The following is a 225,000-nucleotide window of genomic DNA, read 5'->3' as shown; positions in this document are numbered from 1 at the left end:
GACTAGAAGATCTCCAAGGTCCCTTCTCTGTTATTCTCTTATTCTGCCCTTCCTTCCTTCCTTCCTTCCTTTCCCTTCCCATTCTTCCTTCATTTATTTCGCTTTCCTTTCTTTCTCTCTGTCTTCCTTCCCTTCCCGTTTTTCCTTCCTTTCTGTTTACTTCCCTTCCCTCCTTTCTTTCTTTCTCTCTCTTTCTGTCTTCCTTCCTTCCATCCTTTCCCTTCCTTTTCTTCCTTGATTTCTTTAGCTTTCCTTTCCTTCCTCCTCTCCTTTCTTTCTTTCTTTCTTTCTCTCTCTTTCTGTCTTCCTTCCTTCCATCCTTCCTTCCTTCTTCCCGTTCATCTTCTGCAATGCTTTCATTTTCCACCCGCGCACGCCTCGAACGCTTGCAAATGTGCCCTGATCCAGGGCATCCACCTCCTTCTCCGCCCGGTGGGAATCGTAGGGAAATAAAAAATGTAAAAATATATATATATATATATATATATATATATATATATATATATATATATATATATATATATATATATATATATAATTTTTTTAAAAAAAAATTGAGGTCAGGCGGCACTATTTATACCTTGAGGAGGAGATGGCCCGGCTGAGAGACATCGCACGCTCTCTTGGTGAAGTGCCAGCCGCAATTGAGAGGCAAATTGCAAAGATCTGGGACTCTGTCAACGTGTCCTTTGCTGATCTCTGCAAGCCCGAGAGATGAAATGTTCCAGCTTGATCTCCAAGGGGCTCCCTCGCCTGTTTACAGAGGCCCCGCTCTGAATTCTGAATTCGGGTGTGTGTGTTTTATTGTTTCAAAGGGGCCTTTGCCCTTTGCTCAAAATCTTCTGAGCCCTGTTCTGCGGGAAAGCTCGTGAAAAAAAATAAATCTCTCTGGAGGGGGGGGTATGCTGCCCCAATGAAGACCAGGGGTCAACGTGTCCTGCAAAGCAGCAGAAAAAGCAGGAAGGCGAGAAGCAAACGGATGGGAACTCATCACAGGGAGAAGCGGCCCAGAATTAAAGGGGGATCTTGCTTAACGGCAAGGACAATGGAACGGTGGGACGACTTGCCACCAGAGGTTGTGGGTGCTGCAATAATGGAGGTTTTTATGAAGGGACTGGACAACTGTTTCTCTCAAGTGGTATAGGGGCTGGGCTAGATGACCTCAAAGATCCTTTCTAATTCTTTATCCCTTCCTTCCTTCCTTCCTTCATCTATCAACTGTATCAATCTACCATATTGATCTACCCTCTCCTATCTATCTATCTATCTATCTATCTATCTATCTATCTATCTATCTTTATCTATCTATCTATCTATCTTATTTATCTATCTTTATCTATCTAGCTAGCTATCTTCACCTCTATCTATCTATCTATCTATCTATCTATCTTATTTATTTATCTATCTCTATCTATCTATCTTCATCTCTATCTATCTATATATCTATCTTATTTATCTATCTCTATCTATCTATCTATCTTCATCTCTATCTATCTATCTATCTTATTTATCTATCTTTATCTATCTATCTATCTATCTTCATCTCTATCTATCTATCGATCTATCTATCTATCTTCATCTCTATCTATCGATCTATCTTATTTATCTATCTCTATCTATGTTTCTATCTATCTATCTATTTATTTATCTATCTTATTTATGTTCATCTCTATCTATCTATCTATCTATCTTCATCTCTATCTATCTATATATCTATCTATCTTATTTATCTATCTCTATCTATCTATCTTCATCTCTATCTATCTATCTATCTATCTATCTACTTTCCTCCCTCCCTCCCTCTCTCATCTATCTGGTTTTCAAGAAGTGATCAGACAAACATTTGCGTATAATGCTATAGGAGGGTCTCCTGTTTGAGCAGGGGGTTGGACTAGAAGACCTCCAAGGTCCCTTCCAACTTTGACTTATGACCGTCCGTTTAACAACCCGCTGGACATTACATCCGTTGCAGCATCTCCGTGGTGACATAAGCAAAATTTGGAAACGTGGCAATTGACCCAGATTTATGACTAAGGTCGCAGGGGTCAGAGGCCAGGCTGATTTTAACGACCATACTATTAACTGAATCAAGGCAGGGAGAGAACTCGACGGTGACCAAATCGGACAACCGTCTTGCTTAGCCCCAGACATCTGGGGTTCAATTGCGGCCGTAAGCTGAGCACTTCCAGCTCATTTATTATTATTATTATTTTAAAGGCTGCATGTTGCACACAATGTACAAGGTTACTCAACCCACAGAGAAATCAATGGATAAAAACCTTACTGGAAAATTCCCTTTATTGAATTTTCGTAACCGGGCCTCCACACTCGGCATCTCAAACCAGCTGAGGATTTTAAGGATGCGCAGAAAAGACGGAATTTGCGGTGGGGAAAAGGAGAAACGAAAGACACCCATTCTTCCCACGCTTAAAACCTTTCAGCCGTCGGACTACAAGTTCCATGCTCCTCAGCCGCATCACACAGCGGCTGATGAGACCCGGAAGACACACGGAGTTTTATTTACACAGCTCGGTTGGGTTTTGAAGAAGCTTCCAGGGCCCTGTGGGACTCCCATCATCCCCAGCCAGGGAGGGCAACTCCTCTTCCTCCTCCACCTCTTCCTCCTCTTCCTCCCCCCCCCTTTTTTTAAAAAATGGAGCTCCAGGGACAAAGTAAGGAATTTTTTTTTAAAATAAAAACTCTTTGGGGAATTAATTCGATGAGATTTGATGAGACTTTATCTCTCGAGGGAGGCGGAAAAAAGATTATTTTCTTTTTTAACCCGTGACACCTTAATTGCCTTTTCCTAGAAGAAATAGTTATCTTCCTTTTTTTAAAAAATGCATTCATTTCTCCCCTCCCGCCCATCTCTCTATTTATTTTGCTCGGAAAAATCAAAAGGGATTTCATTTCATTTTATTTTTTTAATGCAAAATTTTTAAAAATGCAGAAAATGTTCAGTTTTGAACACCCCTGCTTGTGCAGTGGGTTAAAAAATTTTTTTGAAGCTAAGCAGCGAGAGAGTGTAAGATTTCAATGCTGGGGATAACGCTAAGCGAGAGATTTTTTAAAAATATACATATATATATTTTAAATGTCCCCAAATAAAACGGTCCTTATTATCTCTGTTCACCTACAGCCATTTTTTTTTTCTTTTTACAGTTTTTTTCTCAGCCCAAACCAGCAAACGAAATCATCCTGGGAAAAAGAGCTTTCTAGTTTTAACATCCAATGAGAAAGAGAGATTGATCTGAACTAGTGAGCTGACAGAAGAAGGGAGTCGGAGGGCACCCTTGGAGGTCTTCTAGTCCAACCCCCTGGCTCAAACAGGAGACCCTACCCCATGGCTATTCAATCTCGTATTGAAAACCTCCAGGGATGAAGAAGGAAGGAAGGAAGGAAGGAAGGAAGGAAGGAAGGAAGGAAGGAAGGAAGGGCAGAATAAGAGAATAACAGTTGGAAGGGACCTTGGAGGTCTTCTAGTCCAACCCCCTGGCTCAAACAGAAGACCCTACCCCATGGCTATTCAATCTCGTATTGAAAACCTCCAGGGATGAAGAAGGAAGGAAGGAAGGAAGGAAGGAAGGAAGGAAGGAAGGAAGGAAGGAAGGAAGGAAGGAAGGGCAGAATAAGAGAATAACAGTTGGAAGGGACCTTGGAGGTCTTCTAGTCTAACCCCCTGGCTCAAACAGGAGACCTTACCCCATTCCAGAGAAATAGATAAAACCTTAAACGCTAGTAAAGTCTCTTGCCATTTTTAGCACTTCCTTCGTCCATTATTGTCAGTCTGGCTCTTATCCTTTTTTTCCACCTTCAATTTTACAATGAAATCTAATCGATGCTATGTCAGCCGGAATGGTCATTTTACAAGATGGCAGGCCAGCTCTCTCTCTCTCTCTCTCTCTCTCTCTCTCTCCCTCTCTCCCTCCCTCTCCCTCTCTCTCTCTCTCTCACACACACACAACAGCAGGAACGGCGTTCATCGACAGCCTCCCCCCCCCCCATTTGCAAATTTTCATCCAACCAATGAACTTTTGGGGACTGTTCAAGGCAGATGGAACAGAATTGGAAAGGGACCCTGTAGGTCATCTAGTGACTAGTCCAACCCCCCCTACTTGGCCCAAGCAGGAGATTTTGACTAGCAGGGGAGGGGGAAGGGAAGGGGAGGGAGAAGACAGACAAATGGAGACAGAGACACACAAACCTCAGACACGATATGTTTAGACTTACTGCCCTGGCTGGATTGCCCTGGTCGATAGGATTCTTAAAATCTATATGCAATTCGTCAAAGGCGATTATCTGAAAGAAAGAAAGAAAGGAAGGAAGGAAGAAGGAAGGAAGGAAAGAAAGAAAGAAAAGAAAAAGAAAGAGAAACAAAATTCAGATAATGTTCTTGCACAACAGGCAGGTTGAGCCATTATAATCACCAATTATAAATATAATTATAATTCCTGGACTTGCATACGGAAAGAAAAACAAGGTTGAAAAAAATGACCCGGGGGCCGAATTGGCACCCAAACCTGAAAGCTTCAGGATTCGCACCGCAGACAGAGGAATCTGGACACCTGGTTTTAAGGCGCCCCCTTAAACTGAAATACGTTTTTGGAGTTTAGAAGTTAGCCTTGGAGTGGGGGTCTCCTGGAGGTTTCGGGATCCCAATTTCCATCAGCCCCTGCCAGTAAAGGTAATGGGTGTTGGGGTTTCAAGCAACACCGGGAAATTTGCAGAGTCCTTAGGCTGATGTAATCTCATTCAAAAATAAAACAGTGAATAAATTGTTATATCTGTCTGTCTCTCACTATCTACCTATGTCTCTGACTATGTCTCTACTTATCTGACTGTCTGTCTATCTATCATCTAATGTTATATCTTTATATCATTATCTAACATTGATCTGTCTCTCTGTCTGTCTATCAATCAATAATTACTTTTCTATCTTTTCTCTCTCTAACTTCTCTATCATTATATCTATCTATCTATCTATCTATCTATCTATCTATCTATCTATCTATCTATCTACCTATCATCTTCTATCTATTTATCTAGGGGCGGCATACAAATCTAATAAATTATTATTATTATTATTATTATTATTATTATTATTATTATCTAGGTATTATTATTTTTCTATCTTTTCTCTCTCTAACTTCTCTATCACTTCTATCTATCTATCTATCTATCTATCTATCTATCTATCTATCTATCTATCTATCTATCTATCTATCTATCTATCTGGGGGGCCTCTCTAGGAATCTCCTGGGAGGAAACAGGGCCAGAAAAGGCGGGGAGAAGCCTCCGTGGGGCCCCTCTAGGAATCTCCTGGGAGGAAACAGGACTTCCACCCTCCCTCTGGTTTCCCCAATCGCATGCCTTATTTGCTTTTACATGGATTCCTATGGGGGAAATTGCTTCTTCTTACAAACTTTTCTACTTAAGAACCTGTTCACAGAACTAATTACGTTTGTAAGTAGAGGAACCATTGTACTCTGCAATTCTCTCAAGGGTTTTTTTGGATGCTGGCTTTATAAGCATTAGCTTATGCGATTATTTTATTTTTTTAACAAACCATGATAAGCTTTCTATTTAAAAAGATTATGGCCGTTCTCGTTTATTCTCCCTTTGCTTATTCACCGTCGAAGCAGGACGGAAGGGGGGGAAAAAAACCAGTGAAAAGGATTCAAAAAGTTCATTTAAAGAATGAAACGTTGACAAGAAGATAATTCTGCTTTTTATCCATGAATAATCAGCATCCGGCCTCTATCTGCAGCTCCATGACGGATCAAAGCAATTCCCACAAAAGGAAAAATTATCTTTTTTTTTTTTAAAGGGTTTATTATTCTTTAAAATAATCTCATTTTTTAAAAAGTTTTTTTTTTAAAAAAAATCCTTTTATCTCCTTGTTGCTTTCACCTATAACTCTGAGCCAAAGTATTTCCAAAAACTGCTGTTTTATCTCAAGGCTAAACTTTTACAACGTTGCCTGCATCCCCCCCCCCCAAAAAAATAGAAATAAAAAAAATACATTTAAAAAGCATAGAGGAAAATTCCAGCGTTGAAATAAGTCTGTGTTTAGGAACGGATCGTAAATAAATAAGTAAAATACTCCCCCCACCCCCCCCAAAAAAAGACAAACTAATGCAAAGGAGAACAGGCCTCCTTAAAACGATAGGAGTTGGGTGGATTATAAATAAATTATAAATTAAATTAAAAAGCTATGAGGTTGTGACGATTTGATAGAACCTCCATGCTCAGGAATAGCGTACCATTGCTACACCGGATTCTGGAAAACAGAAACTTTAATAAGGGCTAGATTGGAGATATAGGTGTCCATCAAATAGCAAGGCTGATAAATATTCAAATAACAATTGATTATTATATGGAATGAGATATGATTATAATATTGTGATAAATATTTAAGCATTGAAAATTTAAAATAATGGATTGATTAATTTCTTTATTGTTATAGTAATAGAGTTTGGTCTCTTTTTTTGTTTTTTCTCTCTTTTTTGATCTATAATTTTCTCTTTTATTATCTTTTTTAGTAGATAAAAGTTTTTTTCCCCCTCGCAAGGGTTTCGGAGAATACATAAGAACGAGGGCACGCCTGAATTAGTAAAAGGTTATTAATTTCATAAGGCTTAAAGGGAATCAAGGTTGAATGCGAAAATTGGATATCTGGATGACAAAATTGGGGGTCAAGGTCTGGTGGGTTTGACTAATACAGGAAGTAACTGAGAACTAGTAATAATTTTTTGGGGAGAGCAATTATAATTGGCTTACTAACTCGATACTGTTTTTATTTTATTATGAAAGTATTTTGAAGTGTATTGAAAAAGTTTGTATGGAGAAAAATATATATATATATTTTACCCCAAATAGCCAGGCTGGATGTCCTGAAGAGCTTTCTAGATATTAGGAAAGTTCTCAACTTACGAACGCAACTTAGCCTGATTGCTAAGCGAGACCGCTCTTAAGCGAATTTCGACGCATCTGACAACCTTCCTGCCCCCCCCCCCCTTATTAAGTGGGTCACTGCTCTTTTCAATTTAGGGACACGGTCGTTAAACAAATTCCATACCGATTTGGCTTGTCGGAAAAAGGGGGATTCCGTCACCCCCACCACCCCCGTCGTAAATACGCGACAGTCATAAATACGAGAACTGGGTACCAAGCGTCTGAATTTTGGATTAGTGGGTCTAGTGGGGAAGGTTACAGTGGTTGTTAAGTGTGAAAAACGGTCCCAGGTTCCTGTCCCCCCCACCAGGTAACGTTGGTCACTAAATGAGCCGTCAGTGATTTTTAGAAACATAGAAGACTGACAGCAGAAAAAGACCTCCTGGTCCATCTCGTCTGCCCTTATACTATTCCCTGTATTTGATCTTAGAATGGATCTATGTTTATCCCAGGCGTGTTTAAATTCAGTCCCTGTGGATTGACCAACCACGCCTGCTGGAAGTTTGTTGCAAGCATCTACTACTCTTTCAGTAAAATAATATTTTCTTACGTGGCTTCTGATCTTTCCCCCAACTGACCTCAGATTGTGCCCCCTTGTTCTTGTGTTCACTTTCCTATTGAAAACACTTCCCTCCTGAACCTCATTTAACCCTTTAACATATTTAAATGTTTCGATCGTGTCCCCCCTTTCCCTTCTGTCCTCCAGACTACACAGATGGAGTTCATTAAGTCTTTCCTGATACATTTTATGCTTAAGACCTTCCACCGTTTTTGTAGCCCGTCTTTGAACCCGTTCAATTTTGTCAATATCTTTTTGTAGGTGAGGTCTCCAGAACTGGACACAGTCTTCCAAATGGGGTGTCACCAGCGCTCTATACAGCAGGATCACCATCTCCCTCTTCCTGCTTGTGATACCTCTAGCTATGCAGCCAAGCCTTCTACTCACTTTCCCTACTGCCTGATCGCACTCTTTACCCACTTTTCACTGCGAAAGGGAGAAATTTGAACTTGGGGGGACAGTTTTGAACCGCAACCCCCAATTCTACCGTGAGAAAGCCGCCAAATTTTGTAACTTGGGTGTCTCTCTCCTGCAGGAGCCTCCATCTTGTGTATACACACATCCACCCCATACACACAAACACACACACACACACACACACGGAGGGGCAAATGCACAGCCCCATCTGCCGTTCTCCCTTGTGGCGTCTTTTCCTAACGGGAACAAAACGGCCTGCACATTCCTGCCAATTTGGGGGAGTCGAAGCGGGATGGCTTCCAGGTGCCATCTCTGCAGATCGAGGGAAGGGGAGAAAAAAGACATTTTAATTTTCTTCTTCTTTTCCGCTCCCTCTTTTCTTTTCTTTTTCTTTTTCCCACCCTGAAGTCTACGGGTAGCCCAGCGCGGCTGACAACTTTGCCAGAACCGCCCACGTCTCTCCCCAGGTCCCTTGTCCTCTGCTGGCGGAGAAGCTGAACTTTCGCTGCCTCCCAGCACGACAAAATAATAATATTTTTTTTTAAAGGAAAAAGGAAAAAAAAAATCCCTTTCGTTGGAAGGGATCTTTCCACTCCAGCCCATAATAGGCGCTTCCCTGCCTACGCAGCATTTGCCTGCTGCTGTTAATGATGAGAGAGAGAGAGAGAGAAGAGAGGGAGGGAGGGAGAAAGAAGGAGGGAGAGAGAGAGGGAGAGAGAGAGAGAAGAGAGAGGAGGGGAGAGAGAAAGAAGGAGGAAGAGAGAGAGGGAGAGAGAGGAGAGAGGGAGAAAGGGGGAGCAAGATAGAGGAGGAGAGGGGGGAGGAGGGAGGGAGAAGGAGGGAAAGAAAGAGGGAAGGAGGAGAGTGGGATGAGAGAGGGAGAAAGGGAGGGAGAGAGGAAGAGAGGGAGAAAGAGAAGAGGAGAGATGGAGAGTGAGATGGAGAGAGGAGGGAGAAAGGGAGGGAGGGAGAGGAACAGAAAGGGAGGGTGGGAGAGGAAGAAAGAGGGGGAGAGAGAGGCAGAGAGAGGGAAGGACAGAAAGGGAGAGAGGGACGGAGAGGAAGAGAGGGGGAGAGAGAGGGAAGAAGAGAGAGTGGGGAAGGAGAGAATGGGAAAGAGGGAGGGAGAGTGGGAGAGAGAAAGGGGAGAGATAGAGGGAGGGAGAGATGAAGAGAGAGAGATGGAGTGGGGAAGAAGCCATATTTACTTAACAACCGTTAAGTGTCCGGTTTAACAATTGCAGTGATTCACTGAACAAATTATAAACAATCTAAAATGAATGAATGAATGAATGAATGAATGAATGAATGAACGGATGGATGAAGAAACGAATGGATGGATGGATGGATGGATAGATGGCTAAATAAATAAATAAGGCAAAAAAGAAAAGTTGCAAAAGGGGTGAAATCTCACTGAGGAAATGTCTTACTTAACAACCTAATGATGATTGTGGTCGTTAAGCATTAAAGAGTCCCTTGGGAGTTATCAAATGCCTTTTTGGGCCTCGAGGAACATGAAAGCTACAGGTTTTCCTGGGTTTGTTTCACAATGTTCTAATATGTCTAAAGATTATTCTCTTATTATTTCTAGTTATGTCTATTTGGCAGAAAGCCATTTGGATCTGGCTGTATAAGATTATTAATCATATTTTTCAACCCACGCCGGATGAGTTTCTCTGTATAATTCAACGGCCGATGCGTGTTCATGCCCATTTCGGGTCCGCGGCTTCAAACACCCCCCCCTTCCAATCTTTGGAAATTCATCCTGCACCCTCCCCTTTTGCTCCAGCGACAGTCAAAGCACAAATTACATCCATCACCTGTCAAAATCACGCTGAGTCCCAGCAAAAAATGCCTAGCAACGCTGACACGCTCACTTCCGTGTGCCCGGCCTGAGCGATTTTCACACCGTGGGGGTCTTGCTCCTTCCTGAATCCGCCTTCCCTTATACTTTCTCTTCCCTCCCATCCCCGTCTACCAAGGGCCGGATGGATGGATGGATGGATGGATAGATAGATAGATAGATAGATAGATAGATAGATAGATAGATAGATATACTCAAGATAGATACAATAGATAGATACAGTAGATAAATATATATAGATACTAGAGATAGATTCGATAGAAACACCGGATAAATGCAGTAGATAGGTAGGTATAGGCAGGTAGGTAGATAGGTAGGTAGATAGATAGACAGACAGAGAGAGATTGAGATAGATATAGATACATACACATAGATATATACATATAAGTAGAGAGAGAGAGAGAGAGAGAGATACACATAATACACATAGATATAGGTATAGATATAGAGATAGAAAGATAGAAAGAAAGACAGAAAGAAGAGAGAGAGAGAGAGATAGGCAGACAGATTGATTGATTGGTACATAGATAGATGGAAAGAAAGCTAGAAAGACAGAAAGAGAGATATATAGATAGACTAATAGATAGATTTTGAGATATAGATACAGAGAGAGAGAGAGAGAGAGATTTGTCAAAAAAGAAAGAGAGAGAGAAAATTAACTAATTTTCCGCAAAGCTTTCCGAAGGTTCAACAGATGATTGGGATGAAAAAGGAACATGTGGGTGGCAAGAAGAAGAAATTGAAAAATCTCCTTCTCGGATCTGAATGTTTCGGCTTATCGTCAAAGGGAAAAACGGAAACGATTGATGAGAGGGTTCGGGCAAGCCGTCAACAGCTTAAACCTGGTTTAAGGAGAGGCGGGCGTTGAATTCACTTGAACATGCCTGCCCCAAGGAAATGGAATTCTGTCCTCAGATGACACCGTGTTTCTTTAAAAGGACAAGGGTCTAGTCCTCACGAGGCTGTTTTTCCCCCCTCTTCTATTCCTTCCTCTTTTCTCATTCCCATGTTCTTCCTTCCTTCCTTCCTTCCTTGCAATTTACATACTTCTTAGAAATTTCCTTCCTTCTTTCCCTTCCTTTTCTCCAACTTATTCCTTCCTTCCTGAACTTCCTTGTGATTTACATAACTTAGAAATTTCCTTCCCTTCTTCCTTTTCTCCATCTCCTTCCTTCCTGAACTTCCCTGCAATTTACATACTTCTTAGAAATTTCCTTCCTTCCTCTCCTTTTTTCCATCTCCTTCCTTCCTTCCTTCCTGAACTTTCTTGCAATTTACATCTTAGAAATTTCCTTCCTTTCTTCTCGCCTCCTTCCCTTCCTTTTTTTCCATCTTCCTTCCTCCCTTCCTGTACTTTCCTGCAATTTGCATACTTCTTAGAAATTTCATACCTTCCTTCCTTCCTGGACTTTCTTGCAATTTACATTCCTTTCTCCTGCCTTCCTCCTTCCCTCCCTCCCTTTTTTTCTCACACAACTTCCTTCCCCTTCCCCAAGATTGATTCTCAGCCATGGATCTTCTGATGGAGGATCTATTTTTTCCAATTACAGATCAAAGGAACCAGAGCTTTGGGTGTCTAGCCTAGATTCAGGACTAAGGACAGCTCCGTTTAAAGAGAAGTGCAGAAAATCTCTACCTACTTAGATTAAAAAATTAAAATTAAAAAATTAAAAATTAAATTAAAAAATCTCTATCTACTTAGATTTAAAAAAATTTTTAAAGGAGATAATTCATGAAGACCAGAATGGATTTTTACCAGGCAGACAAATCAAAAACAATCTTAGAATAATTATTAACTCTTTGGAATACTATGAGTATCACCCTGAAAAACAAATGGCCCTGGTCTTTCTAGATGCAAAGAAAGCATTCGATAATGTGAATTGGACATTTATGAAAACACAACTTATCAAGATGAAATTCGGCTCCAAATTTATAAAGTTGATTGATGCTGTATATTCCAACCAAATTGCTAAAATTATAATAAATAATTGATTGAACTGATAGATTAGAGTTACAAAGAGGTGTTAGCCAAGGCTGCCCTCTTTCCCCTTTGTTATTCATCTTAACATTAGAAGTATTGTTAATTAAAAGTAGGGTAAACAGGGATCTTAAAGGATTAGAGATAAAGATAGTTACAAAGTTCAAGCATTCGCAGATGATGTAGCTTTTATCATTGAAGATCCTTTGATAACAATAACAAAATTAATAGGCCTAATAAAAAGAAGTGCAGAAAATCCAACGTATAGGGGAAAATTAACCCAATTTTGTCATCTCTGGTGCCAACATCAATCAGGGAGAATTGCAAAAACTGGATCCTCCCAAAATTTCACTTCTCTAGAAACGTTCTCCTGGCCAGAAACCAAGATTCATGGTGCTCGTTTGCTCCTAAACCTGCAACAAACAGATTTTTTTCCTACCAGCATAAGGCATTCCTGTTGAAATTTCTAATTATACATGTAACAATCTTTATCCAGATGGACGATTGCTCAACCAAGGTTGAATTTGGACAACAGCCAAAGGGGAAAAAAATCTTGGGTAGAATTTCTTAGGGCAAAGATTACACCTGTTGTGGCCTGCCAGACTTGGATAGTGAAGAGGCTCTTTGTTCGAGGCAGAGACAGGACCAGGGCTGTCTGACAGTTACCAGCTGCCTTCGGAGTCAGGCATCAGTGAGGCAGGCGAACAGCTGGAGCCTCTTCCCAGTGTGTGTAGGTGCAGAGCTGCCAGACGAAGGGAACAGCTAAGGATAGACTTGGGAATAAGGTGGATGGTGTATGGCCCCTCCCAGGGGAATAAAAGAGGAGCGACAGGAGAGGGGACTTTGTAGGAGACAAGGTGTTGGTTATCACCTATAAAGCCCTAAATGGCTTAGGGCCAGACTATTTACGGGACCGCCTCTAACCTCATTACAGCCAGCAAGGGCCCACAGAGTTGGCCTTCTTCAGGTCCCATTTGCCAAGCAATGTCGGTTGGCAGGACCTCAGGGAAGAGCCTTCTCCATGGTGGCTCCGACCCTATGGAATCAACTGTCCCCTTCTCCCTATCGGTCTTCTGGGAAGTTGTTAAAACCTGGCTTTTCTGGCAGGCCTGGAATTAGGATGGACGGCTGTGTGTGTATGGTTCTTTTTAAGATACTATTTTATTGTTATTGTATTACTGATTTTATTATGTGTTTTGGTTGTATTTTAATACTCTTGTACTTATCCCATTGGTTAACCGCTCTGAGTCCGCTTTGGAACAAGCGGCATACAAATACAATAAATAAATAAAATACATAAATAAATTAGTTCTCTTAATTGCTTCGTGACTCTCAAGAGACTCCTTGCTAGGTTTTGAAGAAAACTTGGCAGCTCTCCAAGTCAGATAAGGTCTGTGATTGTAAATTCACCCTTGAAAGATTTTGCTGGCTGTGAATGAGAAGAATTCACAGCAATATAATAAAAAAGAGGGTTTTTTTTGTCGAGACAAGGAATCTGCTTCATGGTTTGGGGAATCCTAGGTCAGGACAGCACCTTGTGAACCCAGTCCTCAGCTTACAACCACAATTGAGCCCAACATTTTGTTACTAGGTGTTGTGCATACTCCCTTGCAGCTTAAGGAATGTTCAGATTCAGAGGATGAGTGGAATTTAGAGATCGTAAATTTCCCTGTTCTACCAACAGTTAGCAATGTTAGTGAAGACCACAGAGCTAATGACATACACGTGAGTTCGGATGACTCAAATGGGGGAGATGATAGATGTAGGGATGCTGGTTTCAGACGCTTTCAGAGATGCTTGGAAGAAAGAGGGGAGGAGATATTAGAGTGAGTAATTAATCAATCAATTACTTCACATCCGGGTGTAAAACGGAAGAGAAGCTCAATTCGTTCAATCTTGCAATCTAAAGATGGTCACATCCAGGACTTGCTCCAGAACGTAAGCTATCATGTGTGATTTATTACTTGCTTCTTACGACTCCTGGCTAGCCCTGATTAGCCCATAAATTTTAGAAAGACTTGTGGGATGTTTTACGTTACTGCCAAGCTTATCTACTTAATTGCTGAGATAGAGATGAGGAGAGAAGAAAACTGCGTGCAAAGTTGATGTGTTAAGAGGAGAAATAAAGAGGATGGGTTTTACAATGAGATGCATTGAGAAATCATTTACTCCAAGTATTTATTTATCTATCTATCTATCTATCGATCGATCGATCTATCGATCGATCGATCTATCTATTGGATTTGTATGCCGCCCCTCTCCGAAGACTCGGGGCGGCTAACAGCGATAACAAGACAGCATACAATAATAATCCAATACTAAGAACAATTAAAAACCCATTATTACAAAAACCAAACATATACCATGCATAAAATTGTAAGGGCCTAGGGGGAAAGAGTATCCCAATTCCCCCATGCCTGGCGGCAGAGGTGGGTTTTAAGAAGCTTACGAAAGGCAAGGAGGGTGGGGGCAATTCTAATCTCTGGGGGGAGTTGGTTCCAGAGGGCCGGGGCCGCCACAGAGAAGGCTCTTCCCCTGGGTCCCGCCAAGCGGCATTGTTTGGTTGACGGGACCCGGAGAAGACCCACTCTGTGGGACCTAACTGGTTGCTGGGATTCATGCAGCAGAAGGTGGTCCCTGAGATAATCTGGTCCGGTGCCATGAAGGGCTTCATAGGTCATAACCAACACCAAGTATTATCTGTATGAGCCTGAAACCAGAACACCTAGTGAGACAAGCTTGGCCCGAGGGTACGACCTTTCGGGTGAATGGCCTGCCATTATTAAGCTAGTCACATTGTCGTTAAGTGAATCAGGCTTCTTCTTGGATTGGCTGATCCGATGGGGTTCACATGACCCCGGGACCACCATAAATAGGAGTCGGGGGACACACACAAATGTTTGAATTTTAATCACGGGACCATAAGGATATCAGTGTGAAAAAACGGCCCTAACTTCCTTTTTAAGGAGGACTACTTATATCCCAGGGGACAGCCTGTAAAAACACCTCTACCCCGCTGTATGGCTCGCATTTTAAAGAACCGTGCAAAATCAAACAGGCATTTCCAGGGATCCCAAGTCTCAAGATCCATCCAGTATTAAAAGCAACAACTCAGAACAATTGTTTCTGCTCTGCCTCCAGAATTGCAGCTGCCATTGTCAGCTCCGATAGCCGTGAAACCAAGATTTGGCAAAGTGGCTTGAGCTTATTATTATAATTGTTATTAGTATTATTGTTATGGAGAGAAGGGGGGGGAAAGATATTTATAAGCTTCTAAGACCCTCGCGGCTCCCAGACGTAACCAGTTCCCTGAACTAATAAAAATAAATTTGCATGACATTAAATCACCTTAAAGTTTGGAATCTGCAAAATGTGATGTTAAAAAAAAAAGGCATTCGATTTATTTTTATGTGAGCGTGGAATTGAGATAACTAGGTTTGCAAGGTTTGGGGGCAAGGGACAGCCTCTTTAAAAGCCAAGATTTAAGATGTTAAGATGAGTGAGTGAGTGAATGAGTTAGGGAGGGAGGGAGGGAGGAAAACAGAAAAGATTGAGAAGGAAGGAAGGATGGATACATGATAGCTGACATAGGTAGGGGGTTCGATGGGTGGATGGATAGATAGGTACAGTAGATGCTAGATATCTAGATAGTTGGATGGATGGATGGATGGATGGACGGACGGACGGACGGTCGGACGGACAGACAGACGAAGAGACAATGATGGATAGATGATAGATGATAGATGGATAGATAGATGGATGGATAGGTAGATAGATAGATAGATAGATAGATAGATAGATAGATAGATAGATAGATGGGAAGGAGGGAAGGAAGGAAGGAAGGAAGGAAGATGATAGCTATCTAGCCATACCCACTTCTAGCAACTATTCTTCATACGTTTTAGCCTCCAGTCCCCTAATCATCTTTGTTGCTCTTCTCTGCACTCTTTCTAGAGTCTTAATATATATTGCTCCAAAAAAATAAAATTAAGGGGACACTTAAACAATACAATAGAACTCCAAGTAAATCAAACCTCTGCGAAATCAAACTGTCCACTTAGGAAGCAACTGATTGACCATCGATTTTATTTTGTTGTCAGCACATTCAACTATGCCCATACACCCACACCCATATAGATACACCCCCCCCCCCCCAGCCTTTGGATTGAGACTAATCCTTGATGAGGGAAAGAATTCATCAATTAAAAACTGTTGGGCTCTTCCTTGAATCCCCATCCTGTTCAATCTTCACTTAGCCAGGGGCTAATCACTTGTATCCCTTTCTCTACAAAAGGCCTGGGGCTGTTTTTTCCGTCTGTGTGTGTGTGTGTGTGTGTGTGTGTGTGTGTGTGTGTGTGTGCATTACCTTCGATTTGCATTGGCGCCCGAGCTGAATCACGGGAGGCCTTTGTGCCAGGGAAGTGGGGGGGGAGGGGGCGACAACATTTGCTTCTTTTTCTCGCACCCCCTTTCTGGGTGGGGTCAAGGCCCCCCCCCCAAAAGGTTTGGAAATTTGGGAGCTGGGCTAACGCCAGCCTCCACCCTTGCGAATACCCTGGCGGTTCACGGGTGTAGGAGGGTCTCTTAAGAACAGCCCAGCCAGACAGAAACGCGGGGGAAGAGAAGAGAGAAATAATATACGGGGAAAACTCTGTTTTTTATTCTTGTTTTCACCTTGAAGGTACTGTCGGTTGCTAGGGCAACCGGAGCTGTCAATTTTGGGGGTGTTTGTGCGCTAAAATCTGCACCCAGCAGACGAGAGGGTGGGGGTAGCTGGGAGCCATTGAGGGTCTCGGTCCCCAATTTAGATCATCCACAAATTAAATTTTTTGATTCCTGTTTCCCAAACAAGAGGTGTTGAATCCTTTGCCTGGCCCAGTATCCTCAACCAATGGGTTTGGCAGCCAGAGACTACATCTCCCATCCTTCCCATCCAGCTAGGCCTTTCTTCCCCATGAGATCTGCCACTTGTCACCTCTGCTGGGATGGGCAAGAAATTCTCCCCCTCTAAAAGGAGGGAGCAATTGAAGGAACCCAAGCAGCTAGTCCCTGGTGTCAGCCCAAGTCAGTTGGTTTGAAAACGAATGGAGTAATAGAGTTGGAAGGGGAACTTGGGAGGTCTTCTAGTCTAACCCCTGCTCAGGCAGGAAAGCCTGTACCATTTTGGACAAATGATTGTGGAATTAAGCTTAAGAATAGAATAGAATAGAATTTTTATTGGCCAAGTGTGATTGGACACACAAGGAATTTGTCTCGGTGCATATGCTCTCAGCGTACATAAAATAAAATATACATTTGTCAAGAATCATGTGGTACGACACTTAATGATTGTCATAGGGGTCAAATAAGCAATGAAGAAGCAATATTAATAAAAATCTTAGGATATACGCAACAAGTTACAGTCATACAGTCAATATGGGAGGAAATGGGTGAAAGGAATGATGAGAAAAACTAGTAGAATAGAAGTGCAGATTTAGTAGAAAGTCTGACAGTGTTCAGGGAATTATTTGTTTAGTAGAGTGATGGCGTTCGGAAAAATTTATCTAAGTTTGTTTAATCTTTTAACTAAGGTTAATTAGATTGAGCCACCCGGAGTCTTCGGAGAGGGGCGGCATACAAATCTAATAAATTTTATTATTATTATTATTATTATTATTATTATTATTATTATTATTATTACAACACTGACATTATTATTATTATTATTATTATTATTACAACACTGACATTATTATTATTATTATTATTATTATTATTATTATTATTACTATTATTATTTCGATTTTTATGCAGCCCTTCTCCGAAGACTCGGAGTGGCTCACAACAGTAAAGCACAGTACAAATCCAATGATTAAAAAACAGTTAAAACATTACTAACTATTATTAATTAACTAAGATGAAAGAAACTCCGGGACTGAGTGAGTTGCGTGGTTGACTTGCGGACATTTCATTACCAAACTAGGGAACATCATCAGGGTTAATGATGATTCCTCGGTGACTTTTCTTAAACAAATGATTCCTGGAGGACTTTTCTTAAAGCATGCTTTCCAAGTCAGGTCAATGAATTTTGGCATCCATCGCTTGGCTTGGCCAGACCTGGCAAAGATTTTATTTTGGACGGCGAAAGATTCGAGAAATCAATTTCCTCGAAAGAGTAGCCATGGAAATAATAAAATAAAATAAAATAAAATAGAATAAGATAATAAAATAAAATAAAATAAAATAATAAAATAAATACCTAGGTGCTTCCAACTGTTTAGTACAGGGGTCTCCAACCTTGGCAACTTTAAGACTTGTGGACTTCAACTCCCAGAATTCCTCAGCCAGTTTGGCTGGCTGAGGAATTCTGGGAGTTGAAGTCTACAAGTCTAGATGAGGCCTACTACACAAGCTCAACGCGTTAACCCTCTCTTCTCTTCATGAGGACTAGAAACGCTTGGGACCTCTTTTGTGCCATGCACAGGGGGCAAGATGCTCCAGCAGGACTAAAGGAGGAGTAGAAAACCTTAAAATGGCACACGCCACGTGTACGCGATTTGGAGGTGCCGACGCAATGAGGTGCTGCTTGCTCAGCATTCAAACTCAGATCCCAATAATTTTTGTTAGTGTTATTATGTATTGAGTTATTTTAAAAACTTGTAATGTTTTTTTCATGGTAAGCCGCGAGGAGAAGGGCTGCCTATAAATTTAATGTAATAATGATGATGATAATACTAATACTAAAACTACTACTAATAATAATAACAATAACAACAACAACAACAAAACAACAACAACAACAATAATAATAATAATAATAATAATAATAATAATAATAATAATAAATACAGGGAGGGCGTCCTCAAATGCGGCTTGTTTTTCTTGCTTTTTGAATTTCTTGCCAAGAGTGAAAACTGGGAAAGAACAAGAACTAAGCATGGGTTCTTTGTTTTTTGACTGCAGGACTGAAAACTATATTTCCCACCCACCCACGTGACATTCAAGATGAGGACGGACTTCCGATTAAAGACCCTCGCTACTTCCAGCAAGAATATGAATCAAAGGAAATTGCATTCCATCGACCCCAAACTTTCTGCACATGTTAATTCGATATTGAACCGCATACATTTTTAGATTACTTTTGTTTGTTTATTTGTATCCCGAACTTTAAAAAAAATAGATAAACATTTGACTATGATGGTATAAGGCTCCTGCCTTGAGCAGCGGGTCAGACTAGAAGACCTCCGAGATCTCTTTCAGCCTTAGGATTCAACATATATATAAATAATTCAAGGTGGCAAATATATCCATCACAAGCGCCTATTTTCCCCACAACAACCCTGTGAAGTGATTGAGAGGAGAGAGAGAGAGGGATGGAGTGGCCCAAAGTCACCTAGCCAGCTTCATGGCTAAGGCATTACTAGAACTCCCAGTTTCCTGGTGATTCACCTTTCACACCTAAGGTAAGACTAGAACTCACTGTCTCTTTGTTCATCCCTAAGGCAGGACTAGAACTTAGTGTCTCCTAGTTTGTGCCTAAGGCAGGACTAGAATTTACCATCTCCCGGTTATTTGTCCAGAGTCACCCAGCTGGTTTGCATGCCTAAAGCAGGACTAGAACTCACCATCTCCCTGTGATTCATCCAGAGTCACCCGGCTGGTTTTAATGCCTAAGGCAGGACTAGAACTCACTGTCTCCTAGTTTATGCCTAATACAGAACTAGAACTCACTGTCTCCTAGTTTATGCCTAAGGCAGGACTAGAACTCACCATCTCCCTGTGATTCATCCAGAGTCAGCCAGCCGTCTTTCACGCCTAAGGCAGGACTAGAACTCACGGTCCCTAGTTCAAGCCTAAGGCAGGACTAGAACTCACGGTCTCCTAGTTCGCACTCAGCATCTCCCGACGATTTGTTCAGAGTCAACCAGCCATCTTTCACGTGTAAGGCATAACTAGAACTCACGGTCCCTAGTTCAAGGCTAAGGCAGGACTAGAACTCACACTCTCCCGGCGATTTGTCCAGAGTCACCCAGCCGTCTTTCACACCCTAGGGCAAAACTAGAACTTACCGTCTCCCAGTTTCTAGCCTGGTGCCTTAACAACTAGACCAAACATGGCATTTGCAAGATCTTAATTTGAGCGCGGAATTAATGGCCTGGTTTGCAACCTTTCAACGAAGGGAGTGTTCCCTAAAAATAAAATTTTGTCACAAAGACTGAGATCTCTCCTGCATTCTGCACTTCAACAAAAGAGGTCGATTAATCTTGGAGCAAAACCAGCCCGAATTCCATCAATATCCACACGGCTGTTAGAGATATTTACCTTCCTGCGTCAAAAGTCAGGAAACCTCCCATTCCGAGGATAAAAATTAAAAAACAACCGCCACAAATTCGTTATTCAATTCCTTGCAAATCCATTCCTATCTTTTGCCTTGCCAAAAATCAAAATCAGTTTTCTCAACCTCCCCGGCCAAGATTTAAGGGCAGGAAAGAGCAGGCTTGTTGTATCTCTGCCAAAAAATAAAAAACCCAAACACACACACACATACACACAAGTCTAAGTTCCCAAATTTTGAGTGGTCTTCTTCATTTTTTATTTATTTATTTATTTATTAGATTTGTATACCGCCCCTCTCCGAAGACTCGGGGCGGCTCACAACAGCAATAAAAACAATATAGCAGTGGAACAAATCTAATATTAAAAAACATATAAAACCCTATCATTATTTTAAAAAATCAAACAGCAACATTCATACCAAACATAAAACAAAGTATAAAAAAGCCTGGGGGAAAGGTGTCTCAACTCCACCATGCCTGGCGGTATAAGTGAGTCTTGAGTAGTTTACGAAAGACAGGAAGGGTGGGGGCAGTTCTAATCTCCGGGGGGAGTTGGTTCCAGAGGGCCGGGGCCGCCACAGAGAAGGCTCTTCCTCTGCCACTATGCCACGAATGCAGAGAAAATGTGCTTTGCGAATTGGAGCCTTAGTAGTAGTAGTAGTAGTAGTAGTAGTAGTGAGGTAAAAGATGCTTTCTGCCCAACAGGCCTAGCATGATTTTCTGCAAGGCAAGAGTTATGTATATATTTTATATTTATTTATAAGCCGCTTTGATTATTTTTACAAAAAAAAATTCCAGATGGTGAGGATGCCTAATAACTGTTACTTTCTCCTATTCCCCCCTCCCGCAACGACAACCTTGTGAGGTGGGTTCGGAGGGGAGGGAAGGGCTGGCTCAAATCAACCCAAACTGGATTATGTGGCTAAGGGGAGGACTACAGCTCACTGTCTCCTGGTGATTGGACCCTAGTCATCCAGCTAGTTTTCATGCCTAAGGTGGAACTAGAATTCACCATCTCCTGGTGATTCGCCCAAAGGCAGCCAGCTGGTTTTCATGCCTAAGGTGGAACTAGAATTCACCATCTCCTGGTGATTCGCCCAAAGGCACCCAGCTGGTTTTCATGCCTAAGGTGGAACTAGAATTCACCATCTCCTGGTGATTCGTCCAAAGGCACCCAGCTGGTTTTCATGCCTAAGGTGGAACTAGAATTCACCATCTCCTGGTGATTCGCCCGAAGGCACCCAGCTGGTTTTCATGCCTAAGGTGGAACTAGAATTCACCATCTCCTGGTGATTAGCCCAAAGGCACCCAGCTGGATTTCACGCCTAAAGCAGCAGTAGAACTCACTGTCTCCTGGTGATCGGTCCAAAGTCAACCAGAACTCACAATCACTAATTTCGTGCCTGATGCCTTAACCACCAGACCAAACAGGCTTGTCAGAGTGCCCCTGTACAAAAACTATAACTCCCAAGAGCACCCACTTGACCTTCTGACAAGGTAGCTTGGCGATGGCCGTTCCCAGCCCCTGGAAATCCCCAAAGAGTCCCACTTCCTAAGAAACAGCTGAAATCGCTTTAAACGGAGGCACCCCCTAGTCGTTTTTATTTTTTAAAAATGACAACTTTTTGAGGCAGACTCTCCTGTCTCAAAAATAAATCTGAAAACAACGACAACAACCCCAAACCATTCGGATACCTCGGAACTATCCAATGTACGGTGTGCATCTACCTTCAAAAAGTTTCAGCATGCCAAAGATTATCCAGGAGAGCTATTTGAAATGAACAAAAAATAGGTTTACAATATCAATGCAATATTAATTCCTGCATATTTGACATTTCAAACAAGGAGGACCCAGCCACCTTACCAACAACCTTAAACCTTATTTAGGAAACCAGGCAGCCGAACCCTGGTTAAAAGTTCAGAGAAGTAAAACCAATGTTCCAATCCTATGTTGACTTGTTTCCTTTAAATAAAGGAAATCTATTCCTGGTCAAACTGAATCGGACACCTATTATTATTATTATTATTATTATTATTATTATTATTATTATTATTATTATTATTTCAACAATACAATATAACAAACGAGATCACTGTGCTGGATTTCGTATTTCGTCCCCAGTCGGGCACTTCCCAAGCACCTAGGACTGCGTGATGTAGTGGTGAATTATGTGTGCAGATCCCAGTAAAGCGGCCTTTTGCAATTGACAGATAGAGATTTTGTCAATTCCGATGGTTTTCAAATGTCCGCTGAGATCCTTTGGCACTGCGCCCAGCGTGCCAAGTACCACTGCAGGTTGTTTTTTATTATTACTATTATTATTATTATTATTATTATTATTATTATTATTATTATGACACAAAAACCAGTAAACAAGATTTAAATGCTGGATTTCATATCACAATATCATTTCCCAAGCATTTAGGACAGTGTGATATATTTTCGCTTGATGCGCGCAAATCCAAGTACAGTACGGTGGCCTTTTGCAACTGATGGATTGCAAATGTTGTCAATGTTGTTGTTGTTGTTGTTGTTATTATTATTATTATTATTATTATTATTATTATTATTATTATTATTATTCGCCGCTACATCACACAGTCCTAGGTGCTTGGGAAGTGCTCGACTGGTGATGAAAAACTAAAAACCAGCATAATGATCTCGTTTGCTGTGTTGTATTGTTGAAATAATAATAATAATAATAATAATAATAATAATAATAATAATAGGTATCGGATTCAGTTTGACATAAAAAGTGTCACAATATATATATAATTTCTATCTTTAAAAATTCAGCAGAAACGTGATACATACATACATACATATATATATATATATATGTCACATGTTTAAGCTGAATTTGAAAATTAAGGGAGACTAGGATAGATATACTGTATATATATAATATTATAAAATATAATTAATATATACAGTATATTAAACATGAAACTCAATCAACTGAGTATTTTAAAAAGTGTCACAAATTTTATATATATATATATATATAATTTGTGACACTTTTAAAAATATTCAGTTGACCGAGTTTCATGTTTAATGAATAGATAATAATAATAATAATAATAATAATAATAACAACAATAATAATAATAATGTCTTTGGACAGGGGCGGCATACAAATCTAATAAATTGAATAAATTGAATTGAATAATAATAATAATAATAATAATAATAATAATAATAAATATATGTATATAGGTACCGATATGTATTATTATTATTATATATATATTATAAGTATAATTATTATTATTATTAGAAGCAGGAATTCCAAGCATTTTTACACACCAAACAGATCCACGGGGATTTATTTTGCTCAGATCCTGCCCTCCCCACCCCACCAACCCCCCCCCCAAAAAAATCCACACCGCCCCCTCCCCAAAACAAGGAGATACCGCAGCAGCGAAGGAGTTAAAAGATGCCAGCATCTCTCATTTATTAGAAAAACGGCTCTCTATTGTAAACACATGTAGTTCCCATGGCAACCGGAATCAGGTTCCTTGGTTACAGATGGAGGAGAGAAAATTGGGAATTTTTTGGGGGGGGGACACAAAGGTGGAGGAGAGAAAATGGAGGAACAGGAGGATTTTTTAAAAAAAAAATTTTAAAAAAAAATGCAATAAAATCCTTTCCTGGGATTCCTGAACACGTCACCCGAAAGAAAGATTTTTTAAAAAAAAAAATCAATACCACCCCTCTTATTTTGATTTTTTTTAAAAAAAAATTAGCCCCCTAAAAGAGAAAGCTGGAAAGTTCCAAGGGAGGGGGGCAGGGTTTTTTTCTGAATTTGAGGAGGGGGCCTTCAAGACCCCATTTTAAGGGCCATTTTAAGGTCCAGCTGGATATAGACGGTTTTCCTCAGCGAGTCCCAACAAAAGCGAATTTCGCACCCAGCCCTCGGAGAGGCGAACTGCTAACCCCCCCACACCACCAAAAAAAACCAATGACCCCCCCTCCATTTTTTCCCTCAGACGGAAATTAAGCCCCCAGACCCAAACCAGCCCCTCCCTCTGTGAGGAAATAAAGCCTGAGGCGATTTGAGGGACCCCCCCAGAGGAGGATGGGGGGGGTCTTTTGCACCCACCCCAATGGCTCAGATTTGCCCCAATGACCCCCCCCCCGTGCCAAAAGGCTCTCCCCTCAAAATAACCCCCTCCCCAACAACAACCTGAGGCTGAAGATTTGAGATGGATGGTGCTAGAAGCCGGATGGCTTGCCTTCCCCCCAATAGAGTTTTAACGGATTTCTGAGGGAACTCGGATCTGACAAGCCCCCGCCCCCCCCAAAAAATCCAGTTCTTCACTGGGGAGGGGGTTGGTCCTGGGTTCCAGATCCTGAGGAAGCTTTTTTTGAATGCAGCCCCTTCCTCATAAACCCAACCGCCCCCCCCCAATTCCCCATCCCGGGTTTAGCCAGGCCTGCCAGGATTCCCCTCTCAAAATTTCCACTCCCCCTCCTCAATTTCTCCCTCAGGCCCCTAAGACCTCTGGCCAAATCCTCCCCCCACCCCTCAGAGACCCTTCCCCAGTTCCCTTCTCTCCCTTTCCCAGTCCTTGAGCCCCCTCCCCACCCTTCCCTGGCCCACAAGCCCCCCCTGCCTTCCCTTCTCTGGCTCTTAAGCCCCTATGCCCCCTCCCCTCCTTTCTCTTGAGCCCCTTGCCCTCCCTTCCCCAGCCTCTAAACCCCTGCATTTCCTTCCCCATTTGAACCCCCTCCCCATCCTTCTCCAGCTCCGAAGCCCCTCCTCAACCCAAGACCCCTGCCCTCCTTTCTCCGACCATGAAAACCCCCCTCCCCAGAGCCCTGAAGCCCCTTCCTCCTCCCCTGAGCCTCCTCCCTTCCCTGGCGCCCCCTCCCCTCGGCCCCCCTGCCCCACTCCGGGTGGGGGCGGAAGAAGAGCCCCCCACTCACATGCCAGATGACGAAGAAGATGAGCGAGGCGCAGAGGACCAGCGTGAGCATGTAGCAGAAGGCGGCGAAGGTGAAGGCCATGGCGGGCGAGCGGGGCAGGGCAGGGGGGCTACTGGGCCATGAGAGGGGCCGGGCCGGGGGTCCCACCGCCGCGGCAGCCGCTACGAGACCGGCGGGAGCAGCCGCGACGCCCCCCGCATCCTCCCGGCTCCGCCGCCGTCTGCCGCCGCCGCCGCGGAGAAAGTGGGGGAGGAGCCGGGGGCGGGGCTAGGAGGGAAGGAGGGGCCCAGGTGAGCGCGCCGGGCTGGGAACCAGGGGCTGCGGAGTACAAGTAGGTTTTGTGATGTGTGTGTGTGGGGGGGGGAACCGCCTCCCTCTGGAGTAGGTGGTTTTGGGAAGGGGTGGGTGGGACGGACTCCAACTCCCATCATCCCCTTATTCATCCAAAAAAACACCAAAACCCGCTGCAAAGCTCTTCTTAGCTGAGCCCTGGACTACAAACCCCATCCTCCCCCACAACGGGCAAGGAAGGCTTTATGGGTCAGTTGAAGAGGGGGGATACTTGGAAGTCCCAGAATCCAGGTCCAGGTGTGAGGAATTATAGTAATTGGTCTCTCCACCACCACCGCCCATCATGCCTCCTGGGTCATTTAAGGGTCAGACCAGCCTACCTCGCAGGGCAGTGGCAAGAGTAGGGGGAGTCATTTTGCAGGGGGGGGGGGGAAACACTGAATATAAATGTAGACACGGCCCCAAATTCCTTCGTGGCAATGACATCTCTCTTTGTACAAACTTTGAAAGTCAACGCAAGTTCGCAAGCCTAAACTGTGGCTAGTTAATTTCTGGCTTGTTCCGTGCCTTTAAATAAACCTAGCTGGGATGATTAAACGGGTTGTTTTCCCCCAACACCTTTGGTACAAAACCTCCAACTCTCAAAACAGGTGGAGCTTTGAAAATGTCACCCGCCTCCTGTCCTTCCACAAAGCTAATCCTGGTTAAATCGAAGCTAGCTTGGCGGGTTGTGCGAAAGCAGCTATCTCCGCCAGATCTTCTGAAAGGGGTTAAAGGGCATTGCATGAAACTGGAGCTGGCGGGGGGGGCGATTCTTGGGTGGCACCCCTGGGCACCAGGTTGCAGACGCCAGAGAAGTTGCAGGGTGGCTACGCGTGGTCAGAGAGCGCCCTCTGCTGTCCCCCTGGTCAAAATGGCTGCAGGACCCACAGGCGCCATTCACAATTTCAATGGGCTTCTATGAAGTCTGCAATTTGCAAAAAGGTCATTTTGCTCGGGGTTGAAAAATATAGAAACATAGAAGATTTGACGGCAGAAAAAGACCTCATGGTCCATCTAGTCTGCCCTTATACTATTTCCTGTATTTTATCTTAGGATGGATCTAGGTTCATCCCAGGCATGTTTAAATTCAGTTCCTGTGGACTGACCAACCATGTCTGCTGGAAGTTTGTTCCAAGCATCTACTCCTCTTTCAGTCAAATATTTTCTCACGTTACCTCTGATTTTTCCAACTGACCTCAGATTGTGGCCCCCTTGTTCTTGGGTTCCCTTTCCTACTAAAAGCACTTCTCTCCCGAACCTTATTTAACCCTTTAACATATTTAAATGTTTCGATCATGTCCCCCCTTTCTCTTCTGCACTCCAGACTATACAGATTGAGTTCATTAAGTCTTTCCTGATACGTTTTATGCTTAAGACCTTCCACCGTTTTTGTAGCCCGTCTTTGGACCCCTTCAATATCTTGCCCCATCTGGTAAACAGCAGCTGACCAACCTTGTATGGTTGTTGTAGAAATATAGAAACACAGAAGATTGACGGCAGAAAAAGACCTCCTAGTCCATCTAGTTTGCCCTTATACTATTTCCTGTATTTTATCTTAGGATGGATCTATGTTTATCCCAGGCAGGTTTACATTCAGTTCCTGTGGATTTATCAACCACATCTGCTGGAAGTTTGTTCCAAGCATCTACTACTCTTTCAGTAAAATAATATTTTCTCACTTTATTTCTAATCTTTCCCCCAGTTCCCCCTGTTGTTGCAGGGCGGGGGAGATAAGAGGGAGGGGATACTACATTCCTCTCCCGTTTATAAAAATAATAAAGGCAGGACACACGTGAAATCAATGCATAAATAATTCGCCAGCAGCAGAGGACTGTTCAATAGGGATCGGGTGCTTTTCTCTTTTATACCACCAGAGGGCAGTGTTCTCCCTTCCTTACCGCCATGGGGGATTGCGGTCAGCTGGGGGCATTCTGGGAGTTGAAGACTCCGCCTCTTAAACAGCTGCCAAGGCAGGGAAAAAACAAACCCCGTCCGAGCCAATTCTTAGCCAAAATTAACCCGGGATGCGCCAAACTGTTGTTCGAGATTGCAAAAACCCCGCCGTTGTCGTGCAGGACGGAAACAAAAACCACACACACTCAAACCGAGCCTGGAAAATCCTCATTTTTATAGAGGCTGGTTATGTTTTATTCGGGGGTTTATGTATTTTTCCCCCCCATCCCTCTCTCATCTGTGTCTCATAATGTCACTTTTGGGGAGGGGGGGGGGAACCGAAACGAATGGACGAACCGAGAGCCGACGGAAAACTTTTCCACCCCGCGGCGGGGGTCCCTGACGTTCCTTAAATAAAGCGGGGAGGGGGGCATCATTGCGCGAGGAAGGGCACCAGCGAGCGAGCAAACGAGCGGGACAGGATGAGACGGACGATGGAGGGACCACGGGGGGGGGGGGAGAGAGGACTTCCTGTTGCTAAAATTAGAGGAGGGGGTTGGTGAAAGGAGCAGCGTTGGCAGGGGGCTAGGCCCAGCAGCATGGGAACGGAGATACCTGGAGGGAAGGGGGGGAGGGGGGGCAACGTTTGGTCATTGATACACAAGGGTGTGTGTGTGTGTGTTTGCGAGAAGGAGGTACAAGAGAGGAAGAGGGGGGAAATGGTGGGTCCCAGGGGTGCGGGGAGGACAGGAGACCCTACAAAAATTATTCACAAGCTCGGGAGGGCCTCCCAGCCAAGGATACATTCATTGACTGTGAAATGCAGAAGTCGGGGGAAGACCCTCAAGACGAGCCCCCCCCCCCCCGCTCTAAAGCCCCACCAATCTCCCCCCCCCTATTTTGAGGAATTTCAATCCTGTGGACGCGCGAGAGGACAAAAGCAGCGATGGGCCAAGTGAGTGAGAAAGACGGTGGGGAGAGGGGTGGCTGGAAGAGGGATCGGGTGTGTTTGTGTGTGTTTGTGTGGGTGTGTTGAAAGACCCTAGGGGTGGGGGGAGGATCGAGGAGGAGGAGGAGGAGGGGGTTCAGGAAGAGCCAGGGAAGGAATAGCGTAGTGGGGAGGGGGGGGGGATAGGAAATTTGGGTGGAATTAAAATGCAGGAAGGAGGGGGGTGGGAACAGCCTTTATTTTTGGGGGGGGGGGGAGAATGTGAGTAAATCTACTAAAGGGTGGAAGGAGGAGGAGGAAGAGGTGAGGAAGGAGGCAGACCGAAGGGCAGAGGTTTGGGCTGGGGGGCTGAGAAGTAGGAAAGGGGGTGAGACAGACACACATCTTGCAGTAAAATAAAGTGCCCCCCCAGTTCTTGCCACAGAGAGAGGGAGCCCCCCATGTGTGTGTGTCCCCCTCCCCATCAAAGACTGATGTGTTCCCCCCACCCACCCAAAATAAACCAGCAGCAGAGAAAGCTTGGCCCGGCAACAACCCCCCCTCCCTTTCCCGGCCTCTCCTGGCTCCCTGTCCAGAGTTAAAAGGGGAAGGGTGGGGGACACAGCTAAAGACACCCCCCCCCCAAAACTCGGAGCAGCAGCTGCACTGGGAGGGAGGAAGGCCCCGTCCCCTCCGACACGCACACGACGGAGGCATCATCCGGAAAGCCACCTTCGGAAAATGAAGAAGAAACAAAAAAAAGAAGAGGAAGGAGGAGGAGGAGGGAGGGGTTGGACGGTACGGAGAGGGGGGGGCAGGACCCCGCTGCCCCGGCCCGGTCCCAGTGCCCCCCCCCCCTCGCCCCCCCCCCGCCTCCCCACACAAAGCCATCGTGTCCCTCAGCAACAGCCGCCGCCTCCTTGTTTGACCGGAGTGCTGTCGATTCTCAAGTTGGGCCGGTCCCCGCCGGCCGTGGCCCCGGGCCCCATCCGCTTCTTGATCTCGGCCGCCATGGTCATGAACGACTGCTCCACGTTGGTGGCATTCTTGGCACTCGTCTCCAGGAAGGGGATGCTGAGCGAGTCGGCAAACTCCTGGGCGGAAGGAGGGAGAAGAGAGAGGGGGGGAGAAGGAGTGAGGAACCAGATCGGGGTTCGGGGGGGGGGGGCGGCCCCAGCACCGACCGCCACTGGGATCAAGTGAACCTCAGAAAGACAATCCCGCCTGCCGGAAGCCCTACACCAACACACACACCCCAACTGCAGATCTTGACTTGGGAATGGAGGGAGAGTGTTAGGCCCTGTCGGCCATTGGCGCCTCCGGGAGCCGAATCGGAAGAGAAGGAGGCAGCGTGGGAGTCGGGGTCAACCTGAGAACGAGGGGGAAGAGGGAACAGAGCTGTCAGAGGGGTGGGAGCCTAGGCCAGTGATGGCAAACCTTTATTTCCTTGGGTGCCAAAAGAATTACACATGCGCAAGTGCCCACACCCATATAATTCAATGCCTGGGGAGGGTGAAAACAGCTTCCCCTGCTCCCCGGAGGCTGAAAACGGCCTGTTTCCCAACTTCTGGTGGGCCCAGTAGGCTCGTATGTCGCCCTCCCCAGGCTACAAAGGCTTCCCTGGAGCTAGGAGAGGGTAAAAACGCCCTCCCTCATCCCCCCGGAGGCTCTCTGGAAGCCAAAAATCAGCTGGCCGGCACACACGTGCCCGTTGGAGCTGAGCTAGGGCAGCGACTCACGTGCCAGCAGACATGGCTCCGCGTGCCGCCTGTGGTACCCGTGCCATAGGTCTGCCATCTCTGGCCTAGACCGTCCGTCAGACCTCAGATGGCGAGTCAACGGCCCCCAGGCCTGGAGGTGGCTGATGAGGAAGAGGAGGGACGGCTGGGGTCCTGTGCCCAATACACAGAAAGCAGAGGAGAGGAGAGCCGTGGAAATCTATGGGCCGGTCCTCCTAATCAAGGAAGGCTTGATTGACTCCAGAGGTCTGTCGTATTTGGGGAGCTGGGGCAGAACAGAGGGGCCTTGAAAATCCCCACAGCGGGAAGCTCACCTTGGCGGTTGTGTAGTCCACCACCTTCTTTGTGGTTAAGTCACACTTGTTGCCGACGAGCAGCTTGTTGACGTTCTCGCTGGCGTAACGCTCGATCTCTTGCAGCCACTGCTTGACGTTGTTGTACGATTCCTGGACGAGCGAGGGAGGAGCAAGGTGAGAACACTGGTGCTACTCCAACACCCAGACCTCTGCGGGAGGATCTCCAAGGCCAGGTGGCCACTCCCCAGCCACAATTTCCATGCCGGAGGACTGCAAACTCCCATAAGTCCATGCAGAAGGACTCTAACTCCCATAATTCCATGCAGAAGGACTCTAACTCCCAGAATTCCACATAGGAAGACTCTAACTCCCAGAATTCCACATGGGAGAACTTCAACTCCCAGAATCCCATACAGGAAGACTTCAACTCCCAGAATTCCATGCAGAAGGACTCTAACTCCCAGAATTCCACATAGGAAGACTCTAACTCCCAGAATTCAATGCGGAAAGACTCTAACTCCCAGAATTCTACACAGGAGGACTCTAACGCCCAGAATTCCACATGGGAGAACTTCAACTCCCAGAATTCAATGCGGAAAGAATCTAACTCCCAGAATACCACACAGGACTCTAACTCCCAGAATTCAATGTGGAAAGACTCTAACTCCCAGAATTCTACACAGGAGGACTCTAACGCCCAGAATTCCACATGGGAGAACTTCAACTCCCAGAATTCAATGCGGAAAGACTCTAACTCCCAGAATTCCATGTGGGAGAACTTCAACTCCCAGAATTCCACAGCCGGCACGGCCAAAGAGGAGATATCTGGGAGTTGAAGTCCACACAGATAGATGTGATGAATGGATGCGGTTTTGGGGCACAAAGACCCACAGTTTGCTAAGAAAAGTGTCCCGTCCCCCCCCGGGGTAAAAAATTACTCTCCCACTGATATTTGGGGTGGATACTGGATTTTCTTGCAATCACGCCCACATTTTCTGCAGCTGTTTGACAAGGCAAGGACTTCAAACAGCAGTGGCCTTCAGCTGGAGGGACGCCCCATTTCTCCTTCTCCCTTTTAAATTATTTTTGGGGACCTACCCGATTGTGGGGTTCCAAAACATTTAACTCCCAAGCAAACAAACACCCGAAACAAGCGCTGCCCAAATGCAGAGAGAAATGATCTGTTTCGATCTTGGTGTCGGGCCAACAAAGTGCGTAATATGCCACACCCTGGTCCCGCCCCCCCCTGCTGCGTGAACGGCCAGCCGAGTGCCACTCTACCTGATCCGTTACGTCGTAGACCACGATGATGCCATGGGCCCCTCGGTAGTAGCTGGACGTGATAGTCCGGAAACGTTCCTGCCCGGCCGTGTCCCACTGGAGAAAGCAGAAAGACCGGTCAAGCACCCTCCATCGGAGAGAAACTCAGGCCCAAAACCAAGACCACCACAATGGTGATTCTTCAAAGCGGAGATCTTTAGTGCTTCACACAGTGATGGGTGTGTGTGTGTGTGTGAATGGAGTGGGGGTAGTAGTTTTATGCACTATTTATTGAATACTTAATAGGGTTTTTTTATTGTCCTTCCTTGTCTAGTACAGTGGTACCTTTACCTACAAATGCCTCTACTTACAAACTTTTCTAGATAAGAAACAAGTGTTCAATTTTTTTTGCCTCTTCTCAAGAACCAGATTGCACTTAAAACCCCAGCCTCCGTGGGGGCCTCTCTAGGAATCTCCTGGGAGGAAACAGGGCCGAAAAAGGCGGGGAGAAGCCTCCGTGGGGGCCTCTCTAGGAATCTCCTGGGAGGAAACAGGGCCGAAAAAGGCGGGGAGAAGCCTCCGTGGGGCCTCTCTAGGAATCTCCTGGGAGGAAACAGGGCCAAAAAAGGCGGGGAGAAGCCTCCGTGGGGGCCTCTCTAGGAATCTCCTGGGAGGAAACAGGGCCAAAAAAGGCGGGGAGAAGCCTCCGTGGGGGCCTCTCTAGGAATCTCCTGGGAGGAAACAGGGCTGGAAAAAGGCGGGGAGAATCCTCTGTGGGTCCTCTCTAGGAATCTCCTGGGAGGAAACAGGGCTGGAAAAGGGGGAGAGAAGCCTCCGTGGGGCCTCTCTAGGAATCTCCTGGGAGGAAACAGGGCCCGAAAAGGCAGGGAGAAGCCTCCATGGGGCCTCTCTAGGAACCTTCTGGGAGGAAACAGGGTCTCCACCCTCCCTGTTGTTTCCCCAGTCGCACGCCTTATTTGCTTTTACATGGATTCCTATGATTCCTTACACACTTTTCTACTTAAGAACCTGGTCATGGAACGAATTAGGTTCGTATGTAGAGGTACCACTGTACCTTAGTATGATCCTTAATTGCTTTTAAAAAATATAAAATATATATAAATCATCTGTTTTTACCCATAAATGCTTTAATCATTTTAATCATGCCTGATTAGATGCGTTTCAGATGGATCGAGGCCAGTATTTTTCAACTTGGCAATTTTAAGAAGGGTGGACTCCAACTCCCAGAATTCCCCTAGACAGCTTGCTTTAAGAGGGGAGGACTCCAACTCCCAGAATCCCCCAGCCAGCTTGCTTTAAGAGGGGAGGACTCCAACTCCCAGAATTCCCCTAGACAGCTTGCTTTAAGAGGGGAGGACTCCAACTCCCAGAATTCCCCTAGACAGCTTGCTTTAAGAGGGGAGGACTCCAACTCCCAGAATCCCCCAGCCAGCTTGCTTTAAGAGGGGAGGACTCCAACTCCCAGAATTCCCCTAGACAGCTTGCTTTAAGAGGGGAGGACTCCAACTCCCAGAATTCCCCTAGACAGCTTGCTTTAAGAGGGGAGGACTCCAACTCCCAGAATTCCCCTAGACAACTTGCTTTAAGAGGGGAGGACTCCAACTCCCAGAATTCCCCTAGACAGCTTGCTTTAAGAGGGGAGGACTCCAACTCCCAGAATTCCCCTAGACAGCTTGCTTTAAGAGGGGAGGACTCCAACTCCCAGAATTCCCCTAGACAGCTTGCTTTAAGAGGGGAGGACTCCAACTCCCAGAATTCCCCTAGACAGCTTGCTTTAAGAGGGGAGGACTCCAACTCCCAGAATCCCCCAGCCAGCTTGCTTTAAGAGGGGAGGACTCCAACTCCCAGAATTCCCCTAGACAGCTTGCTTTACGAGGGGAGGACTCCAACTCCCAGAATCCCCCAGCCAGCTTGCTTTAAGAGGGGAGGACTCCAACTCCCAGAATTCCCCTAGACAGCTTGCTTTAAGAGGGGAGGACTCCAACTCCCAGAATTCCCCTAGACAGCTTGCTTTAAGAGGGGAGGACTCCAACTCCCAGAATCCCCCAGCCAGCTTGCTTTAAGAGGGGAGGACTCCAACTCCCAGAATTCCCCTAGACAGCTTGCTTTAAGAGGGGAGGACTCCAACTCCCAGAATTCCCCTAGACAGCTTGCTTTAAGAGGGGAGGACTCCAACTCCCAGAATTCCCCTAGACAGCTTGCTTTACGAGGGGAGGACTCCAACTCCCAGAATTCCCCTAGACAGCTTGCTTTACGAGGGGAGGACTCCAACTCCCAGAATTCCCCTAGACAGCTTGCTTTAAGAGGGGAGGACTCCAACTCCCAGAATTCCCCTAGACAGCTTGCTTTAAGAGGGGAGGACTCCAACTCCCAGAATTCCCCAGCCAGCTTGCTTTAAGAGGGGAGGACTCCAACTCCCAGAATTCCCCTAGACAGCTTGCTTTAAGAGGGGAGGACTCCAACTCCCAGAATCCCCCAGCCAGCTTGCTTTAAGAGGGGAGGACTCCAACTCCCAGAATTCCCCTAGACAGCTTGCTTTAAGAGGGGAGGACTCCAACTCCCAGAATTCCCCTAGACAGCTTGCTTTAAGAGGGGAGGACTCCAACTCCCAGAATCCCCCAGCCAGCTTGCTTTAAGAGGGGAGGACTCCAACTCCCAGAATTCCCCTAGACAGCTTGCTTTACGAGGGGAGGACTCCAACTCCCAGAATCCCCCAGCCAGCTTGCTTTAAGAGGGGAGGACTCCAACTCCCAGAATTCCCCTAGACAGCTTGCTTTAAGAGGGGAGGACTCCAACTCCCAGAATTCCCCTAGACAGCTTGCTTTAAGAGGGGAGGACTCCAACTCCCAGAATCCCCCAGCCAGCTTGCTTTAAGAGGGGAGGACTCCAACTCCCAGAATTCCCCTAGACAGCTTGCTTTAAGAGGGGAGGACTCCAACTCCCAGAATTCCCCTAGACAGCTTGCTTTAAGAGGGGAGGACTCCAACTCCCAGAATTCCCCTAGACAGCTTGCTTTAAGAGGGGAGGACTCCAACTCCCAGAATCCCCCAGCCAGCTTGCTTTAAGAGGGGAGGACTCCAACTCCCAGAATTCCCCTAGACAGCTTGCTTTAAGAGGGGAGGACTCCAACTCCCAGAATTCCCCTAGACAGCTTGCTTTAAGAGGGGAGGACTCCAACTCCCAGAATCCCCCAGCCAGCTTGCTTTAAGAGGGGAGGACTCCAACTCCCAGAATTCCCCTAGACAGCTTGCTTTAAGAGGGGAGGACTCCAACTCCCAGAATTCCCCTAGACAGCTTGCTTTAAGAGGGGAGGACTCCAACTCCCAGAATTCCCCTAGACAGCTTGCTTTAAGAGGGGAGGACTCCAACTCCCAGAATTCCCCTAGACAGCTTGCTTTAAGAGGGGAGGACTCCAACTCCCAGAATTCCCCTAGACAGCTTGCTTTAAGAGGGGAGGACTCCAACTCCCAGAATTCCCCTAGACAGCTTGCTTTAAGAGGGGAGGACTCCAACTCCCAGAATCCCCCAGCCAGCTTGCTTTAAGAGGGGAGGACTCCAACTCCCAGAATTCCCCTAGACAGCTTGCTTTACGAGGGGAGGACTCCAACTCCCAGAATCCCCCAGCCAGCTTGCTTTAAGAGGGGAGGACTCCAACTCCCAGAATTCCCCTAGACAGCTTGCTTTAAGAGGGGAGGACTCCAACTCCCAGAATTCCCCTAGACAGCTTGCTTTAAGAGGGGAGGACTCCAACTCCCAGAATCCCCCAGCCAGCTTGCTTTAAGAGGGGAGGACTCCAACTCCCAGAATTCCCCTAGACAGCTTGCTTTAAGAGGGGAGGACTCCAACTCCCAGAATCCCCCAGCCAGCTTGCTTTAAGAGGGGAGGACTCCAACTCCCAGAATTCCCCTAGACAGCTTGCTTTACGAGGGGAGGACTCCAACTCCCAGAATTCCCCTAGACAGCTTGCTTTAAGAGGGGAGGACTCCAACTCCCAGAATCCCCCAGCCAGCTTGCTTTAAGAGGGGAGGACTCCAACTCCCAGAATTCCCCTAGACAGCTTGCTTTACGAGGGGAGGACTCCAACTCCCAGAATTCCCCTAGACAGCTTGCTTTACGAGGGGAGGACTCCAACTCCCAGAATTCCCCTAGACAGCTTGCTTTACGAGGGGAGGACTCCAACTCCCAGAATTCCCCTAGACAGCTTGCTTTACGAGGGGAGGACTCCAACTCCCAGAATTCCCCTAGACAGCTTGCTTTACGAGGGGAGGACTCCAACTCCCAGAATTCCCCTAGACAGCTTGCTTTACGAGGGGAGGACTCCAACTCCCAGAATTCCCCTAGACAGCTTGCTTTAAGAGGGGAGGACTCCAACTCCCAGAATTCCCCTAGACAGCTTGCTTTACGAGGGGAGGACTCCAACTCCCAGAATTCCCCTAGACAGCTTGCTTTAAGAGGGGAGGACTCCAACTCCCAGAATCCCCCAGCCAGCTTGCTTTAAGAGGGGAGGACTCCAACTCCCAGAATTCCCCTAGACAGCTTGCTTTACGAGGGGAGGACTCCAACTCCCAGAATTCCCCTAGACAGCTTGCTTTACGAGGGGAGGACTCCAACTCCCAGAATTCCCCTAGACAGCTTGCTTTAAGAGGGGAGGACTCCAACTCCCAGAATTCCCCTAGACAGCAAGCTATATCTAAAAGTTTCATTGAAAGGTTTAGTCAACGGTTCAGAAAAAAGGAAAGGATTTTAAAAAAATAAATATTAATCAGAGACTCCTTCTGGCTCCACATCTGGAAAATGAACCCAAGCCCAGACGGAGGTGGCCATCAGCCGCCCCTATACTTACAATCTGCAGCTTAATGGTTTTGCCGTCCAGCTCGATGGTCCGGATTTTGAAGTCTACCCCGATGGTGCTGATGTAGCTTTCTGTGTAGGTATCATCCTAGCAGGTGTGGTGGGGGGCAGAGGGTGGTGGGGAAATGATGACCAAAAAAAAGAACAATGTCACCACAGAGAAAAGGATTCGTTCCTGTCAATCCTGGCCTCGATCCCGGTCAATTAGCCCCCTCTGCAATCCTAACCGTCAAACTCTCCCAAAACAATGGCAAAAGATAAAATCACCCGTGTTTTAAATCAAGGCCTCTCCCTTGGGAATGGAATTTAGGAGGCGCCTGATCCCTGGCCAACAGTTAGAGGGAGTTTCATTGGGGGGGGGGAGGAAATACTCCCCCCACCTTCCAAACAAAGGGGATTTAAGATTGGAAGGTGGGGGTGCAGATAAGGAATTCCAGAAGTGATTTATTTTTTATTGTTCTTGGCTTCGCCTTCCCTCCAAAACTTTCTTAAATTATCGGGCGGCTTTGCAACAGAAGGGTTAGCAAGAAAAACAAGCCATTTTTTGTGTATATGTGTGTGGTATTGTAGATACTCACAGCGAACCGTAGCAACAGGCAGGATTTCCCTACGCCGGAATCTCCGATTAGAAGCAACTTGAACAGGTAATCGCTGGAGGGGGGGGGGAGAAAAAAACACTGATCAAAATGGGGCAGGAACTTTAAATGGGTTTTTTAATCTGTGTGGGGAGGGGAGGACTTAATATCCAGGTAGTCCTCGACTTACAACCACAACTGAGCCCCCCAATTTTTGCTACTAAGGGAGACAAGACTTTTGCTCCATTTCACGATTTTTCTCGCCACCGGTGTTAAGCGAATCGCTGCAGTTGTTCGGTTAGTAACACGGTTGTTAAATGAATCGGGATTCCCAATTATTTTGCTGGTCAAAAGGAGACGATTGGGCGACCCCCCCAAAGACAACTGCAACCTTTGTAAATAGGGACCAGACGCCAGACAGAGCATCAACGATGACGAGAATAGTAATAGGTTAAAATTAAGAAGTCCGTTAACATAGGTAAGTTAATAAGTAAGTGGTATAGTAATGTAGAAGATAGGACGCTGCAAAATGATATTGCTTATTTTTTATTACGTCGTGTCATGTATGTGGATGTTATGTGGAATTTGATGTCCAGTCAGTGAAGCGGTGGAAGTGATGTGCAGGTGCCTGGAGGCTGTTGGGGTCTGGATGGGTGTCAACAGGCTCAAACTCAACCCTGACAAGACGGAGTCGCTGTGGGTCTTGCCTCCCAAGGACAATTCCATCTGTCCATCCATCACCCTGGGAGGGGGGGGAATTATTGACCCCCTCAGAGAGGGTCCGCAACCTGGGCTTCCACAGCTAACATTAGAGTACCATCTTTCAGCTGTGGCGAGGGGGGGCGTTTGCCCAGGTTCACCTGGTGCACCAGTTGCAGCCCTATTTGGACTGGGACTCACTGCTCACAGTCACACATACCCTCATCACCTCGAGGTTCGACTACTGCAATGCTCTCTACATGGGGCTGCCTTTGAAGTGTTCGGAAACGTCAGATCGTGCAGAATGCGGCCGCGAGAGCAATCATGGGCTTCCCTAGGTATGCCCATATTTCATCAATACTCCGCGGCCTGCACTGGCTGCCGGTCAGTTTCCAGTCACAATTCAAAGTGTTGGTTATGACCTATAAAGCCCTACATGGCATCGGACCAGAATACCTCTTCTGCCACACGAATCCCAGCGGCCGATTAGGTTCCACAGAGTTGGCCTTCTCTGGCTCCCATCGACAAAACAATGTCGTCTGGCGGGACCCAGGGGAAGAGCCTTCTCTGTGGCGGCCCCGACCCTCTGGAACCAGCTCCGCCCCGGATATCAGGACTGCCCCTACCTTCCTTGCCTTTCGTAAGTTGTTGAAAACTCACCTTTGCCACCAGGCATGGGGGAATTGACTGGGTTTTTCTGCCCTCAACCTTCTATGTTTCTACATGACCTTTGCCCCGAATCGCAGGACCCGGGGTAGATCTATGAAAAGGTGAGCAACGTCATCTGATACGGCTCGGTCCCTCCCCAGCGGCCGAAGGAAGACCATTGCCGGAGGAAGTTTCTCAACCGAGCTTCTTTTGAGTGGCAGGCAGGGAGGTGAAGGGGAAGCTGGTCACGAGATGGGTGCGCTGGCAGTTTTCCCGACTTAGAAAAGCCAGGAGGGAGGGGCTCCCCCTAATCTTCTGGACGGGGAGGGGGGGGCGGGCAGAGTGCTGCTGGGTGGAAACGGATGCTGGTGACGGGAGGAGGAGGACTTCAGTTCAGGGATCTCGGCCCAGCCAGGAAGACCCCAGGAAGCGCCAATAAAGGAGAATTATTATTATTATTATTATTAGTAGTAGTAGTAGTAGTAGTATTATTATTATTAGTATTATTAGTATTATTATACTCAATCTGTATAGTCTGGAGGACAGAAGGAAAAGGGGGGACATGATCGAAACATTTAAATATGTCAAAGGGTTAAATAAGGTCCAGGAGGGAAGTGTTTTTAATAGGAAAGTGAACCCAAGAACAAGGGGACACAATCTGAAGTGAGTTGGGGGAAAGATCAAAAGCAACATGAGAAAATATTATTTTACTGAAAGAGTAGTAGATCTTTGGAACAAACTTCCAGCAGACGTGGTTGGTAAATCCAGAGTCACTGAATTTAAACATGCCTGGGATAAACATATATCCATTGTAAGGTAAAATACAGGAAATAGTATAAGGGCAGGCTAGATGGACCAGGAGGTCTTTTTCTGCCGTCGGTCTTCTATGTTTCTATTATTATTATTATTATTATTATTATTATTATTATTATTATTATCATTATTATTATTATTAAGCGAATCACTGCAGTTGCTAAGTGAAGCAGGCTCCCCCTGTTGAAGGTCGCAAACGGTGCTCACACAACATCCCCTGAAACAACAAAACCATCACAAAATATGAGTCCATGGCTGATGTCTGAAATTTTGATCGCACAACTGTGGGGAACGCTGCAACGGTCATTAAGCGCGGGGGGGGGGGGGGAAACCCGGTTACGAGCCACTTTTTGAAAGTGCCGTTGTTCATCTTAGAACAGTCCACTACATGAATTGTTGTAACTTGAGGACTGCGAACAGATGACCCAGGCTGCAAAGTGGCCAAAAGCGAAGGACGGGCAATTTTGACGATTAAAAAAAAGATCTTTTAAGCCGATTGCCAAATGCGTGGTATTTCCACCAGTTTTGCCAGAGGAGGAAGCAACCGTCCGCAATCACAAGACAACACTTCCTAACGCCAACAGAAAATATTCTTTTTTTCCTGCCCCGCTCCTGTGTGTAAGGCTACATCCTTTCTCCTCAGAGCTAGGGAGAAAAATCCTTTCGGGGCTAGAAAACACCCTCCCAATATTGTGAGATGGAAGGCTGTGCAGAGCTTAATAAGAGCAAAGCTGCAGCTCTTTGGCATGAAATATTTAAGGCTCTGTAGATCCAAGGTCGGTCAAGAGACCCAGCGCAGGTTGGGTTTCCTGCAATTCTCCGCAAACACCAACGTCCAAAGCAGAGGTGCTTTGATTGATGCACACCTTGGAAGGTTGACAAGGACCACCATTCCATTGCCACAACTACAAGGTAGAAACACAGAAGATTGACGGCAGAAAAAGACCTCCTGGTCCATCTAGTCTGCCCTTATACTATTCCCTGTATTTTATCTTACAATGGATCTATGTTTATCACAGGCATGTTTCAATTCAGTTCCTGTGGATTGACCAACCACGTCTGCTGGAAGTTTGTTCCAAGCATCTACTCCTCTTTCCGTCAAATAACATTTTCTCACGTGGCTTCTGATCTTTCTGATCACCTCAGATTGTGCCACCTTGTTCTTGGGTTCACTTTCCTGTTAAAAATACTTCTCCTCTGAATCTTACTTAACCCTTTAACCTAATTAAATGTGTCGATCGTGTCCCCCCCCCTCCCTTTTCCTTCTGTCCTCCAGACTAGACAGATTGAGTTCATGAAAGTCTTTCCTGATAAGTTTTATGCTTAAGACCTTCCACCATTTTTGTAGCCCGTCTCTGGACCCATTCAGTTTTATCCATCTCTTTTTGTAGGTGTGGTCTCCAGAACTGGACACTATGATTCCAAAGGTAGTGTCAGAAGCGCGTTGCATCTGGGAAATGTAGGGAGAGAGTTGTCCCAGTTAGTGGAACAGGCAACGACTGAATGAGTGACACCACTGGAAGATCTTGCTTAAAGATGAGAAAGGCAACCATGATTTGACATTTGTCAAAGAGACTTTGGACAACAATTACATTGCTGGTGGCTGGAGGTGTCAACTAACAAGTCCTTCTCAATTAATCAGTTAAATGTTGAGAATCTGGAAAAAGTGCAGAGAAGAGCAACTAGGGCTCCCCAAACCTAACAAATTTAAGACTTATGGACTTCAACTCCCAGAATTCTCCAGCCAGCATAGTTGACCACTGACTTAAGATGACCTTTCTGGCCTCTTCCAACTCTATCGTTCATGGCTGGCTGAGGAATTCTGGGAGTTGAAGTCCACAAGTCTTAAAGTGGCCAAGTTTGAAGACCTCTGACCTAGGATGATTAAAGGCCTGGGGACTAAAACATGCGAGGAACGGTTGCAGGATTTGGGTTTGGCTAATACGAAGAATAATTAGGGGTGATATGATAGCTGCCTTCCAGTATTTGAGGGGTTGCCCCAAAGAGGAGTGGATCAGCTTATTTTCCAAAGAACCAGAAGGCAACACAAGAAGCAAGGGATGAAAACTAACCAAGGAGAGAAGCAGCCTGGAATTAAGGAGAAAATTCCTAAGAGCGAGGACAATTCACCAGTGGAACAGCTTGCCACCAGACGTTGTGGGTGCTCCATTAGAAAAGACTGGACAGCTACTCGTCTCAAATTGTATAGGATCTCTTGCTATAAAAGAAGGAGGGGGTTGCACTATAACAGTGTTTCCCAACCTTGGCAACTTGAAGATATTTGGACTTCAACTCCCAGAATTCCCCAGCCAGCCATGGGGAATTCTGGGAGTTGAAGTCCAGATATCTCCAAGTTGCCAAGGTTGGGAAACCCTGCACTATAAGGCCTCCATGATCCTTCCAGTTTTATTCCAATTGAAATCCAGATGCGAAATCCAGAATCCTTAGGGAGTTGGGCAGCATATAAATTAAATTAATAAAATAAATCCATGAAATTAAGCTGGAGATGCTTTGATCATAATCGCCTCACATCTCTATCTCTACCATCATGAAGTGGGGGAGTTCCAGGCCGGAGGTTCTGGTAGGTTTGCTCATCTGCCATACAATCCTGGCTAAAAAGAACCACTTTAAAACAAATCATCATTGGGAGTTTTGGTTTGAAAAAGGACCCCTCGCAGAAGTAACCCTAGACCCCAACACAAGGACAAAAACCACAGCTTACCACAAACCATAGCGGAACAATGGCAGAAACAGCTCTGTGAGAGATGCTGCGACGGTCATAAATGTGAATAACGTCCTAAGTTACGTTTGTCAAACGGTCATTAAACAAACTGTTGTAATAATGAGGGCGATTTGTGCTCGATTCTGATGTTCTGAGAAGCTCCTCTGGAATTCATAAGTTTGCGTGATGGTCAGGCCCTCAATCCCCACCTCCAAATCAATCTACAGCCATGGTCCCAAAATTTGGCCACTTTAAGACTTGCGGACTTCAATTCCCAGAATTCCTCAGGCAGCCATGAATGATAGAGTTGGAAGAGGCCAGAAAGGTCATTTAAGTCCAGGGTCAGCTATGCTGGCTGGAGAATTCTGGGAGTTGAAGTCCACAAGTCTTAAAGTTAAAGTTTAAGAGGCTAAGTTTGGGGACCTCTGGTCTACAGTGCCTCTGTGCTCCTGCAAAGTGCTTCCTCGGCCTTTTCCACAGAATAAGTCCAACTTCCTGTCACTTGGCATTACACAACTACTATGATGAGTCAGACTACTACTGGGCCCCTGGTTGAATTTGCAACGTCAGACTAACCTTCAACAGTCCATCCGACGGCCTCTACTGATTGAGCAACCCCATCTCCTATGGTGCCTGACCGGGTACAGGCCGTCCTTGACTTACGACCACAACTAAGCCCCAAATGTCTCCTATTGCAAAGTGAACTTTGCCACGGTTCTAAGACTTTTCGTGCCACAGCTGTTAAGTGAAACTACTAAACACGGCGCGTCAAAAGGTTGCAAAAAAAAGGGGTCCACCTGATCCTGGGACACTGCAACAGTCACAAATATGAACCGGTTGACAAGCGACTGGATTTAGAACGTGATCGTGGGGAGGTAATTTTTCCCCTGAACAGTCGCGAAGCGAACTGCTGTAAGTCTGGGGCAACCTGTACATAACTGCGGACGCCTCTTCTATATTCCAGGGGTGGGATTGCCTCTGACAATGACAGGTCAAACCTCACATGATAAATAATAATTATGGAGCCAGTCCTGTTTGTTTCACAATTTATGCATCACTTTCTACCCAGGAGCTGCAATTAAGAAATAGATCTCAAGGTTTGGGGGGTAGGTAAAAAAAAAATATTAAACCACTTATTCAACTATTTCACTTTCATTATTAAAACACTGGCTTATGATCTTCAGAACTGATACAAGGTGGGGCTTAGAAAAGCATTGTGTTCACATTTATACACAATCTTTGACTTACAAGTGGTTATTTTATATATATTTGTATGCCAATTTATATATATATATATATATATATATATATATATATGTGTGTGTGTGTGTGTGTGTGTGTGTGTGTGTGTGTGTGTGTGTGTGTGTTTTATGTCGGATCACCCTGGTATATATATATGATCTATCCTAGTCTCCCTTAATTTTCAAATTTAGCAAAAAAACCATGTGATATATAGTATAATATACATATTAAATGACCACTTGTAAGTCAAAGATTGTGTATAAATGTGAACACATTTGACCATTCGAAGTTACAACCTGCCTTCCATTGAGGACCTGTATACTGCACAAGTCAAAAAGAGGGTGGTGAAAATATTGACGGACCCCTCACATCCTGGACATAAACTGTTTCAACTGCTACCCTCAAAACGTCGCTACAGAGCACACCAAGACAACTAGACACAAGGACAGTTTTTCCCCGAATGCCATCACTCCACTAAACAAATAATTCCCTCAACACTATCAAACTTTTTACTAAGTCTGCACTTCTATTTCTACTTGTTTTTTCTCATTATTCCTATCACCCATCTCCTCCCACTTACGACTGTAACTTGTTGCTTGTATCCCAAGATTTTTATTAATATTGATTGTTTCTTCATTGTTTATTTGACCCCTATGACGATCATTGTTGTTGTGAGCTGCCCCGAGTCTTCGGAGAGGGGCAACATACAAATCTAATAAATTATTATTAAGTGTTGTACCACGTGATTCTTGACAAATGTATCTTTTTCTTTTATGTACAATGAGAGCATAAGCACCAAGACAAATTCCTTGTGTGTCCAATCACACTTGGTCAATAAAGAATTCTATTCTATTTTTAAAAAGCTACTTACAACCCACCCTCGAAGTTACAACTGCCACTCCTCCCTCAGGCCTTGACACAGGGACAAAACACACAGTAACACAACTCTCTTTGGGGCACTAGGCAACTGGTTCAGGTTTAAGACCTTATGACTGGATTGGGGTGTCCTGCATTCACCTCATTGCGATTTCACAGGGAAAGGCATTACCACTATCAACTATTGTAAAAAGAATCCAGTGACTTACAACCTATAACCATTGACACCTCACAGCCAAAGTTCCGGGTTTTGTTGTGTTGAGGCAAAAATAAGCCTCTGACATGCAAGTGATTTACACAAACGGAATAATACAAGGAATAGCTCTGGTTAATCCCCTCCGAAAGGCGATTTTTAGAAGGAAACAGAGATTGGATTGTTTAATTTTGGTTTGGCCCGTATGATGAACTCGCTCTTTGTGGCTTGCAAAAATTAACGCCATGACTTAAAGCGATGTGTCAACACCGCCAGTGCTCAGCTGAGGGGCAAATTAAGTCCCACGGAAGCCAACTTTCAAAGATGGGACGGTGTTTATTTTGTCACAACAAACCTCTTAAGGCGTCCTGTGGCACCTTAAATGAACTGTATCCTTTCCTAAACCAAAGTGCCAGGAGGACAAAACATGTTAAAATGCAAGCAAATCCTCTAAAAACCGCTAATAACAGAGTGTTTAAATAACCATTCGCTCCATACTTGAGAGGGGGTTTCCTCTGAAAAAGCCACTTATAAGAGAGGAAATATTTACATTAAAATGCAAGGTACTTAATAGAAAGCACACTGGATTCCACAATCCTGCATCTCAGGACAAAGGCAAATAATGTCGGAAAAATCCTTTGAGTTTTGCAAAAACAAAAACACAACAAAGAAGAGCAGAAGAACAATGTTGGAGTGGTTACAAATTTATAAAGGAAGAAGGGGATTTCCTGGGTGGGGGTAGGGTAGAAATAACAATGAATAGCAAAGAAAATATGAGACCCGAATACAAGAGTTGGAAGGGATCTTTGAGGTCTTCTACTCCAGTGTTTCCCAACCTTGGCAACTTGGAAGATATTTGGACTTCAACTCCCAGAATTCCCCAGCCAGCAAATGCTGGCTGGGGAATTCTGGGAGTTGAAGTCCAGATACCTCCAAGTTGCCAAGGTTGGGAAACACGATTCTAGTCCAACCCACTGCTCAGGCAGGATACCCTATAACCTTCTGGTATACCAGTCAAATGGAAGGGAAAAGTGAAAAACGACTTAGCCATGATTGACCGTTGTTAGTGAATCTGGCTTCCCCATTGCTTGTCAGAAGGCCATAAACGGCCATATTATTATTATTATTATTATTATTATTATTATTATTATTATTATTATTATATTTGTATGCCGCCCCTCTCCGCAGACTCGGGGCAGCTCACAGCAGTGATAAAACAATATACAGTAACAAATCTAACATTAAAAGTCTAAAAGCCCCATTATTTAAAAAGCATACATAAAACTACATAGGCAAGGGGAGATGTCTCAATTCCCCCATGCCTGGCGGCAGAGGTGGGTTTTAAGGAGTTTACGAAAGGCAAGGAGGGTGGCGGCAATCCTAATCTCTGGGGGGGAGCTGGTTCCAGAGGGTCGGGGCCGCCAAAGAGAAGGCTCTTCCCCTGGGTCCTGCCAGCCGACATTGTCCTGGGGACATGGCAAGCGTCATAAATACAAGTCGCCAAGCCTCGGAATTTTGATCAGGTGACCACGTCGTTAAGTATGGAAAAATGATCCCAAGTCCCTCTTCTCCAGACCCTTGCAACTCTGAGTCTGAACCGTCACTAAACAAACACTTGTAAGTGAATGCCTGTGTTACATTCATAAACCAGCATCAGAACGGAGGGTTGCAAAATCATTAGTGGCTTTAAAAGCTAACAAATAGAAAATACATTTAAAAAAATAAATTAAAATCTGTAAAGATAAACACACACATTTTTTTCTGTCGAATTATCATCATCATCAAAAATGTTATACACACACAAACATATATACACATACGTATATACATATACAGTATATATATATACATACATATATATAAAAAGGCAAATGCACACCTACAAAAAAAACCCTTATCTGCTTTATTGCAATGTTTAGAGTCTCTTAATATTTCCATCACTTTTGCCATCATTCAAAAGGAATCAAATATTCCAGTTGTTTGAGTAATAATTGGTACACAAACAATTTGAAAATAAGTCACTGAGTTGGACTACGAAACCCATAAGGCTGTGTCAGCTGGGAATGATTTTTTTTAAAAAAAAAATCTAATGTATCCCTTTTTTGCTCCCCCCAGAGCATAAGGGAGAGAAAACTGGCCTTGATGTGGATGATGGGGCTCCAATCCCACTCACCTTGAGGGTTGGTTTTGTTTTTTTGCCCACCACGACTTGAAAGCCAACAATATTTTTTTAAAAAATAGGAATTTATTATTAACTTAAAAATTGTGGACACCCAACTTCAGCAGAAAGGGGGTGGCGGCTGTGGATGATGGGGGCTGCGACTCCCCTCCCACAGCAGGGACCTCCCTGCTCTGCTGGCAATGATGGGTCCATAACCCCATTCCCCCAACAGGGGTTTTAAAAAACACCCACCAAACCCTCTCCCTGCCTGCCGTGGAACATGGGCCACAATTCCCCCATTCAGAAGCCCCCAATTATTGGGAGGGAGGGGAGACACTCCCCCTACTGCGGACGATGGGCCCCGCAATCCCCATCCCCCAACCAAGAAGGGGTTACAAAGCCACCCTCCCTCGGCTGGGGATGATGGGAAAGGCGACTCCACTTCCTTAGGAAGCCGGCTCGGGGGGGTGGGAGCGGCTGATGGGGCGTGTAGTCCTCCCCTCAGGAGATTCTCCCCCCCACCCGCCCAACGGGGCCAGATGGGACTTGTAGTCCGGCTGTCAACGAGCCAGACGGGGCAGGCGGGCGTCCTTCCCGGCTCAGCTGAGGTAAAAAGCAGCCTTCCCCCCTCACGGCGGCGGGCGACACTCACTATTCGGGGTTCATGGCGGCGGCGGCTCCTCCGCGGCGGGCGGGCGGGCAGGAGGCTTTGCTGTCGGCTTCTCTTTTCTCTTCCTTCCTTCCTTTCTTTCCTTCCTTCCTCCGGCCTCCTTCAGGGACTTCCTGCCTGGCGGCTCCGGGTCGCTCCTCGCACAAGATGGCCGCCTCTGCTCCCCCCGCCCTCACCCCCCCTCCGCAAGGGCGACTTTATCCAAGGCGCACGCGCACGCCTCGCGCGGGGCACGACGGGAGGCGTAGTCTTCGCGCTGACTCCCCCCCCCCAACCTTTAAATCAGGTTCTCTTTTCTTCACTCCCGGCCGCGCGCGGACTGTCGGGAAATGGAGATTCCGGCTGCCGGGTTTGACGTCACCCTCCCCTCCTCCTCCCGCCCCCCCTGCGGAGTTGTCTTTGGGCGTCAGGGCCGCTCCCCCCACCAGAGGCACTCTGGGAAATTGAGTTGTGGCCGCATTCACCTCAGGGCTTATTATATAGGGGGCCATGACAGAGTAGGCGCCGTATAATTAAACTATGTATTTGATTAGTTATTAAATGACCCACTTAATTAGACATTTAAATAGGACCTGATTGTGCCACCATTTATAAATCCGGTTTATGTGTGGGAAATATTTAAACAACTAGGCCTTATTTAAGCACCTACATTATTTCAATATAAATGCTTTATTATTGCCATTGTATATACCAACATTCACATAGTGCTGCCCAGAGCCTGAAAGGAGTTGGGCGACTTATAAATGTAATAAATTAAATACCAGGCCCAACATAACAATCCCCAAAAGATTAATATTTGGAATACTGTGTTCAGTTCTGGAGACCTCACCTACAGAAATTGATAAAATTAAATGGGCTACAAAAATGGTGGAAGGTCTTAAGCATAAAACTTATCAGGAAAGACTCCTTGAACTCAATCTGTACAGTCTGGAGGACAGAAGGATGGAAACATTTAAATATGTTAAAGGGTTAAATAAGGTTCAGGAGGGAAGAGTTTTTAATAGGAAATTGAACCCAAGAACAAGGGGGCACAATCTGAGGTTAGTTGGGGGAAAGATTAGAAGTAACATAAGAAAATATTATTTTACTGAAAGAGTAGTAGATGCTTGAAACAAACTTCCAGCAGAGGTGGTTGGTAAATCCAGAGTCACTGAATTTAAACATGCCTGGGATAAAAATATATCCATCCTAAGATAAAATACAGGAAATAGTATAAGGGCAGACTAGATGGACCAGGAGGTCTTTTTCTGCCGTCCATCTTCTATGTTTCTATTTCTAATATTACGCATTGACCCAACTAAGTCATGTCACACCTGTATCATTTACATAAACAAACTTACACGTGATATTTATTTGTAGTATTTATTATAGAGTGTCATAAAATATGTGGTGTTGCCTGGTCTCTATTTATCTACCAGGTAGTCCTCAACTTACAACCGTTTGTTTAGTGACCAGACACAGAAAGAAAAAGTGACTTGTAACCGTTTTTCCACACTTACAACTATTCCACCATCCTCACAGTCACGTGATCCAAATTTGGAGGCTCCAAAACTGACTCATATGATGGTTACGGCATCCGGGATCATGTATTCGTTCACCTTTTTATCCCCTCCACAATAACATGGGTGTGTTCATAAGGGTGTGTGTATATATACATTTCAAAAAGACAACCACAAATTTAAATATTGGATTGGCTTCCTGCACAAAATACAGGAACCGAGAGGAGATGATTAAAATCCCTATAAAGCCCTACATGGCATTGGGCCAGAATACATCCGGAACCGCCTTCTACCGCACAAATCCCAGCGGCCGATAAGGTCCCACAGAGTTGGCCTTCTCTGGGTCCCATCGACCAAACAATGTCGTTCGGCGGGCCCCAGGGGAAGAGCCTTCTTTGTGGCGGCCCCGGCCCTCTGGAATCAACTCCCCCCAGAGATTAGAACAGCCCCCACCCTCCTTGTCTTTCGCAAATTACTCAAGACCCACCTTTGTCGCCAAGCATGGGGGAGTTAGGATATTCCTTCCCCATGGCCATTACAAGTTATGTATGGTATGTTTGGTTTTTATAATAAGGGTTTGTAGTTGTTTTATTAAATTGGATTGTTACATGTTGTTTTTTATCATTGTTGTTAGCCGCCCCGAGTCTGCGGAGAGGGGCGGCATACAAATAAAATAAAAAAATAAAAATAAAAAAATAAAAAAATTATTTTTTTAAAAAAAAACCAGGCTTGGAGATTCATATCACTTTGATTTTCTGATTCCAATCGGATGTATTTAAATGGGAAGGAAATTTATTTAGAAAATTAAAAATGGGAAAGAATTTTTCTGTTGTTAAAAAAAGACCAAACCAAATAATATTCCTCTTGTTTTATTTCTAGAGCAACATAATTAAATACAGAGGACAATCCTGTTCCTTTCATTTCACATACACACACACACACACACACACCCTCGACGTAACTTGTTATACAACCTCTTCTTCTTCGCACACAGACCCCGTGAGTGTGCCCGCAAACATGCACGCAAGATTTAAGTGACATAAGTTACCGGGGCTCTGCCCGTTTTGGAATCCAGGGAAGGGACGGGGAATAAAAAAATATGAAAAATAATAATAATAATAACAAGCAGCATTTTGCAGTGAGGTGGCCCAGAATACGGAGAGAAAACCCGTTCGGAAATTGGATCGGATCTTCGGTTCCAGCCCAGTTTTCCACCCCTTTGGCTTAAATCCTTAGCTAGGATGATTTTTCACGGAATGGAGGCACAAGCGACACAGGAAGAAAAAAAAAAGGAGCCGTTTTATCTTGCTAAGAAGAGGGGCGAAAGCATCACGTTTGGGAAGACGGTCAGAGAGAAAGAGAGGCTGAGCGTTAAAAGGATTGTGTGGATGGATGGATGGATGGATAGATAGATAGGTAGGTAAGTAGGTAGATTAGATAGATATAGGTAGGTAGGTAGGTAGGTAGGTAGAAAGTTAGGTAGGTAGAAAGTTAGGTAGGTAGATAGATAGGTAGGTAAGTAGGTAGATTAGATAGATATAGGTAGGTAGGTAGAAAGGTAGAAAGGTAGGTAGGTAGATATATGTAGGTAGGTAGGTAGAGACAGAGAGATAGGTAGATTAGATGGGTAGGTAGGTAGAAAGGTAGGTAGGTAGATAGATAGATGTAGGTAGGTAGGTAGGTAGAGAGAGATAGGTAGATTAGATAGGTAGGTAGATTAGATAGATAGATATACATAAATAAGTAGGTAGGTGGGTAGGTAGATAATTAGATAGATAGATAGATAGATAGATAGATAGATAGATAGATAATTAGATACATAATTAGATAGATAGATAGATAGATAGATAGATAGATAGATAGATAGATGTAGGTAGGTAGGTAGATTAGATAGGTAGGTAGGTAGATTAGATAGATGTAGGTAGGTAGGTGGGTTGGGTGGGTAGGTAGGTAGATAGATAGATAGATAGATAGATAGATAGGTATGATAGATAGACGTGATAGAGATAGATAGATAGATAGATAGATAGATGTAGGTAGGTAGATAGGTAGATTAGATAGGTAGGTAGGTAGATTAGATAGATAGATGTAGGTAGGTAGGTAGGTGGGTTGGGTAGGTAGGTAGGTAGGTAGATAGATAGGTATGATAGATAGATAGGTATGATAGATAGATAGACGTGATAGAGATAGATAGATAGATAGATAGATAGATAGATAGATAGATAGATAGATAGATAGATAGATAGATAGATAGATAGATCCCTCTACGCATTGCACCTGAGCAAAGAAGGAAGGTGTGGGAGGGCTATCTAACACCCATTTAGAAGACAGCCAGTGAGGATTTGATTAATAATCCCCGTCTTGCTTCCTTGCACCCAAAAACCTGGAGGGAAGACAAGAGAGGAGCAAAAAAAAAAAAAAAAAAACCCAAACCCAGAACAAGGTAGGAATGTTGGCACGGACAGACTCAGGTTGTCATTCCATTGTAAGCGAGCCTCTACAGGGGGGGGGAAAAAAAAGGCCGCAGGAAGTACACTGCTCAAAAAAAATAATAAAGGGGGACACTTAAGCAACACAATATAACTCCAAGTAAATCAAACTTCTGTGAAATCAAACTGTCCACTTAGGAAGCAACGCTGACAGTCAATTTCACCTGCTGTTGTGCACATTCAACTTTGTACACAACAAAGGATTTAATGAGAATATTTCATTCATTAAGATCTAAAGTGGGTTATTTGAGTGCTCCCTTTATTTTTTTTTTTGAGCATTATATATCGTAATCCAGGCGGTTCCCCCCAAAAAGAAGTAAACATAAAAATAAATAAATCCACTGCAGATTGAGGAGAAAGAGGGAAGGGATTTAGAGGGGGGGGGATAACAGATCCTAAACAAAGGATCTACTAATGGCAAAAGCGGTGGGAAGAGAGCCCTTCAAGGGTCTCTAAGTGTAATTATTATTTTTTTGCAGAAAAACAAAATAAAGGGGGCTTTCAAATCCAGGCCTTGCTAGTTGAGAACATTTTGCAACCCATAAGCGCAAAAGACGTCACAGGGACCCCGGGAAATTATTATTATTCTTCCCCGCCCCCCCCCCCCCCGGACTCGATCCGCTCCTTTCCATCACATTCCCGGGAAGAGGCCTTGACAAACCATGCAGGCTTTGGGGATTGGGGGGGAAGTGGGGGGGGTCCCTCGGCTCCCAACAGTTCGCGGAGCGTTGTGACATCTTGCCTTAAATCTGGATTTAAGAGGCGGGTGGTCGAACAGTGGCCCCCGGTCCCAGGGCTGAGGACGAGAGCGGTGGAGGCAAACATGCTTGGGGAGATGAGGAAGACCTTGGATGTGGGGTCCGCGGCGTGCTTGTGGGGGGGGGTCCGCGGCGCCCTGCGAGGGGAAAGTGAGAGAGCTGCTCTGCCTCGGAGCCGCAATTGGCGGGAACGCTAGGCCAGCAGGACAGGGAATTCGCGGAGGAGGAGGTTCCGGGTAGAAGAAGCTCCAAGCAGCCCTGACGTGGGTCTGGATTTCCAGGACGACCACACCCACCCCACGACCGAGCCGCGGGGGACGTCACGCCATCAGGGACCTTCGGCGCGGCAGGTCGACAGTGCTGGCGCTTAAGCCTCGGCTGTCGCAGAGTTTGCCGGAGTCCTAGAGAGGGGAAGGGAGCGAAGAGTATGGAAGGGGGCAGAGAGGCCACCTTTGCATCCCTCGTGTTTGGGGGATTTTGCCCCTCCTTCCTTCCCCGCCTCCTCCCCCTTTTCTGCTCCTTCCTTCCTTCCTCTTCTGTCCTTTCCTCTTCTCCTCCATCCTTTCTCCTTCCTTCCGTTCCTCCCTTTCTCTTCCCGCTTCCTTTTCTCCTTTCCTTCCTTCCTTCTTTCTTTCCCTTTCCTCCCTCTCCTTCCTTCCTTCCTTCCTCCCTCCTTCTTTCTTTTCTTCCTTCCTCTTCCTCCCTCACTCCCAACTTCCTTCCTTCCTCCCTTCCTCCCCCCCATCCCTTCCTTCCCTTTCCTTCCCTCCCTCTTCTCCACCCTTTCCTTCCCCTCCCTCACTGTCCCTCCCCTTCCTTCCACCTCCTTCCCTCTCTCTTCCCCATCCTCCCTCCCTCCTTTATGAAAACAATCCAACAGCTCAACCAGATCACATTGTTATCAGAAGACAGGCCACGACCTGCCATTTTGACACAGTTGGAAAACGAGTCTCGCGGCTTCCCACCCACCCATGCCAGCTTGCCAACGGGAGCCCAATCCAAAAAGAGGAGGGTGGGGCAGCTTCCCTACAGGTGTGTTACCTGGCTGGCTCTTCTTCTAGGCTTTTGTTCAGGAAGTTGAGCGAACTGGCCCTTTTAATCCTGCAGCGAGAGAGAGAAAATCCCGAACGGGTGACATTTCTATTCTATTCTATTCTATCCCTTATTCTATTCTATCCCTATTTCTATTCTATGCTATCCCTAATTCTATTCTATTCTATCTCTAATTCTATTCTATTCTATCCCTAATTCTATTCTATTCTATCTCTAATTCTATTCTATTCTATCCCTATTTCTATTCTATTCTATCTCTAATTCTATTCTATTCTATCCCTATTTCTATTCTATGCTATCCCTAATTCTATTCTATTCTATCTCTAATTCTATTCTATTCTATCTCTAATTCTATTCTATTCTATCCCTATTTCTATTCTATTCTATCTCTAATTTCTATTCTATTCTATCCCTATTTCTATTCTATGCTATCCCTAATTCTATCTATTCTATCTCTAATTCTATTCTATTCTATCTCTAATTCTATTCTATTCTATCCCTAATTCTATTCTATTCTATCTCTAATTCTATTCTATCCCTATTTCTATTCTATGCTATCCCTAATTCTATTCTATTCTATCTCTATTCTATTCTATTCTATCCCTATTTCTATTCTATGCTATCCCTAATTCTATTCTATTCTATCTCTAATTCTATTCTATTCTATCCCTAATTCTATTCTATTCTATCCCTAATTCTATTCTATTCTATTCTATCCCTAATTCTATTCTATTCTATCCCTAATTCTATTCTATTCTATTCCTATCCCTTATTCCTATTCTATCCCTATTTCTATTCTATGCTATCCCTAATTCTATTCTATTCTATCTCTAATTCTATTCTATTCTATCCCTATTTCTATTCTATGCTATCCCTAATCCTATTCTATTCTATCTCTAATTCTATTCTATTCTATCCCTAATTCTATTCTATTCTATCTCTAATTCTATTCTATTCTATCCCTAATTCTATTCTATTCTATCCCTAATTCTATTCTATTCTATTCTATCCCTAATTCTATTCTATTCTATCTCTAATTCTATTCTATTCTATCCCTAATTCTATTCTATTCTATCCCTAATTCTATTCTATGCTATCCCTAATTCTATTCTATTCTATCCCTAATTCTATTCTATTTTATTCTATCACTAATTCTATCTATTCTATCCCTATTTCTATTCTATTCCTAATTCTATTCTATTCTCAATATAGATTCTAATGTGTTCTATGCTATGCTATGCTATACTTAATACAGATTCTATTCTATTTTTGTTTCATTCTGTTACATTCTCAATAAAGATTCTATTCTATTCTATTCTCTATTCTATTAAAATAAAAATAAAAATGGAAGGAGATGCAGGGTAGGCCTCCCCATCGCTCCGGATCCCCCAAAACCCTGGAACTCACCCGGGATTCCTCGGTTCTTGAGGGCTGCTCCCTTGAAGTTTCTTAACCAGCATCTCACTGCTCCGTCGCAGGGCGTCTCGCAGTTTCCCGAAAGAGCCGCTGCGGCGCAGAGCTCCAGAGCCCACCTGGGAGAGACAAAGGCACACAGGTTGCCCCCATTTTTTAAGGCAACAAGGAAATGTTTAGAGCCAGGCTGCGGGAGACTACTGCTCCCAGGATTCCCAGCCAGAGGGCACAGGATATGGGGACTTGTAGTCTCTGGTAGGGGGAATGTAAAGGAGAGGGTCCTCGGAGAGGGGCGGCATATAAATTCGAAGGAAGGAAGGAAGGGAGGAAGGGAGGGGAAGGGAAGGAAGGAAAGAAAGAAAAGAAAGAAAAGAAAGAAACTAAATAAAAAAAGAAAGAAAGGAAGAAAGAAAGAAAATAAAGAAAGAAAAGAAAAGAAAGAAAAGGAAGGAAGGAAGAAAGAAAAGAAAGAAAAGAAACTAAATTTAAAAAAAGAAAGGAAGAAAGAAAGAAAGAAAGAAAGAAGATAAAGAAAGAAAGAAAGAAAGAAAGAAAGAAAGAAAGAAAGAAAGAAAGAAAATAGTAATCTGGGGAACAGCTAGGCTTACAAACTAAACTGTTAGTCTTAAGGTGGTATCAAGGGGGAAGAGTATTTTGTGTATTCTGCTCAGCCAGTATTTTTCAACTTCAGCTGCTTTTAAGAGGGGTGGATTTCAACTCCCAGAATTCCCCAGCCAGCAAGCTTTTAAAAATATGTGGATTTTAACTCTCAGAATTCCCCAGCAAACACACTTAAAGATGGCTGGAATTCAACTCCCAGAATTCCTTATCCAGCGTGCTTTAAATACATGGATTTTAACTCCCAGAATCCCTTAGCCAACTTGCTTTAAAAGAGCTGCGAGGTTCAACTCCCAGAATTCCCCACTCTTTAAGATACATGGATTTTTCCCCAGTGGAAATGTTTTTTAAGACGGCTGGAATTCAACTCCCAGATAATTTCCTTCTCTGGCCCGCTTTGAAAATACATGGACTACAAGTCCCAGAATCCCCCAGCCAGCACGGCTCTTAAAATGGCTGAAAGTTGAGAAACTGTCCCAGCCTGCAATGCGGTTTGAATCATTTGGGGGTTAACCCAGTTTAGGGTTCAGTGGGTTCCGGAACCCCAGGCTACGGTACTTTAAGCTAACCTGGTTGTTTTGCAATGTGTGAACCCAGCAACCACCCCCACGGACACAATGCTACATCTGTTGTTTTCCTTCTGCTCTTCTCATCTTAGAAGTTAGGAAAGGGTCAGTTTTTGGGGGAGGGGGGCTCTCTCTCTTTTCCTCTCACCCCAGACCATTCGGCTACTCCTTCTTCCGATTCGTTCTCGCACTTCCTGACGCCGGGTGACCTGTCCCGGTTTGGTCGTCGTTCGGTACGGTTTCCGTCCTTTAGAAGCTCTACAATTTTGCTCTGGTTGAAAGCATCCATGCCCTGGGGAATTACAGAAAATATTTACTTTATTTTTTGGAGGATAAGACTGGTACCTTTTTTCCCTTGAAAAATTTGGGTGCGGCTTATAATCTGAATGCAGCTTTTTCTAAGTTTTTTTCCCCCTGAACCCTAACAAGGGGCTAAATATGTTAAAGTGTTAAATAAGGTCCGGGAGGGAAGTGTTTTTAATAGGAAAGTGAACCCAAGAACAAGGGGACACAATCTGAAGTTAGTTGGGGGAAAGATCAAAGGCAACATGAGAAAATATTATTTCACTGAAAGAGTAGTAGATCCTTGGAACAAACTTCCAGCAGACGTGGTTGGTAAATCCACAGTAAGTGAATTGAAACATGCCTGGGATAAACATATATATCCATTGTAAGATAAAATACAGGAAATAGTATAAGGGCAGACTAGGTGGACCACGAGGTCTTTTTCTGCCATCAGTCTTCTATGGTTCTATGTTTCTATGATTTTCCCGGCTCTTACCGGCTTGCAGGCTTTTTCATTGCTATTCTCTCCAAAGAATGTTTTTTTCCAGCCCTAAGCCTTTGCAGGCCTTTTTTCATTGCTACTGGTTACAAATAAAGGGGATTTTTTTAGCCATAAGTCTTTTTCATTGCTACTCGTTCCCAATAAGGATTTTTTTCAGCCCTACGTCTTTGCAGTCCTTTTTTCATTGCTACTCACTCCCAATAAGTTTTTTTCCAGCCCTAAGTCTTTGCAGTCTTTTTCATTGCTACTCTCTCTAAAGAATATTTTTCCAGCCCTAAGTTTTTGCAGTTTTTTTATTGCTACTCCCTCTGAAGGTTTTTCAGTCTTTGCAGGCCTTTTTTCATTGCTACTCCCTCCAAATAAGGTTTGTTCCAGTCCTAAGTCTTTACAGGCCTTTTTTCATTGCTACTCTCTCTAAAGAATATTTTTCCAGCCCTAAGTTTTTGCAGTTTTTTTATTGCTACTCCCTCTGAAGGTTTTTCAGTCTTTGCAGGCCTTTTTTCATTGCTACTCACTCCCAATAAGTTTTTTTCCAGCCCTAAGTCTTTGCAGTCTTTTTCATTGCTACTCTCTCTAAAGAATATTTTTCCAGCCCTAAGTTTTTGCAGTTTTTTTATTGCTACTCCCTCTGAAGGTTTTTCAGTCTTTGCAGGCCTTTTTTCATTGCTACTCCCTCCAAATAAGGTTTGTTCCAGTCCTAAGTCTTTACAGGCCTTTTTTCATTGCTACTCTCTCTGAAGAATGTTTTTTTTCCAGCCCTAAGTCTTTGCAGGCCTTTTCTTCATTGTTAATCCCTCGGAATAAGGGTTTTTTCAGCCCTAACCAGGGGATAAAATAATGTGCTGAAGCTGACCAGACTAAAGACACTAGCCAGATGGACACCCAGTAGATAAATAATTTTTTTGCCTATTTTCCTCCCCCTAAAACTAAGGTGCATTTAACACTCCGAAAGATACAGTAATCCATGTCACACGCATACAGCCTGACACCTGACTGTCGAAGACTGTCTCATTGGCGATACAAAGTCCGTTTTCGTCCCACGGAAAAGAACAAAACACTTTTACCTGTTTGCGTGATTTCTGCGCGCATTCTTCCAGCGTCTCGGCGGCTTCCACTTTGCCCTGGCGCCGATACAGAGACCCCAAACTTTTTAGGGTGGCGTTGACGGTCAGGCTGTGGGTTGGGGGGAGTGGAGAGAAGCAAAGGCAGAGGTCAGGGAAGTGAGTTCTGTTGTTAAGTGAATCACGCCCCAGTGGTTTTTAAAGCAGAGGTGAAATCCATTTTTTTTTTACTATCGGTTCTGTGGGCGTGGCTTGGTGGGCGTGGCAGGGGAAGGATACCGCAAAAAACCCGTTCCCTCCCCACTCTGGGGCCAGCCAGAAGTGGTCGTTAAGGTTCCAGGTAGCATCCAAGCTAAATCAGAGTCCAAGTCAAAGTACGCAAAGTAGACTCCTTGTCCCAACAAAAAAACCCTTTTTTATTAAGTTGCTGTGAATTCTTCTCATTCACACCCAGCAAAGTCTTTCCAGGGTGAATTCTCAGTCCTAGATCTTATCTGGCTTGGACAGCTGCCACGTTTTCTTCAAAACATGGCAAGGAGTCTCTTGGGAGTCACGGACCAATGAAGTGAACTAATGGTCTCCTTCAAACTCCACTCCCCGGTCGCTCCTCTTTTATTCCCCCTGGGAGGGGGCCATTCATCGTCCACCTGTCTATCCCCCAAGTCTATCCTTAGCTTTTCCCTTCGTCTGGCAGCTCTGCGCATACACATACTGGGAACAGGCTCCTTCTGCTTCACTGATGCCTGACTCCGAAGGCAGCTGATAACTGTCAGACAGCCCTGGCTCTGGCTCTGCCTCGCACAAAGAGCCTTCCCCAGACTCCAGGACTGGCCCCTGTTCCTCGCTGTCCGAATCTGCTGCCAGATTTTTTTGGTGGGCAATGACACCTCATCTTTAAAAGGCTGATTTCTCCCATCTGATTCAAGGGTCCGTTTTTCCCCCCACTCACCTGTCTACTTTACAGGCTTTATACCAGCTGCCGTATTCTCTGTAAGGAGCACTGTTCTCTCGGTATTTATCCTGAAGGGGAAAAACCAGATTTTAAAACAAATTAATAAATTAAATGGGGAGGAATCGTGACAATTTGGATCGCAGCCCCCCAAATCCTAGATTGAAACGAGCCAGCCATTGACCTCTTGTGTCAAACCCCAAAATACCTTGCATTCTTCCCGTTCCTCTGCATGCATCCAGATGGGTTTATTGTCACCTGCCGAGAAGGAAAGAGACTGTTTAGAAAATTCGAGGCGTTGCGATGGGCTCGACTGCGCGATCAGACTTACTTTACGGATACCGCTTGACTTTGAACCGTTTCAGAGAGGTTGCTTAAGGCCAGGGGAAAAGATGGTGTTAGGAACTAAAGCTTATTATTATTATTATTATTATTATTATTATTATTATTATTATTATTATTATTTATTATTATTCGATTTGTATGCCGCCCCTCTCCATAGACTCGGGGCGGCTCACAACAACAACAATAACACAATATATAACAAATCTAATAATTAAAAGTCACTAAAAACCACTTATTAAAAAGAAAACATACACACAAACATACCATGCATAAACTGTATAGGCCCGGGGGGAGATATCTCAATTCCCCCATGCCTGGCGGCAGAGGTGGGTTTTAAGGAGTTTACAAAAGACAAGGAGGGTGGGGGGAAATTCTAATCTCCGAGGGGGAGCTGGTTCCAGAGGGTCGGGGCTGCCACAGAGAAGACTCTTCCCCTGGGTCCCGCCAGACGACATATGTTACAATCCGACCAACCAGGCGTTCACAGTGGGCGTGTCCCTCTGACCTCCCTGCCAATCAGCTTCAAGCTCTTTAGGGAGAATTGGCGCTAGACTTATGGCTGGGGGCCACCACAACACGAGGGACTGTATGAAGGGGTCGCGGCATTAGAAAGGTTGAGAACCACTGGATTCTGTAACGTTAAGCCATAAATCCTGGTTTTACGGCTCCCGCAGGCCAGCTTCGCACAAGGCAGATGGGAAGCTGAATCGGGCATTGTGAACCAACAACCGGGCTTAAATTCGGGTTGTGCAACATTCCCTTTGGGCTGAGCTCATCAAAGGTCCCAGCAGTGGGATCAGCACACCTGAGACAGGGAAATGACTAATCGAAAGAGAGCATTGTAGGGCACAACTGGATGAATCGCCCTGGCAGGAAAGAAGGAATTTTCGGCCCAGCCCTGGAGATGTCAAGAGTTCACGAAGAAGGTCTGCCCAATTCGAACTGGGGATATGTTGCTCTGGGAAGCAGAGCTCCTTGCGGGTGGGATGAAGAGAGGGGGGGGGGGGGGCAAGGAAGAGAGAAAGAGAAAAAGAGAGAAAGAGAAGAGAGAGAGAAAAAGAAAGAGGAGTAAGAGAGAGAAAGAGAGAGAAAAACTGAGAAAGAAAAAAAATAGGAGAGCAAGAGAGAGAAAATGAGAAAGGGAGGAATAGAAGGAGAGAGGAAAAATAGAGAAAGATAGAAAAACAGAAATAAAAAGAAAGAGAAAAAGGGAATTGAAGAAAGAGAAGTGATAAAGACAAAAGAGAGAAAAACAGAAAAACTAGGAAAGGGAGAAAGATAAAAATAGAGAAAAAGAAAGACTCTATTTCCTTCATCTCCCCTTCTTTCCTTCCTTCTCTCCCTCCCTTTCCCTCCAACTCCCTTTCCTCTATCTCTCTCTCCTTCCTTCCTTCCTTTGCTTCCTTCCCTCCCTTTTTTATATTTCTCCTTCCTTTCTTTCTTTCTTCCCTTCTTTCTTTCTTTTTCTCCCTCCCTTTTTCCTTCCTTTCTCCCTCCCTCTCTCTTTTTTCTTTCTTTCCTCCTTCTCTTTCTTTTCCTCCCTCCCTCCTTTCCCTCCCTGCCATCCTCCCTCAATTCCTCCCTCCCTCCCTCTCACCCCATCCAACTATTTATCTATCTATCTATCCTTCCTTCCTTTCTTTCCTTCCTTCCTATCTTCATTCCTTCCTTCCTTCCTCCCTTCCTTCTTTCTTCACACCCTCTCCTTCCTCCCTCTCTCCGAACCACCCTCCCTGCCTCCCTCCCTTCATTCATTCATTCATTCTTCTCTCCTTCCTTCCTTCCTTCTTTCCTTCCTTCCTTCTTTTCATCATCTATCTTTTTATGTCTTCCCCATCTACCTGCCTTTCATCTTTCTCTGTGTCTCCATCCATCCATCCATCCATCCATCCATCTGTTTCATCTTCCACTATCTTTTATCTGTCCGTCCATCCATCCATCCAGTCCTCTTTCTTTAAAAAGCTGGTGTGGCGCAGTGGTTAGAGCCCAGCACTGCAGGCCAATTCAGCTAACGGCTCACTGTGGTTCAGCAGTTCAAATCCCACCACCGGCTGCTCCAGGTGGACTCAGCCTTCCATCCTTCCGAGGTGGGTCAAATGAGGACCCAGATTTTTGGGGGGGGGGCGAGAGGCTGATTCTGTAAACTACTTAGAGAGGGCGGTCAAAGCACTAGGAAGCGGCCTATAAGTCTAAATGCTGACGCTATTGCTAAGCGGGGCTTTGCTGTTCTGTGTGAGAGTTCGCCTCTCTCCGCGCCTCCCACCACTGATGGAAATACTTCTTCCCACACTCACCGTTGACCGATCCGAACTCCCTTTCGTGCGCCTGGGTCAGGATCTCCTTGTAGAGCGTCTCGGCTTCCTTGTATTTTCCTTGCTTAATGTAAGAAGAGGCCTGCGAAGGATGATAAAATAACCCAGAGGTTAAAGAGGAGAACGAGTCACGTTCATTGCTTTACAACCGACTTGGTTTGTCTAGGGTTTTTGGGGGGACGGGGGTGGGTGTTAGGGTTGGAGAAGATTATTATTATTATTATTATTATTATTATTATTATTATTATTATTAATTAGATTTGTATGCCGCCCCTCTTCGAAGACTCGGGGCCGCTAACAACATAGAAACATAGAAGTCTGACGGCAGAAAAAGACCTCATGGTCCATCTAGTCTGCCCTTATACTATTTTCTGTATTTTATCTTAGGATGGATATATGTTTATCCCAGGCATGTTTAAATTCAGTTACTGTGGATTTATCTACCACATCTGCTGGAAGTTTGTTCCAAGGATCTACTACTCTTTCAGTAAAATAATATTTTCTCATGTTGCTTTTGATCTTTCCCCCAACTAACTTCAGATTGTGTCCCCTTGTTCTTGTGTTCACTTTCCTATTAAAAACACTTCCCTCCTGGACCTTATTTAACCCTTTAATATATTTAAATGTTTCGATCATGTCCCCCCTTTTCCTTCTGTCCTCCAGACTATACAGATTGAGTTCATGAAGTCTTTCCTGATACGTTTTATGCTTAAGACCTTCCACCATTCTTGTACCCTGTCTTTGGACCCGTTCAATTTTGTCAATATCTTTTTGTAGGTGAGGTCTCCAGAACTGAACACAGTATTATTCCAAATGTGGTCTCACCATCATTCTATATAGTGGGATCATAATCTCCCTCTTCCTGCTTGTTATACCTCTAGCTATGCAGCCAAGCATCCTACTTGCTTACAATAAAGAAGACAATGTAAACAAATCTAATATTAAAAATAATCTAAAAAACCCCAATTTAAAGGACCAATCATACAAACAAACATAAATTCTATAAGCCTAGGGGAAAGGGAAAAATTTCAATTCCCCCATGCCTGACGACAGAGGTGGGTTTTAAGGAGCTTGCGAAAGGCAAGGAGGGTGGGGGCAACTCTGATATCTGGGGGGAGCTGGTTCCAGAGGGTCGGGGCCGCCACAGAGAAGGCTCTTCTCCTGGGTCCCGCCAGGAGATGCGTTCCTGACCTTAATTAGAACCTAAGAACCTAAGAAGAGCCCTGCTGAATCGGGCCAAAGCCCATCGAGTCCAGCATTCTGTGTCCCACAGTGGCCCACCAATTGTCCTTGGGGATCTTGAGCAGAAAGAGAAGGCAAGACCCTCCCTTTCCCTTGACCCACAACAAATGGGACTCAAGGGAATCCTGCCTGCCTCAACCAACATGGACATCCGTTTCAATACTTAGCATCCATGAATCTGTCTAATCCTGCCTTGAAGCTATCCAGGCTGACAGCTGTCACGACCTCTTCTGGAAGGGAATCCCATCAACCAAGGACCCTCTGGGTGAAGAAATATTTCCCTTGATTTGTCCTCACTTTCTTACCTATGAACTTTAGGGAATTCCCCCTCGTCCCAGTATTGTGTGATAGAGAAAATAATTTTTCTCCATCCACCTTTTCTATCCTATGCAGGATTTTATGCCCTTCCATCAAGTCACCCCTTCAACGCCGTCTTTCAAGGCTGAAGAGACCAAGGCGTTGCAACCTGGTTTCATAAAGGAAGGGCTCCATTTCCTTGATCATACCTGTTGCCCTTTTTTGCACCTTTTCCAGTTCCATTCTATCCTTCTTGAGGTGCGGTGACCAGAACTGGACACAGGACTCCAAGCGTGGTTCTCATCATCGATTTGTGCAGAGGCAAAACAACACTCAATTGTTTCCTACTTAGCTCACCTTCCCCTCGCTTGGTCTCTCAAAGACCCCAACTCACCAGGTTGTTCTTCGTCTTGGCTACGTTGGGATTGTCGGCCCCCAGGCGCGACTCGTAGATCTCCAAGGCCCGCTGGTAATAGTACTGGACTTCCTCGTACTTTCCCTGGTTTTGGCAAAGGAGGGCCAGGTTGTTCAGCTGCTTGGCTACGTCGGGGTGGTACTTCCCGAGCACCTGGAAGGAGGAAAATGGTGGCACTCAGGCATTTTTAAAAAAAATAAATACAGTGGTACCCCTACCTACAAAGCTTTGCCTCTTCTCAAGAAGCATTTTTCACTTACAAACCCGAGCCTCCGAAACTGTAACCGGAAAAGGCAGGGCGAAGCCTCCATGGGGCCTCTCTAGGAATCTCCAGGGAGGAAACAGGGCCGGAAAAGGCGGGGAGAACCCTCCATGGGGCCTCCCTAGGAATCTCCGGGGAGGAAACAGGGCCAGAAAAGGCAGGGAGAAGCCTCCGTGGGGCCTCTCTAGGAATCTCCTGGGAGGAAACAGGGCCGGAAAAGGCAGGGAGAAGCCTCCGTGGGGCCTCTCTAGGAATCTCCTGGGAGGAAACAGGGCCGGAAAAGGCAGGGAGAAGCCTCCGTGGGGCCTCTCTAGGAATCTCCTGCGAGGAAACAGAGCCAGAAAAGGCAAGGAGAAGCTTCCTGGGGCCTCTCTAGGAATCTCCTGGGAGGAACCAGGACCAGAAAAGGCAGGGAGAAGCCTCCGTGGGGCCTCTCTAGGAATCTCCTGGGAGGAAACAGGGCCTCCACCCTCCCTGTGGTTTCCCCAATCGCACACATTATTTGCTTCTACATTGATTCCTATGGGAGAAATTGCTTCTTCTTACAAACTTTTCTACTTAAGAACCTGGCCACGGAACAAATTAAATTAATAAGTAGAGGTACCACTGTATATAATTTTTTGATCTGCCTAGCAGTCAACAAGAGTTGAGATATGAAAACGGGCAATAGAGGAGGGATAAATGCAGAATACCGTTTACCGTTAAGAATGAGTATAAAGATAGAAATTAGAAATGGCGAGAAGATAATATTTAAAAAAAAACAAAATTTGGAACTATTCTATTAACAGGTAGAAAATAACAGCAGAAGTTAGAAATATGGGCATGTAAACAAGGATGTATAGTAGAATAATGAACGTCGAATAATTAAGACGAGTAAATCATAGGATTATTTGGAGGTTAACTGGCAATAAATGTGATATTCTCTTTGATGTTTATAGATGTTTGATATTATTAATGGGTTACTGATAAAACTGAACAGAGGAGCCTAATCAAACAATGTAAAACTTTTAATATGGACAAGCGAAGATGTCGATGAATAGGTATTGAAAGTAATAGTTACAGTACTACTGTGTAGATTTATTATCGTTTTTTAATAGAGAATGTAGAGATTGTACCCAGACGATATACTGTTATTGCGAATATAGAAATCCTATACATACACGAAGAAAATTGTAGAATAGAAAGTAACAGAAAAAGGAAAGAGACAACAAAGTCTCTGGCTTTGACAGTAAAACTGGCGGCGTGTAACTTTAAGAAATACGTAAATACCTTCTCGCGAATCTCCAGGGCCCTCTTGCATAAAGGTTCGGCCTCCTTATATTTTCCTCGTTTCCCGTATAAGACGGCCAGGTTATTGAGGGTGGCCGCCACCTGATTGTGAGAAGGGAAATGGAAATAATAAGAATAAGAATAATCAGAAAACAAGGGAGGCTTGTTTTTCTTCACACAGGGAGGAAGGGAGGAGAAATGGAAGAAGGAAGGGAGGAGGGAGGGAGGAAAAAAGGGAGAGAATAACAGAGAGAAAAGAGAGGGAGGGAGGGGTAACGAAGAGGAAAAGGAAGGAAGGAAGGAATGAGGGGAGAGAAAAAAAGGAAGGAAAAGAAAGAGTGAGAGAAAGAAAGAAAGAAAGAAAGAGAGAGAGAGAGAAAAGAAGGAAAGAAGGAAGGAAAGAAGGAAGGAATGAGGGGAGAGAAAAGGAAGGAAGGAAAAGAAAGAGTGAGAGAAAGAAAGAAAGAGAGAGAGAGAGAGAGAGAGAGAGAGAAAGGAAGGAAGGAAAGAAGGAAGGAAAGAAGGAAAAAATGAGGGGAGAGAAAAGGAAGGAAGGAAAAGAAAGTGAGCGAAAGAAAGAGAGAGAGAGAGAGAGAGAGACAGAGAAAGGAAGGAAGGAAAGAAGGAAGGAAAGAAGGAAGGAATGAGGGGAGAGAAAAGGAAGGAAAAGAAAAAGTGAGAGAAAGAAAGAGAGAAAGAGAGACAGAGAAAGAAAGAAAGAAAAAGGAAGGAAGGAAAGAAAGAAAGGAAAGATGGGAAAGAGAAAGGAGTGGGAAGGAATGGAATTTATAAAATAAATAAGAGTCTTCAAATCCTTGAATCAAGAGCTGAGCGGGAGGGTCCCGTCCTGCACTTACAGCTGGGTGGTCTTTCCCCAGAGTCTTCTCCCGGATGGCCAAAGCATCGTTGAGCAGGTGGGCGGCTTCCTTGTATTTATTTTGGTCTCTGGTGGGGAGGAAAATGCAGATTAACTCCTTAGATTCACCTACTGAAGAAGGGAAGCCAAAGTCCACAAGTCTTAAAAGCTGCCACGTTTTTTTTTCCCTTTTCTTATATTTTTCATCTGTTTGTATTATGTTTGATTGATTGATTGATTGATTGATTGATTGGACTTCTATGCCACTCCTCTTCGAGGACCTGGGACGTCTTACAACATACAAAAACAATGCAACATCCTAATCCAATTAATTTAAAAACAGTTCATCTAAAACCCCAATAATATTAAAATCAATTTTTGTGTGTACATCTTGGTTTTTTTTAATTGTATCATAAATAAAAAACTTTTTGAAAAAAGGTTTAATCTAAAACCCCAATATTATTAAAATCAATTTTTGTGTGTACGTCTTGTTTTTAACGGTATCATAAATAAAACACTTTTAAAAAAAAATAATCTAAAACCCCAATAATATTAAAATCAATTTTTGTGTGTACGTCTTGTTTTTAACGGTATCATAAATAAAACACTTTTTTAAAAAAAGTTTAATCTAAAACCCCAATATTATTAAAATCAATTATTGTGTGTACGTCTTGTTTTTAACTTGTACCATAAATAAAATACTTCAAAAAAAATTAATCTAAAACCCCAATATTATAAAAAGCAATTTTTGTTTGTACGTTTTGTTTTTAACTGTACCATAAATAAAACTTTTTTAAAAAAGAATTTAATCTAAAACCCCAATATTATTAAAATCAATTATTGTGTGAATGTCTTGTTTTTAACTCTATCATAAATAAAACACTTTTTAAAAAAAAAGTTTAATCTAAAACCCCAATATTATTAAAATCAATTATTGTGTGTATGTCTTGTTTTTAACTTGTACCATAAATAAAACACTTCAAAAAAAATATATCTAAAACCCCAATATTATTAAAATCAATTATTGTGTGAACGTCTTGTTTTTAGCTGCACCATAAATAAAACACTTTTTTTAAAAAAAATTAATCTAAAACCCCAATAATATTAAAATCAATTTTTGTGTGTACATCTTGTTTTTAACTGTACCATAAATAAAATAATTTTTTTTAAAAAATTAAAGATTTTTTTTTTTTTAAGTTGCCATGTTTGGAGACCCACCCCCCCGGGGTTAAAGGGCCCTTTTATTTCACGCGCGCATGCACACACAAACACCCCCCGTTGAATCCCACACCTGTAGACCAGGGCCAGAATATTCAGCATGGTGGCCACGTCCGGGTGGTCGTGGCCCGAGGTCTTCTCCAGATCCTCCAGTGCCTGCTTGCAGAGTGGGACGGCCACTTCGTAGCGCCCCTGGGAAGCGTACTGGATCACCAGATTGTGCAGGGTCCTCAGGCGGGCTGGGATCTCGTAGCCGCCCTGCTGGGCCGCCGACTCTCCGCTGTGGTGGGTTTGTCCTGCGGAGAGAGAGCTCCATCAAATCGGCTCGAAAGAGACCGCAGGCGTATTTCCCCCGTAGAAATGCAGGAGGCCCACGACTTATAAAATACAGTGGTACCTCTACCTACAAACGCCTCTACTGATGAACTTTTCTAGATAAGAACCGGGTGTTCAAGGGTTTTTTTTTGCCTCCTCTCAAGAACCATTTTCCACTTACAAACCCGAGACTCCGAACTGTAACCGGAAAAGGCAGGGAGAAGCCTCCGTGGGGCCTCCCTAGGAATCTCCGGGGAGGAAACAGGGCCGGAAAAGGTGAGGAGAAGCCTCCATGGGGCCTCTCTAGGAATCTCCTGGGAAGAAACAAGGCTGGAGAAGGCAGGAAGAAGCCTCCGTGGGGCCTCTCTAGGAATCTCCTGGGAGGAAACAGGGCTGGAAAAGGCAGGAAGAAGCCTCCGTGGGGCCTCTCTAGGAATCTCCTGGGAGGAAACAGGGCCGGAAAAGGTGAGGAGAAGCATCTGTGGGGCCTCTCTAGGAATCTCCGGGGAGGAAACAGGGCCGGAAAAAGTGCGGAGAAGCCTCCCTGGGGCCTCTCTAGGAATCTCCTGGGAGGAAACAAGGGCTCCATCCTCCCTGTGGTTTCCCCAATCACACACCTTATTTGCTTTTACATTGATTCCTATGGGGAAAAATATGCTTCTTACAAACTGTTCTACTTAAGAACCTGGTCCCAGAACAAATTAAGTTCGTAAGTAGAGGTACCACTGTAATAGAATTAACAAGTGTTGGAAGGGACCTCTGAGGTCCTGGAGTCCAACCCCCCTTTTCGAGGCCTTGTAGACAGACAAAATCTCTTCTTTTTTAAATTATTTTTTAAAGAATACAGTGGTACCTCGTCTTAAAAACTTAATTAGTTCTGTGACCAGGTTCGTCAGTAGAAAAGTGCATGCATACTCCATCCCAAAAGTCACCCTTTTTATTTGTTTGTTTGTTTGTTTGTTTATTGGATTTGTATGCCGCCCGTCTCCGGAGACTCGGGGCGGCTAACAGCAACAATAAAACAGTGTACAATAGTAATCTAATACTAAAAACAATTAAAAACCCATTAATATAAAAACCAGACATACATACATACATACATACCATGCATAAAATTGTAAAAGCCTAGGGGGAAAGAGGATCTCAATTGTCTCGCACCGCTGGGAATTATTTATTTATTTATTTATTATTTATTTATTATTTGGATTTGTATGCCGCCCCTCTCCGAAGACTCGGGGCGGCTCACAACAAGTGAAAAGCAATCCAATACATAATCCAATTAATTAAAATATTGAAAAATTTTAAAAAAGCCATATACTAAGATACATACACACAAGCATACCATGTATAAATTCAACGTGCCCAGGGGGAGATGTTTAGTTTCCCCATGCCTGACGGCAAAGGTGGGTTTTGAAGAGTTTGCGGAAGGCAGGAAGAGTAGGGGCGGTTCTGATCTCCGGGGGGAGTTGGTTCCAGAGAGTCGGTGCCGCCACAGAGAAGGCTCTCCCCCTGGGGCCAGCCAACTGACATTGTTTAGTTGACGGGAACCGGAGAAGGCCAACTCTGTGGGACCTAATCGGTCGCTGGGATTCGTGCGGCAGAAGGCGGTCTCGGAGGTATTCTGGTCCAGTGCCATGAAGGGCTTTAAAGGTCATAACCAACACTTTAAATTGTGACCGGAAATTGATCGGCAGCCAATGCAGACTGCGGAGTGATGGTGAAACATGGGCATACCTAGGTAAGCCCATGACTGCTCTCGCAGCTGCGTTCTGCACGATCTGAAGTTTCCGAACACTTTTCAAAGGTAGCCCCATGTAGAGAGCGTTACAGTAGTCGAACCTCGAGGTGATGAGGGCATGAGTGACTGTGAGCAGTGAGTCCCGGTCCAGATAGGGCCGCAACTGGTGCACTAGGTGAACCTGGGCAAACGCCCCCCTCGCCACAGCTGAAAGGTGGTTCTCTAATGTGAGCTGTGGATCGAGGAGGACGCCCAAGTTGCGGACCCTCTCTGAGGGGGTCAATAATTCCCCCCCCAGGGTAATGGACGGACAGATGGGATTGTCCTTGGGAGGCAAAACCCACAGCCACTCCGTCTTATCCGGGTTGAGCTTGCCTCCGGACTTCCATTCCAGCCGAAGTGCCCGTTCTTGTGTTGCTGGGATTCCCCTGAGCCTCCCCTTGCTGGGAAACCCCACCTCCGGACTTGCGTTGCCAGCCGAAGCGGTTAGCCGAAGTTTGGGGCAAACACTTCCCATATTGGAAGACCACTACCATGTCGCTCCTCATCCTTCTTCTCATGAAACCAGACAAACCCAATTCCCACCTGATGTGTTTTGGCCTCCAGCCCCCTGGTCTCACTTTAACACCTGCTCTGCTTAACAATGAATTTGGAGCCTTCCAAATCTTACCTTGGCCATGGTCATCGTCATTCGGAAATAGATCGTCCAAGGTATCTTTTGCTACCTCGCCGTTTTTCTCATCCTGGGCAAACAAAAAACAAAAAACAGTTAGCAAATAAAAAACTGGCATTCACTTTCGCAGGAGCAGGGGGGAAAATGTATCTCCTTATTCCCATATCAGAATAACAAGAGCTGGAAGGGACCTTGGAGGTCCTCTAGTCCAGTGATTTTCAACCTTTTTTGAGCCGCGGCACATTTTTTACATTTACAAAACCATGGGGCACATTGAGGGGGGGGGCCCTAAAAAAAGTTTGGACAAAAAATTCTCTCTTCCTTTTGCTCTATTTCTCCCTCCCTCTTTCTCTCCCTCCCTCTTTTTGTTCTCTCTCTCCATCCCTCTTTCTTTCTTCCTTCTTTCCTCTTTTTTGCTATTTCTCTCTCCCTCCCTACCTCTCTCTATGTCTTTCTCTCTACCACCTTCCCTCCCTCTCTTTCTCTCTCTCTTGTGCTTTCTTTCTTGCTCTCTCTTTCTCTCTTTCTTTCTTTCTCTCTTATTCTCTTTCTCTCTCTTGCTTTCTTTCTGTCTTTCTTTCTCTCTTGTTTTCTCTCTCTCTCTCTTGCTTGCTTTCTCTCTCTCTTTCTCTCTCTCTCGTTTTCTTTCTCTCTCTGAGCTTCGCGGCACACCTGACCATGTCTCGCGGCACACTGGTTGAAAAACACTGCTCTAGTCCAACCCCTTGCTCAGGCATCTGCTTAAAAACCTCCAGTGTTGGGCAGTGTTCCCTCTAATTTTTTTTTGGGGGGTGGGCGGAAAAGTATAGTGTCTGAGCGGCACAGAAATAATAAACAAACAAACAAACAAAAAACCCACCCTGTTTTGCCTCAGAGAATTTCAAAATAAAATACTGTACTGTGTGTCTATAACAGTGAGCTCATAATAAGGCAACTCTATCAATATCAAAATGCCACTTAAATAGTTGAGCTAGTTTCAAACTAGATTTTGATTTTCTTTCTCTCTTCCTTACTCCCATTCTTTTTCTTTCTCTTTTCCTTCCTCTCTTTTTTCTATCTGTTTCTCTCTCTTCCTCTCTCTCTCCTTCCCTCTCACACTTTCCCTCTCGGCTTCTGGGCAGGTTTGGAAAACTCTGAGTTGATGATGACTTTTAAGTGAGCGATTGCTCACTGCTCAGCTTAGAGGGAACTATGGTGTTGGGGCATTCACAGCTTCTGGAGGCAAACTGTTCCCCTGGTTAATTGTTCTAACTGTCAGGAAATTTCTCCTTAGTTCTAAATTGCTTCTCTCCTTGTTTAGTTTCCACCCGTTGCTTCTCGTTCTACCCTCAGGTGCTTTGGAGAATAGGTTGATTCCTTCTTTGTGGCAAGCCCTGAGATATCAGAAGACTGCTATCATGTCTCCCCTAGTCCTTCTCTCTCTCTTTCTTTCTCTTTCTTTCCTTCCTTTCTCTCTCCTTTCTTCCTTCCTTCGTTCCTTCCTTCTTTTGCTTTGGAGAATAGCTTGACTTCTTCTTCTTTGGGGCAAACCCTGAGATACTGGAAGGCTGCTATTGTGTCTCCCCTGGTCCTTCTCTTTCTTTCTTTCTTTCTTTCTTTCTTTCTTTCTCTCTCTCTCCTTCCTTCCTCTTTTGCTTTGGAGAATAGCTTGACTCCTTCTTCTTTGGGGCAACCCCTGAGATATTGGAAGGCTGCTATCCTGTCTCCCTTGGTCCTTCTCTTTCTTTCTTTCTTTCTTTCTTTCTTTCTTTCATTCTTTCTCTCTCTCTCTCCCTCCTTCCCTCTCTCCCTCCTTCCTTCCCCTTTTGCTTTGAAGAATAGCTTGACTTCTTCTTCTTTGGGGCAACCCCTGAGATATAGGAAGGCTACTATCATGTCTCCCCTGGTCCTTCTTTTCCTTAAACTAGCCATAACAAGAAGTTCCTGCAACAATTTTTCGTATGTTTTAGCCTCCAGTCCCCTAGTCCTCTTTGTCGCTCTTCTCTGCACTCTTTCTAGAGTCTTTAACATCCTTTTTGCATCGTGGTGACCAAAGCTGAATGCCGTATTCCACGTGTGGCCTTACCAAGGCCTGATAAAGTGGTATTAACCCTTCGCATGATCTTGATTCTCTCCCTCTGTCGATGCAGCCTAGAACTGTGTTGGCTTTTTGGGCAGCTGCTGCACACGGCTGGCTCACATTTAAACGGTTGTCCACTGGGATAGCTTTATTTTCATTAGCAAGACTAGGGGTGGAATGGCAGGGAGTCTACGGAGAGGGGCAGCATACAAATCAAATCAATCAATCAATCAATCTCATCCCGGAGGTTTTGCGGCCAGACCTGGTGGGTCCAAATCTCCCCTGACCAGCTGCTCTACAGCAGGGTGGGAGAGAAGCCACCCACCGAAGGGGAGACGTCTTCGTCGAATTTCTTGATCTGGTTCATGAATTCCAGGTGCTTCTTCTCCTCTTCCAGCTGCGCCACCGACTGCTCGCTCCGCTGCAGCTTGTGCTGAGTGGCGGCCAGCTCGTCCCGCAGCCACTGGTTTTCCTGCACCAGGCGCCGCACCTGAGCCCGGAGCTTCTGCTTCTCCGATTCCACGGCGCCCAGGTGGCTGGAGAGGGCGATGATCACCTGGCGGCAGGAACAACCACAACAACAACAGCAGCAAAAATCAGATTTCATCGATCTTGTGAAAGGACAATCCTGGCGGGATTTCGCTTGCAAAGCTTGTTTATGTGTATAAATATTTTTTGGTCATGCTTAGTTAGGGTAGAGGGGAGGCAGCGATCCTTTCAGGGGTCTTAAGCAAGGAAATTTATTTTTAATGTATGCTGAATGGGGTACATTTAAAATGACAAAGTTACTCTCAAGTGCATAGATAGAGAAGGCAGGCAGGAGAGGAAGGAAAGGATAGAAGATAGATAAGATAGATAGATAGATGGATGGATGGATGGATGGATGGATAGATGATTAGATAAAATAGATATGATAGATAGATAGATAGATAGATAGACAGACAGACAGACAGCATAGATAGACAGGAAAATAGAGAGAGAAAAATATAGGAGAGATAGACAGATGGATGATTAGATATGATAGATTAGTTAGATAGATAGATAGATAGATAGATAGATAGATAGATAGATAGATAGATAGATAAGGTAGGTAGGTAGATTCATGATTCTTGACAAATGTATGTTTTATTATACGTACTCTGAGAGCATTTGCACCAAAGCTAAATTCCTTGTGTGTCCAATTCTATTCTATTCTATTCTAGTCCATATAGACAGACAGACAGATATATCAAGAAAGGAGGGAGGGATTGATAGATTAAATAGACAGACACAGAAGGCAGAAAAGGAAGGAACAGATAGAAAAAGATTAGATAGATGATAGATGATAGATAGATGATAGATAGATAGATAAATAGATAGATACATAGAGATAGATAAAGATAGATAGATAGATAGATAGATAGATAGATAGATAGATAGATAGATAGGGAAGAAATAGATACTGCGCATTCAAAGTGACAATAAACTTATTCTAAGTCTTCGTGGCAAAATGTGGGGCTCCTTTGTGGTCGGTCATAAGCTGAGGACCACCTGTATTTACGGCGGCTGTCATGCCCCAAGGTCACAGGATTGAGCCAAGCCAATGGGAAAGCCGGATCCACTGAACAAAACACACTGGTGGCTTAACAACGTCGGAGATTCATTTAATCCCGGTGGGCAAGAAAGATAGGAAAAAGCGGTGTGACCCCCCCCTCCCTCCCTCCCTGAACAACTGTCTTGCTTAACAACAGAAATTTGGGGGCTCAACCACGGCCCTACATCAAGCACTAGCGACATAATCATGAGAATCAGACATTTCCAGAGTCTCTGCAGTTTCCAGAGAGGCTGTTGTGGTTAAAAGATCCACAACCACAAACAAAGTATGAGGTGCGGGGGGCTGTCTCGATTTCAGGGGGGGCCCTGCGATGTCCACTATGAGGTACCTGGGCTTCTCCAAGGCCCAGCTCGATGGCCTCCAGGGACTTCCTCAGGAGCAGGGCCTTCTCCTGGGCGGCGCTGCTTTCATGCAGTGGTTGTGGCGGCTGCTCCAGGCGGCCGACGGTCTCCAGCAAAGCGGCCAGGAGGGAGTGGTGCTCGCTGCGGAGCGTCTCCAGGCCTTGCACCACGGCCTTGGTGCCCAGCACGATCTCATCCTGGCTCATCTTCTCCAGCTTCTCCTCCCGGGGGGGGTACAACATGGTGGCCATGGCCCCAACCTGCGAAGGGAGAGAGAGAGAGAGAGAGAATGGGGCTGTTAGAGGGAGAGAGATTTCCCCTTCCTTTTTCCTTTCCTCTTATTCTTCCCTTCCTCCTTTCCCTCTCTAGTCCTTCCTTCCTTAATGGATTCCTCCCTCCTTCCTCTTTGCCTTCCTCCCCTCTATATTCCTCCCTCAGTTCCTTCTTTCTTCCCTCCTTATTCCTTTCTCCCTCCCTTTTCCGTCCTTTCTTCCTCCCACCTTCCTTCTTTATTCCTTTCTTTTTCCATCTTTCCTTTCTTCATTCCATCCCTCTCTATACCTTCCTTCTTTCCTCCCCCTTTCTCCTTTCCTTCCCTCTCTATTCCTTCCTTTCTATCTATCTATCTATCTATCTATCTATCTATCTATCTATCTATCTATCTATCTTCTATATCTATTTATCTATTTATTTATCTATCTATCTATCTATTCCTATCTATCTATCTATCTATCTATCTATCTTCTATATCTATCTATCTATCTATCTATCTATCTATCTATCTATTCCTATCTATCTATCTATTCCTATCTATCTATCTATCTATCTTCTATATCTATCTATCTATCTATTCCTATCTATCTATCTATCTTCTATATCTATCTATCTATCTATCTATCTATCTATTCCTATCTATCTATCTATTCCTATCTACTATCTATCTATCTATCTTCTATATCTATTTATCTATTTATCTATCTATCTATCTATTCCTATCTATCTATCTATCTATCTTCTATATCTATCTATCTATCTATCTATCTATCTATCTATTCCTATCTATCTATCTATCTATCTTCTATATCTATCTATCTATCTATCTATCTATCTATCTATCTACAGTATTCCTATCTATCTATCTATCTATCTATCTATCTATCTATCTATTCCTATCTATCTATCTATCTATCTATCTTCTATTCCTATCTATCTATCTATCTATCTATCTATCTATCTATCTATCTATCTATCTATCTATGTCTATCCATCCATCCATCTTCTTTTCCTTCCTTTTCTGCCTTCCTTCTGCATCTATCTACTTAGACTTAGAATTCACTTTATTGCTACTTTAAATGCACCCTAAAAAAATTTTTTTTAAATTAAAAAATCCAAAATCCACCAGCAGTTGTCAAAACTAGAAAGTCAAACCAAAAGTCAAAACTACAGAAACGTCCCCCATGGATTGTGGGTAGGACAAGAGGTGACAACCACTGTCCCTTTCACCAGAAGTCTCCCTTTGCAAAGTCAGGAGTCCGACTGGATGGCCTCCCATGCCCCGGCTCAATCCCCCTTTTATAAATCCCTGAACGCTGGCCAAGGTTGTGCTTCATCACACGCAAACACACACGTACATTCTGGATCCGACACGCTTGATAAAACAGCAATGTCAATTTCTTTTTTTTAACAGTTTTTCCAATAAAGATACCCAAACACGCTTTGTCAACAAACAGAACTTTCACACACACACACACACTCAGCATTCCCACAACCGAAGCGAGGACCCGGGTCAAGTCCCTTCGTTCCAAAACCCAGATCTATACAGTCCAGCCTACTTTTTTAAAAAAATCACTATCTCTAGAAGGGGTTAATTTCCTCCATATGGACCCCTTTAGCTTCAGCTAGGATTGGCGGGGAATATTGCTCCTCAAATCCCACCAACAGACACCCCCCCTCCCAAAAAAAATTTCTCTCCTGCTTTTTTAATGCAATTCTTGGCTCCCCCCAGGAGAGGGCTAACGTCCAGGACATTACCGACGCAATGCGGCGCTGAGTCGAGTCCTTCGCTTGGTCAATTCGACCGAAGTTCCAATTTCCTCCTTCGCTCCTCCTCAAATTTGCCATTGGAGCATTTCATAGCTCCCCAAAATTCTCATTTTCCCCCCCTCCGAGCTGCTTCTCTCCCCCCCCAAAAGAAAACGGAAGCTGGATTTTGCAAGGGTGACAAAGTAAATCAAACTTGCATCCCAAGTGGCTCTAAATATCTTTGCAAAAAAATAATCCCCCCCCCTCCAAGATCTAAAATTCACTAACTGGAAAAGGAGACCCTTCCCTTTTTTTCCCTTTCCCCCTCCCCAAATTATGCAGGGATGTTTGGAACACAATTTCCAAGTTATAATAATAATGTGGAGGAGGATTATTACACGTAAAAGACAAAATAGGTGAATAATAATAATAATAATAATAATAATAATAATAAGAAATATGTATGTATGTATGTATGTATATAAAAGAAGAAGAAATATGTATGTATGTATGTATGTATGTATGTATGTATGTATGTATGTATGTATGTATGTATATAAAATTATATACCTAGCAGCCACTACCAGCCATTAGCACCAGTCACTGGTATTTGTGACACTTTTTAAATGTTCAGTTCACAAAACACATCAAGAAATTGCAGCTTCCTGTAATAACACCAGAACTGCAACAAAAAAAAACACCTTGTGCTATTCGGAACATCGTATATTTTAAGAAGGTACTTGGTTGAGACCCGGGACGCTGGTGCAATTATTAAGCACCAATCAGTGGTGTTTGTGACACTTTTAAAAATGTTCGGGTTGCCTGAGTTTCATGTTGAATGATTAAAAAGAGATAATAATATATTATTATTCACCGATGTTGTCTTTCACACCTAACAGCAATACCCCTTTGTCATGGATCTACGGTATGTTTATCCCAGGCATGTTTAAATTCAGTACTTGTGGATTTACCAACCACGTCTGCTGGAAGTTTGTTCCAAGCATCTACTACTCTTTCAGTAAAATAATATTGCTTCTGGTCTTTCCTCAATAATAACAACAACAACAAAACAACAACAATAATAATAATTCACCAATTTTGACTTTTGCCCTTGAAATTCCCCTAGTTAAATGTAGAATTTCTTTGCCTGGAGTTTTTCCGCCGAAGGCATTTTATCGTTCAACGCTTACAGATAACTTAACTGCTTGTGTCATGATCAGGAAAATCGAGTTTTTGGTTTATTTTCTCCCCCCCCTCTGACAAAGCGTACAAGGAGAAGGAAGGAGCGAACGTCCCAAAAGATGAGCAGCCGAATTTCCAAAAATAGGCCGCCCTATGATGCCACTCAGGTGAAGCCCGTGTTAATCCAGGCGTGGTTCTTGGGTCAATAAACCGTCATTAATCCAACCGGTTTAGAGGCGATGTGAACCCAGGTACGCCTTATTTAAATGACGCCTTTTCCAGAAAGATTGAAAAACACACCCACTGGGGAGGGGAAAGAAATCTAATCAAAGAGGCAAGGGAGATATTTATCATCCTAGAACTACCTCTAGGGAAAATAAAAATCAGCTTAATTCGGGATTCACCTTAGAATTTGTAAGATTTTCCATGCTTCTTCCCTCTTTCCTTATTTTCTTTGAAATAAACTGCTGACTGCAATCAGCTTTCAGCAAAAAAAATTAAATAAAGCCAAGCTCCCTGTTGGTTGGTTGACGCTTGGGGATCCCAGTTCCCATAAGGCTTTGCTGCAGGGCCAGTGGCTGGGGATGATGGGCCCAGGGAGGGCCTGAGGGTTCCTCAATTTAATTGGCATGGGAAGACTCTTAATTGCATGTATGTATGTTTGCTTGTTTGTGTGCACCTTGCTTGATTCTCAAAGCATTGCTACAATTGAAAAAGAACAGAGAAATGACAGGTAGATAGATTGATAGATAAATAGATGGATGAGAAACAGAGATAGGTAGATAGACAGAAAGACAGGATGGATAGATAGCTAGACAGAGTGGCAGATGATAAGAGATAGGAGATTATAGAGAAAGATAGATATAGAGATGATAGAGATGAGATAGGCAGATACATAGGAGAGATTATAGAGATACTGTAGATAGATAGATAGAGAAAGATAGATAAATAGAGAGAGAGAGAGAGAGAGAGAGAGATAAATCAATAGATAGATAGACAGACAGACAGATAGATAGATAGGAAAGAGGATGGATAGCTAGACAGAATGACATGATTGAGAAAGATAGAGATAGAGATGAGATAGATACACAGGAGATTAGAGAAAGAGATATAGATAGATGATAAGATAGAGATAAAGATGAAATAGACAAACAGACGACAGAAAAGTATAGATAGCAAGATGATAGAAATGATAGAAATATAGATAGAGATAAATGATATACGGTGGATATATATATATAGAAGGAAGGATAGATCCCCCCCCCCAGTTTTAGCAATACTTTAAGGGTCAAGCCAGGCCCCTTTGGGGTCTCCTTCTGGGCAACCTTTCCTTTTGGAGGTGGAGGTGGGTGGGAGACCCCCTCCTGAAGGCCAAGATTTGGGCTGCCTCCTTTGCCCCCGATGCCCTACAGAAGAAGATACCTCCCAGCCTTTTCCCTGAAGGGGAACCGGGTGACCTCCAAACTTCGCTTTTAAGAGATTTAAAACTCACCCCCCCCCCCAAAAAAAAAATCCCCCAGGACCCCCACCCCCCATGGTCTTCCCTCAGCTCAATTGGCATGGAGGGAGGGGTGTCTTCCTGTCCTCCCTCTCATTTCACCCACCCCTTCAGGCTAACTAGATCCTTCATGGGCTTTTTGGGGGGGGTCTCCCTCCTTTTCACCCCTTCCTTTTTTTCTCTCCCCCCCCCAGTTCAACGAATGGGCTGGGTGACCCTGGAAGAGGGAGACCCCTCACCCTCTCCCCCTTCCTCAGGAGACGGGCTAAGAAGGAGAGGGGGGGTTCCAGCCAAAGCTGCCCCCCCTATTTAGAAATGGGGGGTCCCCTTTCCGAGCAAGCACCCCCTCCCCTCAGTACCTCAGCCCCATTTGGGGAAGTGGTTGCCTCATTCCCCTTCCTAGGCCTCATTTCCCTTGAGGAGGGGAAAGGGGGGATGAGGGAGGGATCTTTGCCCCCCCAACTCATTTTGGGGACCCCCAAACCTCCCCACCCGCACCCCAAAAGGAAGCCCCCCCTCTTTTAAAGGGTGGGGATAGTCTTAAGCCTGATGGAAGGCCTTTCTCATTATGGGGAGAGACAAAGAAGGGGGGGCTCAGAGGGGAAAAAAGGGGGGGGACCCTCCCTCTGCCCCCCCCCCGCCTCGCCTCCCTTCCTACCTGCGCGCGCAGCCCCGGGGCTCGACCGGTGCGACTTTCCCAGCCGGCGGATTCACATACTTTCCCGACAGGCATTGCGGCACCGGCGAGGGAGCGAACGCGCGGCCCCGCCCCCAAACAACCTCCCTTAAAGGGAAGGCGGAGGAAGGGCGGGGGGAGGAGGAAGGGGCGGGGGAAAAACGCGTCGGTGGGGGAGAAAAAGGACGCGGCGGGCTGTCGCTCCGTCTTCCCGGCGGCCCCGCCCTCCCGCACCGCTTCTCTTAAAGGGGAAGGCACCGGCCTGTTATATGCAATAATATAAAACGTACTAACTATACTATTCAGTATTATATTATAGCATATACAGTACTATAATAGACTGTACCATAAAATAAATATATTATAGCTATTATATGTATATTAGAATGGTACAATTATATAATTATAATTATAGTATATTTTTATACCTGTTATAATATAGATTAGACTAGAACTATTATAATATATACTATACTACAATATACTACACCATAATATAAATATATTATAGTTATTATATGTATATCGGTATATTAGTATAGTACAATATATATTATACTATCATATTATATAATTATAATTATAGTATATTTTTATACCTGTTATAATGTAGACTAGACTAGAACTATTATAATATATACTATACTACAATTTACTACACCATAATATAAATATATTATAACTATATGTATACAGTATTAGTATAGTACAATATATATTATACTATCGTTATACAATTATAATGACAGTACTGTATATTTTTATACCTGTTATAATGTAGAGTAGACTATGTATGTATGTATGTATGTATGTATGTATGTATGTATATTTGGATTTTTTTTTTCAGTCTCCAGGTATACCTCCAATCCATATGCCATAAATCATATCAAAATATGCATACTTTTGTACAGCTTTTATAGTGAGCCGCCCTGTGTCTTCAGAGGAGGGCAGCATATGAATCCAATTAATAAATAATAAATAAATAAATACACATTTCTATCTGATTTAACAACCGCAGTGATTCACTTAACATGCATGGCAAGAAAGTTGTCAAAATGGGGCAAACCCCACTTAAGGAATGCCTCGCTCAGCTTTTGTTAATAGAAATCTTTGGATATCAACTGTTGGACTTGGGAGGGGAGCTCTTTCCTCCTCTGCTGTTTTGGGGGCGACTTTTCCTTATATGATTTCTAGTTTCTCAACTGACACATTCTGACACCCAAATCTCAGCTGGGTTTTTCTTGCATTCTTTCTTCCTTCTTTCTGGATACTGAACAACCTGCCTCCATCCAATCAATCAATCAATCAATCAATCAATCATAGCCCACATCAGTCAATCAATTAGTTAACCAGTCAATCATTACCCACCTCAATCAAGTCAATCATAGGCTACATCAATCAATCACAACCCAACTCAATCAAATAAATCATAGCCCATGTCAATCAATCAAAACCCACCGCAATCAAATCAATAGCCCATATTAATCAATCAATCAATCAATCAATCACAACCCACCTCAATCAAATCAATCATAGCCCATGCCAATCAATCACAACCCACCTCAATCAAATCAATCATAGCCCATGCCAATCAACCAAAACCCACCTCAATCAATCAAAACCCACATCAATCAAATGAATCATAGCCCATGTCAATCAATTAAACCCCACTTCAATCAAGTCAGTCATAGCCCACCTCAATCAATCAAAGCAATCACCCACCTCAATTAAATCAATCATAGCCCATGTCAATCAATCAATCAGTCAATCAAAACCCACCTCAATCAAATGAATCATAGCCCATGTCAATCAATTAAACCCTACCTCAATCAAGTCAGTCATAGCCCACCTCAACAATCATGACCCACAATCAATCAATTCAATCAATCTCAACCTACCTCTATTCAATCAATCAATCATAACCCCCTTGAATCAATCAATTCAATCCATCCAACCAATATTTGAAGCACTTTACGAAACAAATCCACGTCAAGATTTTTTTTTTTAAGAAAAACACAATTTATTTAATGAAAAAAAAAAACCCCACAAGGAAGTGGTTGAGTGACAACAGAACCCTCCGAAAGATCAAATGCATTAAAACGCCAATGCGGCTACAAACCCAGAAATTATGAATATGGGTCGTTGGGGGAGGTCGGTGGGATGGAGGGAAGGAAAAACACCTTGAAATCTGCATTCCGAACGAATGGGGGGGGGGGAACCAGCAGAGTTACAAAAAAACAGAAAAGAAGAAGAAATATATATATATACAAAACTCATATTTATGTACAGTAGCTGAGAATGCAGACCACGTGGAAACCCCGATCGTTCAAAATCAAACGGATGTGCAAATTCGACACAGCGTGTACAAGAAAACACCGACGGTCTTCGAATGGTGTCACCGTAACAGTCAAGATGGGGGGGGGAGGGCTTGACGGTGAAGAAGCGAAGGGGGCGGGGACATTTTCGAGGTGGGAACGCGGAGATACCCGCACCCCAAAAACGAGGGGCCTTTTCGGTATGTGTGTGTGTTGAGCTCCTTTTGCAAGAACGAAAAAGAGACCTGGGGTCTCCATCGTACCAATCCCGCCTCGGACGTCCGAGTTCTCCACCGTTGTTCTCACGGTTCTTCCGAGCCAGGCAATCCGCGGCTCAGGCGCATGGATCCTGCACATCACCGTCTCCTTCCGACCCCCCAAACTTTGGGAAATTGGGGGAAGGAGACTTGGAGCAGGCGGGGTGGTTGGGATTCCATTCCTGTTTCCTCTGGCCTTTTTTCGTCCTCTCGTTTGTTTCTTTTCTCGCCAGATTTTGGCAAAGGGGATGCGCCAATCCTCTTTCCGAGCCCTTCTCCATCTCTGGAGCAGCAGGAATATTCAGAATTTGTGCTTAATTATATATAAAGTCCGCTAGCTCCAGAGGGAGGGATGGCGCGGCTTTGTCCTTTTGATGCGGAGGTGGTATTGCTACCGGTTTGGACGAACCGTTAGTACTAACTTGCGAGTAAGCTGGCCGATCCACCTGGATGTAACGCCGTCCTATTTAGCCACACTTTTTTGTGGTTGGGCGAAAGGAGGAATCTAAAGTCCGCTGGGCAAACTCTCAAACAGAAGGAGCCAAACTCAGGGCGGGAGTTTAAAAAAAATAGAATTACAAGGATCGTAGACACCGAGATTTAAACCAAGGAAATTAGATCCTCTCTAAGCTGGCTTGATCCCTCCAAGGGGATCTCGCTAACCGTACTTAAAAGTCTTGTTGCCGGTTGCATCTTTATATTATTCTCTCTTTTTTTTTTAACCTTTTAATTGGAAAACTGAATTTCGAGGAGTCGGAAACATTGGCCGGCAAGCTGCACAACCTGTTTGTGGGGTGCGGAGGGCAAAACGCACCCGGTGTGGGTGTTATCGAAGAGCTCCCTAGCGAGGGGAATCATTTATTTTATTGCTGATTCAGCAGAGATCGGAGAGGTCTGAGCTCGCTTATTAAAGGCGGGTGAGGAGGAAAGGAGGGACAATTAAGACGGCATCTGTTTATCCAGCGTCCGAGAATTCGCCTTTTTAGAGGAGTCGCCATAGCCGACCTCAACAATCATGACCCACAATCAATCAATCAATCTCAACCTACCCCTATTCAATCAACCCATCCATCATAACCCCCTTGAATCAATCAAAAGGACAGCGGGGGAATTAAAACGGATCGGAGCGAGATCGCGAAGATGATCCGCGCTGGATCAGTTCAGATTTACACCAGAGCTGTGTCCTTAAAATATATATATATATATTTTCTCTCCTCGGAGCACAGCTGGTAGAGTGATCCCTATTCTAAATTTTCGTTCTGCCTTCTCGCTGCAAAAATCCAATTTTCCGCTTTCCAAATCAAGGGGCTTTCGAATGAAGGAAAATCCAGCGGATTTCAAAATCGTGCGAATTCTACCCAGAGGGTTTGGGGTTTTTTTGCCAATCCTTGGTTTCTTTCCTTATTTAGGGGGTGGGGGGGGAAACGGGACAGGAATAAGTTTGGGATCCCATCTTGGAGATGCCGAACAAGAACGGTGGAGGAGGGGGAAAGAGGTTTGGATTTGAGGATTGGGGTCGCTTTTGCCGTGTGTATTATGGGATGCGCGGGGGACACTCCAGAGATGGCGGTTATCCTTCCCACCCCACTTTCCGTGGGATTATACCGATCTTCTCCATCGCTTTTCGTGGTTTGTAGAGACGGCGCTGGTCCGGTTGGGAGAGGAAAAGGCCGGTTTGTACGAGAAAGGAATATTCGTTCCGTTCTCCCCGCCGGGTGGAGTTACGGACGAGGGGTGTCCCTCCGCTAACAGCCCCCAGGGAGCTTTGTTGTGTTTGTGCTTCTAGAAAAGCCGAAAACGAGACAAAAACCGTTTGGGAAAGCGTCTCCCCGGATCGTCAGAGGATGGAACGGGAGGCGGCGGAGAAGACGACAAGTTTCCCACACAGATTACGAGTTCGCCAACAGGCTCTTACGGAAGACTCAGCTCAAGGAAGAGACATTGGTCCGCGGGTTCCGACGAGCGGACGGGAGACCCCCCTGGATTGACCAGAAGAATCGGTTCCCGAGTGGCGGCACGCTCAGCACAAAAATGAGAGGCCAGAGGCCCACGGCACGATGTGGCGGTACGCGTTATAAAAGCAGTTCAGCGGGCCGGGTCCCCGGCTGGATCAAAAAACAACGCCTCCCCCATTGTTTTTTGGGGAAGGGGGGTTGGCACCCACCGTCCACCCCTCCCTTTCCTTCCCCCCACCCCTCTCCAGCAAAGCCCGATCGAGACACAGGAAACGCGACACGGGTGAAGTGAACTCAGCGCAGCTCTCGGTTGGCGGATGGTTCGGATGGAGGTGGCGCGTGGCGCCGCGACGGAGCCAGGAGGGCGCCGGGGAAGGGCGTCCTGGCCGTAGACCCTTTCAGGCTGGCTTGTTGCCAAAAAGTCCCACGGGGAAGTGCTTGACATGGGTGGGCCACTGGGCGGCCAGCTGAAAGAACTTGATGTCGCTCCATTCCACTCCGTCGATGGAAACTACAAAACAACGGAAGAGGGGGGGGTTGTTGGTCAGTGGGTCAGGAGAACCCGTCTAAAACTGTACTTATATTGAGAGGGCCAGCTTAGACACGATGTTTATGTGTGCATGTGTGAAGGCTAGAAAGCAGGAGACTGGGAGTTCTAGTCCCACCTTCAGCATGAATGCCAGCCTGGTTACTTTGAGTCGATCACCAGGAGATGGGGAGTTCTAGTTCTATCTTAGGAATGAAATCTGACTGGGTGATTAGAGTCCAATCACCAGGAGATGGGGAGTTCTAGTTCTATCTTAGGAATGAAATCTGACTGGGTGATTAGAGTCCAATCACCAGGAGATGGGGAGTTCTAGTTCTATCTTAGGAATGAAATCTGACTGGGTGATTAGAGTCCAATCACCAGGAGATGGGGAGTTCTAGTTCTATCTTAGGAATGAAATATGACTGGGTGATTAGAGTCCAATCACCAGGAGATGGGGAGTTCTAGTTCTATCTTAGGAATGAAATATGACTGGATGATTAGAGTCCAATCACCAGGAGATGGGGAGTTCTAGTTCTATCTTAGGAATGAAATATGACTGGGTGATTAGAGTCCAATCACCAGGAGATGGGGAGTTCTAGTTCTATCTTAGGAATGAAATATGACTGGGTGATTAGAGTCCAATCACCAGGAGATGGGGAGTTCTAGTTCTATCTTAGGAATGAAATATGACTGGGTGATTAGAGTCCAATCACCAGGAGATGGGGAGTTCTAGTTCTATCTTAGGAATGAAATATGACTGGGTGATTAGAGTCCAATCACCAGGAGATGGGGAGTTCTAGTTCTATCTTAGGAATGAAATCTGACTGGGTGATTAGAGTCCAATCACCAGGAGATGGGGAGTTCTAGTTCTATCTTAGGAATGAAATCTGACTGGGTGATTAGAGTCCAATCACCAGGAGATGGGGAGTTCTAGTTCTATCTTAGGAATGAAATCTGACTGGGTGATTAGAGTCCAATCACCAGGAGATGGGGAGTTCTCGTTCTATCTTAGGAATGAAATCTGACTAGGTGATTAGGGTCCAATCACCAGGAGATGGGGAGTTCTAGTTCTATTTTAGGAATGAAATCTGACTGGGTGACTAGGGTCCAATCACCAGGAGATGGTCCTGCCTTAGGCGTGAAATGTGGTTGTGGGGAAAATAGGAGGCCCTCCACGATCTGCTCTATGTCTCCTCTGCTTGGAAATCCTTCTCCAGGGGGCTATCACAAGTCCCACTCACCCCCTCAAAGCCCCCCACCCACATCCCAACCTCGCCCAGGCCTCACCTTTCATCATGGTCTGTTGCTGTTTGGCCGAGCAGATGAGCCGGCTGATGCCGTCAATCATTTGGCTCTTGGAATCGACTTCTCTCTCTTTGGGTTTCTTGCTCAGGAAAATGGTGGGCACTAGGACGGAGGGAGAAAAGAGGAGACCACCCGTTGGGGACAACTCGGTGCTGCCGGAAAGCCACCAGAACAGATGATTCCTTTGGACAAAGGCCATGGGGGGGGGGGGGGGGCTAGTCCTCAAGGATCCTCCCGCACCTCATGAGATCCCACCAGATCTCTCTGCCCCGCTTCTCCAAGTGGAGAGAGAGAGAGAGAGGGGGAACCTTCCGTTCTCCATCCCCTACCCTTCTTGTTCTTCTCCTTGGTGACCACTGTCATCGCCATGGTCCCTGACGGCTGAGTCTCCCCGCTGTTGGGAAGCCGCGAGACGTGGACCGAGCGGAAGACGCTCTTCAGGGTGTTTTTGGAGCTGCTGTCCTTCTTCTCCCCTTCCTTCCTCTTCTCCGTGGGTTGAGACAGCCAGTAATCGACCTGCAGGCCGATCACATCGGTGTACGGGCTGCTGGGAGACCTGGGATCCGGGAGAAGGAGAAGAAGAGGAAGAGGGGGAGGAAGAGGAAGAAGAGGAGGAGGAAAAGAGGGAGAAGAGAAAAGAAGAAGAGGAGGAAGAGGAGGAGAAGAAGAGGAAGAAGAGGAAGAGGAAGGAGAAGAAGGAAGAGGCGGAGAAAGAAGAAGAAGACGAGAAGAGGAAGAAGAGAAGAGGAAGGAGGAGGAGGAAGAGGAAGAGTTTGAAGAGAAGAGGAATAAGGGAAGAAGAAGAGGAAAAGAAAGGAGGAGGAGGGGAAGAAGAAGGGGAAGAAGAAGGAAGAAAGAAGAACAACAGGAAGAGGAAGAAGAAGGAAGAAGAGAAGAGGAAGAAGACGAGGAAGAGAGGAGGAGGAAGAAGAGGAGAAGAGGAAGAAGAGAAGAAGAAGAGGCAGATAAGTCAATTTGGCACTGCCAGGCAGCCCCCCACCCCCTCAAAAACAAAACCAGACAGCAAGAGAAATGGAGGAGGAAGGCTCAAGCCGGCAGGGCAGGGGGCGGGGTGGGTTCGAAACCTCCAGAGACCCAAGGGCGGCCAAGCATGGGAGCAGCACTGAGGGTCACTTCCTGCCTGAGGAACAGGAGGCCCTTTTGCCAAGCGTGGGCGGGGCGGCAGGCGGCACTGACCTTGGGAGGTGGGGGGAAAGGAGGCTGCCTAGGGAAGGATCGGATAAGAGGGAGCCTAGCCCACAGCTGTATAACGGGCAGAGAAAGAGACTCAGAAAGGAGCCGCCGTAACTTCTCAGGCTGGAAGAGAGACAGCGGGAGACGCGCCCTTTCAGACCGGCTGGGTTGGCGGAAGGAAGCCTTACACATAAAGTAGAATTTAAGCCCATCCGGGTTGGCCTTGATCTTATTATTTTATTCGGCCTGGACTCTCCGGGAAGGCTTAGACCACAACGATGGCGAAGCTTTTCTCGGTTCGCGGGCCCAAAGGGGCGTGTGCCACACCACACACCCTTACCTCCCCGCCTCACATGTGCGCGACCACAACCCGGGCTGCCTTCCCGCGCATTCCAAAGCCCGGTAGTGGGGAAAAACGCTCAAACGGACAAACCGGAAGTTCAGGAAAATGTACTTCCGGTTTGCCGTTGTGCTGGTTTTTTTGCACTCCGGATGCTTCCGGGAAGCTTCCTTGAAGCCCTTGGAGGCCAAAATATCATCGGAAGTTCAGAAAACGTACTTCTGGTTTGTCGTTGTGCTGTTATTCTGCACTCCGGATGCTTCCGGGAAACTTTCTTGAAGCCCCGGAGGCAAGAAAAAATATCATCGGAAGTTCAAGAAAACGTACTTCCGTTTTGCCGTTGTGCTGTTTTTTTGCACTCCAGACGCTTCCGGGAAACTTCCCCGAACCCTCCGGGGCCACCTGCGCTGATTTTGCAGCCGTCTAGGTGGAGCCTCTCGACTCACAAACAGGAGACGGCAGGTTCGATCCTAGGTAGAGGCAGATAGTTCTCTCTCTCTGGGCACGGTGAGAGTATTATCTGCCGAACAAAACTCCGCAATGGCGTCGGGAGGAGCATCCGGCCAGTAAAATACTCTGCTCCTTATTCAGACTCCTCCACCTTGTAAGGGTTATTATTATTATTGTTGTTGTTGTTGTTGTTGTTGTTGTTGTTGTTGTTGTTATTATTATTATTATTATTATTATTATTATTATTTATTGGATTTGTATGCTGCCCCTCTCCGGTTGTTAATGGAGGGCTGAATGGATTATCTATGGGGCAGTGCCAGGGAATTGTTCCCTGTTCTGAAAGTCGGGGACGGTCCAACAGTCTTTCGCGGAGACTCGGAAGAAGAGAATGTCGTCGGCCCGCCAAAATCCCGGTGTCTCCTGAACTACTTACCCCACCACAGCCAAGCCGCTGGTCATCGAGGGGGAGGACGGAGGGGTGGCGCAGACGTCCTTGGCAAGGCCCGAAGTTGAAGGCGGAGAGGTGGAGGGGATGGTGAGGCTGATGACCGGGGAATCCTCCCCCTCACCTGCAGAAGGAAAGGAGAAAGGTGACCGTTTTGTCGCAGGGAGGCTGTGCACACTATAAAGCAGGTGGACGTCAATTCCCAGAATTCCCCGGCCGACACGAGCCCTCTTTTGACTCTGGGAAGCATGAAAGGCCGTTGCCGTCTCTTGTTTTTGCCCCCTGTTATCAAGATGGACCGGCTATTTGCGAGGCGGCCACGAATGCCATCGCAAGGAAATGGGGAGAGCGAGGAAGCCAGCGATATTTGGATACAAGGAGGACTTGGGTGAGGCCGTCTTGTAAAAAATAATAAAGGTGGGATAAAAATTGGCAAATAATAAAAAGAATGGAGTTGAAAGGGCAGGGAAGAGAATATAGAAAATAGAAAAGAAAGGAAAGGAAAGGAAAAGAAGGGAAAAGAAAAGAAAGGAAAGGAAAGGAAAAGAAAGGAAAGGAAAGGAAAAGAAAGGAAATGAAAGGAAAGAAAAGGAAAAGAAAGGAAAGGAAAAGAAAGGAAAGGAAAAGAAAGGAAAGGAAAGGAAAAGAAAGGAAAGGAAAAGAAAGGAAAGGAAAAGAAAGGAAAGGAAAAGAAAGGAAATGAAAGGAAAGAAAAGGAAAGGAAAAGAAAGGAAAGGAAAAGAAAGGAAAGAAAAAGAAAGGAAAGGAAATGAAATGAAAGGAAAGGAAAGGAAAAGAAAGGAAAGAAAAGGAAAGGAAAAGAAAGGAAAGGAAAAGAAAGGAAAGGAAAGAAAAGAAAAGGAAAAGAAAGGAAATGAAAGGAAAGGAAAAGAAAGGAAAGGAAAAGAAAGGAAAGGAAAAGAAAGGAAAGAAAAGGAAAGTAAAAGAAAGGAAAGAAAAAGAAAGGAAAGGAAAAGAAAAGAAAAGAAAGGAAAGGAAAAGAAAGGAAAGAAAAGGAAAGTAAAAGAAAGGAAAGGAAAGGAAAAGAAAAGAAAGGAAAGGAAAAGAAAGGAAAGGAAAAGAAAAGAAAGGAAAGGAAAAGAAAGGAAAGGAAAGAAAAGGAAAGTAAAAGAAAGGAAAGGAAAGGAAAGGAAAAGAAAAGAAAGGAAAGGAAAAGAAAGGAAAGGAAAAGAAAGAAAAGGAAAGTAAAAGAAAGGAAAGGAAAGGAAAGGAAAAGAAAGGAAAGGAAAAGAAAGGAAAGGAAAAGAAAGGAAAGGAAAGAAAAGGAAAGGAAAGAAAAGGAAAAGAAAGGAAAGGAAAAGAAAGGAAAGGAAAAGAAAGGAAAGGAAAAGAAAGGAAAGGAAAGGAAAAGAAAGGAAAGGAAAGGAAAAGAAAGGAAAAGAAAGGAAGAGAATACAGAAGAGAATATAGAAGAGAAGAGTATAGAATAAAATTTAGAGGGGGAAAAGAATAGAATATAAGAATATAGACTATAGACTATAGAGTGGACTGGACTGGACTAGAATAGAAAATAGAATGGAAAAGGAAAAGGGAAAGGAAAAGGAATAGAAGATGGAATAGGCAATTGAAGGGAACAGAAACAAAACAGAATACAGGAGAGCAAGAATTTTAATTTAAATCCGTACCTGCAGCTGCAGGTGAATCTTCAATGAGGCCCACCTTCACCACCTACAAGAGGAAGACAGAAAGCACCGACTGTGAACCCTTTCAAAACACAAACAAACCCCATCAGGTCGGCAGCCTGCGAGCGGGAGCCAAACCTTCCCAAGGGAGGACACTTAAACACACGCAGAAAGCCCGCAAGGGACTAGTCCTCAAGGATCCTCAGAGCGAAGGGAGGGTTAGAGAGGAGGGAGGGAGGGAGGATGGGTTAGACAGAGGGAGGATAACTTTTGAAACACCACAACTGGCTGCATGGCAAACTCAGAAACATTGGTCTCTTTTTATCCTTTTCCTGCAGCTATGAGCCTGGTCCTCATTGTTGCCCAAATGGACAATTTGGGGTGAAGTCCTCTTGTGTTGCTCCCGTGCGCAAGGCACAAGCTTTGGGGAAAAAACGATGCAGGTTTAAGGGGAAGGCAAGCGAGGAAGAGGAGGAGGAACATTTATTTTTCACTAAACCATAGCAACAACCTTAAAGACGGACATATGTTTTGGGGCTGTGTGTGTGTGTGTTTGTGTGCTGTGATACTAGGATAGCCCCCATCCTTTGCAATTTTTTTTCTCATTAAAAAAGAAAAAAAAGGAAGCTTCTGGAAACCCTCTGGGATTTGAGCCCTGCCAGAAATGTTCAATCGATGTTGCTTTCTCTCTCTCTCTCTCTTTGTTTTTTTCTTAAACGGTAATTATATATAGCTCTTTTTTTATTATTATTATTATGATGATGGCATTGACCGCGCTCGGTGCTTGTGTGCGAAGCGCTACCTGACCTTGGCTTGACTCGAGGGGTTTGTGCATCCGTCAATCAATAACTATAAATAACGATAAAACCAGAAGAAAGGCACTTTGGCGTCATGGGGGAGGGGCGGCCTAGCAGCCAGGAGACGGTGAGTTCTAGTCCCGCCTTAGGCATGAAAGTCAACTGAGTGACCTTGGGCCATTCACCAGGTGGCGTGAGTTCTAGTCCTGCCTAAGGCATAAAAGTCAACTGGGTGGCTCTGAGCCAATCACCAGGCGATGGTGAGTTCTAGTCCTACTTAAGGCATGAAAACTGGCTGGGTGACTTTGAGCCAAGCACCAGGATATGGTGAGTTCTAGTCCCGCCTTAAGCAGGAAAGTCGGCTGATTGACCTTGGGCCAATCACAAGGAGACTGGGAGTTCTAGTCCCGCCTTAAGCATGAAAGCCAGTTGAATGACTTTGGGCCAATCACAAGGAGACTGGGAGTTCTAGTCCCGCCTTAGGCATGAAAGCCAACTGAATGACTTTGGGCCAATCACAAGGAGACTGGGAGTTCTAGTCCCGCCTTAAGCACGAAAGCCAGTTGAGTGACTTTGGGCCAATCACCAGGAGACTGGGAGTTCTAGTCCCGCCTTAAGCACGAAAGCCAACTGAATGACTTTGGGCCAATCACCAGGAGACTGGGAGTTCTAGTCCCGCCTTAAGCATGAAAGCCAGTTGAGTGACTTTGGGCCAATCACCAGGAGACTGGGAGTTCTAGTCCCGTCTTAAGCACGAAAGCCAACTGAATGACTTTGGGCCAATCACCAGGAGACTGGGAGTTCTAGTCCCGTCTTAAGCACGAAAGCCAACTGAATGACTTTGGGCCAATCACCAGGAGGCAGGGAGTTCTAGCCCCGCCTAAGGCAAGGAAGCTGGCTGGTTGACTTTGGGCCGGTCCTCACCTTGCAGGGGTTTAGTTACTGTGGGGAAAACGGAAGGAATAATAGGTTTGCCCCCTTGATTTATTTATAAAAATAAATGAAGAAAAGCTATAAATGCATCAATTAAAAAAAAACAACCCACCTCTTTTCATGATTACCAGCTCCTCAAACTTGCAAACCAATTAGCTGAGCCAACCATTTGTTAACACCCAGGATTTACGGGAAGTGTAAAGAAGATGTTTTTGTGTGTATGTGTGTGTGTATGTGAATAACAGTGTATGATACCTTCCGATACAACCGGCGGGAATTGGCTCCTAATGGGATCCCTTTGGGCTCCTGCCAAGCCCTTGGCTTAGAGAGTTAAAATTAATTCCAAGCTCAATTATATCTTGTCTCCTAATTGAGGCACTTTTGGGCTTCAGCCACAACTATTGCTACTAATTTTTTCTCATTGCTCCTATCACCCATCTCCTCCCACTTAGGACTGTTAAGATTTTTATTAATGTTGTTTCCTGATTGCTCATTTGACCCCTATGACAATCCTTAAGTTCTGGACCTCGTGATTCTTGACAAATGTATATTTTACTTTTATGTAACACTGAGAGCATCTGCACCAAAGACAAATTCCTTGTGTGGTCATTCACACTTGGCTAATAAAGAATTCTATTCTATTCTATTCAATAATAATAATAATAATAAATTTATTGTCATTGTCAAAGCAACGAATTGTCATTGGCAACGAAAGTCGTGTGACACCCACGATACATAAAAACAGAATAGGTAAATTTAAAAATAGAATAAAAAATGGAATAAAATGTCCCACCCACTACAAAATTCCCCACCCTGAACCACTCAACCGTCTACATGACAGACCGAGTAATATTGTCCAACAGTTCTATTCTAATCCATTCCATTCTTGACAAATGCCCCCTATGTACACTGATAGCATTTGCACCAAAGACAAATTCCTCGTGTGTCCAATCACACTTGGCCAATAAAGAATTCTATTCTATTCTATTCTATTCTATTCCATTCCTGACAAATGTCTCTTTTTCTTTAATGTACACTGAGAGCATTTGCACCAAAGACAAATTCCTCGTGTGTCCAATCACACTTGGCCAATAAAGAATTCTATTCTATTCTATTCCATTCCTGACAAATGTCTCTTTTTCTTTTATGTACACTGAGAGCATTTGCACCAAAGACAAATTCCTCGTGTGTCCAATCACACTTGGCCAATAAAGAATTCTATTCTATTCTATTCCATTCCTGACAAATGTCTCTTTTTCTTTTATGTACACTGAGAGCATTTGCACCAAAGACAAATTCCTCGTGTGTCCAATCACACTTGGCCAATAAAGAATTCTATTCTATTCTATTCCATTCCTGACAAATGTCTCTTTTTCTTTTATGTACACTGAGAGCATTTGCACCAAAGACAAATTCCTCGTGTGTCCAATCACACTTGGCCAATAAAGAATTCTATTCTATTCTATTCCATTCCTGACAAATGTCTCTTTTTCTTTTATGTACACTGAGAGCATTTGCACCAAAGACAAATTCCTCGTGTGTCCAATCACACTTGGCCAATAAAGAATTCTATTCTATTCTATTCCATTCCTGACAAATGTCTCTTTTTCTTTTATGTACACTGAGAGCATTTGCACCAAAGACAAATTCCTCGTGTGTCCAATCACACTTGGCCAATAAAGAATTCTATTCTATTCTATTCCATTCCTGACAAATGTCTCTTTTTCTTTTATGTACACTGAGAGCATTTGCACCAAAGACAAATTCCTCGTGTGTCCAATCACACTTGGCCAATAAAGAATTCTATTCTATTCTATTCTATTCCATTCCTGACAAATGTCTCTTTTTCTTTTATGTACACTGATAGCATTTGCACCAAAGACAAATTCCTCGTGTGTCCAATCACACTTGGCCAATAAAGAATTCTATTCTATTCTATTCCATTCCTGACAAATGTCTCTTTTTCTTTTATGTACACTGAGAGCATTTGCACCAAAGACAAATTCCTCGTGTGTCCAATCACACTTGGCCAATAAAGAATTCTATTCTATTCTATTCTATTCTATTCCATTCCTGACAAATGTCTCTTTTTCTTTTATGTACACTGATAGCATTTGCACCAAAGACAAATTCCTCGTGTGTCCAATCACACTTGGCCAATAAAGAATTCTATTCTATTCTATTCCATTCCTGACAAATGTCTCTTTTTCTTTTATGTACACTGAGAGCATTTGCACCAAAGACAAATTCCTCGTGTGTCCAATCACACTTGGCCAATAAAGAATTCTATTCTATTCTATTCTATTCCATTCCTGACAAATGTCTCTTTTTCTTTTATGTACACTGAGAGCATTTGCACCAAAGACAAATTCCTCGTGTGTCCAATCACACTTGGCCAATAAAGAATTCTATTCTATTCTATTCCATTCCTGACAAATGTCTCTTTTTCTTTTATGTACACTGAGAGCATTTGCACCAAAGACAAATTCCTCGTGTGTCCAATCACACTTGGCCAATAAAGAATTCTATTCTATTCTATTCCATTCCTGACAAATGTCTCTTTTTCTTTTATGTACACTGAGAGCATTTGCACCAAAGACAAATTCCTCGTGTGTCCAATCACACTTGGCCAATAAAGAATTCTATTCTATTCTATTCTATTCTATTCCATTCCTGACAAATGTCTCTTTTTCTTTAATGTACACTGAGAGCATTTGCACCAAAGACAAATTCCTCGTGTGTCCAATCACACTTGGCCAATAAAGAATTCTATTCTATTCTATTCCATTCCATTCCTGACAAATGTCTCTTTTTCTTTTATGTACACTGAGAGCATTTGCACCAAAGACAAATTCCTCGTGTGTCCAATCACACTTGGCCAATAAAGAATTCTATTCTATTCTATTCCATTCCTGACAAATGTCTCTTTTTCTTTTATGTACACTGAGAGCATTTGCACCAAAGACAAATTCCTCGTGTGTCCAATCACACTTGGCCAATAAAGAATTCTATTCTATTCCATTCCATTCCTGACAAATGTCTCTTTTTCTTTTATGTACACTGAGAGCATTTGCACCAAAGACAAATTCCTCGTGTGTCCAATCACACTTGGCCAATAAAGAATTCTATTCTATTCTATTCCATTCCTGACAAATGTCTCTTTTTCTTTTATGTACACTGAGAGCATTTGCACCAAAGACAAATTCCTCGTGTGTCCAATCACACTTGGCCAATAAAGAATTCTATTCTATTCTATTCTATTCTATTCCATTCCTGACAAATGTCTCTTTTTCTTTAATGTACACTGAGAGCATTTGCACCAAAGACAAATTCCTCGTGTGTCCAATCACACTTGGCCAATAAAGAATTCTATTCTATTCTATTCTATTCTATTCCATTCCTGACAAATGTCTCTTTTTCTTTAATGTACACTGAGAGCATTTGCACCAAAGACAAATTCCTCGTGTGTCCAATCACACTTGGCCAATAAAGAATTCTATTCTATTCTATTCCATTCCTGACAAATGTCTCTTTTTCTTTTATGTACACTGAGAGCATTTGCACCAAAGACAAATTCCTCGTGTGTCCAATCACACTTGGCCAATAAAGAATTCTATTCTATTCCATTCCATTCCTGACAAATGTCTCTTTTTCTTTTATGTACACTGAGAGCATTTGCACCAAAGACAAATTCCTCGTGTGTCCAATCACACTTGGCCAATAAAGAATTCTATTCTATTCTATTCCATTCCATTCCTGACAAATGTCTCTTTTTCTTTTATGTACACTGAGAGCATTTGCACCAAAGACAAATTCCTCGTGTGTCCAATCACACTTGGCCAATAAAGAATTCTATTCTATTCTATTCCATTCCTGACAAATGTCTCTTTTTCTTTTATGTACACTGAGAGCATTTGCACCAAAGACAAATTCCTCGTGTGTCCAATCACACTTGGCCAATAAAGAATTCTATTCTATTCTATTCCATTCCTGACAAATGTCTCTTTTTCTTTTATGTACACTGAGAGCATTTGCACCAAAGACAAATTCCTCGTGTGTCCAATCACACTTGGCCAATAAAAATTTCTATTCTATTCTTTTTTTAAAAAAAACCCACCTTCCCATTCAACATCCGCCTTGGCGAAGCGAGCGAGCAGGTGTTAGCCGAGAGTATACCCAGTATACCCAGCCGTCTCTTCCCCTCCTCCTCCTCCTCCTCTTCCCCCCCACCTGTTTACACCTGGGCAAACGAAGCCCGCCAGAAATCTTAAGATGTTTTCCAAATAGCCAAAGATCTTCAAACCGTCTTACCCCAATGAAAGGGATGAACTTCTGATAGGAATCTTCATCTTGGCTGCAGAGAAGGGGGAAAAAAGGAAAAGGAAGAAGTGGTTATTTTTAATTTAATTTAATTACTTAGATTTTTATTTTGACGATAAATGGCGGTTGTACATCCGGTTTTCGAGTAACCCTATAAGTAAGTAAGTAAGTAAGTAAGTCAGTCAGTCAGTCAGGCAGGCAGGCAGGAAGGAAGGAAGGAAGGAAGGCAAGCAGGAAGGAAGGGGAAGAAGGAAGGAAGGAAGGAAGGAAGGGGAAGAAGGAAGGAAGGGGAAGAAGGAAGAAAGGAAAAAAGGAAGGCAGGAAGGAAAAAAGGAAGGCAAGGAAGGAAGGAAGGAAGGAAGGAAGGCAAGCAGGAAGGAAGGGGAAGAAGGAAGGAAGGCAAGCAGGAAGGAAGGAAGGGGAAGAAGGAAGGAAGGAAGGAAAAAAGGAAGGCAAGGAAGGAAGGAAGGAAGGAAGGAAGATGGAAGGGAAGGAGGAAAGACAATGGAAGGAAGGAAGAATGATGGAGGAAGGAAAGAAAGGAGGAGGGAGGGAGGGAGAGAAGGAGAAAAAATGGATCTCAATGTCCTCCTAGCATCTAAACAGCAGGAAACCTTAGCTGAGTTTTCCCTCCTTGATCCTTCCATTCTGTGTCGCCCATCACCAGTCGAGGCCTTGCCTTGCCAAGCCGTGTTGAATGCCTGGGGGGCCCTTAGAAGACCACCCTCTGCTTCTTTTCCACGAGTTACAGAGTGGGTCACGATCTGATTGACGGACAGGATCCCGCTTCATCCCACGGGCTACCTTTGGCTCGCCCTGTCCATTTATTTATTCAGCTTACGGGAAGAGAGGCGCCTGGCCAGCACTTACAATTTGTGTTTGCAGGTCAGCATGGCCTCCGCTACGGGCAGCTGGTGAGTGACGTTGGCTCCGTTTACGTACTGGGTGATCCGGCCCACCACATCCAGCGGTTCTGGGGAAGATTAAAACGGGTCAGGCGGGGTTGAAAAGGAAAATATCCTTGAAACCAGAACTATTCCTTCTCGGAATAATTAGACAGGAATTTACCAAGAACGATAGACGCTTAATATTACACATAACGAGACAGCGGCAAGAATAATATACGAGTCTGCGGAGAGGGGCAGCATACAAATCTAAATAATAAATAAATAAATAATAAAATCTTGGAAGCAGGAATCCACCCCAACAATGTATAATTTGATAGCCAAAATCTACGAGGTAGTAGAAATGACTAAACTAACACATGAACTACAGGACAAGGACATGGGGGACTTTTATAAAACTTGGGACAGATGGTATATCTGGATTGCAAAAAAAACAATTTAAAATGAAAGGAAATTTGGGGACTTAAAAATTAAATTCAGAGAGAAAAATTAAATTGATATTAAGAAAAAATGTTAACAATACAAAGCGTTACTATGCCATTGAGAAAATGAAATAAAATGGATACACTAACAAGAAAACCAAAAGGTTGTATATATATGTAATATATATGTAATGACTATTAAAAGGAAGATATTCCTTTTATATATAAGCTGCAAACCAAGCACACCACTTTTTAGGTGGTGTAGACACTAAGCTATGATACCAAATATTCCATGTATAAAGTAAGATGCCTTGTTTCTTTTTTTATTTGTATGTTGTGTATATATTATTATTTTGTTGTCTTTTGTTATCTTTCTGTTTTAATGTATATATTTAATAAAGTCTTTTTCAAAAAAAATATTATTATTTTTTAAAAAGAAAAGGAAAACCGGAGCCTCTATATTCCAGGGGTGAAACGCTAGCGGTTCGGCCCAGTTCGTACTGGTAGCGGCTCTGTCCACCCGCCACAATTTTTTGTTTTTTAATTTTTAAATTTAAATTTAATTTTAATTCGACTTCTATGCCGCCCAGTCCCGAAAGACTCTGCATATGCGCAAAGCATGCAGCTTCCGAACCTCAAGTAAATTTCACCGCTGCTCTGTTTCCCTTCCGGGTCACAGCCAAGGCTATTGCGGTGGGAGGTAGTGAGGAGGGGGATTCTCCCAAAAGGAGGGGGAAATCTCAGCATTTCAGCTTGTTACAGGTTTGTGGGAGGTTTTTTTCTCCAGATCAGAGAGTAAAAGGGACGTTGAGAGCAAAGTTGGAGCTAATAAAGGGACTCGTATTTGTGGTGGTTGGCTATGGCCCAGCTCCTGCCCCAAGGACTGTGGATGTGGGGGAGACATCCACATGCTGCAGGCCTGTTTTGCCCCCCTCCCCCCCCGGTGGAATCTGCTGATGAAGGCTCCTCTGACCAAGAAGACATGAGTGACAGGGAGGAGGAGAGTGGGGCAGACAGCTCAGAAAGAGATCAATTATCTAGCTCCTCCTTGGATTCGGAACAAGAGTTAATGATACAGCCACGCATGCGGAGAGCGATGCATAGGCAGCAACAACTGAGAGATTATTATCAAAGAAAATGAGGCCACCTGTGGTTGGGTGGGGCTGGGGTCATTAGTGAAGCTGCTATAAAGAGCAGCCTGTGGGTTTGGCCATTGTGGAGGATTATCTGATCGTTGTGTTTCGTGACTGCTTTACTGACTTTGACCTTTGTGTGCTGATTTTTCCCCGCTTGGAAACTAAACCAGAGCCAAGTGTGTTTCACTTTGTGAAAGAAGAAGGACTGTGAATTGCCTCCCAGCTGCAAGCTAAGTATCACAGAACTGATAAGGGACTTGTACAAATTACCAGTTTGTTTGGAGACGAGGGCTCTTTGCTATCCCAAAAGAGGGCTTGGGTTAAGGGACTTTTCGTTATAAAGAACATTGTTTTGAATTTTCAAACGTGTGTGTGTCTGAAATTTGTACCTGTGAATTTTTGGGAGGAGTCTACCAGAGAGCCCGACAGAACAGGACTTATTCTCTGGCTGTGTTGCCTTTGTGCTATGCCCTGGGTCATCACAGATGGCTCCGTTGACTCTCAATTGACCCCAATTCAGAAAATTTACCCGATTTTCATTGGATTGTGGGCAGTCCTCGTTTAGTGACCACAGTTGGGACCAGCAGCTTAGCAGTTAAGCAAAGCAATGGCTAAGGGAAAGTTTGCAACTGCTATTACGTGTGAGAGAAGGAGGGTGAAGACAGCCTCTCGCCCAATGGTTCCCTGAGGACAGGAAGTTCTCGACTTATGACCACAATTGAGGCCGACACTTCCGCTGCCCCAGTTGTTACAGGAATTCCCCGCAATTTATTTATTTATTTATTTATTATTTAGATTTGTATGCCGCCCCTCTCCGCAGACTCGGGGCGGCTCACAACAAAGTGAAAAAAACAATCTACAACAAATCTAAATTACTGTTTAAAAATATTTAAAAGACCCCATTTTCTAAACACACATACATACAAACAAACATACCATTCATAAATTGTATCTGCCCGGGGGAGATGTTTCAGTTCCCCCATGCCTGACGACAGAGGTGGGTCTTAAGGAGCTTACAAAAGGCAAGGAAAGTAGGGGCAGTTCTAATCTCCGGGGATGAATCTCAACAAAGTGTTGGTTATGACCTTTAAAGCCCTTCATGGCATTGGACCAGAATACTTCCGGAACCGCCTGCTACCGCATGAATCCCAGCGATGGATAAGGTCCCACAGAGTTGGCCTTCTCTGGGTCCCGTCGACTAAACAATGTCATCTGGCGGGCCCCAGGGGAAGAGCCTTCTCTGTGGCGGCCCCGGCCCTCTGGAATCAACTCCCCCCCGGAGATTAGAACTGTCCCCACCCTTCTTGTCTTTCGTAAATTACTCAAGACCCACCTTTACTGCCAGGCATGGGGGAGTTGAGACACCTTCCCCCAGGCTTTTTATATTTATGTTTGGTATGTATGTGTTGTTTGGTTTTTTAAATATGATAGGGTTTTATATGCTTCTTTTTAATATTAGATTTGTTCCGCCATAATATTGTTTTTACTATTGTTGTGAGCCGCCCCGAGTCTCCGGAGAGGGGCGGCATACAAATCTAATTAATAATCATAATAATAATCATAATAATAATCATAATAATAATCATAATAATCATCATCATCATAACAACAACAACAACATGTCCCGTACGTCGAGGATGAGCTGTCTAAAAATTTACTGTATGACAAAAGCTCTCCACACAAGAATCTGAACTACTCGTGGTCAAAGCAAAAGGGTGGTGGATAAGAATTCAAGGTGGGCTGGACTTTGATCTCTTATGAGCACAAAGGGATTCGAGACTGATGAGACACTTGACGCCTCCCACAGCTTCAGCCATGTTTTTATTTCCCGAAACTGGTTGAATCAGGACGGTTGCATCACACGCTGGACACACCACGAAGGGGGGGAAAGGTCTCAATAAATCACGTGACAATGTGAGTTTGACACCTCTGGGTTAATTGATCTTACATCCTGCCTTGGAGTCTCCAAATCACCCCCCAACTAGGACAGAGGGAGGCAAGCAAATCATTTCGGAGGTCTTCCTATGCCGAATCTGACTCAAATATCCCCCGGAACAAGAATCCAGGTAGAGAGTGAGACTGGAGCGAAAGGGATGAAGAAGAGATTTGGGGAAAGAGAAGAGCGGAGCATCTTCTTACCTATGGCAGGTGGTTCAGTTTTGCTGAAGAGGTCACGCCAAGAGGTGTCTAAAAACATATTGCTGTACCGGCTGTCCACGGAGCCCATGTATTTCGCGACCGGATGAGATCCTGACGGAGAAACACAAGGAAGTTGATCAGCATGGGGGGAAAAAACCCGGAAGAAATGCAAGGTTATTTCTTGATCAAAATACAATAAAATTTCTTGATCAAAGTGGAAAGGCCGAAACAGACCAGGGCGGCCAGTGATTGTTTTGAATGCCCATTTAATGTTTCCAAATGTAAAATAATGCACTTGGGGAAAAGGAATCCTCAATCTGAGTATTGCATTGGCAGTTCTGTGTTAGCAAATACTTCAGAAGGGAAGGATTTAGGGGTCGTGATTTCTGACAGTCTCCAAATGGGTGAGCAGTGCAGTCAGGTGGTAGGGAAAGCAAGTAGGATGCTTGGCTGCCTAGCTAGAGGTATCACAAGCAGGAAGAGGGAGATTATGATCCCGCTGTATAGAGCGCTGGTGAGACCCCATTTGGAATACTGTGTTCAGTTCTGGAGACCTCACCTACAAAAAGAGATTGACAAAATTGAAGGGGTCCAAAGACGGGCTACAAGAATGGTGGAAGGTCTTAAGCATAAAACGTATCAGGAAAGACTTCATGGACTCCGTCTGTATAGTCTGGAGGACAGAAGGAAAAGGGGGGACATGATCGAAACACTTAAATATATTAAAGGGTTAAATAAGATCCAGGAGGGAAGTGTTTTTAATAGGAAAGTGAACACAAGAACAAGGGGGCACAATCTGAAGTTAGTTGGGGGAAAGATCAAAAGCAACATGTGAAAATATTATTTCACTGAAAGAGTAGTAGATCCTTGGAACAAACTTCCAGCAGACGTGGTAGATAAATCCACAGTAACTGAATTTAAACATGCCTGGGATAAACATAGATCCATCCTAAGATAAAATACAGAAAATAGTATAAGGGCAGACTAGATGGACCATGAGGTCTTTTTCTGCCGTCAGACTTTCTTTCTTTCTTTCTTTCTTTCTTTCTTTCTTTCTTTCTTTCTTTCTTTCTTTCTTTATTTATTAATTACTTAGATTTGTATGCCGCCCCTCTCCGAAGACTCTATGTTTCTAAGTTCATTTGATTGTTTTTAATATAGTGGGATCTTAGCCTATAGTTTTAATTAATTAGATTTGTGTACACATTGTTTTATATTGTACCCCGTGAGTTGCCCCAAGTCTTCGGCAAAGGGTGGCATGCAAGTCTAATTAATAATAATAATAATAATAATAATAATAATAATAATAATAACAACAACAACAACAACAGCAGCAACAACAACAACAACAACAATAAAACAACAATAACAATAGTAATAATAATGCTGACAGTCCTCATTTAGCGACCATCTGGTTTTGCAGCAGTTCTACAACAGTGATTGATTGATTGATTGATTGATTGATTGATTGAGTGAGTGAGTTAGTTATTGCATTTGTATGCCCCCCCTCTCCGCAGACTCGGGGCGGCTAGCAGCAGTGATAAAAAACAGCATGTAACAATCCAATACTAAAATACGTAAAAACCATTATTATAAAACCTAGCATACATACAAACATACCATGCGTAAATTGTAAGGCCTAGGGGGAAAGAGTATCTCAGTTCCCCCATGCCTGACGGCAAAGGTGGGTTTTAAGAAGCTTACGAAAGGCAAGGAGGGTGGGGGAAATTCTAATCTCGGGGGGGAGTTGGTTCCAAAGGGCCGGGGCCGCCACAGAGAAGGCTCTTCCCCTGGGTCCCACCAAACGACAAATTAAAAGTAATTTGCCACCAAGCCTTGCATTTTAAAAGCTTTGTGGTTCCGTAAAGCTTGGCTTGGATTGTAAACCTAGTTCAAGCTTCACTTAGCTAAGCTGCTGGTCCCAACCGTGGTCACTAAATGAGGACTGCCAACAATCTGATTAAAAAAATCAGGTAATTTTTCTGAATTGGGGGGTCAACTGAGAGTCAATGGAGCCACCTGTGATGATCCAGGACATGGCAGAAAGCAAACCAGCCAAGAAAATAAGTATGAATCCCTTTATTAGCTCCAACTTTTTCCCCAACGTCCTTTTTACTCTCCGGTCTAAATGAACTGTTATTTTATTTTGATGATCGGCTGCCTCGGAGAAACAGCAGATCCAAGACACGGTTTAGAGAGATAATAATTTAATAATAATAATAATTTATTAGATTTGTATGCCGCCCCTCTCCGAAGACTCGGGGCGGCTCACAACAACGATAAAAAACAATATTATACTGGCACAAATCTAATATTAAAAAAAACTAAAAACCCAAACAGCACATACATACCAAACATAAATTATAAAGAGCCTGGGGGAAAGGTGTCTCAAATCCCCCATGCCTGGCGGTATAGGTGGGTCTTGAGTAGTTTACGGAAGACAAGGAGGGTGGGAGCAGTTCTAATCTCCGAGGGGGAGTTGATTCCAGAGGGCCGGGGCCGCCACAGAGAAGGCTCTTCCCCTGGGGCCCGCCAGACGACATTGTTTAGTCGACGGGACCCAGAGAAGGCCAACCCTGTGGGACCTTATCGGCCGCTGGGATTCGTGCAGTAGCAGGCGGTTCCGGAGATGATGTTTATAATCCACCTGATTGCGATCTTAGCAACTACAGTCCGGTAATTCTGTTACCTAGAGCAGTGGTTTTCAACCTTTTTTGAGCCGTGGCACATTTTTTACATTTACAAAACCATGGGGCACATTTTTTTTGGGGGGGGGGGGGGCTAAAAAAAGTTTGGACAAAAAAATCCTCTCTCTCTCTTCCTCCCTTTCGCTCTATTTCTCTCTCCCTCCCTCTTTCTCTCCCTCCCTATTTTTCTCTCTCTCTCTCCATCCGTCTTTCTTTCTTCCTTCTTTCCACTTTTTTGCTCTCTTTCTCTCTCCCTCCCTCCCTCCCTCTGTCTTTCTCTCTCCCACCTTCCCTCCCTCTCTTTCTCTCTCTCTTTCTTTCTCTTGCTCTCTCTCTCTTGCTTTCTTTCTCTCTTGTTCTCTCTCTCTCTCTTGCTTTCTTTCTCTCTCTCTTGTTCTCTTTCTCTCTCTCTCTTGCTTTCTCTCTCTTGTTTTCTTTTTCTCTCTCTTGCTTGCTTTCTCTCCCTCTTGCTCTCTTTCTCTCTCTCGCTTTCTTTCTCTCTCTCTCGTTTTCTTTCTCTCTCTGAGCTTCGCGGCACACCTGACTGTGTCTCACGGCACACTGGTTGAAAAACACTGACCTAGAGGGATGATAAGGAACCTCATGTGGTTGAGCCAGTCCGACGTCTTGTTGGCCAGCTGCTTGACGAAAAACCTCAAAATGGCACTCAGGTAGCTTTGGCCCCCGACGGACACCACCTTCACGGGACGCGGCATGGAGGAATTGCAATTGCAGCTGTGGAGAGGAAAGGAAAATTAAAATGGGCAGGTGGGTTTCAGGAGTCGGGGGGCCTGGCTTGGCATTTGGGGGGGGGGAATGCTGGGGGCCCCTCTTGATTTAAAGACCCTCCTGTATGGCGAGAATGCAGCGTGATGCAATGTCCCACAGTGTGTCAAGGGAAGGCATTGGCAGGTGTCCGTGGCTATATTTTTAGGGTTGCAATGAAGAGGCAGGAAAACCCACTCCCACACTTTTGAAATGGGCAAATTGGGAAGCCACGGACCTCCAACAAACTACATCCTGGGGTTTTTTCCCCCCCCTTTGGCTTATTCGAGGCAGCCAAAAAAGGCTCCAACAGAAATTTATTAAAGGTTTCAGAGGGTGTCTTAAGCAAGCAACCATTGAGTTTGTGAGGATTGGCCACTAGAGGGGACTATGAAGCTGAAAGAAGGAACACAAATACCAATGTGATAGAGAATGATAGACAGATAATGAGAATGATAGAGATAGATAGATAGATGGATGGATGGATGGGTGATAGATAGATAGATAGATAGATAGATAGATAGATAGATAGATGATAGATAGATATGATTGATAGATAGATAGATAGATAGATAGATGATAGATAGATATGATAGATAGATGATAGATAGATATGATAGATAGATAAATAGATAGATGATAGATAGATAGATAGATAGAGATAGATAGATAGATAGATAGATGATAGATAGATAGATAGAGATAGATAGATAGATAGATGATAGATAGATAGATAGATGATAGATAGAGATAGATAGATAGATAGATAGATTAGATAGATAGATAGATTAGATAGATAGATAGATAGATAGATAGATAGATAGATAGATAGATAGATAGGTTAGATAGATAGATAGATAGATAGATAGATAGACAGACAGACAGACAGACAGACAGACAGACAGACAGATAGGTGATAGATAGATAGATAGATAGATAGATAGACAGACAGACAGACAGACAGATAGGTGATAGATAGATAGATAGATAGATAGATAGATAGATAGATAGATAGACAGACAGACAGACAGACAGACAGACAGACAGATAGATGCTAGATAGATAGATAGATAGATAGATAGATAGATAGATAGAGATAGAGATGGATGAGAGAGATTAGATAGATAGACAAACAGATAATGAGAATGATAGAAATAGGTATTTAGATAGAAGGATAGATAGACAGAATGAGAATGAGATAGACAGATAGGTAGGTATTTAGGTAGATATGTGGATGGATGGATGGATGGATGGATGGATGGATGGGTGGATGGATGGATGGATGGACAGATGGACGGACAAAAAGACAGACAGATTGACTGATGAGGGGGATGGTCCATGGTCCAGCCACTCTTTGTAATAGAGAGAACCTCCAATCAGGACCAGGATCTTACAACCTATCAACCCTCTTTCCAAAAACCTGCCCATCGTGAGACAAGCACAAGCGACCGATCCGAGGGCGGTGAACTCACTATCTCTGGATCCGGGTGAGGAGAGCCGAGAGGACGGCTTGCACTTCGACAGTGGAGCAGGTGCAAACCACGGGTTTCTTTTGATCATGGAGGAGTTCGGCTACGTACTAGAAACAAAGGCAAGGATGCAGTCAGACCAGGCCGGGACAGAGCTTTTGGCTGATATAGTTGCTGAATTGGGCTCTGGCAAAAGTCATGAAATCATAATTTCTCAAATCACCACCGTCTGGGTTGTCGTAAACAAGATACAGGGAGAACCGGAGACTTACCTGGCCTTGCCAGTCCACGGCGTTCACCAGAATCACGTTTTCGGGCAGTGCGGCCTCCGACACAAGGATCTGATTCAATTGGTCATAAACAACCTTGCGAGGAATCTGGGCAGAGAAAAATCAGGCAGGTTTTGAAGGTAGTCCAGGCAAGCATCACTAGGAGTACCAAATGTGACTTTTGGGTAAGATTTTAACGTAACCTTCATCAAATGGGAACCTGAAGGTTGTTGTAAGTTGCTGTCTGAATGCTCCAGAAGAATAGACAATCAAGAAAAGCTGCTCCAGAGGATACTCTCTTAACATTCTACTCAACAAGTCAACTCAACTCAATACAAGGCAAGTTTAGCCAACTCAATTCAACTAAACTCAATGAAAGGCAATGCAACTCAACTCAATGTCAACTCAACTCAACTCAACCGTTACCTCAGCTCAATGCATGGCAAGTTAAACCAACTCAACTCAATGAAAGGCAAGTCAACTCAACACAACTCAGCAAGTCAACCCAATGCAAGATAAGTTAAGCAACTCAATCCAATATAACTCAATGAAAGCCAAGGCAACTCAACTCAACAAGGCAAGTTTAGCCAACTCAGTTCAACTCAACGAAAGGCAATGCAACTCAACTCAATGTCAACTCAACTCAACCGTCAACTCAGCTCAATGCACGGCAAGTTAAACCAACTCAACTCAATGAAAGACAAAGCAACTCAACTCAGCTCAACTCAGCAAGTCAACTCAACTTAATGCAAGGCAAGTTAAGCCAACTCAATACAAGTCGATTCAATTCAACTCAACAAGTCAAGTCCAGTCAACTCATCAACTCAGCTCAAAGCAAGGCAAGTTAAGCCAACTGAATTCAACTCAATGAAAGTCAAGGCAACTCAACTCAATTCATTCAAAAGCAAATCAACTCAGCTCAATGCAAGGTAAGTTAAGCAACTCAATCCAATACAACTCAACTCAATGAAAGCCAAGTCAACTCAACTCAACAAGTCAACTCAACTCAAGACAAGACAAGCCATCTCAACTCAACGAAGGTCAACTCAATGCAAGGCAAGCTAAACCAACTCAACTCCACGAAAAGCAAGGCACTACTCAATTCCAGACCCACTCATCAGATACGGAAGAACATTACCAGGGATGTACAGCCCAGCCCAGTATATTCTCCACCCCATTCTTACTCCAAGTGAAAGTTGCTTCAAAAGAGGACATTAATTCGGTTCCTCCCATCAGCATCCCTTCACCTCAAATCCGCTGAAGGGGGAACTGAGCTACGCTAAGGGGCATCGTGCTCGTAGCTCACCTGTGTACTGTGACATAAATCCGGGGATCTTTCACTGTCGGAGCTATTGGTCCTTTCGCTCAGCGGCTTGGAGAGCTGACGTTCCTTGAGCGGGGTGCTGCGTTTCTGACGGGGTGTGTGGACGTTGCTGTCCATTTTGCTGTCGCCGAGAGAAGAGACACGTTAAGTAAACGCCACAGCTGGAGGGATAATCAAAGCGACGCCACAACTGGTGTTCTGATGTTGCTCCTACTGAGATTGAGCGGGTGGCTTCATTGGAAGGTCGGGAAGAACAGGCCCAACCAGGCCAGGGCCTTTCAGGATTGGGACGGGTTGTCGGCAGTGGGGCAGGATGACCAAGAGAGGTTAAGCAGTGAACATGAAAGACAGAGATCAGGTGGAGAACAAGGACCACCTCCTCCTGATCCGCGAGCACAGAGAGTGGAGAGAAGGCTTAAATAAGGCCCAGGAGGGAAGTGTTTTTAATAGGAAAGTGAACACAAAAACGAGGGGACACAGTCCGAAGTTAGTTGGGGGAAAGATCAAAAGCAACATGAGAAAATATTATTTTACTGAAAGAGCAGTAGATGCTTGGAACAAACTTCCAGCAGACATGGTAGATAAAATCACAGTAACTGAATTTAAATATGCCTGGGATAAACATAGATCCATCGTAAGATAAAATACAAGAAATAGCATAAGGGCAGACAAGATGGCCAGGAGGTCTTTTTCTGCCGTCAGACTTCTATGTTTCTAAGGCGAGAACAGCGCAGACTGACTCGACTACTGAGGAGGAGAGCGCCCCGCCCCTCTTCTCAAGGCACACCTAGGGACTGAGACTTAAGGGAACGCTGCGGGGAGGGGCATTTGTTGAATTCATGGAGTGCCGTTGCCAACAGTTTGAACTTTCCTGGATTCCTTACATTCTTTACGAACTAATTACCTTGCTCCCTTTGTGTTTGTGCTGGGCTACTTGCAGCCAGAGGTTGCTGGAGGTGTGTGTGTGTGTGTGTGTATAAACGTGGGACCATTTGGGGAAATTTGGAACAATAAAGGGGCGGTTTGAACTGGCAGCTGTCTGTGTTGTCCAGGGTCATCACAAGTACCAAATGAATGACCCACTGGGATCCCCATATCAAAATAATATGCATTATGTGCGGCTGGAATCTGAAAATAACATTTAACACGACACAGTTCCTCAACAAAATGGTTCGGTTGAGATCGGCATATGCGGGACTGATTTACCGTCGATTGTACGGGCGATGCTGAAATATAATTCTATCGTGTTTTATTTATCTATACAGTAACCCCTCGCTACTTCACGGTTCATCTTTCACGGATTCTCTATTTCATGGGTTTTCAAAGGGGGCTTAAAGCCATTAAATCCATTAAAAATTTTAAATCCATTAAAAATCCATAAAATCCTTCTACAGCACTACTGTACTCTATTAAAGAAACCGGTAGGAGATCACATGTAGTTCCAGCTGAGAAACATTATAGAATAGAAACATAGAAACATAGAAGACTGACGGCAGAAAAAGACCTCATGGTCCACCTAGTCTGCCCTTATACTATTTCCTGTATTTTATCTTAGGATGGATCTATGTTTATCCCAGGCATGTTTACATTCAGTTCCTGTGGATTTACCAACCACGTCTGCTGGAAGTTTGTTCCAAAGATCTACTACTCTTTCAGTGAAATAATATTTTCTCATGTTGCTTTTGATCTTTCCCCCAACTAACTTCAGATTGTGTCCCCTTGTTCTTGTGTTCACTTTCCTATTAAAAACGCTTCCCTCCTGAACCTTATTTAACCCTTTGACATATTTAAATGTTTCGATCATGTCCCCCCTTTCCCTTCTGTCCTCCAGACTATACAGATGGAGTCCATGAAGTCTTTCCTGATACGTTTTATGCTTAAGACCTTCCACCATTCTTGTAGCCCGTCTTTGGACCCGTTCAATTTTGTCAATATCTTTTTGTAGGTGAGGTCTCCAGAACTGAACACAGTATTCCAAATGTGGTCTCACCAGCGCTCTATATAAGGGGATCACAATCTCCCTCTTCCTGCTTGTTATACCTCTAGCTATGCAGGAAGGATGGAACCTCAGAAGGATGGAAGACTGACTAGACCTTGAGCCAGTGGTGAGATTTGAACTGCTGAACCTTTATACCTCCTATAGGCAGCCTTTTTTTCATTGACTGTAGTCGGGTCAATGACTGTTTAATGCAAAGGGTGGGTTTTAAAAGTCCAAATACTCGTTAAAATACATTAAGTCTGCGGAGAGGGGCGGCATGCAAATCTAAATAATAAATTAATTAATTAATTAAAATATATATATTTCCTCTACTTCACGTAAATTCCACGGGTGGCCAACCCCAGAGAAAAACGAGGGATCACTGTGCATTAAATTACTGGCCTTTTATTCCAATTTCATTTTAAACTGTATTGTATTCCAATTTCACTTGAAATCGTATTGTATTCCGATCTCATTTTAAGTCGTCTTTTCATCCCATTCCATTTTAAATCGTTTTTTCCTCTCTCAAATTTGAGTAATAATTTGTGTCCGAAACTCTGCCCTTTGATACGGGCCAGGGGGCGAATCGATAAACTAAACCTACCTAGGCGAGGCGATGTTTTGAAGGTCCCCCTTGCTCGTTTTCATGGGCGTCTTGACTTTCTCGGGGATAATTAAGGTGTTCGATAGGTCTCCATAAGTGTCCTGCTCATTCCCTTCCTAGACGAACGGAGAAAAGACACGTTCAGTAGGCAGAACGGGGTGGAATGCAGTTCCACCGGTGGAAATGAAGATGTGTGCGCAGCTCCAGCTGATCGGCGGCTGTCACTTCCTGGATTACCCGTCTCAGCTCGGCTCTCCTTTTTCCCCCTGCTGCTGCTGCTGTGCGCTCCTCGCTTTTTTCCTCTTTCCTCCTTCCTGGCCTCGGACGAGCTTCCCTCTCTCCTACCCGGCTCCCCTCCAGCCTCACGCGGCCACCTCCCAAGACCGGGAGAGCCACGCCGTGCCTAAGCAGTCTGGGCTGCGGCCTTTTTCCCCTCTGCCCACAGCCGAGATGAAAAGGCTTCGTGCGGCAATAACAGTTCACTTGAGCGATGATGATCGTTCAAGCCACTCCCTCCTGGTCACATGGCTGGCAAGCCACTCCTAACCCAGTCACGTGACCATCAAGCCACACCCACAAAATAAGCCACACCCAGTAAAGGTTTTGGCTGCCCATTATTGACCCCGCGCCCCAAGGATACCAAAGAGAATCTGTTATTTCCTCAGCCAGTGATGGCAAACCAAGGGCACGCCAGGCCCCAGAGTACAAAAAAACTGCCCAACAGGCCAACTTGAAGTTTGGAAAAAGGGACTTCCGGTTTGCCTGTTGTTCTGTTTTTCACACTCGGGGGGCTTCAAGAAACTTGCCCGAAGGCTCCAGAGTGTGAAAAACAACACAACGGGCAAACCGGAAGTCCCTTTTTCTAAATTTCTGGTTGGCCCGTTGGGCGTTTTTTTTCACCATCCCAGGCTTGCAGAGACAGTAGTAGGGTGGGGGGATTTTGCACATGTGCAGGGGGCAATGAATGAGTGGGAGGGGGAGGGAATATAGGAATATATGCTAGCACACACACAAACATCCTTCCGGCACGCGGACCGAAAAAAGCTCCGCCGCCCCTATCCTAAGCCCTTACCAGAATGTCCGTTTCGTTGATATTGTCATCCATGTTTTTGGTCCGATTGGGTTTGAGCTTGTCCCCGGATGAGGCCTCCATCTGTCAAGGAAGTGAAAGAGAGAGAGAAAAAAAAGAGAAAAATAGTATTAACCCCCTAGCTATTACGGTTTATGTAGGGTATTATTGGGTGGCGTGTCTGTTTTAATAACAAGGGTTTTTAGGTAGTTTTTAAGTATATTGGATTTGTTACACTGCTCATTATTGTTGTGAGCCAAGTCTTCGGAGAGGGGCGGCATACAAATCTAATAAATAATAATAATAATAATGATGATGATGATGATGATGATGATGATGATGAAATATTGTGAAAGTAATAGTGAAAGTGGTCCCAGTGGTACTTGGGCCAAAGGATCTCAGCAGACATTTGAAAACCATCAGAATGGACAAAATCTCCATCTGTCAATTGCAAAAGGCCGCTTTACTGGGATCAGCAAACATAATTTGCCGCTACATCACGCAGTCCTAGGGGCTTGGGAAGCGCCCGACTGGGGACGAAATACGAAATCCATCATAGTGATCTCGTTTGCTGTGTTGTATTGACATAATAATAATAATAATAATAATAATAATAATAATAATAATAATATCATCATCACGCAGCCCTAGGTGCTTGGGAAGCGCCCGACTGGGGACGAAATACGAAATCCACCATAGTGATCTCGTTTGCTGTGTTGTATTGACATAACAACAACAACAACAACAATAATAATAATTATTATTATTATTAATAATAATTTTTTAAAAACAACCAAACAAATGACATCAAAAGATAAAAAAAGAGGAGATAGTAAACGCTGAAAGAGAAAAGGCAAATTACCCTTTAAGACAAAGGACTTCAAACCTGATGACTTACCGGGCTGGTGGCGTCCTTGCCGAGGCTTCCTTTACTGTTCAGGCTTCCGATTTCCGTCTGGGAACTGGACTGGGACATCCCTTCAAAGAAAGGCCTGGAAAAAAAGACCAGAGCAGGGTTCGAGCGGCTGCTGAAAATCAAGAGGAACGGGACGAATCTTCGCAAGAACAGGAGAGGTTTTCCTAAAGGAAAGATTTGGAAGGACTCACAGGCTTAGAAATTTCCCCGGAAAAGCGGACTACAGAGTCGGCATCTCACCCCCAATAATCTGGGTCCACATTTTACCGACCTCAAAAAGCCGGAAGGCTGAGTCAACCTTGAGCCTGGTGGGATTTGAACTGCCCAAATTGCAGAAATCTTCTATCTATCTATCTATCTATCTATCTATCTATCTATCTATCTATCTATCTATCTATCTTATCTATCTATCTTATCTATCTATCTTATCTATCTATCTATCTTATCTATCTATCTATCTTATCTATCTGTCTGTCTGTCTATCTATCTATCTAATCTATCTATCTATCTTATCTATCTATCTATCTTATCTATCTATCTATCTTATCTATCTATCTATCTTATCTATCTATCTATCTTATCTATCTATTTATCTATCCTACCTACCAGTCTCTCTCTCTTTCTTTTTTCTTTCTTTCTTTCTTTCTTTTTCTTTATTTCCTTCCTTTCTTCTTTTCTTTCTTTTTTCTTCCTTCCCTTCCTTCCTTCTTCTATCTACCTATCTACCTACCAATCTCTCTCTTTCTTCTTTCTTTCTCATTCCTCCTTTCTTTCTTTCTTTCTTTTTCTTTCTCTCTCTCTCTTCCTCCCTCTCTTCCTTTTCTTCCATGCATCCATCCATCCATCCATCCATCCATCCATCCATCTATCTATCTATCTTATCTATCTATCTATCTATCTTATCTATCTATCTATCTTATCTATCTATCTATCTTATCTATCTATCTATCTGTCTATCTATCTATCTATCTTATCTATCTATCTTATCTATCTATCTATCTTATCTATCTATCTTATCTATCTATCTATCTTATCTATCTATCTATCTGTCTATCTATCTATCTAATCTATCTATCTATCTTATCTATCTATCTATCTATCTTATCTATCTATCTATCTTATCTATCTATCTATCTATCTTATCTATCTATCTATCTTATCTATCTATTTATCTATCCTACCTACCAGTCTCTCTCTCTTTCTTTTTTCTTTCTTTCTTTCTTTCTTTCTTTTTCTTTATTTCCTTCCTTTCTTCTTTTCTTTCTTTTTTCTTCCTTCCTTCCCTTCCTTCCTTCTTCTATCTACCTATCTACCTACCAATCTCTCTCTTTCTTCTTTCTTTCTCATTCCTCCTTTCTTTCTTTCTTTCTTTCTTTTTCTTTCTCTCTCTCTCTTCCTCCCTCTCTTCCTTTTCTTCCATGCATCCATCCATCCATCCATCCATCCATCCATCCATCCATCCATCTATCTATCTATCTATCTATCTATCTATCTATATATATATATATATATATAGATACAGTAGACAGATCTATCTAATCCATCCATCCTTCCATAGCAACAGCACTTAAGACTTATATACCACTTTAAAATCAATCTTGAGCCTGGTGAAATTCCAACTGCCAAATTGCAGGCAGCCGGCAGAAGTAGCCTGCAGTACTGCACTCTAACCACTTCGCCAACGTGGCTCATGAAAGGAACCCGAGGGAGAGCGTCCATCAGGGTCCTAGAGTGCCCCCTCTCAGTTCCTCTCCAAGTTTCACTTCTAGGAACATTTGATGGGAGGCTTGAGACGGTGGGCAGACATTAAGGGAAGGACGGGGCCTCCTCCGCCCAGCCCCCTCGGTTTCCCAGCCTCCCTCCCCGGCTGCGCTTACTTGAGTTTGGGCTTCGGGGTGCTGAGGATGCTCTCCGTGTCCTCCATCTCGGGGCCGCTGTCGCTGGGGTTGTACATCTCCAGGCTGTCGTAAAGCTCGTCCAGGTCCTCTTCCACCTCTCGGATCTGCTCCCGAGAAACGTGTTCTAAGCCAAAGCCCACCTGGGGGGAGGGGGGGAGAGAAGGCTTCGCGGTCAGGACAGGGGAGACTCAACTCTCCAAGGAAGCTTTTCCCTGCCTTTGGTTATTGGGGGGGGGGATTGGGGGGCACAGGACTTGTCTTGCTTACGAGGGACCAGAATTTAGGATACCTAAGGCAGGCCGCCGTTGAGTCAGTTGCACCCAATTGTTACTTTGAAAATGTGGTTTTTAAGCAAATCATTGCGGCTGGGGAGGAGGAAGGAAGGAAGGAGAAGGGAAGGGAAAGAGAAAGAGGGAGGGAGGGGAAAAGGGAAGAGAAAGAGAAACAGGGAGGGAGGGAAGAAGGAAGGAGAAAAGAAGGTAAAGAGAAAGAGGAAAGAAGGAAGGAAGGAAGGAAGGGAAGGAAGGAAGGGAGAAGAAAAGAAGGGAAAGGGAAGAATAAGGGAGAGGGAGGAAGGGGAAAAGAAGGGAATGGAAAGGGAGGGAAGGAGGGAGGGAGGAGGAGGAAAGGAAGGGAAAGAAAGGGAGGGAGGGAGGAAGGAAAGAAGGGAAGTGAAAGAAAAAGAGCAAGGAAGGAAGGAAGGAAGGGCGGGAGAAGAAAAGAAGGGAAAGAGAAGGAGAAAGGAAGGAAAGAGAAGAGTAAGGGAGAGAGAGGGAGGGGAAAAGAAGGGAATGGAAAGGGAGGGAAGGCGGGAGGGAGGAGGAGGAAATGAAGGGAAAGGAAAGAGGGAGGGAGGGGAATTCTGGGAGTTGAAGTCAATGCATCAAGATGCCAAGGCTAAGAAACACTTGAGTTAAAGGTTTACAGCTTTAGTCAGGCAAGATTCTGTCCATCAGCAGATAAAGAATTGCCCTCGATGGGATTTCACGGTGCCCTCTACGGGTTTTAAGGGAGTCAATTGGGGGGGGGGTGTTTCCGCCCCCTCCTTACCACGTTGTCGACACTGCACCCACCCACCCCGGAACCCAAACAGCAGCATTTGGCACGGAATTTTTCTTTGCTTTTCTTTTTTTTGCAGTCGTAGTAGCAAAATTAGAAATATCTCGCCCCGCTTACCTCATCCGAGACTTTGAACCTTTTCAGCAAAGCCACAAACTTCTGCTTAATATTTGGCTGCTGTGAAAAAGAGGGAGGGTTTGCCTGTTAGGAAAAGGGACCCAGGCCCTAGAGAAGCCCAAACTTGGCAACGCGGAAGAGCCAAAACAAAGCAAAGGATTTGGAACACACACAAAAACGCACACGCTGGTATAATAATGTGCATAGAACATAGAAGGTTCTCTAACTTTGGGACATGGCCACCATAAATGGCAGTAGGTTCTTCGCTCCTTTGGACATTGCCGGTCCTCGTCTAATAAATAATTGTTGTGGTTAGCTCTGGCCCAGCTCCTGCCCCAAGGACTGTGGATGTGGGGGAGACATCCACATGCTGCAGGCCTGGTTTGCCCCCCCGGTGGAATCTGATGATGAAGGCTCCTCTGACCAAGAAGACATGAGTGACAGGGAGGAGGAGAGTGGGGCAGACAGCTCAGAAGGAGATCAATTATCTAGCTCCTCCTTGGATTCAGAACAAGAATTAATGATACAGCCACGCATGCGGAGAGCGATGCATAGGCAGCAACAACTGAGAGATTATTATCAAAGAAAATGAGGCCACCTGTGGTTGGGTGGGGCTGTGGTCATTAGTGAGGCTGCTATAAAGAGCAGCCTGTGGGTTTGGCCATTGTGGAGGATTATCTGATCGTTGTGTTTCGTGACTGCTTTACTGACTTTGACCTTTTGTGTGCTGATTTTTCCCCGTTTGGAAACTAAACCAGAGCAAAGTGTGTTTCACTTTGTGAAAGAAGAAGGACTGTGAATTGTCTCACAGCTGCAAGCTAAGTATCACAGAACTGATAAGGGACTTGTACAAATTACCAGTTTGTTTGGAGACGAGGGCTCTTGGCTATAACAAAAGAGGGCTTGGTTTAAGGGACTTTTCATTATAAAGAACATTGTTTTGGATTTTCAAACATGTGTGTGTCTGAAATTTGTACCTGTGAATTTTTGGGAGGAGTCTGCCAGAGAGCCCGACAGAACAAATAATAATAATTAATAATAATTTTGGTGATGCCGTTGAAAAACATCTTCGCCAATGGCGCCGGAGGTAGGTGCCAACGATAAAACATTTTTCCGAATATTTTCTTTGTGTGATGTGTAGTTCGTTCCCCATATTTTTTTAAAAAAATAATTTTAGTGGGTATATAAATATTTTTTAAAAAGACATCAAATATTTTATCATGTGGTTACATCTTCAAATGCACTTATGTCTTATAGCACAAGACAACACATAAGTCAAAAACGGTTCTTTCCTTGCGTATTTCCACGGCCCGTAACAACAGTGGTTGTGTTCCATTTTTAAATGTAGAAAATAAACATTGGCAATATAATAAATAATACTTATATTTTATCCACCGATATTTTATCTACCAGGGCCACGGCATAGTCAAAGTTTTCTGGCTGTGCAATTGAATTGCCTTTCGCTGCCTCTTAAATTGTAATGGGATGTTAGAGAAAATGTGAAATTATTTTCTCCTCCGGGCCGAGTAAGAATTTATCCAGAACTTAGAATTAGGGCTCTTGCCAAGCCCAGAATTTTGCAACAAGAGAGTAGAGCTGGAGGGGACATTAGAGGTCTGCTAGTCCAACCCCCAGCTCAAGCAGAAGCCCTTGCCTAGATGACTCTAGACAAATGGTTCTCCAGTCTCCTCTTAAAAGTTTCCAGTTAAACCCTCCTTCCTTCTCTCCCTCCCTTCATACTTTATTCCTTCCTTCCTTTCCTTTCCTTTCCTTCCCTTCCTTCCTCTCTCCCTTATATCTAGCTGTATCTCTTTTCTCCCTGCCTTTCTTTCCTTCCTTCCGTTATTTCCTTCCTTCCTTCCCTCCTTCTTCCCTCCTTCCATTACATCTAGCTGTACCTCTTCCCCACTCCCTCTCCTTCCTTCCTTCTTTCCTTCTGTTGTTCCTTCCTCCTTTCCCTCCTCCCTCCCTCCCTCCATTACATCTAGCTGTACCTCTTTCCCCCTCCCTCTCTTCCTTCCTTCCCTCTTTTTCTTCCCTTTCCTTCCTTTTTTCTTCCTCTCTCCCTCCTTCCCTTCTGTTCTTTTTGCCTTCCTTCCACCCTCCTTCCCTCTCTTTCCCTTCCTTTCTCTTTCTTTCCCTTTCCTTCTTTTCTCCTTTCCTTCTGTTGTTCCTTCCTTCCTTCCTTCTTTCCTCCCTCCCTCCATCACAACTAGCTCTACCTCTTTTCCCCCTCCCTCTCCTCCCTCTCTTTCCTTCCTTCTTTCCTTCCGTTGTTCCTTCCTTCCTTCCGTCCCTCCATTACATCTAGCTGTACCTCTTTCCCCCTCCCTCTCCTTCCTTCCTTCTTTCCTTCCGTTGTTCCTTCCTTCTTTCCCTCCTCCCTCTCTCCCTCTTTCTCTTCCCTTTCTTTCTTCTCTCCTCCCTCCCTCCTTCCCTTCCTTCTTTTCTCCTTCCTTTCTTTTCCTCCCTCCCTCCATTACAATTAGCTGTACCTCTTTTCCCCCTCCCTCTCCTCCCTCTCCTTCCTTCCTTCCCTCCCTCCCTGTGGCTAGAATGCAATACTGCAGGCTGCCAGGAGTTCGATCCTGACCGGCTCAAAGGTTGACTCAGCCTCCCATGGTCAGCAAAACCAGGACCCAGATTGTTAGGGCCATACACCAAGTCTATAAACCACTTAAGCGAGGGCTGTAAAGCGAAGGGGTAAAACGAGCCTTAAGGGCTGTTGCTACGACACATCCCACCTGACTCACCCGAGTGATTGCAGAAGCGGAGGTGAGTTTCCTTCTGGGCTTTTTCACCTTCCTAAGATCGTCCTCTTCGTAGAACAAATCCTGCCGGGAGAAAAACGGAGACGCCGTTGCAGGATTCAAGCACTGAAGGTGACACACCACCCCATTTGGGGGTCAGAATTTTCACTGCTCCTGTGTTTTCCCCCCGAAAATATAAGACCTGGTCTGCAGTGAACAACAACTTTGACTCGGACTCTTTATTTATTTATTATTTATTTATTTTGTCCAATACACAATGAGGGTTTTAGTGGGTATATATCTATATACACATAGTAAAATACATGATGAAGGTTATAGAGGAGATACTCATAATATATCTAAGAAAGAACAGAAAAGAAGGTATAGTAATAGAACATATCAATGAAAGAATAGAAGAAGAGATATAGGAATAGAAGAAAGGTACAGGAGATATAGGAGAGCAGTAGGACAGGGGACGGAAGGCACTCTAGGGCACTTGTACTCGCCCCTTACTGACCTCTTAGGAATCTGGAGAGGTCAACCGTGGATAATCTAAGGGTAAAGTCTTGGGGGTTTGGGGATGACACTATGGAGTCCGGTAATGTAACCTGGACATGTAGCCTGAATACACTCTGTGGAAAGTCCACCTCCTTGGTGACGTTTCCATCCCGGCAAGAAGGACGCTGGACTCACCTGTCCGTGCAAGGGGTCGTCGCTCCCTTCTTGCTCGGACGAGAAGCTCTCCTCTTCCTCCTCCGAGTAGTTGTCGATGTCAGGGGAGCGATCTGGGAAGGAAGCCAGATGGTCAAGAAGGTTTTCCGTGCCTGGCTGGAGTTTTTTGCCGTCTCTTTTGCCAAGCAAACCGTGGCGGCAGTGAAGCCGAGCCGGCGTTTGTTAAAATGAATCCTGCTTCCAACCTCTCCCCGTTGTTTGAAAACCAGCTAGGAAAGTTGCGAATGGCCACCGTCTCTCTCTCTCTCTCTCTCTCTCTCTCTCTCTCTCTCACACACACACACACACACACACACACACACACACACACACACACTTCTTTCCATTTTCTTCTCTTCCCTCCCTCATTCCTTTTTTTGTTCAAATTCCTCCCTTCCTGTTTTTGCTTCCTTCCTTCTCCAACTTCCTTCCTTCCTTCTTTCTCTATCCTCCGTCTTTCTTTCCTTTTCTTTCTTCTTTTATTTCTTTCTCCTTACTTTCTTTTTCCTTTCCTTTCTTTCTTCTTCCTTTCTCTTTCTTTCTTTTTCATTCCTTCCTTTTCTTTCTTCTTCTATTTCTTTCTCTTCTTACTTTCTTTTTCCTTTCCTTTCTCTTTCTTCTTCCTTTCTTTTTCTTTCTCCTTCCTTTCTTTTTCCTTTCCTTTCTTAGTTCTTCCTTTCTTTTTCTTTCTTCTTCCTTGCTTCCTTTTCTTTCTTCTTCTATTTATTTTTTTCTCTTTTCATTTTCTTCTTTCTTTTTTTCTCATTTATTCTCTCTTTCTTCTTTCTTCTTCTTTCCTTCCTTCCCTGCCTTTTCTTTCTTTCTTTTTCTTTCTTTCTCCCTCCCTCCCTTCCTTCCTAGACCATATAGAGCCATTAGAAACATAGAAAATAGACAGTAGAAAAAGACCTCCTGGTCCATCTAGTCTGCCCTTAAACTATTTCCTGTATTTTATCTTAGGATGGATCTATGTTTATCCCAGGCATGTTTCAATTCAGTTACTGTGGATTTATCAACCACATCTGCTGGAAGTTTCTTCCAAGCATCTCCTACTCTTTCAGTCAAATAATATTTTCTCATGTTGCTTCTGATCTTTCCCCCAACTAACTTCAGATTGTGTCCCCTTGTTCTTGTGTTCACTTTCCTATTAAAAACACTTCCCTCCTGGACCTTATTTAACCCTTTAATATATTTAAATGTTTCGATCGTGTCCCCCCTTTCCCTTCTGTCCTCCAGACTCCATTAGCATGTTTCTATGTTTCTAATTCTCAAGGGAAATGGAATGACAATACACACAACCTTTGTGTTCTAAGTGTGAGGTTGTAAGTGTGAAGGACGCTGATGAGAATACTACTGTCCGGCACTGTCGCAGCTCCGAACGGCCGCTAAAGGCATAGGCCGTAAATGGAGGACTTCCCGCACCTGATGATTTGGACTTGAGTCCTTCGTGGTCGATGGGCTGGCTGGAAAGGGAGTAGATCTTGATTTCGGCCACCGGGACGGAGACGTCCTTCACGTTGTTGTGCAGCCCCAAGACCAGGGCCCCCTCGCTCGGGTGCTGCATCACCTGCCAACGGGGAACGGAAGGACAAATGACCACGGGAGGGGGGGGTGTCAGGTGTGTGCGTGGAAGTTTCACAACCCCACCAGCAAAATGCCAAGAAAGAGAGGGAGGGGGGGATGGAGGGAGGGAGAGACAGGTGGTCCTTACCTCGGCCATGTTGATCAGGCCCACGGCCAAGGTTTTGTAGCCCAGGAAAGTCCGGTTTTTGTATCGCTTCCTCCTCTGTAACATGATCTGCAGTTTGTTGGCGTCTCGCTTCAGGAAGTGGGGGTACTGCGGGAAGGAAGGAGGGAAGGAAGGAAGGGGGAAGGAAAGATAAAAAGAGAGGAGAGGAAAAAAGAGACCAAACGAGGGGAGAGAAACCAGAAGAGAGGAAAGAGGGAAGAAACCAGAAGAGAAGAGAAGAGAAATAACACCAGACCAGAAGAGAGGAAAGAGGGAAGAAACCAGAAGGGAAAAGAGAAAGAAAGGGAAGGGAAGGGAAGAGAGGAGAGTACAGGGGAGGGGAGGGGAAGAGAGGAGAGGAGTTTTATTGTCATTTTTTTTACTGTGAGCACACTGGCACACATTGAAAATGAAGTTTTGCCGCCTGCTCTCACCAGAAAGTATATATCTAGCCCTACAATCCCACCCCTATACACACACACACACACGGAAGGTGTTTTTTCCGTTCTTTCAGCACTGGTGATATTACATCTGTTGGGCCATGAAACACCTGCCGGTGAACCACCCAGCCCAGCGAGCACCAGGGACCCCCTCGCCGCAACCCCGAGCTACCGATATTCTTCCTTTTATCGGCGCGTTTTTTAACTCCCCCTGTTTTTCCGAAGGGCCGGAATGCCGCCACAGGGCGCTTACCTGCAGGGAGAAGGTCAGCTGGAGTTCCGTTTCTACCAGCCCACTGATGGGCAAGACGATCTCGTTGGACCTCAGGATGCGCTTCGAACCCTGCAAGAGGCGCCTGGGTCAGTTTTGTCGGATTGGGAAAAAAAGCCGAGGCCGGATCGGAGTGGGATAACGGGTGGAGGGAGGGAGGGAAGGAGGGAAGGAAGGAAGGAGGGGAGAGAAAGGGAAGAAAGGAAAAGAGAGAGAGAGAGAGAAAGAAAGAAAGAAAGAAAAAGAAGGAAGGAAGGAAGGAAGGAAGGAGGGGAGAGAAAGGGAAGGAAGGAAAAGAAAGTGAGAGAAAGAGAGAGAGAGAAAGAAGGAAAAGGAAGGAAGGAAGGAAGGAAGGAAGGAAGGAAGGAAGGAAGGAAGGCCCTGGAAGGTTAAGGGAGGTTTTGGGGAGGGACATTTGGCACCGCAAAGAGGCCAACTGGAGGCCCCAGACAGACCCCACACTTCAAGGTCGCCAGCCGTGGAATCAAACTGTCCCCTTAGGAGGCAACACTGATTGACCATCAATTTCACCTGCTGTTGTGCACATTCAACTTTGTACAGAACAGAGGATTCCATGTGCATATTTCATTCTTTTAGAACTAGGATGGGTTCTTTGAGGGTTCCCTTGATTTTTTTCAGCAGTGTATATATGCATGTATGTCTAAGTGCTATTGCTATTGTCTGCCCGTACTTCCTTTCTTCTTCCTCCTTTCCTTTCCTCTCTTTTTCCTCTTCTTTTCTTTCCTCTCTTTTTCTTTTCCTTTCCTCTCCTTTTCCTTTCCTTTCCTCTCTTCTTTCCTTTCTGTCCCACCTTCTTCTTTTCCTTTCCTTTCCTCCCTTTTTCCTCTCTTTTTCCTCTCCTTTCCTTCCCTCTTCTTCCTTTCCTTTTCTCTTTTTCCTCTCTTTTCCTTTCCTCTCTTCTTTCCTTTCCATCCCCCTTCTTCCTTTCCTCTCCTCTCCTTTTCCTCTTTTCCTTTCCTCTCTTTTCCTTTCCTTTCCTCTCTTCTTTCCTTTCTGTCCCACCTTCTTCTTTTCCTTTCCTTTCCTCCCTTTTTCCTCTCTTTTTCCTCTCCTTTCCTTCCCTCTTCTTCCTTTCCTTTTCTCTTTTTTCCTCTCTTTTCCTTTCCTCTCTTCTTTCCTTTCCATCCCCCTTCTTCCTTTCCTCTCCTCTCCTCTCCTTTTCCTCTTTTCCTTTCCTCCCTTTTTCCTCTTTTCCTTCCCTCTTCCTCCTTTCCTTTCCTCTCTTCTCTCTTTTCCTTCCCTCTTCTTCTCTTCCTTTCCTTTCCTCTCCTTTTCCTTTCTTTTCCTTTCCTTTTCTCTCTTCTTTCCTTTTTCCTCTCCTTTCCTTTTCTCTTTTTTCCTCTCTTTTCCTTTCCTCTCTTCTTTCCTTTCCATCCCCCTTCTTCCTTTCCTCTCCTCTCCTTTTCCTCTTTTCCTTTCCTCTCTTTTCCTTTCCTCCTTTTTTCCTCTCTTTTCCTCTCCTTTTCCTTTCCTCTCTTCTTTCCTTTCCATCCCCCTTCTTCCTTTCCTCTCCTCTCCTCTCCTTTTCCTTTCCTCTCTTTTCCTTTCCTCCCTTTTTCCTCTTTTTCCTCTTTTCCTTCCCTCTTCCTCCTTTCCTTTCCTCTCTTCTCTCTTTTCCTTCCCTCTTCTTCTCTTCCTTTCCTTTCCTCTCCTTTTCCTTTCTTTTCCTTTCCTTTTCTCTCTTCTTTCCTTTTTCCTCTCCTTTCCTTTCCTTTTCTCTTTTTTCCTCTCTTTTCCTTTCCTCTCTTCTTTCCTTTCCATCCCCCTTCTTCCTTTCCTCTCCTCTCCTTTTCCTCTTTTCCTTTCTTCTCTTTTTCCTCTCTTTTCCTCTCTTTCCCTCCCCTCTTCTTCCGTCCCCTTCCTTTTAGAATGCAGTATTGCGGGCTAACTCTTCCCACTGCCAGGAGTTTGATCCTGACCGGCTCAACGTTGACACAGCCTTCTGTCCTTCTGAAGATGCAGACTGCTGGGGGCAAGGGGCTGACTCTGTAGACCGCTTAGAGAAGGCTGCAAACCCCTCTGAAGGAGTATAGAAGTCTAAATGCTATTGTTATTTTCCTCTTTGGAGCAGATTAGTCTTAAGCGCACCCAGAGTGAGTAACTTCGGTGGCTCTTAAGGCCACCGTGTAGTTGCCACGTCCTCGTTCCTACCTGCAGCTTGACGGCAATCACCACCGAGCTGAGATCTTTATCCATTTCTTTCAACATGATGAGCTTCTTCAAGGTCAGGCTGAACAGCCTATACAGAGACAGAGACAGGAGGGGAAAAATCCATCAAAATTCCAGCTAGAAATCTCTTGGTCCTGGTTTAAAGCAGCAAGAACAAAAATAATCTATAGGACATTTGCTTAAAGCAGAGATTCTGCTCCTTGGCAGGTTTAAGACCGGTCGACTCCCAGAATTCCCCAGCCAACCATGGTCTGCTGACGCTAGGAAGTCAGAACCCGCATGCCGATGACTCTAAAGTGTGCAATAGGGTTGATATTCCTGGAGGGGTCTGTAATATGGTAAATGATTTAGCTTTACTAGATAAATGGTCAAAGCAATGGAAACTGCAGTTTAACGTTTCCAAATGTAAAATAATGCACTTGGGGAAAAGGAATCCTCAATCTGAGTATTGTATCGGCAGTTCTGTGTTAGCAAATACTTTCAAAAGAAAAGGATTTAGGGGTATTGATTTCTGACAGTCTCAAAATGGGTGAACAGTGCAGTCAGGCGGTAGGGAAAGCAAGTAGGATGCTTGGCTGCATAGCTAGAGGTATAACAAGCAGGAAGAGGGAGATTATGATCCCGCTATATAGAACGCTGGTGAGACCCCATTCGGAATACTGTGTTCAGTTCTGGAGACCTCACCTACAAAAAGATACTGACAAAATTGAAGGGGTCCAAAGACGGGCTACAAGAATGGTGGAAGGTCTTAAGCATAAAACGTATCAGGAAAGACTTCATGAACTCAATCTGTATAGTCTGGAGGACAGAAGGAAAAGGGGGGACATGATCGAACCATTTAAATATATTAAAGGGTTAAATAAGGTTCAGGAGGGAAGTGTTTTTAATAGGAAAGTGAACACAAGAACAAGGGGACACAATCTGAAGTTAGTTGGGGGAAAGATCAAAAGCAACATGAGAAAATATTATTTTACTGAAAGAGTAGTAGATCCTTGGAACAAACTTCCAGCAGACGTGGTAGATAAATCCACAGTAACTGAATTTAAACATGCCTGGGATAAACATATATCCATCCTAAGATAAAATACAGGAAATAGTATAAGGGCAGACTAGATGGACCATGAGGTCTTTTTCTGCCGTCAGACTTCTATGTTTCTATGTTTCTATGTGCGAAGGCAACAGGTAGGCAGACAAGCGAAATCCCCCAGGCTAAATTCAGACGGAGCGAAATCCCACAAGCTAATAACAGAATAACCGAGTCGGAAGGGACCTTAGAGGTCCTCTAGTCCAACCCCTTGCTCAGGCTAAATTCAGACAAGCCAAATTTAAATTGCAAAGGTAATAACAGAATAACCGAGTCGGAAGGGACCCTGGAGGTCTTCTAGTCCAACCCCCTATTTAAATTCAGACAAGCTAATAAATTCAACAGGCAAGGCAGAGAAGTTCCATCCATCAAACTTGAGACCTGGATGCAAAGGACTTTTTTTGTCTTCCGGGATGCTAAAGGAATGCCATTGTACATTGTTTTTTCTATTACTGTTGTGAGCCGCCCCGAGTCTACGGGGAGGGGCAGCATATACAAATTTAATAAATAAATAAAATAAATAGAGAGGGGCTTTACGGTAGACCACACCCAATGAGAAGTGCTTAGAAACATAGAAACATAGAAGACTGATGGCAAAAAAAGACCTCATGGTCCATCTAGTCTGCCCTTATACTATTTTCTGTATTTTATCTTAGGATGGATATATGTTTATCCCAGGCATGTTTAAATTCAGTTACTGTGGATTGACCAACCACGTCTGCTGGAAGTTTGTTCCAAGCATCTACTACTCTTTCAGTGAAATAATATTTTCTCACGTTGCTTTTGATCTTTCCCCCAACTAACTTCAGATTGTGTCCCCTTGTTCTTGCTTTGACTGTTGGTTTATCTGACACGATCTCCGGATATAAAACCCAATTCTTTGACAGACGTGCTCACTTCAAAAGAGAAGCCCATTCCTTTCCCGAAATAAGACAGTTTCTCTCTTTTCTTCTATTTCTGTCACAATACAATGACTGATATGCCATGTATTATATTTATATTTATCTCTGTTGCATTTTTAACGTATATATATTTAATAAAGATACCTTTAAAAAAAAAAAGACTGTTCCGTAACAAACCCAAGATTTTAAAACAATGTACAATATTTATTCTGGAGCGGCCCTGCCTGAGGAATGTTTTTTGGGAGTATATAGAAGATGTGTACTGTATTTTCATTTGGGATACAGATGGGAAAATGAGCCATTGGAAGCAGCCAGGGTTAGCTGGCTGGTTTAACAAAATAAAAGTCTTTTTTAAACATTTTGGCTGAAACTCTTCAAGGTTTTGAAGGTTGATAAGAATTAAGCAACAATCAATAACCCCTTGGAGAGAAAGAAATGTGATTATGCCAACAGCTACTTAAATCTGAGCAACTGCAGAATTCGGCTTTACGCGATCCTGTTATTTCTATCTAAAGGTAGCTTCCTTTTCTTCTTTCTTTTCCTTCTCTATCCTTCCTTCTTTCCTTCCTTCTTCCCTTCTTTCCAGCCTTCCTTCCTTCTTTCCTACCTTCCTTCCCTTACTTTCTTCCTTCTTCCCTTTTCCAGCCTTCCTTCCTTCTCTTTCCTTCTTTCCTACTTTACTTCGTTCTTTCTCTAACTTTTTTCCCTTTCCACCCTTCCTTCTTTCCATTTTCTTCTCCCTTCCCTCCCTCATTCCTGCTTTCTTCTACCTAATTTGTCCCTTCCTGTTTTTCCTTCCTTCCTTCTCCAACTTCCTTCCTTCTCCATCTCCTTCCTTCTTTCCTTCCTTTTCTTCTATTTTTCTTTCTCTTCTTTCTTTCTCCTTTTTTCTTCTTTCTTTCTTTCTTTCTTCTTTCTCTTACTTCTTTCTCCTTCCTTCCTTGCTTCCTTCCTTCCTTCAGCCATTAGCAAGGTCAGGCTGAAAATTAACTGGTGTTTTTCCTTTCGTGGCTCATTAAGCTACCAAATCAAACCTGGTTGTTTCTGATCATTCTTTTTCGAGAGAGAAACAGATTCGGTTACCTAGGAAAAGAAACAGAGCCCTAATTCTCAAGAGCATTTCAAACTGAAATAGAATTTGACGACACACACACACACAAAAAAGCACACAGGAAACAGGGATTATGATTGAAAAAGTGACACACAGCTGACCCAAATGAAGAAGTGGCTAAAAAAAGAGAGAGGACCGAGTGGTGTGAATTGTTGCGTGCCCTGCCTTGACGGTATCGACGGCTCGAAACTTTGCAAAGTGTATGTAGAGGACTGACCATTTCTAACCCCTTCTTCTTATTTACCGGTTCATTTATTAGACGACGCCTTAAACATGATCTAAGTATTGCCCACAAGATCGTATGCTGCAGCGTCCTCCCTGTCAAAGACTACTTCAGCTTCAACCACAACAACACAAGAGCACGCGACAGATTCAAGCTTAATATTAACCGCTCCAAACTTGACTGTAAAAAAATACGACTTTAGTAATCGGGTTGTCGAAGCGTGGAACGCATTAGTGTCATCCCCTAACCCGCAACATTTTACCCTTAGACTATCCACAGTTGACCTCTCCAGATTCCTAAGGGTCAGTAAGGGGTGTGCATAAGCGCACTAGAGTGCCTTCCGTCCCCTGTCCTATAGTCTCTCCCATATCTCGTATTTCTTCTCTACTATATCCTCTATAACCTCCATTGTGTATTATTGTGTACTGGACAACATAAATAAATAAAAATAAATAAATAAAATGTGCCCACCTGCCTTTGCGGTAGCCCCAGGTAGCACTGGACCAGATTATCTCCGGGACCGCCTTCTGCCACACGAACCCCAGCGACCAGGTAGGGCCCACAGAGTTGGCCTTCTCCGGGTCCCGTCAACTAAACAATGTCATTTGGCGGGACCCAGGGGAAGAGCCTTCTCTGTGGTGGCCCCGGCCCTCTGGAAGCAACTCCCCCCAGAGATTAGAATAGCCCCCACCCTTCTTGCCTTTCGTAAGCTCCTTAAAACCCACCTCTGCCGTCAGGCATGGGGGAACTGAGATATTCTTTCCCCCTAGGATTCTACAATTTATGTATAGTGTGTTTGTATGTATGATTGGTTTTAAAATAAGGGATTTTAGCTGTTTTAGTTTTGGATTGTCGCGTGTTGTTTTTACCACTGTTGTTAGCCGCCCCGAGTCTACGGAGGGGGGTGGCATACAAATCCAATAAATAAATAAATTGTGTGCACCTCAAAATCATCTCACAACACCTCCTTTTGTAATGCCCCCTCTCTCTGGCCTGCTGACTTTGTCACTTCCGTTTCCACCCTGCACAAACCACACTTTTTAGAAATGATTTTTTTTTAAAAGGGCACTTTTAAGCGATTAGCACAAGTTGCAGAGAGTTATTTACCTGGGTTGCCGTATGCCACAAAAATGTGACTTCAGGCAAACCGGCTAGGGATCTTTTAGGAATCTTTTACTTTAAGCCACAAATTAACTAGCATCCGTGGCGGATTGATTTACTTATCGAATTTACTGACTTATTTACTTATTGAATTTACTTATCGGGATGACCAGGTAACTCAATGGCTTAGACACTGAGTTTATTGATCAGAAAGGTTGGTACATTCTGGAAAATTATACAAAGATGGTTACAGGAGATAATAGAGATGTAACTAGAATTTACCCCTGAATGTTTTTTAAAAAAAAGTTAAATAATTATACATATTTGTTATTTAAACTATAAATATCACAAAATTATGTTTTTTTTCTCAAGGTGACACACCACCCGAGTTATGCTCGTTTTTTTGGCGAATTTTGACACACCAAGCTCAAAAGGTTGCCCATCACTGCCCTAAACTATGTAATTGTAGTTTATTTTGGCTTGGTGTACTGTGTAGTTCTGAGCCAACTTTGTGTATCAGGACATTAGAACTGCCAGTTAATAAGCCACGGAGTACAAGCAATAGGAAAGTGAACACAAGAACAAGGGGACACAATCTGAAGTTAGTTGGGGGAAAGATCAAAAGCAACGTGAGAAAATATTATTTCACTGAAAGAGTAGTAGATCCTTGGAACAAACTTCCAACAGACGTGGTTGGTCAATCCACAGTAACTGAATCTAAACATGCCTGGGATAAACATATATCCATTGTAAGATAAAATACAGGAAATAGTATAAGGGCAGACTAGATGGACCATGAGGTCTTTTTCTGCTGTCAGTCTTCTATGTTTCTATGTTTCTATGTAAAACCTGGAAATAGAAAAAAACCCAAATTCAATATTTAATAAGCAATATAATAACGGCTGCAAAGGTTTGCTCTGCTGCGATATTGGAAAAATAACGCAGCGGCACCAGAAAATATAGATAAAATTTACAGATGTGCAGAAATGGATAAGCTGACCATGGAGATCAAGGGATTAAACAACTCAGAATATTACGAAACTTGGGAGAAATGCTATGATTGGATCGAAAATAAAATTAAACCAATGTGATATAATGTGAAAGAACGTATGAAAAACGGAACTATGTAAATAAAAAAGGCAAAGTAGATTTGATAAATATAAGAGATCAGATTGATTGATCTATGTAAAATTACTGTGACGGTTTAAAAATGAAAACATGAATAAATAAAGCATTTTTTAAAAAAAAGAAAGGTCAGTACTTCGGCAGTTCAAATCCCCAGTATAGATCTCCTGCGTGAGCAGGGGTTTGACTAGATGACCTCCAAGGTCCCTTCCAACTCTGTTACTGCTGACAATAACAAGATATATATATATATATATCTCTAAGCCACAAATTAACTACCATTCGGGGCGGATTGATTTACTTATTGAATTTCTACACTGCTCATCTAACCTAAGTTGCCTTTGGGTGGGTTTGCAAACACAGAAAAAAAATATTAAAGACGAGGCCGAAAGCACACTTAAAAACAGAATTAAAAAAACAAGGTTAAAATGTTAAAGTTCAGATGGAAAGTTGGCACGCCGGGGTAGGGTGGAACCCGCAACGAACAACATCTTTTGCAAAGACTCACAAATGCCTAGAATCAGGATTCTAAGAAACAGACTGGTGTGGTTTTCGAATTAAAATCAGGTTTTTTTTAAAAAAAATTGAGGAATGCCAAAATTACCCATGTTCCCTTTAGTTCCAGCGCCAGGGAAGGAAACAGCCTCTGATGTTAACAGGAAAGCTTGTTCAGCTTCTTCACACACACACACACACACACACACACACCAACGACAACAACCACAACAATAAAAATGCAAGCTTGCCTTTGCTACCTCTTAATTTTTTTCCCTGCAAAACCCAAAGCTAGACTCTTCTCATCGATTTCCAGAAAGAAAGCACTGACATTCGCTTTAATGCTACACACATGCACACAAACACAACAACAACAACAACAACACAAGCTTGCATTTGCCACCTCTTTAATTTTACCCTGCAACACACAAAAGCCAGGCTCCCTGCATCAAATTTCCAGAAAGGCCACCTGCAAAAAAGAAAGTACTGGCATTCGCTTTAATGCTACACACACACACACACACACAAACACAACAACAACACAAGCTTGCATTTGCCACCTCTTTAATTTTACCCTGCAAACCCCAAAAATAGATTCCCTGCATCAAATTTCCAGCAAGGCCACCTGCAAAAAAGAAAGCACCGGCATTTGCTTTACTGCTACACACACACACAAACACACCGAGGCACAAAGACACAAACAAACAGACTGGGGAAAGGATGTGCCCCCTTCTGTGCCACATGGCAGCTGAGCTGATAGGAGCGTGCAGATATTCTGTTAATTCTAGTATTGAGGAAGTTCTGTTACTCCCACGTTGACTTTAATGCTGCCTACGTACACACAAACACACACACAAAACACCGATACACAAATGCACAAACAAACTGGAGAAAGAACATCCACCCTCTGTTCCACGGGGCAGCTGAGCTTGAAGATACTCTATGATGCTATGATTGAAGATAGCCCGTTATTCTTCAGTTTTGAAATTCATTGTGATGCTCCTACACACACACACATACACAACACAAAAAACTCCCCCTCCTGTGCCACTTTAAAGTGTGCAGCAAATGTGTGACAATGAACGAGAAGTGTTGGTTAAGGAAAATTGGTTCCCTCTTCACTCCCCATTTAATTACGCTCCAATTATGTTTTTAACTTCTAAATGATCCTTTTTCTTTCTTTCTTTCTTTCTTTCTTTCTTTTGCCCGAATGCAGCAGAGAATTTTTTTAAAATTTATTTCTTTTTTAAAGGGAGCCATTTTAACAGCTGGGTTTGTTATTTTTTAATTCAAAGCACAATTATCTCCTCCTCCTCCTCCTCCAAAGTTATTTCTTCTGAGCTTTCGTGTGAAGAGGATGGACAGGGTACACTGATATATTTTTATACCAGGTTGTAAAAAGTTGCTTGCCTATTAAAGATACTTTCCCTCATTCTCCAAAATAACAATAACAACAACAATTGCATGGTCATGAAACAACAGGGCAGGATTTGGCAACTATTTCCGTCTTCCTTACAGCAACATTGATGTGTGTGTGTGTGTGCAAATATATATATATACAGGGGAGAGAGAGAAAGAGAGAATGATAACTAGATGATAATTAGATAAATAGATAATGGATGGATGGATGGATAGATAGATAAAGATAGATAGATAGATAGATAGATAGATAGATAGAGAAAGAAAGATAGATAGATAGATAAAGAGAGAGAGAGAGAGATAAAGAGAGATAGATAGATAGATAGATAGATAGAGATAGAGATATAGATAGATAGATAAAGATAGATAGATATAGATAGAGATAGAGATAGAGATATAGATAGATAGATAAAGATAGATAGATAGATAGATAGATAGATAGATAGATAGAGATAGAGGATAGATAGATAGATAGATAGATAGATAGATAGATAGATAGATAGATAGATAGATAAAGATAGATAGATAGAGATAGATAGATAGATAGATAGATAAAGATAGATAGATAGATAGATAGATAGAGATAGAGATAGATAGATAGATAGATAGATAGATAGATAAAGATAGATAGATAGATAGATAGATAAAGATAGATAGATAGATAGATAGATAGATAGAGATAGAGATAGAGATAGAGATAGATAGATAAAGATAGATAGATATAGATATAGATATAGAGATAGATAGATAGATAGATAGATAGAGATAGATAGATAGATAGATAGATAGATAAAGATAGATAGATAGATAGATAGAGATAGAGATAGAGGATAGATAGATAGATAGATAGATAGATAGATAGATAGATAAAGATAGATAGATAGATAGAGATAGAGATAGATAGATAGATAGATAGATAGATAAAGATAGATAGATAGATAGAGATAGAGATAGAGATAGAGATAGAGATAGATAGATAGATAGATAGATAGATAGATAGATAGATAGATAGATAGATAGATAGAGTTATTTTGTATTGTTTAAGTAAGGGTTCCCTTTATTTATTTATTTATTTATTTATTTATTTATTTATTTATTTATTTATTTATTTATTTATTTATTTATTTATTTATTGAGCAGTGTATATCGATAGGAGAATTTGGAAATCTCCACCCGGCATAGGCAATTTCTTCCTTAACAATCGATTGCAGATCACACCTGGGTGGATCTATAGATCACTTTCTCTTACCTCCTGCGCCCTGCCCTGAAGGCAAATAGTTTTAACTTTAAATCAGTGCTTCCTCTCTCTATTCATTAATCCAAACCACTATCAGAAACAAGGGTTATAAGTTACAACCTGCTTCTTTCGGCACCGTCCAAACTTCGAACAGCTGCTGAACGGTCGTAACCCGAGGAACGTCTTTATTATGAAAAGCATAAAAGCATAAAACTTATCAGGAAAGGCTTCATGAATTCAATCTGTATAGTCTGGAGGACAGAAGGGAAAGGGGGGGGGCATGATCGAAACATTTAAATATGTTCAAGGGTTAAATAAGGTTCAGGAGGGAAGTGTTTTCAATAGGAAAGTGAACACAAGAACAAGGGGACACAATCTGAAGTTAGTTGGGGGAAAGATCAGAAGCAACGTGAGAAAATATGATTTTACTGAAAGAGGAGTAGACACCAACCCTCAGGATAAACCAAATTTTACCCCTGGTTAAAACCATCTGCTAAAACGTCCTTCTTGTCAACGACTACTTCAGCATCAACCACAACGACACACGAGCGCACAACAGATACAAACTCAAAGTGAACTGCTCCGAACTCGACTGCAGGAAATACAACTTTAGTAACCGAGTGGTTGATGCCTGGAACTCACCACCTAACTCTGTAGTATCATCCCTTAACCCCCAAAACTTTACCCTTAGACTATCCACTGTTGACCTCTCCCGATTCCTAAGAGGTCAGTCAGGGGCGTGCATAAGTGCACCAGCCTGCCTTCCGTCCCCTGTCCTAATATTTCTCTCTTACTAGTATCATGGATATAAAACATTGTTATATGCTTGACAAAAATAAATAAATAAAATAAATAAATATCTTACCTACCTACCTAGATATTTATTTATTACCTTTCTACTATTTTCCCTTCCTCCCTCCCTTCCTTCTTTCCTTCCTTCCTTCTTTCCTTTCTTCCTTCCTTCCTTCTTATGCACACAAAGGGCGTGCATAATTGCACCAGCGAGCCTTCCGTCCCCTGTCCTAATGTTTCTCTCTTACTAGTATCATGTATATAAAACATTGTTATATCTTTGTATACTACCAATACATGCTTGACAAAAATAAATAAATAAAATAAATAAAATAAATATCTTACCTACCTATATATTTATTATTACCTCTTTCTACTATTTTCCCTTCTTTCTTTCTTTCCTTCCTTCCTTCTTTCCGTTTTCTTTCTTTGTTTCTTTCTTTCCTTCTTTCTTTTTTTCCTTTCTTCTTTCCTTTTTTCTTTCTTTCCTTCCTTCCTTCCTTCTTATGCACACATAGGGCGTGCATAATTGCACCAGCGAGCCTTCCGACCCGTCCTAATGTTTCTCTCTTACTAGTATCATGTATATAAAACATTATTATAACTTTGTATACCACCAATTTGTTACTTGACAAAATAAATAAATTTCAGGACCCTCTGGAACCACACGGTACCTGTTTCCACCTGCCGAGGCCATAATCCGACATTTCCCATCGCCTTCACGGGCCGTCTGAGAACATCCAAAACGGAGAAGACAACGACCAGTGGTGGGGGGAAAAAAACTTTTATCAGAAAGAAAACTCTTTGGGAAAAACACGACGCGATTTCAACCTCCGGAGGCCAAGCCTCTTAAAAGAAGAGTTTTCCCTATGACTAAAATAGGGCAGGCTTTGGATGAAACTACACACCTCTCACACACTCACACACTGCCGGGCTGGCAAGCCACCAAATGACTGAGGACTCCAGGAATCTCGACAACTCACCTGGGCTTGTTCCGGCCCGGGAGAGAAAAATACAAGAGTTCATTGGGAGGCAGGTCAACGTTCCCCGTTTGAATTGGCCCCGCATGAGGCAGGGCCGGGATCTCGTTCAAACGTTCGGGTTTAAAAACAAAACTCAAGAAAATAAATAAAGTAAAAGAGGCTCTCCCAGCAGATCGAAATAGGAAATAGAAAAGGTGGCGATGTTTACTAAAATGGCATGTCTTCTGTTCCAAACCAAAAACTTGAAGTAAACGTACCGCCAAAAAATCTGAGGTAAATCTATCGCCATTTTACTCACCTTCCCACCTGAAAAGAACTCTGTTCCAACTGCCAGTTGCCTTATATTAACTGTATTCCCGATAGATTAATGGTTTCCGATTAATTGGACCTCTGTTTACTATCCATATAAAGGCCTAGTACCACTCACTCATCACAAAATCTCCAGAACGGTAAAGCCTAAAAACTTGAAATTTGGCACATTTGTTCTTATTGGCTTCTAGGTGCTAACTAAGAAATGATTTTTCGAAATGACTTTCAGATCATTATTATTATTATTATTATTATTATTTATTAGATTTGTATGCCGCCCCTCTCCGCAGACTCAGGGCGACTCACAACAGTGACAAAAACAATATATACTGACAAATCTAATAATTAAAATCTAAGATAATAATTATACATTTAAAAATCTAAAAGCAAGGAACCCCAATATAAAAAACATACATACAGTCATATCATGCACTAGGATTACATAGGCAGGGGGAGATTTCTCAGTTCCCCCACGCTTGACGACAGAGGTGGGTTTTAAGGAGTTTACGAAAGGCAAGGAGGGTAGGGGCAATTCTAATCTCCGGGGGGAGTTGGTTCCAGAGGGCCAGGACTGCCACAGAGTATATTTCTTATACAGTATTATATGAACATGCTCTGATGCTAAGGAGTTGAGACTTTCTACTCCCCCTCCCCACATGAAAAGAAATCTGCTCCAACTGTCAATTGCCTTATATTAACACACTCTGATGCTAAGATCACTAAGGAGTTTAGACATTCTACTCCCCCTCCCCACCTGAAAAGAACTCTGTTCCAACTGCCAGTTGCCTTATATTAACATGCTCTGATGCTAAGGAATTACACATTCTACATAAATTTTCAAGCTTTACCTGGCAATTTATCAAGACCGATCACACAGTTTCATAGCGAAGCACACGCCTCACTAAAGCCTGGGACAGTGAAAAAACAGCCCAATGGGCAAAATGGAAGTTCAGACTTCCAGTTTTCCCATTGTGCTAGTTTTTCGCACTCCGGGGCACAACAGGCAAACCGGAAGTCCATTTTTCCGAACTTCCATTTTTTCCCTGTTGGGCCGTTTTTCGCATTCCGGGGCTTCATATGGCTTCGCATGCCACAAGTTCTCTAATGCTGTCAAATTCCACAAAATGATCCCCGCGTTGTTCTCTTTTTTTGCAACTTTCAGCTTTTCACCCGAGTCCTAGCAACACAGAAACATAGAAGACTGATGGCAGAAAAAGACCTCATGGTCCATCTGCCCTTATACTATTTCCTGTATTTTATCTTAGGATGGATCTATCTTTATCCCAGGCATGTTTACATTCAGTTCCTGTGGATTTACCAACCACGTCTGCTGGAAGTTTGTTCCAAGGATCTACTACTCTTTCAGTCAAATAATATTTTCTCACGTTGCTTTTGATCTTTCCCCCAACTAACTTCAGATTGTGCCCCCTTGTTCTTGTGTTCACTTTCCTATTAAAAACACTTCCCTCCTGAACCTTATTTAACCCTTTAACATATTTAAATGTTTAGATCATGTCCCCCCTTTCCCTTCTGTCCTCCAGACTATACAGATTGAGTTCATGAAGTCTTTCCTGGTAGGTTTTATGCTTAAGACTTTCCACCATTCTTGTAGCCCGTCTTTGGACCCGTTCAATTTTATCTATATCTTTTTGTAGGTGAGGTCTCCAGAACTGAACACAGAATTCCAAATGTGGTCTCACCAGTGCTCTATATAGGGGGATCACAATCTCCCTCTTCCTGCTTGTTATACCTCTAGCTATGCAGCCAAGCATCCTACTTGCTTTCCCTAGCGCCGGACCACACTGCTCACCCATTTTGAGGCTGTCAGAAATCACTACCCCTAAATCATTCTCTTCTGAAGTTTTTGCTAACACAGAACTGCCACAGCAGAAAAAAAGAGTTGGCACCTCAGGAGCCCTTTCGACAAGGCAAGCCTTCGCAAATACCTATTTATTGAAATAATAATAATATTAATCCCAGCCACCCCTCTCTCCTAAGCCACCTCTCTGGGCACAGGTCCAATAGGTGAAACACAGTTGAAGGCATTATCGACGCTCATCCTTTTCAACCCCGGCTTATTGTGTCGCTGGATTAACACAATCACGCCAAGTCTGCGCTGCTGGCGATTGCAACAAAAGGAAAGGAAAGCACGGACCCGCGGAATAACAGGAAAGCGCAGACGTTGAAACTCGTGGGACGATACTCAAGCTGCTTCTTGCAGGGGGAAAAAAAGAGTTAACGCAATCGGAGACAATCCTTCCCTACGGTTTCATCATCCCAAATGGGTTGAGGCACGTCTTTGTAATTAATGGCAGTTAATAAGGAAGGGCAAAAAAAGGGGAGAGGAAGGGAGGTGGAGAGAGAGAGAAATCCAAGCCAGAGATAGATATAGATCTTTTTCTTTCCTCCTTCCTTCCTTCCTTCTCTCTCTTTCTTTTCTTCTTTTTCTTTCTTTTTCTATTTCTTTCTCTCTCTTTCTTTTCATCTTTCCCTGTTTTTTTCTTTCTTCTTCCTTCCTTCCTTTCTTTTTCTTTCTTTTTCTTTCTCTCCTTCTTTTCCTCTTTCTTTCTCTCTTCTTTCTTTCTCTCTTGCTTCCTTTCTTCTTTCTTTTCTTCTTTTTTCTTTCTTTTTTTCTATATCTTTCTTTCTTTTTTGCCTTTCCATCTCTCCCTCTCTCTTGATAGATAGATAGGTAGGTAGGTAGATAGATAAGATAGGTAGGTAGGTAGATAACAATAGATATAGATACATAGATTGATCTAGACAGGCAGACAGACAGGTAGGTAGATAAGATAGATAGGTAGGTAGGTAGATAAAATAGATAGTTAGATAGATAAGATAGATAAGATAGGTAGGTAGGTAGGTAGGTAGATAAGATAGATAGATAGATAGATAGATAGATAGTTAGATAGATAGATAGATAGATAGAGATAGATAGATAGACATAAAAAATATCAGCATCATTTCTGCATCATGTTTTACTAAACCAAGGAAAATGTCACGCAGCTAGTCCTTGACTTACGACCACAGCTGAACCCAAAATTTCCATTGCTAAGTGAGAGGGTAGGTTCAGTGATTTTTGTTGCCTCAAGTGAATCTCTGCGTTGTGCAGATGCTCTCAGTATACATAAAAGATACGTTGGTCAAGAATCAGGAGGTACAACACTTAATGATTGTCACAGGGGTCAAATAAGCAATCAGGAAACAATCCATATAAATCATTAGGAACACAAGCAACAAGTTATAGTCATAAAGTCCTAAGTGGGAGGAGATGGGTGATAGGAACAATGAGAAAAATTATTATTTTATTTATTTATTTATTAGATTTGTATGCCGCCCCTCTCCGAAGACTCGGGGTGGCTAACAACAGTATAAAAAGACAATGTAAACAAATCTAATATTAAAAATAATCTAACAAAACCCCAATTTAAAGAACCACTCATACATACAAGCATACCATGTATAAATTCTAAAAGCCTAGGGGGAAGGGAAAATTTCAATTCCCCCATGCCTGACGACAGAGGTGGGTTTTAAGGAGCTTGCGAAAGACAAGGAGGGTGGGGCCAACTCTGATATCTGGGGGGAGCTGGTTCCAGAGGGCCGGGGCCGCCACAGAGAAGGCTCTTCTCCTGGGTCCCGCCAAACGACATTGCTTAGTCGACAGGACCAGGAGAAGGCCAGCTCTGTGGGACCTAACCGGTCGCTGGGATTCGTGCGGCAGAAGGCCGTCGCGGATTAATAGTAATAGCAATGCAGTTTTAGTGAATAGTAACATGTTGAGGGAATTATTTGTTTAGCAGAGTGATGGCGTTCGGGGGGAAACTCTTATGTTTAGTTCTGTTAATGTGCAGGGCCCTATAGAATCATTTTGAGGGTAGGAGTTGAAACAGTTGATGTCCAGGATGCGAGAGGGGTCAGTAAATATTTTCAGTATATTCAGTACCCACTGAATGATCCACATGTGTCAAAATCCAGAAAGGAATTTGAAACACTCACAGAATGCATCATTTTTTCCCCCTCTCTCTTTCGAAAACAGAACCAAAACACACGTTGTAGTAGCCTCAAGGAATAACTTGCAACGTGTGTGTGCTGTACATACTTTTGATCAGTTTTACGAGCTTCACTTTATGACCTTCAACCAGTCATAAATCTACCGGGGATTTTTGCAAAAAACAGGTAATAAAACAGGAGGGGGCAATAAAAGGAAATGTTAGTGTGTATTTTCCCAGCAATTCTCCCCGTCTCTACCTAGGAGGGGGGGGGGGGAAGAGGTTTTAATTGCTGAGATCAAACATGCCGATAGGCAATTACGCCGCTGAGAAGCTTTCCAGGTATGGATTTTTATGGGCAGCCACAGAGCGGAAGCGCGTGCTTCTTCTGGTGTGACCCGACGACAACACACCGACAACACAGAAGCAAACTGGTTAGACCTTTGCCCAAGCCTCACGTTCAAGATCGCTTGTTGAGCCACTTCGAAGGTTCCTGGGAAGAGAGTCTAGTTTTTATATTTCTTTTAAGATCAACAACTTTTTTTTTTCTTTCCCAACAGGCAACTGGACTTTTTTTCTTTCTCTCTCTCTCTCTGAAGAGGTTTCGCTGCTCATCCAAGAAGCTTTCTCGGCTCCGCCACTCAGAGCCTGGATGAGAAGAGAACCCTTTGTCTGAAGGGAAGGAGAGTTTCCTGCCTAAGCAGGGGGTTGGACTAGAAGACCTCCAGGGTCCCTTCTAACTAAACTAAACTAAACTAAACTTAAACCTATTCTATTCCATTCCATTCCATTCTTCACTATTCTATTCTGTTCATTCCAGAGTGGGCCTTCTCCGGGTCCCGTCGACTAAACAATGTCGTCTGGCGGGACCCAGGGGAAGAGCCTTCTCTGCGGTGGCTCCGACCCTCTGGAACCAGCTTCCCCCGGAGATCAGGATTGCCCCCACCCTCCTCGCCTTTCGGAAACTCCTTAAAACCCACCCCTGCCGTCAGGCGTGGGGGAATTGAAACATCTCCCCCTTGCCCATGTAGTTCCTGTGTATGATTCGACTGTGTGCTTGTTTTTTATATATTGGGGTTTCTTTTTTTGGGATTTTTTAACCTAAAACTGTAATTTAGATAGCTAAGTATTAGATTTGTTACTATGCATTGTTTTTTACCATTGTTGTGAGCCGCCCCGAGTCTACGGAGAGGGGGGGCATATAAATTCAATAAATCTAATCTAATCTAATCTATTATTCCATTCTATTGTATTCTACATTCCATTCCATTGTATTCTACATTCCATTCCATTCTTCATTATTCTATTCTGCTCTCCATTCTACTCTATTCTATTCTATTCTCCACTCCATTCTATTCTCCATTATTCTATTCTATTCTATTCTCCATTCCATTTCATTCTTCATTCTTCTATCCTTAGATATATTTTACTATGAGTATCTCCTCTATAACCTTCATCATGTATTTTACTATGTGTATATAGATATAGACCCACTAAAACCCTCATTGTGTATTGGACTAAATAAATAAATAAATAAATAAAGTAATAAATAAAGTAATTAATAAAATAAAATAAAATAAAATAAAAATTCTACATTCTATTCCACTCCACTCCATTCCATTCTTCATTATTCTATTCTATTCTATTCCATTCCATTCCATTCCATTCCATAACCCAGAAAGACCAGTTGCCTCTTGAAAAAAAAGCACCTTTGGGGTCCCTTTCCATTTATTATTCTGATTTTTTTTAAAAAACAAAAAATCCCAACCCCTTAATGTTTGCCTAGCAAGGCAACCAAAGCCGGTTTGGGCTTGCCAAATTCTGCCGATGAGCTGGTATTTAATTCTTATTTCTCTGCCATTCGTAGAAACCCTCGGGATAAGCACAATGTGCTCCTAATCATAACATTTGCTAATATTCCCGCAACTGACACCAGGAAAACAGAATCCGGGGCAGATGTCCCAGTCTTTGTGCTGATCACAAAACGTCACTGTTTTCTCCCCCCCTGTGCAATTTATACGTACGCACCCAAGAAAACTGAACTCAACCGTACTGAATTAAACCATTGTTCCAGAGATCACCTCGAGGTTTGACTACTGCAATGCTCTCTACATGGGGCTACCTCTGGAGAGTGTTCGGAAACTTCAGATCGTCCAAAATGAACTCAGCGGACTGCATTGGCTGCCGATCTGTTGCCGGACACAATTCAAAGTGTTGGTTATGACCTATAAAGCCCTGCATGGCATAGGACCGGACTATCTCTGAGACCGCCTTCTGCCGCACGAATCCCAGCGTCCGGTGAGGTCCAACAGAGTTGGTCTCCTTAGGGTCCTGTCGACCAAACAATGCCGGCTGGCGGGGCCTAGGGGAAGAGCCTTCTCTGTGGGGGCCCTGGCCGCCTGGAATGAGCTCTCCCCGGAGATAAGCACTGCCCCCACCCTCCTTGCCTTCCGAAAGAGCCTAAAAACCCATCTTTCTCGCCAGGCCTGGGGCTGAAATATCTTTCCCCTGACCAATGAATGTTTTAGTACGATTGTTGAATGAATGGCAATGGAAGTTTTGGACTGTTTTATGTATTAATTGGATTGATTTTATTATTGTCTCTTATATATGTTGTGAGCTGCCCCGAGTCCTCGGAGAGGGGCAGCATACAAATCTATCTATCTATCTATCTATCTATCTATCTATCTATCTATCTATCTATCTATCTATCTACATCTCTATCTATCTATATATCTCATCTATCTATTTGTCTCATCTATCTATCTATATCTATCTATCTATTTATCTCATCTATCTATCCTATCTATCTATCTATCTATCTATCTACATCTCTATCTATCTATATATCTCATCTATCTATTTGTCTCATCTATCTATCTATATCTATCTATCTATCTATCTATCTACATCTCTATCTATCTATCTATCTATCTCATCTATCTATCTATTTATCTCATCTATCTATCTATCTATCTATCTAAACAAACAAACAAACAAATAACTATTGAGAAAAGCACACATAACGAAAAGCAGATTTTAAACAACAAGAAAAAAGGAATTATTTTTCTCTTCGGAGCTAAACGTAAACAATATCCAGGAAAGGAGCTAAACCTGGCCTAATTCAGGCAACAATCCTCCAGCAGAGAATGTCTTTTATTGAGGCAGAAATCGTGGTTTTAAAGCCTTGTTCAATCACACCCCCAGACTCACATCTCTTCCATTGACGGGCGTTGACTCTCCACACTCCATTTCCCACAATCCTTTTCCTTTACACTGCCTGGAAGTGACATCACACCCCAAAGAGGCTAAGGCTGTACACTAACACCTTTTACTACGCAACTCCTCTCTGCTTCTGAGCAATCTTCTATAGCGCGGGTCTACGCACTGACTATCCACTCTCATGTCTTCCTCACCCTCTGACTGGGACTAATCTCTCAGTGACATATCAGCCCCCTCTAGTGGCTCCTCCGTTCACTCAGGTCACTTTCCCCCTCACTCTCACTCTCTGCATCAGCCGGCAACCCCCGCTGGCCCAGGGTCTCCAGAGCGGCCTGGGTCATCCTCCTTAGAATCTGACATGCCTTGAGATGGACAAGGAGCACTCCCAATAGGAGGGGTCTGTAATATGGTAAATGATTTAGCTTTACTAGATAAATGGTCAAAGCAATGGAAACTGCAGTTTAATGTTTCCAAATGTAAAATAATGCACTTGGGGAAAAGGAATCCTCAATCTGAGTATTGCATTGGCAGTTCTGTGTTAGCAAAAACTTCAGAAGAGAAGGATTTAGGGGTAGTGATTTCTGACAGTCTCAAAATGGGTGAGCAGTGTGGTCGGGCGGTAGGAAAAGCAAGTAGGATGCTTGGCTGCATAGCTAGAGGTATAACAAGCAGGAAGAGGGAGATTGTGATTCCCTTATATAGAGCGCTGGTGAGACCACATTTGGACAGTTCTGGAGACCTCACCTACAAAAAGATATTGACAAAATTGAACGGGTCCAAAGACGGGCTACAAGAATGGTGGAAGGTCTTAAGCATAAAACGTATCAGGAAAGACTTCATGAACTCAATCTGTATAGTCTGGAGGACAGAAGGAAAGGGGGGTACATGATCAAAACATTTAAGTATGTCAAAGGGTTAAATAAGGTTCAGGAGGGAAGTGTTTTTAATAGGAAAGTGAACACAAGAACAAGGGGACACAATCTGAGTTTAGTTGGGGGAAAGATTAGAAGTAACGTGAGAAAATATTATTTTACTGAAAGAGTAGTAGATCCTTGGAACAAACTTCCAGCAGACGTGGCTGGTAAATCCACAGTCACTGAATTTAAACCTGCCTGGGATAAACCTATATCCATTGTAAGATAAAATACAGGAAATAGTATAAGGGCAGACTAGATGGACCAGGAGGTCTTTTTCTGCCGTCAGTCTTCTATGTTTCTATAGTGGCTACCTTTAATGTCCCCATTTAACTGGAATATGTTTTCATTCATACTCATTTCTACTTGAGTGTTTACGTTCATTGTTAAGCCAATAACGTCTCCATTTCGCCAAACCAGATTCCATAGAAAGTTCTCAATTGGTTTTAAGAAAATCTCTCTTTAAAGGGCAATCCGTTTTTTTCCAGAAAACGTGGCTTACATCACTTAGTCGAATCTAATGTATTGCGCTAAAGATACCTTTGTCGATATTTCAAACACGAGGTTCCATTTTAAACGCCTGTCCACAAAAACTCATCCCTTTTAAAAGGTCAAATAGCATTTCTTTATCGTAAAACGGACCAAACTATTTGAATTATGGCTCCTCTCTGCATTGGAAAGAAAACCACAAAGTGAATTGGAGAACTCTCCGAATGCTTCTTATTCCAAAAAAGTAGCTACCAAATAAAGTGCTTTTGGAAATGAAAAACATTTTACAGGCGGTTTCTAAGTGAGGCCTGTTACGGCCATTTAAGCGTTTCCATTTTGAAAAAGCTACAGAAACGGAGCTGGTCCTCGACTTGCGGCCACAATTTCTTGCCTCGTTTTACGACCCTTCTCGCCACGCGTCGTTAAGCGAATCGTTGCATTCGTCGAGTCACTAAAGACGGTCGTTAGGATGAGTTTGGTTTCACTGACTTGGAAGGCCGCTAAAGGGGATTGCACAACCCTGGGACACCACAACGGTCATAAGTGCGAGTCATCTCCGGATTTTGATCAGGTGGCCCGAGGGATGCCGCGATGGTTTTAAGTTGGGGGTGAAAAAATGTTCCTAAGTCACTTTTGTAACTTTCAAATGAACGGTCGTAAGTCGAGAACCGCCTGCTGCTCACAAAAGCTTCTTAAAACGTTTTTTTTTTTAAATTTTAACCTCCCTGTTTCAAAAACCTACGAAATAATAGAAGTTCATCTCAGAGACAACATCTTATTTACGCTTGCGTTCGCAAAGGAAGTTTTGGTTCGTAAGCCGCCCCGAGTCTTCGGAGAGGGGCGGCATACAAATCTAATAAATTGAATTGAATTGAATTTTCTTTTTTCTTAAAAAAAAACTAGAGAAAACTGACCATTTGGAATCAGGGACTGGCTACTTCTTCATTAACTTAATTATAGTGATTTTAACCTTGGGGGTTGTTTTCAATCGCTTTCCAACAGGCAGGCTGTGTAAGTTATACACAGCAGTTACTTTTAAAAAAACAAAAATGTTCCTTCGTAATCAGCAGTGCTTAATAATAATAATAATTCATAATAATTTATTAGACTTGTATGCCGCCCCTCTCCAAAGACTCAGGGCGGCTCACAATACAATACAATAATGCAATTGTTTGCTCCCCTCCAGTAAAGGGTTGTAAAATCCCATCGCTACCGCTTCGCGTATGCACAGAAGCGTCCACGGAAGGTGGGCGGAGCCTCCCACCACCGTTGCTACCAGTTTGCCAAACCAGGAGCAGGAATAAAATGCTTCTGATTCACTTGTGCCTGTCAGTTGTCGGAGAACCAGTCGCGAAGGGAGTGCGAGGCTCCACCCACCAGCCCGGGCACCATCGTTTGGGTTCGTCTACCTTCTGAGCATGTGCAAAACATTCCATGCATGCGCAGAAGGTAAAAGAACCCTTCGAATGCTATATGCAGAGACTGACGGCATATAAATCCAATAAATAAACAAATAAATCCAATAAATAAATAAATAAACAAATCCAATAAATAAATCCAATAAATAAATCCAATAAATAAATCCGATAGATAGATAGATAGATAGATAGATAGATAGATGTAGATAGATAGATAGATAGATAGATAGATAGATAGATAGATAGATAGATGTAGATGGATAGATAGATGATAGATAGATAGATAGATAGACAGACAGACAGATAGATGTAGATAGATAGATAGAATGAAGAGATAGATAGATAGATAGATAGATGTAGATAGATAGATAGATGTAGATAGATAGATAGATAGATAGATAGATAGATAGATAGATGTAGATAGATAGATAGATGATAGATAGATAGATAGATAGACAGATAGATGTAGATAGATAGATAGAATGAAGAGATAGATAGATAGATAGATAGATGTAGATAGATAGATAGATGATAGATAGATAGATAGATAGATAGATAGATAGATAGACAGATAGATGTAGATAGATAGATAGATAGATAGATAGAATGAAGAGATAGATAGATAGATGTAGATAGATAGATAGATAGATAGATAGATGTAGATAGATAGATAGATGTAGATAGATAGATAGATAGATAGATGTAGATAGATAGATACATAGATAGATAGATGTAGATAGATAGATAGACAGATAGATGTAGATAGATAGATAGATAGATAGATAGATGTAGATAGATAGATAGATAGATAGATAGACAGATAGATATAGATAGATAGATAGATAGATGTAGATAGATAGATAGATAGATAGATAGACAGATAGATATAGAGATAGATAGATAGATAGATGTAGAGATAGATAGATAGATAGATAGATAGACAGATAGATGTAGATAGATAGATAGATAGATAGATAGATAGATGTAGATAGATAGATAGATAGATAGATAGATAGATAGATAGACAGATAGATATAGATAGATAGATAGATGTAGATAGATAGATAGATAGATAGATGTAGATAGATAGATAGATAGATAGATAGATAGATAGATAGATAGATAGATAGATGTAGAGATAGATAGATAGATAGATGACAGACAGATAGATGTACATAGATAGATAGATAGATAGATAGATAGATAGATAGATAGATGTAGATAGATAGATAGATAGATGTAGATAGATAGATAGATAGATAGATAGATGTACATAGATAGATAGATAGATAGATAGATAGATAGATAGATGTAGAGATAGATAGATAGATAGATGACAGACAGATAGATGTACATAGATAGATAGATAGATGTAGATAGATAGATAGATAGATGTAGATAGATAGATAGATAGATAGATAGATAGATAGATAGATAGATAGATAGATAGATAAAACTTGCCCCTGCTCCTCCCCCCGAAATAATAATATCCACCTCAACGTCTGTCTGTATGCCTAAATGCTCTTGAAACATGTTGCAGCAATGTTGCGACAAGGACACAACCAGCAGCACGCGTTACAAAACCCTTTGCAGAAACAATCTTTGCTCGCAAGCAACAAGCGTGGCTCCCGCTTACGACATTTTTCCGTCTAGTTCTAGCCGACGTTGACTCGGCTATACACCAGCCCACTGTTTTTCTTAAGTTATTAATGCAGACAAGCCGTCACAACGCAATTAATTATTATAAATCGGGACAATCCATTTTTTCCCCTTGCTATGTGTTTTAATGGGACCAGTAGAGCAACATTTTGGAAGGAATCGGTTTTTATTTTTTTAAAAAGGGAAACGGATCGGTGTTCGTGGTAGATACACTTTAAGCCACGTTCGACCTTGTTGCTGTCATTGGGGCAACGTTGTGTCAAGCTTCCACTCCTGTTAAGCAATGATCCCATTACACACTAACACAAAAGAGCCTGTTGGGATTTTAACAAGGATTCGGTTACTGTGGATTTACCAACCACGTCTGCTGGAACAAACTTCCAGCAGACGTGGTTGGTAAATCCACAGTAACCGAATTTAAACATGCCTGGGATAAACATATATCCATTGTAAGATAAAATACAGGAAATAGTAAAAGGGCAGACTAGATGGACCATGGGGTCTTTTTCTGCCGTCAGTCTTCTATGTTTCTATTCCACTGTATATATACATTCCATGGATTCTTGGCCTTAAGCCAAGACTGTCAAAATCAATTTAATTGAGGGATTCATTGGGGTGGGGAGGGAGATGTGGGGAGCAGCAGAAGAGGGCATGACCATTGCGGGTGTGAAATGGGACTTGTTGGGGGCAGGACTTCCTTGAGACCCTCCCTCACTTAACACAGGAGACGTTGTACTCCCCCTCCCCACCTGAAAAGAACTCTGTTCCAATTGCCAGTTGCCTTATATTAACACACTCTGATGCTAAGGAATCTAGATGTTCTACTCCCCCTTCCCACCTGAAAAGAACTCTTTTCCAACTGCCAGCTGTCTTATTTTAACATCATGCTGATGCTAAGGAGTTACACATTCTATATAAATTTTCAACCTTTAAGTGTCAATGTATAAAGCCGAATCATAACTACTCATTAATTTTCAAGCTTTAAAGGTCAATTTATCAAACCCAATTCACATCACTTCGTAGCAACGCACAGGTAACCAGCAACTAGTAACTCAATAAAAACATTAAATAGTTTTTTTTAAAAAAACAACAATGGTGGCCAGAAAGGTTTTATAAAATGGGACAAAATTCACTTAACAACTTTCTCACTTAGCAACGGACATTTGGGATTCCGTTGTAGTCACTAAGTCGAGGACTAGCTATTCGTCATAGGCTGGCAGCTGGGATTCCTTTCCAAGAATTGCACAACCCTGCAGGACTTTAAGCTCCCAAAACCTTCTGATCAAACCAAATTATTTAAAGAGTTTTAATTAAAAAAAAAACCCCACAGGCTTTAGGGTGGAGGCGTCTGAAATTTCAAGAGCTTACAAGATGGATCGCCTCATCTCCTTTCACAGGCTGACACACCCCAGGTGGTCCTCGACTTACAACCGCAGTGCAACCCAAAATTGCTCTACCTATTGCTGAAGGAGACATCTGTCAAGTGAGTTTCTGTCAGTGAACCTGGCATTCACCATGGTGTGTTGGAAGGTCGCAAAAGGGGATCATGTGACGCCCGGGACACTGCGACTGTCATAAATATTTCTTTCTTTCTTTCTTTCTTTCTTTCTTTCTTTCTTTCTTTCTTTCTTTCTTTCTTTCTTTCTTTCTTTCTTAGATTTGTATGCCACCCCTCTCCGAAGACTCGGGGCGGCTAACAACAATATAAAAAGACAATGTAAACAAATCTAATATTAAAAATAATCTAAAAAACCCCAATTTAAAGAACCACTCATACATACAAGCATACCATGTATAAATTCTATAAGCCTAGGGGGAAGGGAAATTTCAATTCCCCCATGCTTGACGACAAAGGTGGGTTTTAAGGAGCTTGCGAAAGGCAAGGAGGGTGGGGGCAACTGTGATATCTAGGGGGAGCTGGCTCCAGAGGGTCGGGGCCGCCACAGAGAAGGCTCATCTCCTGGGTCCTGCCAAATGACATTGCTTAGTCGACGGGACCCGGAGAAGGCCAACTCTGTGGGACCTAACCGGTCGCTGGGATTCGTGCGGCAGAAGGCGGTCCCGGAGATATTCTGGTCCGATGCCGTAAAGGGCTTTATAGGTCATAACCAACACTTTGAATTGTGACCGGAAACTGATCGGCAACCAATGCAGACTGCGGAGTGTTGGTGTAACATGGGCATATTTAGGAAAGCCCATGATTGCTCTCGCAACTGCATTCTGCACGATCTGAAGTTTCCGAACACTTTTCAAAGGTAGCCCCATGTAGAGAGCATTACAGTAGTCGAACCTCGAGGTGATGAGGGCATGAGCGACTGTGAGCAGTGAGTCCCGGTCCAAATAGGGCCGCAACTGGTGCACCAGGCGAACCTGGGCAAACGCCCTCCTCGCCACACTGAGTAGGAGTTGGCTGCCAAGCGACTGAATGTTAGGTGGCCCTGGAGATGCTAAAATGGCCGCCGGTGTGAACAACGGCCACAAGTCACTTTTTTTCGGTGACGGTTCTAAATCGAGGACTACATGCTGCTCACAAAACCCCTGTTAAAATGGCCTGTGTGTTCATTTTAGCGTTTTCGTTTTGAAACTCTCCAAAAAGAGAGGCTCAGCTCGGGAACAAAATCTGATTTACGCTTCCATTCACAAATGAAAACTTCAGAAAATGAGGAAAAAATCTCACTTTTTTTTCCGTTTTAGAGACACAGCTCACCGTTTGGAAGCAGGGACCAGCTACATGGTTCAAATTTCATTAAATATGGTGATTTTTACCTCAGAGATGTTTGTAATAACAACTTTCTGACAGCGAGGCTCAGCAAGAAAATTGGATTTTCCATCGCGTTTGTGAAGAAAAAAAATTTCCGTAATCGGAATTGTACAACAATTGCACAACAATAGCCACCCTGAGTACCCGGAGAGGGGCAGCATATAAATCGAATCAATCAATCAATCAATTCTTAAGTGTTATTCATGCATCATCATGAAATTTCCAGAACCGTAAAGCCTACAAACTTGAAAGTTGGCACGTTTGTTCCTGTTGGCTTTTCTAGGTGCTCGTTAAGATTGGATTTTTTAGAAATGACCATCAGATCACTAGTATTTTTTATACAGTGTTATATTAATTAACATGCTCTGTTGCTAAGGAGGTAGAAGTTCTACTCCCCCTCCCTACTTGAAAAGGACTCTGTTCCAACTGCCAGTCGGCTTATATTAACACGCTGTGCCATTATTTAAAAACAACAACAACCAGGTAAACATAACCATCATTTTGTCAAAGGTAAGCAATTTTTCTCACCTCCAAATACTGTATTTCTACAGATCAAGCCCTTATTCATTCATTCATTCGTTCGTTCGTTCGTTCGTTCGATTTCTATGCTGCTGAGACCCAGGGCCGCTTACAACATGTCATAAATCTAAATCAAATTACATTCTAAAAATCCTAGTCAAAAATTAGAAATGATTTTTATCCCTAAATCAGCACCTGTCAAAGAAGCACCCCACAGGTTAAAGATTATTCGGGTAAACATCTGGAAAAGTTATCGAAGCAGAACAAGACAGTAACCCAGGCTGCCTGAAAACGGATGCCGAACAGGAGTGCAAAATTCACCAACAAGCTTGAAACGATTAACTAATGGGTTTATTTTAGGTGGCAAAAGGCGCTCTCTTTTTTTTAAACACAGCGTTAAAAACAACAGATGGAACCCAGAATTTAAAGGCTGGATAGATGTATATATATGGAGCTTTTAAAACTATGTCTTCTTCTTTTTTGGGAGAAAGGAAATGAAAGCATTCAAAATGGCTTCTCTTCCACCAGAAATTATTTTTCCACGTTATGTTTCCACTCAGAAAGAAAGAAAGAAAGAAGGAAGGAAGGAAGGAAGAAAGGAAGAAAGGAAGAAAGGAAGGAAAGACAGAAAGAAAGAAGGAAAGAAAGAAAGACAGAAAGAAAGAAGGAAAGACAGAAAGAAAGAAAGAAAGAGAGGAAAGAAAGAAGGAAAGAAAGAAAGAAAAAAGAAAAAAGAAAAGAGGGAGGAAGGAAGGAAGGAAGGAAGGAAGGAAGGAAAGAAAGTAAGACAGAAAGAAAGACAGACAGAAAGAGAGAGAGAGAGGGAGAGAGAGAGAAATGAACTTGGACAAAGGGCTGATAAATGCCAGAGCAATCATCCCATGGGTGGCTCTTTCCAGATTTTCACCCGCAGAAATCTCATTTTAGTTCCCAGCATGGTGTCCTATGCTGGATTGGCAGATGGGACGACTTCCCGACACACCACCTAGCAGATGCCAGAAAAAAGCAAGCTACCTTTTTTTTTTTAGAAAGAATAAATTTGGGAAAGGAAACGGCTAGAAAATTTGTCTCAACAGCTCACAGAAGCTGGGAAGGCCTGGAAATTTGGATTAATTTTCTCCCCCCCCCCCCCCCTTCAGTTTCCTGCAAAATTCTTGATTTTTCAAACACAAAAAAAGGAAGGAAGGAAGGAGAGGAAGGAAGGAGAGAGAAAAGAAAGGAAGGAAGGTGAGAGAGAGAAAGGAAGAAGAGAGATAGGAAGGAAGGAGAGACGGGAAGGAAGGAAGGAAGGAAGGGAGGGAGGTGAGAGAGAGATTCAAAAAGTTGATTTTCTTTTACTGGGAATTTCTGTCATTTTCGCCAATATTTCGGTTCTAGGGAACAGCAAAATAGACTGGGGCGGTGGTTCTTCACCCTTTCTTCCCCAGGAAAGCCTGTTAAATGCCTTTTGTGACCATGGAACCCCTCCCAAGACTGAACTCCAGATTTAAATCATAACATTTCTTTAAGGACCCCTCCCCGAGACAACACTGTGGTCCCCCCAGGGGCTGAGACCCACTAAATGAGAAAAAAAACCCCATAGAAGTCACAAACCAGCATATCAAAGATATATGCATTTCCATTCCATTCACAGAGAGCAATGAAATGCAGAAGTCCCATTAAACTGCTCATTCATCTGATAACATTTGAGCTCATTTGGGGGGGGGGGGTTCTTTCAGCTCCATTTTTTTAAAAAAATAGTACATTAGGATTGCAAGGTATTATAGCAGTATAGGAAAAACGAATAGGAATTCCTCTACAAAAGAGGAAGAAATTTAGCAAGCAGGTATGAGCATGAAGTGCTAAAAGGATTAAACACAGAGAGAGAGAGAGAGAAGGAGGGGGGAGAGAAAGAGAGAAAGAGAGGGAGAGGGAGAAAGAGAGGGGGGGGAGAGAAAGAGATAGCAAGAGAGGGAGAGGGAGAGAAAGCAAGAGAGGGAGAGAGGGGGGAGAGAAAGAGATAACAAGAGAGGGAGAGAGAGAAAGAGAGAGAGAGAGCAAGAGAGGGAGAGAGGGGGGAGAGAAAGAGATAGCAAGAGAGGGAGAGAGAGAGGGAGAGAGAGCAAGAGAGGGAGAGAGAGAGAAAGAGATAACAAGAGAGGGAGAGAGAGAAAGAGAGAGAGAGAGAGGTGAATCTTCAGCATTTCAGAATTCAGTTATGTCTGGATCAAAAGGAATGTTTCTGGAGATAATCGGAAATGACAGATGAGCCAGAAATTCCATATCGTGTTCCGTTGCAACAGAATAAAATGCAAAACAGCTGGAGCCGAGGAAATTGCATAGCTAATGAGCTGCTAGACCAATTACCTAATAAAATCAGTCGAACGTATCCGGTTCTGCTCAACCAGGACAAGGCTAACCAAGGAAATCAGTTTATCCTCCCAAGAACAGGGTGGGGTTTTAAACTTGGATAAAAGGGGATGGGTTGTGGTTTGGAATTCAAAACACGGTTAAGACGTCGCCAAACATGGTTAGGAAACCAGGGCTGCATGAAACCCGGCTATTCTGTATACAAGGCTGTGCGTCACCTGTAAATAGATCCAGAGAGGTTATTCGCCGACACTGGTGAATAAGCGTTGGCAGAACCTGCCTTTCCAACCTGCTGAAGCTACCATATTTGTCTTTTTGAGAAAATCAATCAGAAAATACACGTGACCGAAATATTTTTATACTCAGCAACAGAAACAAAGGAGGAGGAGGAGGAGGAATAAAACGTGGGCTTCTATTTATTGAGAATACATATGCATGTATGTTAATAATGAGCAATATTCCCTGAGAGGGAATAAAATTTAACCAGCAGCCCCATATTTATGTCTACATGTCTATTTGTTTATATGTCTATATATCTATGTATCTATAGCTATACATCTATTTCTCTATTTCTCTCTCTCTCTATCTATCTATCTATATCTATCTATCCATCTCTTTCTATCTATCCATCCATCCATCCATCCATCCATCTATCTTTCTATCTCTCTCTCTCTCTCTGTCTCTATCTATCTATCTATCCATCCATCCATCCATCCATCCATCCATCCATCCATCTTTCTATCACCTTATTCCCTGGTGCAGAGCTGAAGGGATTGGATACTGTAGCCTAAAGGTTAATTCTCTGCCTTACAAGGCAAAGGTTTGCAGGTTCAAGTCCCAGTGAGGGTATGGCTAGCTGATGAGGCCAAAATATGGCCGAAATAGATCTATCCTAGTCTCCCTTAATTTTCAAATTCAGCAAAAAATATGTGACATACATACATACATACATACATACATACATATATGTTTTCGTAGATTTTCACGGGTACAGGTATGACGGTCTTGGTATATTCGGGTTTCTTCCCGTGTAGGATTTGGAAATTTCTGGCGACGTTTCGATGAGGTCCCACTCGTCATCTTCAGGCTGGTGTTTCTGTCCTTGTTCTCAGGTGTTCGCCTGAGAACAAGGACAGAAACACCAGCCTGAAGATGACGAGTGGGACCTCGTCGAAACGTCGCCAGAAATTTCCAAATCCTACACGGGAAGAAACCCGAATATACCAAGACCGTCATGTCATATATATATAAAACCTATTATTTATCCATCCATCTATCCATCATCTATCTATTTATTTATTTCTATCTATCTGTCTGTCTATCTGTCTGTCTATTCCTATCTATTTCTCTATACATTGTCTGTCTGTCTATTTCTATCTACTTCTCTATATATTGTCTGTCTGTCTGTATGTATGTATGTCTATCTATCTGTCTGTCTATTTCTATCTACGTATTTCTCTATACATTGTCTGTCTGTCTGTCTATGTGTCTGTCTATCTATTTCTATCTATTTCTCTATACATTGTCTGTCTCTGTCTGTCTCTGTCTGTCTGTCTCTGTCTGTCTGTCTGTCTGTCTGTCTGTCTGTCTGTCTGTCTGTCTGTCTGTCTATGTATCTGGACTACCAGGCAAAATTATTATTATTATTATTCAAAAGCGTCACTGTATACATTTCCTTTTGTCTTCAAGTATTTTTGCTTGCTTTACAGAGAAGGAATTTTGGGCTTGACTGTGCCAATCGCCGTATTTCATATTGAACGACACAAAGGCGAAACACAAACAAACACACACATACCCTTTTTCCTCTCTCTCTCTCTCTCTCTTTTGGCCTTTTTGGCAAATTACCCAAATGCCAAACGACGGCGTTATAAAAATAACACACAAGAATTTTGGAACGAGAAGACTGTTCTGTTCAGTTAAACTTCCTCTGTGACAGGAAACTCCATTCCTGCTGCTTGAGTAAAATTGTGGCACACAAGAGGGGGAGGTTTTTTTGGTGCAAGAAGGCCACGTAAAATTTAGGTGGAGCTGGGCTACAATCAAGTGTTAACCAAGAGGTAACACAACTGCAGGAGCCGAAGGAAAAGCAGTTGTTGTGTTGACTCTCTCAACGTTCAAGTGTTCGGGAGTTAACTCCCGCCCACCCCAAAAACAAAAGCATGTTTAATGCTCTCAAATAAACATGGCAGTGAAATGCGATCGCGACGCCTTCTGCTTTCTTCAACCGATGTTTTCGGTTCAGCAGAAGATAAAAGCCCACCCCAGTGTATACATAATAAGGATAATTTCGACTGCAAAAAATCATGGGCAGTTTTTTTTTCACCAAGGATACATCCGTTCTACATTATATATTCATTACACGTGCAAATAATCAATTTATTTTACTTTTGAAAAAAGTCACGCTAGCTAGGGCCAAGGTCATCTTAAGAAAACAGGTTTTCTTTGTTAGAAAACTCAATTAGAGAGCCTTGCAGAAACGGTAACGACTATGTATGTATGTATGTATGTATGTATGTATGTATGTATGTATGTAAATTGTAAATACAGGATGTTTCTATCTCCCCCCCACCCCATCTAAATGTAGAAGGAGGAAATATGATAGACTCCTAATGTCCCAAGATTTGTGTTTTGAAGGAGAAAGAGACCTTAAAATCCACTTAAAATGGATTTCAGCTAAAGTCTGCCTAAGATTTATACCTTCCCTGCTTTCAAAAAGCTCTTTGAAATACAGTCCTGTAGTTAAAAGCTGCCCGTCCCACCTTGGGAAGAAACAAGGACCTTGAGTTTATTTATTTATTTTTATTTATATATAAAAGGCCGAAATGGTGCCATCCTAGCCTCCCTTAATTTTAAAATTTCAGCAAAAAACATGTGATATATATATATGTATATGTATAGATATATTTATTTTCTCCAATATGCAATACATATTGAAGAGAATAGACATGTAGTGATATATATAAAGAAAAGGATAGAAGAAAAGAAATAAAAATAGAGAAGATATACGAAAGGGAGATATATGAGATAAAGGAGAGACAATTGGACAGGGGACGAAAGGCACAAACCAAGTGGATATTTCCGACCGACAAAAAAATAATAACAATAGAAGATTGACAGCAGAAAAAGACCCCATAGTCCATCTAGTCTTCCCTTATACTATTTCCTTTATTTTATCTTACAATGGATATATGTTTATCCCAGGCACGTTTAAATTCAGTGACTGTGGATTGACCAACCACGTCTGCTGGAAGTTTGTTCCAAGCATCTACTCCTCTTTCAGTCAAATCATATTTTCTCACGTTGCTTCTGATCTTTCCCCCAACTAACCACAGATTGTGTCCCCTTGTTCTTGTGTTCACTTTCCTATTAAAACACACTTCCCTCCTGAACCTTATTTATCCCTTTCACATATTTAAATGTTTCTATCGTGTCCCCCCTTTCCCTTTGGTCCTCCAGACTAGACAGATGGAGTTCATGTAGTCTTTCCTGATCAGTTTGATGCTGAAGACCTTCCACCGTTTTTGTAGCCCATCTTTGGACCCCTTCAATTTTATAATATAATAAATAAATAAAAAGTAAAATTAGCCTTTTCACTAGCGAAACTGATCTTCAGGAAGGAAGGAAGGAAGGAAGGGAGGGGAAAAAAAGAAATATTATCTAATAAACAGCCCCAGACCTGTTGCTAGAAATGCCCTGGAGATAACAAGCGAGCAACCGACAACATTGATAACACAACACTGGGGATATTAGAAAGCCTTTGTGGAGGTGTGTTTGCTAGCAGGGAAATATTGAACAAGGAGGGAAGGCTCTTGATAAGACAGAAAGGAAGTTTCAACTCCCTCGATCAACAAACAGGGGAAAAAAATCCCAGATAAATATTTATTCTTTCACTTAAAGAGATAAACATCCTTCTTTGCCATAGGACGGAAAAGGCTGTGCTGTTATTTTGCATTTATCCTTGAATTCAACTTATGATGACTTATCATTTATGACTTATGACCACAACTTATGCATTTATCCTCAACTTATGACGACTTATCATTTATGATGTATGACCACAACTTATGCATTTATCCTCAACTTATGACGACTTATCATTTATGATGTATGACCACAAATAATAATAGACCTTTATTACAGTCAAAGACCATCAATATAATAGTAATTTTAAAAAAAAATCCAAGAACCGTTTCAGATTCTTAGAATCTAGACATTTTAGTAGCTCTTTGATTCTAGTATCAGATTCTTGGGTCATAAATGGAGTCCTTGACTTACAGCAGTTCACTGACCATCCAAAGTGGGTCGTCACCCAAGTCAACAAAGACTTGCTAGGTGTTGAGGTTCTTGGACATCTGGAGACAAATGACTTACAGAATTCATGTCTTTTGGCTGACCAACCAAAATTAACCCATTGTAAATATACAAAAGATGTACCACAACTTATGCCGCCTCTGGCATGGGTACCGTAGGTTCGCCATCACGGTGGTGATAGAAGCGCTAAAAACAGAAGACGGCGAGTTAGGACCATCCCAGCATTCTCACACGATCAAAATAGGGGTTGCTTAAGCAATCAGGACGTATTGACGGCGGTCGCGGCATCTGTCCCCATTTGCGACCTTCCCAGCCAAGCTTACGAAAGGTCGTAAGTCGTGGTCATAAATTGAGGATAAATGAATAGGTTGTGGTCGTAAATCATAAATGATAAGCCGTCATAAGTTGAGGATAAATATGTTCTGTCGGGCTCTCTGGTAGACTCCTCCCAAAAATTCACAGGTACAAATTTCAGACACACACACGTTTGACAATTCAAAACAATGTTCTTTATAAGGAAAATTCACTTAAACCAAGCCCTCTTTTGGTATAGCACAGAGCACTCGTCTCCAAACAAACTGGTAATTTGTACAAGTCCCTTATCAGTTTTGTAGCTTGCAGCTGTGAAGCAATTCACAGTCCTTCTTTCACAAAGTGAAACACACTTTGCTGTGGTTTAGTTTCAAAGCGGGGAAAAATCAGCACACAAAAGGTCAAAGGCAGCAAAGCAGGCACGAAACACAAAGATCAGATAATCCTCCACAATGGCCAAACCCACAGGCTGCTATTTATAGCAGCCTCACTAATGACCCCAGCCCCACCCAACCACAGGTGGCCTCATTTTCTTTGATAATCATCTCTCAGTTGTTGCTGCCTATGCATCGCTCTCCGCATGCGTGGCTGTATCATTCACTCTTGTTCTGAATCCAAGGAGGAGCTAGAGAATTGATCTCCTTCTGAGCTGTCTGCCCCACTCTCCTCCTCCCTGTCACTCATGTCTTCTTGGTCAGAGGAGCCTTCATCAGCAGATTCCACCGGGGAGGGGGCAAAACAGGCCTGCAGCATGTGGATGTCTCCCCCACATCCACAGTCCTTGGGGCAGGAGCTGGGCCAGAGCTAACCACAACAAAATGCACAAAAGCTCCCGTCTTTTAAACTTCCTCATTTTTTGCTTTGAAAGCATTTTGCTTCTCATTCGAGGGGCGTCTTCAGTTCTGACCCGATGTAAGGGAATGGAAGGGTTGATATTTTTTGCAGACGGATTTCCAGGGGGGGGAAAACTGAAGACTCCAGGAACTATTTGCGCTACTCGGGGACATAGACAATCCTCCGAGAGGCCTCAACGGCTCTCTAAAAACGATGCAAATGACGATTAGCCTGCAAGGAGCATCAATCCTTCCATTTCCCACCATCCAGAGTCGGAGAAGCTTCTGGGATGAGAAGCTAAACGTCTTCGAAAGAAAAAACAACAACAAAATCCAGTTGCCTCCCCCCAAAAAAGGACCTTTTGGGCAACCGTGACCTTGGATGACCGAGAAACGCTTCCCCGTATCTTTTTAAGAAAGCGTGCCGCCAGTTGGAAGCCGCACCGTTCTAACCAAACCAGATTTTGGCACAAAAGGCAAATTAACGACAAAAAAAAAAGAACCAGCCGAACAGGATACGGAGCTCGCCGGCTGCCAATGATGGTCGGAAGCTGGTTTAAAGCAGGGGAGGCACGTGCCCGTCACATGTTGGCAACCGAGGCTCTCCAAATCCGAGGAAGTGCTTGTAACCGGAACCACGCGGCGGGTTTGAGTAGACAATAAGGTTGCGGATACAGTAACTTCAGGGCATTATCCGAGAGGTAAATGCAACCTGGAGTTTGGACAACCTGGTGCTCAGATCATGTTGTGGGAAGGAGGGAGAGATGGGGTGGGCAACGTTCTTGAGGAATTATCTATCTATGATCTATCTATCATCTACTCCTATCATTTGTCTATCATCTAATCTATCTAAATATTAGCTATCTAGTCTATGCACTCTAATCTGTCTATCATCTCAATTTGTATCTATTCCTTTCTTCTTTTCTGCCTCCCTTCTGTATCCACCCTCTTCCTTCTTTCCTGCTTTTTCTCTGTCTACCCATCCGTCTCAATTTCTATTCCTTCCTTCCTTCCTCCCTTCTTTTTCTCCCTCTCTCCCTCCTTTCCCACTTTTCTTTTCTCTTCCTTCTTCTCTCTTTCTATCTTTTTCCCTCTCTCACTCCTTCTCTTTCCTTCCTCCCTTCCTTTCTTCCCTTCCTACCACCCTTCTTCCTCCCCTCCTCCCTTCCTTCTTTTTCTCTCTCCCTCCCTCCCCACTCTTTGCGTTCTCTCCTCCCTCTTTTCTCTTTCTATCTTCTTTTTTCTCTCTTTCCTTTCCTCCTTCCTTTCTTCCCTTCCTTACCCACCTCCCTTCTTCCTCCCCTCCTCCCTTCCTTCTTCCTTCTTTTTCTCCCTCTCTCCCTCCTTCCCCACTATTCTCCTCCCACTTCTCTTTCTCTCTTCTTTTTTTCTCTTTCTCTCTCTCCTCTTTCCTTCCTTTCTTCCCTTCCCTTTCTTATCTACCTCCCTTCTTCCTCCTTTCCTTCTTCATTTCTTCCTTCTTTTTCTCTCTCCCTCCCTCCCCACTCTTTGCCTTCTCTCCTCCCTCTTTTCTCTTTCTATCTTCTTTTTTCTCTCCTTCCTTCCTTTCTTCCTTCCTTCTCCTTCCTTTTTCTTTCTATCATCTCCAATGAAACCGTAATTTTTCCCCTCTCCAAAAGTCGGACCCAATGGAGAACCACTCAAGCAGAGGGGTCGGGCAGGAGAACAACACTTAATGGGCTTTGATTAATAAGCACGGTGAGACTGTCGACCAGATGCAAGATTGGAGGCGGTCCTCGGCTTACAACCGCAACTGAGGTCAGAATTTCCGCCGCTAAGCGAGTTACTGCCCAATTTTTCCACCTCTTTTGGGGGGGGGCAGTTGAGCGCATCAGCACCGTTGTCAAATGAATTGCAGGGCTATGATCCTCGAATTGAATTTGATTCGCTGAGAAATTGGTGAGCCGTCGAAACACCCATCGGTTTGCCAAGTGGCCAAATTTTGGTTCACGGGATTTTCTGCCCCAGCCGTAACCATGAGGACTAGGGCACTTTTTCCCCACAGTGCTGTTGTCCACTTTGTGTCCCTGAGACAAATGGTTATAAGCCGAGGAAATTCACAAGCCAGCATCCCACCAAGGACCACAGAACGGCCAAGCCATCCACGCCACTACATCGGTGGAAGAACACAACTCAAGCCACAAGACCCAGGAAGGAGGCCTCTCCCACCATCACTTCCCACACATTTTTACACACACACATCACCTGTGTTGCCTTTCTCATTTTCAGTTGCTTTTGGAAGGGCCTGGACCTTTAGAAGGGCTAGAAAGCAGGGGGAGGAAGAGGAGGAGGTGGTGAAGGAGGAAGGGGAATGGGAAGAGAATTTAGAGGTCTTTGATGCTCTCTGTGCTGGCTGGTTTTCTTGCAGATGTTTCATGGCCCAGCTAGGCAACAATATCCAGGTTAGAATGGAGAAGGTGGTGGTGGTAGTGGTCGTGGTGGTGGAGGAGGAGGAGAAGAAGAAGAAGGAGGAGAAAGAAGAAGAAAGGAGAAGAAGGAGAAATAAGGAGAAAGGAGAAGAAGGAGGAGGAGGAGGAGAAGAGGAAGAGAAAGAAGAGGAAGAAGAAGAAGAAGAAGGAGGAGGAGGAGAAAGAAGAAGAAAGGAGAAGAAGGAGAAATAAGGAGAAAGGAGAAGAAGGAGGAGGAGGAGGAGAAGAGGAAGAGAAAGAAGAGGAAGAAGAAGAAGAAGAAGAAGAAGAAGAAGAAGAAGAAGAAGAAGAAGAAGGGAGAAAGGAGGAGGAGGAGAAGTGAGAAGGAGAGAGGAGGAGGGGGAGGAGAATTTAAGAGGTCTTTGATGCTTTCTGAGCTGGGTGGTTTTCTGGAAGACATTTCATGACCCAACTGGGTAACATCATCAGGGCCAGAAGGGTTTTCAGAGAGGAGGAGGAGGAAGACTGTGGGGCCTGAGCGTAACGTCAGGCATGCTAACCTATGCAATGAGGACCCCAACCCAACAATCGGAACTCCCTGCTCCATTAACATCTCTATAAGCCGTATAGGAAACGTCTGCGGTGCCAAAAACTCCAAACACATACGCCAAACACCCATGTTCCACCTGTCCACCATCAACATCCCTTTGAAATCTTCCCCCCCTCCTCTTCCTCTCCCCCTCCTCTTCCTCTCCCCCTCCCCAATCTATGGGGTGTCCACTTCAAAGCGGAGCAGGGGGGCTAATGAACTGGACCAAGGAAGAGATGGGGGTCCGCTAACCTTCGCCCCAGGGGTCTTGGAGGGGCTGGGGATGATGGGAAGAAGCCCAACATGGGGGGATCTTTGGACAGAGGGAGACGATGGGAGGTGGGTTGCCATCCTAGGGTTTCTTTGGGTGGTTGGGGATGATGGGAGTTGGGAACCCCATCACTAGAAGTATTTGGGTGGCTGGGGATGAGGAGGAGAGGGGAGGCGCCACCTCACAGGTCCTTTGAGTGGCTGGGGAACATGGGTCCCCAATCCATGGAGGTGCGCTATTTTGATAGCTGGGGATGATGGGAGGTGGGCTGAGCTCTTAAGGGGTGTTGGGAATGAGGGGGGATGGGAATGAGGGGGAGTGGGCCCCCACCAGAGATCTTTTGGCAGCTGGGGATGATGGGAGGTGAGCCGACCATCCCAGTGTTCTTTAAAGAGCTGGGGATGATGGGAGGTGGACCTCTATCTTAGAGCTCTTTTGACAGCTGGGGATGATGGGAAGTGAGCCCCCACCCCAGAGGTTTCTAAACAGCTGGGGATGATGGAGTCCTCTGGAACACAGGATTATGGGAAGTGGGTCCCCACGCAAGAAATCCGATGGAGCTAGGGAGGATGGGAAGTGGGGGCCCTACCCCAGAAGTCCTCTGATGTTGGGAATGATGGGACATGAGCTGGCACCCCAGATGTTTTGACAGCTGGGGATGATGGGCGGTGGGCCTCCACCCAAGAAGTCCTCTGGAGCTGGGGATGATGGGAAGTGGGCTGGCACCCCAGGTCTTTTGACAGCTGTGGGTGAAGAGAAGTGGGTCCCTATCTGAGAAGTCCTTTGGGGCTGGGGATGATGGGAGGTGGACCTGAACCCGAGAAGTCCTCTGGAGCTGAGGATGATGGGAGGTGGGCTGGAACCCCAGGTCTTTCAGCAGCTGAGGATGAAGAGAAGTGGGCCCCTACCTGAGAAGTCCTCTGGGGCTGGGAATGATGGGAAGTGGGCTGGCACCCCAGGTCTTTTGACAGCTGTGGGTGAAGAGAAGTGGGTCCCTATCTGAGAAGTCCTCTGGGGCTGGGAATGATGGGAAGTGGGCCCCCACCCCAGAAGTCCCCTGGAGCTGAGGATGATGGAATATGGGCTGGCACCCCAGGTCTTTCGGCAGCTGTGGATGATGGGAAGTGGGCCCCTGCCTGAGAGGTCCCCTGGAGCTGAGGATGATGGGAAGTGGGCTGGCACCCCAGGTCTTTCGGCAGCTGTGGATGATGGGAAGTGGGCCCCTGCCTGAGACGTCCTTTGGGGCTGGGGATGATGGGAGGTGGTCCCCTACCTGAGAAGTCCCCTGGAGCTGGGGATGATGGGAGGTGGGCCCCCACCCCAGAGGCCTCTCCCCAGCTGGGGATGAGGGGAAGCTCACCTGGGCACGCAGCTGGGGGAGCTCCGGTCCACCTCCCAGGTGGCGTAGAGGTTCATCTGCACGGGGCGCCCCCCGGCCGCCGAGCCCGGCGGGGCCTGAGCGAGGGGCGCCCCCCCTCCTCCTCCTCCGGGGGCCGAAGCCCCTAGGCCCGCCGAGGGCTGCTGAGGCGGCGGCGACGCTGAGGGCTGCGGCAGCGTCGGTGGCACCGCCGGCGGGGCCAGCAGCTGAGGCGTCCCGGTCAGAGCCGGAGACCCGGCCGAGGGCTGAGGAGCCGAGGGCGGGACGCAAGGCGCCGGCTGGAGCAGCGAAGGGCCGGCCGCGGAGCCCCGGGGGCCGCCCAGCCCCGACGTCCCTCGCTCCGCCATGGCTCCGCCGCACGCGCGGAAACCTCCGCCTTCCCCTCAGCCGCGACGCGGCCGGACTGACAGACGGGCGCGCGGCCGCGCGGCAAGGCCCGCCCTTTCTCTCGCCGTCGCGCCACGCCCACCCCCCACGCAGGCACGCAAGCACGCACGGCGTCGCCTCGCTTCCACACACAAACACACGCAAACCCCTCCCCCCTCCGCTCCCGTGCGCACGCTCACTCGGAGGGGGAGGCAGAGAGGAGCAGAAGGAATGAAAAAGGGCGGAACTTTTTCTTGTCGTCCCGCCCATGATTGGTCCAGCCCCGCCAGGCACAATTCCCCGCCCACGAGGGCGTTGCTCTCCTGCCTGACCCGCCTCTCCGCCTGAGTGGTTCTCCTTTGCGTCGGATTTTTGGAGAGGGGAAAAGTTTATGGTTTCATCGGAGACGATAGAAAGAAAAAGGAAGGGGAAGGAAGGAAGGAAAAAGAGAAAAAAGAAGATAGGAAGAGAGAGGAGGGAGGAGAGAAGAGTGGGGAGGGAGGGAGAGAAGAAGAAGGAAGAAGAGAGAAAAACAGAGAAAGAGAGAAGAGGGAGGAGAGAAGATTGGGGAAGGAGGGAGAGAAGGAAGGAAGGAGAGAAAAAGAAAGAGAGAAGAGGGAGGAGAGAAGAGTGGGGAGGGAGAAAAAAGAAGAAAAAAGGAAGGAAGAAGGGAGGTAGATAAGGAAGGAAAGGGAAGGAAGGGGGGAGGAAAGAGAAAAAAGAGAGAAAGTGAAGAGAGAGAAGAGTGGGGAAGGAGGCAGAGAGAGAAAAGGAAGGAAGGAAGGAGAGAAGAGGGAGAAGAGAAGAGTGGGGAAGGAGGGAGAAAAAGAAGAAAGGAAGGAGAGAAAAAGAAAGAGAGAAGAAAGAGAGAAGAGGGAGAACAGAAGAGTGGGGAAGGAGGGAGAAAAGGAAGGAAGGAATTGAGATGGATGGGTAGACAGAGAAAAAGCAGGAAAGAAGGAAGAGGGTGGATACAGAAGGGAGGCAGAAAAGAAGAAAGGAATAGATAGAAATTGAGATGATAGACAGATTAGATAGGTAATATTTAGATAGATTAGATGATAGATAAATGAGAGAGTAAATGATAGATAATAGATATATAGAGTAGATAGATGATAAAAGTAGATTAGATAGATGCTAAATAGATATATAGATTACACGATAGATGGTAGAGTAGATAGATAACCAGCTACATGATAGATGGATGATAGAGTAGATATATGATAGATTAGATAGACAGACATAGATAGATCCACCTCCCTAGCTTTATTTTTTTTTCCAGGCCTCATTTTTTCCAAACAGTGGGGGGGAAGGATTTGTTTTACATAAATCCAGATAGACAGAGACACTCCAAAAAAACCCAGGTGTTTTTTTACACAGTACACATCACATTCACAGACCCAAGTGTGTGTTTGTCAGGGTGTGTGTGTGTGGAAACGATGACACACAAACTGACAGCAATAGGAATCGATAGAAAAGTGATTAATGCGTGCAAGCCCAAAATTCACCCCTTTTGCCAGCCGAAGCGCCCGTTTTTGCGCCGCTGGGATTCCCCTGAGGCTCCCCTCCGTGGGAAACCCCACCTCTGGACTTCTGTGTTTTTGTGATGCTGCGATTTCGCTGAGGATCCCCTTGCTGGGAAACCCTACCTCCGGACTTCCGTGGCCAGCTAAACGCCCGTTTTTGCGCTGCTGGGATTCCCCTGCAGCATCGCAAAAACACAGAAGTCCGGAGGTGGTGTTTCCCATGGAGGGGAGCCTCAGGGGAATCCCAGCAGCGCAAAAACGGGCGCTTCACTGGCAACAGAAGTCCGGAGGAGGGGCATCCCAGTGGCGGCGGCTTGGGTTTGTAAGGTGAAAGTAGTTTGGAAGAAGAGGCAAAAAAATCTTAAACCCTGGGTTTGTATCTCGAAAAGTTTGTATGACGAGGGGTTCGTAAGACAAGGTATCACTGTATTTTTTTTTCTTTCTGGGGCAGCTGTGCATCGCTGGACAAAGCTTTTAAGAGAAACACACCCGAGGATGGAACACAAAAGTGGTTTATTTAATCCTGGTGTTCTTACAAGTATGCCTCGTATCTTCGGAACCGAGAGGAGGGGAAAGTCAAAATAAATTTTCTCTCCATGAATCTTCTTACTCGTCGTTTTCGTAGTCGGCTGGGTTCTTCCTCTTCAGTTGCTTATTGTAGGCGTTTCCCCAGGAATAAACCATATACGCAATGACAAATTCTTTAAAAAAACACACACACAAAACAGAAAGTTAGTTTGGGGTTGCACGTCCAGTTTAGGGTTAGTTTAGGTTGCACGTCCAGTTTAGAAGGGACCTAATCCAGTTTTTCCAACTCTTTATCACTTCCTACAGTTAGTCCTCAACTCGCGACTATTATTGAGCCTCGAATTTTTGTCGCTAAGCGAGACATTTATTCCTTGCTCTGTTTTTCCACCTTCTTGACAGAGTTTTGAAGAGACTCCCTGTCAACACTCTCACTCCAACAAGCATTGCATCATCAATCCATCAGTGTGTCATCTGGGCACAACATTTTTGTTTCAAAATGTTTACTTTTATATTTTCTTAATATTTATGCATCTCTATTTTTACAGTTCAATTTAACTCACCTTCTGTGTCAAAACATTTTCCTTCTTGCTTTATTTAATTATATATCTCCTTTAATTTGTATTCATCCCCTATCCCAGTGTTTCCCAACCTTGGCAACTTGAAGATACTTGGACTTCAACTCCCAGAATTCCCCAGCCAGCGAATGCTGGCTGGGGAATTCTGGGAGTTGAAGTCCAGATATCTTCAAGTTGCCAAGGTTGGGAAACACTGCTCTATCCAATGAGGAAAACGCTTTCCTTTAATTGTCTTTAAGTCTATTCCTTAAGGTGAAATACAGTACAGGAAATAGTATAAGGGCAGACTAGATGGACCACAAGGGCTTTTTCTGCCGTCAGACTTCTATGTTTCTATGTTTATGCACATTCTAATATTTTCCTAATTATCTCCCCCTTTGTAAGAAATTTTCCTGCTTTCCAATTTTGCACAAATAACAATTCTAGCTGCCATTATTATTACACGAATGATTAAATATACATTTTCTTTACTAGATTTCTCTGACAAAATACCCAAGAAAAACATCTCTGGCTTCAAATTTGTGCCCAATACTTTCTCGCTTCTGCACATGTCCATCACATATGATAATATGTTCCTGGTGCCTGGTGGCATCTGAGAGATGTGAATTTTGAATTTTGATCATTGGGATGATGCCATGTTTGTAAGGGTGAAAAACTGATCGTAAGTTCCTTTTTTTTAACTGACACTGTAACTTTGAATGGTCGCTAAATTAACTGTTGTAAACATGTATTGATATAACACACACAAAAAATATTATTTAGTGTAAACATATTCAAACTAAAAAAAAAGTTACTTAGCTTTCTTTAGTTGGGATATTCAAATTTATTCTACATATAATCTACTTTATTATTATAAAATATGATATACTTTCCTATTGGAATAACTATTTTATTAGACATAGAATTATGGTTTATTAGATTTTTTTTTTTGCTGCAATATGAAGAATTATTTTATATATAACCTTGTTTTAGAAGATTATAAGAAAATTGCTTTTTTGGAATAATGAGCTCAACAGATTTGTAAGATTCAAATAAGAAGTGAATCTGATGACCAGCGATTAATGTAAAGGTTATCGTAATGTTTTAATATTAGATAGAGAAAAGCTATACTTTAAGAGGTTTTTGAATATATAAGATATTATATGTTTTTACAGTTACAGTGGTACCTCTACTTAAGAAGTTTTCTAGATAAGAACCGGGTGTCCAAGATTTTTTTTGCCTCTACTTAAGAACCATTTTCTATTTAAGAACCCAAGGCCGGAAAAATTTCCCAGGGAATTTGAGAGCAGCACGAAGGCCCGGCCAGTTTCCTGCCATTCCCCCTTTCATCCCGGTCATCTCGGGCTTTTCTGGGCTGTCAGAGGAGCCTTTCGGTGGCTCTTAAGGAGGCTTTGGCAGCCCAGAGCGAACGAAGCATTTTCCTTTCTCTGGGCGCTTGGAGAGGGAATAAACCTCTGCCAGTGCCCAGAGAAAAGAAACGCTCCCTTCGCTCTGGGCAGCGACTGTCCTCCTCCTCTTCTTCCTCCTCCTCCTCCCACCCAAATTCTGAGCTTTTATTTCTTTCCTAATGGGTTTGCACGCATTATTTGCTTTTACATCGATTCCTATGGGAAAAATTGCTTCTACTTACAAACTACTTAAGAACCTGGTAACAGAATAAATTAAGTTCTTAAGTAGAGGTACCACTGTACTTTGTGAAAGAAAGAGATATAAGAGCCTCCATTAAATTATTACAAAATAAAAAGAAAAAAATTGCATATGTTTGACAATAAGCTGGATTTTGTGTTGGAAACTATATACTGTTCTTTTTAACTTTGTGTTGGAGAAAAAAATATGATACAAAAAAAAATATTAAATGTTGTAAAACCAGGACCAGCTGTTTAATTTCCCCCCACGGCTTCAAGGCTTCCCTTGTGTCTAAATGTTCTCAGTCATTGTGCTAATCAAAACAATATCAAAACTAATTGTGCTCTTAAAGCAGGTTATAATGTGGGGATTACAGTAATCGCCTAGTTCCAAGATGTCTGAACGCAAATGAAACCTTGGACAGCCAGAATCATTAATCCTTAAAAACCAGACAATCCTTGCAATCAAAGAGACGGAGAAATAGAGGTAGGGGAGACACAACAGGATTACCTGCCAAAGTGGTCCAGCTTCGATTTATGCATGCATTTTTGTCTAGCCAGGTTAATTAATATTTTAAGGACGTGTTTATTCATTGAAGGGCTCCGGCACTTATCTCCTGGCTGTTTGTTATCAAGTTGCCAGGGATAAGAATGGACACAAATGAAAATTAAACATAACAAGACCCAATTCTTATTTTGTCCTGCTCTGGTGCGCCACCTACTGTCTTCTAATCAAGAACTTTTCTAAATTATTATTTTTTAAAAATAATTTTTATTGTATAAACATTAAAAATAATCTATCCCAGCTTATGATTGAATGATAAGATAAATGTGGATGATTGGTTCTTTAAATATATTGGGGTTTTAGAAATTAAATTATATGTTTTTAGTATTGAAGGGGTGTTTTTTTTAGAGTGTTTAATGTTAGATTTAAAAAGGAATCCTCAATCTGAGTATTGTACTGGCAATTCTGTGCTAGCAAAAACTTCAGAAGAGAAGGATTTGGGGGTCGTGATTTCTGACTGTCTCCAAATGGGTGAACAGTGTAGTCAGGCGGTAGGGAAAGCAAGTAGGATGCTTGGCTGCATAGCTAGAGGTATCACAAGCAGGAAGAGATTGTGATCCCGCTGTATAGAGCGCTGGTGAGACCCCATTTGGAATAATACTGTGTTCAGTTCTGGAGACCTCACCTACAAAAATATATTGTGAGCTGCCCCGAGTCTATGGAGAGGGGCGGCATACAAATCTAATAAATGAAATGAAATGAAATTGATAAAATTGAGTGGGTCCAAAGACATGCTACAAAAATGGTGGAAGGTCTTAAGCAAAAAACTTATCAGGAAAGACTTCATGAACTCAGTCTATATAAGTCTGGAGGGCAGAAGGGAAAGGGGGGACACGATCAAAACATTTAAATATGTTCAAGGGTTAAATAACGTTCAGGAGGGAAGTGTTTTTAATAGGAAAGTGAACCCAAGAACAAGGGGGGCACAATCTGAGGTTAGTTGGGGGAAAGATCAGAAGCCACGTGAGAAAATATTATTTGACTGAAAGAAGAGTAGATGCTTGGAACAAACTCCCAGCAGTGGTTGGTCAATCCACAGTCACTGGATTTAAACATGCCTGGGATAAACATAGATCCATCCTAAGATAAAATACTGTACAGGAAAAAAGTATGGACCAGGAGGTCTTTTTCTGCCGTCAATCTTCTATGTTTCTATTTCTTACATGCTTTGTATTTACCTGCTGTGAGCCGCTCTGGAGGGACGGCACAGAAATCTAATAAATAAATAAATACATGAATTCCAAAGTTGAGACTTTGGGAAAAGCTCATAGAAGAGCAGCTAAAAAGGTCAAAGGCCTGGAGACTAAACCATAGGAAGAACGGATATGCAGGATTTGGGTCTGGCTAGTCCAAAGAAAAGAAGAATTAGGGGTGATAGGATGGCGGTATGCCATGATTTGACGGGGCTACCACAAAGGGGTGTCAAACTATTCTACAAAGTACCCAAAGGCAGGACAAGAAACAATGGTTGGAAACTAATCAAAGACCTAAAATTAAGGAGGAACTTCCTAACAGTGAGGACAATTAACCAGCGGAACTCCTGGCCTTCAGAAATCATGGGCGCCCTATCACAGAAGGTTTTTAAAGAGGAGACTACACACTTATTTATCTGGAATTATATAGGATCTCCTGCTTGAGCAGAGGGCTGGACTAGAAGATCTCCAAGATCCCTTTCAGTTCTATATTCTGCTAGGAGCTGGATACCAGTGCTTCGGCCATGAAGCTATGTGATTGGGGTTGATAAACTGACAGTTAGCTTGAAAAATGAGTAAGTAGTTGCGATCGGGCTTGATACATTGACACTTAAAACTTAAAAATTTATGTAGAATGTGTCACTGCTGAGCACTCCAGAGCATATTAATATAAGGCAACTGGCAGTTGGAATAGAGTTCTTTTCAGGTGGGGAGGGGGAGTAGAATGTCTAAACTCCTTAGCATCAGAACGTGTTAATATAAGGCAACTGGTGGTTGGAACAGAGTTCTTTTCAGGTGGGGAGGGGGAGTAGAATGTCTTAACTCCTTAGCATCATGTTTAAGTGTGGCAAGAAAGGTCGTAAAATGAGACAAAACTCACTTCACTGTCTCGCTTATCAATGTAAATGTCAGGTTTCAATCGTGGTCGTATATCAAAGTCTACCTCTAACTTCAGAAATCTAAAAAGTCACTTCCTCAGGGGTGAAAAACCGGGCGAGCAAAAACCTTAGAGGAGCCTGTTTTTGTTTTGTTTTTTAAATTTAAATATGTTTTCCCGCTCTCCCCCACTTACGAGGCGCCACCCGGAAAAACGAGGAACTGAAGCGTCTCCAGGTGTTTAAAATCCTGTGCGAGATGTTGGGGAACACTTTTTGTTCAAACGGAGACAGGTAGTAGCTGACGATGTGCCTTGTTTTCATCAGGTTTCCAAAGTTTTTCCCCATCTTGGCAGATTGTTCTGTGGAGGGGGGGGGGGGAAGGGACAGAGGACATTTTAATCTTTATTGATTATTTTATTATAGGAAACAGAAAGGTTGGTTAGATACATTTTATTATTATGTCAATACAACACAGCAAACGAGATCACTATGCTGGATTTCGTATTTCATCACCAGCTGGGCGCTTCCCAAGTACCTAGGACTGTGTGATGTAGCGGCAAATTATGTGTGCCAGCCTTTTGCAATTGACAGATGGAGATTTTGTCAATCCCGAGGGTTTTCAAATGTCCGCTGAAATCCTTTGGCACTGCGCCCAGTGTGCCAAGTACCACTGGGACCACTTTCACGGGCTTATGCCAGAGTCGTTGCAGCTCGATTTTTAGATCTTCATATTTCATTAATTTCTCTACCTGCTTCTCCTCAATTCTGCTATCTATCTATCTATCTATCTATCTATCTATCTATCTATCTATCTATCTATCTATCTATCTATTTGATTTTATTTTTATGCCGCCCTTCGCCTTAGACTCAGGGCGGCTTACAACATGTTAGCAATAGCACTTTTTAAAACAGAGCTAGGCTATTGCCCCCACAATCCAGGTCCTTCCTTTAGCCTCTGACATGACATTCTCTCCGACATCTTCGCTATCAGACTCAGGTTCCAGGTACACGGGCCTAGGGGACTAGGTCACACCCGTCTCTCGATCATCCTGTCGTGGTAGTGGGGCTTGTGTGCTTCAATGAAGCTGAGAGCTGTGCCAGTGGTAGTGTAAACTACTGGTAGGTCTAACCTTGCCGGAGTGGTCAAAGCAGAGGAGCCAGACTAACTGTACCTAACCCATTTAAACTAATGGAGAGACAAAAGAAAACAAAACAAAAAGAAGTCCATGGCTGCTGTGGAACCTGGGCAGCCATCGACAAATGAGCTACAGGAACAAAACAAAGCTTACAAATCAAAAAGCGGCAGAAATTCTCAATGTCAGAGAATCGCACAATCATGAAGTGTTGTTGTTGTTGTTATTATTATTTTTATTATTATTAAAATTTCGCTGGCTGGGGAATTCTGGGAGTTGAAGTCCAAATATCTTCAAGTTGCCAAAGTTGGGAAACACTGGACTAGATGACCTCCACGGTCCCTTCCAGCACATTTCTTCTGTATTCTAGTCCAAACCCCACCCCACACTCAAGCAGGAAACTACTCCGAGTGCTTCCGCCACCGGTGACATGTTCATTTATTTATTTATTCGACTCCTATGCCGCCCAATCCCGAAGGACTCAGGGCGGCTTATAACAATATAAAATACAAGACAATAAAAAGAAGTCAAATGTAAAACTAAGTTATAAAACCACGAATTAAAAACCCTAATAAACATAATAAACGGACCCCACATGCATGCTAAACATTCATACAATTTGGCTACTGTTGTTATTGGTTCCTATATGATCCTTCCGGGTTACTTTGGGCTCAGCCTGGTCTACCTTGCAAGGTTGTTGTGGAAGGGCCGGGGGGGGAGGGGGGGGAAGGGGGGGAAGCTCCTTCAACAAGAAGACGGACAAATCTACTCCAGACGTTTTTAAAAAATGAAGAACTGAACCTTAAATATCTCCCAACACGCGAGACTCCCGGCGTTTCCCACGACCGTGCGTGACAGTATTCACCCTTTTCTCCTCCAGCTTCAGCCGCCCTTCTCTTCCTGCGCTTCCGGGGTTTTAATGTCACTTCCGCTTCCGGGGGAAAAAAAAAAGGAAGGCGGGGAGGTCGAACGCTTTAGCGGGCGCCCTCCCCTGCGCGCCCGCAGCCATCATGGCGGCGGCTGAGCGTCGTGCGCGGATGAGGCGCATGCGCGTTTCCGCCCCCGGCTTGTTGACGTCTGGCCCGGAAAGATGGCGGCGCTCCGGGCTCTGCGGAGGCTGCGGGCACCTTCAGGAGCGTGGCTGCCCGGGAGGGCGCTGGGGGCGGCTCCCAGCCGGTAATCTTCCCCTTTTCAACCCGAGAGGGAGGAAGAGGGAGAGTTCTGGCAGGGAATCCCGGGGAAAAGGCGCTTGGTTGAACGCTTGCAAGAGATGCAGCAGGTTTCTAGTCCTCATGGAGGTCCCCATTGGACATTAGGAGGGGTTTTTCCCCCGGGGCGCGCGTAGAAAGGCGGTTAGGGAGGAAGGGAGGGCGCTCTGCACACGCTCAGAGGCAAGGAGGGTCAATTATGCTTGGTTTTGGGAGAAATTTTGCTGCGGGGGGGGGGCAACCCTCAGGGGCAAGGGAAGTCTCCCCCCTGTGTTGGCATATTCCTGGCAGGATGCAAGGGCTGTTTTTGGCAGGATGGGAGGGCCACCCCTCAAAAGGCCCTGATGCCTAAAAGGAATCTCTCTTTTATTTTAAAGACATAAACAACATGTACAAACATATATTAGTATCATTACCACAATTGAAGATCAGTTCATCATAATTTATATATACTGTATATACTATTTATATATATATATATATATCTAATACATATAAGTGTTTATATTCTCTAATTTTTCTATATACTCTCTATACATTTACTATACTATGCTTTCTATACATTTCTTTAATGTACCTTCTATACATTTGCTATACTATACATTTACATTTATATATACTGCTCAAATAAATAAATGTACACTGAGAGCATATGCACCAATACAAATTCCTTGTGCATCCAGTCGCACTTGGCCAATAAAATTCGATTCGATTCTAAAGGGAACACTTTAACAATAGAATATAACCCCAAGTAAATCAAACTTCTGTGAAATCAAACTGTCCACTTAGGAAGCAACACTGATTGACCATCAATTTCATTTTGTTGTCTGCACATTCAACTTTGTACAGAACAATGTATGCCATGATAACATTTCATTCATTCAGATCTAGGATGGGTTCTTTGAGTGCCCCCTTTATTTTTTTGAGAAATATATTTACTTTCTATGCATTTATTTTCTCTTCCTTGTTAATATATTAGCATTTACACCTCGTGCTTTGTTCTTTAACGATTCACACAGTCTGTCCCATCTTAAGTATTATTTGGAATCCTCTTTTATCTTGTAGCACTTTAGTCATTTTGTCCATTATCTGCACAGTCGAGGATTTTCTTTTGTCCCTGGGTGTGTCATTTTGTTTCCATTTTGCTGCATAAGCTGTTCTGGTGGCTTTTACTACAGGTATTATTAAACAAGTGCCATAGGTTTGCCACCCCGGCCCTAGCAGTTCGCAGGGACTTCGAAAAACAGGGGCAGTTTATGAGAATTGTGGAAACAATCGGCCGTTCTCAAAAGCACAAAAAGCCACTTGCGCTAGCAAAACACATAAACACACCCGCCCCATGTAAAACCAGAAAAGTAGCCAGAATCCTGGAGGAGAAGGAAAAATATTCTGGTGATCTTGTCCCGTGATCCTGGGAAAAGCATCAGGAATGTCAGTTGAAGGAGAACAATGAATCCTTTGTGTTTTTATAGATTTTTACTCATATCATGTACGTTTTGTTGCTCCGTTTTTCTCCTTTTCAACACTGCAAGGTGGTTCCCCTCGTGGATGAAGTGGGCGCCAAATCAAACGCGGTCGATCCATCCCCGTGAATGGCAAAGCACTTCAACCGCTTCTTTTTCCCCCCTTCTTTCAGAGGGAAACAATGGCAACCCGATGTGGAATACATGAAGGCGTTCGAAGGCGCCATCATGTACCCCAGGAAACCGTCAGAATGGATCGCTCCACCGTGGAATAGTGGGTATCTCTTCCGCGGTTGTGTTAACCATACACGCAACTGTGGGAACTCACCACTGCCAGTTCTTTAGCGGGGGTGGTGGCCTTCATTCGCATGCCGACAAACCAGGATGTCATCCATCTAGCTTTGGTACCTAGAACTCACCGTCGCCTTGTGATCTGCCCAAAGTCAGCCAGTTAGCTTTCATGCTTAAGGCAGGACTAGAACTCACCGTCGCCTGGTGATCAGCACAAAGTCATCTAGTTAGCTTTCACGCTTAAGGAAAAACTAGAACTCACCGTCGCCTGGTGATCAGCCCAAAGTCACCCAGTTAGCTTTCATGCTTAAGGCAGGACTAGAACTCACCGTCGCCTGGTGATCAGCACAAAGTCATCTAGTTAGCTTTCATGCTTAAGGAAAAACTATAACTCACCATCGCCTGGTGATCAGCCCAAAGTCACCCAGTTAGCTTTCATGCTTAAGGCAGGACTAGAACTCACTGTCGCCTGGTGATCAGCACAAAGTCACCCAGTTAGCTTTCATGCTTAAGGAAACACTAGAACTCACTGTCTCCTAGTGATTAGCCCAAAATCACTCAGCCGGATTTTGTGCCAACGGAAAGACTAGTAAACACTGCCTCCTGGTCATTGACTGAAGGTCACCCAGCCAATCCTCTGTGAGTAATCTGTGATCTCTTTGCTCTCCCAGACAGGGATCCTATATTGGGGAGAACTGCCAACATCACTCTCAACTTTGGGCCCCAGCATCCTGCGGCTCACGGCGTCTTGCGCCTGGTCATGGTGCTGAGCGGGGAGAACGTGCGGAAGTGTGACCCCCACATCGGATTGCTTCATCGGGGGACGGAGAAGCTCATAGAATATAAGACCTACCTCCAGGTAAGAAGCAGGTATATCCCTTCCATCCACACCACTAAAAATGGGTGAGCAGTGTGGTCAGGCAGTAGGAAAAGCAAGTAGTATGCTTGGCTGCATCGCTAGAGGTATAACAAGCAGGAAGAGGGAGATTGCCATCCCCTTATATAGAGCGCTGGTGAGACCACGTTTGGAATAATACTGGGTTCAGTTCTGGAGACCTCACCTACAAAAAGAGATTGATAAAATTGAAGGGGTCCAAAGACGGGCTACAAGAACGGTGGAAGGTCTTAAGCATAAAACGTATCAGGAAAGACTTAATGAACTCCATCTGTAGAGTCTGGAGGACAGAAGGAAAAGGGGGGACACGATCGAAACATTTAAATATGTTAAAGGGTTAAATAAGGTTCAGAGGAGAAGTATTTTTAATAGGAAACTGAACCCAAGAACAAGGGGACACAATCTGAAGTTAGTTGGGGGAAAGATCAAAAGCAACATGAGAAAATATTATTTGACTGAAAGAGTAGTAGATCCTTGGAACAAACTTCCAGCAGACGTGGTTGGTCAATCCACAGTCATGAATTTTCAACATGCCTGGGATAAACATAGATCCATCCTAAGATAAAATATAGGAAATAGTAAAAGGGCAGACTAGATGGACCAGGGAGTCTTTTTTCTGCCGTCAACAATTTATGTCCAGGATGCGAGGGGTCAGTCAATATTTTCCCCGCCCTCTTTTTGACTCGTGCTGTCTACAGGTCCTCAATGGGAGGCAGCTTGGCAGTACAGTAATTGTTTTTTCTGCAGTTCTGATTCTCCTCTGAAGTCTGTGTCAGTACTGTTGGGTGGCAGAACCGAACCAGGCAGTGATAGAGGTGCAAATGAAAGACTCAGTGATTCCTCTGTAAAACTGGGTGAAATCTCTTTGGGCAGTTTGAACCTCTTGAAAGAAAGGAAAGAGAGAGAAAGAAGGAAAGGAAAGAGAGAGAAAGGAAAGAAAGAAAGAAAGAAGGAAAGGAAAGAGAGAGAGAGAAAGAAAGAAGGAAAGGATAGAGAGAGAGAAAGAAAGATAGAAAGACACTGATCAATAACAGCAAGACTAGATGTTAAAATAGGCTGTTGAATTTTGATTGATTGGAAAACGCCCGGCCTAAGTCGCCAACTCAAATGATGCTATTTGGAAACCCTGACAAGCGAGTTTATGCCCCGGAACTCGGGTCAGAAGCTCCTCATGGGCAGAATCTTGAAAGTAGAAAATCTTGATTTTTTTTAACGAGGATTTTGTTATTTCCCCCCCCCCCCCTGTCGCAGGCCCTGCCGTACTTTGACCGCTTGGACTACGTCTCTATGATGTGCAATGAGCAAGCCTACGCTCTGGCCGTTGAGAAATTGCTGAATATCAAACCGCCCATAAGAGCTCAGTGGATACGAGGTGATTGAAATATTTAAATACAGTGGTCCCTCTACTTAAGAACTTCATTTGTTCCGTGACCAGGTTCTTAAGTAGAAAATGGTTCTTAAGAAGAGGCAAAAAAATCTTGGAACACCCGGTTCTTATCTAGAAAAGTTCTTAAGTAAAGGTACCACTGTACATTATATTTCATATTTCTGGGATGAGTGTATGGGTAAAAAGAGCCCCGTTTTATCCATGTGCCCCAAAGTAATAAGACCTCTCCGAAAATAAGGCCGAGTGTTTATTTCGGGTTCAAAAAAAATATAGGACAGGGTCTTATTTTGGTGAAAACATGGTAAGTCCCCCTTTCAGTACCGTCGTAATTTTGGACAGTCACTAATAGATAGATAGATAGATAGATAGATAGATAGATAGATAGATAGATAGATAGATAGATAGATAGGTGATAGGTGATAGGTAGATAGATAGATAGATAGATAGATAGATAGATAGATAGATAGATACATAGATACATAGATACATAGATACATAGATAGATACATAGATAGATACATAGATACATAGATAGATACATAGATAGATACATAGATAGATACATAGATACATAGATGTAGATAGATAGATAGATAGATGTAGATAGATAGATAGATAGATACATAGATACATAGATACATAGATACATAGATACATAGATAGATGGATGTAGATAGATAGATAGATAGATAGATAGATAGATAGATAGATAGATAGATAGATAGATAGATAGATAGATGTAGATAGATAGATAGATAGATAGATAGATGTAGATAGATAGATTAGATAGATAGAGAGATAGAGAGAGATAGAGAGATGTAGATAGATAGATAGATAGATAGATAGATAGATAGATAGATAGATAGATATTATATATATATATATTCTCATCATGACCAGTGAGAGAGAAATACCTCTAGGCCACCGCAAGGGACTACCTGTAGACACCCATTGCCAAAGTCCTGGATTTTAATCCTGTACGAACGGTTGTAAGCCATTCAGGGGCTAACCTGGGTTTTTTGCCTCGTAGTTCTCTTCGGAGAAATCACCCGGTTGTTGAATCACATCATGGCCATCACCACCCATGCCCTGGACGTTGGAGCCATGACCCCGTTCTTCTGGATGTTTGAGGAGAGAGAAAAGGTAAACCCACCCAAACCCACCCAGACACCCACAAAAAACAAAAAATCAGCTGATAGAAGCTATCTTGCACGAGGACGCACGCGAGGGTGAGATTTTGGCTATTTTCGCCGATATTTTTCCTTCTGCGCATGCACAGAAGGAAAAACTCAGCAAATGTAGCCAAAATCTCGTATGTGCAGAAGCCAACTCTCGCCTGGAGGCATGTCAAGGCACACATCCGGGATTTTCCTACCGGAGCCGCACACCTGGGCAAAACCGGATACTCTCCATCACTGCCCACACTCAACCCTGCTGGAGCAGCTCCTGAATCTACTTTAGGGATCTCCCGTGTGATCCAGTAGGCCGTACGGCTGGATCCAGCGTCCTAGAAGCCAGGAAGCGCCGCGCAAGGGAGAGGAAAGGGGCAGGGCATGGCTGGTGAACCAGACCGCTAAAATCTCCGTCTCTCTCTCTTACTCCAGATGTTTGAATTCTACGAGCGGGTGTCCGGTGCGCGAATGCACGCCGCTTACATCCGGCCAGGAGGCGTCCACCAGGTAAGGACAGAAATTGGCGGGGTGTGGAGAATGCAGGTTGGAATTTGCAATTTACAGCTTGATGCCTCCAAAGTGTCATTTAAAAAAAAAAAAAGAATAGAATATAATTCTTTATTGGCCAAGCGTGATTGGACACACAAAGAATTTGTCTTTGGTGCAGATGCTCTCAGTGGACATAAAAGAAAAGATAATATTTGTCTAGAATAGAATAGAATAGAATTCTTTATTGGCCAAGCGTGATTGGACACACAAGGAATTTGTCTTTGGTGCAGATGCTCTCAGTGGACATAAAAGAAAAAGAGACATTTGTCAAGAATCATGTGGTACAGCATTTAATGGTTGTCATAGGGGTCAAATAAGCAATGAAGAAACAATCAATATTAATAAAAATCTTGGGATACAAGCAAGAAGTTACACCCATACAGTTCTAAATGTGAGGAAATGATGAGGAAAAAACTAGTAGTAGTAGCAATGCAACTTAGTAAATAGTTTGACAATGTTGAGGGAATTATTTGTTTAGCAGAGGGATGGCGTTTAGGAAAAAACTGTTCTTGTGTCTCGTTGTCTTGGTGTGCAGTGCTCTGTAGCGACGTTTTGAGGGTAGGAGTTGAAACAGTTTATGTCCAGGATGTGAGGGGTCAGTCAATATTTTCACAGTCCTCTTTTTGACTCGTGCAGGCTACAGGTCCTCAATGGAAGTCCAGTTGCAGCCATTGTTTTTTCTGCGGTTCTGATTCTCCTCCGAAGTCTGTGTCGGTCTTGTTGGGTTGCAGAACCGAACCAGACAATTATAGAGGTGCAGATGACAGACTCAATGATTCCTCTGTAGAACTGGATCAGCAGCTCCTCGGGCAGTTCATGCTTCCTGAGTTGGCACAGAAAGAACGTTCTTTGTTATGCTTTTTTGATGGGGATAATCAGGGGTGGTTTTTTCCTCCCACCTTGACCAATGGCTTGGGGAATTCTGGGAGTTGGAAGTCCACCCTTCTCCAAATTTCCAAGCTGGGAAAACAGCGATGACGGTTTAGGACCGTGATGTCGAACTTACGTCACGTGGGCCACAATTGGCTTGCGGAGCCATATCGGAGGGCACATGAGGCGTTGCCCGATGTGAGCTCCAGCACGCATGCCTGCGCTGGCCAGCTGATTTCTGGCTGTGGGGAAGGCCGTTTCATCCGTCAGAGGCTTCCTAAAGCCCGGGAGTGCGAAAAACGGCCTAACGGGTGTTCTGATCTCCGGCTAGGGCCACTGATAATTGGAATAAAGGATTGCTAAATGCGTATATTTGTAAAACACCACATCATTTTTATTTTGCTTTCTTTTGTTCCACACTGAATCATCTCGGCACGCAGCGCTAAACTCTTATCCTAAACTTTGGTATGCAAGGCAATATTAAAATCATTAAAACATTCCACAAGTCATTCTAAGATTTAAGAGTTAGCCCAAAGTCATAAAAACTGCAATTAAAAGCACACAAGACGTAGAAAGAAACCTCCATATTTCTTAACGGCAGATTGACGACTCAAGTCTTCCGCTGACACCCGGACGTGACGAGTTAATCACTTAATTAATTAACCCGTTCCTCTCCTTAATATTTCTTCCCTGACACTTGCTCTCTTCGCCTCTGCAAGCGTCTGAAATGAGGATTTACCCATCTAATATCTGTCTCTCCTTCACTTGAGTCTGAACCCATAGAAACGTCCTCTGGTTGGTCTCCTCCTTCTTCTGCCTCTAAATCTGGCCCTGCCACTAATTCATAGCCACTTTCAGAATCATTGTGAGGAGCGAATCCTGTAGCTGCAGAAGCCTCTTTTTCAAATTGTTATTTCTCCCACCGCTCAGGATATGCCGCTGGGATTGATGGACGACATCTACGAATTCGCGAAGAATTTTTCCGCCCGGATTGACGAGGTGGAGGAGGTGAGGCTGATTCGGCACGGGGAGATTTTAGTGGCGGGAGATTTGGGGAAGATTTGGATGGTGGGAGATTTTATTTATTTATGATTTGATTTGACTTGACTTGACTTGACTTGACTTGACTTGACTTGACTTGACTTGACTTGACTTGACTTGACTTGACTTGACTTGACTTGACTTGACTTGACTTGACTTGACTTGACTTGATTTGAATGCCGCCCCTCTCCACAGACTCGGGGCAGCTCACAACAATAGCAAAACACAATATATCACAAATCTAATATTAAAAAATCTCTAAAAACCCCTCATTTAAAAAATAAGACACACACACAAACATACCATTCATAAATTATATAGGCCAGGGGGAGATGTCTGACTTCCCCCATGCCTGACGGCAGAGGTGGGTTTTAAGAAGTTTGCAAAAGGCAAGGAGGGTGGGGGCAATCCTAATCTCTGGGGGGGAGCTGGTTCCAGAGGGTCGGGGCCACCACAAAGAAGGCTCTTCCCCTGGGTCCCGCCAGACGATATTGTTTATAGTCGGCGGGACCCGGAGAGGGCGAACTCTGTGGGACCTAACTGGTTGCTGGGATTTGGGGAATATTTGGATGGTGGGAGATCTGGGGAATATTATTGGGGGGGGGGGGGCGTAATGTGGGAAAGATAAGGGACCCACCATAGGATGTTGCAAGTTGCTTTGCCAATTAAAGACGAGAAGCTTTTCTTCCGTTTTCTAACCGAGTTAAGAATCTTCTAAGAATGGTTGTTTATACAGATGCTGACCAACAACCGGATTTGGAGAAACCGCCTCATCGACATTGGGGTGATCTCTGCGGAAGATGCCCTGAATTGTGGCTTTAGGTAAGTTTTTGGCTTAAGCGTTCTTCCCCTTCGGAAAAGCCAAGACAATGGAGAAACCAGATTGATTGATTTAACAACCATGTGATTATATCAATAACGGTATGATTCCCTTAACAAAAGCGGCAAAAAAGTTGTAAAGTTGGACCAAACTCCCTTAGTAGACATCTCACTTAACAGCGTAACGTTTTGGGATCAATTTGGGTGATAAGTGGAGAACTACCGTTACAGCCGAGGGCTTAATAGTCCCCTAAGCTGTTTGTTCCTTGACCAGAATCTCTTAGAAACATAGAAGATTGACGGCAGAAAAAGACCTCATGGTCCATCTAGTCTGCCCTCATACAATTTCATGTATTTTATCTTAGGATGGATATGTGTTTATCCCAGGCATCCTTAAATTCAGTTACTGTGGATTTACCAACCACGTCTGCTGGAAGTTTGTTCCAAGGATCTACTACTCTTTCAGTAAAATAATATTTTCTCACATTGCTTTTGATCTTTCCCCCAACTAACTTCAGATTCTGCCCCCTTGTTCTTGTGTCCACTTTCCTATTAAAAACACTTCCCTCCTGAACCTTATTTAACCCTTTGACATATTTAAATGTTTCGATCATGTCCCCCCCCTTTTCCTTCTTTCCTCCAGACTATACAGATTGAGTCCATGAAGTCTTTCCTGATAGGTTTTATGCTTAAGACCTTCCACCATTCTTGTAGCCCGTCTTTGGACCCGTTCAATTTTGTCAATATCTTTTTGTAGGTGAGGTCTCCAGAACTGAACACAGTATTATTCCAAATGTGGTCTCACCAGTGCTCTATATAAGGGGATCACAATCTCCCTCTTCCTGCTTGTTATACCTCTAGCTATGCAGCCGAGCATCCTACTTGCTTTTCCTACTGCCCGACCACACTGCTCACCCATTTTGAGACTGTCAGAAATCACTACCCCCAAATCCTTCTCTTCCCCTCATACTACATATTCCATTGCAAGCTTTCCCGTCATGCCCTTGTTGGAGTCGGACTCTGAGATGGAAGATGAAACAGCTGACAGAGTGGGGGAGAGGGGCTCCTTTGGCTATAGAGGAAACAGGAAGGGCAAAGCCAGGCTGGGCAGAGCAGGGGAGATGTAGAACAAATGGGAGGGGGCGGTCAGATGAAGACCAAAGCCCGCCCCCTCCTCACCTTAGGGCACGCAGGAAAGAACGGAGAAGAGAGTAACGTGGGTTGCATGGCTTAGGAGGGAGGAAAAAGCCCCGATTTCCTTCACAAGGCACACCTGGGGATGGAGTTTAAAGGAGAACGGTTCTCGGGGAACAAACGCTGAATTCATGGTAGTGTTCACTGCTTTATCTGTGTACCTGGCATCCACCCGGATTAATTACCTTATAGTTTATAGTTGGAAGGGCGGGTTTTTTTTCTGCTTACAGGTTTGTAGGAGAGTTTTTCCCCCAGACCGGAAAGTAAAAAGGACGTCGGGGGCAAAGTTTAGAGCCAATAAAGAGACTCCTACTTATTCTCTTGTTGTGTTGTCTTTGTGTCACTTCCTCTCCTACTCATGGTGAAATGTTTCTCGTTTTCCCTCCCCCTCCCCCTCTCTCTCCCACACCAGCGGTGTGATGCTTCGTGGATCAGGGATCCAGTGGGATCTTCGCAAATCCCAGCCTTACGACGTCTACGACCAGGTGGAGTTTGACGTGCCGATCGGATCAAACGGCGACTGTTACGACAGGTATGGCTGCGGTTTGGGGAAAACAGCCCTTCCTTCTCCTATTCCCCAAAATCTTCCCCCTTAGGTAGGCAGTCCTCGACTAATAACGGTTCGCTTAGTGACCCATTCAATTTAGACCGGCACCGAAAAATGGGAATTGGGACCGTTGATCACCATGACCACGTGATCCAAACTCGGACACTTGGAAACTGGCATGTACTTATGACAGTTGCAGCGTATATCTTTCGATATTGGCGATTATTTTTGCTTCTGTGTGTGCAAAACACTGAAATCTCTCACACACACACGCAGAAACAAAAACACGCTGGGACACGCATAATGGCGTCTCCAATAAAGTTTTTTTACTTTCGGGAATTCAAATCTCCCGAGAATTTTTCCTTGTTTTGGCTTCTTCACTGGTGGGACAATTGATAGCGACCTTGGTTTCCGTAATTTCCGGTGGTCCTTCAAAAGAGTTTCTTCTCGCTCCCCTGGTTCCTTTCGGGTCCTCCTTGGTGTTGGCTCCCTTCTCCGAAGTTCTTCCGGAACTGCTCACCCTGCCTTCCCTTCCTCCACGTAGGTACCTCTGCCGCATTGAAGAGATGCGCCAGTCGCTACGCATCATCTTACAGGCCATGAACAAGATGCCGGAAGGGGAGATCAAAGTGGACGACGCCAAGATCTCGCCTCCGAAGAGGGCGGAGATGAAGGTAGGAGGGAGCCTCCCGGATGACCTTGTTCCCTTCTTGGAGGGAAGGACCAGGCCGGAATCCCAACCAGTAGCAATAGCCCTTCACGGTCCTTTACAGCCCTCTCCAAGCGGTTAACACACCGTCAGCTGGTTGACCTCAATAATGTGGGTCCTCATTTTACCCACTTCGGAAGGACCAAAGGTTGAGTTAACCTTGAGCCGGTCAGGATCGAACTGCTGGCTTTTGGCAGAGTTAGCCTGAAATACTGCATTCGAACCACTGAGCCACCAGAGGTTTTCTCTTCTCTTTCTTTCTCTTTCCTTCCTTTTTTCCTTTCTTTTCTTTCTTTTTCCTTCCTTGTCTTTCCTTCCCTCCCTTTTTCCTTTCCTCCTTCCCTTCTTTTCCTTCCTTCTCCTTTCTTTTCCTTTCCATTCAATAATCCCTTTCCTCTTCTTTCTTTCTTTCCTTTCCTTCCTTTCCTTTTCCTTTCCTTTCAATAGTCCCTTTCCTCTTCTTCTTTTCCTTTCCTTTCCTTTCAATAGTCCCTTTCCTCTTCTTTTTTTCTTTCCTTCCTTCTCCTTCCCTTCCTCCCTTCCTTCCTTTTTCCTTCCCAAGTGGTGCTTGGACAAGGTGCCATGGTGCTTGGACAAGTAGTTCTGAACTAGGCTTCCCCAAAAAGCACACAGCGGAATCCTGGTCCCGACAAAACCCCTTTTATTAAACGACTATGAATTCCTCTCATTCACATCCTGCAAAAGCTCGGCGAACTGTCTTTTACAGCCGTAGACCTTATCTAGCTTGGAAAGCTGCCATGTAAATATTTCCCAAACTTGCAGTGCTGCGCAAGGGAAGACTTGGCACATGGTCTCTATGAGATCCACGGACACAATCTTCACACCCCTGAAACGAACGCATGAACGGATTCCTGCAAAACTCCCCTTTCACTTTTATTCCCTGTGGGAGGGGCCATTCACCGCCCACCTGTGGCTTTACTCCCACTTTGACCCTGATTTCGTAGGTGTCCTTGTCTTCTGGCAGCTCTGCACATGCGCGCACTGGGAACAGGCTCCAGCCTTTCCTCTGCTCCACTGATGTCTAGTTCCGGAGGCAGCTGATAACTGCCAGACAGCCTTGGCTCTCACTCTGCCTCGGATGCAGAGCCTTCCCCAGCCTCCAGGACTGGCCCATGTTCCTCCCCAACCTCCTCACTGCCAACTCCACTGGCTGCGGTCCACAACAGTGATGAAACATCTCAGTTTGAATAAACTCCGCTCTGGTTGCCATGTTTTAACCTTCTGAGATGCTCTCACCATTAGGCGTTCACCTTCATTAAACCACAAATCAGCCAGAGGTGGAATTCAACCTTTCTTTTCCCTTTTTTTTAGTCGTCCATGGAGGCGCTGATCCATCATTTCAAACTATACACCGAGGGCTACCAAGTGCCTCCAGGGGCCACTTACACCGCCATCGAGGCTCCGAAGGTAACTGCTGAATTTGCGTACAACACATTGTGTGAATCCAAAAAGTTTTTCCCCAATAACGGGATGCCATGAAAGCGAAGAATCCACCCCGGTCAGGTTTAATCTGAAGCGGAAATTGTCATTTTTCTGACCGCAAGAATAGAAATAGCACCCCAAAAATCTGAGAATTGGAGTATTCTTCTTGTGAGTTTGGTTTCCTGAGGGTGAGATCTCTTAGACCCAGTTCAAACGATAACACAAACCCAAAAATAGATATAAAAGGTATAACAAGCAGGAAGAGGGAGATTATGATCCCGCTATATAGAGCGCTGGTGAGACCCCATTTGGAATAATACTGTGCTCAGTTCTGGAGACCTCACCTACAAAAAGATATTGACAAAATTGAACGGGTCCAAAGACAGGGTACAAGAATGGTGGAAGGTCTTAAGCATAAAACGTATCAGGAAAGACTTCATGAACTCAATCTGTAGAGTCTGGAGGACAGAAGGGAAAGGGGGGACGTAATCGAAATGTTTAAATATGTTAAAGGGTTAAATAAGGTTCAGGAGGGGAGTGTTTTTAATAGGAAAGTGAACACAAGAACAAGGGGACACAATCTGAAGTTATTTGGGGGAAAGATCAAAAGCAACATCAGAAAATATTATTTTACTGAAAGAGTAGTAGATGCTTGGAACAAACTTCCAGCTGACGTGGTAGATAAATCCACAGTAACTGAATTCAAACATGCCTGGGATAAACATATATCCATCCTAAGATAAAATACAGAAAATAGTATAAGGGCAGACTAGATGGGCCATGAGGTCTTTTTCTGCCGTCAGACTTCTATGTTTCTATGTAAAACATGCTATTTACACAAGTGTGAAGACTACAGGGAAGCCAACTATCCAATATCTAGGACAAGATTGTCGCAACAGAGCCTATTGAAATGGAGGTTTCACTGATTTTTCTGGCTGCAATGAGAAGCAAAAAAAAAAAGTATATTTGCAACTTGGATACACGTTTGTAATCTTCCCGTTTTTAAGATTTTAGACTTTATATTCCCTGTTCTGTAACTGTGTTTTCCTTTTTACCAAAATATGATATGAACGTGTTATACGACAAAAAAAATAAATCTACAGGGAGTCCTTGGTTAACAATGATAAATGGGACCAGAAATTAGATCGTTAAGCGACACAGTGATAATTATCTTTTAACGGCCCCATAATAAATCCCTTGGAGGGTGATATCTCCGCAACTGAATGGAACTGAGTGTTTTACTGGCCTATTGCCTTTCCTGTTGCCACTGTGGAGTTTTCTTCAGCAATTCTATTCTCAATGTGCCCAGAGAGAGAGAAATATCTGCCTCTGCCTAGGATTGAACTCACAACCTCCTGAAGGTGAGGCCAGAGGCTCCACCTCTAGGCACCACTCTGTTAAGCGACACAGTCCTGAACCCAGTTGATCTTGGTTTAACCCAGCAAACCAGGTTTGAGGATTCCAATGAACTCGAATGACTTGGGGCTTCCTTTGTTGCAGGGCGAATTCGGCGTCTATCTGGTGTCCGACGGCACCAGCCGCCCCTATCGCTGCAAGATCAAAGCGCCTGGCTTTGCCCACTTGGTAAGGGAGCGACCCGGTTCGACGTGTCCACGAGGTCGGGAGGGAGTCCTCGACTTAACGGCCGCAGTTGAGCCCAGCCAGCCTTTCTGTCGTTGAGCGAGACGGCGAAGGGAGTTTTTGGTCCAATTTCTCGAACCTACCTTCCTTCCTCCCACTGTCGTTAAGCGAAACTCTGCCTCTGTTTTAAGTTAGCTGCATGGTTGTTAAGTGAATCTGGCCCATCAGTAGGTCGCAAAAGGGGAACGCCCGGCCCCGGGACGTGTAGATCACAAATGTGAAAAACGGTCCTGAGTCCCTTTTTTCCAGTGCCGTAGTGACTTCGAGTGGTCACTAAATGAGTGTTTCCTTGTTTCCCTCTTCACCTTTTACCTGTTCTGTTTTTGGGAAGCATTCCCCCTTTCTACAACTTCCATAGCACTGTAAAGCTCAGTGAAATTTATTTATTGTGCTAAGCTGCCTTAAGTCCACTAGAAGGGGGGGGAGCTATAAATTTGAAGGATGGATGGATGGATGGATGGATGGATGGATGGATGGATGGATGGATGGATGGGAGGGAGGGAGGAGGGAGGGAAGGGAGGAAGGAAGGATGGATGGATAGATGGATGATATAGCTTATTTTCATTTCCTCCTCCATTTTTCGCAGGCCTCCTTGGATAAAATGTCCAAAGGTCACATGTTGGCAGATGTAGTGGCCATCATTGGTAAGTGTGTTTCTTGGGGGACAACAATTTAATTCAATTTATTTTAATTGGGCGCCAGCCGACTTCAGAAGAGGCTGGACATGGTCACAATGGACCCGAAAGAATTTTTAAATAGATATATATTTAAGATGGGTGGACTTCAATTCCCAGAATTCCCCAGTCAATGATTTAAAATGAGTGGACTTCAACTCCCAGAATCCCCTAGCCATCTTACTTTAAGATGGGTGGCCTTCAGTTACCAGAATTCCCCAGTCAGAATGGTTTAAAATGGATGGACTTCAACTCCCAGAATTCCCCAACCACCGTGCTTTAAGATGGGCGGACTTCAACTCCCAGAATCCCCCAGCCAGCACGGTGTGACTATACCACACTTCAAAATCAGTCACGGGATGGAAAGAAAACCACGTTTTCGTCCCTGAATCCTGGATTGAGGGGAGGGGGCAGCTGACTTCCTTAATCCCTGTTCTCCCTCTCCCACCTGCCACGCCAGACAGGGATGATGGGGAACGGAACTAACAAACCCACAGACACTTTCCCAACTTCGGACGTTGTGAAATGTAATTTTTTTCCTCATCTTTTCTCCTTCAGGCACCCAAGATATCGTCTTTGGCGAAGTGGACAGATAAATGAGTGTCCAGCCCCTTGGGGGGCAAGGGATGACAGCCATGATAGGAACCCACCCCTCAATCTGGATGCCGTCCTCACCTCCACCCCCCATCATCAGGAATCTTCACTTCGCATCCTACTACTGTTGGTTGTGTGTTTGTGTGTTGCTTTTGTTGTAAGCCAGCACTGGGGGCACCAGGCCGGGATGAGCAAACAGAATAATAAAACCGATCTCTCAGAATATATATAAATTGCTCGTCCACAAGCATTCATCGTCCAATTTCTGCTCTTCCCCAGCCCGTGTTTTCATCCTTGGCTCATCCGGATTCTCCTTCGTTGCGTCCACATAAGTAACGTTTCCATATTTCCCTCACACAAGCTTGGTTTGCGGTTATTTCCATCTCGGGCGCGGCAGAAAATCCTGACAGGATTTTTTCTCCTCAGAAAAGGGGTGTTCAACTTAAATGGCCCAATTTCGGACCCCCACCTTAAATCATAGCTTGGAAATCCCTTCAGCCTTCCGAGTCTTAAGATTCCCCTTTAATTTTCCACAGAAGGGAAAGCGATATTTGTGTCAAGCTATTTATTTATTTTATTTATTTATTGGATTTGTATGCCGCCCTCTCTGGAGACTCGGGGTGGCTAACAGCAATAATAAAACAATGTACAATAATAATCCAATAAATACTAAAAAAGATTAAAAACCCATTAATATAAAAAACCAAACATACATACAGACATACCATACATGAAATTGTAAAGGCCCAGGAGGAAAGAGCATCTCAATTCCCCCATGCCTGGCGGCAGAGGTGGGTTTTGAGGAGCTTACAAAAGGCAAGGAGGGTGGGGGCAATTCTAATCTCTGGGGGGAGTTGGTTCCAGAGGGCCAGGGCCGCCACAGAGAAGGCTCTTCCCCTGGGTTCCGCCAAGCGGCATTGTTTAGTTGACGGAACCCGGAGAAGACCCACTCTGTGGTACCTAACCGGTCGCTGGGATTCGTGCAGCGGAAGATGGTCCCTGAGATAATCTGGTCCGGTGCCATGAAGGGCTTTATAGGTCATAACCAACACTTTGAATTGTGACCGGAAACTGATCGGCAACCAATGCAGACTGCGGAGTGTTGGTATAACATGGGCATATTTGGGAAAGCCCATGATTGCTCTTGCAGCTGCATTCTGCACGCTCTGAAGTTTCCGAACACTCTTCAAAGGTAGCCCCATGTAGAGAGTGTTACAGTAGTTGAGCCTCGAGGTGATGAGGGCATGAGTGACTGTGAGCAGTGACCCCTGGTCCAAATAGGGCTGCAACTGGCGCACCAGGCGAACCTGGGCAAACGCCCCCCCTTGCCACAGCTGAAAGGTGTTTCTCTAATGTGAGCTGTGGATCGAGGAGGACGCCCAAGTTGCGAACCCTCTCTGAGGGTTTGCGGTTATTTCCATCTCGGGCGCGGCAGAAAAGATGATATCAGTGAAGGGCCACTTGCCTTATCTCCTACCGGAGTGCCTTCTGAGGCGGTTGTAGGCGTGCATGTGCCCTTCGACGTGAGATTTCATTTCTACATAAACGCAGCAATTGAAATCTCATGTGAGGACATGCGCGAGAGCAAGATTCCAGCCATTTTCACCAATATTTTCCCATGTGCGGAAGCAAAAAAATCACCGAAATCTCGCTTGCACGAGTCTCCTCATGCTAGATTTCACTTGTGGCGTGCGCAGAAGCCAAATCTCGTGCGTCAGGGTGCACAGCTGCATTCCGGAATTTCCTACCGGGCCAGAGCGCCGGAGCGCACCACTTGTTTCCCACCCCTGGGTGGTATTCAGTTGGTTCGTACTGGTTCGACTCAACCGGAAGCAGAAATTTGAACTGGTTCACTAAACTGGTTAATACCATCTATGGGTGGCCCAGCTCAACGCGCGCTCCACCAAACCCTGCCCTAGGTGTTTCCTTCGCCACACAGACCAGCTAATGGCCACAACAGTCGCCTTCGCCAAACACAAGCATGTCCCCCGCTCGGCCTTCATCTTGAGTCAGGGCCCCAGGATGTGCCATTCCCTGAGGCCCCAGAACCACCACCTGCCTTGCCAGGTCACGGAACACGCCACTCCCCGGCTCCGGCCTTGCCCTGGAGCCGTTGCCTGCTCGCCACCCGCCTCGGCCGGTTCTATCACTGCCATTGCTGACCTATGGTGTGCGTGCCGGTCAGGGACTGAAGCTCTTTTTCGGCATGTTTGAGAAGTGGAGGCCCTGCTGGAAATTAATAGAAAATAGAAATAATAGAAAATAATGGGTAGAAAAAAGGCTGCAATAGCTGGAAGTTCAAATATTTTGATTACCAGGTTCTGTGAGTGCGGTTTGGGGAGGTCATGTGACTGAGTGGGCGTGGCCAACTTGATGTCACTCGCAGCAAGGTGCCACCCCACCCAGCCACACCCACCTATCTGGAGCTAGCAGAGTGATTTACTGGCTGGATGCCATCCCTGTCGCCAAGGTGGAATTTTGTTTCGGGAGATCTACTCTCAATGCACCCGTACAGAGAAATTACCGCCTCTGCCTGGGATCGAACTCCCAGCCTCTTTGATTGTGAGGCAAGAGCGCCACCTCTGGGCCACCGCATCACTCCAGCTTTTGATATAGGATGGAGGGGGTTTAATTGAAGTGGAGGTCTTGCCGTGCCCGAAACGTAATTCTCGAGGCGACGTGTTTACATACAATTCAATTCATTTAGTGACCGTTCAAAGTTGTACCGGCATGGGGAAAAGGAATCCTCACGGGGAAAAGGAATCCTCAATCTGACTATTGTATTGGCAGTTCTGTGTTAGCAAATACTTCAAAAGAAAAGGATTTAGGCGTAGTGATTTCTGACAGTCTCAAAATGGGCGAACAGTGCAGTCAGGCAGTAGGGAAAGCAAGTAGGATGCTTGGCTGCATAGCTAGAGGTATAACAAGCAGGAAGAGGGAGATTATGATCCCGCTATATAGAATGCTGGTGAGACCACATTTGGAATACTTTGTTCAGTTCTGGAGACCTCACCTACAAAAAGATATTGACAAAATTGAACGGGTCCAAAGACGGGCTACAAGAATGGTGGAAGGTCTTAAGTATAAAACATATCAGGAAAGACTTAATGAACTCAATCTGTATAGTCTGGAGGACAGAAGGAAAAGGGGGGACATGATCGAAACATTTAAATATATTAAAGGGTTAAATAAGGTCCAGGAGGGAAGTGTTTTTAATAGGAAAGTGAACACAAGAACAAGGGGACACAATCTGAGGTTAGTTGGGGGAAAGATCAAAAGCAACATGAGAAAATATTATTTTACTGAAAGAGTAGTAGATCCTTGGAACAAACTTCCAGCAGACGTGGTAGATAAATCCACAGTAACTGAATTTAAACATGCCTGGGATAAACATATATCCATCCTAAGATAAAATACAGAAAATAGTATAAGGGCAGACTAGATGGACCATGGGGTCTTTTTCTGCCGTCAGACTTCTATGTTTCTATGTTTCTATGGGAAAAAAAAAGACTGTTTTTTGCACTTAACAACTGTTGCAGCCTCCCCGCGGTCACATTCACGTGATCAAAATTCAGGCCGGTTGTTATTTGTGACACTCGCAATGTCCCCTTACAGGGGAAGTAATAATAATAATAATAATAATAATTTATTGGATTTGTATGCCGCCCCTCTCCGTAGACTCGGGGCGGCTGACAACAATAATAAACACAACATGTACAATCCAATAATAAAAAACAACTAAAAACCCTTATTATAAAACCAAACATACACACAAACATACCATGTATAACTTGTAATGGCCTAGGGGGAAGGAATATCTCAACTCCCCTATGCCTGGCGGTATAAATGAGTCTTGAGTAGTTTACGAAAGACAGGGAGGGTGGGGGCAGTTCTAATCTCCGGGGGGGAGTTGGTTCCAGAGGGCCAGGGCCGCCACAGAGAAGGCTCTTCCCCTGGGGCCTGCCAAACGACATTGTTTAGTCGACGGGACCTGGAGAAGGCCAACTCTGTGGGACCTTATCGGTCGCTGGGATTCGTGCGGAAATCCAGATGTTACTAACGTCACAGCCGCAGGGATTCACTTAACAGCCGGACTTGCTTAGCAGCTGAAACCTGGGGCTCCAATCGGTCAGACATTGAGGACTAGCTGCGTTGGATCTTCTGCTCGAGGAGGGGGTCATCCAGACAACTTCCACAACCCTTTTCTCTTAAAGTCACACAAGGTCAAACCGACCTCCATCGTCCGGGAATCCAGTTCTCGGGCAGGAACTGGATCCTCCTCGTAATCCCCTGATTTACTCAATCCGTGAGATTCTCCCGATCCTTTCCCAGTTATTCCCACTTGGTTTCTCCCAGCCCCCAAAACCAGTTTCAGAATCTCCAACCCCGGGTAGAAAAACGGGAAGCTGATTTATTTCAGCTGATTTGGCTGCCCGCCGGCTTTAAAAAACACCCCAAGTTCACAACTCACTTGCAGGAAAGCTTGTGGGTTTCGTGGTTGCGTCCATCCTGCTGAGCTCAGGGTGGTGGCCTTGAAAGCTTCAGCCTAGCCCCCGGACTGAGACCAGGGTGTGAACACCGAGGGGGACAGAACTGGATTTTGCCGGCGCTCATCGCACGGTCCGGATACGATTCTCTCTGCCTATTCTGGACACCGGGTGCCCGAAATGAACTATCCTCTCGTGGCGGTTCTGGTTTTTCTGATGGTGGAGGGAGCAGGTAAAGTCCACCCTCTTGTATCTGTGGGTCGGGGAGAAAAATAATTAAAGAAAAAGAAAGGGTGGGTTTTGGGGAGATGTCAGAGTACTGCAACCCCTTCATCCGTCTCCATGAAAGGAGCCAACTAGAGCTAAAACCCGATTTAAATTGGGAGGTTAGCAAACAGCTGGAGATTTGGTCCCAGTTTTTATTTATGGATGGATGCGATTATTTTAAATTTTAAATGGAAAGAAAGAAAGAAGGAAAGAAGGAAGGAAGGAAGGAAAGAGAAAGAAAGGAAAGGAAGGAAAAGAAAGAGAGAGAGAAAGAAAGAGAAAGAAAGAAAGAAAGAAAAAGAAAGGGATGGAAGGAAGCCAGGAAGGAAGGAAAGAAAGTCCAAAACATTTTTACAAAGTGATTTATCCAAACTATCGTTCTTCGGTGAACCAGGAATGAACGTGCCGAGAGGAACGTACTAGTCCCTTTTTAAATCATGATTCATCTCCGAGTGACTCTTCCATCAACGTAGGAGTTAATTTTAGAAACAGCGGAGATGAAAAAGCTGCTCGTTGTGTTTTTAATTTATTTATTTTAGAAAACTTTATTAATGTCTTTAAAAACAAAATTAAAATTAATCATACTTTTATTACTTGTTACATTAAAAAAAAGTTTCATATTTATTTATCATCACGGCACTTACGAAAACCTCATTCCTTTAATAGAAGTATACATTTCTTTTTTTACATATACATATTTACATTTTAACTAATTTTGAGAGTTTACTCATGATGTTCTTCTTTCTTTTCCTTAATTCAACCCATTGTTCCCACGTCTCATAATATTCGAATTCCTTTTGGCCCCTTAATTCCAATGTTAAGTTTATCCATTTTGGATGTTGTTTTTATTACTTTTGTGGGGTGGGGTTGTCTCTGATTTTTCCAAAATTGGGCAAACAATTTCAACCTGCACAGAGTCGCTTGCTAGAGAAACAGGCAGAAAATTTAATAAATAAGCAAAAATAATCATTTGGATCTCAAATGTTAGCAACATAATTTAGAAGGAGCCAAGAGACCATAAGTTGGTGGTTTCTCTCCCCTCTTACTGAACGCCATGCTAAATTTTAAAGAGAGGTTAGTGAAAATAAAACTATTTCTTTCCCACGCCGAGAATGGGCAATCCAAGATACAAATTAACTTCATAAAATATAGAATAATCCAAATATACATAGAATAGAATAGAATAGAATAGAATAGAATTTTTATTGGCCAAGTGTGATTGGACACACAAGGAATTTGTCTTGGTGCATATGCTCTCAACGTACATAAAATAAAATATACATTTGTCAAGAATCATGTGGTACAACACTTAATGATTGTCATAGGGGTCAAATAAGCAATGAAGAAGCAATATTAATAAAAATCTTAGGATATACGCAACAAGTTACAGTCATACAGTCAACATGGGAGGAAATGGGTGATAGGAATGATGAGAAAAACAAGTAGAATAGAAGTGCAGATTTAGCAGAAAGTCTGACAGTGTTGAGGGAATTATTTGTTTAGTAGAGTGATGGCGTTCAAATACTTTGCAGCTGTGATCCAGATAGATGGACAGATGGGAGGTTGCAGGTGGAGCAAGGAATTAAAAACTTGGTTGGGGGAAAAATGTTTTATTTTTAACATTTTTTAATGAGTTTGCACATGTCTTCTGGCGTCTATCTATTTCAAAATGACCAAATCCCCAATTTTTTTTAATCCTTTCCCTTAAGGGCATTTTCCCTTGATGGTTTTAAGTTTATGTATTTATTTTATTTAATGTATATGCCACCCAACTCCCGAAGTTGCCAGAAGTTTCTCTTTCCATTCTCTTTTCAAGCTTTGCAGAATTCTTTCGTGACTATTTTTGGATGTCTTTAAGCAAGGCATTAAACCATGGTTTGCTTCAGTTAGGGGAAGAGAAATTTATCTCTGGGCCAGGACAAAACAATGGTTTCAGCTTGGGGGGAAAGCGAAAAGGATCCGAAAACAACTTAAACCACCTCTTCGCTGATTCTTGTGACTCTTCAGAAAGATTTGGAAAACCTTTCCAAATTGTTCAAGGTTCCGTTGCCCTATCCTACAACATTAGAATCCCACGAATGTCGCTTTGTCTGAGCTGGCTTACTATGGTTTGACTGAGTCGCGTCAATCCTTGGCGACTTGAGCTGCCATTGTTGGAGTCAATGCGCTAAGCCACACGGGATGCTTTGCAAAAGAACCACAGCTAGCCTGCTCGCGTGGTCCTGAGCTCTAGCCAGGTTGCGTGATGGCTTAATCAGGGTTAGTGAACCTGAGCTGCAAAACCTCAGAAGTTCTTCTGCATTTCTGGGGCTCATACTGAAGGTTTTCACTTTTCAGACTCGGGGCGCATCGTAGGAGAGAGAGAGACTTTGAAAGGGAAATTTCTCACCCAGAGTTGAATGTAATAGAAACATAGAAGATGGACGGGAGAAAAAGACCTCCTGGTCCATCTAGAAACATAGAAACATAGATGTCTGACGGCAGAAAAAGACCTCGTGGTCCATCTAGTCTGCCCTTATACTATTTTCTGTATTTTATCTTAGGATGGATATATGTTTATCCCAGGCATGTTTAAATTCACTTACTGTGGATTTATCTACCACATCTGCTGGAAGTTTGTTCCAAGGATCTACTACTCTTTCAGTCAAATAATATTTTCTCATGTTGCTTTTGATCTTTCCCCCAACTAACTTCAGATTGTGTCCCCTTGTTCTTGTGTTCACTTTCCTATTAAAAACACTTCCCTCCTGGACCTTATTTAACCCTATTTCCTGTATTTTATCTCAGGATGGATCTATGTTTATAATAATAATAATAATAATAATAATTATTATTATTATTATTATTATTATTATTATTTATTAGATTTGTATGCCGCCCCTCTGCGAAGACTCGGGGCGGCTCACAACAATAATAAAAAACAATATTATAGCAAAACAAATCTAATATTAAAAAAGAAACATATAAAACCCTATCATATTTAAAAACCAAACAACACATACATACCAAACATAAAATATAAAGAGCCTGTGGGAAAGGTGTCTCAACTCCTCCATGCCTGGCGGTATAGGTGGGTCTTGAGTAGTTTACGAAAGACAAGGAGGGTGGGGGGCAGTTCTAATCTCCGGGGGGCAGTTGATTCCAGAGGGCCGGGGCCACCACAGAAAAGGCTCTTCCCCTGGGGCCGGAGAAGGCCAACTGTGGGACCTTATTGGTCGCTGCGATTCATGTGGTAGCAGGCGGTTCCGGAGGTATTCTGGTCCAATGCCATGTAGGGCTTTAAAGGTCATAACCAACACTTTGAATTGTGACCGGAAACTGATCGGCAGCCAATGAAGGCATGTTTATTGTGGATTGACCAACCATGTCTGCTGGAAGTTTGTTCCAAGCATCTACAACTCTTTCAGTCAAATAATATTTTCTCACCTTCCTTCTGATCTTTCCCCCAACTAACCTCCGATTGTGCCCCCCCTTGTTCTTGGGAATCTCCTGCCAAAAAGTGAAAATGTAAATGAAAAGAGACAGTTTTGTCTAGTGGTTAAGGCAGCGGGCAAGAAGTTCAAGTCCCGGCTTAGCCACGAAAGCTGTCTGAGTGATCTGGGGCCAATCACCAGGCGATGGTGAGTTCTAATCCTGCTTAGGCATGAAAGCCGGCTGGGTGACTTTGAGCCTATCACTAGGAGACAGGGAGTTCTAGTTCTCTTTAGGCATGAAAACCAGCATTGGGCCAAGTCCCTCGCTCAGCCCGCTCCACCCATAAAGTTGTTGTTATGGGGGAAAATAAGAGGACTGGATTTGCTGCCTTGAGTCGTTTGCAAAATTAATAAAGTCAAGATATGAATAAATAACCTTTTTTTTTTTTTAAAGGGTATTTTTAGCAGCCAACAGCCTGGGTTAAACGAAACTAAAAGAAACCGGGTTTCTCTGATGCAGTTATGGGGGGGGGGAACTGCCACCATCATCACGTTTTAAAGGGGAAATGGGCTATAAAGGAAAAAGAAGGGGACTTTAAAAAAAGGAAGTCCAAAGGAAAATACTGCTTATTCCCGGTTGCTTGAAAACTTGAGCTAAAATGCAGCCTCTATAATTAATTCATCAAAAGTCTGAACTTCCTAAGTGATGATTAATCAAAAATTTGAGGGTAGCAATGCCCCCAAACAAAAATCAATACTGTATTCTGCTCAAAAAAATAAAAAAAATAAAGGGAACACTTAAACAACAGAACATAACTCCAAGTCAATCAAAATTCTGTGAAATCCAACTGTCCACTTAGGAAGCAACACGGATTGACCATCAATTTCACCTGCTGTGGTGCACATTCAACTTTGTACAGAACAGAGGATTCCATGAGAATATTTCATTATTTTAGATCTAGGATGGGTTCTTTGAGGGTTCCCTTTATTTTTTTTTCAGCAGTCTATATCTTCCTGCAACGAAGAGAGAAAGCCAAAAACAGAATGCAATATTTTTTGTATAAAAGAAATACATTTGGATAAAATTTAAAAAAATAATTCAATTAATTCAAAATCAATAATTGGTCATTCAGTTAATTATTATTAAGTAATGACTTAGCTAATAATAGTTTAGGTAGCAGTTTAGTTAATTATTAAGTAGCAGTTTATTATTAACAGCTTGTTTAATCATTGTTAATTAATCATTTGCTATTGATAAGTGATAATGAATTGATTTGCTTATTGGTTGATCATTTCATTGTTATTCACTATAATTGGTTAATAACTTCATTGATCGATGATGAAACATTTCACGGAATGTTATAAACTAATAATTTAGTTGGATAGGATTCTTTGTTTAATTTTTAATTAAAAGCTTCAAACTTTTGTGTGCTGGTTCTCCTTGGGAGCCTCAGGAGAAAAAATGGACTTGTTATATATTTTTATTTTTTTTATTTACTTTATTAATCTAATTTATATGCTGCCCAACTCCTCAAGGATCTATCTATTGTACAATCACCGCCAAAATTTCCTTTAAGTGGAATTATGAATACATGATGCAGCCCAATGAAACGGAACACGGGTTGAATCTTGATATTTACAGATTCTTCCAGGCCTCTGTTTATTCCCTTTTTGGTGGCTTGATTTTCTTTGCTCATAGAAACCCACCTATGTTTACACTTTGCAGCATCAGAAATTAAGTTTTGTGGTTTCGTTGAGCGTTTTTGCTGATCGTGGACAGAAACTAAAGAGAGAGCAAGTCGGTTCCCATCATACTTTTTGGCCGCAAGCAAATTTTTTCTCCAAATCGGATTGCGCCATAACCAAGTTCCCCAGGCCAGCTCTTAAGAAGAAATGGGAAGAGTATTTTAAAGCAGAAATATCATTTCATAAGAAGGAAGTTCAATGTCCCTGAACTGTCTGGATCAACAATTTCCACTGAATTTAATTAATTCTGCTTTATTGCATTACTTTGGTCTTCTGGAAAGAAGGATCGGTGACAGGCTAAGAATGAGGTCTGGACATTTATTGTCATTAATGTATTGGAAGTTCTGTGTTGGCAAAAACTTCAGAAGAGAAGGATTGAGGGGTCGTGATTTGTGACAGTCTCAAAATGGGTGAACAGTGCGGTCAGGCGGTAGGGAAAGCGAGTAGGATGCTTGGCTGCATAGCTAGAGGTATAACAAGCAGGAAGAGGGAGATTATGATCCCGCTATATAGAATGCTGGTGAGACCCCATTTGGAATACTGTACTGTGTTCAGTTCTGGAGACCTCACCTACAAAAAGAGATTGACAAAATTGAATGGGTCCAAAGACGGGCTACAAGAATGGTGGAAGGTCTTAAGCATAAAACGTATCACAGGAAAAACTTCATGAACTCCATCTGTATAGTCTAGAGGACAGAAGGGGAAGGGGGGACATGATCGAAACATTTAAATACGTTAAAGGGTTAAATAAGGTTCGGGAGGGAAGTGTTTTTAATAGGAAAGTGAACCCAAGAACAAGGGGACACAATCTGAGGTGAGTTGGGGCAAAGATCAGAAGCAACATGAGAAAATATTATTTGACTGAAAGAGGAGTAGATCCTTGGAACAAACTTCCAGCAGACGTGGTTGGTAAATCCACAGTAACTGAATGTAAACATGCCTGGGATAAACATAGATCCATCCTAAGATCAAATACAGGAAATAGTATAAGGGCAGGCTAGGTGAACCAGGAGGTCTTTTTCAGCCATCAATCTTCTATGTCTCCAGAAGTGAGTAAATTAGTTAAGTGAGTGAGTGAGTAAGTAAATAAGTCCCTGTTTTGAGTGACATGGTAACTTTGAATGGTGGTTAAATGATTGTTTGTAAGACAAAGGTTACTTGTGATTTATTCTCTGGGGTACCCGGAAGGATCAAATTCCTTTTTCACAAATTCGTTTCCAAGATGTGAATTGCAGGAATACAACCCAGGTGGATCAACAGGACAGGGAAAAAATATTATATTTATTGAGGTTGAGATTCTTAAATAGGAGTTTTAAAAGACCACACCTCCATCTCAACTTACGACCGCAATTTGAGCCCAACATTTCTATCGCTAAGCAAGACACTTGCTAAATGAATTTCCCCTCCCCATTTTAACAGCCACCCTTACCACATTTGTTGAGAGAATCGACACAGTTCTTAAATTAGTAGCACGGTTGACTCGGCCGGTCAGGAGGTCGCGAAATCAGATCACGTTAAACCCCCCCAGTCAGTGGCCAAGGGTCTGAATTTAGGGCACGTGTCCGCAGTGTTCGCTGAAATTCCTAAAAAGAAATAATCAGACAAAGAAGGCTTTGGAGAAGGAAAGAGGGATTATTTGGGCTCAGTAATCTCTCCACTGTCCCAAACATTTTGCAAAACGCGGTGCCATCCCAAGGATGCACACTTATGGGAACAAAATGCAGGTTAGTTATTATTATTATTATTATTATTATTATTATTATTATTATTATTATTATTATTATTATGTCAATACAACACAGCAAACAAGATCACTATGCTGGATTTCGTATTTCATCACCAGTCGGGCGCTTCCCAAGCACCTAGGACTGCGTGATGTAGCGGCGAATTATGTTTGCTGATCCCAGTAAAGCGGCCTTTTGCAATTGACAGATGGAGATTTTGTCAATTCCGATGGTTTTCAAATGTCTGCCAAGATCCTTTGGCACTGCGCCCAGCGTGCCAAGGACCACTGGGACCACTTTCACGGGCTTATGCCAGAGTCGTTGCAGCTCAATTTTTAGATCTTCGTATTTCACTAATTTCTCTAGCTGCTTCTCCTCAATTCTGCTGTCTCCTGGGATTGCAATGTCGATGATCCATACTTTATTTTTCTCCACAATCAGGATGTCTGGTGTGTTATGCTTCAGAATTCGGTCAGTCTGAAGTCGGAAGTCCCACAGTAGTTTTGCTTGCTCATTTTCGATCACTTTTTTGGGCTTATGATCCCACCAGTTCTTTGCCACTGGCAAATGGTAGTTCTGGCACAAGTTCCAGTGGATCATCTGTGCCACAGCATCATGTCTATGCTTGTAGTCAGTCTGTGCGATCTTTTTGCAGCAGCTGAGTATGTGATTGATTGTTTCATCTGTTTCTTTACAGAGTCTGCAATTATTATTATTATATTATTATTATTATTATTATTATTTATTAGATTTGTATGCCGCCCCTCTTCGAAGACTCGGAGCGGCTTCCAACAACAATACAGTGTACAAATCTAACTGTTACAAACAAACAGTTATAAAAAACCCTTATTTAAAAACAATCATACAATCATAACCATACATAAAGCAAGACAGTCAGTTACATCAGCTAATCTGATATACTGGGTTTCAAACGAATTTCATCTCCCGATACGTGCATTTCTCATGTCCCCTTATCCTAGCCTAAAAAGCGACGTGCGTTGTTGGTTTCCTGTCTTTCAAGATGCGACACAAACAACAGTAGATTATCTATTCATGCTGACCATTTATCACAAGTTTCAACGATACTTAACTGTTTGTTTTACTCTTCTACTTCTCGCTACAAAGGTCACTGGAAAAAAAAAACTTTTAATCAGTCACAAAAGGAGAGTTCGTACAATGCTCGCACGTTTTTATATACAAAACTTTAATTTTTAAAACCTTCAGCTCTCCGCAGGATGGTGCAACGAACATAAGTGTGAAAAATGGCGGTAGGTCACTTTTTTTAAGTGCTGTTCAAAGGTCGAATTCAGCCGTTTCAGGCGAACTGGGTAGTAGCGACCTACCGATGGGCCCAGCCAATAGTAGCGATCTGAGGGTGGCCCGCCCACCCTGTTAAAGTCGGGAGCAAGTACGCGACTCTGTTTCGCTTGACCGCTTCATGGGTTTGAAGTGGGCTACCAATTTTTGGGTGACCTCCTGGTTCATTTGGTCTGCCCTTATACTATTTCCTGTATTTTATCTTAGGATGGATCTATGCTTATCCCATGCATGTTTCAATTCAGTTCCTGTGGATTTATCTACCACGTCTGCTGGACGTTTGTTCCAAGCATCTACTACTCTTTCAGCAAAATAATATTTTCTCACGTTGCTTTCGATCTTTCCCCCAACTAACCTCAGATTGTGCCCCCTTGTTCTTGTGTTCACTGTCCTACTAAAAACACTCCCCTCCTGGACCTTATTTAACCCTTTAACATATTTAAATGTTTCAATCACGTCCCCCCTTTCCCTTCTGTCCTCCAGACTAGACAGATGGAGTTCATGAAGTCTTTCCGGATGAGTTTTATGCTTAATGGATTTTTATGCTAAATGAAGAAAAACTAGCCTCTCCAACCAAAAGAACCAAGTTGACTTCTTTTCCGTTTTAATGGATTTCGTATCCTCCAGAATGGTTAGTCCCAGGACGCCCAGCGACCGCAGTTGACCCAACGTAGGCCGCTAAATGAGACCGTTCTTAAGTGAATCTTCTTCCCTTCTTGCTGCAGTTGTTAAGTGAACCACTACCATGGTTAATTGAGTCAACCGACATTGACTTCTCTTGTCACCAGAGAATTTGCGGGATTCTGCTGCACGAATCCCAGCGACCGATAAGGTCCCACAGAGTGGGTCTTCTCCGGGTCCCGTCAACTAAACAATGTCGCTTGGTGGGACCCAGGGGAAGAGCCTTCTCTGTGGCGGCCCTGGCCCTCTGGAACCAACTCCCCCCAGAGATTAGAACTGCCCCCACCCTCCTTGCCTTTCGTAAACAACTTAAAACCCACCTCTGCCGTCAGGCATGGGGGAATTGAGATCCTCTTTCCCCCTAGGCCTTTACAATTCTATGCATGGTGTGTATGTATCTATGTTTGGTTTTTATATTAATTGGTTTTTAATCATTTTTAATATTAGATTACTATTGTACACTGTTTTATTGTTGCTGTTAGCCGCTCCGAGTCTCTGGAGAGGGGCGGCATACAAATCCAATAAATAAAATAAATAAATAAAATAAACGTTGCAACCGTCGTCCATGTCCGAGTGGCCGAATTTTGATCAGGTGACCATGGGGACGTACCAGCGGTCGTCAAGGGTGAAAAATGGGCCCGAGTCCCCCTTTTTCACTCCCCTACCGTCGTAACTCTGAGTGGTCACTAAATGAACAGTTGTAAATTGAGGGCTACCTGTGTTTATTTGTCGACTTTAATTGCAAATCTTCTCTGGCCTCTTTGTGTTTGCAGAAGCTTTAGAAGAACCACAGCTATGCTACGTTTTGGATGGGATTCTGTTCCTCTACGGGTTGGTGCTGACCGTACTCTACTGCCGACTTAAGGTGAGTGTTTTGGGAGAACCCCCAAAATTAGATGCCTCGATCCTGAAATCCAGGCACGATCGATGGATTTTTTGTAATTAATAATAATAATAATAATAATTTATTAGATTTGTATGCCACCCCTCTCCGAAGACTCGGGGCGGCTCACAACAATGATAAAAACAATATTATAGTGGCACAAATCTGATTTAAAAAGAAATAACTAAAACCCTATCATATTAAAACCAGTCAACACATACATACCAAACATAAATTATAAAGAGCCTGGGGGAAAGATGTCTCAAATCCCCCATGCCTGGTGGTATAGGTGGGTCTTGAGTAGGTTACGGAAGACAAGGAGGGTGGGAGCAGTTCTAATCTCCGGGGGAGTTGATTCCAGAGGGCCGGGGCCGCCACAGAGAAGGCTCTTCCCCTGGGGCCCGCCAGACGACATTGTTTAGTCGACGGGACCTGGAGAAGGTCAACTCTGTGGGACCTTATCGGTCGCTGGGTTTCGTGCGGTAGCCGGCGGTTCCGGAGGTACTCTGGTCCAATGCCATGTAGGGCTTTAAAGGTCATAACCAACCAATTGTCTATCAATCTCTTTATTCATCTTTATTTAAACGGCCTCATAATCCTTTACGGAGTGGAGCCTGGGCAACGGACTACAGAAGGCAACACAACAATAGCAATAGCCTTTAGACTTATAGACCGCTTCACAGTGCTTTGACAGCCCTCGCTAAGCGGTTTACAGAACCAGCCTCTTGCCCCCAACAATCTGGGTCCTCATTTGACCCACCTCGGAAGGATGGAAGGCTGAGCCAACCTTGAGACGGTGGTGAGATTTGAACCGCTGAACTACAGCTAGCAGTTAGCTGAAGGAGCCTGCAGTGCTACATTCTAGCCACGGCACACCGGCATACAACACCCATCTGTACGCACTTATTTAATGCAAACACCATTACTAAACACCTTAGCAGTGAATATGCACACACCAATCTAAAAGCAGTCTGTTTTTGGCAAGCAACCAGCTACTAATTAACCTTCATTAATAGCTGGTATCGGTTCAAAGAGTTTTAAAGCCATGAAAAGCAAATAGATCTTAATTATTTTACATAGCTTCAGAGAACTGGCAAAATGCCTAAAAGGAGTTATAGATAACCGAAACAGTAGCAGAGGAAACAAAGTAGAAGTCTTTGGGGTTCACAAACATTGTTCTCTACAGCTTGTTATCTGCCTCTGATGTCCTTAAGTAGACTAGGGGAATAGCCGATTAGAATCCAGTCTTACTCCAGAGGAGACTTCCTCTGGAGTAACCATTCCTGTCTGTTAGCAGCCCTGCGCGCTCTTGCATCAAGAAGAGGAGAGGCCTCTTCTTCCTCGTCACTGATGGGAGTTTCTGGAGGTTCCAAGGGCCTTGGATGAACTTCTGTCTCTGGTCACCAACTCCTCACCATCCTCCTCACAGTCCAACTCAGCTGCCAGCTATATAGGCCGCTGGAGTATGACCAAGTTGGTCTCCTCTTGCAGGATCTGATATCAATTGCATGGCCTGCTGGCAGGCCACAACATGGAGATAGCAGAGTGTTTTAATGGCCAGATGCCCTTCCTGTCACCAGTTTTGTTCGCAAATCAATCGATCGCAAGATTTATTGATCTCTGTCAAGCTGGCGCAGAAGTTGGTGATAAATCAGTGGCTTGCTACACTATCTGTAGAAGGCTTATAATGTTTACGGGAACTTGGGAGGGGTGATTTTCATGAGGGAGCTGATACAGCCACAAAGCATTCGTTCGAGAGGTTCAAGGCCATCCTATGTGCACCACCTGGGTGGAAGCGGAAGGAGGAGTTGCCACGCTGGCACAACCTGAGTGGGCAGCGTGACAAGTTTGTGGGTGGGAAGCTCAGATTCGGGTTCCCCAGTGTAGGTGCCAGGATGGCTCCGGAAATAAATGGGAACTTTGAGGAATGCCTTGACTTGGACTCTGATTTAAATTTGGGTGTTACCTGGAACCCTGACGATCTCTGTATTCCTCCTTTTTAATCAGTTCCTGGATATGAAGAAGAACAAGGCTCAGGACTCCCCTGTCATCTACGAGGTACGTCCGTCAATTATTTTACAGGTTGCCCACGATTTACAACCATAATCGAGACCAACATTTATGTTACTAAGCGAGACATCCGTTAGGCGAGCTTGATCCTGTTTTACGACCTTGCTTGTCAACCGTTGATAACGGAATCACTGCAATTATTAAATTAGTAGCCTGGTCGTTAAGCGAATCCATCTTCCTTGTTGAATTTACTCATTGGAGGGTCACCAAAGGGGAATCACGTGACCCCGGTCATAAACACGAGTCATCTGAATCTGAAAACAGGGATGCTGCAACGGTTGTGTGAAAAAAGGGTCATCGAGTCGCTGTACCGTTGTGACCTCAAAAGTCCCATTTTCTCAGGGCCGTTGCAACCTCGAACGGTCACTAAACGAACCGTTGTAAGTTAAGAACGATCTGTATCGCAAATATCCCCAACCTTTCCTCAGGGACTGCTGAATTCATCATTTTTAAATCCCGTGGACCGCTAGTACCATCTGCCTAATGACCGGCTGGGTGGGCGTGGCTAGGTGGCCATGTGACTGGGTGGGCGTGGCCAACTCCACCTCACTCGTGTCAAGGGGCGCCTCGCCAGCCTCTACTCATTCCTCCCCTCCCAGCCACTCCTCTCCACCTCACCGGGACTCCTTAGGGCCCCAACCAGAAGTAGATGTTGGGGCTAAGCAACCACCAGAGTTATCTCTGAGCTAAACTACAAGAAATTTCACAATGATTCACTTAATGGAAAGGTCGTACAGCGGAGAAAAGCTCGGGGAAGAATTGGCTTGCTTAGCAACAGAAGTGTTCATTATGGTCGTAAGGTGAGGACCCCCAGGATTTGGAAAAGAATAAAATGTACACCAAACCCTTCATATTGTAAGGGTGGGTTTGGGGGAATGGAGTGTGTGGGGGTCCGTTTTGTTCCCCTGAATTTTAATCCTTTTTCTCCTCCATTTTCTAGAAAGTGGAAGGCGTCTACACGGTAGGTTTCACCTTCCTTCCCTTTCTTTCTACTCTAAGGATGTTGGTTAAACATTAGGAATCATACAAAGAAAAATCTTACTCTGTGGTGAGACGAATAAAAGCTCATTAAGAGACCCAATCAAGAGAGGTTCAATCTAGAATGAAAGAGAACTTTCCTGACGGAGAGAACTATTAACCAGAGGAACGGCTTGCCACCAGAAATTGTAGATGCTTAATCCCTGGAGGTTTTTAAGAACAGACCGGACAGCCATTTGTCTGGAATGATAGATAGATACATAGATAGATGCATAGATACATAAATAGATATAGATTATAGATATATTGTAGATAGAGATAGAAAGAAAGAAAGATAGATAGGGGGTAGATGAGAAATAGATATAGATGATAGATATACTGTAAGATAGATAGATAGATAGATAGATAGATAGATAGATAGATAGATAGAGAGAGAGAGAGAGAGAGAGACAGACAGACAGACAGACAGATACATAGATACATAGATATAGATTACTGTATAGATATATTGTAGATAGAGATAGAAAGATAGATAGATAGATAGATAGATGGTAGATGACAAATAGATATAGATAGTAGGTAGATGATAAATAGATATAGATGATAGATATACTGTAAGATAGATAGATAGATAGATAGATAGATAGATAGAGAGAGAGAGAGAGAGAGAGAGAGAGAGACAGACAGACAGACAGACAGACAGATACATAGATACATAGATATAGATTACTGTATAGATATATTGTAGATAGAGATAGAAAGATAGATAGATAGATAGATAGATGGTAGATGACAAATAGATATAGATAGTAGGTAGATGATAAATAGATATAGATGATATACTGTAAGATAGATACCTAGATAGATAAACAGATAGACAGATAGAAAGATAGACAGACAGACAGACAGATAGATACCTAGATAGATAGATAGAGAGAGAGAGAGAGACAGACAGACAGATAATGATTTATTAGATTTGTATGTAGATAGATAGATAGATGGTAGATAGATGGATGGATGAATTATAGATAGATAGTAGATTGATAAATATAGATAATAGATATATAGAGAGAGATGACAGGTATCGATAGATTGATAGACAGACAGAGAGATCATAGATAGAGGAGGAAAATAGATATAGACAGAGCAGGGTAGAAGAGATAAGGTAGATAAATATATAATGCGCATTGTGTATATTGCAGATGGCAACCCTTGTGACAGCTGTTACGCAATGCCATTTCATTTTAATGTACGCCAGTTAGTGACACTTCAAAGTGACACTTCAGTGATTCCAAGGCTCTTGAGCTCCCCCGGGGGTGTTTTCTCTCCTTCCAGGGCCTGGAGGTTCAAGAGATGGAGCACTACAGCACCCTAGAAGCTTCAAAGGCACCCCCGGGAGGGCTCCCTCCCAGGAAGACCCCCTCGGAGGAATAAATATTTGGCTTCATCACCTGACTTCTGGATAGAACTGTCCCGGCCTGTGACCTTTGCCTAATTTGTCATCGGTGTAAATGGCTGTAAATCGAGGACTCTCTGTGAACTAACGCAGCTTTCTTCTGCCAATTGAAAATGGGGGGGGGGGGGGTTTGTTATCTTTCTCGGATGCATTAAGAGTCATGGTGGGATTCATGTTTTCTTTCTGCTGTGATTTTTGATCTTGTAAGCCACCTGGATTGGGAAACGGGCAGCTGTATACATTGTTTTAATAAATGCAGACGTAATATGTAAATAAACATTTTGTCAGTTTTAACACAGTTGCGGCCAGCTGTATAATAAACTGTTTTAATGAACAACCCACCAAAATCAGTGTTCTGGATTAAGTTTGTCTTCACCAACGTAAACGGCCGAGGATTCAAAGATGTGATCTGCTCAACAGTTGTGGCTTTAATTTAGAGAGAGATATTAGAATGGCATAGAATTTTGGAATAGAATATAGAATAGAATAGAATAGTAGAATAGAATAGAATATTGAATATTGAATAGAATAGGAATAGAATAGAATATAGACTAGACTAGAATAGAATATAGAATATATGGAATGGAATGGAATAGAATAATTCTCACTGTCATGACATTTCTTCTCCTTAGTTTCTAAGTTGCTTCTCTCCTTGTTTAGTTTCCACCCATTGCTTCTTGTTCTACCTCAGGTGCTTTGGAGAATAGCTTGACTCCTTCTTCTTTGTGGCAACCCTTGAGATACTGGAAGGCTGCTATCCTGTCTCCCCTGGTCCTTCTTTTCATTAAACTAGACATAAACCCAGTTCCTGCAACCGTTCCTCATGTTTTTAGCCTCCAGTCCCCTAGTCCTCTTTGTGGCTCTTCTCTGCCCTCTTTTCAAAGTCTTAGCATCTTTGTACAACATTTAGCAATTTAGCCACATTTGATAAAAGTCGTGTTCCAAGAATTTTTTCAGCCCAAATTAAACCATCCGGGTTAGTTCCAGAATCAATTGAATTGGAAAGGCAAGGAAATGTCACGGCTTTCTATCTGATATTCTGCTTTTCTTTTCAATTTATTTTCCTTTACGTCTTTAACCAGTGGAACAACTCGCCACCAGAAGTTGTGGGTGCTTCATCACTGGAGATTTTTAAGAAGAGACTGGACAATCACTTGTCTGAAATGGTCAAAGTTCTCCTACTTGAGCAGAGGGATAGACTAGAAGACTTCTAAGTTCCCCCTTCCAGCTCTATTCTATTTATTTATACCCTGATTTTATTCATATTTTTTTTGCCTGAGTTTCTTTTATATTTTTATTCTCTCTTTACTCCCCAAACTGTACATCTTGTGCTTAATGGATGGATCAAAAGATACCTGGTGCCTTAAAACCTGAGCCAATTGATTTTTTGACTTTAGACAGTTTCAAAGAATTTGACCAGAGCGATTCTTAAAATAACAAAAAGGAAATGGTTAGAAAAGGAAAGAGTTCACTGTTTGGGGTTTTTCTTGCTTTCACACATTTCTGAGCAGTATTCGTAAGCTGCTCCAAGTCTGCGGAGGGGTGGCATACAAATCTAATAAATAATAATAATTATAATTAATTATAATAAATAATAATTATTATTATAATTATTAGTGGTAGAAGGATGGAAAAAGCAGCTCTTTGGGGGAGAAATAATCTCCATAGATTATTACTAAATAATCTAGATTACTAAATAAACTAGATTACTAAAAAAACAGAAAGAGATTAATTCTCCCAATGTCTAATACTCCTGCCCAGCAACAAAGCAAAAAAAAAAACCTGTAAGAAAATGTAAATAAATAAAAATTAATAATTAGAAGCCGTGGCTTAATGAAATCCATGGTCCCTGTTTGGGTTTTAATGGCAACTTTGGACAAAGGCAAATATCTCACGTGTTATTTATTTATTTATTCATTCATCCATTTGTCCAATACACAAATACATAGGAAGAAAAATAGACATGTAGTAATATATATAAGGGTAAAGTGAACTTAGAGGAGAGGATATATGAAAGAAAGAAAATATATAAGACAATTGGACAGGGGATGAAAGGCACACCAGTGCACTTATGTACGCCCCTTACTGACCTCTTAGGAACTTGGAGAGGTCAATCGTGGAGAGTCTAAGGGAGAAATGTTGGGGGTTAGGGGTTGACACAATTGAGTCTCGCAATGAGTTCCACGCTTCGATAACTCGATTGTTGAAATCATATTTTTTACCGTCAAGTTTGGAGCGGTTCGTATTAAGTTTGAATCTGTTGCGTGCTCTTGTGTTGTTGCGGTTGAAGCATTCTCTCTTTTTTTTTAAATAGAGCATATCTTAAAATAGGTCGGCTGGGAATTCTGAAGTCCACCCATCTTAAAGCATGCTGGCTGGGAATTCACCCCTTAAGGTCGGCTACCACAGCATCCATCATTCCCGGCTCCATTATCGCTTCCTTTTCGCGCTATTACAGGAAAAATTCCCTCAAGAAAAAAAAAAAGGGTCGCAACGCGCGCGTCCATTCAACTATTTACGGCACCGCCCTCGTTCTACCAATCAAAAAAGTGGGCGGCCGCAACCGCGTCCAATCCGGCTTCATGTTGGGTGGGCGCCTGCGGATTGGGCGCGGCGGCCGAGGCTCGGGGAGAGAGCTTTAGTTCCTAGAGCGGCCAAATCTGTGCCGAATGGGAAATTCGGGGAGTAGGAGAGCTTTGTTCCTAGAGCGGCCAAATCTGTGCCGAATGGGAAATTCGGGGAGTAAGAGAGCTTTGTTCCTAGAACGGCCAAATCAATTGTCAATAAAGGAGGAAAAAAGTATGACTGACCGTCTTCTATCGACGATTAAAAGCACAAAACCTTTTTGCAGCGTCCTTGCCCATAAAAACTATGAAAATAGAAAATAATTCCTATGATTCCCACATTTGTATGTATAATTCATATTTAATGCCCTCAAATAAGAGGCTGCTGAGCCCAAAGCACGAACGAGGGCAGGGCCAGAGCCTCAGTAATTTCTTGGGCTGTAAAGCAAAGGGGGGATTTGCAAAGTTTGCCTAAAGCAGCCACACCATGACATCAAAGGACATATGGTGGTGTTTCTTCCCTGGTCTACCTGGCAGGATGGACACGCAGCAGGCTTCTTAATAGGCTGGTTGTGAATGAGACACAACAGTCTCATTCTAGTGAGGTAGCAGGGTTATTAAGCCAATACCATTTCCCCCTTTTAAACTGGGGTGTGTTAGGGTTTTTGTTTTTGGCACACATTTTAAAAAGAATACTTTTCAATTGTAAGCTGCCCAAAACTGTTTGGAGTCGGGTGACCCCCTAAATTTAATATAAAGGCTAAGAGAAAGGAATCCAGGGTGTTTATGAAGGGCAGCTGGTGAAACCTTTCATAATGTGAGCATCAGTTATCCAATCCGTGCAAACATGCGGTGGAATTTAGCTACATGGGAACTGCTGCAATGGTCCTAAGTGTGAAAAATGATGATTGTGAATCGAGAACTAGCTGTACAGCAGAGAGCATTACAACCTGCATTGAAGTGATAAAAGCTACTCTCATGGCCCCCCCAGTGGCAAATCCCAGGGCATCACATGAATATTTCTAATAAAACATTATTTTTTTGAAATACCCACCAGAACCACCAACAAAATGAAAACACAAGAAGAAAATCATGAACACGGGTTTTGTTACAGAAGATCTTATAGGACAGAAGTGTGTTTTTCACAGAGGGTTTTTAAAAATGTGTTTACATAAACTGAGGATTTACATAAAATACATCTGAACCGCGGGAAGAGGAGGATCTCGTTGTCTTGGTCTCAGGAAGCCGTTGAGAAGAGGGAGATGTTGCAGGTGAAGACGGTGAAGAAGTGGAGACGACGCGTCAGCTGTCACAGGTCTTGGTGTAGGTTGGGCTTCAGCAGAACGTAGGAGTCGGCAGAAGTCTTGAGGCTTTTCCTTCCAAATCTGAGGAAGAAAGAAGGGAGTGAGACCACGATAGGGTGGACTTTCAGCCCACGTCCAAACACACCTTGCGTGAATCCCGGGTTGACTCCAGGTGGATTCACGCAAGGTGGAAGTTCTACCATGGAAGGAAGACTTACCCGCGTTGGTCAAGATCCCTGGAAGGCTGGAGACCACAAGGACTGTACAAAGCCACCAGTGGTCCTTCTCTAGGAGGCCACCCAGCATACCCACCAGTTTCTGAAGTGTTTGAATGGTCTTTTCTCTAAGCTTGAGTTCGAGAGATGTTCTCTGCCTCCCGAGGCCCAGCTGAAATGGGGACGTTGCAGGAACCTTCCCCTGGAGTGGGAAGAGGATGGAGATGTTACCTGCTGCCACGCCCACCAAGCCACGCCCACAGAACCGGTAGTAAACAATGTTTGAAACTCACCATTGATTCTCCTTCAGATTTTCTTTGTGCTTCAGACCTCGGAAGGTTCTCAGGGTGGAGATTGGAGGCAAAGACACTTTGAATGGGGACTAAATGAGGCAGCTCTTAAATAAGGGCTGTATTTTTGCAATAGCTTCACAATAAAGTATTTCTACTGTAGCTTACCTGGTTGTGTTTTCCCTGGTCTACCTGGCAGGGCTGATTGGCAGCTGTTTATTTTTTATAGTGGGGTTGTGAGTGGGAAACTGGGGTGGGGTAGTTCAGGGGCCCCTCGGCTTTCCTTACATGGGTGATTTGTGTATGTGTGTTTTGCATTTATTGTGGGGGGGCGGCAACACAATTTCCACCCTGCTTATGCAGGCTCTTACATTTACACAGAATTTGCCATGGCCAAATCACCAAGGACTTGACCAACTGCCCTACAAAGGCCAGAAGGGACAATTGATCACAGAGATATTTTTGCACTCGCTACGGCCCTGCACCCCCATCGCAGGGCTGACCGAGCTTGGGCATTCATTCTGGTCTTCTGCCATCCCTGGTCACTGGTGTCCACCATCCTTCCACCTCCCACCCAACTGCATGGTCACAGCCAATAACCAGGGAGAGTTAATAATGGCCCATTTGAAGGGCAGCAAAACCAAATGCCGGCCAATACCTGCACCGAGGGATGGTTCTCTGCCTTCTCAATGGATGGTAGAGGCCTCGGACACCGGAGAGGCAGGGGACAGAGCGTCAGGGTCTGGAAAGGCCCACGTGGGGGTCCGGCACACACGCTTCTCCCTTCACTGCCATGCACTTTGCATGAACCCCGAAATGCCACCAGCCCATGGCAGGAGACCTTGAGGGTGGGGGCAAGGTGGCCTGCATCATGGGAAGTGGAGTTCGGGGATAAATGCAAAGGACATGGCAGCCATGGCAGAAGCATGATGCCAGACCAACACCGGTGAGGTTTTCCAGATCCCAGCGCTCTGTCTCCCGCCTCTCCGGTGTCCAAGGCCACAGCCATCCACTGAGAAGGCAGAGGGCCAATCCCAGGGCACAGGGATTGACTGGCGTTCAATTCTCCTGCTCTACCAAATTAGCCAGAAGAAAGTCTCGCTGGGTGAATTGGCTGTGATCACGTAGCAGAGAGGAAGGACAGCTAACCATTGCCAGGCTGCAAGTGCTGGCACAGAACCACAGAATGAGAAAGGAGGCCCAGGACACCTCAGGCTATGGTGGCCATGAAAATGTAACTGCAATCAATTGTCCTTGTGCGCCATTGGGGTTTTCTGTCTGGTTCTAAGAACCATCGCCATGGCCAAATTACGCCAGGCAAAAACCCTATAACATCTATAATCCTCCAACATCCACCTCTAGCATTAAAATGGGCTATTGGGGATTTTGTTCTGGTTCTAAGAACCAGCGCCATGGCCAAATTATGCCAGGCAAAAACGAACACCCAACAACGAACTGCCCCGCGGAGTTTCCCAACACTGTGCAGTGATGCCTGAGTTGCCAGGCAGGAGGACTGCCGCGGTCGGAGTGCCGGGTCTGTGGAAGAGTGGGGGAGCGACTAAGGTGGGCGAGAGGGGCAAAGAAAGCCCCCTTTACCTGCAGGCAAGTCAAAGGGGGGATTTACTGTCTCTCTCTCCCTGTCTCTCATGCACATATAGACACACACTCAGGGCCACACAAGGGTTCTCTTCCCTCCCGCCTCCTTCCAAGAGTCTCCAACTTCGCAGCCACCGCTGCTCCTCGCCTCTCCTGCCCCGGGAGTGGAGCCGCGCGCCGTTTCTCCCCGCCCGCTGGTTGCAACCGGTGGTGTCCGATCCGCCCCTCCCAAGACCGGCTTCCCTGCCACAGTGCCCGCCCGCCTGCCTTGCAGAGTCTGCGGTGGGGAGGTGCCAGGAGAGGGTCTCCCTGTAGCCGCTCTCTCTCCTCGGTGGGGGTGCCGCAGTCTCTGGAGCTGCGGCCTCCACGTGGCCTGGGAAGGAGGAGGCACAGAGGGCCCCCACCCGCCATCCCCGCAATCCCCCTGGGAGGAAGCCCATCCAGGCACTCGGCTGGCTGTTGTACTCTGACCGGCTTCACAGAGAAGAAAAGAGAGGAAGGATGGAAGAGAGAGAGAGAGAGAAAGAAAGGGAGGGAGAGGGAGAAAGAGAGAGAAAGGGAGGGAGGGAGAGAAGGGGAGGGAGGAAGAGAGAGAGAGAAAGGGAGGGAGAGAAAGAAAGGGAAGAAGGAAGGAAGAGAGAAAGAAAGAAAGAGAGAAAAAGGCTGTTCCCTGTCTCATTCAATCCCTGGAGACTCACACTAAGCTTCTCTGGGGTTCCACTGGGTGACCCTTTCGGCCCCTGAGAGAGCAGTGAGGGCGAATCACCCGAAGGACACAGCTGCCAGCCTCCTCCAGTCCCTGAGGACCCCTCACGGTGGACCCCCTCCCTCCCCCCTTCTCTTTCTTGGAAAGAATGCCAGAAGCAAAAAACAACCAAACGCCTCCTCACCAGCAATCAACACCTCTATGCGCATAAATTCACTCACAAGGTTAGTATCAGACACACAGACCAAGAGTGAACAACGTCCGAATCAACAAGCAGTCCAACTCCTCTCCAGACCATTTTCAACCACACTGACACTAAACACAAGGTGAGAATAAACCCAACTCTCTCCTCGCACTGAATAGTCCCTAATAAAAACATCTGCAAAGGAAACTACCAAGCTCAGAGAACACTAAGGAAACAGGTCTGAGAGGTACCGGCATTCTTTCCACGAAAGAGAAGGGGGGAGGGAGGGGGTCCACAGTGAGGGGGTCCTCGGGGACTGGAGGAGGCTGGCAGCTGTGTCCTTCGGGTGATTCGCCCTCACTGCTCTCTCAGGGGCCGAAAGGGTCACCCAGTGGAACCCCAGAGAAGCTGTGCAGGACGAGTCTCCAGGGATTGAATGAGACAAGCAACGGCCTTCTTCTCTCTTTCTTCCTCCCTGTCTTTCTCTCTCTTTCTTCCTCTTTTCTCCCTCTTTCCCCCTTCTTTCCTCCCTCTCTTTATCTTTCTTTCTCTCTCTCTCCCTACCTACCTCACTCCCTCTCTTTCTTTCCTTCTCTCTCCCTCCCTTTCTCCCTCTCTCTTCCTCCCTCCCTCTTTCCCTTTCTCTCTCTCTCTTCTCCTCCAAATTATGCCAGTCAAAACCCCTATAAAATCTATAATTCTCCAAACAGCCTCACCTATCATTAAAATGGGCCATTGAAGAATTTGTTCTGGTTCTAAGAACCAGCGCCATGGCCAAATTATGCGAAGCAAAAACCCTATAAAATCTATAATTCTCCAAACAGCCTCACCTATCATTAAAATGGGCCATTGAGGAATTTGTTCTGGTTCTAAGAACCATCGCCATGGCCAAATTACGCCAGGCAAAAACCCTATAAAATCTATAATTCTCCAAACAGCCTCACCTATCATTAAAATGGGCCATTGAGGAATTTGTTCTGGTTCTAAGAACCATCGCCATGGCCAAATTACGCCAGGCAAAAACCCTATAAAATCTATAATTCTCCAAACAGCCTCACCTATCATTAAAATGGGCCATTGAGGAATTTGTTCTGGTTCTAAGAACCATCGCCATGGCCAAATTACGCCAGGCAAAAACCCTATAAAATCTATAATTCTCCAAACAGCCTCACCTATCATTAAAATGGGCCGTTGGAGATTTTGTTCTGGTTCTAAGAACCATCGCCATGGCCAAATTATGCCAGGCAAAAACCCTATAAAATCTATAATTCTCCAAACAGCCTCACCTATCATTAAAATGGGCCATTGAGGAATTTGTTCTGGTTCTAAGAACCATCGCCATGGCCAAATTATGCCAGGCAAAAACCCTATAAAATCTATAATTCTCCAAACAGCCTCACCTATCATTAAAATGGGCCATTGAGGAATTTGTTCTGGTTCTAAGAACCAGCGCCATGGCCAAATTACGCCAGGCAAAAACCCTATAAAATCTATAATTCTCCCAACAGCCACATCTACCATTAAAATGGGCCGTTGGAGATTTTGTTCTGGTTCTAAGCTGTGCAGGGTGAGTCTCCAGGGATTGAATGAGACAGGCAACGGCCTTTTTCTCTCTTTCTCTCTTCCTCCCTTCCTCTCTCTTTCTCTCTCTTCCTTCCTCTTTCTCCCTTCCTTCTTCCCTCCCTCTTGCTTTCTTTCTTTCCCCCTCTCGCTTCCTCCCTCCCTTTCTCTCTCCCTCCCTTTCTCTCTCTCTTCCTCCCTCCCTTTCTCTCTCTCCCTCCCTTTCTCTCTCTCCCTTTCTCTCCCTCCCTTTCTTTCTCTCTTTCTCTCTCTTCGTTCCTTCCTCTCTTTTCTTCTCTGTGAAGCCGGTCAGAGTACAACAGCCAGCCGAGTGCCTGGAAGGGCTTCCTCCCAAGGGGGCTGCGGGGATGGCTGGCAGGGGCTCTCTGTGCCTCTTCCTTCCCGGGCCACGTGGGGGCTGTGGCTCCAGAGGCAGTGGCGCCCCCACCGAGGAGAGAGAATGGCTACAGGGGGAGCCTCTCTTGGCACCTCCCCACCGCAGATTCTGCAAGGCGGGTGGGTGGGCGCTGAGGCGGGGAAGCCGGTCTTGGGAGGGGTGGATCGGAGACCACTGGTTGCAACCGGCGGGCGGGGAGAAACGGCGCCTGGCTCCACTCCCGGGGCAGGAGAGTCGAGGAGCTGCGGCGGCTGCGAAGTTGGAGACTCTTGGAAGGAGGCGGGAGGGAAGAGAACCCTTGTGTGGCCCTGAGTGTGTGTCTACATGCGTGTGAGAGAGGGGGAGAGAGAGAGAGTAAATCCCTCTTTTTAGTTGCATGCAGGTAAAGGGGGCTTCCTTCGTCCGTCTCGCCCACCTTGGTCGCTTCCCCGTTCTTCCGCAGACCCGGCACTCCAACCGCGGTGGTCCTTTTGCCTGGCAGCTCAGGCATCACTGCGCAGCGTTGGGAAACTCCGTGGGGCAGTTCGTTGTTGGGTGCGCCGCCGAGCAGCTTAGAGGGAACACTGGCCATCACCGCCATTTCTACGCTGCCCCTCTGGTTCAACCGCAGCCAATAGCTAAAATGATATCACAACAAAAACTGTTTATATCTTTTAGGTACTTTTGTTACATTTTTAACCACCATTAATTTTTAACCTCCACCCCAAAATAAACCTTCACTAAAGCACCTAAACCACATGTTGCAGTAATAAACCACATGTTGCAGTAATAAACCACGTGTTGCCAATAGTACGTGTCAGGCCTTTTGGTTAAATACAACATTGGAAAGTGAATTAAAACTGGTCTACCATTGATGTCTTCGACTGCTTGTCTGTTGTGATTCCCATCAGGTAGAGGGCCTTTGAAATAAGAATAATAAAAAGTCAACATCACCAAATGACCACCTGATGTTCAGAAACTAGAAAACCAATTCATGGATTTTACAAAGGTGCTTTTATGCTCCCAGGAGTGAAAGGAGGAAAGATGGAATGAATTTGAATCTTGTGTCCTTGAGAATATTTCAGACCCCTGGTTTTTACTGTTCCCAAAGATATGACCTCCAGCTCCAGGAGTTTCTGTCACTCTGCAGGAACAGGAAGGCATCCCTAAAATTCCCCTGAGAATTCCTGCAAGAAAGTCAAATCACCTCCTGGACATGACTTAATTTTAGGTAACATTTGCCTTTAGTTCCTTTAAGTAGCTAGTCCTCTACGGGCTTTGTTTAAGGAATTGAACCTTGGCTAGAATTACTTCAATCCCAAGAACTGGCTTTAATTCCTGAAAAGCAAGGGTCAGCTCCTGGTCTTGTAGTAATTTAACTTTCCCCTTTACTTGAATTAGCTAGTCCTCCATATGTTAAAATACTACTTTATTTGGCCAAATAAATCTGAGCCTTGACTAAAATTACCTGATCCCCCCAAAAAATCACTTTATTCCTGAAAGCAAGGTCATTTTTACCTAAGGTCATTTTTACCTTTAGAGCAGGGGTGAAATTAAAGCTATTTTTAACTATGACTTAATTTAATTATTTAACCTGGCTAAGTTACCTTAGCTTCCACCAGTATATTACTCTAAGAAATTAAACATTGGCTAAATATTTACCCCAAGCCTCAAGATTTGACTTTTTTTCAAGAAACCAAGGCCAACTCATAAACCTGAAGCAACTTTAGTTCACCTTGCCACCTTTAATTACTTGAAGTAGCTAGTCCTCTACATGTTTTTCTTTTTTAAAAGAACTTCAAACTTGGGCTAAAATTTCTTTCCTCAGTCCAAGACAGTTGAACTTTATTCAAGAAAGCATAAGGACAGCTGCAGGCAGTGAAGCAATTAAACCTTGAAGTCAATTTTAACTCTTATACTATACACCTGTGGTAATTTAGCCCCCTTAACTGCATCTGGCTAAAATTTCATTTTATTCCTCTCCTTTTAACTCTCAACGGTCTGGTTTGGTCTTTTGAATAGAACACAGCTGAGATGACCCCAGACTCCATCTATATTTTACTCCTAAAAACTCCAGCCTTGGTTAAAATTATTTGGGACCTTGAAATTTCTCTTTCCTTTCTTTCACCTATCATATATATTCTCTTCCTTTCATGTATCCTCTCCTCTAAGTTCACTTTTACCCTTATATATATTACCAGATGTCTATTTTTCTTCCTATGTATTTTTGTATTGGACAAATGAATAAATAAATAAATAAAATAGAAATTTGCCCCATCTCCCTGGGGGAAACCCACTTCGTGGGACTGTGGCCATTCCCCATAGGTATTGGGACCCCTTTAAATAAAACGCCCTTGAGGTGTTTCCTCAACCACCACTGGTGTTTTACTCCTGAGGAAATACACGTCCTGGTAAAAAATTACTTCTTAAAATTACTTATTAAAATTAACGGAGTTGCCTTCCTTACTCCCCGAGAATCGACTAAAATTACCTCAAGTGCTGTTTTTACTCCGAGAATAGACTAAAATTACTATCCCCGAGAATAGGCTATATGCGTTAGCTCCCCTCAGCGACCCACAACGTCTAAGAGCCTCAAAATATTTATTTATTTTAACATATTAAACATTTGATAAGTAGAATAGAATAGAATAGAATTTTATTGGCCAAGTGTGATTGGACACACAAGGAATTTGTCTTGGTGCATATGCTCTCAACGTACATAAAATAAAATATACATTTGTCAAGAATCATGTGATACAACACTTAATGATTGTCATAGGGGTCAAATAAGCAATGAAGAAGCAATATTAATAAAAATCTTAGGATATACGCAACAAGTTACAGTCATACAGTCAACATGGGAGGAAATGGGTGATAGGAATGATGAGAAAAACTAGTAGAATAGAAGTGCAGATTTAGTAGAAAGTCTGACAGTTTTGAGGGAATTATTTGTTTAGTAGAGTGATGGCGTTTGGAAAAGAACTGTTCTTGTGTCTAGTTGTCTTGGTGTGCAGTACTCTGTAGCGACGATTTGTGGGTAGGAGTTGAAACAATAGTAATGATAAAAAGGGATTACTGTACTGTAGTAGGATTACCTCAGCGCGCAAGAGGCACCTGTCGCGGTCTAAAAACTGCGTTCGGCTCCAGAGGCGCCGTGGGGAGAGAGGGGTCGCAGCGCCCTCTTCCGACAGAGCCTTAATTTCTTGGGCTGTAATAGAAAAGGGGGGATTTGCAAGGTTTGTCTAATGTAGCCACAGCATAAAATCAAATGACATATGGTGGTGTTTCTTCCCTGGTCTACCTCGCAGGATGGACACGCAGCTGGCTTTTTAATAGGCTTGTTTTAGCTCAGCCTCGGGAGCCAGCGACGTTTTTTAAAGTGTCCCGCCCATCGGAGGAGAAGGGGGAGGGGGCGCAGCCAATCCGAGGGGCAGGTTTTCCAAAGCAGCCAATCGCCGGTCGGAGAGCACTTGGCGGGAAAGGCGCGGAGCTCTTGGTGGGCTCACAGGTAAGGGTGATTGACAGGAGCACGCCGACTGGGCAGTGCTTTAAATTAGCTTGCCGCGAGACAGCTGCAAGGGACCTTGTGGGTCATCTTCTAGTCCAACCCCATTCTAGCAGGAGTCCCTGCACCATTTCAGACAAATGTCCATCCCAATCTCCCAGGACTTCCATAGGCAGCTTCTGCTGCACTGGTTGATCTCTTTCACCCTCAGAAAGTTCCTAATTATTTCCAGGTTGAATAATCTCTCCTTGGTCAGCTTCCATCCATTATTCCTTCTCTGGCCTTTTGGTGCCTTGGAAATCAATCTGAGCCCCCTGTTTGTGTGTGTCAATTTGTAAAATAAAATAAGATAGATAAGGGAACCTTTATTCTCCCTTTTTACTGTGGGCACATTGGCCCATATTAAAAATGAAATTGTGTTGCCTGCTCTCACAATTTACCTACCTACCTATTGATTTATCTTCCATTATCCATCCATCCAATCATCCATCCATCTACATGCACATCTATATCTAATCTATATATATTATCTATATGTATCATCTCCATACATCACACAAACACACCATTGTCCATTTTGAATACGTACATGGTATTCTTGGCCTCTGTTTTGTTAAATTTATTTATTTTATTTTTATTTATTTATTTTGTCCAATACAAATTGAAAGTTAAGGAGAATAAAAACGTGTAGTAGTAAATATCGGGGAAGGGATAGAAGGAAATATATCAGAATAGAATACATCAATGAAGAGTAGAGGAAGGATATATGGATGGGAGAAAAGATATATAAAATATACGAGAGACAATTAGACAGGGGACAGAAGGCACACTAGTGCACTTATGCTCGCCCCTTACTGACCTCTAAGGAATCTCGAGAAGTCAACCGTGGAGAGTCTAAGGGGAAAATGTTGGGGTTGACACCACGGAGTCTGGTCATGAGTTCCATGCTTCAACAACTCGATTGCTAAAGTCATATTTTTTACTGTCAAGTTTGGAGCAGTTGATATTAAGTTTGAACCTGTTGTGTGCTCTTGTGTTGTTGTGGTTGAAGCTGAAGTAGTTGTTGACAGGCAGGATGTTGCAGCATATGATCTTGTGGGCATATAATAATAATATCTGTTCTTCTTCTGTATCTTCTGCAATCAGTCAATCTTATAAATAATGCTTGAGTAAGATTTAAATATGTTAAAGAGAAACATTTAAATATGTTATATATATGAGAAACATTTAAATATGTTAAAGGGTTAAATAAGGTTCAGGAGGGAAGTGTTTATATTAGGAAAGTGAACACAAGAACAAGGGGGACACAATCTGAAGTTAGTTGGGGGAAAGATCAAAAGCAACATGAGAAAATATTTTACTGAAAGAGTAGTAGATGCTTGGAACAAACTTCCAGCAGAGGTGGTTGGTAAATCCACAGTCACTGAATTTAAATACGCCTGGGATAAACATAGATCCATCCTAAGATAAAATACAGGAAATAGTATAAGGGAAGACTAGATGGACCATGAGTTCTTTTTCTGCGGTCAGTCTTCTATGTTTCTATGAGTAGATTGTTCCCAAACAACTTTATTTGATATACTGTAGTCTATAGTCAAATAGTGTTGCTCCATTGTTTTTATGGACCTGTTCTCCTTTAAGAATAAACTTTTATTGTTTCCTTCAAATTCTGTCTTATTATCTGTTTATTTTCCAATTAACAACAAGACTTTTTCATAGGATTTCTTACAATTAGTCTCAAAGATTTCATATAGATTTTATATGTTGCAAACCACTCCAGTCCTCAGAGAGGGGGGGTAGATAAATCCAATAGATGATAGATAGATAGATAGATAGATAGATAGATAGATAGATAGATAGATAGATAGATATTCATGGTGTAACCAGCCAGCAATCACCCCTTTTGCTTTGTTTTTTTTCCTGTTGGAGGCTGCCTTCCCACCCTACCACACTACAAATATCCAGTTTTTAAATTATCTCTTATTATTTTTGCAGAGGACTAAGAGATCAGAGGGAGATTTGGGCTTTTACAGGCAGCCCTCCACTTATAACAGTTCATAACAGTTGTTTTTCATAAATTGCTTAAGACCCACCTGTGTCGCCAGGCATGGGGGAATTGAGACATCTCCCCCAGGCTTGTATAGTTTTAATGTACGGTATGTTTACGATGTATGGTTTTTAAATAACGGGCTTTAGATACTTTCTTTTAAATATTAGATTTATTACACTGCACATAGAAACATAGAAGATTGACGTTAGAAAAAGACCCCATGGTCCATCTAGTCTGCCCTTTTACTATTTCCTGTATTTTATCTTACAATGGATATATGTTTATCCCAGGCATGTTTAAATTCGGTTACTGTGGATTTACCAACCACGTCTGCTGGAAGTTTGTTCCAAGGATCTACTACTCTTTCAGTAAAATAATACTTTCTCATGTTGCCTTTGATCTTTCCCCCAACTAACTTCAGATTGTGTCCCCTTGTTCTTGTGTTCACTTTCCTGTTAAAAACACTTCCCTCCTGAACCCTATTTAACCCTTTAACATATTTAAATGTTTCGATCATGTCCCCCCTTTTCCTTCTGTCTTCCAGACTATACAGATTGAGTTCATTAAGTCTTTCCTGATACGTTTTATACTTCAGACCTTCCACCATTCTTGTAGCCCGTCTTTGGACCCGTTCAATTTTGTCAATATCTTTTTGTAGGTGAGGTCTCCAGAACTGAACACAGTACTCCACATTGTTATTATTATTGTTGTGAGCTGCCCCGAATCTGCTTAGAGGGGCAGCATACAAATCTAATAAATAATAATAATAATAATAATAATAATAATAATAATAATAATAAATATTATTATTTATTAGATTTGTATGCCACCCCTCTCCATAGACTCGGGGTGGCTCACAACAATAACAAGAACAATGTAAGAACAAATCTCATAATTTTAAAAACACTAAAAACCCCATTATTAAAAACAAACATACACAAAAACATACCATGCATAAACTATATAGGCCCGGAGGAGATGTCTCAGTTCCCCCATACCTGACGCCAGAGATGGGTCTTAAGAACTTTACAAAAGGCAAGGAGGGTGGGGGCAGTTCTAATCTCCGGGGGGAGCTGATTCCAGAGGGTTGGGGCCGTCACAGAGAAGGCTCTTGGCTCTTCTCCTGGATCCCGCCAAACGACATTGTTTAGCCGACGGGACCTGGAGAAGGCCAACTCTGTGGGACCTAATTATTATTCTTATTACTATTATCATTATTATTATTTAATGACCATTCAAAGTTATAATGGCATAGAAAAAGTGACTTATGATTTTTCACACTTAGCATCCCCGTGATCGAGATTCAGACGCTTGGACACTGATTCATATTTATGACGATTGTAGTGTACAGGGATCACGTGATCCCATTTTGCAGCCTTCTGCCAATCAAAGTCAATGAGGAAGCCAAATTCACTTTAACAGCCATGCTACTTACTTAACAACTACAGTGATTCACCTAACAACGGTGGCAAGAAAGGTCACAAAATGGGGAAGAGCTCACTTAAGAAAAGTTTCACTCAGCCATGTAGATTTTGGGCTCAGTTGTGGTCAAGGGCTACCTTGTATTGGGGATGCTTTGGATTACAAGTCCCATCAGCCACTTCCAGGGTGGGGGTGTTGATAGGTATCCTCCCTTCTTGCAACAGGTTGCCCCACCCTCAAAGTACTCATTTTTTAAAGAAAATCTGGGAATTTAATTTTTAAAAAGTATAATTTTTATACACTATAGGAAATGCTTTGGACTTTCGATCCCATTAACCAATTTTTCACGGTGGGGGCTGAAGGGGATGACCTCTCTTCCAATAGATGTTGGATCCTCCCCATCTAAAATTCAAGGCCATTTTTTGTGTGTTTTTGTGTTTTGCTTGCACCCCCCCTCCCCATGTTACAATCTCTTGTTTTTTTATTGTTTTGTGCAAATATTGGATTTCCCAAGATTCCTTTGAAGAAAAATATTATAATAATCCAGGACTGGTTTTCTTTGCTTTGCTTTTTAATAATTCTGCTTAAATGATACAAATGGAGAAATTTTTGATACACCAGGTCTTAGCCTCCTGGAAGTAAAATAAATTGACACAGATTTGAAACTGTTTCCTCCTTTCTCTGTTACAGGAAGTCTTTCCTTCCCCTGCAGTGAAAGGCTGCAATATTTTTTACTACCACACTGTGGGTGTAGCTTATTTTATGGGTGTGGCTTTCTGGCCATGGGACCAGGTGGGACCGGTGTGTGTGGCTTAAGGGTCATGTGACTGGCTTAAAGGTGGCCAACACAACTCACATCATCATCGTAACTCTGAGTGGTCACTAAATGAACAGTTGTAAATTGAGGGCTACCTCTGCTTATTTGTCTACTTTAATTAATCTCTGGACTCTTTGTGTTTGCAGAAGCTTTAGAAGAACCACAGCTATGCTACGTTTTGGATGGGATTCTGTTCCTCTACGGGATGGTGCTTGACCGTCCTCTACTGCCGACTTAAGGTGAGCGTTTTGGGGGAACCCCCAAAATTAGATGCCTTGATCCTGAAATCCAGACACCATCGATGGATTTTTTGTAATTAATAATAATAACAACAATAATAATAATAATAATAATAATAATAATAATAATTTATTAGATTTGTATGCCGCCCCTCCCCGAAGACTCGGAGCGGCTCACAACAATGATAAAGACAATATTATAGTGGCAAAAACAATATAATATTAAAAGAAATAACTAAAACCCTATCATATTAAAACCAGTCAACACATACATACCAAACATAAATTATAAAGAGCCTGGGGGAAAGATGTCTCAAATCCCCCATGACTGGTGGTATAGGTGGGTCTTGAGTAGGTTACGGAAGACAAGGAGGGTGGGAGCAGTTCTAATCTCCGGGAGGAGTTGATTCTAGAGGGCCGGGGCCGCCACAGAGAAGGCTCTTCTCCTGGGGCCCGCCAGACGACATTGTTTAGTCGACGGGACCTGGAGAAGGCCCACTCTGTGGGACCTTATCGGTCGCTGGGATTCGTGTGGTAGCAGGCGGTTCCGGAGGTACTCTGGTCCAATGCTATGTAGGGCTTTAAACGTCATAACCAACCAATTGTCTATCAATCTCTTTATTCATCTTTATTTAAACGGCCCCTAATCCTTTACGGAGTGGAGCCTGGGCAACGGACTAGAGAAGGTAACACAACAATAGCAATAGCCTTTAGACTTATAGACCGCTTCATAGTTCTTTGACAGCCCTCGCTAAGCGGTTTACAGAACCAGCCTCTTGCCCCCAACAATCTGGGTCCTCATTTGACCCAGATTAATTTATTAGATTTGTATGTAGATAGATAGATGGTAGATAGATGGATGGATGAAGGATAGATAGATAGTAGATTGATAAATATAGATAATAGAGAGAGAGATGACAGATATCGATAGATTGATAGACAGACAGAGAGATCATAGATAGAGTAGGAAAATAGATATAGACAGAGCAGGGTAGAAGAGATAAGGTAGATAAATATATAATGCGCATTGTGTATATTGCAGATGGCAACCCTTGTGACAGCTGTTACGCAATGCCATTTCATTTTAATGTACTGTCAGTTAGTGACACTTCAAAGTGACACTTAAGTGATTCCAAGGCTCCTGAGCTCCCCCGGGGGTGTTTTCTCTCCTTCCAGGGCCTGGAGGTTCAAGAGATGGACCACTACAGCACGCTAGAAGCTTCAAAGGCACCCCCGGAAGGGCTCCCTCCCAGGAAGACCTCCTCGGAGGAATAAATATTTGGCTTCATCGCCTGACTTCTGGATAGAACCGTCCTGGCCTCTGACCTTTGCCTAATTTGTCATCGGTGGGAGGAGGGGGAAACCAAAAATCAGAAGGAACTTTGGGGTAGCGATTCTTTTCAGAAATCTCCACGTCTTCTTCTAAAATATTCATTTTTTGTCAATGCAAAAGGGAGGAGGCTCACAAATTTGGGCGCCTTGGAATTCTACTGAAGCTACCCAAATCCCCTTGAGTTGCGTTAGGGTTTATTTTGGGGTGGGGGGTGGGGGCTGTTTTTGCTAATCCTCGACTTACGACCACCAATGGAGCCCAGAACTTCCTTGCCTTTCATTCAAAATTTTGGAGCAAGGAAATTATTTAAATTGCATTGGACTGGATTTTTTTTAAAAAAATATTTTTTTAAATTGGTTTTTTAAATGTTACACACACAGACTGCACATCATACAACATAAAACAGTGCCCTGTGAAGGTGCACCCACCACCTAACAACATCCACCCATCATCTGTATATCTGTCATCTGTCCATCTGTTCATTCATCCATTAATATCTATCTATCTATCCATCCATCCATCTAATCTATCTCTTATCATACATCTATCATCTATCTGTCATATCTATCTAGCCATCCTATCTGTCTGTCTGTCTGTCTGTCTATCTATCTATCTTATCTATCTATCTATCTATCTATCTATCTAATCTGTCATCACTCATCTATCATTCATCTCTCTCTCTCCATCCATTCCACTCACCCTCCCTCCCTCCATCATCTGTATATCCGTCTGTTCATCCATATTCTCTATCATACTCTATCTTTTCTACCATTTCATTCCTCCCTCCCTCCCTCTTTCCTTCCTGTTATTGAGACATTCGTTATGTGAGGTTTGGCCCCATTTTATCACTTTCCTTGTCAGATTTGTGTGAAATGCTACACCCGTAATCAATAATGCCAGTTCCCAGGCACCCTAATTTAATTCATGGGGCCACAGAGATCCTGCAAGGATTTCAAGTGTGAACACCTGTCCCAAATCATTTAGTGACTTCAAACAGTCACTAAAGGAATGGCTGTAAATCGAGGACTCTCTGTGAACTAACGCAGCTTCCTTCCACCAACTGAAAATGGGGGGAATTTATCTTTCTTGGATGCATTACAGTCACGGTGGGATTCATGTTTTCTTTCTGCTGTGATTTTTGATCTTGTAAGCTGCCTGGACTGTGAAAAGGGCAGCTGTATACATTGTTTTAATAAATGCAGATGTAATATGTAAATAAATATTTTGTCGGTTTTAACACAGTTGCAGCCAGCTGTATAATAAACTGTTTTAATGAACAACCCACCGAATCAGTGCTTTGGATTAAGTTTCCCTTCACCAATTTAAATGGCCAAGGATTCAAAGATGTGATCCACTCAACAGTTGTGGCTTTCATTTAGAGAGAGATGTTAGAATGGCATAGAATTTTGGAATAGAATAAGAATAGAATAGTTGAATATAATAGAATATTGCATAGAATAGAATATAGAATAGAATATATGGAATGGAATGGAATAATTCTCACTGTCATGAATTTTTTCTCTCCTTAGTTCTAAGTTGCTTCTCTCCTTGTTTAGTTTCCACCCATTGCTTCTTGTTCTACCATCAGGTGCTTTGGAGAATAACTTGACTCCTTCTTCTTTGGGGCCACCCCTGAGATATTGGAAGGCTGCTATCCTATCTCCCCTGGACCTTCTTTTCATTAAACTAGACATAAACCCAGTTCCTGCAACCGTTCTTCATATGTTTTAGTCTCTAATCCCCTAATCATATTTGACATAGAAACATAGAAACACAGAAGATTGACAGCAGAAAAAGACCTCATGGTCCATCTAGTCTGCCCTTATACTATTTCCTGTATTTTATCTTACAATGGATATATGTTTATCCCAGGCATGTTTAAATTCAGTTACTGTGGATTTACTAACCACGTCTGCTGGAAGTTTGTTCCAAGGATCTACTACTCTTTCAGTAAAATAATATTTTCTCATGTTGCTTTTGATCTTTCCCCCAACTAACTTCAGATTGTGTCCCCTTGTTCTTGGGTTCACTTTCCTATTAAAAACATTTCCTTCCTGAACCTTATTTAACCCTTTAACATATTTAAATGTTTCGATCATGTCCCACCTTTTCCTTCTGTCCTCCAGACTATACAGATTGAGTTCATGAAGTCTTTCCTGATATGTTTTATGCTTAAGACCTTCCACCATTTTTTAGCCCATTTTTGGACCCGTTCAATTTTGTCAATATCTTTTTGTAGGTGAGGTCTCCACAACTGAACACAGTACTCTGTTGCGTGCTCTTGTGTTGTTGGGGTCTCACCAGGGCTCTATATAAGGGGATCACAATTGACAATTTTCTCTGCACTCTTTTCAAAGTCTCAGCATCTTTGTACAATATTTAGCAATTTAGCCACATTTGATAAAAGTCGTGTTCCAAGAATTTTTTCAGCCCAAATGTCACGGCTTTCTATCTTATATTCTACTTTTCTTTTCAATTTATTTTCCTTTACGTCTTTAACCGGTGGAACAACTCGCCACCAGAAGTTATGGGTGCTTCATCACTGGAGATTTTTAAGAAGAGACTGGACAATCACTTGCCTGAAATGGTCAAACTTCTCCTACTTGAGCAGAGGGCTAGACTAGAAGACCTCTAAGTTCCCCCTTCCAGCTCTATTCTATTTATTTATACCCTGATTTTATTCATATATTTTTTTGCCTAGGGTTCTTTTATATCATTATTCTCTCTTTACTCCCCAAATTGTACATCCTGTGCTTAATGGATGGATCAAAAGATACCTGGTGCCTTAAAACCTGAGCCAATTGATTTTTTGACTTTAGACGGTTTCAAAGAATTTGACCGGTTTCAAAGAATTTGACCGGTTTCAAAGAATTTGACCAGAGTGATTCTTAAAATAACAAAAAGGAAATGGTTAGAAGCGGAAGGAGTTCACTGTTTGGGGCTGATGTTGAGGGGTTTTTTTAGACAAAAA

At 43.6% G+C, this 225,000-nt stretch overlaps 7 protein-coding genes across 11 annotated transcripts in view; 2 read left to right on the top strand and 5 right to left on the bottom strand.

The window, feature by feature from the left end:
* The window catches only part of CNIH2 (cornichon family AMPA receptor auxiliary protein 2), a 42,162-nt gene extending 16,934 nt beyond the window's left edge, over positions 1 to 25,228 (bottom strand). The window contains exons 1-2 of the mRNA XM_070766698.1: positions 25,018 to 25,228; positions 4,231 to 4,299 (exon numbers count right to left, since the gene is read on the bottom strand). Of these exons, the coding sequence (XP_070622799.1) occupies positions 4,231 to 4,299; positions 25,018 to 25,098 (150 nt within the window). The 5' untranslated portion in view covers positions 25,099 to 25,228. The remainder of the gene's footprint in view (positions 1 to 4,230; positions 4,300 to 25,017) is intronic.
* A 3,768-nt stretch (positions 25,229 to 28,996) lies between these two features.
* Positions 28,997 to 47,114, bottom strand: LOC139175126 (ras-related protein Rab-1B). The gene is made up of 6 exons (XM_070766015.1): positions 46,920 to 47,114; positions 36,917 to 36,989; positions 36,331 to 36,426; positions 31,488 to 31,583; positions 30,225 to 30,356; positions 28,997 to 29,265 (listed from the first exon to the last, which is right to left on the bottom strand). The coding sequence occupies exons 1-6, from the start codon at positions 46,931 to 46,933 to the stop codon at positions 29,071 to 29,073; spliced, it is 606 nt and encodes a 201-aa protein (XP_070622116.1). The 5' UTR covers positions 46,934 to 47,114; the 3' UTR covers positions 28,997 to 29,070.
* Positions 47,115 to 49,289: 2,175 nt separating this feature from the next.
* Positions 49,290 to 78,516, bottom strand: KLC2 (kinesin light chain 2). Its single transcript, XM_070766739.1, has 16 exons — positions 78,427 to 78,516; positions 73,054 to 73,326; positions 71,457 to 71,687; positions 69,070 to 69,142; positions 66,420 to 66,642; positions 65,130 to 65,217; positions 64,273 to 64,374; positions 62,721 to 62,894; positions 60,770 to 60,869; positions 58,339 to 58,388; positions 58,131 to 58,201; positions 57,185 to 57,293; positions 55,482 to 55,625; positions 54,144 to 54,268; positions 52,725 to 52,784; positions 49,290 to 52,084 (listed from the first exon to the last, which is right to left on the bottom strand). Exons 1-16 carry the CDS (start codon positions 78,499 to 78,501, stop codon positions 52,051 to 52,053), a joined length of 1,932 nt encoding a protein of 643 aa, XP_070622840.1. The 5' UTR covers positions 78,502 to 78,516; the 3' UTR covers positions 49,290 to 52,050.
* Positions 78,517 to 80,439: 1,923 nt separating this feature from the next.
* On the bottom strand, positions 80,440 to 160,354 carry PACS1 (phosphofurin acidic cluster sorting protein 1). Of its 3 annotated transcripts, none has more exons than XM_070766451.1 (24): positions 159,943 to 160,354; positions 121,758 to 121,845; positions 119,568 to 119,657; positions 118,857 to 118,982; positions 118,568 to 118,712; positions 117,128 to 117,219; positions 116,438 to 116,518; positions 113,685 to 113,741; positions 112,488 to 112,648; positions 110,593 to 110,686; positions 109,698 to 109,778; positions 108,626 to 108,741; positions 106,026 to 106,164; positions 104,723 to 104,827; positions 104,454 to 104,560; positions 102,797 to 102,951; positions 99,530 to 99,640; positions 95,798 to 95,900; positions 94,919 to 94,961; positions 88,881 to 88,923; positions 87,223 to 87,358; positions 85,135 to 85,361; positions 84,788 to 84,907; positions 80,440 to 83,482 (listed from the first exon to the last, which is right to left on the bottom strand). In XM_070766451.1, the coding sequence occupies exons 1-24, from the start codon at positions 160,305 to 160,307 to the stop codon at positions 83,370 to 83,372; spliced, it is 2,898 nt and encodes a 965-aa protein (XP_070622552.1). In that variant the 5' UTR covers positions 160,308 to 160,354; the 3' UTR covers positions 80,440 to 83,369. The 3 variants fall into 3 exon arrangements, with proteins under 3 accessions (XP_070622552.1, XP_070622551.1, XP_070622553.1); XM_070766450.1 differs by having other exon boundaries at positions 113,685 to 113,744; positions 159,943 to 160,353; XM_070766452.1 differs by lacking the exon at positions 159,943 to 160,354 and adding an exon at positions 131,939 to 132,028 and having other exon boundaries at positions 113,685 to 113,744.
* A 1,994-nt stretch (positions 160,355 to 162,348) lies between these two features.
* On the bottom strand, positions 162,349 to 169,289 carry UQCRQ (ubiquinol-cytochrome c reductase complex III subunit VII). Of its 2 annotated transcripts, none has more exons than XM_070766397.1 (3): positions 169,215 to 169,289; positions 167,411 to 167,575; positions 162,349 to 162,553 (listed from the first exon to the last, which is right to left on the bottom strand). In XM_070766397.1, the coding sequence occupies exons 2-3, from the start codon at positions 167,559 to 167,561 to the stop codon at positions 162,459 to 162,461; spliced, it is 246 nt and encodes an 81-aa protein (XP_070622498.1). In that variant the 5' UTR covers positions 167,562 to 167,575; positions 169,215 to 169,289; the 3' UTR covers positions 162,349 to 162,458. The 2 variants fall into 2 exon arrangements, with proteins under 2 accessions (XP_070622498.1, XP_070622497.1); XM_070766396.1 differs by having other exon boundaries at positions 169,151 to 169,241.
* Positions 169,290 to 169,303: 14 nt separating this feature from the next.
* Positions 169,304 to 185,079, top strand: NDUFS2 (NADH:ubiquinone oxidoreductase core subunit S2). Its single transcript, XM_070766395.1, has 14 exons — positions 169,304 to 169,525; positions 171,194 to 171,294; positions 171,983 to 172,170; positions 173,458 to 173,578; positions 174,624 to 174,736; positions 175,198 to 175,272; positions 177,115 to 177,192; positions 177,962 to 178,047; positions 179,651 to 179,770; positions 180,330 to 180,459; positions 181,827 to 181,922; positions 183,438 to 183,521; positions 184,165 to 184,222; positions 184,811 to 185,079. Exons 1-14 carry the CDS (start codon positions 169,440 to 169,442, stop codon positions 184,846 to 184,848), a joined length of 1,374 nt encoding a protein of 457 aa, XP_070622496.1. The 5' UTR covers positions 169,304 to 169,439; the 3' UTR covers positions 184,849 to 185,079.
* Positions 185,080 to 189,401: 4,322 nt separating this feature from the next.
* On the top strand, positions 189,402 to 223,045 carry LOC139175373 (high affinity immunoglobulin epsilon receptor subunit gamma-like). Of its 2 annotated transcripts, XM_070766455.1 has the most exons (6): positions 189,402 to 189,565; positions 199,255 to 199,346; positions 201,372 to 201,422; positions 202,375 to 202,395; positions 203,748 to 203,890; positions 222,961 to 223,045. In XM_070766455.1, the coding sequence occupies exons 1-5, from the start codon at positions 189,514 to 189,516 to the stop codon at positions 203,844 to 203,846; spliced, it is 315 nt and encodes a 104-aa protein (XP_070622556.1). In that variant the 5' UTR covers positions 189,402 to 189,513; the 3' UTR covers positions 203,847 to 203,890; positions 222,961 to 223,045. The 2 variants fall into 2 exon arrangements, with proteins under 2 accessions (XP_070622556.1, XP_070622555.1); XM_070766454.1 differs by lacking the exon at positions 222,961 to 223,045 and having other exon boundaries at positions 203,748 to 204,215.
* The last annotated feature ends 1,955 nt before the right edge of the window (positions 223,046 to 225,000 follow it).

Source organism: Erythrolamprus reginae, chromosome 13 (assembly GCF_031021105.1).
Source record: "Erythrolamprus reginae isolate rEryReg1 chromosome 13, rEryReg1.hap1, whole genome shotgun sequence".
Lineage (NCBI taxonomy): Eukaryota > Metazoa > Chordata > Lepidosauria > Squamata > Dipsadidae > Erythrolamprus > Erythrolamprus reginae.
Note: the sequence above shows the minus strand (reverse complement) of the source record. Positions and strands in the feature narration are given on the sequence as shown.

Bases quoted from the DNA above. Each gene is read 5' to 3' on its own strand.
- LOC139175126 (XM_070766015.1), bottom strand. The intron at 31,584-36,330 runs GTAAGTATAGGG...TGCTTTCTCCAG, and splicing joins AAACCATTAAGCTGCAGATT to TGGGACACGGCCGGGCAGGA. The intron at 29,266-30,224 runs GTGAGCTTCCCG...CCTTCCGCCCAG, and splicing joins TGGACTACACAACCGCCAAG to GAGTTTGCCGACTCGCTCAG.
- KLC2 (XM_070766739.1), bottom strand. From the start codon at position 78,501: ATGCCTGTCGGGAAAGTATGTGAATCCGCCGGCTGGGAAAGTCGCACC. The intron at 62,895-64,272 runs GTATTTACGTAT...TCCTCCTTCCAG, and splicing joins CCCTGGAGATTCGCGAGAAG to GTGCTCGGGAAGTACCACCC. The intron at 58,202-58,338 runs GTATTTTGGGGT...TTTCCCCTTCAG, and splicing joins AGGAACGGGAAGAATGCAAG to GATAAATACCGAGAGAACAG.
- PACS1 (XM_070766450.1), bottom strand. From the start codon at position 160,307: ATGGCGGAGCGAGGGACGTCGGGGCTGGGCGGCCCCCGGGGCTCCGCG. The intron at 121,846-159,942 runs GTGAGCTTCCCC...GTCTCTGTATAG, and splicing joins TCCCCCAGCTGCGTGCCCAG to GCTGTTCAGCCTGACCTTGA. The intron at 99,641-102,796 runs GTCAGTGTTTTT...TTTCTCCGTCAG, and splicing joins GTTCCTTATCATCCCTCTAG to GATCTCATCCGGTCGCGAAA.
- UQCRQ (XM_070766397.1), bottom strand. From the start codon at position 167,561: ATGGGGAAAAACTTTGGAAACCTGATGAAAACAAGGCACATCGTCAGC. The intron at 162,554-167,410 runs GTAAGTGGGGGA...GTTTTTTTAAAG, and splicing joins GTTTTTCCGGGTGGCGCCTC to AATTTGTCATTGCGTATATG.
- NDUFS2 (XM_070766395.1), top strand. From the start codon at position 169,440: ATGGCGGCGCTCCGGGCTCTGCGGAGGCTGCGGGCACCTTCAGGAGCG. The intron at 179,771-180,329 runs GTATGGCTGCGG...TCCTCCACGTAG, and splicing joins AACGGCGACTGTTACGACAG to GTACCTCTGCCGCATTGAAG. The intron at 181,923-183,437 runs GTAACTGCTGAA...CCTTTGTTGCAG, and splicing joins CCGCCATCGAGGCTCCGAAG to GGCGAATTCGGCGTCTATCT.
- LOC139175373 (XM_070766455.1), top strand. From the start codon at position 189,514: ATGAACTATCCTCTCGTGGCGGTTCTGGTTTTTCTGATGGTGGAGGGA. The intron at 199,347-201,371 runs GTGAGTGTTTTG...CTTTTTAATCAG, and splicing joins TACTCTACTGCCGACTTAAG to TTCCTGGATATGAAGAAGAA. The intron at 202,396-203,747 runs GTAGGTTTCACC...CTCTCCTTCCAG, and splicing joins AAGTGGAAGGCGTCTACACG to GGCCTGGAGGTTCAAGAGAT.